The sequence below is a fragment of the Ammospiza caudacuta genome, chromosome 18 (assembly GCF_027887145.1).
Source record: "Ammospiza caudacuta isolate bAmmCau1 chromosome 18, bAmmCau1.pri, whole genome shotgun sequence".
NCBI lineage: Eukaryota > Metazoa > Chordata > Aves > Passeriformes > Passerellidae > Ammospiza > Ammospiza caudacuta.
In genome coordinates this window covers 11,684,364-11,922,907 of record NC_080610.1, presented here as the reverse complement: position 1 = coordinate 11,922,907, position 238,544 = coordinate 11,684,364, and the positions used below count along the sequence as shown (strand labels likewise).

The window sequence follows — 238,544 nt, the reverse complement described above, 5'->3', positions numbered from 1 at the left end:
GCTCATCTGCCTCCTCAGGACTCTTTCCAAGGAGTTGAGCCTGCTGAGGCTCGGGCTCGCCACCTTGCCATCCCCTGCATAGCCCTCCTGAATCAAGGGTAGCGTGTCCTCTGCCTCTTCCCATTCCTCCTCAGTTTCTGTTTCTGCCTCCTGGATGAGGCGCCGGTACTCGCTCTCCTCCAGCCTGTAGACCACCGGCCTCACCGTCCTGCCCGTGCCCACCCGCCTGGGCACCACCTCCAGCTCGTACACCTTTGGAGGGGCTTCTCCCTCCCGTCCTTTCCTGCACCCTTTGGACACGGGATGCTCTTCCAGGCACAGCTCCCCTGCCGGCCCCCACTGCCCTCTCTGCCCGCTGCTGCTCATCTCTGACCTCTTGGCAGGGCCTGCGGTGTCGCTGCGGAGGTCGGGGCGGTCCCCCCGCTCCCGGCTGTGTCCCAGGCCCTCCTGGCTGAGCTGCAGCAGTGGATAATCCTCACAGGTGCCTGCAGAGTCTCCCCGGGCAGCTGGGCAGTCTCTCCCCCTTGCCTTACTTGTGTCATCCCGTAAATATCCACGGTACTGCCAGGTGGAGGCTTCCATGGCCGGGAGATCTGTCACTGTAGTTCCTGGTTCCAAATGCTTTGGGACTGGCCAGCCAAGATTTTTCCCACCTTGGGTCTCGGCGGGATTTCAGCACCGCCTCCTCCTCGCTCTGCTCTGGGAAACGGCGGCACTTGGAAGCGTCGGAGCCTGGGTCATGTGAACCGGCGTTCCTTGGCCTCATGGCCAGCAGAGAGGAACATCCCATTGGCACGATGGAGCCCCTGCTCTGCCACTCCTGACACCACACCCAGCATGGCTGATGCCATGCTGGTCCCTACCCAAACACATCCCACCTGGATAATTGGAAAAATCCCCTCCAGCTGCTAATTTGCTGGTCCATGGCGCTTCACAGTCAGGACTTGCTTCCCATCTGCATCCTTCTCCAGGGATTCTCCTCTTTCCCCAACCTACTCCAGCAACAGCTCCCCACAGTCCTGTGCAGCAATCCCGGCTTGCCTCCAATTCTGCAGCTTCCAGAGGGATTTCCTGCCAGGCTGTCTGGGCAGAATCCCTCTGTCAGCTCCTTGTGGGCTCCAAAGAGAGAAGGGAACCCACATCCATTCCCCTGGCACTGCTCCCTCCTCCCTGCCCCACGCCCGTGGGACGCGGAGCAGCTCCCCCAGCGCTCCTTCCTTGGAAGCAGCACTCAGCCTTGGGCTGTGTCCCAGAGCTGGAGGCAGAGATGCTGCCTGCACAGAGCACAGAGGGCAGAGCCAGAGAGCTGGAATGGTCTGCGGGAATTCGTTATGGAAAAGGGAATTGCTGTGACAGAGACCGGCTGGCCGAGATAAACACGGGAGCCCCACAGCAGCCTGAGACACAACCTTCCCTGCAGAAACTCCAAAACAAAACTTATCAAAAATCCCTATTAATGCATTGGGCACTTCTCAAAATAACCCTCTGAGCAGAACGTTGCTCCCTTTGGACACCCCTCCGGATGGTGGTGGAGCCGGGGAGCTGGAGGGCTCTAATCCGTTTGTACACAGCTGGGATGCCTGGCATTGCAGTGAGCCGCAGCTCCCAGCCCAGCCGCTGCCCTGGGCTTTGCCTTTTATGGCTCCCCAAGCTGGGAAGCATCCCGGGGCAGGATGCAGGAAAACACCTAGATCATCCCAAAAGAGCTGCCTGCACAGGCACCTCATGGTGTTGGGGCTGAGTTACCCCAGTGTCACCTAAAGAGCTGGCAAACAGAGCCTGACCCCAGCCCAAAGGCATCCCCTGATATTCCATGAGGCTGGAAAATCCCACAGGGCTTTGTCCAGAGACCTCAAGTACCCAGCCAGCCTCTGAGCACCACAGACACACGGCAGCTGCGTGGGTGACACCAGGACCATGGTCATGATGCCACTGCCTCATCCTGTGTCCCATGCCAGGAGTGAATCCTGGCCACTGCCGAGGGGAAGGAGTGAGGGATGAGGGTTATCCCAGCCCTTATCAGCCTGGAGCCAGCCAGGCCCCTCGCTGGGACTGTTCTGTATCAGTGCACATCGCAGAGCTGCTCTGCACAGACAAAACCCCATTTGTTTCCACTGGAAGTCTTAAATCCCCACGGAGGCTGCCCAGAGCAAGCACAACCAGCTCCCAGCGGGATCAGGGCTGGTGGCCGGGCTCCTGCTGCTCCTGCCAACAGCAACAGGAGCACCTGGCAGCAGCAGCAGTCCTGACAGGTACAGAAATGCTGAGCAAGGCGTGCTGGCAGGTGCAGGAGTGAGGACATTCACAGCCAAGTCACCTCTCCCATGGGATGAACTCATTCACATTTGCACTATGACCCCATCAGTAATTCTGAGTGCTCCCCTCAAGCCCTCGTGACAAAACCAAATTCCTTCTATGTTTCTCACAAACCCTCACAATTTGGGGATATTGTGGTGATTTAGGCCTGTCCAGTGTGGGGACTGCAGAGCCCAGGGTTGGTGTGGAAGGGACACAACCGTGTCCTGGGACCTGCCCTGGGTGCTGTGTCCCATGTTCCAGGGAGCTGCTCAGAACTCTGACATGGCACCAACATGGTTCTGCTCTGAACCCTCTGCATAAAAGGAAATGGCAGCTGCTGCAGCATTGCTGCTGCCCTGTCCTTCAAACACAGGGAGGAAGAGACTTTTAGGGAATACACACCGAGGCGGGAGCAAACCTGACTGGCAGCACAGCTCGGCCTGTGCCCGCTGTAGGAACCGGCTCCTCTGGCCTTGGCAGCACCGACTCGCAGCTTCTGCTTAGAAAAATATTTACATTTCCACCTTTCCAGGGGCCAGAGCGGCTGTTCAGCCACAGCCCAGCAGGAACAGACACAGAGGCATCATCCTGGGGCTGCAGGCAGCTGGAGAGCCACTGCCAGAGAGCAGCTTCTCCTCTGCCAGTGTGGAAATGCAGCCACAGCCCCCAGAGTCCTTCCAGCAGTTTCTCTGTGTGCTGCAATCAGCCTCACCCTCCTGCTAAACCTCATTTTTTACTCTAAGCCACCGTTAGAGTACCTGCTCACCACCCCAACTCCACATGGAACTGGGAAATGTTGCCAGGGAACCATCCTCCCATCAGAGGGCCCTTGAGGAGAGCAGCTTTGGAGCACCTGCAGCTCCTCCATGGGGGAGAGACGAAGGGAACAGCTGGACCCTGCACCTTCCCACCAGCCCAGTTCCCAGCCAGGAGGGCACCCAGTGCCAGCTGCCCCTGCCCACAGCAGCTCCAGGCTCAGGCATCTCCTCTGGTCAGCGAGGCTATAAATAAACCCTCCCTGGTCGCTGGAGAGAATTTGTGTTGCTCCAGATGTTGCCTGGTTTTGCCATGGCAACATCACAACAGGATGTAACATTCAGCCGTGAGGAACCGCTCTGAAAAGAACCAATTTCCAATCCTAACAAGAACAAAACAACAGCCAGGGACTCACCGGCAGCCTGGGCATGCTCCAGCCATTCCACAGTCCCAGCTCGTGGTTCCCCATATCCAGCTCACACCCACCTCTGGAGCCAGGAATGGCTCTGAGGGGAGGCTCCATCTTCAGGAAGCTGAGCTGAGCAGGGAGTGATGCCTCTGTCAACCCAGCCAAGGGATGTGTGAGTTTGGGGGCAAACAGTGCCCCCAAAACGGTGCTGGCTGAGGGCCAGGCTGTGCTCCAGGACCTCAAACAACAGCAGGAAGCTGCTCTTCACCTGTCCAGGCTGTGCCAGAGCTGCTCCCACACTTGCAGATCCATCCCTCCCTGGGGATATCCTCAGGTGAAGGAGACCCAAATGCTCCAAACCCACCCCTGGCAGCCCTGGGCAGTGATTTCCCCAGCCAGGGAGCTGCTGTCCATGCCAGTCCCTGTGTGAGCTCCTGGGCTTGCACAGCTGGTATGTGGCTCTGCTGAGGAGAGCAGCACAGGCCTGTGGAATCCCACAGCCCACCTTGCTGTGCCAGCATCAAGGCCTCTCCCAGGTGGCATTTTCCAGGCTCAGCAAGGTGAAGGTGTCACTTTTCCACGTGCCACAGCTCCACTGCTGGCATCCTTTCTGGACCGTGAGAGGCTTTTCCTGAACCCAGGCTGAAGAAACCAGGTGAGAATGACTGATTTCCATCCTGCTCCTCTGGATCCAGCCTTCAGGAGCACCAGAAAACAGCCAGGACCCAAAAATGAGAGAAGCAGAGCCAGGATAGATGAGCAGTGATAACACAGGGCAGACATCTGAGATATATCCCATTCCCTCCTTTTCTTTCCTTTTCTTTCCCCCTCTTCACCGTCTGTTCCTTCCCCACCTCCAAACAAAGCTACAAAACTCATTTGTATTAGGAAAAAAAAAAAAAAGTTTATTTATTTTTCCTCAGAAGATGAACATAAAATATCCAGGACAATTTTTACAAACAAAAGTAAAAAAAAAAAAAAAGTGCATGATGCATCCCTCCCGCGGGCATACAGTACAAAAATCCTGCAGATTTCCATATAAAATTGGGATAAGAAATACCATGGAATAAAGGAACGTTGTTATGGAGTACAGCAATGCACAGAACAGCTAAACATCACTCACCCCCTCCTCAGGGACTGCCCGGGACTGTCCCCAGCGCTCGGTGACACGGCCGGGACAAACCCTGCACGGGAAGGGCTCCGGGAGATCCGGCACTGCTGCCACACGGAGCGACACCCCCAGGGCCGGGAATGAGGGACCGGTTTGTGCATTTCAGGATTTCTGGCAGGACGGGACGGGGTTTGGGTCTGCCGAGTAAAGCGTGGTCGGTGATGGATGTGTCCCTGCACACCCCGCCCGCGTTCCGGCAGCGATGCATAGATAAATGGGATAAATGGGATAAGAAATGGGGACACCGGGAGCAGCCGCTGGCACCGCGGCTGTCACGGAGCCCTTCGGTTCTGCCATGCCCAGAGCAGAGGGAAGCGGTAGCAGGTGAGCAGCGCGGAGCTCGGCGGGGACAGGAGGGCAGGACAGGAGGAGGGACGGCCTCACCGCCATCGGAAACACCAAAAGCACCAAAAACTCCCTAGAGAACAGCAAACAGCAGAGTCCAACAGCTCAGCAGATACACAGTGTTTGTAAACTATGAGTAAGGCACTCCATCGTAAGGACACGTACGACACGTGGGGAGGACAAGCACATCAACCTTGTCATGCAACAAACCCTACGGGACGGGGGAGTTTGGCTACAACCCCCTGGGAATGGCACCGCGGAGCTCCCGGAGCAGCTCCCACCGAGCCGTGTCCGCACCCCGGGCACGCAGGGAGGGAGCCCCGGGCCCGGAGCGAAGCCTGGGGCTGATCCAGCCAGGGCCAGGCGGGAGCAGCAGCGGGGGAAGGCGGAGGGTGCCGAGCTGAGCCCGGAACGCGGCGGGATGGACGCGGCAGAACCCGGCAGGCACTCGAGAAACAGGAAGGAAATCAGATGTTCGCTTCTATCGGTTCACGGAATTTCCCAAACTCATTTCAAAACCGTTCCCAGCACCTCTTCCCTCAGCCAGGCAGGGATGGGAAGGGTCGGCAGCACACACAGAACAATAACCTGTGGGCAGCCCTGGCGAGCCGAGGGTGACGGTGGAATTGTCCCGGGGAGGGGACACGGAGCTTCCCCAGGTGCTGCTCCGACCCTGCGGTACCCAACAGCCCCAGGCCTCCCGTTTGCCCCTTCCCAAATCTGAATCTGGGTGCACAGGAGGATAAAAATGATCCAAACACAGGGAATGGATCCGGCCCTGGCTTGTGGGGTTTCATCCTGCCCTGAGCACGACCCAGCGCTGCCTCAGCCCAGACAAGCAGAGGCTCCTCCAAAACTTCCCTCCCAGAGCAGCTTTTGCTCCACACCAGCACTCCCGGGTGGAGCAAGTGCAAATCAAATTCAGACTCTTTCAGGAGGGACAATTATTCACTGATTGCCTGTCCCTACAATCCTTCACACAAATGAAACATGCAGGATTTTATGCTTAAGGGGAAAAGGGGAACTCCAGGCATATAGGGCAGGAAAATGCACAGCTCCCTTCCTCAAGACACTGGATTTTCAATCAATACAGTTCAGGGCAGCTGCTGTAGCCTGGCTCTGCCCCACTTCAGAGGGGAGTTGCAAGAAAGCCTTTCCATGGAGATTTTAAAATGTGGGAATACTCCCACTCACAGCCAGGGTGAGCAAATCCACCTCTTTGATCCCCCAAATCTACTTCAAAACATGACCCAAAGGCACAAGGCCTCAGATGGGATCAGAGGTTTGGAGCACATCCCCTGCTCACTTTCCAGGATCTTCCCCCTGGACTCAGCAAAGGCTCACATAGAGCAGCTCTCAACCAGGCTGGTTGCCAAAACTATTCACAGAAAATGTGAATTCCCTTTGGAATCCAAGCAGCAGCCCTGGCAGGAGGGGGCAACACTGGACTGAGAGCACAGACAGCACAGGCTGCCCAGCCTTCCTCCAACACCCCTCTCTCAGAGCGTGTCCGTGTTTCTGTCCGACTGCTCCCCCAGCCCTGTGAGCTCTGGGACAGGCCCAGCCTGGCTGTGGCACCCAAACTCCTGATGCCACCACAAACAACACCCAGGACTCCTCCAGCAGCTCCCTGGGCGCAGGGACCATCCTACAAAACCAACAGCACAACCACAAAAGACACTCTGTCACCTACTGGGGTCCAGGAGAGCCACCCCTCCTCGGCCACCTCATGTCACCCACACCCAGTGACAGAGGGTCCCCAGAGCACCCACGACACCGACACAGCTTCACATCACGAGGGTCCACAGGCAACCACTGGCCAGGCTCTGTCAGCACTGGGACAACACCAACCACAACGACAGCAAAACACCCCAAGAACACAACACCTGTGACAGCAACAGCCAGGGTGACATCGGGTCCCCACGGACAGCTCAGCACTGTCACCTCCCAGCAAGGCCTGGGGAAGCCTCTGCGTCCACACTCCTCCAGGCCTTTACAGCTAAAGGAATTCCTTCAAACAACAGCAAGAATTCTGGGAAAAGCCTTTTGGATAAAAGCCCCAAACAATAAACCAGGACAAAAAGCCAGCAAGAACAGAGGTAGTGTGCGTGTCACCATTTTAAGGATTTTCCACAAGTGCCCTGTTTAAACAGAGCCTTGTGTTTGTTCTGTAAAAAGAAGTAATGAATAATTATTTTGAGTCTTTGAAACAGAATATTTCAGCATTTTAGATATAGATAGAGATACAAATATCTATCCATAACCACACACAAATCCACATTATTACACTTGGCAAACAGTACTAGGAAGAGTATCCTGCAGGACAACAGGCAAGTCACACACCAAGTCCTCCTCTAAGCCATGCAACACATTTTAATTCCCTTGTGCCCTTCATTGTGACCCATCGTCGTTCTTCCCTCCTCTCTCCGAGCACAAAGAGGGGACGAGGAGGTGGCACCAGATGAGCTGCTGCAAGTCAGATGATAAAACAGCACTGGTGTAATGAATAAATTCTGCAAACCCCCAAAATCCAGCCCCCCTCCCCCCCCAGCAAGGCATCAACTTTTGCCCATCCAAAGTGTGTTCTTCAAGTTCCCAGCCAGGGGCTTCAGCCCTGGTTTGGAGGCGCCGTCCGCGCCCCTCGCCGGGGGCTCACAGAGCACGGAGCACTCGCTGGACACGGCCTCCTTGGAGTCCGTGATGGTGGCCACGTCCACGTCGCTTGACAAGTCCTCGGAGGACAGGTTCAGACACCCCAGCTTGGCCAGGGAATTGGATCTTTTCAGGGGTGAGGACACGGTGAGGCCGGCCAGGCGCAGCCTGGTCTCGATCTCCTGCGTGCGTTGCTTCACCAGGCCGGGCTTGCCCCGCACGCTGTGGATGCTGTCGCTGCTGGAGCTGCGGGTCAGGTTGGAGCTGCGGGAGGAGGAGGGGGTGTAGCAGATGGTCTTCAGGAAGTCCTTGGTGAAGCTGCTCGTGTGCTCCAGGCGACACCCAGCTGGTGTGGAGGTTTTCTGAGAGATCCCCTCCAGGACACGCTTCACCCCCAGCTTCTCCACGTCGTTCTCGGCGTCTCCGGCCACGAGTTGGGCTGGGGCCAGGAGAGGCACAAGGCCAGGATGGGCCATCAAGTCCTCGCTTTCCTCCACGATGCTGGAGTCCACCCTGCCCAGGGGGCTGTCCCTGAGCAGCACTGAGGGGTCTGAGGGCAGGCTCCTGAGGCGCTCCAGCTCTTTGGTGTGCTTCCTGACCAACCCCGCTTTCTGCAGCTGGAGCAGCGACTCCTGGTGCTGCATCAAGTAACTGTTGGCGCTCGGCTTTTCCAAGTCTTTGCTGAACAACAGGTACTTCACGTCCTTGGTAGGTCTGGGGTCCTTTCTGGTCAGAGACTCTTCCCTCACCACCTCTGCGTGAAGGAGGCTCCTGTCACAGTGGGAGTTTCTCCTGGGCAGCAGAATTTTTTCGGGGGTTTTTGGCGCATCTTTCCCTCTCTCCAAAAGGCCGCAGTGCTGATCCGGTGCCCTGCACGTGCCAACCTCCACATCCCCAGCCCCTGGTGCCAGAGGGAGCGGAGCCTCGTTATGTTTAGTCCTGCCTGGCTCCTCGGGGGGTGCCCTGCTGGGCAGGTGCTCCATCAGGTGGGAGTGCAGGTGGGACAGCAAGGGGGGCTGGGTGCAGATGGTGCTGCTGCGCCGCGTGGCGCCGGCGCCGAGCCTCTCGCACTGCTCCCCAAAGGGGTCGGGGGCCAGTCCTGCTGAGGAGTACATGCAGTCAGTGCAGGACTGGTAGGAAGGCTTCACCTTGCTGAGGATCCCAAACACGGCATCGTGCTGCAGGAGAGAAAACAGGGACAGATCAACGAGCACGGAACAGACACCGGCACAGCCCACAAGGTGTGGGACAGCCAAAGAGATCTGGAACAAAGCCCATTTCCACCTCAGGCCCTGCAGCAGGAACTAAAGCCACGTGCTTTCCCAGCAGACAGTGTCTCCAAGGAATACCTACCGTGCCAAGCGAGGGTCATGCAAGCGAGCTGCCCACAGCACTTTACAGGGCACTCACTGGGCACTCTCTGGCATCTACATCCACAGCTCGGGCAAGCAAAGCCCTGGTGAGAAGCGCCTCGAAAGGGGAGAAGCTCATCATGGAATGAAAGGCTTTATCCAAGTCAAATGAAACTGGGCTATGAGGATGACAAGAGCAGTTTCACTTGCAGCAGAGTCAGCCATGCCAATCATCTCCATCTCACCTCCATACGCACCTCAAAATCCTCTGGGCAACTCCTTTTGCTGTTGTTGTTATTCAAGTTCTCCCTATTGAGCCTGCTCTCCTCCTTGTGCATGGACAAACGCCGCTTCCACTTCTCCATGGGGTTTTCCTCCCTGACACCATCCTCCCCTGGCTCCCCAAGGACCATCCTTCCCTTCCTGGGGCTGAAGTCCTGTTTCTTCTTTGCCTCTTTCTCACAGAAGCCGCCCAGCTCTGCCAGCGGCTCCGCTCTCTCCGGGGCCTTTTCCATCTCCAGCAGCCTCCCCTGGGAAGGTGCAGACGGGGGCTGTCCCACCAGGGCATCCCTCTCCAGCTGCTCCATGTGGAAGAAGCCCTCCCTGTCCCCGGGGATTTTGTTCTCCAGCAGCGTGTCCGAGAGGCGGCGGAAGCAGTACCCGAAGCCCTCGGAGCTGGCCCGGTTGTCCAGGTAGGCGGACTGGGAAGGCATGTCCAGGTCAGCCAGGCGGTTCTCCAGGTCGATGTCCAAGCTCTCCAGTAAGAAGTCTCCCGAGCCCGTGGTGCCATCGGTGTTCTGGGGCAGGTTGCTCTCTGCCTGCTGCTTCCACAGTTTATTGTGGCGCTGCTTGCTGGGGAGAGGACAAGGACACGAGTGACTGCCCTGCAGGGTGCCCAGTGCCAGGAGCTTTTTTCCATTCCACAGCCCAGACTTGAGATCCCACCTGCACAAACCACCTTCAGCATTAGGATATTTTCCTCCCCACCTGCCCATTCCAGAGCAGTTCCCTGAGTTCAGCTGGGGTGAGATCAGACTTTGGGAGACTCCTCAGGGCACAGAAGCCCTCACAGAGCACAACACCCCAAACTGACCGCTCTGCACGTCCCATGGCACAGCTCCTGCTGAACCAGGGGACAGAATTCTCTCCTCTGTCCTTAGAAGATAAATACTACAGCCCTTGCAGTGACAGAGCCCTGGGCTTGGCACACAATCACGAACACTTTGCCTCCAGAATGGCCCAAGCTCAGTTCTGCCTCATAAAACAAGAACAATGCTGTGCTGAGCAGCACTGACTGCTGAGAAACCCAAACGCGCTTCCCAAGCATGGAGAAACCCTCCCTGAATTACACCAGAGCAGCTCTCCCAGCTAATTCCTACGCAGGGAGCCTGGCACAGGGAAGATGTCACAGACATTTTTTCATAGAAATCCTTTCTTTAAGATTATCCCTTCTGAGAAGCTGAGACCCCAGAAGAAGAATGTAAACAATTGTTATCGGCTGCTGTGAAGTGTAGCAGGTTGCCCCTGTTATTGGCTCATGTTCCATGAGTACAATTAAGGGCCAATCACAGGGCAAGCTCTCTAGAACACAGTGACAGAGAACTCTCTTGTTTTTAGATTCTATTCTTAGCTTAGCAAGCCTCTGCAACTTCTCTCTTTATTCTTTTTAGTATAGTCATAATGTATTATATATCATATATCAATAAATCCAGCCTTCTGATCATGAACCAAGATTCTCGTCCATCTCTTTCACCCTGAAGACCCTCATCAAGTCGCTGTAATAGGAAGGTTTAAGAAAAGCACGATTGGCCCAGGGTCCCTTCAGGCCACATCCCTCACCCATCTGTGGGCATGACAGCAACAGAGCCCCACAGAGATCCAGCAATCCTTCGTGATGTTACCCACAACCAGCTCCGTTCCTTCCCCCTCACCCCAAGCCTTACCTGGCATCCAAAATGCCCTCGTACTCCAGCAGCTGCCGCATGAAGCCGGCGTTGGGCCGCGTGATGCTGCGCTTCTGCTTCACGTAGTTGTAGGCCTTCTCCAGGGACCAGCCAAACTCCTTCATGGCGTAGGCGATGACCGTGGAGGCAGAGCGGCTCACGCCCATCTTGCAGTGCACCAGGCACTTGGAGTGGTTCTTCCTGCAGCAGGACAAACAGGAGAATAAATCCCATGTCACCGGTTATGGATTTGTTGTGGATTCACCAGAAGAGGGACAGTGTCGTAGACATCTTTTATGGAAAATCTTTTCTTTGAGATTTTTCCTCTTAAGAAGCTGAGAGGCTTCAGGAAGAAAATGTAAACAATGGTTATCTGCTGTTGTGGAATGCAACAGGCAGATCTGTGATTAGCTCATGTTAGTTGTTTGTAATTAATGGTTAATCAGAGTCAGCTGGCTCACACTCTCTGTCCGAGACAGAAGCTTTTGTTATCATTTTTCCTTATTCTATTCTTAGCTAGCTTTCTGATGAAATATTTTCTTCTATCTTTTTAGTATAGTTTTAATGTAATATATCATAAAGTAATAAATCAAGCCTTCTGAAACATGGAGTCAGATCCTTGTCTCTTCCCTCAACCTGAGACCCCTGTGAACACGGTCACAGGACAGTGACCTGCCCACTCTGTGTCACAGCTCTGGAGGGGAGAACCCTTGGGATGATGAGGACCAGGAGAAAAACCCCTCTCCAGAACAGCTGGGAGGTAGAGACTGGCAGCCTCATTCATTTCAGAGACCACCACGAAGCCTCCTGCCTCCATCCAAGTCTTTGGATACTGGGATCACTGGGAAAAGGCTGAGTGTAGAGGTTCAACAGGGTTTGACAGGCTCTGTCTGCAGAGACAGCTGGGGCAGGTCCAACACAGACACAGCTGGAGCAGCTCCAGAACATCTCCAGAAGAGGAAACATCCTCATTTCCTTTCGGAAGCAAAACAAAGTAGTGACAAAAATGCTGGGCCAGGACAGGTTAATGCCAGTCCAGGAAGGGACAGGGCACGAGGGAGCTCCAGGAACTGGAATGATGATGCCAAGGGCCTGCAGTTCCTGTGGCTTTGTGAGGGTCCAGGATGAGACACAGAGAGCTGGGATGTGCCCTCCCCAGGGCCAGGTGTCCCAGCACTCACTTGGCCTTGTTGATGAAGTGATAAGCCTCGTTCCAGTGTGCCAGCAGGTCCGTGGTCTCCTCGTCGTACACGCGGATGTTGTGGTACGCGAACAGGCCTGGGAAGAAGTTGTCGATCTCGCGGGTGACGTTCAGGATGTAGTCAATGCTGTGGGACCAGGAGAGACACCCTGAGCTGCCATGGTCACCAAACAGGCCCTGAGGGACACTGTGAATCCATGCAATCCAACCCAACATGAGCTGTAAGGTTTTGCCTAAGCCCTAATTCTTAAATCCTGGCACACAGGGGCTGTTCTGCCACCTCTCACTGCCAGCACATCCCAAGTGTCCAAACACCTTGGGCACAGGAGGGAGAAATTTATTTTATCCCATTTATTGTCTCTGAGTGTGTGTAATCCAACCAGGAACTCCTTGCTGTGCCACACAGCACTGGAGATGCAAAAAGAAGTGAATCATCTGGGAACACAGCCCAGGAATCACCATCTCCAGCTGCAATCCCATCCCTTCCCCTTCTTTCTGACCAAAACCATGAGAGTCACATGGTATCTCTTGATTCCTGCCAAATATCACAGCAGGGATAACAATGTACCCGAGAACGAACGTCCAGATTGATTTATCACCTCCTATCACTGAGAAAAATAAGGACACAGGATATTTGTCTCAGAATTTGTCCAGCTTTGCCTTTGGACACTGCACATCCCAATGCAAGACACAATCATTAACACTCTGCTTGATTTCCTTGTCCCAAGATGTGCAGACATCTGCTCCCAAGGACTCCAAATGAAACACTTTCAGCTGTGCTGAAATTCTGAAGAATTTCAGTTCCTTACAGCAAGGCTGGTGCAGGCCTTGAGTGAGCAGCAAATATTTATGGGCAGAATTCTCCTGATCCAAAAAGCGTGGCAGGGAATGGAGCCAAGCAGCACCATGGGGATGGGAGAGACACCTGGAGCTGCCTGTCCAGGCAGGTGAGGAGGAGTTTGCTCATCCACAGGCAGCTGTGCAGAATTCCCACCTGGCACAGCACTGGGAGCACTGGGGGATGGAGATCCTGATGGACCTCAGCAATGACAAGTTTTGTAATTTTCACTCTCTGAGGTTGAAGAGATTTCTCCACACAGCTGCTGGTAGGAAGTTACCACATAGCTGAGGGGTAAAATCAACTCTAGAGCCTGCAAATGTCCTCTCCAGGGTCCTGGGAAATGGCAGGCACACAGTGGAGGGTTTGGAGTGGGAGGAGCAGTACTCACCCTGAGCCCTGCAGCTCCTCCAGGTTGGACGCGTTCCACTCAGAGCCCTGCAACAGCCACAAACTCACATTTCCAAGGGACCCCAAAACAGCCCCTTTCCCTCAGGTTCTGCAATCCCCCAGCCCCAGCCATCCTCCTGAGCTGACTGGAATGTTGGGAACAGCCTCTGAGACACGAATGGGGCATTGATGTCCTGTCCTGAGGGGCAGGGATCTGCTGAAGGAGGGACCAGGGCACAACTCACCACAGTTAGTTCTAGGCCAGGGTGAGACTGAGCTCATCCCAAATCCCTGCCCCTGCCCACTCTGCAGTTTTAAACACAGGGAGAAACAGTTCAGGGAAACAAAGTGAATACACCTGTGATCCCAGACATGCCACACATGAGAAGTCAGGAAAATCCTGAAACTCTAGGGTTAGTTACACCTTGGATTCTCCCTAGACCTTCACAAGAGGAAGCTTTAAACTTTTAAAAAGCAGATTTTGCCCTGAAACACGAGCAATTCCTCTGACTCAATCCAGAACAACAACAAAAAGACCCAATGGGCACAAAGTGCTCATCTCTGGGAAGTCTTTGTTCCAGAGGCAGAGCCTGGTTTTGCCTGGAGATCCATCTAGTGGCAAAGCACTGGACACAGCACAGCACAGCTCTCCTGCAGCTCCTGCCACTCACCAGGTACAAATGATCAAAAATCAGGGATGGTTTGTCCATCTGACCCAGGATCAGCAGCATTTCATTGTCTATAAATTCCTTGAATTCCTTCAAGTTGCAGTTCATGTGTTTCTCCAGCTCGTTTCGGATCTGCAGAGCAAACACAAAGGATGGCACTGGAATCTTGGTGTCCAACAGAAACATTTCTGGGCACTTCCCTGCAGAACACTCCTCACTTTTTCATTAAAAACAGCAACAGGGACTCAGCCTTCTGGAGACGGCATCTCTCCAATTATTCCAGAATGGTTTGTGTGGGAAGGGAGCTTAAAGCTCATCTCATTCCACACCTTCCACTATCCCAGGTTGCTCCAATGTGGCCTTGGACACTTCCAGGGACTCCAGCTTTTCTGGGAATTCCATCCCAGCCCCTCACCAGGAAGGATTCCTTCCCAATATTCCATCTATCCCTCCCCTCTGGCAATTTAAAACCACTGTCCCTTGCCCTGGCATCCTGGTGTCCTAAATCCCCAAACTAAGGAGCTGTAAATAAAGCTTCACATAACATCTGGGGGAAAAAAGTATTTTGGGGTACCTGCTCCTTAAAAATAGTAATTTGAGAGATAAAGAACAAGAGCTTGTCTGCAGAAGGAGTGAACACATCCACAGACAGACATGTTCTCAGCTTCCTCCTACCACTTGCATGTTAATAGCCTCCCTTAAAAACCAAAAACCACCCCAAAAAGAACCATTCCCACTCTGATCACGTCTGCACTGTGGGTGGATGGATTACACCAGCCTGGGGGATGGATCCAAACGAGCTCTAGCCTTGATTTGTGATTTTCCATCCATAAACTCACCAGCAAAATGCTGTCTACAAGGTCCTCTGACATTTGTCCAGGAAAAAAGAAAGGAAATAAAACCTTCAAATCTAATTTGAAAGTCACACAGCTGTTACTAAGGTCCTGACAGACACTTGTGATGCTGGGATTATCCTGATTTCTCAGGAGGGAGGTGCAGCCAAGCCAGAGCAGAGCCTTCATAGAACGGCTGAAATGCACACTCCAAAGCCAGGGACACTCAGGCATGTGGTGCCTGCTCACCACTCTCTAGAGAGGGAGTCTGGCAGGAAAGAACAAGAGTGAGAATTTTTGATATTTACCTCCTTGGAAGTGACATTTTCCAGGTCCTTGCTGGTCATGATGCTCCGGAGCTTGGCTTTGATGAGCCGCTCCGTTCGTTCCCTTTCCGTCGGCCTGGGGAGGAACAGGAGGAGGAGAGGATGAATCCAGGCTGGCAGCACTGCACAGTACTGAGGGGTGAGGGGAAAGGCTTGGCTTAAAGGGAATTTTTATGGGAATAATGACAAAAATTTAAAAAAAAAGCAGTTTGTTGGTGTTTATACACTATATCACAAGCTAAAGTTTACGGTCTGATTATTTCACACAAATTCTCTTTTGCAGCCCCAGAAAAGAACTAAGCCAGGAAGAACAGGGAGAAGGGAAGATTTCCTTCATGAGCCAAGCAAACTTTTCCAAACAAAATGCTGCACTGACTTGTCCACAAAGAGGGCAGGGGAGTCGGGGCGGGTGGACTCCAGGTCCTGCATGGCGTTCCACTCGTTGATGCAGCTCTGGTCCGAGCTGATGCAGCTCTCGTAGTAGGTGGCCCACACCAAGGCCACCCCCCCTGGGAAGTAGTTGTACCTCCTGGCAACCTCACAGGCTTTGTGGAGGATCTGTAAAGCAGACCTACAGGGTGGGAGAAGAGATTTGGGCAGCTGTGAGCAGACTAAGCAAGATCTGAGAGAGTTTCACAGAGGAAAAGTGGTTTTCAGTATTAGTTGTTGCAGTTTGCTCTTTGAAAGCAGGAAATTTATGGTGTCAGAGCTCAAAGAGGCACAAACTGCACCTTGGGGGCTTCTCACAGCAGGGCTGTGGCAGGGGCTGAAATCTTCTCCTAATTAATAGGGAAGAAGGAGGCACAAGTCGCTGTGGGATCTAATCACGAACCAACTTGTACAGCCAAAGGAAGATAAAGAACAGAGACAATTTTCCAGCCACCTCCAGCAAGGAGCCTGATGCATATTTACCAGCATTCCTGGCCCCTGACAGGCTCCAGGGACAAGGCCCAGATTGGGTAATTTGTTTTTGCAAATTCTAACATTACTTTTTCCTTCCTTCCCCCCTCAATTTTTCCTTTCTTTAAGGCTCTACTCCGAAGCTGTTGCACTGAACACATCAACCACATCCAGGGCTGGCAGCAGGAGGGGCCAAATTCAAAACTGACAGGAACAGGAGATTTGTTTGTTTTTGTACCAAACCATCCCCAGCACAACATCCTTCTCCACAGCTGGATCTCCTCCCTAGGAGATGCTGCAGGGACTGGGATCTCTCCAGGCTCCAAGGGGACAGAGCATTGCCCAGGCAGAGGGAGATGCAGTTCCAAGTGGAGCAGCCTCTTCAGGGAGGAATTTGCTGGCTCAGAGGTTTGGAATCTCTGCACAGGGGAGGGGTGGCAGGAGCTGGAAGGAGAATGGGCACCAGGAACCCCAGGAATGGGGCAGGACACAGGGAATGCCACAGGCTGGCAATGGGCCCTGAACCTCCTCTGTCAGCCAGTGAGAGAAACATGCAGAGAGGAAATTCTTGGAATTTGAGCTCATCCTTCATATTTATTCACCCCCCCTGCTGAAGGACACAGAGCTGCTCTGAACTGAGGCAGCAGATCCTGCTTTGGGATCAGGATTCTCACAGCCCCTCTGCTGACACAGGGAAGCAGATCTCTGCTGCAGCTCACTAAATACCCATTGTGGAGAAAGATAAAATGCAGCTGATTTTTTAAAATTTAATGACAGAAAGAAGAGTGTCTCCCTGATCCCAGCCCCTCACATACCACATGGCTTGCACTGACACAGGTTTGAAGATGTGCATCCTCCCTGCAGTGCTCACACTGAAGCCACTGATGGAGAGAGGGAAAATCAAGTTAAAACTGCTTTTCTCAGCACCCCAACCTGCTCTCTACAAACAGCCACTGCACTGGGGCACCCAAAGGCCAAAAGAATCAGGATGAGAATTTCTCTCACTGATTTTCCAACCTCCCAAGTATGAATGGCAAGAGGCTGCCAGGAATGGCAGCTCCAGTCCTCAGTGGGGTTTCAGAGCATTCCCTGGAACCACAGGAGCAGTGTGAGGGCAGCAAGACAAGAACTCACTGTCTGAATAAGAGGACTCTGCAGCCATGAATCCAAAATGGGCACTTCATTTGCAAGGTGATGGAGAATCTCTGCTAGAGCAGCCCCCAGGTAGGGAAGGACATTCACATTTATCCTTTCAATGTGGTTTCTTACCCATCCCCATCCAGATGGATTTTAGTATCACTCCACAGGCGAAGAACCATTCCTATAGTGCAGCTTTTACTGGAAGAGAGGTGGTGAGACAGGAAGTTAAATATAGGCCACAATGTGGTCATGCCAATAGCCTAAATTATTAATACTCTTTAATTTTTAAAATCCTCAAGCCTTGCTCTAGTAATCTCTTGTAATATTTCAGGCCATTAAATAAAACTGGAAGCTGAAGTCTGAAGGTCTGACAAGGTGATAACTTGTGGTGATTGCTCCATAGAATCACTGAACAGGTGGAACAGATGAAAATGGGTTTTAGGGGTTTATCTGACCCAAAAGAACACTTTCAGTTCAGACAAGCAATCTGGCAAGAAAACCCTGTTATAATGAAGGCCAGGAACTTCCAGCCATAAATAATTAAGCTACTGAGATATTCAAGTTTTAAAGGAAATTGGGATGCAGACAGCAACAGAAATCCATCCTTCCTCTTGCCTCACATCAATAATCACCAGGAGCCAATTAATGCAAGGTTGTTTCAGAGTGGAGGTGACATGGCAAACCTCCCCTGCTGTGGCACACCAAGGGAATGCCACATGGGAATTTCAGAGCAGCATCAAAGCCAATGACAATAATCTGACAAGGAAGGCACAGCTGGGTGCTTCCCTACAGATCCCTCTGCTGTGCAAAGCTTCCCTTTCCCCCCTTCCAGGGCAAACCACCACTGAGGTTTTCCAGAATGAAGCAAAACTCACAGAGGCTGCACCACAAGGACAGGGCAGCTTGTTAAATCCTGGGAGAGCACACACAGCAGCCTGGCAGCTCCAGCCTCTGCCTCCAGCTCTGCCAAACCAGCCCCTTCTCCCTGAGCCAAGAGCTTTTCTGCCTTGGTTTACTCACCAGAACTGGAATAATCTGAGAGAGGCTGCAATAACAAAATATTTCACTTGCTTTTCCAAATACTGTGTGCTCTTATCAGTCAGACAAAAGGAACAGCTCGTTGCTGACACAGTTGTTTGTTGCTTTTGGAGCCACTTCTAGAGTATTGTTTTTTGACGTTATTTGGCAACAAAGCTACTACAAAAGCAGCTCCATTGCATCATTCCATCAACACACTGGAGTCTGGGGGAGAGAATGAGTTCCAGTTTTGCAAATGTGTCTGCAAGAGCATTTTGCAGGGAGCAGGCAGCAAACTCCCACTGGTGAGGTGGATGCCACAGCCTTTGATTCCACAGAGGCTGAAAGAGACTCATCCCCTGTGGTGGTGTTTGCAGGGGTCTGAGGATGAGGGAAGAGATGAGGATCTGACTCCATGTTTCAGAAGGCTGATTTATTATTTTATGATATATATTATATTAAAATTATGCTAAAAGAACAGAATAAAGGATTTCATCAGAAGGCTGGCTAAGAATAGAACAGGAATGATAACAAAGGCTTGTGACTGACCAAGACAGTCCAGACAGCTGGGCTGTGATTGGCCATTAATTAGAAACAACCACATGAGACCAATCACAGATGCACCTGTTGCATTCTGTCACAGACATCTTTTGTGAAAAATCCTTTCTTTAGGATTTTTCCCCTTTCTGAGAAGCTGTGGCCTCAGCAACAAAATGTAAACAATGGTTATCTGCTGCTGTGGAATGCAACAGGTGGATCCGTGATTGGTCTTCTGTGGATGTTTGGATTTACTGACCACTCATGGCAGAGCTGTTCTTGCTTTCTGCCTGGACACAGAACTTTGTTATTGATTCCTTTTCTATTCTTAGTTAGCTAGCATTCTGCGAATGTCTGTCTCTATTCCTATTAGTATAGTTATAATGTAATATATAGCATAAAATAATAAATCAAGCCTTCTGAAACATGAGGTCAAGATTCTTGCCTCTCTCTTCACCCTGAAAGACCCTTGCAAGCCCAGTAACAGCATTCCACAGCAGCAGATAATAATTGTTTACAGTTTGTTCCTGAGGCCTCTCAGCTTCTCAGGAGAAAAAACCCTAAGGAAAGAATTTTTCATAAAATGTGTCTGTGACAATCCCTGTGTCCTTTCTCTTGCTGGAATCTGCAGCTGCAGGTAACCCAACTGCCTGGGGACAGTTTGGTGCTGCCAGAGAGCCCATCCTGCCTGGCTGCCAGCTCAGACCTACCTCTCCTTGCTGGAGAAGTCCACTCCCAGCAGGATGTTCTCCTCGGTGTCCTGCCGCCCGTTGCTGTACACCACCACCATGTAGCGCACGCGGTCGCTCCACACGCTCTCCAAGCGCACGGCCTGCAAAGCACCTCTGCCTCGTGAGTGCTGCCACTGCTGCACGAGCCTTTGGAAACTCTCACTACCCCCAAAAGCTTTGTTTAGTGCAGTATGGAAGATACAGCAAAGCTTGTTGCTGTTTTGGTGAGGGAAGATGAGCTGAGATTACAGGCTGGGGAAATGCTACAAAATGTAACCCAAGTTCTGAAGTTTCAAGCAGGAAGTGTAAAAACATTGATGGTGCACTGAACTGAAAACAGGCAGGCTTCTCCCACACCCAAACCTTCACTGAAACAGCTCAGTCCTGCAGGAGGCACAACTGGCATCAACTTCTCTGCAGAGAAGTGACTTTTACAGCAGATTTTTATCTGCAGATTTCTTCAAAAGACAGCCCAGCCCAGCTGATGCAATTTCAAGGCTGACTTAAAAGTGTCCAAGAGAACCAGCAAGGTCCTGTCTCTCCTCCTGCAGGATGGAAAATGAAATCCAACACAACAACCCATTTCAGGCAGAGCAGTTCCCTGACCCAGCTCGCACCTGGACACAAGGACCAGGACAAAAGGAGTGGTCAGGAAAGGTAGGGCTGGAAACCAGCACAGAGTTAAGGCAGCTCTGAAATCCAGGATTTGCCAATGCTTTTCCTGCTCCTCTACAGGTCTGTTGCAAACACTTCCAAGAGAAAAGAGAGCAGGAAAATGCAGCTGTCCTTACCAGTTTGATCCTGTCCTCGCAGCGCAGGAGGTTGATCATCACCTGCAGGTGCTGGGGCAAGTCACCTGCACAGAAAGCACAGCAATCATCACTGAGGGGCTCCTGCTGCACTAGGAGCAGAATCTTGACCTTTAAAGAAATTGGATTTTTTAAAGTAAAAAAATACTAATTAAGGAGGTCAATTAACTTTGCTGTCCCAGAGAGCACCAAGAGCAATGAGATTCCTGGATGGGCATTCCCTGGATGGGTGAGAACCAATCTTTGCAGTATTTGGAAGCCACCAAATCAATTGAAACCACTTGTGCCTGGCACAAGAGAGGATTCTCTTCCTGTCACAGCACCCTACAGAGGACAGAAAGATTTGGCCATGAGAACAGGTGAGGGAGAAGAGGAGGAAAAACTCTGATTAAAAAAACAGGAACAAAGGAGAAAAGAACAACTTTGAGCTGTGAATCACCCCCAGCATGGTGGGATCAGCCCCACCAGCCCTGCAGAGGGTGTGACTGAGCAGGAGTGACCTCCAGAGGGAAGGGCTGCAGCAATGGGCTGCTTTGGGTGATGGAGCCCTTCTGTCTCCAAGCTCTGCTCATGCACTGAGTCCCCTCAGCTCCAGTGCTGTGGGTACATTTCTGTTTGGGGAAAGCAGACGAAAGGAACAAGGAATCTACAGGAAAACAAACCAAGTTCCCATCTAATAACTCAGCAATGCACTCATAACTTTCCATGGGAGATAAAATTCCTTCCGTAGGCTGTTTGCTGGGTATGTGGAATTGCTGACAGTTAAAGAAACCCAAAGCCAAGCCTGGCACTCAAACACCCCCTTTGTGCTGGAGTGTTTGCTGAGCAGCACCACACAGAACCACACTGTGCCTTTCCCACAGGCTCCTGCTCTCAAAATGCCCCCAAATCCCAGCTCTTATTGCCCAGTACCCACCTATTCCCAAAGTGCCAAAGGCAGAGGGTGCAAACTCTGGGGAAGCAGAATCAACTTCCCTGGATGCCCTTATCTGCATCCAAATCTCTGTGCACACTCACCACACCACTCCCTGCCATTTCTTACCACCAGTTGGCAACTGGAAGGGACTGGGGGAAGCAGGACAGCCTGTTCTTAAACCACAATAAACTCCAACAGATTGCGGTGAGCTGACAGGAAAGGGGGGTTTCCTGAAACCAGGATATGAGGAGCAAACAAATGTCCATCTGTCCAGATAGCCAAATCCTGATCAAACATTCCTCACTCTGACCAGCACCATCCAAACAAAACCAGCAACAGGAAGTTCCAAAGTGAAAAGTCCCAAGTTTCAGATGACTGGAGGCTGGGAGAGCCCCTGGAGAAATGTCCAGGACATCCCCAAGTGCCCAAGGGGTGCTGAGCTCTGTGACTCAGCCCTGCCACAAGGCAAAGATTAACTCACTGCAGCACAAGTGACATTTCCTCCTCTGTGACTGGGGAAAACAGGGAGAGATATTCCACACAGCCCTTCTGGCTGCACAGGCTCCCCTGCCTAAAGAAAGCCATGCAAAATGCCATGATTTGCACAGAGTTTTTATTCCAGTCACAGTTCCAAAAGAATGATAAAAGTTTAAACCAAAATTCAATGATCCCAATAAAAAAAATCAGTAATTTGAAACCCTGGGTTTGTTCAGCAGCTTGTACAAGGCTCAGCAGGACAACCTGGGGTGTCACCCACCTGTCCCTGTGGATGAGAAGGAAAAAGGATCTCTAGAGGGGATGGAATCATTACCTGCATGTTTGTGGGGATGCTGGAGGCTTCTCTGGCCCTGGGAGCTGTTTCCTTGCTGTAAGAAAAGAGCTGCACCTTTCACCATGAAAAAGCTCTCGCTGAGGCTGGAAAATAAAAAACAAAAACCACACAGGAGTCAGCTGAAAGGAAAGAGCAGCAAAATGTGCATATCTGGGAAAGGAAGTGCTTTCCTCACTAAAATAGTAGGATTCTGCCACAGCCACTTGCACAGCATGACTCTGGGATTATTCATGGATTATTCATCTGTCATTTTCCAGCACTGGTTTGTTACTTGGCCCCTGCAGGAGATACTCGCCTGAGCTGTCATGGGCTGGAAATGACTTTATCACTTGATTCTACAATTCTGCAACTCAAAAGAAGCAAAGGGTTGGACTCTTTACAGGCTGAGACCTGCAATGGACTGGAGAGCAGGTTCTGAGCCCATCACTTCCTGCTGATTGCAGTTCTTGACATTTCTCTGGAATGCAAAAACAAGAACCTGCAACTGTGGAGGTTTAAAGGGGAAGGGAGGTGGAACCTGCACATCCCAAGGGAAAAGACACAGCTCTGGACCCTCAAGGGAAAACAGCCAGCACAGGGGCAGAGGTTTGGCTCTGCTGTGGCTGGATCAGCATCCTGGGACAGAGTCTGGGCAAACACAGTGACATTTCCAGAGGGAAATGACACCCAGGGCTGGAGCATAAAGGAGAGAAGGCAGAACAGCACCGGCACAGTCAGGTATCACATGAGAACCTCAGAAATCCTTCAGAAGCAGCTTTGGCCAGAAGCAGGGAAGTTGCATTTCCCACATGGCTGGAAACCCCTGTCTCCTGAGGCACCTTTCAGCTGCACAGGAATTGCCTGGGATGTGTTTGCTCTGCTCCCCAAACTGCACAAGAGCCATCTGTTGCTCCAAAGCCCAATTTTCCACCACCCCATGCTCACCATTAATCACTGTCTGCATCCACTAAACAGAAATATCCATTATGAGACTGGGCTACACAGGAGCTCCTTATGCTGCAGCAACTGATCCCACTGGAGTCACTGCTCCCAGCACTCATCTCCCACTGGAGCCACTGCTCCCAGCACTCATCTATTCCATATTTTACCCATGGTCTTTGCCTTGGGGCAGGAGTGAGTGGTAATGCTCCCAATGCTCTGTTCTATCTCAGCATTTTTGTGAGGACAGACATGAAATTCACATCATTTCAGATTTTCTAATCTCTTAAGAACACAGCCCAGATTCCCAGGAAAAGCTTCCTCCTGTTTCAACTGAATTTCAAGAATTCCCCAGAAAAATCTGGATCAGGTTTAAACTCGAGATTTCTCAAATTTTGAGTTCACTTTTTAAAAAGTGAACTAAAATTTTTGCCTGAACTTCAGGCTCCACAAGATCAACAAAACAGAGCAGGAGAAGCACACTCTCATCCCAACAACTCTCCACTTCCATTCCCCCAGGATTCCAGCACTCCCCCCTCACCTCACTGGCTGGGACTGAGCAGGATCCACGCTCAGCCTGGCTCGGGATAACGGCACCCACGGCTGCAAATGGGAACAAATGGGAATGTGGCTCCTTCCAGAGCCAGCCAGGAAGAGCCTTGCTTCCTTCTCACCCCAGACCTCACAGGAAAGCGTTAAAAAAGGCCAGAAGTGACACACAGCAGCGACCCCCACACAATGTATGGGATATTCAGCACTCACAAGAGGCAGGGAATGCTTAGATCATGCACCAGGAGATAATTCACAGCATTCCCACCCTGAGACTTTGGGGGAAATTTCCTTTTGGAAAGCAAAAAAATATCTTGAAATAGGGTATTTTACTCCAGTGTTTTACCCTAAAGGATCTTTGATCTCAAAGTACTGACTAGGATTTCTACAGCAGGAAAAACCTTGGAAAAAGCAGAGCTCCTTCCCAAAGTTATCAGGATCTGCTCTGATGATACATCTTGACAGATGTTCTCCTCTCCTGCAGTCAGGAAATCTGTGACAATAAAGCAGAATATTCCCAGTTGCAGGCAAAAGGGAAAGCTGTGCTGCTGGAGCAGTGAGTGGTCCAGGAAAATGACAACTCACAGAGCAAAATTTTTGTTCCCGTGTTTCCATGTGCGTGGAAATGACCCAGAAAGCAAAGCCAGGAGCCTGCTGAGAGCAAGGTTTGCATTCCCACTGAAATTCCCGTTCCTCCCTGCACAAACCCTCCCGTGCCCCCAGCACTGCCCATCTCCGCACCAGCTCCGGTTTCCATGTGCCCAGCACGGTGCCAGCCACACGGAACACACCCAAACGCCTCTCTGCTCACAGTTTACACCACATTGTAACAACAACGTTACCCGAGCCCAGCCCTTATCTCCGCTCTGGGAACTGCCTGCGCTCTGCCACTCCTCACAACTGCTGTGGGCACAGCTCAGTGAGAAACACAAGGCACAACTCCCTTTTAAACCCTGCAATCCCAGTAAACAACTAAAACTCCGAGCATTTAAAAAAAAAACAACTCCTAAAGAGCACCCAAATCCTGGCATTAAAGAACATCCCCTCGGCAGGGGTGACAGATGCCCCGAAGCACAACCCATACATACTAATTCGGGCTGGTTCTCTTTGCACGGCGGCAGCATCGTGGTGGCCCCAGCGTCAGGCAGAAGTCAGCAAAATCGAAGAGATTCATAACCAGCTGGAAAACTCACATCCTTTTGCTTCTAAACCCATAAAAAACCAGCAGAAGGCAAAGAAAAGGTCAGAGGAGCAGAGCAGCAGAGGAATCGCGGCTGCCGATGCTCCCCGGGAACTGGATGGCTTTTAGGGAACACTGTGTCTTCCACTGATATCCTGCCTTGAAAAAGCACTTGTCCCAACACATCCTGATGAAAGAGAGCCATTCAAGAGGGGAAACAACCAGCTGAGGCTCGGCTAATCGTTTCCCTCCTCCAGACTTGTTTGTTTGTTTGCTTCCCCCCTGGTGCTCCAGAGGCTCCTATCAGCACCCACACAGCCCCTGGCTGGAAGTCCATAATCCCTGCGAGGGACAGACTAGGGGAAAAGCATCCTATGGACTGTTCCTTTACAGTGAAAGCAATGCTTTAATACAGATACAGGAAATTTAAATGGTTCTTCCCTCAGTGCACAGCTCCCCCGTTGGATTTTCAGAGCCATTCCTGGACAAGGAGTCTCTCAGGTGCTCGGGGATGGGGAGCACTGAATTCCCTGAATATTTGTGCCTTACAAACCCCAGTTCTTTCTGCAGGCACACACCATAAGGCCACTCTGGTCCCACCAGCCCGAGCAGGGGATGAGGAGCTCTCTGTGCATTCCCAGTTTGACTGGCACACACCACAGAAACCACCCGATCCCTGCACGCCCTTCCAGGAATCCTGACCAAACTTCTCTACAAGGAGTCACTTCAGGCTCTCGAATAAACACAGAGCCCACTCACAGCCCCAGGACCCTGATGCTCCAGTACAGCTGCAGACCAGCTCTCCTCCCACTCCTTGACCTCAGCTCACCAAACACAGGAAATTATTACCCCAAAAGAGGGAAAAACCAACACTTCCAACACTTGGGAAATGCCAGGAGGAGGGTACAGACAGTGACACCCCCAGAGGCTGGCAAGGACAGGGTGCTCATGGCCACAGCCCGGCTCCAGAGGCTGTTGCTCCATCCCTTGGCTCCGTGCTGCTCAACTTGAAAAGGAAATATTTCTTCCCCTTTGGGAAAGCTCCAGAGGAGCGTGGCTGCAACACACATCAGCCCCATTTCGAGTGGCTGAGGAACACAATAGGCAGCGCCTCCTCGGCGGTACAAACTGCCACCCCCCGGGGCCAGGAATGCCACAAAGCAATCCCAGAAAAACACGGGATTTTGGGAAAAGAGACAGAGCTGCTCATGCTCCTGGGCAGCCAGATGCCAGTCCCACAACAGCTTTCCCCAGGCAGTTTGCTTTGCCATCGTGGCTCCAGCTGTGAGGTGTCCCAGGAGCAAGCCTCATGTGCCTGAGTTCCATGTTTTAATGGGGAATCTCACACAAAAAATAATCATCTTGCAGGACACAAGAAAACACTCTATTAACACATCTTTACAGAACTCATATCAAAATAAAGATCCACAGACAGAGTCAGAAAAGAGAAAACCACTTTTCCTGGCAAGCCTGAGATGAGTGAGCAGCCTCCTGCAACCAGGTCTGTGTTTAAGGAAGAAAAAAACCCCAAACCCCTACAAGAAAAGGAACATTCATTTCTCTCAAAATTGGTCATGATTTTACAAAGGCAAACACGGTAATGCCTCCCAGTTCTTTGGGTTTCATGGCATCTTCTACTCAAAACATTTCCAGACTGATAAGGTGAGGGAAAAACAGGACTTGTGAGCACCACAGAATGGAACACACTTCCCTTTCTACAGCTCTGTTGATAAGGAGGAAGAGAACTGATTTTTTCACCCTTTTTTCTTCCCTCTTTTGCTGCCTGGTCTGGAAAAAAGCTTGGCCACCTCAAGGCAACTGAGAAAGAACAAAAAGCAGCCCTGGAGAAGGGTGAGCCAGCCCTGCTGGATGCTCCCACAGCCCAGCCAGAGCTTCCTATTCCAGAGTGTGGATTTCAGGCAGGACGCTGCAGTGAGCAGAGGGGACTGGCATTGTCCCACAGCCACAACAGCAGCACAACCCAAGCTGGGAAGTGGCACATCAAAGAGAAAGGAGAGAAACAGGAAGAGTTGAGAGCAGCTGTGTGGCCCCTGCTCCCCAAAACAGCCGATGGTTAAAGCAGAGGCTCAGGGCTGATAGAGGCACATCTGATAACACTTCCTGACCACCACAGGGGCCTTTGGAAGGGGCCTGAGCAGCACAAAACAGCAGAGGGGAAAAAGGGACCTCAGAGCTGCTCATTCCCAGGGCACTGCACACCCCCAGGAACTCCAGCAGCAGCAGCAAGTCCCTTCTCCTGCTCTCAGTGAAGTGTGCACAAGTGGCCTTTGCTCCATGTCACACAGAGATTAAAGTGACAAACACTGGTGGGAATATCAGCACAGGCATCCCAGCTCAGCCCCACATGAAGCAGGGCTGCCACAGGAGCAGTGTGCTCCCCAGGAAAAGCCCAGTTCCAACACTGCAAAGATGGTTTAGAACAAAGACACCAAAGCGCTATTGCACACGTGTAGGATTTGGAAAATGCTGACACACTGACCTGTGGTCAGGACTGCAGGAGCCCAAAACAAGGGCTCCTGCAAGGGCTCTCTGGCAAGGTCAGAGATCTGCTCAGAACCACTTGGACTGAGGTGTTTTTACTACCAGAAATGCAAGGCAGGAAAGCTCTTTCCATACCCATGACTTCCACACCCAAAGTCATCACTCCCTGACCTCCTGAGTTGGAGACAAGTCACCCCCAGAAGAAAAGCAAAATGTGGGCTGCAGGTTCTCAAGGAGAACATCTCCCCTTCCTCAGACACAGCCAGGGCATCTTTGTGCCAGGAAGGGGGCAGGCAGAAGCTGCAGCTGGGGGTGTTGGTTGTAAAGCCTCCCTGCAGGAGCAAGCATCTCTCCCATCTATTGTGAAGGAAGTGAGATGTTGGGGAGACCAAAAAACTCACCAGGCTTTGCTGTTGTCAGCAGAGCAGGGAGCAAGGGCAGTGTGAGTGTGCATTGCTGGGCTCGGAGGCGTGGGGACCGTGGGCAGGAATGCTGACAGGGCTGCACACACTGCAGGCCATTCACACACAAACCCTCCTCTGGCACAAAGGGCAAAAAGACAAAAACGAAATCAATCATGAAGCCCACAAAAGCCAATTTCCCAAGAGAAACAGACTGCTGATGATGTCCCTGCAGCCACTCCTGGGATGCACTGGGATGGAGCAGCGATCAGCACAGATCCAGATCTGCACAGAGCAGAACCAGCTCAGCTCTGAGTGTCCCACCCTGGGGGCAGCCCCAGCATCCAGGCTGTGCCTGCAGAGAGCCCAGGAGGAGCTGGGATAAACCCTCCAAGAGAAAGGGCAGGAAGAGGGAAACAAACAAAGGAGCAGGATCATGGATCATTCCCCATTCCAGCAGGCTTGCGCAAAGTAAATTGACAGAACTGCTCCCAAAGAGCCAGGAATGAGAAAATTCTAGGAATCCCTAGGACTTGCATGGTGAAAAGCCAAATAAAATAAGAGATTGTTTCACAAGGAAAAAGAAATCCTTTCTGCTCATCCCATTAATGGCAGAGTTCAAAAAGGCACGAGGCTGATCCCAGCATCACCCAGCGACGCCACGGGCTTGGGACTCGCTCTGAATCCCAAGGAGCATTTCTGAGATTCCCACTGGAACACGATGGCACTTGGTGACAGTCACTGTCTCAGGAGGCCAGGCCAGATCCTCTCCAAAGTTCAGCCTGCACGAGCTGCTGGGAAAAGGAGTATTAACCCTACAGAGCTCCTCAGCACTGGTGTCCCCAGTGCATGCCCTGGGCTGTCCCCAGCCCGCTGTGCCAACCCAGTGCCACCCACCCTGCCGTGGGGGCTGGGCAGAGCTGCTCCACACAGCAGCTCACCCTCACCTGGAGTCATGGACTTGGAGAACAAGGCTTGGGAAAGCAGCAGCTGGCACAGGGGAATACACAGAGATCGGCATCAGCAACAACATGGATTTCCCTGATGGTCTATCCCCAAAACACTGGCTCCCTGTGTTTTCCTACAAGTCACTGTTCTGGGTGCTGCCACGTTCCTGCCAGTGCTGCTCCATGACCACAGGTAAGGGGGCAGCCAGGCCACAAGGCCTGGAGCTGTCCCAGAGCAGTGTCTGAGCTGAAGGAGAGGTGGGATGATGCCCACCATGGAGGGCACACCAGAGGCAGAGCTCTACCCACGCTCCTGGCAGGAGCTGATCCTGCTCCTGTCCTCCTCCCCAGCCGAGCTGTCAGCACATGGGCCCATCCTCCTGCATTCCTCCTGTCAGCCCATTGTTCTAATCCTTGGAACTATTTTATTAAGTCACCCCACTTCACCCACTCAGTGTCTCCCAGAGAAACAAGTGGAAACTCTCCAAGGGCACTCCTGGGAAAGAAAAGGCAGGTGAGGAACAGCTTGAAGGATTAAGGGAGCAGCTCCTGAGCAGTGTGAGTGAAGGTCAGCCAGGACACAGACAATGGCATCAGAAACATGGCTGGGAATCTTGGTGGCACAGCAACCCAAAAACCAGCTGAGCTGCCAGCTTGCAGAACGGCTCCAAAAAAGGCAGCAGAGACCAGGGAGTACTTGACACATTGGTAATGTGGAAAAAACAAAACAAAACAAATCCAGGCGGATCACGCGCGGCGAGAGCAGAGTGAGAGAAGTTCTGGCTCAGCCCTGAACTCGAGTGTTTGACTGGACTGCAGCCCCTGAGGGTACACAGCCAGCACTCCCAAAATCAGGAGAGTGCCAGGCAGGGGAAAAGCTCACTCACAATGGAAAAGTGGTGGTAAAAACCCCAGGACCATCCTTCTTTTCCCCATCCAATCCACATTTCCAGGCAGGATGGTGTTGCAGAGGGAAGCAGACAGCTGGAGGCCAGGATGTTTTGCAGGGCAGGGAGAAAGATGCCAAGCCATGGGCAGCAGTTTCCACTGGGATGCAAGTGTTGGACATGGTTGGATGTGACCATTTGGATGGCAGACAGAACAAACACAGAACCTGGCAGCTTTTTGGGAAATCTGAACGGGACGTTTTGTCCCATGCCCTGCATTTCTGGCTGACTTGGTCCCTGATATGAAGTTTCCTTCACCAGCAGTTCTTGCAGCAAGGAACTAAAATTTTCAGAGGGGGAAGACAAGCCCTGCAGAGGAGAGTCCTGATCCCAGATAAACCTAAACAACTGATGGGTGTGCAGTGCACCCTAATCTGTTTGAATCTGGGCTTATTTTTGTACAGTGGTAAAGTGATTCTGCATCAGGGATTAAATGCTGCAAAGGGATGTGTAAATGTTTGGGAAAAAAATCAGGAAATAATCTCAACACTCTTCATTAGAACTAAAACCAGGCCTGGGAAGGTGTTATGTCCTTTCCCCATTCCAAAAACATCTTAGGAGTATTTGCCAGGCAGAGCAGAGCTCTGATTTGTATGAGAAATGCCTGACTCACAGATCTTGGCAGACAATTTTCAAAGATTAAGATATTTAAAATCTAGAGGCATTTGAAACCAAAATATTGTTCTGACCCAGCTCTAACACCTAAATAAACAGTGACCACACTGGCCTTTTACAGGAACAAGTGCTCAGTGCACAGCCAGCACCTCTGATAATAGGGCCTCATGGTTTGGGTTCTGCCAAACTGCTGAGGTTTCATGGAAGAAAAAAAAAACCCAAAAAGATTTAGATACAATTCCAAAAGAGTCTGATCACCACATCTTCAAACTGGCAGCTCTCCGGCTGTTGCTCTACCTACATCCAAGTAAACTCCTCATATTGCTCAATTCCAAGTCAGCAACAGTTTCCTGGAAAGGCCAGATCTTAAATAAGTCTCAAATAAGTGAAGTTTCCCCGGCTCTGTGGCCTTTGAACATCCACACACAGCCCACCACAAAATGTGAAGGTCTAATTACACCTTCCCGAGCCTCCAGGGCCACACCTCCGGGCTGAGCGCTCCCGAGGGCCGGGGGCTGGGCCGGTGCCTCCCCATTGTACGGAGCACGCTAAGGCAGGATGCTGCCGCCGGCCAGGATGTGATTCAGCGTCCTGTTTTGAACACTTTATGAAGTCAGCAACTTCTGCCCCGAGATCTCCCACCAGCTCCCCGGGACACAATCAGTCTGCAGCCAGCAGGGCTTGTCAAGGCTGTAATGAGCTGCCGTCCCCGCAAATAAATCCTCAAGGCAGCTGCCCCCGTGCTCCCCCTGCCCTGAGCGCCTGCCCGGCACCGTGGACACGCCTGTGGGTACAAGGGTTCACTCAGTGCTGCTCCAGCAAAACACGCTCCTAAATCCCTAAAGAAATTAAGGATCAGGGTGCACTAAAAGATCATTCTGGTGCATTAAAAGATCATTTTGGTGCACTAAAATATAATAGACATTAAATGTAAATCAAATGTATAAAACATATAGGATGTAAGATACAATGGTGTCCTGTGGTGTGTGCCAGAGGGGTGATCATGGAATTATTTAAGTTGGAAAAGACTTCCAAGATCAAGTTCTGCTGTTCCTGCAGCTCTGCCAAGGCCACCACTAAACCATGGTCCCAAGTGCCATATCCATGCAGCTTTTCAATTCCTCCAGGGATGAGGAGTCCATCACTGCCCTGGGAACCCTGTTCCAATGCTTGACAACTCCTTCCATGAAGGAATTTTCCCTGATACCCAATCTAAACCTTCAGTTGCTCTGTTAAGAGTTTGTCTGCACCAATGACTCCTCCTGTTGATCACCGATCTGCAAATATACACAAGCCCTACCCTGAAAACCTCTACCTCCCACAGCTGCTCTTAAAATTTGGTTTAGATGAGCCAAACAAGAACAATTCTTTCCATAACCACCTTCAGGCTTGATCAGAGCCTGGAGATAACCAACTTCCAGGCCTTCTGCAGTGGTTCAACCTCTATCTCTGCAGAAGGTGCCTGAAAACACTCACCCGGCCCTGCATTCAGGCTGTGATTGAAAAGCCAATAATGGCAAAGATTACAGAATGACTGGCTAAACAAACCTATTTATATTTGTAATTAAAACCAGTGATTATCTTGCTGTGTTTGCCAACCACATCTGAGAATCAGCCAACACTCACAGAGCGATCTGGGTTGTACAACAACTCCTCTGCCTCGCTGTGACAGAGCCAGCACACGGCCAGGACTGAGAATCAACTGGGTCACAGCAAAAAGGAAAAACTGCACAGCAGGCAGCTGGGAAAGAGCTGGGCTCTGCTCTGCCTCCTCCTTGATAGCATCTCCTCAGGGTTTGCTCTGGAGAGCAGGATCTGGGGCTGAGATAAGGCCACAGGCACGAGGCTCGCACGGAACTCGATCTCAGAGAACTCAGGGCTGTGTTCAAGCCCAGGCTAACACATCCTGCCATGGGCTTGGCCCAGCCCTGACAGCAGTTTTACAAAGGTTTGGGTGAGCTGTGGGTGCACTGCACCAATAGGGGAAAAAAGGGACCAAGCCACAGCATCTCCCTGATGGTTCTCCAGGAGGGAAGGTTTGAGCAGACACTGATAACACAGCTCAGACGTGCAGCTCCTGGCTCCACTGAGCCCAACAGGGCTCTCAGATCTCTTATTTTTCCTTCTGCTCTCAGTCTTTACCCTCAGGGAGCAATACAAACTCCTGGCTGCCTGCTGGGAGCGGTGTGGATGTTACATTGCCAAAGGTTCCACAAAATTTTTGGTAACAGAGCTAAAAGCAGATTAATGCCTAAGAAAATGCAGATAGCAGCAATATCTTTGAAGCTAGAGCATGTCCCCTTGCTCTGTTCTGGGGTAGAAGCTGTTCCAGGGAGAAAGAAAAGCATTTTGGAATGACAGAAACCATAAGGAAGGATGACCAGGGAGCAGCAAGACATGGCTGGGTGCAACACCATGATACAGACCTGTTCCTCCAAGAAAACAATCAGATGGCTCAAGGAACCAGATCCAACTATGCAACCTCAAATGAAAATCCCAGAATGTTTTGGAATGAACAAAAATAATTGTTCAGCAGGCAGATGAATACATGATGTCGGAAATGTGTACTAGCACAGCCATCCTGCATTGATGAAACACAGCTTGAGCTGGCAGCACGCTGGGGATGTGTTTCCAACAATCCTTCCTTTCCCTTCACCCTTAGATCTCCAAAGTCTGCAGAGCCAGGGGCTGGACTGCTGACCCTCACGCTCAGGGCACGTGTGACAAAGCCCAGCTGTCACCAAGGCTAGACCAGGACTGAAGGAGGCACAAACACCAGCACAGCCCATCCTGCAGGGATTTTTCAGAGCACAATGAAGTTGAACAACTCTGCCACCCCCTGGGCACCGGGCAGAGTCTCAGCAGGTCGAAGCAGGGCAGGGAAGGGGACAGGATAAACCCACCAAACCAACAGGAGCTCCATTCATCATCTGAGTTATGTCTGCATATTTGCTGCAGCTCTTGGCAGTGTTTCCCCCTGAGGACAGGAGAGGCTGTGCATGAGAGCCATCTGATTCTCCAGCTCTGTCTGGCTATTTAATTACCAGATTCTTATCCTGACAATCGTATACGGAAGAGCAGCCCCAGGAGACTGAAGGACAGAGGAAGCTCATGGGATCTCAGTGTCCAACGTCAGAGCTGCAGCTTTTTTCAACAGCCAGGAGAAAAGCAGCAGCCTTTAAGCCTGCTCTAAGTGCATCCACACTCCTGGTGGCTCTGGTCAGGGGTGGATGACAGACAGACCCACGGTGTCTCACCAGGATTTGTTTGTACAGTGACAACATTTGAGGGAAGAGGATAAAGTTGTATTTTCTCTTTCAGCACAGAACTGTATATCCAAAGGAGGAGGCTGCCATCCTGCTTGGTTACATGTAACTGTTTAATACCACATGGGGAAAAGCACAAGAATTAAGGTTCTGTGGCTGTTCATGCTCCTGCTGGGCCTTGCATTGTACAAGGAGCAGAACAAGGAACCCTGAATTTTGATTTCATCAATACAAAATCCATTCCCCGGTTTACAGGTTAGAGGGGAAGAGCTGCCTGCCAGAGCCAGGCTTGGAGTGAGCCATCCACAGCCTTACTCAGAGCCCATTAGCCAGGGCCCTGGCACATGAGCTTGTGTCACCACTTTAGATCTGCACAATGTCAGCAAGAGGAGCCTCTCTCTTCTCTGGCAGGACAGCTCAGCCCTTTCTTACCCTCACATGAACACAGTGGCTCTGCACGACCCCAAGGAGGCAAATTCCTGGTAGATAACAGCCAGGAATGAGCAGAGTTCTCCTCTCCCCACCCTGGGAGCAGAGCCCCTTCCTGAGTGGAGCCCCAGCCTCAGGGAGCAGCAGCAGAGCCAGAGATGCTGTGATAACACCAAAGTGTTGTGGCCAGAGCTGACCAGGAATTTTGCAGGGTCTTCTCAGGAGGGGAAAAAAGGATCACAAACTCTTTTATTCTTTCATCTTGTTCAATGCTCATCTTAAAACTGATGAGGCAGAGAGCATCCCCAGGCTCAGCTCTCTGCAAAAACACCTGGAGGGGATCCTCTAGGCAAGGGGATCTCTGCAGAGTCAGGACTCAGATGCTGGGGAGACAATTAACAACAGTGCAAACTTAGAGCCCAAAAGTTCAGCTTACCTCACATTCAGTCTACGCTCTTCATCACTGCCAGCCTCTGCCTGAGGGGAGGAAAGGACACAAGAGTTACAGGTTGGTTATTTTAAATAAAATAAATAAAATCTCTGCACCAACAGGGCGTGAGGGGCTGTTTCCTGCAGGGTTTTTCCTCCTGGGGCCAGGGATAAATGACATGACACTCCCTAGTCCTGTATGGCACCAGCACCCGGCGCCGGGTGACAAAGGGGCTCAGGGGGATTTTCAGGCTATTAGGTTCTAATCCTGCAAGCTGGTCCTGGAGCAAGAGCGCTGTGCAGAGCGCCAGCCCCGACGTCACCGGCGCACACCTCGCTGCCACCGCACGCACACGTGAGGGCAGCAGCTGGCAGCCACAAATAACCAACATTGGGGTGTCCCAAGGACCAAGACACGGCCAAAAGTGCTCCCTGGGGCTGTCCCTGATGTGCAGCTCCAGGGAGCACAAAGCAGGACAAGGTTCCACCTCCACCTGTGCTGGCACACGTGTCCCCACGCTGGGACAATGCATGTCCTCTGCTGTCGCAGACATCTTTTATGAAAAATCTTTTCTTTAGGATTTTTCCTCCTGAGAAGCTGAGAGGCCTCAGGAACAAAATGTAAGCATTGATTATCTGCTCCTGTGGAATGCAACAAGTAGATCTTTGATTAGCTTATGTTAGTTGTTTCTAATTAATAGCTAATCACAGCTCAGCTGGCTCAGACAGAGAGCCCGAGCCACAAGCTTTTATTATCATTCTTTATTATTCTATTCTTAGCCAGCTTTCTGAGGAAATTTTTTGTTCTATTCTTTTAATATAGTTTTAATGTAATATATATCATAAAATAAAAAATCAAGCCTTCTGAAACACAGAGTCAAATCCTTGTTTCTTCCCTCAACCTTAGACCCCTGTGAATACTGTCACACTCTGCCTGCTGCCTTGCAAGGGAACACGCTGCTTTGGTGGCAGGAGTGGATCAAAATTGGCACTTCTGCACCAGGCACTTGGGGAAAGCCCCCCTTGAAGCAAATCTGGCTGCTCAGGTGACACTACACTTTTATTGAGTCTCCTCAAAAGAGAAGTGTGACCTCAGCCTGCTTCCAAACTCAAGCATTTTCACAGTCATGCTCTGCAGTCATTCCCTTCAAGTTCCCGAGTAGCTTTTAGACAAAATTCCTTATCAGAGAAAAGCAGAGTTGGGGTTAATTGCATCCAGAGCTGACAAAAAAAAGCAACCAAAACAACAGGCTCTGAGATAGTTCTGCTTTGGTTCTGTGCGAGTGCAGAGGAGAAAGGGCTGGGAGCATCCCCTGGAGAGCAGGGCTGTGCTGGGAGAAGATTTGGGCCCAAAAAGCAACGCAGGGACTTTACAAGAAATCCTTCACACTCACAACACACCTGATCCTGACAAAGCTGGGGGGACACAAGCCTTGCAGGAATCAGGCTCCATCAGTGCTGACTCTTGGGGAACATCTTGGTTGCTCAGAACCCACAAATAAAGGATTCAAATAAAGGTCCCTGGAAGAGTTACTTGTTTCCAGGTGGTTTTGTACAAGTTTTGCACCATTTCAAATGTTCAAGACTGGAGCTCTGGAGGGATGAGGGGACCTGGATGACTCCCCATCCCCTCAAGTCAGGATCTGGGAGGCTGCAGGGCACAGGAGCTGCTCTGCTGACAATCTGTGAGAACCAAGTAAAGCCAGGGGGGAAAAAGTCCTGCAAATGCAAGAGCAGAGGCCGGATATTGGAGCTGCGGCCACTGGAGGAGGGAGATGCACAAGGCTGTCCCGACTGACCCAGCAGAGGGTGAGGAGCATACCACGGCTATTTTTAGTCTGTTTACAGTGCAGAGCTGGGCTGCAGGCAGGGCCCCAGAGCACCCCAAGCCCCAGTGCCCCCACGGGCAGATCCCCCAGCCCTGGGAAGGTCTGGAGGTCTGGCAGGTTTGGGACCTTTGCAGGGTCACCCTCCTGTTTGTTTGGGGCCGTCACGTAGCAATGAAGGGGAGAAAAACTTTTTTTCCCTTTTTAAACAAACGTGACTGTGAGGATGATGACTCTGGGATGTCGTCAGCTGGGGCTCAGCAGCAGGGCTGGGCCTGGAGCTGCTGTGGGCTCCTCTCCTGCAGCAGCTGAGCTGTTCCCAAAGCTGACTTTCTCTGTATTTTCTACTAAAAACTGCAGGAAAACCAAAGTGAGGCAGCAGCAAGGCTGAGCCCTCCTGGCCTGTCCTGTGCTGCTCAGAGCACCCCTGGGAGCTGGCAGGGTTTGGGGGGCACCACACACTGTGGAGATGCTCTGGAGCTGCTGATCCACTATGGGCAGACCCTCCCTGGGGCCTGTGCTGAGTGTGGCCACTCTGGAGGAGCAGGGGAGTGCGAGGTGTGTGCAAGGGAGATGCACGAGCAGGGCAAGTTTGCACGTGTGTGTGAACCACTCTCACCTAAGAGTTTATGGCTCACTATGTCAAGGCAGCAGCATCCATTTTATAAATTCCTCTGGGCTCCTGAGTTAGGAGAGACCACAGTAGCACAGCCACAATTAGCAAGGATGTGTGGCCATCGTTTCCCATTAAAATATCTTCTACTAATTATTCAGCTAAAAGCCCAAATTTACCCTGACTTTCCTTGCAAGAAAGATCCTAAAAGAACACAACCAGGCTGGCAGTTTTTATGGGATTTTTCTTTAAATTAACTTTACAAAAAACAACATGCTGAACCTGGAAAAAGAATCTGGAAATCATAATTTTATTCCATGCCAGAAGAGCCCATTCTATCAGGACTCAGTGTCTTCCTTTGGGAGCCACCACAGCACAGCTGAGCTGTGAGTGCCCTGCCATGGACAACACCTGGTGGCAAATTTGGGGCAGCATTTTTAGGAGGAAAAAGGAGAATTGTATGGTCACCCCACAGAAAATTCAATCACTAGCAGCAGCTCTGCCACAAAGCAATGCCTAAGACAGATGTACATGGCAAGGCCTGCTTTGCCTCCTCTCCCAACTGCACCAGTTAAATCCAGTCTAATTCCACTGCCTGCTCTGGGGTTACAGCTCATTTTCATCTCTCTAGACTAGGTCTTGTTTAAGACTTTGTCTAAACCAGACCCCACAAAATTCCTTCTGAAAACTCCTTCAAAAAGTGCAGCTCACATCTCCAAGCTCCACAGTTGGCACAGCATGGCCCAAACTGGGTCCCTGCAGCCCCTGGGGCCAGGGAGAACCTGGGAGCTTTGTGGCTCCCCCCTCTGCTCCCCCCTCAGCCCAGCTAATCGGGGGAGTCACAGGGACCTGACAGGTGACAAATAGGATTGTTTACCTGGCAGGAGAGGGGACAGAGCGAAGCCAAGGGCAGTGAACATCAAAGGAAAGAAGCTTGGGGGGGAGAGGATGTGCAGAGAAACACCAGGCCTGTCCTTGAGGGTCACAAAGGAGATGGGTTAGGAGGGAAAAAGGTGAGAAGCAAGAGAAACTGGAGGTGCAGCTGTTTGGATGGCACGTGGGAGCTGTGTGGGGGGAAGCAGAAGGCCAAGGCTGGGCAGAGGCAGGAGAGGGCATTTCTGGGGCACAGGAGTGGAGGAGGTGTGCAGCAGAGCTGGGACACGCAGTGCCAGGCCAGCAGGACACGGATGGCACCATGGGGGAGGTGAAGTGGCGGGTGCAGGTCCTGGAGCAGCAGAGCTGGGGGAAGGAGAGGTGTGAGGTGTGGCACAGGTGTGGGGTGGAGCAGGATGGGAGCTGCTCCTGGAGAAATGGCAATGGTCACCTTGGGGAAGGGCTGGTGTGAATTTCCAGAGGGGCAGCAGATGTGGGGAAAGGTGGTGCCATGGACAGAGGGATAACACAGGGCAAAGCAGAGCATCCCTGGGGCAGGAGGTGCTGGCAGCTCTGGGATGCCAAGCAGGGACAAGCGCCAGCACAGCTGCTCCATGAAGACAGGCCCAGCACTCTGCCCAGAGATTTACCTGCCATGAGAGAGGTGAAGCAGGCTGCCCCAGGGTTTAGGGAGCTCAGGCTCCCTGCCAGCCGAGGGCTGGAATGGGGGACAGTTACAGGGGAATGGGGATGTGTGTGGGGGGATGGCAGGCCTGGCTCAGCCTGGCAGCATCAAAAGGCTGGGGCTGGGCAGCATCGGGGGCTATGAGAGGGGATGGGGTGAGGGCTGTGAGGGGCTGAGCTGGGCCGGGGACTGGTGGGGGTTGTGAGGGGAGGAAGGCTGGGGGGAAGGGGCTATGGGGGACCAGGGTTCTGTAGGGCTGGGAGCCATGAGGGACCAGCGCCTGTGAAGGGCCTGAAAGCAGGGGCTGGGGAGCCTGTGAGGGGCTGAGCCGGTGCCAGGGGAATGCGGGGGGTTGAAACAGGGGACAAGTGGCTGTGGAGGGCCAAGGGGCCGCGAGGGGGTGGAACCAGGGGCTGGAAGGGGAAAGCTGTGAAGGGCCAGAGCCGTGAGGCCGGAACCATGAGGGTGATGGAGCCAGAAGCTCTGGGTTATGAGATGCTGGGGGGGCTGCAGGGGCTCGGCCCCGAGCGGGGCCTCACCCCGCCCCTCCCCGCTCCCCATCCGCCGCCGCCGCTCCCGGGGCTCATCCTCCCGTTCCCTCCCCGTCCCTGCCCATGCCGTCCCCGCTCACCTCGCTCGTGCTGGCCGAGGAGGCGGCGCTGGGGGTCGGCGAGCGCTGCAGGGTGACCAGCGCCATGGCTGCAGCTGCGGGGCTGCGGCCGCCTCCCCCTCGCGCCGGGAAGGGGCGGGCCCGGGGCGGCGCCTGCGAGGGAAAGGGCGGGGGCTGGAATGGGAGGAGCTTCCCTCCATGGGCGTGGCTCATTTGCGGGGCTGGGCGGGGCTGGTTGTGGTGGGCGGGGCTTCCCGGCCCATCCCACCCCAAACCCCGCCCCCAATATCCCATTCCATGGCAGGGACACTTTCCACTATCCCAGGTTGCTCCAAACTCCATCTGACCTGACCTGGGACATTCCCAGGCAGCCACAGCTTCTCTAGGCAGCCTGAGCCAGGGCCTGCCCAGCCTCACAGGGAGGAGTTTCTTCCCAATATCCCATCTAACCCTGCCCTCTGGCAGTGGGAAGCTGTTCCTTCTTGTCCTGTCACTTCAGGCCCTTGTAAATAATCACTCTCCATTTTTCCATCTGGCTGCCTACAGGTACTGGAAGGCTACAATTAGGTCCCTTCAATGCCTTCTCTTTTCCAGGCTGAACAATCCTAATGCCCTCAGCCTCTCTTCCTACTCAAAAACTGAGCCAGAAGCACTCAATTTATCCAAATCCCACAGGAATTTTGTGTTCAAAAAGCAACTGGATGTGACATTAGTGCTGTGGTCTAGTTGACAAGATGGTGATCAGTCAAAGGTTGACCTCAGTCCTCTTGTCCAATCTAAGGGGTTCTGCAAATCCACATCCCGGGAAGTCACAGAATCACTGCTGCTGGAAAAGACCTCCAGGACCATGCCCATAAACACATCCCTGTGTCCTGGTGTTCCAGTGCTCACCATGGAGACAAGAGGCAGGGGTGGCACTTTGCCATGGATGGTGGTGACCCCATTTTCCATGGCTCTAGGGCCTCCTGCCAGTGGCATCACGTGGCAACTCCACCTCCCAGAGCGAGAGCAGACTTTGGTCCTGTTGCCCTGGACACTCAGACCTTGCCCTGCTGAGCTGCAACAACTCTGACTCTGAAGCCTCTGGACACGGCACTGACAGCTCCAGGGACCCCACACTCTGCAGGTAAACTGGTAGGAAATGTGCATTCCCATTATTTTTTGGCAGATTCTCCTCAGCTGGCGCTGCAGGGGCAGCTGGGGCGAGTCCCTGTCCCTGGTGGAGGAGGTGACCCTGGATCCTGAGGGTTATAAAACCATGGCAGATGGGAAGCAGCTCCCACTGTGCCATTCCAATGACTCATCCCTCCATCCTGGCAAATGTCACCCCCCCGTTGTCACAGCAGAGATGCTGGACTTCACCTTGGCCAAAAAAAAAAAACCCTGTAGGCTGGAATTTATTCCTGCTCCCAGAACCAGCCAAGGATCTGCACCCCCAGCTCTTCCCCAAACTGGTTTTTGTCCACTCCCTGCACAGGCGTGACCACAGGGCCTTTCCAAGGCAGGAAAGTGCTGTCAGGAGGGAACCAGAGGATGGAGAGGGGCTGCAGCTGTGTCCAGCTCTGGCCCCTCAGTTTGGGGAGGACATTGAGACTCTGGAGCACATCCAGAGGAGGCAACAGGGCTGGTGAGGGGCTGGGAACACAAACTCTGTGAGGAGCCCCTGAGGGAGCTGGGGGTGTTTAGCCTGGAGAAAAGGAGACTCAGGGGTGACCTTATCACTCTCTACAACTCTCTGAAAGGTTGTTTTAGTATGATGGGGTTGGGCTCTTTCTCCAGGAACTGACAGAACCACAGTCTCAAGCTGCATCAAGGGAAATACAGGTTGGATATCAGGAAAAAGTTTTTTCTGGAAAGCGTGATAAAGTTCTGGAATGGCTGCCTGGGGAGGTGGTGGAGTCACCATCCCTGGGTGTGTTTAACAGAGCCTGGATGTGGCACTGGGGGCCAGAGTTCAGCTGACGTGTTTGGGCTGGGTTGCACTCAATGATCTTGAAGGTCTCTTCCAACCCAGTGATTGTGTGATTGTGTGAATTCTGAGATTCTGTGATTCTGTGATTCTGGGATTCTCTGATTTGCAGCCAGAATTTACCCACAGCCACCCTCCCAGCTGTGCCTGGAAGGGTTTGGGGTGGTGGCACAGCCACCCTCCTGTGCAGCCCTGTGGGTGACAATGGCGTGAGGATCCAACCTTGCACCCATCACAGCTGACACTGCTCCCTGGGAAACAACTGCTGCTTCCCATCTTTTTCACCCGTGCCCACTCAGAGCAGGGTTGGGTCACTGGGAGTGGAGGCTTCACCGTGTCCCTTGGGAAATGGAGCTGTGGTGGGTGCTCCAGCATCTCCCTGGCTGCTCAGCCTGTGGCTGGTGGGACACACAGGAGGATCCCTGGGGCATCACACACCTGGAGCTCCTTGTGCCAGCAGTGCACCCACGCCAGCCACGCTGCAGCTTTTCTGCTGGCACATCCATGGGTGGAGACACTGTGAGGAACCACAATCTCCATCCATGATTCCCGGATCAGAGCTTGAGGAGGGCTGGGAGGCTTTACAAGAATGAACCACGAGGACCTCAGCCCTTCCCTGCTGCTCTGGCAGTGCAGCTGAGCTCCTGCAGGAGCTGATGTTCCCCCGTGGTGTCCCCAGCTTGTCCCGCAGCCCCAGCCGTGCCCTCGGAGCCGCGGCCATGCGTGTAGCCGTCATTGGGGCCGGGGTGATTGGGCTCTCCAGCGCCCTGTGCATCCAGGAGCAGTTCCAGAGCCTGCTGCCCTCCCTGCAGCTGGAGATCTACGCCGACCACTTCACCCCCCACACCACCAGCGACGGGGCAGCCGGGCTGTGGCAGCCCTATGTGAGCGACCGCGGCAACCTGCAGGAGACGTAAGGCAGCAGCAGGAGGATGAGGAGGATGAGGATGGTCCCTGTCCCTATCCCTGTGTGCCATGAGCTGCCCTGGCACAGCTCCATGGGGCTGGCAGAGCCACCACTGTCCCATTCTCACCCCAGGCTCTGGAATAAAGAGACGTTCGATCACCTCCTCGGGCAGCTGCACTCCCCAGCAGCCAAGGAAATGGGACTTTTCCTCATTTCTGGCTACAACCTGTTCAGGGAGCCACCGCCGGTAAGGAAGGAGCAGGTCACAGCCTGGGCTGGGGAGGGTTCCAGGGGCTGTGCTTCTTCCAGCCAGCCCTTCCCAATATTTCCAAATTTGCCTTGGGACGTGGTGTTTTCTGTGCTCCTGAGGCAATATTGGTGTGAGGATCCAATGGGAGAGTGGGAGTGACAGAGCCTGTCCAGCTGTGCTTGCAGCTGCACATCCAGCTGTGTCCCTCTGGGATGGGCTGTGTCCCATGGCTCCTGTCCCACGGTGATCCCAGCTCATTAATGATCTCAGGACATTATTTCCCAGCTCATTAATGATCTCAGGACATTATTCTCGGCTCATTAATGATCTCAGCTCTTTCTCTTCAGGACCCATCCTGGAAGAACATTGTCCTGGGATTCAGGCACTTGACACCAAAAGAACTTGAACTCTTCCCTGGTTACAGGTATTTTTCAGTGTGGTTTTTGGAGACTCAGGTAGGACAGTCCTGGATACCTCCTGAATACAGCCCTGGCAGGATGAAGTGGGACAAGGAACTGCAGGTGTAGAAATGTCCTCACTTCTTTAAAAATGCTTCCCTTCAAATAAGTAAGCAACAGCTCAAATGGCCCAGCATAGAAACCATTCCAGCTCCTCTCTTACCTCAATGTCAAAATAGGAGAGGAAAACCAGAAGGTGTTTTATGCTGTAAAAAGGGAGGGAAAATCATGCACTCATGTGAGGAGGGTCCCAGGGGGATTTGGGGTCCCAGACCCACGGTGGCTGTCAGGAATGTTGGGGCAGGAGGCTCCTGCAGGTGCTCACAGCCTCCTCTCCTCCTCTTTCAGCCATGGCTGGTTCAACACGGCGCTGATGCTGGAGGGCAGGAGTTACCTGCCCTGGCTCACCAACAGGTCAGTGCAGCTGCTCCTGCTTCCTCTGGCTGCAGGTGTGGATTTTCATCCTGCACATCAGGATAGGGTGGGCAGAGATCCATCCCTGGGAAGAGGTTCTGGAATTCCTGTTCAATGCCCCAGTGGGGTAACACATTACCAGTGAGCCCAGGAGTGTAATCTTTGCATGACAAAAGTCAAAGTAATGGGATACTTGGAGCGGTATCCAAGTGCTTTTGGAAGAATTTGGGCTTTGATTTTATTCCTGTAATTTCTAATGCTGAGCAGGTGTCCTGGTATTGAACATTTCCTTTTAATTTGCCAGTAACAAATGAACTTTTGCTTCCCAGGCTGACGCAGAGGGGAGTGAAGTTTTTCCATAAGAAGGTTGAGTCTTTCCAGGAGGTGAGTGGGGATGTGGAGCCAGGGCAGAGGGCACAGCCCCATCCCAGAGGGGAGAAGCAGCATCCAGCAGGGGCTGCTCTGGGATATTCCTTGGCATGAGTGATGGGACAGAGAACAGCAGCAAGACTATGCCAAAATCCAGAAAATAAATTCTACCAGGAAAGATAAAAGGTTTTGGGTATTAAGGGATGGCTGACAGAGGATGGGGTAGAGCATTTATCCAGCATGGATTGGCAGCTTTCCCTGGAATGGCTTGGTGGCACACATGGGATGTCAGCAGGAGCTGGCTGGGGAAGAAGCTGTGCCCTGGATCTGCCCCTTATGCTTTATCCATTTCCTGACTGTTGGAAAGAGCACTTGGCTGGTTTGGAAGCAGGAATGTTGTGCCTCTGTGGAACATAATCCCTGTGTGCTGCTCCCTCTCTCCTCAGCTGTTCTCCCAGGGTGTGGATGTGGTGCTGAACTGCAGTGGGATGCGCTCAGGGGAGCTGCAGCCTGACCCAGAGCTGCAGCCTGGCCGGGGCCAGATCATCAGGGTGAGCTGGGGCAGGCCTGGGGCTCCCCAAAAACCCATCTGTACCACGAGGAGTGGCTGTGCCCTCTGGGGAGAACCACGGGCTTGTGGCTGGGTCCACACTGGGGTCAGGCCCTGATTCCCAGCAAACACTGCTCATGTGGAACCAACAGATCCCATTCCTGGTCCAGCCCTGGGAATGTCCATAGGGTGAGGGCTGGGAGAGGTCAGAGGCATAATAATAAAAAGACAAAATCTTTGGGGGAAGGTGGTGATTATTTGGAGAAACACAGGTGAGTAAAAGCTCCTCCCTGCCTGCACTCCGGTTTTCCCATCTTCCCAGGGAAGCCAGCACAGGGAACACTGAGCTAAGGGAGGGTCCCATATCTGGATCCTCACATCCCTCCTGCTGTCCCCTGAGCCTGGCACCCATTCTGACTCTCTCTTTCATGTCCCAGGTGCTGGCCCCATGGGTGAAGCATTTCATCATCACTCACGACCTCAAATCCGGGATCTACAACTCGCCCTACGTCATCCCAGGGTAGGTGACCAGGGCTGGCTGGCACCAGTGACATCCCTCTGCCACTGTCCCCAAAGCCTGGGCTGGGACATGGCTCCTGCTGTGTCTGCCAGGCATGGCTTCATCCCTGGTGCTGTTCTTGCCGTGTGGGAGGAGAGCAGAAGGACGTGGGCAGCAAAGCGAGGGAGCTCCCAGTCAGCACAGAGAGCACCCAGCACCACGGTGCTCCCATGTCCTGTCCTTTTCCAAGGACCAAACCCCACCAAGGCAAACTCCACCCTGGGCAAGTTCCCAAACAGCCAAACACTGACAGTGGAGTGGATATTTTGGGGGAGAAGTTTTGTTTTCACGTCTGAATGCTGCATCTCTGGCACTTCCTATTGTCCTCACATTTCAGGCTCAGGCAGTAAGCCAGGATGCAAAGAGGAGCTTTGCAGGTTCACAGCCCCAATGCAGCACATTCTGAGTGATTCCTGATCACAGGCCCAGATGAATTCCTCTGCCTGTGCTTGTTTTAGCTGGAGCTGTCAGGGCTGATCCCAAAGGAAGAGCTGGATCCAGTTCTCATGTGAGGGCACCCCTTCCCTGCTGGACAGCTCAGCCCTGGAGGGTCCCTCCTTTTGCTTTTGTGCTTCCCAATGATCAAGCAAGGTTTTGGAAGGGTCCAGCCATAGAGACACCTCCAGGCCCCCTCAGCCTTAACCTGCCTCTTGTTCTGTTAATCCACAGGAGTTTGGGGCAGCAGCAGTACCAATCTCTGTGCTCCCCTCCAGAGCTATCCTGTTCCTCCCAGCTCTTCCTGAGCCAGGCAGGGGCAGACCTGTTTGATAAGGATGGAATTATCTGTCTGCTTTGCCCAGACAAAGAAGGGCTGACAGGATTGAATGAATGACTTGCTCACGAGCAGACCTGCAGGCTCCTCTCCCTGCCTGCTCCATGTGGGAGTTCCTCCCACAGGAATATTTTGCAGGCTCAGGGTGTAGCAGGATGCATCACCACACTCACACAGTGTCACTCCACGTGGTGGCCCCACAGGGGACAGCTGGGGACAAGCCACCACCCCTGTGTGTCTCCTTTGGCTCCTGGTGCAGGAGCGAGTTCACAGTCCTGGGAGGGGTTTACCAGCACGGAAACTGGAGTGAGGAGAACAGTGCCAAGGACCACAAATCCATCTGGGACAGCTGCTGCCAGCTGCTGCCAGCCCTCCAGGTGGGTGACCCAACTGCCAGCATGGGGCACAGGGAGCTGGGGAGGCTCAGGATGCCGGAATGAGTGCTGGGACAAAGTACAGGAGCTGTTTCCATGAGCCAGGATTTGTGTGTCTCCATCATCAGGGTTTGTGTGTGTCCATCATCAGGGTTTGTGTGTGTCCATCATCAGGGTTTGTGTGTGTCCATCATCAGGGTTTCTGTGTGTCCATCATCAGGGTTTGTGTGTGTCCATCATCAGGGTTTGTGTGTGTCCATCATCAGGGTTTCTGTGTGTCCATCATCAGGGTTTGTGTGTGTCCATCATCAGGGTTTCTGTGTGTCCATCATCAGGGTTTCTGTGTGTCCATCATCAGGGTTGCTGTGTGTCCATCATGGACACCTAGGGCTCTTCCACCTGGCTGAGGGACAGGCAGGGCTGGGGCTGGCACTGAGACAAGGTTTGTAGGGATAATAATTACTCATGTATAGAACCAGAGCTTTGGGAAGTTCCAGCCCATTGTCCCCACACCTTTAGAGAAGGGTTCTGTGGGGTGAGGCTGGGTCGTGTCCACTCCCAGTGCTGCTGTTATTCCCTGGATTAGCAGGAAAGGTGCTGTGGGGCTTTGGCACAGGGATTTGCCTCAGCTCCAGGCTGGCACTGCCATCCCAAACCGTTCTGCCTGGAGCTGCTGCAGGATGGGAAGTTCCTGTCCCTGCTCACCTCAGGGCTCAGCTGGTGCTGTGAGGTTTGGCTGGCGGGATTCCAAGAAATGCTGTGCAGTGCTGACGTGCTTTTGCTTCCAGAAGGCAAAGATCGTCGGGGAGTGGAGCGGGCTGAGACCAGCACGGCCCTCGGTGCGCCTGGAGAGGGAGAGCATCCGGCTGGGGAATCGCCAGGCAGAGGTACCCGCCCAGTGTAATTAATCACCGTGTTAATTGTGCCTGGGGCAGCGATAAACAAGCCCTGTTCCTGTGATCATCCCTCTCTCCATCTCCCCACCACAGCGAGGGAATCTTTGAGCCCAGGGATAAATGTCAGAGACACTCAAATGATTGATGTCCTGCCCCATCCCTGGAAGTGCTCAGGGATCTGTTGGAGCAAGCTGGGCTTGTAGGAGATGTCCCTGCCCACATCAGGGGATGGCACAAGAAGGGCTCTGAGATTCCCCAGCCCATGCTGGGATTCTGTGCTTCTCCCCCAGGTGATTCACAACTACGGGCACGGTGGCTTTGGGCTCACCATCCACTGGGGCTGTGCCATGGCAGCAGCTCGGCTCTTTGGGACCATCCTGCAGGAGAAGCAGCAGCTGGGCACCCCCCCAGGACCCCGTCTGTGAGCTCCTGCTCCCCTGGAATGTGTGACAAAAATGGCTTAGGAATCACAGCAGAAGGATGGGAACAGCACAGGGATTCACTTGGCTCTCAGCGTCTCATTTCCAGGTCGCTGCCATTTTCCAGATGTCTCCACTCCCTCCACACCCTGCCTGGAGGAAAGGCTTTCGAATATGGACTAATCACCCGTGGCAAAGTGCACTGAGGGCTGTCTGGGGTCAGGCTGGGTTCAGCTGAACACTGCACAGCCCTGCAGTTCATCTGCACCAGGGGACGGGATCTGAAACGGAGCTGGGGACACCTGAGGTCTCTGCTGGCTGCTCCAACACCCCAGGGTGTAATTAGATTTACAGGCTCCCCCTGAGGAGGCAAAAGCTCCTTAGTAGGAAGAAGCTCTGAGGCTCCCAGGGAAGGAGCAGCAGCTCTGGGAGCACGTGCCTGGCTCACTCCAGTTTCCCTCACATTCCTGCCAGGACAAAGCTCGGGCCACAGCACCTGCTTAGTGTAGCTGGCACCAGACAGCAGCACTTGCCTAAAATGGCCTTTCCAAACGATGTTTTAGCAACAAAAGCAACTTGTTCCAGCCCTGTGGGCTTGCCAGGCTCTATATATAGCAGAGAGCCTAAGAAAATAGCTCTTCTTGTCCCTAAAACTCCCACGGGCCCCTCAGCTTCCCATTTCTCCCAGCTTGGAGAGAGGGCCTGGCTTGGGGAAGGTTGTGCTCCTCAAAGGAGGAGCAGGACTTTTTTGGGGTGATCAGGGATGCTTTTGGGGACCAACACACTGTTCTGAACACACAGCCTGGCTGATCTTTCCCTTCCACGTGTCTTTCCTGCTTTACAAACCAATCCCAGCCAGGATGGGGAGGAAGCCTCAGATCCAAAGGCTGTGGTGAGCCCAGCACAGTGCCTGGCTCACTCTCCTGTGTGGATAAGCCAAGTGCTCCTTACTCATCCGTGGTGCAGCTCCTGCTGACTCTGTGTGCCAGGAATAGCTCAGCAGCGTGGGCACCTCCCTGCTGGGCTCAGCAGACACAGCTGGGCTGGGGAAATTGGGAGCCACTGTCCAAAGCATTCCCAGCTTCCCTGGAAATGCTGCAGTCACTGGGTAAAGTCAGGAAAACAAAGGCTGGAGGAAATTCCCTGCTGATTAATGCTGAACTCAAGGGTCTGTGATGCCACCTCAGGAAAAGCCATTCAGGGGAACTGGAGCCCTATATTTATTCCAAATATGAGACATTCAGGAGCTCATTCTCTGCTGTAAATCCAGCCCCACTTTGGTGATTTTGGGAAAATTCCACGGGACAAACAGGGGTGTAGGAAATCACTGTACACCTGACAAGAAGCAGCTGATTCTTTGATCTCAGAGCCTCCAGGAGCCCTGTGATCCCACGTGGCCTCTGGGCAAACAGGAGTGAGCTGATTTGTAATTACATTTGCAGGTTAACTCTGTTTGTTTTCTAAAGGCCTCAATTTAATCTGTGTGACCAATAAAGGGAATGTTCAAATCTCCTGTGCATGGTGGTTCATCCTCTCAGTGATGGCACAGGAAAGGCCTCAAATGCTGATTCCACAGAAATGTCCCAGGAGTTCATCATTCCATGTGTCCACACACCTTTTTCCTAAATATTTAATCCTGGAGGAGTAGGAGTCATCACTCCAGATTCCAAGCAGACCAGGAATCCTGGAATATCATCCTGTGAAGATCTCTGGTTGCTGACAGTGCCCAGGGCATTAAGAACTCACAGAACTCACAGAATTGTGGTTTTGGATGGGAAGGGACCTTGAAGATCATCCAGTCCAGGGCAGGGACACCTTCCACTGTCCCAGGTTTCTCCAAGCCCCCTCCAACCTGGCCTTGGACACTTCCAGGGATGGGGCAGCCACAGCAAATCCCTACTTTTTTCAGTTTTATCAATTTTAATCAGAGGGATTAAAATTCATTTTGAGGCCAGGGAAGGTCAGGGAATGGGGTCTGGACAATTCCTGCCTGTCCTCTGACACACACAAAGCACCACCTCTCATCTCCAGTGTCAGCACATTTTAGAAACTCCACAAGGACCTCCTGTGACCCAGAACAAAGCTGGAAGCACATCAAGTATCAGGGAAGTCAGCAAACAGCAGCTCTGGCATTTGGGAAACTCCTGCCAGAGCTCAAAGAGTGTTTGGACACCATTCCCAGGGATGCACAGGGTGGGATTGTTGAGGAGTTGAACTGGATGATCCCTGTGCTCCCTTCCAGCTCAGGACATTCCATAATCCTGAGGATGAGCTTTAGAAATGCCTGAGGATGCCAAAAAGTAACCAGAGATGAAAGAATATTCCACCAGCATTGCTTCAGCCACACAAACCCTTCCAGTTCCCAATTATTTCCATTCCCAGGAAGGAGGCTCTGCATCCCAGGCTGGGAGGAGGAAGATGGAAGCTCTGGGATGAAGGAAGATGGAAGCACTCTGGGATGAGGACACCCAGCATTACATGAGAAGGATTTGCAGCTCCTGAGTCATTTTGACTCATCCTTCAACCACCTCCTGCCTGTAAATTATTGGGCATCAAAATAAGAATATCATTGACAGGTTGGAGGAAAATAGGGTTGGGCACTTAATGATGGTTTAGAAAAATGATAGGGAAATGGAGGGTTTATACTGAAATGGAAATGAATAGAAGGAACCCTCCCTGCCCCTAAGTCCAGACACATGTGGAGCCACCTGATGCCAGCACACCCAGGGAAACTGAATTAAATATGAAAATCAATTAAAGATTTAAGAGAATTAAAAAAAAAATATGGAATCCCTGAATGGTTTGGGTGAGAAGGGATCTTGAAGCTCATCCAGTCCCACCCCTGCCATGGGCAGGGACAATTTCCACTAGGCCAGGTTGCTCCAAGCCCTGTCCAACCTTGCCTGGAACATTTCCAGGGATGCAGCATCCAGAATATTTTGCTGTAGTGAGGTTACTTACAATGGGAACAGGAATCCTGTGACTTTTCTTTACATCTAAGTACACAAAACAAACAGAAAATGAGTCAGACCTGCAGAGTGCTGAGCCCTGTAGCTCAAACCTCTGAACACCAACACAAAAAAACCCAAACCAAAGAAAACAAAGCTATGACCCCTCCTAAACATCCCCCAGAAGAGCCAAAAACTTATTTCCTGAAAAAACTATTTATTTGTTTAACATAAAATATCTAATGTGGACTTCAACTCTCCAATGCCATGTCAGGAACAGGAACCAGAGGAGTATTTTACAACAAGCTTGAGATACACCAAGTTTTTCAACATTAAAATGTAAATCCAGCTTAGAAACTGTACATTCAGCCATGGAAACATTCACTGCTCTTTCAGCAAGTATTTGGGAATAACAAATCATCCCATCCAAATACATTTGGGGAATTACATTCCCACACCAGCTTGGAAAAACCAAATCCCACAATTCTGTTTGAATTCCAAAGGATCTCATTTTCCTGTTTGAAACAAAGCAGTTGCAATAATTCCTTTACCAGTGAGAAATATCCAGTGTGGACAAGGATTCTTTGGAATATTTTGTACCTAAATGGTGCTGCCCTACTGATAAAATCTATAGTGGTGATTTAGAACTGGTGTGTGTCAACCCCAGTGTTCTCAGTGAACAAGCTAAAATGGCCTTCTCTTATTAATTATATGCAAATTCCTGCAAATCCTCAATTCCAGCTCTGTTTCTACAGTGCCCAATGGGCTCCTGCTGAATTCAGCCAGGTGGGATCAGCTGTGTTGGGCTCCTTTCATTCAGCTGATCCAAAGCCCAGGGATATCCACAGGAGATTTTCCCAGATTTCAGTGAGCTTTGGATCAAGCTTTAAGAAAATCAAAGATCCAGCAACACCAATCTTTTTAGGATAGGTATTTCTATCCTTAAATAGATTTTTTTTTTTAGTGCAGAATTCATAAAAAGTGAAGAGCAAAAATGCCTTCCATTTTTTGGTTAACACTGTAAATGTCACAGGTTAAAACTGATCTATTCAACAGCATGGAAAATGTTGCATTCCCTAGAAATCTTTACCTGGGAAGTGGCTTATCTGTAGGATCCAGGTGTGCATGAACAGAGAAACTTCACCTAAAACTCTCTAAAGGCAGTTGACTGCAATTCCTTAAAACTGCTGAATATTCACCTAAAAAAAATGGAGTGAGATGTGATCATTACCCCAGGAAAGAAGAATTTTAACTCAAGGCATTGATTAACAAACTAGGCCATGGCCTGCCCTGCACTTTGGATTCTCTGTCACCTCTACCCAGGCTCAGTTCCAGAGTTTTGGGATGCAAACACAGCTCATGGCAAGGCCCAGGAAGGAAGCGTGGAAACACCTGGGGGACTGGAATGGCCTTGAGGGCCTCCAGCAGCAGCAGGGTGAGGATGAGGATGGAATGGTCAGAGCTGTCACTGAGGGGTGATCCCAGCTCCAGCAGGTCCCAGCTCCAGCAGCTTTTCCAGCTCTCTGGCCACACATGTGGGGTAATATCTGATTAAACCCACCCAGGATCTGCTTCCTCACTGCTGTGTCCCATATCCACCACGTGAAAGCAGAGAGGTTCCCCATCCCTGGAAGTGCTCAAGGTCAGGCGTGGATGGGGATTGGAGCAACCTGGTCTAGTGGAAAGTGTCCCTGCCTGAAGGAGCTTTAAGGTGCCTCCCAACCCGAACCACTTTGGAATTCTGGTATTCCATGGAATAAATCTCTCGGGCTCTGCTCCAGGCTCACAGGGAGAAGGATCCAGCTCCAGCCTGGCAGAGGGAGGGGAACAGATGAGCTGTGCTTGGTGTCAGTGCCAGGAGAGCCCTGGCTGTTTACTGGGATCAGCTGGAGCTTGATTTTGGTGGAGTGTGAGGACACAGGGACAGGGGACACAAAGGGAACCAACCCAGCTGGAAGGGACAGAGGGTTCTGTGCCACCACCCACAGCTGAGCCCAGGGATCCCAGGGATCTCTTGGGAGCTGAATTCATTTTCATCTTGCTGGGAAAAGCCAAGTTTGCCTCTTTCCACCAACCATTCCTGGAATCCTTCACTGAGTCACCAATCTCCAGTGGGACTGGATGGACACTTGGTGCCTTGGCAAACTCTGCTCTCAGCAGAAATCCCTCCCTCACACAATTTCAACCTTTTTCATCAGTTTCCTGGCTTTCTTTAAAGATTTTTCCACTCGTGTTTTCCCCTCAGTCTCCAAACAAGCAGCCTGTCACGTGGTGGAGCATTGAGTGACCTCAGAGCTGTGCCCCACAGTGCTCACTTGTTCTGCCCCAAACATGGACTTGGAGATCTATTCCTGACCCCAGGAATGGCACCTGGTCCGAGGATACTTCAAATGTTCAAATGTACAAATGTGCTGCACATTTACCTGTGTTCAGGTGAGTCACTTGTCAGACAGACCACAAACCCCCACAGCTCCCACAGCCTCACCAAGTTCATCTCACCACATCTGGTTGTGTGTCCCAAGGTCTGGAATCCTGAACACCCACTGAGGCACATCTCAGATCTCTAAACATTCCCACAGACTCTGCCACCTGACCTGTGCCCAGGGACAGGTTTGTGACAAACCAGATGAGCCTGTCCTCACCTTGTCCTCACCTGAGCTCTGTTACATTCCCTGACAAGAGCAGGATCATCCCTTGAGGAGCCACACCTGCAGGAGGGATGCTCCTCATCCAAGGGCACTGCAGATGGGCTCTTCCCATGGTTTTGTTCATTTATTCCAGCTACATTCCTCTGTCACCAATGTACAATCAGCAGGAAAGGTCCTGCCCAGCTGCCAGGGAGTGGCTCCATCCCAACAGCAGCTGGGGCCACCCCACCATGGGGATGTGCCCAGGAAATGGAGCAGGGACACACCTGGATCCACACAGAGAATCCCAGAAGTGAGAACCTCCTCACTCCAAGCAGCAGAGAGAGCTCAAGGTCCCTGGCAATACCAGAGAAGTCCAATTCTGCTCCAAAACATGAGGATTTATGCATTGGACTCGATGAGCTTGGAGGTCTTTTCCAACCTCAATGACTCTGGTTTACATTTCTGCTACAAGGTCCCAGCTCTGCAGCAACACCACCCTCCCTGCTCCATACCCACCTGGGATGGCAGAAACAGTCAGGAATCAATTTCCAAGCAATCCACTCTCCAGAAACAAAACCCAACTGGAAAGCTTGGGTTGGTTTGACAGAATCACATTTTGGTGATGCTTTTGATGGCTAAAAGTGCAAGGCAGGCATTTAATCCATAGTGGTAGGGATGGAATCCACCCTGTGCCAGGCCAGGGCCACACTAAAGATGGACCTCTTGGTTTCAGGCATCAAGAGCTCAGTGTTTTAATGACAGCTTATGCTGGGCTGCAGTCACTCGGCATTTGCTTGGCACAGGACATTTTAAGCTGAAGAGCTGACCATGCAAGCACGACAGACTGAAGAGAAACCCTTCCTGCTAAACTTCCAAGGATATCTGGATCAAAGGCCTCTCCATCCAAAAAAGTTTTTATGAGTGTGAGCAAAGAGCAGCAGAAAACACAATTTGCTGAGGTTCAACCCCAAACTCCTGCAGTTTGACACGTGAGGATGGCAGTGATGGTGGTCAGCTTTCCATGCTTCAGGCTCGGAGGTTTTGTGAGACATCTTGCTCCTATCCTTCATTCTTCCAGCAGGTTTCCATGTCCCATCATTCCTGTGATTCCCCTGGGGAATGAGATCCTCTGCCCACCATCTCCTGGCCCCATTCCTTGTGGCTGGACTCCTGCAGGCCACGGCCCTTGGTCTCGATGGGCAGGAAGCAGGAGGCCAGGGCAGCCAGCAGGCAGCAGCCACTGTAAACCAGCAGGGTCAGATAGACTGAAGATTCCAACATCACCTGCAGGAGAAAGGCAGGGAATGCAAAACAGCACCTCAGCATGGTGGAGCAACAGAAGACACTGGTGGAACAACTGGAATTTTAATCGTCGTATTGGGAATCAAGTTTAATTTGAAGTTTCTGGAAAGGAGGGAGATTTTATAGATCGTGCCAGGAAAATGGACAGTGCTTTAAGCTCTGGGAGGGGAGGATTAGACTGGATTTTAGGAAGGAATTCTTCCCTGTGAGGGTGGGAGGTCCTGGCACAGGTTGTTCAGAGAAGCTGTAGCTGCTCCATCCCTGGAAATGTCCAAGGACAGAGCTTGGAGCAACCTGGGATAGTGGAAGGAAAGCAGGTTCTGCATCACCTTCATGGAATCATGGAATTGCAAAAGCTGGAAAAGACCTCCAGGATCATCAATCCAAGCTTCCTGTGTGTCCAGTCTCAGAGGAGAAGGGATTTACCTGTGCAATGAACGGGGTTATGAGGGCTCCCACTCTGGCCATTCCACTGCACGTTCCCAGGCCCAAAGCACGTGTGGCTGTGGGATAAACCTGTGGAAAAAAAAAATCATCTCATCAATCCCAGTGGGAAGTTTTTCTCCTTCCACTCCTAAATCAATGGGAATTTATAAATGGTGCCACAGCACATTCTGTCAGACAATGACAATGGGATCTACAGCTCCAGTCTGGGGTGAGGTCCATTGGGAACAGGTCATCAAAATGACTTTCCCACCCTGTTCTCACTCCACTTGAATATTCCCATCAACAACAACCCCCTTACCTCAGGAGTGTAAACATAGGCAGCCTGAAATCCTCCAGAAATAAAAGCTCTTGCAATGAAGAGCAGCACAGTAAGAACATTTCTGTGAGGAGAAAGAGGAGAGCAGAGTTTGGGTTTCACTTGGATTTCACTTTTACTTCCCTCCCAAACTCTGGTGAGATAACCCAACCCCAGCCTTAAATCCTCCTCCAGCTGAGCACAACCATCCCACAGCTTTTCAAACCAGCTCTCCCACCACAACCAAGAGAGAACATGAGGAAATCCTTCACTCCAGCTGTTTCCTGTGCTGGACTCACCTTCCAACACAGAGAAAGAGCAGGAGGCTGCAGAAGGAGAAGACAAGGAAGGACAGGGCCATGGTTTTCTTGCGGCCGATGCGGTCGATGATCCACAGGGTCACCAACACACCTGTGGGAAGAGACCAGGAGACCCTTGGGAATCAAGAAAAGAGGGCTTGCAGCAGATTTAACACAGCTTGGGTGGTTTAGATTGGAAATTTTGGCCTCTCTTTCCAAACCTCTGCTGGCCCCAGGCAGGGCTGTGGGATGGATTGCTGCTGGTGCCATGTGGAAACAGGAATTCTGTGTCCCAGCTGCTCCACAAATGCACAAATCCCCACTCCCATCCTGGGATTACTGATGGGAATGCCTAAAACACCTGCTCATGGCTCACTGGAAGAAAATAACTTCTGCTCAACTTCTGGCCATTGCTGCTTGCTGGTTTAAAGGCTCTTTAGAATCTGGGATTTTCTTTATGTTCTGTTATTTAGATGTTTCACCAAATTATTTCTCTCCTGCTTTTTGATAGGAAATAGATCAAGCTCAGTAAATCTCACTATTAGGTCTTCCCTCTCCTGCAATTTTCCCAGATCCTTTTGAAAGCTGATGCACAGCAGGAGTGGGGATTATTCCAGCACCAGTGCCACATCCAGAGGGACCCTGCCAATATTTCTCACTCCCACCTCAGTGTGTGTGAGGATCAAACCAGACCTTGCAGCCACAGCACCACTCCAAGCACCCACTCTTTTTTTCTGGGTATCCTTCCCAAAATTCCTGTTTGGCAGCACACTCCTCTTAGCAATGACTGTGCAGATTTCTCAGTCATACTTGCAAATTACATTCATTAAATGGCTTCTCCTTGAGCTTTTAGCCCTGAATGAGGATCCAGAGAGTGAAAACATCCTGATCCCTGTCTCTGGTGCTGTTTCAATCACATTAACACTGGGAGATCCCCTCCATCTGAAGGATCAATGGCTGTTTCACACTATTTTGCTTATCCTGTGCCAGACTGTGCATTGAAATTTGCTGGAATTGCCTGAAAATCCCAGGATCAGGACTGAGGCTGGATGCAGGGATTTAGAGAGCAAGTTCTCTATGGATTCACTGTACCCATCATCCTTTGAAAATACTTCTGGAAAGTCTCTTATGGATAGAAATTCCAGTGTTTCTGCCCCTTGGATTGAGGTTTTGCTCCTCCTGAAGTGTTGCTGGGTTGGAACACACAGAGGGGCCATTCCAGAGCAATGACTGATTTTTTTCTGGAGTGATCCCAGGACAGGGAGAATCCACAGCTACAGCAAGGAGCTCTGAGTGCTGTGGGAAGCATCAGGCCAGAAATCCCAGTCCCACTGCAGCTTCCAGAGCTCATTTCCACACCCTGAGCCATTCCCAGGAAAAACTGGAGCTTTCCATTGTCCTTACCAGGGAATTCTGACAGGGTTGTCCAGAGGAGGTCAGTGTAATCTTCCTCTGTCAGGTACTCACAGGTCAGGCTGCACTTGGCTTTCACTTCCTGCCTTCTGCTGGATACTGCAGGGAGAAAAGGACAAATATTCAATATATTTTAAGCAAACTCTTCCCTGTTTACCCTTCCTGCTGGGTCTCTCATTTTTACTGCTGAAATTTAGGAAGGGATGGGCTGGAAGGACTGGGATGGATTCACTGCACCCAGCATCCTTTGAAATACTCCTGGGAAGTTGTTTAGGGATAGAAATTCAAGTCATTCTGCCCCTTTGATTTAATTGTTATTCCTCTTCTGAATGCCTGAGATGGAATTCAGAGTCAGAGGGGCATTGAAGAGCAATGCTGGGTGATTTTGCCTGAAAACAGTGAACATTTATAATATTTTCTGTGACAGGTGAAAATTCCACCTCCTTATCAGCTGTACAGCCAGAATTATTTTCCAGCCCAGGGCTCAGGACAGAATTAACTCCAATAATTCAATTTCTGCCACCACAAATTGGGATCCCAACACTTCCTACACTCTGAGAATACTGAAAAACCCCATGTCCTTATAAAAACAAGGGTTTTTAAGGGCTACATCCTCCTCTGGGGAGGCAAACCTGAGTCAGAGCTCTCAGAGCTCATCATTGCTGCTCAACCCTGGAATCTGGGGCTGCTCCAACACTCCTCATCCACCTTTTATCATTTCCCAACTTCCAGGCAGTTTTCCCTAATTACAAATGTTCTGAATGCAATCATTTCTCCCCTGGGGAATCAAACTGTTCAAGCCTCTTCTTAACTCAAAGCACCTTCTTTTTCCCCCAAAAAAATTCTGCAACACAAAGGATGCTGATTTCCCACCATTATCTTTTTTCTCAGCAGGTTTTCCCATCTTGAGAACCCAGGAGCTCCACAGCAGCAGTTTCTTATTCTCAGAACTAATTAGACCTGTCAAATCTGCAAACTTCTATTTATTTAATCACTTTTTTTAAATCAAGAGGAACAGATAACAGGTCTGCCTTGAAGGTTGTCTTCCTGTTTGACATTTTGGGCTCAAAACCACTGCAGGACCTATCTGCACTGGGGAGATGAGGAAATATTTAAAATAAAATAAACTTAAAACTCAGCCATGTTCATTTTCCAAACCACCAGCAGAAGGTGATCTAATCAAAGATATTCCAGCAGTTTTAACAGGACATATTTAAAAAGAAAAGATGGAGTAATACTCACTGCTGCAAACATCTCCTGCTTGGAAGAGCTCTGTAGTTAATAAAACTAACCCATAATATGAAAATGCATTGGAAAACCTGCAAGGAAGCAAATGAGAGAGGAAGGTTCAGCTGGTCCAACTTAAAAGAAACACCACCAATCAAAAGTTCTACCTCAAAGCTATTTCAGCCTTCAGAAAATTAAAGGACAATTTGATTTGGAATGCTTGGATGGTTGAATAAATTACAAATCAATACAGGTGGGGTTTTTTGTTTATTTGGTATTTTTATAAGGAGGAAGTTGCTGTATTGAGTAAAATCCCTTCAGTAAAACCAATTTAGAGCTGTGCTGGCACTGAACCTTCAGGTTTTCTCTTACCAAATAAACCAGAGCAACAACGTGGTCCAGCGGAAATGGGGAGTGAAAAGATCCCTCATTTTGCCTCTGTCCTCCTGTTGGGAACAAGCAGAAGTTGGGTGATGAGGGACAGCTGAAGTGCCAAACTTCATCTTGTTTCATGCATTCAGATCCAGGAATTCTGACCTGAGCTCTTCAAGAACCTCAAGGTTTGGTTTTCTTTAATAACAGGGAGGTTAAATCACATTAATGCCCATTTTAAAGCTGCTTTTCACTCCCAAATGAGAAATTAACTCTTCCTCAGTAGAAAAGAGGAAGATGATTAAACCTCTTTTGTTTCTGCCTATTTGAGACATTAAAATTGACAACACATTGATGATTTGCTCACAAACCCCCTCAGTTTCACTGTTCTGTACATACCTGCCTGGACACCACCAGTTTTCCCAAGGGCATTGGAGCTCCATTTTCTGTGGCAATCCTCTTCAAGGTGGCCAGAGCCTTCTCCTGGTTCCCAGATAAAACATCATACCTGGCACTTTCTGGCAGCCACTAAGGGAGCAGAGCAGGTCACACACACAGGAGGGTGTCACAAGCAGCAATAAATAAATCTGGGATTTTCCTTGGGGGAATCTCAGTGATTCCAGCAGATTCCCACATAACAAAGGATTACACAACTAAGCTGGAAGAATTCCAAGGAAGAATTCTCTCATCAGGCTTTAAAAACTGCAATCCCCCACTTTTCCCATCACTCAGAACCCTTTCCCTTCCATTCCTTTGGGTTTATCCCTGAGAGCTGTTGGGAATTTTTGCAGGTTTTTTACATTATCCCTTCTGTGCAGGAATGGCAAAGAATCCAGAGCAGATAACAAGATGCTCCTGGCATTCAAAAATTTATGGAATTTTGGAATAAAATGGAATAAAATTTATGGGTTTAGGCTCCTTTTAATTTAGAACAAGCCTGTGATCACTTGGATAACTGCAGGTATTCCTAAAACACTAAGGAATAAAAAAGGCTGCTAAACCACCTGACAAGGACATTTCTCTATGAGGAGACTGAGTGATTGGCAAAGATATCACCTAATAAATAATAAAATATATCACTGAAGCTCAGGTTTAGCTTATTTTAGAATCTGGCCTGCACTCTGCAGATTCTATCCCTGATTTGAGAGGATTCTTAAGTGGGAATTGATTCTAGAAGTGACAAAATCTAAAGAGGGTTTAGGGAAATAGCAACAGCTTTTGATAAAATGTTAGAGCAAAGTAATTAAACTGGAGAGGATTCCAGGTCTGATTTCACCAAATTCCAGCCCTGCAGGAATTACAGTCACATCAACACAACTCCCCCTGGAATGTTTTTCCCAGCACCCTGTTGAAACTGCATTTTTTGACCATTATTTCAGTTATTTCACATAATACACCACCAGAGAGCTCAAAACTGCCCTGATTCCCTTCAGCTGGGTCACAGAATGGGGTGGAGGGATGGGAATTGCAGGAATTCACATGAATTCATGAGGAATACCTACAAAACACAGGCCAGCAAAGAGCAGGAGTGGGAGGGCAGAGAGGATGAGGAGCCAGCGCCAGCCGAGCGTGGGCATCACCACCACTGCCAGGAGCACTTCAAACACTGTCCCAAGGGCCCAGAACACCTGCAGAGGGAAAAACAAGAGAAAAAATGAGGAATGGAATGCTCCCAAGGCCTCTTCTTTGGAACATTCCAGGCTGTGCTCACCAGGGATGGCTGGAGAGAGAAACTCCAGGGGTGCAAATTCTGCCTTAAAATATTCCAAGGGCAAAATTCTGCCCTGAGTGACTTTGATAGGTTTGGGTGAAGATGCGGAGCTGAATTTAGCACTGAATTTGTGGAGCTGTCAGCTCTCCAAATCCATCACTGAGATGGATTTCACCACAGAATCATGGACACCCAATGCCCATCTTGTGCTCACTCTGCAGCACTGGGTGCAAAATAATTTGGAAAAAAGAAAATTCAACAGCAAGAGTGGAGTGTGACAGGAAAAGTTTCTGCTGCTTTTGGAGTTGGGCTGGTTCCAGAGCTCAGGAGCTCCACCAAGATGGACAGGCCAGGCCTGGCTGAAGCTCTGAGGGCATTGCCAGGCAGGAGGATGGAAGGGATGTGACCACCAGAGGATTTGTCCCCTGAGGATCTGAATGCACCCACTCACCTCTATTAATAAAATGCATTTTGCTCTGGCTTTCATTGGAAGGAACTCAGCATATAAAGTTACCCTAAAAAGAGAGAACAGGGAGGAAAATGTCAGCACAGAGAGGGAAATGCCACAGGTTCAAACATCCCTTTTGCCTTTTAATAAAGCTGCCAGACTCAGAGCAGCAACTCAAAGCTCTCCCTGTCCCCAGAGCCAGCCAGGCTGTGACACTGGGTCACACCCCATTTCCACCCCAGAATAAACCTTTCAACACTGCAAGAGAGGACACAGTTTGCTCTTTTTGTGTGGTTTTGTGACCCCCATGGTCAGTTAAATGCAGATCTTGATGCCCATGTTTTCATAGCCCATTGGAAATACTATTTTATCCGGAATTTTCAGTGTGGACCATCAGGATTCAACACAAACTCCTGCTGGATAAAGAATTTCTTCAGGGCTTTACAACTGGCTCAGAGAATTCCCATCCATCTCCTGTGCCAGGGTTCAATTCTCCAAGAGGGGAATTATTTCATGTCACTGATATAAAATAATTTGCATTCTTTTATTGTGGCATTCAAAGAGCAGCCACTGAGGCTTTGTTTCATGCCTGTGCCAAGGAGTGATGGCAAAGCTTCTCCAGGAGAAATTCCTGAGGAGGAATTCCAGTCCAGGCTCTGCCATCTCTTTCAAACTGGGAAGGTTTGGCTTTGCTCTGTTTGCATTCCACTGACTCAGTCTGTTCCTGCTTCCTTTGAGGTTTGGGACAAAATTCCTACAAACTTAAAGAGTGGATTGATCTCTGAGGAGCTGCCCAGTTTGTGGAAAGCAGAAGTTTCACACAATATTTCATTCAAGCAGAGATTCACAGAACTCAAATCACATCTTAAAGTGCAGCTCAGGCCCCTCTGCAGTGCAGAGAAAACAGGAGCTGGTGAATGACCCCAGCAAAAGAAGGACATGGAATTGTTGGAGGCAGTCCAGAGGAGGAAATGACTCTCACTCCATGGAGATCCAGGTAAAAATCACACCAAAATCCCTCCAAAATCACACAGCTTAAGGAATTAGAAAGGAACTACTTTTCCTGCCTCATCCATGTTTACTCCTCTGTCAAATAAACCCTTTTATACTCAGAACAGGAAACAGACTCAGGGAGGATGGGATCCACCTGGAGATCTGCAACTGCCTCTGGATTTTCTCTCATGAAGCCACAGAACCTCAGTGAGCCCAGTCCAGTCCCAGGCCCTGGCTGGGCTGCACCTGCAGCTCTGGGTTTTTATCTGGGAGTAGGAATCTGTGAGCCATCAATGCAAGCCAGGCTCTCCTGCTCCAAAACAGCACCTCCAGAAGGCAAAAAAAAAAAAAAAAAATCAATTCTTGGTAAGGATAAAAGTCTACAGAGAGAGAAGAGAGAATGGCTGAACCCTTCTCTTTACATTTATAATTAAAAGCCTTGAGCAGGGTTATTTATTGCAGGTGGAAAATTTATGGATCCCTCTCTTCAGTGAAAGGAAGCACACAAGATAAGAGAAACATCCTGGCACTTTCCTTTCCTTCTGAGCCATCTCTAGTGCTCAGGTCTGGGCTGTGTGGGTTTGAAATTCCAGCTCAGGGTGAGATGGGGAATTCAGGCTCTGACTGAGTAATAATCTGGGGTTTTACAATCAGAATCAGGGCTCAGCTCTGCCTCTAAATCCTCCTGTTCAAGACATGACCTGCCCTGCAACAAGACCAAGACTTGGGGTGGCTGAACAGAAACAAAACTTCAGTCCTACAGGAGAATCTCATAAGGAAGAAAGAGAAATGAGGGAGTTTGGAGTTGTGAGTATTTACTTACGACTGAGGCACTCCTCCAATGCCAAAGCCCACCAGGCCCCTCAGCACCAGGATCCAGCTGTAAATGGGAGCAAATCCACTGAGGATCCCATAGTAGAGAGTCCACAGCACGCTGATCTTCAGGCCCTGTGTTCAGCAAGAGTTAAAAATCACAAATTAAAGTGTAAAACACAAATTAAAGTGTAAAACAAATTAAAGTGTAAAACAGAGCTTCAGATGCCTTCTGTTTCATAGGGGCTCAGTTCTGGATGTGCTTAGTGCTGCTTTGTGGACATTTGGGATTGTGGAATCCTGGAATGGTTTGGGATTGGAAGGGGCCTTAAAGCTCATCCCATTCCAGGTGTAGGAACACCTTCCACTATCCCAGGGTGCTCCAACCTGGCCTCAAACACTTCCAGGGAGCCACAGCTTCTCTGGGCCAACTGCACTGAAATGTCCATGCTGCAGAAATATTGGAATAGATCCCAGCAGGAGCTGCAGACTTACTGTTTTCCTCCCATACTGGTCTGAAATGTTTCCCCAGAGGGTGGAGCTGGACATCATTCCCACAAACACCACCTGTGGAACAGCAGGGAAAAAAAAAAAAATCTTTCCCTTAACAAGGGAAAATTCCAGTGTGACAAACACAGAACACAAATTTCCAGTGAAACCAGAACATTTCAGCCCAAAACAGAGTGAGATGTGCAGGAGGTCAGAGAATGGGTTGGGTGGGAAAGGACCTTAAAGATCATCCAGTTCTCTCTGGGTTGGAGCAGGGAAGCAACAAGGTCCCTCCTCAAGTCAGCTTTGCATTAAAAAATCCATCAGTGACAACCCAGACAATCCCAGTCTGGCCTGGACTGGGAACACTGGTATTGTCCCATTGTGAGTCCAGCCCTGGAAGACACAGAGATCTCCAGTTCCAGGGAAAATAATCCTGAATAAATGCTCAGGAGCTGTTGGTTGAGATCTACCACCATCCTCAGCAGCTCCCAGGTTTGAATGGAGATAAAATTACACCTTAAAAGTTTACAAAAGTCTGAAGTGTGAAAGAAAATACCCAGAGGAGACACTCGTGTGCTGCACTCAGGGATGGGACATTCATGGGGTCCAAGGACACCATTTCTATCTGCTGAGCATTTGAAGGATTTTACACAATCAAACAAAGGGCATTAAAAACTAAAGGAAAAAGAAATTCAGGGAATAAAGTGCCTGCATTCAGCAGTGGCCTGTGCTCAGAGAAGGGTTCCCAAATTTGTTTTCTTATCCCTAAAGGCACTGCAGGATTCCAACATCACAGCACCATCCTTGGAGGTGGTGTTATAAGATCTCTGCTTCCAAAGATCACTGGATAATCCCAGAATTATTTAGGCTGGAAAAGATTTCTGATATAATTGAGTCCAACCACAAAAAAATCAACTGTTTGTTCTCTCTCAGGGCTCTCAGCATGTCAGAGAGCTTAGATGTGGGGAGAGAGAAAGATTTGCAAGCAAGATACTCAAAATTTACCAATTTTTAAAAAACTAATCAAATGGTTTGAATTTTAGGATAAATCTGAGTGAATCTTTAAAAAAACTCCTATAAATCTTTTTTTAAAAACCTCCTATAAACTTCCAAGCTGAAGGCAACCTGCAAAGGCCACGAGGAGATTTAATTTTGGGGGATACAAAGCAAAATGTCTGGATAACAATGATGGCAAAAGCTCAGGGAAGACAGGAGCTGTCAGGTATTTTTCCTACCGAGGTGAGCAATGCAACCTGCCAGCTGGGTAAGCGCCACTCACAGTGCAGCTGAGGAGCAAGGATACTTAAAATCATCATTTCCATGGCATCTGCCATCTGCAGGGGGAAGAGAAAGCAAAAATCAACAAGTGCCTGCAAGTCAGGATTTAGGAGTCAATATTAGGCCTTGGTGACATTTCCGTGATGTTCCCACCTTGTGGTTGAAGAAAATGTTGAATATTTAATATTTAAACTCATTTCTGATTGTCAGCACTTTTAGTAACTCTGGCAGAGAGGATTTAAAGAGCTGAATGCAAAGGTTTTGAGGAGGTTTGGCTGGTCAGTGACATAGTTCAGTCACTTCCATAGTGGAAATTCCAGATTTCAGCTTCTTCCCACATGGATTCAGTCAGGAGTGTTTAATATCTTGTGATTATTCCCTTAAACACTCCTGGATTTGCATTGATCACCCTGAAACCAAATTCCACAGCTTGTCTAGGACCTAACCATGGCAGATTCCAGCTTTTTACATGGATAAAAGCCAGTAAATACAGCTCCGGGTATTAGGATCCTGAAATGCACCACAGGAGGTGGAACAGAGCTTCAGAAACAGCAGAAAAATGCAAACCAAGACTTTTTTATTGTTGATATCAAAGTTAAAAGTGGAAGTGCTGGGTTGCTGCTCCTCTGAAACTGAGATTACAGCAATCCTGACTGATACAGACAACTGAGGTGGCAGCTGATGGGAGGAATGTGGCAAAATCACTGCAGGAGCAGCCTGGAATCTCTTTCATTTGAAACCAACTTGAAGTGAAGAATTTAAATAATTCTCCAAACCCTGATTTCTAAGAACTTCAGAGACAAATCCATCATTGCCCCTCACAACAAGGCTGAGTGCTGCTGTTGGTTTAGAATTCCCAGTGAAATTCTTGCTTTATTGTAAATTTATTTGAAAATTATTTGAAATCCCTGAGGTTCTCTAAGTGATGATCATGAATTGATCCTGATCCCATTTACTTGCCCATGCCAATCCAGTAATGACAGAGAGCTTCCACTGGAACTTCCCAAATCCAATGGCTTCCACTGCATCCTCCACCATGAAAGTATCTGCAAAGAAAACAATTCCAGTGGATTCCTTCCTGAAAAAGGCCAGCCCTTGAGAGAGAATTTTCTGGTTTAATTACTAATTAATTGGGCTAATCTGCTGAGATCTCAAATCTATAACAGAGCTACTTAGTTGTAATTATACAATTCCTTCTCAGGAAAATCTCTGTGGCCAAAATAATTGGGATTATTCCTAGAATATTTTAATCACATGGAGGTAAATCAGTGTGGCTCCCACAAATCTAGCCCATGTTCAGCCTCTTCCTCCTGCAGCCACTGAAATGGAGTTTTCTGTAGAGAGAAACTGCTCTGCCCCATTCCACAGCACTGCTGGAAGCTGGAGGGAGTATTTCAGTGCAACTTCTTATTATTTAAATCAAGAATTTCTCCAAAACACACAAATCTTAAACCCTGTTCAAAAATGCTGCTGGTTGTTTCCCATGACATCTTTAGTTTGTTCCAGCTGAAGGTGCTCAAAGATGTCTCAAATTTGAATTGTCACAAATTCCTTTGCTCAAATGCAAAATGAAATGACCAAGACAAGCACATTTTGATATTTGAGTTGTTTAAATCAATTGAAGTCTCACAGTTCTAACATTTGTATCAGCTTGGAAAGGACATTCCTCAGGAGAAGCTTTGGCTGGGAGACCCCCACAACAACACAAACCAGGAGGAAACCAAACAAAATCCAAGGGATAAAGCACAAAAACAAGATTAACACCAAATTTTCACAATGAGCCAAGACAAACTCAAATTTCTCCTCTCTCCTAAAGCAGTGAGAGAGGAGAAATTTCTCCTCTCTCCTTCCAGGCAGGAAGAGAAGCTGAGATGGACATTCCTGATGTCCTCCAGGAAAAGAGGAGCCAGGAACTCTGCAGATTCATCTCAGCCTTGAAGGAGAGCCAGGTGTGAGCAGCTCCAGAGGGAGCTCAGAATTCCAATTCCAGTGTGGCAGCTGCATCCACAACTCCTGACAGGAGCATCCAGCACTGGGGACACAAAAAGGAGCACAGAGAGCTCCCCACAGGGAATGGGCTGATCAAACCACCATTTTCAGCTCTAACACAATTTCCTTGAGTTATTATTCATATCTGAGCACCCTTAACTTCTCCAAACCTCCTGCACCCAGCCTGGCTGGGATGAAGAGACCCCACAAGGTTCTCCTTGCAGGAAAATGAGCCCTGCTTACCATGGGTGGGGCTGACAAATTCCAAACCTTCTGTACCCAACCTGATTGAGATGAAGAGATCCCACAAAGTTCTCCTTGCAGGAAAATGAGCCCTGCTCACCATGGATGGGATTGGAAAATTCCAAACCTCCTGCACCCAGCCTGACTGGGATGAAGAGATCCCACAGGGCTTTCCCTGCAGGAAAATGAGCTCTGCTCACCATCAATGGGGTTGGCAAATTCCAAACCTCCTGCACCCAGCCTGATTGGGATGAACAGATCCTACAAGGCTCTCCCTGCAGGAAAATGAGCCCTGCTCACCGTGGATGGGGTTGGAAAATTCCAAACCTTCTGTACCCAACCTGACTGGGATGAACAGATCCCACAAGGTTTTTCCTGCTGGAAAACGAGCCCTGCTCACCGTGGGTGGGGTTGGGAAATTCAAAATCCCCTGTACCCAACCTGATTGAAATAAATAGATCCCACAAGGCTCTCCCTGCAGGAAAACGAGCCCTGCTCACCATGGATGGGGTTGGCAAATTCCAAACCTTCTGTACCCAACCTGACTGAGATGAAGAGATCCCTCAAGGCTCTCCCAGCAGGAAAGCTAGCCTTGCTCACCATGGATGGGGTTGGAAAATTCCAAACCTTCTGTACCCAGCCTGGCTGGGATGAACAGATCCCACAAAGTTCTCCTTGCAGGAAAACGAGCTCTGCTCACCATCCATGGGGCTGGAAAATTCCAAACCTCCTGCACCCAGCCTGACTGGGATGAAGAGATCCCACAAGGTTTTTCCCAGCAGGAAAATGAGCTCTGCTCACCATCCATGGGGTTGGAAAATTCCAAACCTTCTGTACCCAACGTGACTGGGATGAACAGATCCCTCAAGGCTCTCCTAGCAGGAAAACGAGCCCTGCTCATAATGGGTGGGGTTGGCAAATTCCAAACTCCTTGCACCCAATTTGACTGACATGAAGAGATCCCTCAAGGCTCTCCCAGCAGGAAAACTAGCCCTGCTCACCATGGATGGGGTTGGAAAATTCCAAACCTCCTGTACCCAGCCTGACTGGGATGAACAGATCCTACAAAGCTCTCCCTGCAGGAAAACAAGCCCTGCTCACCATGGATTGGGTTGGAAAATTCCAAACCTCCTGCACCCAGCCTGATTGAAACAAAGAGATCCCTCAAGGCTCTCCCAGCAGGAAAACGAGCCCTGCTCACCATCCGTGGGGTTGGGAAATTCCAAACCTCCTGCACCCAGCCTGATTGAAATAAAGAGATCCCTCAAGGCTCTCCCAGCAGGAAAACGAGCCCTGCTCACCATCCGTGGGGTTGGCGAATTCCTTGGGCACCGCAGCTCCATCCTCCAGCTCCACGGGCTCCAGCTCCGTCCTCACCCCCTCGATCTGCACCTCGTGCTCTCCCGAAATTCCATCCTCCTCCGACCTCGAGCTCTCCCCCGTGCGGCGGAACTTCACCACCCTGGAAGCACAAAAAAGCGGGATGGATCCTTCCAGGAGGATTGAAACCCCTTTTCCATCAAGGTTTCTCCTCATTCCCTGTCTCCACTCCCCACTGGGATTTAGGTTTGGGTCTGGTTTGAGGTGTCCTACCCTGGGATGGGTACAGAGGTTGTTACTGTGCTATCCACAAAGTTATAAAACCACAGAGGTCATAAAAATATGATGGAATGATGCATATTTAATGAGATCCATGTTTGGTGGGCCTGGGTTTAATTGGAATTAAGCATTGCTGTGTCATTGAACTGGATTTAATTGGAATTAAGCATTGCTGTGTCATTGAATTTCAGGGGTTTTCAGGCAGGAAGAGCCCAAATTCCATTTCCTGAGTTGTTTTTGTGATTAAAAACTCCAGAAATGCACCAGAATTTGAAATAGTATTTAGTGAAATACAATTGAGCTGAATGGACGGGGGTTTTTTCCAGCAGGATGATGATTCTGTGACTCTGCTTTCATCTTAAACAGAATTATTTAATATCATGTCATTAAGGAAATATCTGTATTTTGAGACCAGAATTTGCTAAATTGACACAGCTTTGATGTTTTGGTCAGAGGGATTTACTCCCTTCCCACAGAGAAAGTTCTTTTCCCATTTATGAAGTTTTCTGTGGCCAAAGATTTGGGAACAGATCCTCAAAGTTCCTTCACTTTATCCAACACAACAGAACTTTCTTCCTTTGGAAAGTGAAAATCCCTTGGATTAAAGTGAAATAGTTTTGGAAATAAGTTTAATTATCCCAGAATCACAGGGAGGGACCTTAAAGATCATCCCTGCTTTGGAGGTGATGGATCCTACAAAATCTGAAATCACAAATCCAGATTTCCACATTCCTCAGCACAGAAATAAAAATACAGGTGCATAATTTAGGGATATACAAAACAAACTGATACAAACAAAGGAAAAAATTCCACAGAGATAATTTCTGTTCCATATTTGCCAAATTTTTGACATCTGGGACATCTCAGGGAGCTGCTGCATTTATTTGCAAAATCTCACAGCATCAAAACAGCTGCACTGGAAGGTACTTTGGGATGTATCCCCAGGTTTTGGGCTTAAAAATAAAAAAAAAAAAAAAGCTTGATAAAATAATAACCTCTGATAAAATAACCTCAGATTCTTTTCCCCGACAAGCTGAATCCTAAGCAAGGGCTGGAAAAGAGCTGGAGCTCCTGTCCAAGTTAGCAGGAATGTTTTGGGACAGGGTGCTCTGTCATTGACACGAACTCATGAATATTTAACAGCAACTTGAAACGTTCCTTCCCTGCCTGGCAGAGCCCATGATTTATAAATAGGAAATATGTTGCAAAACACCTGAGAACGGAGCATTTGGAAAAAGCAGGTTGGTTTGAAAGGAAGGAATTGAGGGGGAAGGAAGGAATTCCAGGGGTTAAAGGCACCAAAGATGTTATCAGGTTTGGGGTTGGGTTTTTGCCTTTTTTTTTTTTTTTTAATTTTTTTTTTTTTTTGCACAGATCCAGCAACCACATCCCCCAAAAAATCAGCATTTTCCTTGTGCAGCTTTCCAGAAATGCCAATCCCAAGGGAGATTTTGGGGTCCCCCCCACCCCATCTTGACAGAGCAGGTTCTGCTCTGCAATTCCTCCCTGGCGAGGAGGAGGAGGATGGCGAGGAAGCACAACGTTATTTACATCCAAACCCCGCTGCAAAGAGGCGATCCCGACGTTTCCTTTCCTAAAATCCTCACGATTTTACCCCAACCCTTGGTGATGCAAAAATCCCCACGATTTTACCCCAACCCTTGGTGATGCAAAAATCCCCACGATTTTATCCCGTGCCATTTTTTTTTTTTTTTTTGATGGTGGTAAAAGCCACGCCGAGAAAAAAAAAAAAAAACCAAAAAAACAAAAAACCAAAAAAAAAACAAAAAAAAAAAAAAAAAGAGAGAAAATCAAGCGAGACGAGTGAATTTATGTAACAAACAGCTCCTGCATCCCTCGGGATGCTCCACCCGGCGGGAAAATGGCCCTGCCCGCCGTGCTGTGAGCGGCTCCCCGGTGGCACCGGCCGCTCCCCGGCGGGATCCCCGCGGCCGGAGGGGCCGGAGCTACTCACGGTACCGGAGCTACTCACGGCAGCTGCTTCAGCTGGAACAAATCCTCCTCCATGGCCGGGCGGCGGCTGCGCTCATCGCTCCCGCATGGCGGGCTCGGGCTGCGGGATGGAGCGCCGGGAAGGGCTGGAGAGGCTGCAAGGGCTGGACAGCTCCGCAGGCACCGCCGCGCCCGGGCTCGGCTTAGCTGGGCTCAGCCTGGCACGGCACGGCTCGGTTTGGCACGGCTCAGCTCAGCTCGGCATGGTTTGGCACGGCTCCGCTCGGCGTGGCTCAGCTCGGTTTAACTCAGCTCAGTTTGGCTCGGTTTAGCTCAGCGTGGATCGGTTTAGCTCAGCTCGGATCGGTTCCCGCCCTGGCCATGGCTGGGCCTGGCTCAGCTCAGCTCAGCTCAGCTCAGCTCAGCGGGGTTTGGCTCAGCTCAGCTCAGCTCAGCACAGCTCGGCTCGCAGCGTTTGCCGGAGCTCGGTTTGGCTCAGCCCGGCTCAGCCGCGGTTTCCCCATGGCCCCAGCGGGGCTGGACCGGGTAAAGCCCCGAGCCCGGGCGCTGCCGCGGGCCGTGTCCCCGGGGTCACATCCAGCGACACCGGGAATCCCCGGGCGGCGCTGCCAGGGCTGCACAACCTTTCCGGGAGGGTTTGCCCTCAGTATCCCAACCAGAGCGCCGCGGGACTGCGGTGTTGTCCCGCTGCTCTCCCGGGACACCCCGTGAGGGCCGGGCAGCGTGGGGATTCAGCTGGTCACACCGGGACCGGCCTGAGCCGCACAGGCTGCCCGCCACAGCCGCTGTCACACCGCGAACAGGCCCGTTTCCCCCGCTCCGGGCCGCCCACAGCGCTCCGGGCCCGCCCCCGGTGCCGCCCCCGGTACCGCCCGCCGCCATGGCCGGTCCCCGCCATCACCGGCCCCCCCGCACCACTTCCGGCACCGCCGCCCGGCCGGTCCGCTAGCCGCTGCCGTCCCCCCGGCTCCGCCCGGCCGCGCGCCCGCGTTCCGGCGCGGCCATGCTGGCGGAGGGGCCGGTGCGGCGGCTGCTGCGGGCGGGGGAGGGGGCCAGGTCCGAGGGGAGGGGGCGGCTGCACCCGAAGCGCGTCGGGACGGAGCGGGAAGGGGCTCGGAATGAGCCGGGAGGGGGCCGGGTCCTAGGGGAGGGCGGGCGGGGGGACCTCGGCTTGATCGCGGCGAACCTCGGCCGAGCGCCTCCTTTCTTCCCTCACCTCCTTCATTTCCCTTTCCCCCTTCATTTCTCCCTTTCCCTTTCCTCCTTCCCTTCTCCCCTTCCCTTTCCCTGCTCCATTTCCCCTTTCCCATATCCGCATTCTCTTTGCGCTCCGGTTACCGGGGCAGGCCCGGCGGGGCTGAGGGCTCTCGGGGTTCCCGCAGCTCCTGACCTTATTCCCGCATCCCCTGACCCTATTCCCGTTTTTCCCGTATCCCCTGCCCCTATTCCCGTTTTTCCCGTATCCCCTGCCCCTATTCCCGTTTTTCCCGCAGCCCCTGACCCTATTCCCGTTTTTCCCGAGGCAGGCACCGAGCCATGCGGAGCTGGGGGGTGCTCGGGGGCGCGGCGGCGGCGCTGGCGGCCGGGATTTATGTGCTGTGGGGCCCCATCAGCGGCAGGAAACGGCGGCGGAGAGGTACCGGGGGGGCTGCCGGTACCGGTACCGGGGGGGCTGCGGGTACCGGTACCGGGGGAACTGGGGGTAACCGGTACCGGGGGAACTGGGGGTAACCGGTACCGGGGGAACTGGGGGTACCGGTACCGGGGGGGCTGCGGGTACCGGTACCGGGGGAACTGGGGGTACCGGTACCGGGAACCGCCCCGGCACGGGATTGATCCCGTTTTTCCCGCTGGCTGGGTGGGATTTTAGGAAGGAATTCAGAATGCGGAATAACTGCTTTGTTAAACGAAATTCTATTACACTAACTAATTAATTATATATTAATTAATATGTTATTGTTATTATTAATTTTCTATATTATATAAATATATTATATAATAATTTAATGTATTAATTATACTAATAAATATTACCACCATATATTAACTATATATACACACCATATATTCATTATATATACATTATATTAATTATACACATATTACACATATACACCATATTAATTATATATAAACATTATATATATTAATTATATTAATATATAATACTACCATATATTACTTAATATATAATACCACCATATATTAGTTATACACATATTACACATATACACTATATTGTACACATATACACCATATATTTATGATACATATTATAATATATATTAATTATATATTAATTAATATATAATACCACCATATATTATTATATAGACTCCATATTAATTATACACATATTACACATATTACACATATACACCATATTAGTTATGTATACACATTTTATATATTAATTATATTAATATATAATACCACCATATAATAATTATATATACACCATATTAATTCTACACATATTACACATACACACCGTATTAATTATATGTACACATTTTATATATTAATTATATTAATATATAATACCATCATATATTAATTGTATATGCACCATATTAATTATACACATACTGCACATATACACCATATTAATTATATGTACACATTTTATATATTAATTATATTAATATATAATACCATCATATATTAATTGTATATGCACCATATTAATTATACACATACTACACATAAACACAATATTAATTATATATACACCGTATATGAATTATATTATATATATATTAACGATATATTAATTAATATATAATACCACCATATATTCGTTATGTAGACACCATATATTAATTATATATATATATAATATTAATTATATATATTGATTAATATATAATACCACCATATATTCGTTATGTAGACACCATATATTAATTATAGATATATATAATATTAATTATATATGTATTGATTAATATATAATGCCACCATATATTAGTTATGTAGACACCATATATTAATTATAGATATATATATAATATTAATTATATATGTATTGATTAATATATAATGCCACCATATATTAGTTATGTAGACACCATATATTAATTATATATACATCATATTAATTATATATATATTGATTAATATATAATGCCACCATATATTAGTTATGTAGACACCATATATTAATTATATATATAATATTAATTATATATATATTGATTAATATATAATGCTGCCATATATTAGGTATGTAGACACCATATATTAATTATATATACATCATATTAATTATATACATATTACACATATACAGCATATTATACACATATACACCATATTAATTATATATACACCATATTAATTATATGGATACTGGAAAAAATTGTGAAATTTTGGAAAGATGATAAAAAACGAACTGAAACACCACAAATTGAAAACAGAACTAACAGAAATCCATTTTTTCTGTAATTACACAGCATTCCTACTGAAGACCAGGATGTTTGCCCTTGGATTTCGTGGTGGAAACTCTTGCAATTCTCTTTGCAGGGCTTGTGCCAGGCCTGCTGAACCTGGGCAACACGTGTTTCATGAATTCCCTGCTGCAGGGCCTGTCCTCCTGCCCCTCGTTCATCAGGTGGCTGGAGGAGTTCACAGCCCAGTACAGGACGGAGCAGGAGCAGCCCCAGGAGCAGCCCCAGCACCTCTCAGTGACTCTGCTGCAGCTCCTCAGAGGTACTGGGACGTTTCCTCTTGTGGCATGCCAAGGGTTAAATGTTTAAGGAGAATATTTGTCGTTTTTAGGCTCTTTTCCCAAAGAAAGAAGCTCGTGGGGTTTGTATTCCCTGCTTTATTTCCCTCTCTAATTTTCAGATTAATTGAAATGCCTTGGGCAAAGCTCAGCCACCTTTCACAGAAGGGTTGAATTCCATGGAGTTCAAGGAATTTAGAATTCTGTTAAAAATTATTAGCAAATAATTTAAGCTTTTTTGTTTTCCCCGAGCTTACTATTTTTCCAGAAACCTGGGACTATTCAACCATACTTTGTAAGGTTTTGGATATTAAAAATTAAAATAAAATATTATTCTAAAAATAAAACATAAAATATTATTATAAAAGATAAAACATAAAATATTATATAAATATGAAATATTATTATAAAAATAATATACTTTTATATAACTTCATATTAGAAATAAATTCTATAAATAGATGAATTAGTAAAATAAATAAACAAGTTATATAAGTAAATTTATATGTATTAATTATATATATAATTATTATTTATATTAATACCTGTTGATATAATAGGTATTATATAACATACAAAATATTATTATAAAATATAAACTATAAAATATTAAATATTAGTTATCATAAAAGAAATAATATAATTCTATATAACAAATTTATGTAATAAATTATAGAAATAAATTGATAAACTTATAAATTATATTATAAATTTGTAAATTTAGAATATAATTTCAAATAGATATAATTTATATATAATATATATAAATATATATTTAATTATAAATTTAAAATATAAATTTATATTATATACATAAATTCATATAATAGTATTATATAACATACAAAATATTATTATAAAATATACAATATTATGTAAGTATAATTTTGTCTTATAAAATAGATAATATTATTTTATATAATAAATTTATATAATGAACAAATTATATTAATGAATAGATAAATAAACTAATAAACAACTGTATAAATAAATTTATGTAATACATATTATGTAAAATACAAAATATTATTATAAAATATTTAAGATTTTAAGCTCAAGGTGATTAATTTTTGGTCTAAATTAATCTCTGAAACTCTCAAGAGACCCCCTGGCTTCCCTCACATAAAGGAAATTTCTGCCTTGGGATGTTCCTGTGGAAGTGGTGTGAGGCTGGTGGTGCTCTAACCCCATAAAACACTGATTTTTCCCATTTTTGGCTCCTCCTGACACTCCTGCCTTCCCCTCCCCAGCTCTGTCGTGCCAGGAGGTGCCAGAGGACGACGTCCTGGATGCCAGCTGCCTGCTGGAGGTGCTCAGGATGAACAGGTGGCAGATCTCCTCCTTTGAGGAGCAGGTGAGTGCAGCAGGAAAACCCTCAGGGCTGGAGTGACAGACCTGGATCCTGCTCCAAAAACTGATGGGAAACTTCACAGCTTGGAAATGGGGCTTTCAGTGGGCTGGGAATTCCTCAGGGAATTCCAAACCTTGTCATTACCTGATCTCCTCCTTTGAGGAGCAGGTGAGTGCAGCAAGCTGGGAAACCCTCAGGGCTGGAGTGACAGACCTGGATCCTGCTCCAAAAACTGATGGGAAACATCCCCAGCTTGGGAATGGGGCTTTCAGTGGGCTGGGATATTCCAAACCTTGTCATTACCTGATCTCCTCCTTTGAGGAGCAGGTGAGTGCAGCAAGCTGGGAAACCCCAGGGCTGGAGTGTCAGACCTGGATCCTGCTCCAAAAACTGATGGGAAACTTCACAGCTTGGAAATGGGGCTCTCAGTGGGCTGGGATATTCCAAACCTTGTCATTACCTGATCTCCTCCTTTGAGGAGCAGGAGAGTGCAGCAAGCTGGGAAACCCCAGGGCTGGAGTGACAGAGCTGGATCCTGCTCCAAAAACTGATGGGAAACTTCACAGCTTGGGAATGGGGCTTTCAGTGGGCTGGGAATTCCTCAGGGAATTCCAAACCTTGTCCTTACCAGATCTCCTCCTTTGAGGAGCAGGTGAGTGCAGCAGGAAAACCCTCAGGGCTGGAGTGACAGAGCTGGATCCTGCTCCAAAAACTGATGGGAAACTTCACAGCTTGGAAATGGGGCTCTCAGTGGGCTGGGAATTCCTCAGGGAATTCCAAACCTTGTCCTTACCAACAGGACCAGGAATATTAAAGCACAGCAGATCCCTGATTCCCCTCTGGATAATGGATCTCTTCTCATCTTTTCAGTAATCCTAATTATTTGCAATTTTTGTCAGTATTGCCAATGTACTCCATCAATCAACTCCATTCCTAAAATATGTTACTGATTTCCAAGGATATTTCCCTCAAAATCCAGGAAAACAGGGATTTGGAAATTTATTTGGGGGTATTTTTTACTCTCAAGTGTCTTCATTTTTTGTGAGTTTATATGGCCCAGAATGTCTTGAGTACCTTGTGCTGTTAGGAAGCTTTTGGGCACAACAAAATAGATTCAATATAAACACAAATATAACAACAGCAACAACCATAATAATAATAGTAGTAGTAGTAGTCGGGTTAATAGGTAATAGTGATATATAATAGTAATTGTATATAATAACATATATAATTATAATATATAATAATGATTATATGCATTAGATATAATTACAATATATTATAATAATGTATACAATATATCTATATAAAAGTTATATATTATAGTAATTATATATAATAGCAATATATAATTTTATAAAGTATAATATATATTAAATATATATAATTGAATAAACATATTCAATATATTTATTTAGAAACTATTTTTCTTTATTATTTATATTTAGTATGTACTTACATATTTTATATATATAATATTATATGTTAAGATCTAGAGTATATATTTTAGATGTACTTAACTATAACTATAAATATAAACATAAACACAAATATAAATATACCTGTAAATGTAAATATAAATAAAATATTAAATTATACACATAAAATTTGTAAGTATAAATATAGGCATAAATATAGCTATAAATTAAAAACAAATATAAAAATAAATCCAGTCTCTGCGCTGTAATTTTTCCTGAATTTCCTGTGGAATTCCAGCCCTCCTGGGGTGTTTTTTGATGTCTTTTTTCCCTGACTGCATTTCCAGGATGCCCACGAGCTGTTCCATGTCCTGACCTCTTCCCTGGAGGACGAGCGGGATCGTCAGCCCCGTGTGACCCATCTGTTTGATGTGCATTCTCTGGAGGTGATCCCCCTTATTTCCTCTGCAGAAACTCCTGTCATCTGCCCAGATTCCCAAGTAGAAAATGTATATTTAGGATATTTTGATTCTCTTCCCAAAGCTGTTCTTTAATCATTTGATAAGGACTCATCAATAAGTCAAATTTAAAGAATTCTCAGGTTTTCCGAAGAAAATATCTCTGAATTTTCAGTGTTCTTGCTTTCCTGAGGGTTTTGCATCCCTAAATCCATGGGATGTAGGGATTTAAGTCCCTCCAAGCAGTTACTCTGATCTTTATTTCCCACCTGAAAAAGGGTTGAAAAGTGCAAAAAGGGCATTTCTGGAAGAGTTTTGTGGAGGTAAAATTGATCTTACCCACCAGCTTGCTGATAAGCTTGATGCAGATGGAAAATATCTGGTTTTGCCTAAAATATAGACCAAAAAAAGACAAAATCTCCCATTTTCATTTTCTGAGGCAGAGAGTTCTGCAGATTAATGATTCCTTTTATGAGCAATTGTCAATTATAAATTTGTTTTGTTCCAGGTGTTTTTTGTTCTTACAAATATAAAGAGCCGCAATTTTTCTAATGGCAGAAAAGACAATTAGGGATGAATTAGGAGCACATTTAATACTTCATGTATTAAATATCTGAATCTTTTCAATATTGCTGAGGTAGGGTTAATGAAATGTTTTTATCTCCCTCTGTAGCAGCCAGAAATAATCCAAAAGCAAATAAGCTGCAGAACAAGAGGTAGGATTTTATCCCTTCTGGATATTCTGAATATTCATAGGGTAGTTTTGTTTATTAAAGGGATAATATTAATTGATCTTTGTGCTGAACTGAAATAGAAATCAAAAATATAAATAAACCTCAATTAATTATTAATCACTGAGACAAAAGTGTGCTGTGGAGGCATTAATTTTGTAACTGAAGGGCAAAAGTGTGGGATTGGAATGATGGAAGTGGATGAATGGAAAATCCAAGGACAATTTTTGTGTTGCAGGATGTCTTCCCCCTGTGTCCAACCACTGGAAATCCCAGCACCCTTTCCATGGAAGGCTGACCAGCAACATGGTCTGCAAACACTGTGAGCACCAGGTGTGGAAATAGATAATATTTTATATTATTATTGTTAATATCTGTGTTGTGTGAGGAGGGATTTCCAGCACTCAGAATTCTTCCTGGAACCATCATCCCTTGGTGATGAACAAAGATTTATCCCTAAATTGATTAAAAAAAAATCCATGTGATGCACCTTGTGGGGCTAACAGCTGCCTCATCAAACAGAATAATTGTTGTTTTATTCTGTTAATGAATTAACAATTAATTAATAATTTTAATTGAAAATCCACTCAGCTGGGTGAGTTTAGGACTTGCTGTTCATTCAGCACATTTTGCAAAGTCCAGTTATCCCAAATAAGGAGATGCAGACAACCTGAACAATGGAAAAAATCCAGAAAATAAACCTCATTTACAGCCCAAACCAAGAAAACATTTGCATTTTATTTCCCAAAACCTTGCAAACAAATTGGAATGGGGAGGAGGAAGAGGCTGAGCGGAACACTGCTGATATTCCCTGGGGAACTGAGGGGTTTGGATCCTGTTCCACCAGGGAATTATGGACAGCGCAGGGCACAGGCTCACCTTGGGAGAGCTGGGTTGGAATTTTTGGGGATGATGCCTTGAAGGCTACTTAGAACAGAGGCTACACATTGTTAAAGAATAAAGTAAATATTTATTAAAAAGGCCTTCACAGGATACACCTTGGGCAGGGCTACACCCAAGATGGTCACGAATTTTCACACTTTTTTATAAGTTAAAGTCCATTTCCATATTGGGGTTAATTGTCCAATTACCACTTCAGGTTATGAAGTCTCATCCTCTCAGTTTGCTCTCCTCAATTTACACTTTTTGGACTTTTTGGGCCTTTTTGTTGTTTACACTTTTTAGAAGCTGTAATAGTATCCTTGGTTCTGGGGCTGGAGAATTGTTGTGTCTGACTGAACTGTGAGGAGAACTTGCTAACACTTTCTATGAATTTCAGAGTTAGATCCTAATGCAGTGCAGAATGTGAAAAACATGAAAGCTAAAACTGAAAGCATCACTGACATAAATGCTGGCTCTGGAATGTTCTCTTGCAGAGCCCTGTGAGGTTTGACACCTTTGACAGCCTCTCCCTGAGCATTCCAGCAGCTGTGTGGGTACGTATCCCCCTGCTCCTGATCCTCCCTGCCCTTCCCAGCCCTTCCTCAGGTGCAGAAAACACTCAGAGCTCCTTCAGGACTTGATTTTCCTGCTGTGTTTCAACCCTGTGCTGCTGCAGGACCTTCTCCCTAACTGCTGTAAGAGGTTCTGATGAGCCCAACAAGCAGAACTTGGTGATGCCAGCAGAGCTTTCTGTTTCTCCTGGTGGAGGATTTGGTCCTTTCCACAAATTCCACAAAATTTTGGTCTTTTCCACAAATTCCACAAATTTGAAGAGCCCAGATCATATCCCAAGGGCTGGCAAGGTGGCAGTTCACACCTTACCCCATCCAGGCTTTACCAGGGGGTGAATTCAACTGGAAAATTTTTCCATTTCTTTCTGGCTCTGAAAAACTTCACAATGACAAAACATTGTGGATTTTTAGGGCATCATCTGCAGGATATTTTTGGACTGTAAGAGTTTGTTGCTTCATGTCTGGTAGGGATTTCTTTCCACAGCTCATGGAAATTGTGATTGCTGTTTGCAGAATGCCCTCCTGGACAGCCAGGATTGAAATCTGGACACATCTTCTGCTCTTTGTGTTTTGTTTTATCCAGTCCTTGGCAGGGCAGGATATGAGGAAGGGCAGCAAGGAGGCCTAAATCCCACTAAAAGCTGTATTTCTGCTATGGAGAGGGCCAGAGAGCATGAAGTGACCCCTGAAGTGCTGGAATGAGAGATAAATAGGAACAGGACAGAAATCTGTCCTGTTTAAAAATCCCACTGAAAGGCTCACACAGGGAATCACTGCTGCTGTTACCAAAAAGCTGCAAACTTTTCCATGTTTAATCCAGGCTAAAGGAGAATCCCCACAGTTCCATGATCACCCAAAACCATTTACTCAGTTCTTTCATGAAATAAATCTGCAGTTCTGTAGTTTTTTAATGGAAAAAATTATTAAAAATGCTTTCCCAAAATCCAGTGGAATGCACCCTAAAATTCTTGCAAATAATTCCGGTTTTTCTTGGCCCTCAGGGTCGTCCCATGACACTGGACCATTGCCTCCATCACTTCATCTCCTCAGAGTCTGTCAAGGATGTTGTGTGTGACAACTGCACCAAAGTAGGTCCCTTTGATTCCTGTCACTTTAACTCCTGTCACCTGCCTGCTCAGTTTTGAACCTGCTGACACAATCCTGGTTTCACTTTCCACCTCCTTTTTCTTCAGGACTTGGGGAAAACCTCTGGGATTTCAGATATTTAACAAGGAGTTCTTACCTCATGAAGTATTTGAGGCTTTACTTGCTACTGCTGTTACAAAAATCTACAAATATTTTATTCTGTAGTTGCCAGGTGTCACCAGGGATAATTTTTTGCTCTGGTATTAAAAATCAATTCTGTTTAAAAATGAACAAAAGAGGCAAATGAGTGCAGTTCTGAATGGAGTTCTCTAAATTCTCATTTCTGCTTGATTTTGGTTTAGAATTTTAATCCTTTAAGAATTCTGAAGAGCATTCCTAGGTGTGATTAATGCACTGAGCATAAACCAGACAATAAATTGCTCCTGTCTGCAGGTGCCTTCATTTTTTTCCCCTTTTCATTCCAGATCCAGGCACAAGGAATTCTGAATGGACAGAGCATAGAAAACCAGAGAACAACATTTGTTAAGCAATTAAAGTTAGGAAAGGTGAGGCAAAAAAAATCTCCTCCAAATCCCCTCAATCCTTTCACAGTAACTTCTCCCTTGGAGCTGGTTGTGTCCATTTCTTGCTGCTAGACCACAAATGTTTTATTTTTCAAAGTAAACTCACCTGGCAAATATCTGTGGGCATTGAGGCCTCAACTCAGCAAAACATCAAACATTAAACACTTACAGGATGTGAATATTATTTAGAAAAACACTTAAATGTGAATTTGGCTCAGTGTCATGTCTTAGATTTTACATTAATTTTACATTTGCTCTTCAGTGAGCAAATTGATTTATATTTACAGGATTTGTAGCATCTTTAGCAATTCCTCATTTGAGAGAAATTAAAATATTCTTAGTACAGCTGGTGAGTAAACATCAGGTGTGATTTCTAAGAAAAAACTTTTTTTTTTTTGCTCTGTAATCCTGTCATGCAGAGACCAGCAGTGGTGTGTAATTAGGAGCCTCAGGTGCCAATAGTAATAATAATAATATAATAATAATAATGATGATGATGATGTTGTACTTCTTGCTACAGCAATTATTTTTAATTTCAGCTCTTTGTAACACTTAATGTTTTTTGTTTTCCCCTGTGCAAAACCATTAATTTTTGGGGATTAGGAGAGATCAGGAATCTCACAAGAATTATTGTCACATTTTAAGGACACTGTTGCCACTGAGTTTACACAGAGATAAGGGAAATGCATTTCCTTATTCCCTGGGCTTACCAGCTGTTTCTTTCCATGAAAAATGTGGATTTTCCTTTGCTGAAGCTGCCCCAGTGTTTGTGCATCCACCTGCAAAGGCTGAGCTGGTCAAACCAAGGCACTCCCCTGAAGAGACACGAACACGTCCAGTTCAACGAGTTCCTGGTCATGGACATCTACAAATATCGAGTTCCTGGTCCCAAATCCTGCCAGGAGCAGCTCAGCCAGAAAAACCCTGAGGAGACAACCCCTGGAATAAGGGATGGGAGAGCAGGGAAACCTTCAGGTACCATTTTTTTGCCCATAAAATGGTTCAGCTCTTTCTGCATGTCAGGGATCTCTGCAGGATCAAGCCATGTTTAGCATCTTGATGTGGGGCTCTGCAAAGAGGACAGAAATCCCTTTGCCTTTCCTAAATTTACAGTTCAGTTTGGAAAATTTCATTTTATCCTACTAAATATATATATATTTTAAAAAAATATATATCCAAAGGAGTGTTGAACTTGGGATGTCCCAGGGTTTTTCTTGTTAGAGATCTCTTCCAAGGCTTCAGGACAAGTGAGAGGGAATGGTGGATTCTTCAAAAATAGTTGGAAAATCCAGCTGTAGGAGGTGTGTTCTTAGACAGCTCAATATTCCTTTAGTTGGGATTTTGGACACATGGCAATTTCCATATTTGTCATGTAAAATGAATTTGAATAAAATATCCATTGCCTTTGGATATAAAAATCAATGAAATACCTACATATCCTGTGTTGAGGAGCAGGGATTCTGTTCTTAGCAACAGCATTCAAATTAAATCCCTAAATTTCTCCTTCCTCTGGCAGATGCAGAACAACCAGCTGGTACCAAACCTCTCTTCATGAATGGTGCCTCCTCTTCCTCCTCCTCCTCCTCTCCCTCATTTTTAATGTCCCCAGGAAGTTTCCCACTTGCTGCATTCCCTGAGTGCAGGTAAGTTAGAGATTTGTACCCTCTCTCTTCATTTCTTTCCTTCAAATTGTCTCCCTTTCTTCTGTCCTTGTCCTGAGGCTGATAATCCTTTTCCATAGAATTCCAGAATGGGTTAGGTAGGTAGGGAATTTAGGGACCATCCAGGTGCAGGCCCCTTCCCATGGGCAGGGACACCTTCCACTATCCCAGGTCACTCCAAACCCTGTCCAGCCTGTCCTTGAGTACTTCCAGGGATGGAGCAGCAGGAAAAAGCAGTTTAGATGACAAAATGATTTGGGTTGGAAGGGAACTTTGAGATCATCCCATCCCACCACTTACCATGGGCAAGGACACCTTCCACTGTCCCAGGTCACTCCAAACCCCGTCCAGCCTGTCCTTGAGTACTTCCAGGGATGGAGCAGCAGGTTTGAATCCCATAATCCCAGAATGGTTTGGGTTGAAAGGAGACATGGAGATGCCATGGGCAGGGACACTTTTCACTATCCCAGGTTGCTCCAAACCCCATCCAACCTGGCCTTGGACACTTAATGCCACTATAGAGCGTGACATGGTGCAAAACACCAAGACTCCATCAGAAAGGTGCATAAGAGAGATTTATCATAGCAACATTTTGCCTTTATAGTTTTTCACGATATTTACATTTATTTAACAGACACATTCACTGCCCATTGGTCATAAGAAAGAAACAAATTCTCAATAGGTGACCAAGGAGCCACATGATTCATAATAACAAAGGCTTGTGTCTTGGATAGAGTCTGAGCCAGCTGACTGTGATTGGCTATTATTTAGAAGCAACTCCATGAGACCAATCACAGATCTACTTGTTGCATTCCACAGCAGCAGATAACCATTGTTTGCATTTTGTTCTTGAGGCCTCTCAGCTTCTCAGGAGGAAAAATCCTAAAAAAAAGATTTTTCATAGAAGATGTCTGTGACAATACAGGGCTTTCCTTACTTCAAGAAGCCTTTGCTGGCTCACAATAAAAGCACAAAATGCCTTTCCTACCCACTTCCAGGGATGGAGCAGCAGGAAAAAGCAGTTTAGATCACAAAATTATTTGGGTTGGAAGGGAACTTGGAGATCATCGCATCCCACCACTTGCCATGGGCAAAGACACCTTCCACTAGAGCAGGAACAGAGCAGCCACATAGGGAGCCACCCCCTTGCTCAGGCAGGAATTGTGGCTGCTCTGGTGTTTGTGTGTGTGTGGCCAGGCTGACCCGTGTCCCCGCAGGGCCCCGCTGTACCTGTACCGCCTGATGGCCGTGGTGGTTCACCACGGGGACATGCACTCGGGACACTTCGTCACCTTCCGGCGCGCGCCGGGCGCCCGCGGCAGCCAGTGGCTCTGGATCTCGGACGAGTCGGTGCGCAGGGCCAGCCTGCACGAGGTGCTGGCAGCCAGCGCCTACCTGCTGTTCTACGAGCGCGTGCACGGCCGGGGCCAGCCCCAGAGCCCGGCCCAGAGCTGAGACAGCGCTGCTGGGACAGTCCCAGCCCTCGGGATGGTCACAGCCCTCGGGGTCATCCCAGCCCTTGGTGTCATCCCAGCCCTCGGGGTCATCCCAGCCCTCGGGATCATCCCAGCCCTTGGGGTCACCCTAACCTTTGGGATGGTCACAGCCCTCGGGGTCATCCCAGCCCTTGGTGTCATCCCAGCCCTTGGTGTCATCCCAGCCCTTGGGGTCATCCCAGCCCTCGGGATCATCCCAGCCCTTGGGGTCATCCCCGCCCTTGGGATGGCCACACCCCTTGGGGTCATCCCAGCCCTTGGCGTCATCTCCAAGGGTGATCGTGGAGAGGGATTGGGACCCTCCTGGGATGGTCACGGCCCTCGGGGTCATCCCAGCCCTCGAGACTGTCCCAGCCCCTGGGACGGTCCCAGCCCTCAGGATCGCTCCAGTCCTCAGGACCATCCCAGCCCTTGGGACTGTCCCAGGCCCTGGCATGGCCCTTGGGTTCATCCCAGCCCCTGGGATGTTCACGGCCCTTGGGGTCATCCCAGCCCTCAGGACCATCCCAGCCTTTGGGATTATCCTAGCCCCTGGGATGGTCCCAGTCCTTGGGGTCATCCCAGCCCTCTGAACCATCCCAGCCTTTGGGACCATCCCAGTCCTTGGGATTATCCAAGCCCCTGGGATGGCCCCAGCTCCTGGGATGGTTCCAGCCCCTGGGATGGTTCCAGCCCCTGGGATGCTCCAAGCCCTGGAATGGCCCCAGCTCCTGGGACAGTCTCAGCCCCTGGAATGGTCCAAGCCCTTGGATGGAGCCTCTCCATTATGCAAACCTCTCCCTGTCCAGGCTCCCTTCCCGGTGGGAGCAGCTGGGAGTTGTGGTTTGTACCCAGGTCCTGCTGTTCCAGCACTGTGCAGCCCCAGGTGTGTTTGAGAAGTGTTTTCTGCCTGTCCCAAGGCTCTGGTCCGTGTCCTGACACTGCACTTTTCCCAGGGAGATGCTTCATCCCATCCCACACATTTCACTTCCCAAGGGAGAGCCCTGCAAAGAGTTGATGTCAAGCTGCTGTTGAGGAGCCCCTGCCCATCCCAATCCCTCTCCACGATGCACCAGCCCCTCCAGGTTCCCTTCCCTGTGGCAATGGCTGGGAATTGTGTTCTGTACCAAAATTCCCAGAGCTGTTCCAGCCCCAAGTGTTGAGCAGCCCTTGTCTGTCAGGCAGGGATTTTATCCCCAGGCTCTATTCCCAGTGGGGAGCCCTGGGAGGGGGTGATGGGAAGCTGCTGCTGGCAGTGATTTAAGACACAAAAGTGCCTTGAGCTTCCCTGAGCAGCTGCATTGCCACTGGCCCTGCCCTCTGCATGCCCACTGTGTCCTGGGAATGCCTCACACCCATGGGATGAACCCATGGAATCCCATTCCTCCTGACCCATCAAGTCAAGGCATCTCCACAAACTGTCCCCCATCCAAAAGATTTCCCTGGTCACACAATTTTCCTCCCACTTTACTTCTTTATATTATAAATTCCTTCTCTTGATTTAAATTGCTTTATCCAGGAGATAATTTTGTATCTATTAAGAGCTGAAACCTTAATTTATTGCTCCATACCTTTGGAATCTAGCTGGAATCAGCACATGGAAGTGTTTGCTAGTGCTCAGTGTTGTCATTTCCTTCAGCACTGTTGAATCCAGTTGTTTTGTAGCATCAACTACAACTTTTAATGCTGTGATTTCCAAGCTGCTGTAACTGTTCTAGACTTGCCCTTCCCATTTTATTGCTGGAATTTGCTATTCCCAGCACTGGGATCCATGCTCCTGGCTTGCAGCCCCTGGCCTTGTTAAATGAAATATAAACAACAGGGCCAGGACTGGTGGGCACTTACTGGTCTCATGAAGAAATCTGGGAATCCTGCATCAGCTCCAGGCTGCCCTGTAAATAGAAATAAGGGGAATTCTGCTGCTCTGGATTGTTTGATGTGCAAAAAAACAATTTAAAAAAATCCCAAAGCACAGAGGGAAAAGCAGCAAAAGTCCTCCTTTAAAAACCTGCTTTTAAATAACCAGGAATAAAATATGTAGGTTGTTTTTAGCTCTTTTCTGTCCTTGTAAGCTTGGAGGAGAAAAATGCCTCATTAGACAAGCTTTTTTTTTTCAGTGTGAAGTTTTCAAATAACAACTGTCTTAAATAGTTTTTTTAGGGCAACTTTGTACCTCATGAATTCACAGTGCTGCCCAAAGCTCGGGGGTGTTCCCACTTCCTCAGGAGAGGCTCCAAACCATCCAAAGCAGGAGTGGTAAAATAGGTGGATATGCAAAATTATTTACATAACTCATCATTCCAGAGTCTGGAGCACAATTCCTGGCCCAGGTAAATGCTCATAGTACATAAATATTGATAAATCCACTGCTGGACTGGGATCTGGTTCCTGGCTGTGCTGCACGAGCAGTAGCTTGGTTTTAACCTGCTTTAATTTACAAAAAACCAAGAAAACAAACAAAAAGGATGCAAAATGCCAAAAATTTGCTCTGGCCAATGAAGGAAGAGAGCTGACAGAGCTGGAGAAGGAGCCAGCCCTCCCTACTGGGAGCCATCGAAAACCATCACCCCTACATCTCCCTGCAGCAGATCTGCCCCTGCAGCCCAGAACTGAAACCATTTCCAGTGCCAGCAGTGGCAGTCCTGCATTCTCCAGGCTCAATGCTCTGCTTGGGGGGTTCTTCCTGAATTTGGGGGGGGGGGTTTCTTGGATTTGGGGGTTCAGCTGAGCAGCCCCTTGGTTGTGCTGGAGGAGGGGCAGAGGACACGCACACTATGGACTGAAACCTGAAATCTGGCAGCTGGGACCAGCAGGTTTTCTTTGCCAAGAGCTGTTTCCCTGGGCTGTGGATTGACTCTGGATCTCCCTCAAGGGCTGTCAAGGGGAGGACTGAGCCTTTTTTTTGGCTTTGCTTGGTGGGGAGGAGTAAATGAGCTTGGCTTAACTCTCAGATGAGGAAGGGAGCAAAGCCCAGCACCTCAGTCCTGGCCCTGAGCTGTGCCAGATCCTGACAGCCCCCTGTGAGCTGGGGAGTCTGTGCAGGGCTTTGGGAGCTCATCCTCCCCTCTGGAGGTCACTGGGATCTGTTTTCCAGCCAGCCACACCTGTGGAGATCACTGGAATTTGTGCAGGTGTTTGGGAACCAGCCCTCCCCTTTGCAGGGCTCTGTGTTTGCAGCCCAGCCTCCCCTTTGGAGATCACTGGGATGTCTTTCCAGAGGTCACAGAATTCTGTGTTTTCCAGCCAAACCTCCCCTCTGGGAGGGCTCTGTGCAGCCACAAGGCTCAAACTCTGGTACTCGTCCCTCCCAAGCTGCCATGGTGGAGAAGATGTTAATGAATTGTAAAGAATTAAGAGCTCCAAGATGACATTTCTGTGTTTGGATTATTCTTGTCTTTATTTTGTGTGTTAATTTAAAAATGTCTGTTCCAGTCCAAGCACTGCACTGCTGTTTGAAGTTGCTTTTTTTCCACTTCAGGGTATTTTTGTAACTGTACAGTAGCAATAAAAGAACAAACTTGGTAGAAAAATCAAGTGTGGGAATGTCTTGAAACAAACACCAAGCTGGGAGCCAAAGGGGGGGTTGAAACAACACTTGACAAGCCCTGGATAAGAAAGATTTCCAAGCTCCACAAAGCATCTCAAGAGTGGCAGAGGGTGGGAAGTACCAGGCCTTAATTCCACAGGAATAATGGATCCAGCACTGAAGGCCAGAGCCCAGCACTAATTCCAGAAGCTGGAGCCAGGTTACACAGGACTTGGTTCCCATTCTCAGCCAGAAGTTTCCATTCCTTGATGGTTCAAGATCTCATGGGGATGGGACAGAATTCCCTCATTTCCAGCAGGATTCCCTGTGGGTGTGGGAGGTGGTGGCTTTCAGGCAGTCAGGAGGGGATCCCTAGGGATAATTATTTAGGAAAATAAACTCTAAAATTTATATAGGAATTTATTTAGGAAAATAAACTCTCACTTTCCACTGGAAAGTGACAACCTTCCAGTGGAAATGGGACAACCCATTTCTTCCCCACAAGGGCAGTTTTTACTGCCTGGTTTTTGTACAAAATACCTGAGGGAGGAAAAATCTTGTGCTTCTCCTGCAAGAGCATCCTTCCTCAGGAGCAGAGGAATTCAAGCAGATCCAGCTACACCCTGTCCTCACAGCTCAGAACTCTCCTTCTCATGTCAGGCTCATTTTGCTTTATTTTAATTTAAAAAACCCCAAGCAAACCAGAGCTCATTGACAGAAAGTGCCACCAGTAGAATATCAGCTTTACACAATCTCAGCTTGTGGCTCACAGTGTTTACAAACTGCTCCTACAAAATCCTCCAGGCCATGGAGCATTTTCATCTTCTTGGAACAGTGCTTAGCTAAAGATCAGCTGAGAACAAACTTCTCCCTGAGCAAAACAAGGGGAACAATCAGCAAAAACAGGGATCAGCAGGACCAGAGCAACATTTCCCAGAGTAAAAAACTCGGCCATTGAGATCATGGTCACAGGCTTCAGCAGCAAAATTATTAAATTTTGTCCATTAGGTGATGGACCAGGAGGTGAATCCAGAATTCACCTGCTGGAATAGATGAATCCACAGTTCCAGCAGGAACTAAAACCTCACTTTTCAGAGCTATGGAGCATTTTCATCTTGGAACACTGCTTAGCTAAAGATCAGCTGAGAACAAACTTCTCCCCAAGCAAAACAAGGGGAACAATCAGCAAAACCAGGGATCAGCAGGACCAGAGCAACATTCCCAGAAGCAACCTTGCCGTTGAGATTGGTGGTCACAGGCTTCAGCAGCAAATTTTGTCCATTAGGTGATGGACCAGGAGGTGAATCCAGAATTCACCTGCTGGAACAGATGACTCCACAACTCCAGCAGGAACTGAAACTTCAGAGCAGGCGCATCCCCAGTTCCAGCAGGAACTAAATTCACTTTCCAGAGCCCAAAGGCCCCCGTGGCTGAACGTTTCCCCTCTGGGACGCGGGCAGGACGTTCCTGAAGGTGAGGTTGACCCGGGGGGCCAGCACCCTCCTGCGTGGGGGCAGGCTGTGGTACCAGTGCACGTTGGTGGGGTGTTTCATGAGGAGCAGGCTGCCGTGGGCCAGCTGCAGGCAGATCCTCCCCGGGCCCGCAGCTCCTCCCCGGCCTCGGCCCCGGCGCCGGAACACGAAATCCCGGCAGGCTCCGAAGGACACCGAGGCGATGGGGCTGAGGGGAACCAGCTCCTTCTCGTCGTCACGGTGCTCCCCGATGTGGTCCAGGCCGTCTTTGTACCTGGGAATTAACTCTGGGCTTGGCATTAGTTTAATTTTAATCATTAAATTAATTATTATTAACCTAATAATTAATATTAAATAAATATTTACTTATAATTAATGTAATATGTACTAATTTTGTGTTTCATTTTATATGAATATGTGTATATTTCATAATTCTATATTTGTATACTTTATAAAATATTTAGACATATCTTATTAAAATATAATTTTATATTATAAATATATCAAACAAATAAATAAAATTAATATATTATATTTGTTATATTAATATATAATAAATATATTTATAAATATATTAACGTCGTATTTAATTTTACACTTAATTATCTATAGTTGTTCTTAATATATTAATATTTTATAAATTTATAGTTATATATTTATATTTATATATTTAATATATTTTTATATTATCAATATACAAGTTTTATGTTATATTTAATTTTACACTTAACTATTTAATTTACTTTTAATACATTTATAATTTATATTTATATATTTATATATTATATGTACTATAACTATAATATTAATTTTACATTTTATATTTAATTTTACATTCAATTATATTTAATATAAATGTATATTATCTATAAATCAATTTAATATATAATTAAATTAAGTACATTAAAATTAATAATTTCATTAATAATTATAAAATTATTAATTGATTTAATAATAATTAATTTATAGTGCTGCATTCTAAACTTTTTGTTTATATTTCTAACTACTTCTATATATTTATGTATAGCTATATATTAATTTTACATTTTATATTTAATTTCATACTTAATTTTATTAAATATAAATATATATTGTATATAACTCCACTAATATATTTTTAAATTAATTACATTAATAATTTAATACTTTCATTAATAATTATAAAATCATTAATTGACTTAATAATAATTAAGTTATAGTGCTGCATTCTAAACTTTTTGTTTATCTTTCTAACTACTTTTATATATTTATGTATTTTACCTATTTATTAATTTTACATTTTATATTTCATTTTATACTTAATTATATTAAATATAAATATACATTATATATAAATCAATTCAATAATATAAATATATGTTATATATAAATCAATTCAATAATATAAATATGTTATATATAAATCAATTCAATAATATATAACTATATTAATTAAATAATTTAATAATGTCATTAATAATAATCAAATTATTAAATTAATTAATTAATAATTAATTAATTTAATAATAATTTATAGTGCTGCATTCTAAACTTGTTCATTTTTCTAATTACTTTTATATTTTCTGTATTTTAAACTCTAAAATTCTCAACTTTCTTTTCCTTAGTTTAAACTTAGTTTTACTTAGTTTCATTAGTGTCTCTGCTTTAAACCACAAATCCACATTTTTGCCTCTACTACTTAAGTTTGGAAGCCTTTCCAAAGGTCTTAACTCCTGTGTTTGATCCTAAGCTTTATCTTACAGGCCTAAAGCCCTGAGAGTCGCCTGCATTTCAGATTCCAACATAAAAATTTGGCTGTTATTTTGTTATATTTGAAGAAAAGGCTACTGGGAAGGGGCTGTACCTGTTGATGAGGACGAAGTTGAAGGCGTGTCCCGTCTCTGAGGTGACGCGCTCCCGGATCCGGGTCAGCACCGGGATCCAGGGCTTGGGGTGGAACGTGACCCCTGAGTAAGTGTAGGACAGGCCAGGGTCTCCATAGGTCACCTTCTTCCTGGGAATCTTGTGCCACGTGCCAAACACCTGCAGCTTTGTCATCTCATCTGGGGAAGGATCAAACCTGGGTTTGTGCTGTGTCTGCACACTCCAGTATCCTCCTGGATCTGCAGCTCCTGGGAATCTCTGCACACTTCAATATTCTCCTGGATCTGCAGCTCCTGGGAATCTCTGCACACTCCAATATTCTCCTGGATCTGCAATCTCTGCACACTCCAATATTCTCCTGGATCTGCAGCTCCAGGGAATCTCTGCACACTCCAATATCCTCCTGGATCTGCAGCTCCTGGGAATCTCTGCACACTCCAATATTCTCCTGGATCTGCAGCTCCAGGGAATCTCTGCATACTCCAATATTCTCCTGGATCTGCAGCTCCGGGGAATCTCTGCACACTCCAATATTCTCCTGGATCTGCAGCTCCTGGGAATCTCTGCACACTCCAATATTCTCCTGGATCTGCAGCTCCTGGGAATCTCTGCACACTCCAGTATTCTCCTGGATCTGCAGCTCTTGGGAATCTCTGCACACTCCAATATTCTCCTGGATCTGCAGCTCCTGGGAATCTCCAAACAGGAGTGAGGAGGCTCATGACAACCCAAAAGCTGTCACCTCTGCTCCCAGGGTTTGTGTCCCAGCAAAGTTGGATTCTGTCTGTCCTCCCACATCACATCCCTCACACACTGCACCTCCAACAAATTCCAGCCACCACTCCAGGACTATCCCTTAACAAACACTTCCAGCTCAGCAAAATCAACCCTGCAGGATCAGATCTGTGTCCCTTGGCTTCTCAGGGCCAACGCCGGGTGGCTGCAGGAACCTCCCAGTGCCCACCAGCTGTGCCCAGCCCTGGGAACTGCCCTGGGACCCACCTGGGTGGGCTGGGCAGGGAAATGCTTCACTGGGAAGGGGGATATGGAGGGGAATACAGGTGGACACAGAAAGGTTGAGGGTGGAAGGGACCAGGGGGGTCATCCAGGCCACACTCCTGCCCAAGCAGGGTCTCCAGGAGCCCTCTCCAGGCCCTTCGGGAGGCCTCCCTGGACAGCCCGTGCTGCAGCACGCTCACAGGGCAGGAATGTACCTTCGAAATACTCGACCTCCTTCTCCAGCTCCTGGAAGATCTCGTCCGCCTCGGCCTTGCCGAAGAGGATGCGGTAATCACAGCTGAGCCCCTCGGCGCGGATCTCCCGCGGCGGCGGCCGCTCCGGGCCAGGCTCCTCCAGCCGCGGCCTCTTCCCGCCGCTGCCGCCGCCATCCCCCGCCGGCCCGCGGGGCAGTTTGACCACGAACGCGTCCATGGCCGGACCCGGGACCGGGAGCGATGCCCGGGAGGGAAGGAACGGGAGCCGCGATCCCGCGGGAAACGGGAGCACGTGAGGCCCCGCCCCCTCTCCAGTTGGCCACGCCCCCAGCGCACGCGCGCGGTTTTGGCGCCAAATCCGAGTCCCGCCCCCCCGCTCGTTCCGCGCCGCTGCCGCCCCTCACTGAGCCCCGGCCGCCCTCGCTCGCTGCCTGCCCCGCTCCGCCGCAGCCATGATCGGGCAGAGGACGCTGCACTCCTTCTTCAGCCCCGCGCCGGCCAAGAAGCGCGGGCGGTCCCCGGAGCCGGACGGCGATTCTGAGGTAGCGGTCGGGGGGCTGAGGGGGCCCGCGGCTCTCGGGGAGGGGAGAGCGGAGGGAGGAGAGGGCTCTGGTGGCGGCGTGTCCGTGCCTGGCTCTGTGTGGCTCTGAGGGAGCCTGGGGGCACTGCCGGCCTTTTCTGAGGGGAATTGGGGGGGGGGGCCACAATTTCCAAACTGCCGCGCCGCTCCACGCGTGGCTGAGCTGCCAATCAAGCGGCCATGCTCCGCTGCCGCCCAATGGGCGCTGAGTCCCTCCGTGACGCCACAGTTACTAGGTGAAAACCTCCCCTCCAGCCGCGGCGAGCCAATGGGGGCGCGTTTTGTGTTGTGCCGCGCAACCGCCGAGTGTGGCGGGGCTGCCCCTTGGGCGGGGCGTGTCCCGCAATGGCCGCGCGTTCTGCAGCCGTGGCCGGTGCCGCCGTGGCCGGTGCAGCCGTGGCCGCGCGTTCTGCAGCCGTGGCCGGTGCAGCCGTGGCCGCGCCGCTCTCCCGCCTCGGGCCGCTCCTCCGCCCCAGGCTGCACTCCCGCCTCAGGCTGTCCCCGCTGCCCTCCCGCACCCTCCGCAGCTCCCCTCCTGCCCGCTGCTTCCAGGTGAGCGCCGCCAAGAAGGCGAAGGAATCCGGCGGTAACGCGAGCCCGGCGCTGAGCGCGGAGCAGCAGGAGCGCATCCGCAGGAACAAGGAGGCGGCGCGGCAGCTGCTGGCGGAGCGGAACGTGCCCCCGGGCTTCGGCGACAGCTGGCGGCGGCAGCTGGCCGGGGAGTTCTCCAAGCCCTACTTCGTGGAGGTGAGCGGCATTCCCCGATCCCCCCGCACCGCCCCGAGCGGCCGCTGAGCCCCGCTGAGCCCCCGCTGTCCCCGCAGCTGATGGCGTTCGTGGCCGAGGAGAGGAAGCGCTACACGGTGTATCCGCCCCCCGAGCAGGTCTTCACCTGGACGCAGATGTGCGACATCTGGGATGTGAGTAGAGCCGCGGTGTGGGGCTCTCTGAGCTGATCAGGGCAGTTTAAAACCCTGCAGGTGCGGGGTGGGTGCACAGACTCGTTCCTTTAGTGTTTTGTCATTTAAACTTGGATCCCATGGGGTGTGGGTGCTGTTGTTTGGTTCACCTAACTCATAAATCCAGCCTTCCCTTTCATGTCTGATAACAAACCGTGATTTTATTGTTTTATTACCCTCACAAGCCACTGAACTTCCTCTGGGCCTTTTGATCTTTTTTCTGGTTTTAACAGCTTAACCTAGCTCATAGTTTTTTGATCTCGTACATCTCTTGTTCTTAAGGACCATTAAGAAAATAAGACAACACAAGGTAATGTTATTTCCAATAAAAGCTGTCAAAAATACCACAAGTGTGGCATGCAGCTGAAATGGGATGAAACTTACTTGGAAATGAACAAGGTGATTTTTTGTGGCTGTGAAAATGTTGGTCTTCTGCTCTCAAATTATATTAGTTATAGTCTTTATTTTGGCAGCTAAGCCGTAGGGATGTTAATCCCTAGTGTTAGGTGAGCTCTGTGCTCTTTAGCAATGAGATATCTGGGATTTAACTTCAGTTTCTTGGAGGGATTAGTTTGTGGCACCTCTTTATCTCTACTTGAAGATAAAGCTCATTTATAAACTTGTTTTCCCTCACTCTCTAGGAATAATACTGATTGAAATTCAATGCTAACCAAGGTCTGCTTTCAGGTAAAGGTTGTTATTTTGGGACAAGATCCATACCATGGACCCAAGCAAGCTCATGGGCTCTGCTTCAGTGTCCAGAAACCTGTTCCACCTCCCCCCAGGTACGAAAATGTACAAAATCCCTTTTGTTATTTAATTATTTGCAGTTCTGTGGTGCTCAGGGCTGGCAAAAATTGATGTGAAGCGGTTTGCAATTACTTATATTTGTGTTGTGCATTACCTGGAAGGATAATTCTGTGTAGTTTTGGTGATATTCTGGATGTAAATTTCCATTTTCAGTCTCATTAAAGGTTCCAGGCAGACACACAGAGTCCCTGCTGCCCTGCCTCTGCAAATGGCTTTATTATCTTAAATAATAAGTTTAAAATCAATGCTTTTCTTGCCTGATTAGAGGAATAACTGGTGCTGCTTCTCCTTGTTGTATTAACAATCTTTTGCTGGTTTGGTTTGCAGCTTGGAGAATATTTACAAGGAGCTGTCTGAGGACATTGAGGGCTTCACCCACCCTGGCCATGGGGACCTGACGGGCTGGGCCAAGCAAGGTGAGCTCAGGGACCCTCAGTGATGTGCGCCCTGTGGAGCAGGAAAAAATCCTATCTAAACACCAGCCCTGTGGTTGGAAATAATCCACCTGTAGGAGAGAAAATCGCTTCTTAAAATGAAAATTTGCTTCAGCGGAAAAAAAGAAATTTGCATCTCAGAATGCTTTGTGTTGGAAAGGAGCTTAAATCTTATCCAAGGGGATACCTTCCAGTATCCCAGGCTGCTCAGAGCTCCATCCAGCCCGGCCTTGGGCAGTGCAGGGATGGATTAACCCTTGTTTGACCCTCTGGGTGTGCTCTGTTTGCCAGGGGTGCTGCTGCTGAACGCGGTGCTGACGGTTCGGGCTCACCAGGCCACGTCCCACAAGGAGAGGGGCTGGGAGCAGTTCACGGATGCTGTGGTGTCCTGGCTCAACAAGAACCTGCACGGGCTCGTCTTCATGCTCTGGGGAGCCTATGCCCAGAGGAAAGGCAGCTCCATCGACAGGGTGGGTACGCCTCCTGCTCCTCAGCCCTTCCCTCTCCTCCCCACTCGGTTTGCTGGACACTAGAGGGCACTTCCCTTACAGAATTGGGAATTTTCCCTGCCTGAGCTCTGTCAGATCGAGCTCTGCTTCTGCTCCAGCTTAACCTTTGCCAGAATTGAGCAAGAAGATTGGAGCAAGTGTAACTCCTGTCGTCCCACAAGGACAGAGCTGTTTTGTCCTAGCTTGAGGGGTCATGAATCAATATGAAATCTGCTGGTGGCTTGACAGCAATTGGGAAATGCCAGGGCATTTATGGCTTTGCTTAGTGGGACAGAAGTCTTGGTGCTTGTGGCTGGTTCTCTTTGGGTCTCAGGGTGGTGCAGGAGGGGGTGTAAGGGGAGATCACAGCTGCCCTGGAGCAGGAATGGGGGTAAATCACACCTGCCCTGGAGCAGGAAAAGGAGGAATGGGGGTAAATCACCTGCCCTGGAGCAGGAGCAGCCCAAACCCTGCAAATCTAACAAGTGTTTTCCTCTGCTGTCCCCAGAAGCGTCACCACGTCCTGCAGACCGTTCATCCCTCACCCCTCTCTGTCAACAGAGGGTTCTTTGGCTGCCGGCACTTCTCCAAGACCAATGAATTCCTCAGGAAATCTGGGAAGAAGCCCATTGACTGGAAAGCACTCTGAGCTGGGGCTGGGCCTTGGGAGCAGCCCCTGGGCCATTTCTGAAAAACTCCTCTTCAGGTGTTGATCAATTTCCAAACTTTCAGAGATGGTGTTGATCAATTTCCAAACTTTCAGATTGTATTTTTGTTTTTAATGTTTATTTTCTGAGAGTGTGTGGGAGTGTTTGATGGACAGCTCTGCTGCTGGAACAGATCTTGGCCTGGTTTGAAGCAAAAAAAGATCCCAAACACCAGAGTTGTGTATTAATTTGTGGTCTTTGTGGTAATGAGAATTATTTTCAGACTCTGGTGAAGGGATGTCAGTTCTTACTGAGCTGCTCAGCTTTTGTGCATGCTCTGCTTCCTCCATCCCACAAAAATCCAGATTGCCTATTTAGGTGGAATGGAGCTGTGTCCATGGGAGGAAAAGGCTTTTGGTTTTAGCTTTTTGCTACAGATTTATTACACAAACGGCTTCTCAAGGCTGTAAAGAAAATACAGGGTCAGGAGTGTTGCTTGCTGTGTCCATGATCTCAAGATTTTGGGATAAATCCTCCCTTCAGCCACAGGGAGGCTGTGACCAAGACCCTTGGAAATGCTTTTGAATTTTTTGTTGGCATTTAGACAGGAAAATCCAAAGGTTTTAGTTTCTTCCTGGGTGGAATCACCTGGGTGACAGGTGAGCTGTGCTGACCAAGGACCTGGGGGTATTTGCTGATGGCAGCAGCAAAGGTTTGTTCATTGACATCTCCCAGTTCAGGGACTGATAGCTGCAAATTACTTCAGATCTTTTTAAGGTCTTAAAAGAGGGAACTTTGTGGTTTGCCACCTTGGGAGCAAATTAAAGTTTCCATCTACTGTTGGCAATAACTGTCAGGATTTCCAGGAGGGAGAGGTGTTGACTTCATACTCCTGGGTTTCCAGCCCATCTTTGACTTTGTAATTCCTTTAATGGAAATAAAGAGCTTTTATTTTTTTTTTTTGGAAATCACACCAGTTTTTATAGAATATCCTTGTAACCCTTCCTCTGGTGTTCTCTCTGAGCTAACACTATCACCAGTGAATTGACACTGTCTGTGGCCTTGCTGTATATGTTGTTTGCTTGGGTTTTTTTTTTTTCCGAGTGTGTTTTTTTAAATAAAAATTACTTTGTTTACATGATCTTGCATTGGTATTTTAACTCGGGGAGGGTGGAATGGGGAGTCCCTGTTCCCCCCAGGGAACCAAACCCATGAGCGTGTCCTTGTCCTCATCCCCGTGACCAGGCACAGGGCCAGGGCACCTTTGTCCCCCAAGGATCGGGTGTCCCCCTCCCTCCCTCCACCCTCATCTCCAGCAGAACTTTTCCAGACACGTTAGCAGCGAAATATTTCTGCTTGACGTGACCGTCACGTGCGAGACCAAGCTGGAACAGCCGGGCAGGGAGGGGGGCCTGTGCTTCCCTTGGGGCGGCCCTGGCACCGCGTGGGCTCCGGCCCGGGGACAGCGGGGAGGGACAGATGGACACACGGACCGACCGCTGACACTGCAGTGACCCGGGAGCCCGGCAGGGAGGGGGCTCGGGGCTGGTAGCCATGGTGAGGGGGCTCGGGCTGAGGGGAGGGCTCGGAGCTGAGGGGAGCTTGGGGGGGCTGAGGGAAGGTGAGGGGCTGAGGGGAAAGTGAGGCGCTTTTCCCTCACCCCCATGCCCACTCTGACGGGGATAATCCACCGCACTCACCGCGCTTCGGGGGTCCCGTTCAACGCCCCCCCGTGTGAGGAACCGCCATCCTGAGGGTGCTGTGAGGGCCGGCCGGGCCAGGCCGTGTCACCCCCCCGGCTCCTCACGGGGCTCCGCTCCGGCTGAGGGCGGCCGGCACCGGGCGCTGCGGGACGGGGCCGTGGTTTCAGCGGCACAGCCGTGACCGCCGTGCTCCGTGTCCCCCAGGGCCGGTGAATGCTGCCGGCTGCGCTGCTCCTGCTCGCTCTGCTGCTGCTCCTTTGGGCCAAAATGTCCAGCTCTCGGTGCGAGCAGGAGAAGGAGCCGGAGGAGAGCCCCGCAGCCAGGCAGAGCCCCCCGGTCCAGCAGAGCCCCCCGGGCCGGCAGAGCCCCCCGGGCCGGCAGCCGCCGCCGCGGGCCGGGCGGGCGGGCTCGGAGCAGGAGCAGCTCGCCGTGTACAACCCCGCGGCGCTGCGCCGCCCGGCCCTCGCCAAGTTCGTGCTGGGCTCCTTCGACGACAACTCCTCCGATGATGAGCCGATGGCCACGGCCTTCAGGGTGGGCCGGCGGCGCAGCAGCCTGGCCGGGGTGGCCGGTACCGTCCCCGAGCCAACCACCGTGAGCGACATTCTGGAGCCCAGCGCCGGCATCAGGTACGGATGGCAACCCCCGATGGCCGGAGCGTGGTCGGATAAGGATGTCCCAGTTAGGGAGGGTGGGTGTTTGTGGTGGGTACATTGCTGTTGATAAATAAAATTGGGGTGCACATGTGCAGGTGCTCCTCAGAACCACAAGGTGATGCCCCCAAATCCTGCTCCCTTTGAGGGAAGAGAGCCAGTGAGTGTCCTTGGCTGTGTGACAGCAGTGCCACCGGCAAGAAGCAGGGCAGGGGGTGCCCTCCAAAATCTCTAGTTTGGATGTGGGGCAGCTCACTGGGAAGCTCCCATGGGAGCACAGCTGATAATCCAGAAGAAACAACTTGGAAGCCAAATGCTGCTGCCTGCCTCCTCCAGCTGCTCTGCTGTGGCTAAAAATAACAAACCTTTAGCTGCAGGGACATGTTGTGACACTCGGCAGCCCGACGGTGGCTCTTGCCACGCAGGGTTTGAGGTGGTGCTGCCAGCAGTATCCGTGCTATTCTTCCATCCTTCCACAAATAAAGAATTTCCTGAGTCACATTGTAGATATGGTTGGTGACCTTTGCAGGACAGGCTCTGCAGGGGGTTTGGGGCTGGGGGGAGGGCTCACTGGAGTGGCTCTGGGCTCTCTGGGGTGGCCCTGGGCTCAGTGACAGCCACCACATCCCACCACAGGCCCAGCATGTCAGGGCTGAGCCTGACGAAGAGGACCCGCAGGAAGATGGACCTGCAGCGGGATTTTTCCGTTGCCTCCCCAGCCGAGTTCGTCACCCGCTTTGGGGGCAACCGTGTTATCGAGAAGGTCTGTCCCCACACATCCCTGCGTGTGCATGGCTAGGGGGTCACTGCTTTTCACAGGGACATCTTTGAGCACTGCCCAAATCTCCTGTATTTGCCAGCCTTGGAGCAATGGCAGCTCCTGATTGACACACTCCCCCTGCTTTGCTCCACACTTACCCCTTGCCCCTGCACTGCTGTCACAGACATATTTTATGAAAAATCCTTTTGTTAGGATCTTTTCTCCTGAGAAGCTGAGAAGCTTCAGCTTCTCCATGTTTTGCTGCTTTGGAATGTGATTTGGAGAATTGTTTATTTTACCCAGCTTGTGAAATTGTTTTTACTTGATGACCAATGACTGCCACCTGTGTCGAGGCTGTGAGCAGTCACAAGATTTTATTATCATTCTTTTCTATTCCTTTTAAGCATTCTGATGAAATCCTTTCTTCTATTCTTTACTATAGTTTTAATATATCATTTTCTTTTGATATAATATATATCATAAAATAATAAATCAGCTTTCTGAAACACGGAGTCAAGATTCTCATCTCTTCCCATGTTGGGGATGCCCGCAATTCCTACATTTGGTGACCACAAGTGAGGAAAAGTTACCACATTTGGTGACCTGGAGTGAGGAGCATTACCACACAATGCCATCCCTGGGGGTAGCAAGGCCAGGGCTCACCCTGCCACCCCCTGTCCCTGTGTCCCCAGGTCCTCATTGCCAACAATGGCATCGCTGCTGTGAAGTGCATGCGCTCCATCCGCCGCTGGGCCTACGAGATGTTCCGCAACGAGCGCGCCATTCGCTTCGTGGTCATGGTCACCCCCGAGGACCTCAAGGCTAACGCAGGTAATTCCTGAAAATATCCCCAGAAAGGAGGTTCCCTACCTGTGTCTGAGCCAGGGCAGCCCTTTCCTGCCTGGCACGTGAGGGTTCTGCACAGCCTGGAGTCACACAGTTTACTCCTGCGCAGCCAAATCCAGGAGTAAATTTTTCCCTGCTCCAGCCTCCCTGGGATGGAGGGTTTGGGAGGGAGATCTGGCTCAGGGATCTGGTTCAGGGATCTGGTTCAGGGATCTGGCTCGGGGATCTGGTTCAGGGATCTGGCTCTCACCACCACTTCCCGTGCTCTCTTGCAGAGTACATCAAGATGGCTGATCACTATGTGCCAGTCCCTGGAGGGACAAACAACAACAACTACGCCAACGTGGAGCTGATTGTGGACATTTCCAAACGGATCCCAGTCCAGGTAACGAGCATTTGTGTGGCTCCCGCCTCCTTGCAAGGCGGGTGATGTCCCTGTGTGCTGAGGAGCTGGGCACAGTGGGAGGTGCCACCCACTGCTGCTTCTCCTTGTGCCAGGCGGTGTGGGCTGGCTGGGGACACGCCTCAGAGAACCACAAGCTGCCAGAGCTGCTGCAGAAAAACGGGATAGCTTTCCTAGGTAAGGTCTCACTGCTTTTCCGTGCTGGGAGTTGGGCTGGTGTGTGCACTCACAGTCGCTGCCAGGGACACTGCACTGGGAGGGCCCCTTTGGTGCCTCTGGCATGCCCAACTCATGGAGTGGCCGTCTTCAGGCTGGTTTCCTGGGGCAGGAATCCTGCTGTTTTCTGGGTTTTCCCTGTAATGTTCAGGCTGATGCAGTGTTCACAGAGGAACATTGGGTGGGAGCAGACCTGGTGGGATTCCTAGTCCTGAGCTGGGCAGTGGGTTTGGGGAGGTTCCTTTCCTGCATCCCCAGTACTTGCAGAAGGCTTGTTGGGCCAACTCAGTGATGTGGGGATGGGCTGGTGGATTGAGCACCCCCTCAGCCCTTCTCTCCCTCTCCAAAGGTCCCCCCAGTGATGCCATGTGGGCGCTGGGGGACAAAGTTGCCTCCACCATCGTGGCTCAGACCCTGGAGATCCCCACACTGCCGTGGAGTGGGAGTGGTGAGTGCCTCCTCACAGCCCCCACACACTCCCTGGGATTTTGGAGTGCATGGAAACAGGAGAAATGATGGAACCCTCGGCTCCCTGGGCACACCCAGCATGCCACCCCATCTGTGCCACCCTGGTGGTGACCACAGCCCTGGCCATATCTGCAGGTCTGGTGGCTCAGTGGTCCGAGGAGGACCAGAATCAGCAGCAGACCATCAGCATCCCCCTGGAGACGTACGCACAGGGCTGCGTGAAGGACGTGGAGGAAGGCCTGGAGGTAAAGCTGAGCCTGTAGGCAACTGCTTATCTCTTGCCCACCATGATTCCTCCTCAGAGCCTGCCTGCCTTGGCTCTTCTGGCCTCCCAGCACACACCACAGTGACACAAGGCTGTGCCAGCAGCAGTTTGTCCCACTGAATGAATGTCACTTGGGATAACCCTGCTCAGGGATGCCTGGAATTGTGTGGGCTGTCGGGGTGATGCGCTGGGGTCCAAAACACTACAGTTACCCCATCCCTGACCCTCTCAGGTGGCCACGAGGATCGGCTACCCCCTGATGATCAAGGCAGCAGAAGGCGGCGGGGGCAAAGGCATCCGGAAAGTGGAGGCAGCAGAGGAATTCAGTGCCAGTTTCCGGCAGGTGAGAGGTGCCTGGAACCCCCATCCCTGTTCCTGTCCCATCCTGGCAGGGTCCTGCTCACACCCGGGGCACCTCCCACTTCCTGCCGCACCTCTGCCTCCATCCTGGGATGAATTTTGGGCGGTGATGCCAGAGCAGGACCCTCCCTCCGGCCGCAGGTGCAGGCGGAGGCGCCCGGATCCCCCATTTTCCTGATGCAGCTGGCGCAGCACGCTCGGCACCTGGAGGTGCAGGTCCTGGCAGATGAGTACGGCAACGCCATCTCCCTCTTCAGCCGGGACTGCTCCATCCAGCGCCGCCACCAGAAGATCATTGAGGAGGCACCCGCCACCATCGCTGCCCCCGCTGTCACCGAGATGATGGAGAAGGTGGGTGGCCTGATCTAAGGGCAGCTTGAGGGCTGGGTTTCCCAGTTTTAATGGGAAACTGGGCTGGGTTTATTGGGGTTTTAAGGAAGGAAGAGATCCTGAGCTGAGCAGGACTCCCTGCCCAGGTTGGTCGGGCACAGGAGCAGCCTCCCCACGGAAGTGATCACAGCCCTAAGTGTGCCAGAGTCCAAGGAGCGTTTGGACTTCCAGGCACACGGTTTTGGGGATGTCCTCTGCACAAGCAGGAGCTGGATGCCGATCCTGCGGGTCCCTTCCCAGGCAGGATTCCATGACCCAGGGGTTTCCCTCTCCCGCAGTGCGCTGTCCGCCTGGCGCAGATGGTTGGGTACGTCAGTGCGGGCACCGTGGAGTATCTGTACGGGGAGGACGGGAGCTTCCACTTCCTGGAGCTGAACCCCCGGCTGCAGGTGGAGCACCCGTGCACGGAGATGGTGGCGGACGTGAACCTCCCGGCTGCCCAGCTGCAGGTAGCTGCACACAGGGCTCACTCCAGGGGTGTTGGAGGAGGCAGTTTGGGTGTTTAGGGAGGAACACTGGGCTGGAGCCTGGCAGAGGGAAGCTGCCCCATATCCCAGCACGGAGGGTGCAGGTGAAAGAGGTGTGGCAGCTTTCCTTCTACTCTGGCTTCCCATTGGGAACTCTCCATTCGTATTCTGTCGGTGTCTCCCTGGCAGCTCAGGCCTTTGTCTCTCTGCAGATTGCAATGGGCATCCCCTTGCACAGGATAAAAGACATCCGGGTGCTGTATGGGGAGGGCCCCTGGGGGGACACCCCCATCTCCTTCCACAGCCCCTCCAACCCCCCCGTGCCCAGGGGCCACGTCATTGCTGCCCGGATCACCAGCGAGAACCCCGAGGAGGTGAGCTGGGGTTGGGTTGAGACAAAGGGACTCTGCCCCCCGTGGGGTTGAACTGGGCATGGTCCTCCCCAGCCCGACAGTGTTCATGGGATTGGTGCAATCCATGGGGGTTCCCCTTCCCTGGCTTGCTGCAGGATTCTCAATCCTGGTTCCTCCATCTCTGCTCTGTTTTGGCTCAGGGTTTCAAGCCCAGCTCGGGGACGGTGCAGGAGCTGAACTTCCGCAGCAGCAAGAACGTCTGGGGGTACTTCAGCGTGGCAGCAGCCGGGGGGCTGCACGAGTTTGCTGATTCCCAGTTTGGACACTGCTTCTCATGGGGAGAGAACCGGGAGGAGGCCACCTCGTGAGTGTGGCAGGATGAGTTGGAGGGCGTGTGGCCTTGGGAGGAACTGTGAGCTGGGAAAAGTGGTTTTTATCTGACAGGACCAGAACGGTGCTGCTGTGCTAAGCACCTGGCTTAGCCAGAATGTTTTGGACTGTGGTGGTCCTACAGCCCCAATTCATCCACCTGTTTCTCAAGGGCATGTTGAAGTCATCTGCTGAGCATTGCTTAGTGCCCATGAGCAGCAGTGTCCATCAGGAACTGAGCAGCAGTTTCATGGACAAGCTGATGGGGCTTGGAGTAACTTGATCTAGTGTCCCTGTCCATGGCAGGAGGTGGAACAAGAGAATTTTTAAGGTTGCTTCCAACCCAAACCATGCAGTGATTATAAAGGTGCTGGGGGCTCAGGAGCTCATCACCTCAGGAGCTCATCACCCTAGGCCCTGAAGCTCCCCAGTTCCCTCTGCTGGGAGCCAACTGCCACCTTCTCAATCATTAATGAAGGACTTTTCTCCCTGAAAGGAACATGGTGGTGGCCCTGAAGGAGCTGTCTATCCGTGGGGATTTCCGCACCACAGTGGAGTACCTGATCAAGCTGCTGGAGACAGAGAGCTTCCAGAGCAATGAGATCCACACGGGCTGGCTGGACCACCTGATTGCTGAGAAAGTGCAGGTGGGGGTGATGCCCTGGTGTCACCACTCCCCTCCCTTGGGGTAAAACCCAAACCCTGTTGTTTTTGCCCCCACAGGCAGAGAAGCCAGACACGATGCTGGGGGTTGTCTGTGGTGCCCTGAATGTGGCAGATGCTGCTTTCAGAGCATGCATGAGTGACTTCCTGCACACCCTGGAGAGGTGCGGAGTGGGGGCTGCACAGGGCGGGGGGCTCAGTCATGTGGAATCATCTGATTCCACCAGATCAGGTTGCTCCAAGCCCCATCCAACCTTGCCTTGAGGAATTCCAGGATTGGGGCAGTCACAATGGAGACCTAAGTGTTGTTCTGGGGCATCTTTCTTCCAGTTTTGCTTTACAAGTTCAGTGACAGTAGTGCTGTGACAGGCAGGGACAGGAGTATCTGGATCCTCAGTTATCAGTTTGGACAGTAGGAAAGGCTTCCCCTGGCTGGGAAAACAGTTTTCAAGGGGAAGTGGCTTGGCTCTGCAGTTTGCTTTTGTTGTTGAATATCAAGGTTATTCCTCCAGCCTTGGAGGACTCCCAGGGCTCTCCCATGTGCCTTATCTGAGTGTTTTCCCAGTGCCTGGCCTCCCTCCAGACCTGGCTGTGCATGGTGCTCGTGTGGGTCACTTAAAGCTGATGCTTGTCCCCTCTGGTCACCACTGTGCCCTCCCACCGGGACTGGGAGCACTGCTGACATGCCACAGGCTTGGAGAGGCTGGCAATGCCCTGGGGCCTGATCCCTCCATTGTTTTTCAGGGGCCAGGTGCTGCCAGCAGCCTCTCTGCTGAACATTGTCGATGTGGAGCTCCTCTATGAGGGTGTGAAGTACATTCTGCAGGTGAGAACAGGGTTGTGCTCCCCCCAGATCAGCCACAGTGCTTCTCAAGGGGTCAGGGACATGCTCCTGTCCCAGGGGAGAAAACTGAAATAAATACAGAGCTGTCCTTTAAAAATGGGCAACATAAAAATGAGCTTAATAACCTCATAACCTTAATAACCTCATTTTAACCTGACAAACATTTTCATACACCCCGTTGCCCTGAGTTATTAAGGGACTTCATTTTCTTGCTTTTAAACCAAATTAGTTGGACTTCATGCAAAACTCCTTACTCACGATGAAAGTGGCAAGCGAGCCATGTGCTGCATGAGCTCTGGGCTGTGTGTTAAACCAGTTCTGGGCTGTGAGTTGAGTTAAACCAGTTCTGGGTTGTGAGTTAAACCAGCTCTGGGCAGAGTTGACCAGCTCCTGGGTGCAGCCTGAGGTTGTGCCTCCTGCCTTGCCAGCACAGCCCTATCCCATGGGAGCAGCCCATGGGGAGGTGCCCCCTCAGCCCCTAGCCTTGCTGTCCAGTGTGTTTTGGGGTTGCACTGATGGTGTCCCCTGCCTGCAGGTGGCCCGCCAGTCACTGACCACCTACGTGGTCATCATGAACCGCACGCACATCGAGATCGACGTGCACCGCCTCAACGACGGGGGGCTGCTGCTCTCCTACGACGGCTGCAGCTACACCACCTACATGAAAGAGGAGATTGACAGGTACCCCCTGCCAGGGCTACCATCCCCCCTCCCCGATGGCCACCAGCTGGCTGGTGACACCTTTCCCTGTCCCTTAGGTACCGGATCACCATCGGCAACAAAACGTGCACCTTCGAGAAGGAGAAGGACCCGACGGTGCTGCGCTCACCGTGCGCGGGGAAGCTGCTGCAGTACATGGTGGAGGACGGTGGCCACGTGGACGAGGGGAAGGTTTATGCAGAGATCGAGGTGAGCTTTGCAGAAGAGCTGGAGGAGCAGAATTTTTGGTGCTGCTGGCTCAGTGACCGTGTCTCTTCCTTCCCAGGTGATGAAGATCATCATGACGCTGACGGTGGAGGAGGCGGGGAAGCTGAACTACGTCAAGCGGCCGGGAACGCTGCTGGAGGCTGGCTGTATCATTGCCCGCCTCCAGCTCGATGATCCCTCCAAAGTGAAGCCTGTGAGTCTCATAGGGGCTGCCATCCCCTCCTGCCAGCTCCCAGTTGGCATCCTGGGAATGCTCCCTAGGGGGCAAAATGGAGGAGCTGCTCTAGTGGGGCGTCACAGTGAAGGTCATGCCATGTCCTTGGGCTGTCTTTGGGTTCAAGTCCTGCTCCACTCTGCTTCCTTGATGTGCAGGAGCTCACATGCACTAAAAAGTGCATTTATAGCACTAAAATCTCCAGTTTTTCCATGTTATTTTCATCATGAGACACTGGCAGATCCATTATGCTTAATGTCAGGTGCTTCCTCATACCTGACCCAAAGCATGGGTTGTGCTGGGTTTCTGGGGCAGCTGCAGCTCTCAGGAGCTCTGTTTCTGACAACAACAACAGTTCAGCCCACCTCCCTCTGCCCTCTCCAGGCAAATCCATTCACAGGGGGACTCCCAGCCCAGCAGACCCTCCCCATCACTGGTGAGAAGCAGCACCAGGTTCTGCGCAACGTTCTGGACAACCTGACCAACGTCATGAATGGCTACTGCCTGCCCGAGCCCTACTTCAAGACCAAGGTGGGTGCCAGGCACCATGGGTTCCACCCAGTTGCCACGAGGGCAGGTCCAGCAGCACCATCTTCTGCTCCTGCAGGTGAAGGAGTGGGTGGCACAGCTGATGAAGACCCTGCGGGACCCTGCCCTGCCCCTGCTGGAGCTGCAGGAGATCATGACGAGCATTTCAGGACGGATCCCGCTGGCTGTGGAGAAATCCATCCGGAAGGTGATGGCGCAGTATGCCAGCAACATCACCTCTGTGCTCTGCCGCTTCCCCAGCCAGCAGGTGAGTGCCAAAGGGGGCTCACATCCTCTGCACTGGAGCCAGCTGGGAGCTCCTGCCTCAATTTGTGCTGCCAAGATTTTATAACAAATGAAATGAGTGAGGGAAGTATGTGGAGGTTTATATTTTGTATGTGTGTTTGGTTTTGTATGTGTATTTGCTTCTGTGTGTGCCTTTCTTTTTTATATTAATTTGTCATTTTGCATTTTTCACTTTGGGGAAAAAAAGTCAAGGGAAAGGCTCTAGGTGGAGTAAGCAAAGGGGGAGATGGCAGCCTCGTGCCCCTGAGCCACCCTGGACCCTGTCCCCTCTCCCCACAGATCGCCAACGTGCTGGACACCCATGCAGCCACGCTGCAGAGGAAGGCTGAGCGGGAGGTCTTCTTCATGAACACCCAGAGCCTGGTGCAGCTGGTGCAGAGGTGAGCCCCGTGCTGTCTGTCACCCCCATGTCCCCCCACAGCCACCTCCTCACAGCATGATGGGCTCTTTGCTCCCCAGGTATCGCAGTGGCATCCGGGGCTACATGAAGGCAGTGGTGTTGGACCTGCTCAGGCGCTACCTGCAAGTGGAGACACAGTTCCAGCATGGTGAGGGCTTGGGGCTCTCTGAGGGAGCTGCAGGGCTCTCTGGAGGAGCTGCAGGGCTCACCAGACCCTGCCCCACAGCTCACTACGATAAGTGTGTCATCAGCCTGCGGGAGCAATGCAAACCCAACATGACCCCCGTGGTGGAGAGCATCTTCTCCCATGCCCAGGTGGCCAAGAAGAACCAGCTGGTGATCATGTTAATTGTGAGTACAGCCTGTGCCTGCGACTCCAGGAGCAAAGGCTGGTGGCAGGGAAGAGTCAAGGCAGCTCTGCATTGTTTGAAGTGTCCATTTGTGCCTCGTTATCGGTTTATTTTAATTATCTTCCCTCTGTGGTGTTTTGTGACTATGCTTGGGTCAAAGAGAGCCCATTTTAGTCCCTTGGGTCTTGTCCCCTTTGGCTGCATGGGGCTGGGATGCAGGACGAAGCCATCCCACAAAGTGAGGAGCCTGAGCTGAGCCATGGTGGTTGTGACCTTGCAGGACCAGCTGTGTGGCCGTGACCCCACGCTGACAGATGAGCTGACAACCATCCTCCATGAGCTGACGCAGCTCAGCAAGACCGAGCACTCCAAAGTGGCACTGAGAGCCCGGCAGGTCAGCCAGCACCATGCAGTGCCACCCCATTCCTGTCCCCATCCCTGTCCCTTGTGCTCCCAGCTCCTCTCTCCCCTGGCAGGTGCTCATTGCCTCTCACATGCCCTCCTACGAGCTGCGGCACAACCAGGTTGAGTCCATCTTCATCTCTGCTATCGACATGTACGGACATGAGTACTGCCCTGAGAACCTGAAGGTTGGGAATTATGTGTTTTTCCAGAGGGAATTTGGGTGACTTCAGGGAAGGGGTCTGGCTGCAAGTGGTTTAGTCTTAAAAACAACTAAAAATCATTCAAAACCTTGCTGTAGTGCCTGTGTGGAGCAGAGGAGGGGGTGCACCCCAGTCCCTATGCATTGCTCCATGTTCCATTTGGGAGGGAACAGATGTGTGGATCCATGTCTGACTCTTCCAGTTTCCCCATGGTGGGCTGGGTATTCCATGGCACCCTGGTGACCAGTCCTGCACCTAAATGGAGCAAGGAAGTCTCACTTCATCCTTGCCCTAAATTTTCCTTTCTTCCCGCAGAAACTGATCCTGTCAGAAACCTCCATCTTTGATGTGCTCCCCGTGTTCTTCTACCACACCAACAGGGTGGTGCGCATGGCAGCGCTGGAGGTGAGGCCTGGGGGGCACAGAGTGGGGCCTGAGGGTGGCATGGGGGGCCCAGGGGTGGCAGGGGCAAGGTGGTACCTCCTGTATCCCCTCACAGGTGTACGTGCGGCGGGGGTACATCGCCTACGAGCTGCACAGCCTGCAGCACCAGCAGCTCTCTGATGGCACCTGCCTCGTGGAGTTCCAGTTCATGCTGCCCTGCTCCCACCCCAATAGGTACAGGGGTCCCTGCCACACACCTGTCCTGCTCCCCTGGACACAAAGCCTTTCACAAAGCTCTGTATCATCCCCTCTGTGCAAAGTCGTGCTGCCACCACACTGTCCCATTGCCAATGGAGCAGGATGAGCGCTCTCCAGGTCAAGGTCTCCTATGGGAGCTGTGTGGTCCCACATGGTGCCTTCCCCAGAGCTGACACTTGCTCCCCATGACAGGATATCCATCCCTGTCAGCATCACCAACCCTGACCTGGCCCGGCACAGCACTGAGCTCTTCATGGACAGTGGTTTCTGCCCCGGGAGCCAGAGGATGGGAGTCATGGTGGCCTTCCGCAGATTCGAGGACTTCAAAAGGTGGGGATGCAGGGACACACCTGGCCAGTGTTTGTGCATTTTGGGTCATTGGAGAGCAAACTGGGGTGGAAGAGCCACAGCTGGGGGCAGCTGGGTGGTGTTAGAGGCAGCTCCAGTTCCCAGTGTAGCTGCAGACTGGGTATTCTCAGTACAACATTTACCTTGTGGGGACATGAGGAACGTGGGGAAAGCTTACATGGCACAGCTTACATTTGAACATTAATGCAGCAGAGCCCAGAGCTGCATTTCTTAAGCTGTGGGTTTGCTGTGGGATGGTGGGGCCATTGTGCTGGTACCTATGTCCCTGTCACACTGTCACAGTGGGTTCCTGGCGCTGTTCCTTCAGGCAGGAGGTGGGCACAACATGCTGGCTTGTGACCCCACCTCTGCTGTTTGGGCAGGAACTTTGATGAAGTGATCTGGTGCTTCTCCAACTCGTCGGACAGTGGGCTCCTCAGTGATGCACAGGCCACCACCTATGATGAGGAGGACACCAAGGTGGGCATGAAGCTGCTGCTGGTGTCCCCAGGTGGTGCTAGGACAGCACTGATGCTGCTGGCCAGGGTTGACTGTAGGGTTTTGTTGCCAGAACATCCATGAGGAGCCAATCCACATCCTCAACATCGCGCTCTGCTCAGCTGACCACGCAGAAGATGAGAAGCTGGTGCCCATCTTCAGAGCCTTTGCCCAGTCCAAGGTTTGTTGCTGGGGCTGGACCCTCTTTTTGTAAACTCTGCAAGCCAGAACACTGTACCCAAGGACACTGCCTCCTCTCCATGCAGTGCAAAATGCTGCAGTTTAGGTTTTGTTTGCTCCCTTGGTGGATATGTTTAAGCTCTCTTAACTGGCGGCATTTTCTGTTTCTGTGTAGAAAAAGATCCTCGTTGAACATGGTCTCCGGAGAATCACGTTCCTCATTGCCCAGCAGGTGAGTGCAGCTCAGATTCTGACATCTATAAATACCTTACAGACACAGCACTGAGTGATGGATGGACCCACTGTGCTTCAGGAGCTGGGAATTAATTAATGAGCAATTCAATGAGTGATTCATCTCCTGTATAATCCTTTATCCTGCTCATGTTTCCAGTAACGTGGTTCCTGCAGAGCCACTCCATAGCTTTAAGGTGCCTTTAGAAGCCATCACAGAGTAGAAGCCCAGAGTGGTTTGGGTGAGAAGGGACCTTAGAGTTCATCCTGTTCCGCTCCCTGCTATGAGGTGGAACTCTCCACTGTCCCAGGTTTCTCCAAGCCCTCTCCAACCTGGCCTGGGACACTTCCAGGGATGAGGCAGCCACAGCTTCTTTGGGCAGCCTGTGCCAAGGGCTCACCTCCTTCACAGGGAACAATTCCTTCCTAAAATCTAATCTAATCAATCCCTCCCTGCCCTTTTCCCTTTGGGGGAGAACAAAGCCTGCAAAGTTTTTTTTAAATGGAGAATCAATCAATGGAGAATCAACAATCCTCTGTGGGCCAGGCCTATTCACATTGCCTTCTCTCTCCCTTTTGCTGCAGAGAGAATTCCCAAAGTTCTTCACCTTCAGAGCCAGGGACGAGGTAAGATCCCGTGGGAGTGGTGCCGGCGCGGCTCCAGCACGGCCCTGGCTCACGGCTGTGCCCGGCAGTTCGCAGAGGATCGGATCTACCGGCACCTGGAGCCGGCGCTCGCCTTCCAGCTGGAGCTGAGCCGCATGCGCAACTTCGACCTGACGGCCATCCCCTGTGCCAACCACAAGATGCACCTGTACCTGGGGGCTGCCAAGGTTCAGGCGGGCACCGAGGCCACCGACTACCGCTTCTTCATCCGCGCCATCGTGCGCCACTCCGACCTCATCACCAAGGCAGGGTGGCACCCTGGGGCACAGTGAGGGTGCAGGGTTGGCCTGGCCCCTGCTGAGCCACCTGCTCCATCACAGGAGGCTTCCTTCGAGTACCTGCAGAACGAGGGCGAGCGGCTGCTCCTGGAGGCCATGGATGAGCTGGAGGTGGCTTTCAACAACACCATCGTGCGCACTGACTGCAACCACATCTTCCTCAACTTTGTGCCCACCGTCATCATGGACCCGTCCAAGGTGTGTTTCTTGGGGGTCCTGCTTCCTCTGTCCTGGAAAAGTTTCTCTGTCGTGCCCTGTGCACAGATGGGCAGCCAGCCCCCACCATCTTTCCCTGTCCCCAGTGGAGAGGGTGGATATCAGCACCAGGCCCATGGAGAGACAGAAGGGACTCACCCAAAGCAAATCCGAAATGGCTGTTTGGGGTGGACATGCAACAGGGCTGCTCCAGCCGTGGCATTGTGTGCTCAGTGCTGTCCCTGAGGTCACCAACCCCCACTTTGTGCCATCCCCTGAGCAGATCGAGGAGTCGGTGCGCTCCATGGTGATGCGCTACGGCAGCCGCCTCTGGAAGCTGCGTGTGCTGCAGGCTGAGGTGAAGATCAACATCCGCCTGACGCCCACTGCCACCGCCATCCCCATCCGCCTCTTCCTCACAAACGAGTCCGGATATTACCTGGACATCAGCCTCTACAAGGAAGTGAGGGACCCTGGCACTGGCAGTGTGAGTAACCCAGTAGTGACTGCAGGAACACAACCATGGCTGCCTGAGTGCTGCCAGCTCCAGCAGAGCTTTAGGGGGGCTTCTGCAAAACTCCTCGTGAACGTGCAGTGCTGATCTGCCCAGAGACCCCAAACTTCTAACAGTATTCCCACAGCTGGGTTGGTTTCATCCATCTGTCTGCATCCAATTGGGGTGGTGCTTTATTCAAAATGTGCTGAGCTTTATCCATTTAGGTTCCTTAGGTTGATGCTGGTGTGGGGCTGGGCAGTTTTGAGTGCTGGAGGTGATGGTCAGTGTTGGAGTGTCACTAGTACTGGCAGCACATCAGTGTGACAGTCCCCTTAATAGTGAAAAAATGAGTGGAAAATCACCTTGACCAAGCAGGGCTCAGCAGTGCTCCAGAAAAAGTCACCATGACATCCAGGGAAGGCAACCAATGCTCTGCTTTTCTCTCCAGATCATGTTCCAGTCGTATGGGGACAAGCAGGGGCCGCAGCATGGGATGCTCATCAACACCCCCTATGTCACCAAGGACCTGCTTCAGGCCAAGCGCTTCCAGGCACAGTCCTTGGGCACCACCTATGTGTATGACTTCCCAGAGATGATCAGGCAGGTGAGTCTGGCTGAGCAGAAAGAGGCTCCAAATTACTGCTCTTTATCCCCAAATATTCCCACCTGAGGAAAAGGTCCCTCTCCTCAGGCTGTCAAATGAGAAAACAAAAAGAGCCCAAGCTCCAACATTTTTGGTTATATGAAACATTTCTAAACCAATTCCTAGCTCTTGGAATTCCTGAAACTAGATGGTCTTTAAGTTCTCTTCCAAGCTAAACCATTCCAAGCAACATGCTGTGTCTCCACAGGCTCTCTTCAAGCTGTGGGGCTCCTCGGACCTGTATCCCAAGGACATCATGACCTACACTGAGCTGGTCCTGGACTCTCAGGGGCACCTCGTGCAGATGAACAGGGTCCCTGGAGGGAACGAGGTAGCAGGGAATTGTTTGGAATTGGGCAGAGGAAGCAGGTGGGAATGGCTGGTGGCTTAATCTGGCTGTGTTTAAAGCTTGGGAGATGCTCCTCAACCATTTTGTCTGATGGTTAATGCCACCTGCAGCTCAGCCCCTGTGTCTCTTGGACGTGGCACTTAGTGCTCTCGTCTAGTTGACAAAGTGGTGATCAGTCAAGCATTGGACTCAGTGATCTTGGAGGTCTTTTCGAGCCTGGTTAATTCTGTGATTCTGTAAATGACTCTAACTCTCTGGAGATTCTTCTGTGTAACCTTGTGCCGTTTCGAGGCAGGTGGGGATGGTTGCTTTCAAAATGAAGCTGAAGACCCCTGAGTACCCCAAAGGCCGGGACATTGTGCTCATCTGCAATGACATCACACACAAGATTGGCTCCTTTGGGCCTGAGGAGGACCTGGTGTTCCTGAGGGCATCAGAGCTGGCACGGGCTGAGGGCATCCCCCGCATCTACATTGCCGCCAACAGCGGCGCCCGCATCGGCTTTGCTGAGGAGATTAAACACATGTTCCAGGTGGCCTGGGTGGACCCAGCTGAGCCCTTCAAGGTGTGTGGGCACCTCCCCTCCTGCAGCACAGGAAACAGCAGAGGGTCCAGCTGGGGAAGGGATGAGCAGAGTTAAAGTGGGATGTCAGGTTGTGGGATTAGAGCAGGAGTGAGACCACACCTGCACCCAGCACCATGGGGATGGTTCCTTTGGCTTCTCCCACGTGGTGGAGGTGAAGGTGCCAGTGCTGGCATGGCTGCTCTGTTCAGCTCTGGTCCCTGAGCTGCTGCACAGCATGGTTTGGGATAGGTTTGGGAAAGGACCATGTGCCATGTGAGCATGTGTGTGGGGGGCTCCATAAGCTATCCTTCTCCTCTTTCCTTGCAGGGGTTCAGGTACCTGTACCTGACTCCCCAGGACTACACAAGGATCAGCGCCATGAACTCGGTGCGCTGTGAGCATGTGGAGGAAGGTGGAGAGTCCAGGTGAGTCCCATATCCCATGAGACACACAGAGCCACTGAAGCTCTGCCCTAACCCCACCAAGATGCATCTTCCACCTCAGCATCCTGCCAGGCACATCATGCAGGTGAGTGCTTCCCAGACCACAGCTCCACTTTCTCTGCAGGTATGTCCTGCTGGACATCATTGGGAAGGACAATGGATTTGGGGTGGAAAACCTGAGAGCAGCTGGTACCATAGCTGGGGAGTCCTCCCGTGCCTATGACGAAATAGTGACCATCAGCATGGTACAGTGGGGCTCTTCCCCTCTCTGCTCCTCCCCTCTCTCCTGCTGGCTCTTAAAGTCACCATAGGAGGGGTGACAGGATGCAACAAGCCCTTCACAGCATCCTTCTCCAGGTGTGTGCTGCAGCCCCAGTGACCCCAGGTGTCCCTTTATGTATGCCCAGGTGACTTGTCGTGCCATCGGCATCGGTGCCTACCTGGTGAGGCTGGGCCAGCGTGTCATCCAGGTGGAGAACTCCCACATCATCCTCACAGGTGTCACAGCTCTCAACAAGGTACCAAGCTCTGGCTGCATATCCTCCATGGCGCTGTCCTTCTCACCACTCCCTGTGTGGGCTCCTTCCCTGTCCCATGGAACATCAGCCTGGATAGAGGTGGAGATTCTGCCTCAGCCTAGAGGGAATTTGCCTGTGCAGAGGTTTGGGCTGACAAACAGAGCAAGGGAGCAGCTCCTGTGTCAGCAGAGCCCCATGTGTTTCCCTAGGTGCTGGGACGGGAGGTTTACACATCCAACAACCAGCTGGGAGGAGTGCAGATCATGCATAACAATGGTGTTTCTCATGTCACTGTCCCAGATGACTTTGAGGGGGTCTACACCATCCTGCAGTGGCTCTCATACATACCCAAGGTAGGAGGGTGCTGCAGGGGGGAAGGAGGGGGATGTCACCCATACCTGGCTGGTGACCTGCCCTCGGGGTCTCCCTTACAGGATAACCAGAGCCCAGTGCCTGTCACTGCCATAATTGACCCTGTTGAAAGAGAAATTGGTTTTGTCCCTTCCAAAGTCCCCTATGACCCCAGGTGGATGCTGGCAGGGAGACCCCATCCAAGTAAGTGAGAACAACCCAAGGCCTGTGCAGCACTGCTCCCAAATGCATCCTGTAGGTGCAGAAGATGCTCTTGGCTGTGGGTTGGTGTTCAGGAACCTTTCAGTGCTTGCCCTTGCACCACTCCATGTTTTCCTGTGCTCTGCAGCTCTCAAAGGGACCTGGCAGAGCGGCTTCTTCGACCAGGGCAGCTTCATGGAGATCATGAAGCCGTGGGCTCAGACCGTGGTGGTTGGCAGAGCAAGGTACTGCCAGGAGCAGGGGATGGAGCTGGGATCCTGCATGTGTGGCCCCTCACCTTCAATCCCTGTCTGTGGCACTGCTTTTGGGATGGTGGAGAGGGACCAGCTCTCTGGTGGGGCTGGGGTGGAGGGGAACAGGCCTTGCTGAGCCCACCCTGCCCTGCCACAGGCTGGGAGGTCTCCCTGTGGGTGTCATCGCTGTTGAGACCCGCACCGTGGAGGTGACAATACCTGCTGACCCTGCCAACCTGGACTCAGAGGCAAAGGTGAGTGGGGTACAGCTGGGGCCAGGTGGCATCTGAGAGGAATTGGGGGGAAGGGAGGAGTAATAGCTCAGCATGATCCTTGGGCATAATTTTCCTTAATTCAGGTGAAATCAAGGGTGCTGGGGCAGTTTGTTTTCTTGAAGCTGTTTCATGCAGCGTGCCAGGAAGAACTGGCACAGTCTCAGCTGCTCACTGTCTTTTCCAGATAATCCAGCAGGCTGGACAGGTGTGGTTCCCAGACTCTGCTTTTAAAACAGCCCAGGCCATTCGGGACTTTAACCGGGAGCACCTCCCGCTGATGATCTTTGCCAACTGGAGAGGCTTCTCCAGCGGCATGAAAGGTACCTGTGCTTGGGATGCCCCCATTCCCATGGTGTGTGACAAAACTCTGTCACCCCTTCCACCCCACAGGGTCCTGAGATGGCCCAGCCTACCAGGGTATGCAGCACTCTGGGATGTGGGGTTGGGTTGGGCTGAGGAGGTCAGAAGTCCCAGGGGTTGGTGGCTTCCTGCTGGCTGGTTTTGCAGGCTGCTTTGTCTGTCCAATAGACAAGGTGGCTTTGGGCAGCTGGGAGCAGGCTGGGACAGTGGCATTTGGGACACCCAGCCCCTGAGTCCCTTTGTGTTTCAGACATGTACGACCAGATGCTGAAGTTTGGTGCCTTCATTGTGGACAGCCTGCGGGACTTCAGGCAGCCAGTGCTGGTGTACATCCCCCCTCACGCCGAGCTGCGCGGCGGCTCCTGGGTGGTCATCGACTCCACCATCAACCCCCTGCACGTGGAGCTCTACGCTGACAAGGAGAGCAGGTCAGCAGCCTGAACACCTGTGTGGGTCATCCAAAATACCTGTGTGCATAATTTTGTCCTAGGATTTATTCTCCCATGCACACCAGTCCTTGTTTTACCAAACTTCCCTTCCAGGGGAGGCATTTTGGAGCCTGGAGGAACAGTGGAGATCAAGTTCAGAAAGAAGGATCTAGTGAAGACCATGAGAAGGATTGATACAGTTTATGCCAAGCTTGTTGAACAGATGGGTAAGGAAAGGGAGTTTTGGGTTGTGGACACTGGTGGTGGTAAGCCAAACATGAGGCTCAAGCACTTTGGTGGCAACCACCAGTGTTCTGGGAAAACTCTTTTTGTCTTTTCTGTTGGTGGAGCTGAGAGGATGTGGTGGTACTTTAGAACACCTGTTATCTCCTGGGGGCTCCATCAATGGGTTAAATGGGGCTGGGGTCTTCTCCCATGCTTTGGGATGAAGGATGGCCATGGCCACGTTGAATCGATTCCTGATGCATCAGGAGCTCCTTGCCCCCACGTCCCTCCAGCCTGCCACAGCATGGTCCCACAAAGTCCTTGCAAATGCCATCTCCCCTCTCATGTAGCAGGCACTGAGTGTGGTGTGACTTCTTTGTGGCTTGTATGACTTTGGTGTCAGTGTGCCAAGGAAAGAGCCATGGCACTGGGCACGGTGGCTGATGTGGCAGCATAGAGGCGACGCCCTGGTGGCATCACCGGGGGGCTGCTCAGCCCGCTGTGTCCCGCAGGCTCCCCCGAGCTGTCGGAGGCGCAGCGCAAGCAGCTGGAGCAGCAGCTGAAGGCGCGGGAGGAGCTGCTGCTGCCCGTGTACCACCAGGTGGCCGTGCGCTTCGCAGACCTGCACGACACCCCGGGCCGCATGCAGGAGAAAGGGGTCATCACGGTGAGCCGGGCACCGGGGAGGGGCTCCGAGGTGACAGGCAAAGGTGGGGGGAAAATCCCTCCCCTGTGACATCCCTGCCCTCCATCCCGCCGGAGCCGGGAGCCAGCAGCCGCCGGCAAACCCGGGCTGTGCTCCGATTTCCCCAGGACATCCTGGAGTGGAAGAGCGCCCGCTCCTTCCTCTACTGGCGGCTGCGGCGGCTGCTGCTGGAGGAGATGGTGAAGGGGGAGGTGCTGAAGGCCAACAGCGAGCTCACCCACATCCACATCCAGTCCATGCTGCGGCGCTGGTTCATGGAGACCGAAGGAGCTGAGAAGGTACCCCCCAGCCCCGGCTTCCTGAGGCACCTCCAGCCAGGGCATCCCGAGGGATCTCAGCTTGCTCTGCCACCATTCAGAAGTGTCAGTAGTGTTTCAGAGTGTGATGGGAATGTGTGAGCATGGGCAGTGAAGCAGCCCTGGGCTGGGGCTGGCTCTTCAAATCAGGTGACTCCAGTTGGGTGCTGGTGCTCAGTGATGGCAAATTAGTCCACAAATAAACATTTTTTACTTCCCAGAGCAAAAATGGGGTTTTTAGCATTTGGGCTGTTCTCAAATGACACTCAGGTTGCTGTGCCTTCCTCAGGAAGCAGGACATGCAAAGGAACCATGTTTTACCTCTTTGCTTTTTAAGTGGTTTGCAAATAGGTGCAGATCAGGGAAGAAAAATCCCCTGGCCTGGATTTGAGGCTCCAGGAGGAAGGGAGGGCTCAGGCTGTGCAGGCAGCAGGACCCCCTGCCCACAGTGCTGCTTTCTCCAGGGCTACCTCTGGGACAACAACCAGGTGGTGGTGGAGTGGCTGGAGAAGCACATGCAGGAGGAGGATGGCACCCAGTCAGCCATCAGGCAGAACATCAAGTACCTGAAGCGGGATTACATCCTCAAGCACATCCGGAGGTGAGTGCTGTGGGATCTGGGATGAGAAGGGGTCCCTGGGATGGGAACAGCAGGTGGTGGAGACCAGACAGTTCTCACTTTGGCCTCTCTCTGCCCTGTGCCTTGCAGCTTGCTCCAGGCCAACCCTGAGCTGACCATGGACTGCATCGTGCAGATGGCTCAGCACATCACCGGCCCACAGAAGGCCCAGGTCGCCCATCTCCTGTCCAGGGTGGACACTGATGATCCCTCCTGATCTGGACAATCACCACAGGGTAGGAGAAGCACCAGGACACAGCCAGACCTCACTTGCCCACCTGGCTCCTCAGCCCTTGAACTGAAGCCTTGGACTCTTGTTTATGTGCCTAAATAAAGGACACCAGTGCTTTTAAGTATTTTAAGCCATGGAGATGGTCTTGCCATCCATGCAGTCCTCTCTGACACTGGGGGTGCTGCCAGAAGATGAACTTGTCCTGAGCCAAGCCTGGAATCTGGACCTGGTGCAGAACTTGGTTTTAAAAAGAATCCAAAATATTTTCCTGTTTTAGTTGCCAGCCCTTGGTCTTTCAAACAAGCACCAGGTCAGACACGTCTCATGAGACTGGACAGAGCTGGAGGCACAGACCCCTAGCCAGAGCCGGTGTCCAGCTGGCTGGGTTCAAGCTGACCAGGCACCAAGACCAGGAAATGAGAAGCAGCCTCCAAGTGATGCTTTATAAACTGTGAGGAGCAATTTCTGTCATCCTTCCCCTCACTGGGGAGCAAAGAGAAAATGTGGCCATGAGTAGCTGATGGTCCAGGAAAGACCTCAGTGAGCTAATCTGGGAGCTGCTCCCTTGGGAATGTCCAAGGGTCCATCAGGCTTTGGCTGACCTGGCTGTGCCTCTCGTGTCCTTTCTGGCTCCTGCAGAGCATGGAGAGGAGGGAGGATGGCTCCAGTGTCCTGGTTCCTCCTTGGAAGCAGCAGAGCCAGGGGGAGCTGTCACCTGCTGGGACCTGTACCCTGCTGCTCAGGTAGCCTTTGATCACCTTGGTTATGGAGGGGAAATTTGAGGTTTTCCAGTGCCTCTGGCTGTGTCATTTCCCCAGCACAGATTTGCCTTGGGCTCAAAAGGAGGAGGGTCAGGAAGGTGGGACACCTGGCTCAAGTGCAGTGCTGGTATTGCCCTGGGCAAGGTGTTGGACACCTCCTGGGATCCCACAAAGTCTGTAGGAGGTCTCCTGTCCTGGGGTGGGGATGGGAAGGGTCTTGTGGGTCGCTTCCTGGCTGGAAGGTGTCACTGCTGACAGGCAATAAAGTGAGCTCAGCTTCCAGAGAACTCCCTGACCTCTGTGTCTTCTGTCATTGTCCTGAGCAGGGCCTGGTGTCTCTGGCACTGGGCAGCCCCTTCTCTGTGGCACAGGACCTGTTTGGGGTGGGACAGCTCTGAGCATCCCTCCTGCCAGCCCCTGTCCCCACTACAGAGCTTTTCCAGGCATTTCAGAGGGTTTCAGGAACAGGGTGACACCGCAGGGGAAGAACTCTGAGAGTAAATACCTGTAAACTCTTAGAGTAAATACCTGTAAACTCTTACTCTCCTGGAGGATTTGAGCCAAGGATCCACCTTCAATTTGGCCGTAGGGTCTGTAAAGGGAAAAAAGCTTGGGAAACCCAACATAACACCAGAGCAGGCACCACACAGCACATCCAGAATGCCCCAGGCATAGTGCTAAGAAATGTTTATTAAAAAAAGCAAAGACATTGTAGGTGACACCAGTCACAGCAAAGGATCATTCATCACATTTGTCCTTGGACAATAAATTATCATGTGGAGCATCATGGTGCCCTTTGGAAGAGGTTGCCATGGAGGGATGCACTGGGAGGATACAGGCACAGATATTTCCAAGCCCCCTGATCTTCATATTTTTCAAGCAAGAAAGTGCCCTGTGGGGCCACTCCAGCATCCTGCATCCTCCAGCTTTAATCCATGGATGGGTGTGGGAGAGAAAAGTCTGGGAGCACCTGGGTACGGCACCGGGAAATTCTCTGAATGCACAGGAACAGACAAAACCCAAGGTATAAATGTCACTTTTTGCTCACAGAGGTATAAGTAGACTAAATGCTAAATTCCAACATATTTCAGATGTTTCATCACATTATTTTCAATGCATGTTAACAAGTACAAAGCAGGGTTTGAAATTCTTTTTTAAAAGCTACATTAGAATCAGGGGTTTTAGTTAATTAGCAAAGACTATTATGAAAGGTACAGTGACAATATTTGGTCTCTGAATTTTTTAAAAAGCATGAATTTCACAGTATCAAAAGTGCTTATTAAAGAAGTGTAGTGTAAAAACTGATAGGATGGTTGTGGTTCTGATGATGAATAATTTAGTGGCTGTAAGAAAGGTTACTGCAGCATTATACAAATTGAACAGTGCTCAGTTCACATAATTTCTTTTCATAACAATAAATATAAATAAATTTACAAATAGTAATACTGCCTAGCACAAGAATAGACAGAAGCACAATACACAAGACTATAAATCTATTTTTTAAAAAATCCTAAAAATCTGCATAATTCCTAAAATCCTCTAGCCAATGATCAGTTTAATAGTTCAGTAGTACCACTTCCTTCAGGGGTGAGGACTTTTACAAATCTAGATATAACAGTGATCTGCTAGGGAGGTGAGTTTTCCTTTTTTAGTGGTTTTGCTCCTTTTTTCCTACCTCCTAACAATAAATTAACAACAGTTACATCAGAAAAGTGTTAGTGGTGCAAACATCTCCAGGAACTGGGGGAGGTCTTTGTCCAATTTGGCAAATTAAGAAAAAATGACACACCAGGGGTACAATCAACTAACTTGGGGCTGGCCAGCCCCTTGGCTTGTGGTGGCTTCTGTGACAGTGGTGACACAGCAGCTCCACCTCGGTGTGTAATAAATTTAATTCCCTTAACCTGGTGATTTTTAGCTCGGTTACATTCCAGTGAAAGTTCCTGCTGCCTTCCAGGTCCTTCTGGAGAGCTCCCCAGTCCCACAACACAAGTGTCCATGCCCTTGCCATGGGGGAAAGTGGTTTCACAAGTCCCAGCTTGATTTATTTTGGCCTCACGCGCTGTGGAAGCAGCCAACACATCCCAAAGCAGGACGAAGCCCTTGGAGCTTCCCGGTCGGATTTTAACCACGGGGAAGAACCGTCCCTCGGGATCTGCGGAACGGTGCCAAGCTCAGAGCAGAGGGATGGGTTTGTTGCCTTGGGGGTTCACGTACTGAGCAGCTGCCACATTGTCCAGGGTGGTGTAGGTGGTGTAAAGGCCAGTGACCTGCAGGTCGGAGAAGGAGCGGTCGCTGCCGCTGGACGCGGGCGTGAGGCCGGGCGTGCCCAGCTCGCAGTCGGAGAGATGCAGGGGGGAGTTGCTGAAGGCACCCAGGGTGTCCAGGCTGAAGCTGTCGTCCTTCATCTCCTCCCAAATGTTCCCTGGAAAAGATGGAATCCTGCTCACAGCAGCACATGCCCAGTTCCACGGGGCTGGGACTAAAGGGCTTCATTTGATGCTCGAGCGTGGGACTGCGGTGGTGCAAGGGGCAGCAAGTCTGATCCACAAAATCCTGCAATTCCAGACCTTTCTGGGCAGCAGGAAAATCCCCCAAGTCCTGTGGTTCCAGACCTTTCTCCAGCAAGTGTCTGATTCCCCAAATCCTGTGATTCCTGACCTTTCTGGGCAGCAAGTCTGATCCCCCAAATCCTGTGATTCCCTGTTATTCCAGACCTTTCTGGGCAGCAAGTCTGATCCCCCAAATCCTGTGATTCCAGACCTTTCTGGGCAGCAGGTCTGATCCCCCAAATCCTGTGATTCCAGACCTTTCTCCAGCAAGTGTCTGATTCCCCAAATCCTGTGATTCCAGACCTTTCTGGGCAGCAAGTCTGATCCACCTGTGATTCCAGATTTTCTGTGTCTGATCCCCCCCAATTCCTGGGATTCCATGTCTTGCTGGGCAGCAAGCGTGTCTATCTCCCAAATCCTCTGCTTCCAGATCTTTCCACACAGCATCTCTCTACCTGTGCTCTACCCAGGACCATGTCAGGCATTGCCACAAATTAGAGAAGTTCTACTTGCACAGAAGGAGAACCCCAAAGCATGTGGTGTCCCACATTCACCTGGCTGGACACCCCTGCTTCCCCCACTGGGGCCAGGAAGGTGTCCCAGCTTTCCCACCTGGCACAGGGACAAAAATCCACTGAGGGAAGTCACCCTGAAGATGCCACCACCCAACCCCATCCCAGAACATCCCCCTGAGGATCCTGACTGTTTATTCAGCATGAACACACCCACAAACCCCAGCTGTGCCCTCCCAGTGCCTTGCCCCGTACCTTGCAGCGCGAAATCCATGATGCTGGGATCCAGAGCGTCCACCTCCGTGCTCATGTCCACCGCCACGTTGGGGAAGTCCGGGGCGCGTCCCATGGGGTGGTGGGGCAGGGGGCTGTGGCTTATGTCAGGCAGGGTGTGCAGAGGAGGGGTTTGTGCAGGTGCTGGCGAGTTGGGGGCGAGGCGAGCCTGGGTCTGGAGCTGGTGGTGCAGCGGCAGGGGCTGCAGGGACAGCGTCATGATGGGCTGGGGCTGGAGCTGGGACACCGAGATGCAGCCCAGGGGGGGCCCCTCGGGCTCTGCCTGCTTGCTGGGCCGCCTGCAGCTCTCGGGTCTGTCGGTGATCAGCTTGTCCAGCTCCTCTGCCCGTTCCAGGGAGGAAAAGAGATGCTTTAACACGTTTGTTCAAGGGGGTGCTGCCCAAAGAACAACTGCGTCTGTGGCGTGAACTGATTGTCACAGTGTGAGACCCAGCACAGGCTGTGACTGTGCAGGGAGCAAGAAATGACATCTAATTCCTTCCCCAAATCCGTGGTTATCCCTGACTGAGCCAAAGGAATGATCATGCAACTGCAGAGCAGCCCAGGCACCCCTGGTGGCAGCTCACCCCCAGCTGTAGAGCTCTGTGGTCAGAGAAACACTCAGAATTCTGCTTATCCATAAGTACGAAAAAATTCTGCTTGTCTCCCAAATAACTGCAAAAAACGCCTGACTGTCGCAGTGGCCCTTTTGCTTTTAAACAATAACATGTCATTTATCACTGACTGCACGTTACTGATTTTGTAGAAAAAAAAATTCCAGTTGATTTTGTCAATTCCGAGCTCCTGAAAGCTTCTAAAATGTGTTTCTTTATAAATAAGAAATGTTATAAATAAGGGAGGGAATTATACATAAATAAGCTATAAATAATAAATATATTATAGAGAATATTCTATATAATAGATATAGATATAGATATATAGATATAGACATATAATATAATGTAATATTTTTATATATAAATAAATAGATAGATTTAATATTAGATATATATCTATTTAGATCTCTATATATTAGATAATATAGATAATAGATAATAGATATAACTACATAATATTTATATGCTGTAGTTAATATAGTATAAATAATATTAAATTCTATTTTATAAATAAGAAAATGTCTTAAGAAAGGGAGATTTTTGCAGAAGAACAGGCAAGAAATGGCATTAAAATGCTTCTCTATGAAAAGTGCATTAAATATGGCTGGATATTAAAATATTCCCCCAAACTAGCCCCAGAGGCAGAGGAGCCGTGCAGGGAATGCCGTGGATGAGCAGGATGGGGAATGTGGGCCCTACCTGGGTTAGCCATGCTCCTGTGAATAGCAGCCAAATCCTTCCTCTTCCACTTCTGCATCTCCTCCTCCATCTTGTCGATCTTGGCGGGGTTGAGGGCCCACAGGCAGCCCTTGCGGGACGTCCCGCTCAGTTTGTTCTCCACCTTCTCAAAGCACTTGTTCAGGGACAGGTTGTGGCGCACGGAATTCTTCCACCCATCAGGGGCAGTCTGCGAGGGCAGGAAGGGGTTAATGGGAGCAGCCATGATATTTCCTGAAAAATCCCTTGGCCAGGGTTTTTTCTCCTGAGAAGCCTCAGAAAAGAGATGTAAACAATAATTATCTGATCACTTCTCCCTGTGTTTTGCTGCTCTGGAATGTGGCAGGTGCACCTTTGATTGGTTCCATGTGAGTTGTTTTTACTGAATGACCAATCCCAGGCCAATCCCAGCTGTGTCGTACTCTCTGGTCAGTCATGGGTTTTTATTGCCATTCTTGTCTTCTCATGTATCCTTTCTCTTTCTTTAGGATAGTTTTAGTATATCATTAGTTATGATATATAGTATGATATATGATATGATATGATATGATATGATATGATATGATATAATATAATATAATATAATATAATATAATATAATATAATATAATATAATATAATATAATGTAATGTAATAGAAGGTATAGTATGATATAGTATGATATGATATAATAGTATATTATACTATACTATACTATAAACAGAATAATATGATTAATACAATATAATTAATATACTATAATATTACTATACTATAAATAATATAATATACTATTACAATATATTATATTATATTATATTATATTATATTATATTATATTATATTATATTATATTATATATAGTATATACTTATACTATAAGTAATATAATATAATATAATATAATATAATATAATATAATATCAGCCTTCTGAGAACTTGGAGTCAAATTCTCATCTCTCACATCGTCCTGGGGACCCAACAACACCACACCACGGGGAAAAGGGGGCAGGGATGTGGCATTTCTGAGCTGGGGAAGGCCCAGGTACCTTGAAGTAGGGGAAGTGCTCCTTCATGAAGCTGTAGATCTCGCTCACGGGCAGGCTCCCAGTCTTGCTGTTCTTCAGTGCCATGGCAATCAAACAGCTGTGGGCAGGAAACCCAGGAATGGCTTGGAATCATGGAATAGCTTGGGTGGGAAGGGACCTTAAAGCTCATCTAGTTCCACCCCCTGCCACCACCTTCCACTAGCCCAGGTTGCTCCAAGTCATGTCCAGCCTGGCCTTGGGCACTTCCACAGCTTCGCTGGGCAGCCAGTGCTGGGGCCTCACCATCCTCACAGGGAGGAATTCCTTCCCAATATCCCATCTAACCCTGCCTCTGGCAGTGGGAGCTCACTCCTCCTGTCCTGTCACTCCACACCTTCTTGTGGTCTGGCACCCTTGGACCCACCTCTTCAGACACAGACAGCTGGGATCCTGGGATGCCTGCTCCCAAGGGCTCAGAAGTCACAGAATCACAGCATGAGCTGATTTAGAAGGGACCCACGAAGATCACTGAGTCCGGCTCCTGGCCCATCCCCAAGAGTCACACCACATTCCCAAAAGGATTGTCCAAACCCTTCTGCTTGGGCTCTGCCAGGCCTGGTGCTGTGGCCACTTCCCCGTGATCCTCAGGTTTTACTCCTCTGTGCTGTTACTCTCTCACTGCTCTCCAGGAATAACTTTCCTTGTTCACTCCTGCCACCCCTCAGAGGCAGCTCCCACACAACTCCTGCATGGATGGGGGGATTTTTGTTCCCTCCCAAAGGACCCTGACACCCCTGCAGTGTCACAGGCACCCCAGGACAGGCACTGTGCCTCCTGCTCCCCACTCACCTGTAGGAGTAGATGGGCTTGGGATAATGCTTTGGGTGCAGCTCCTGGGCAGAGTGGGGAGCCAGGCGTGGCTGGGAATAGTGTGGCTGTGTCCCATAGGATGTGTTGTAGATTGTTGCTGGGTTACACTGCGTGCACAGGGAAAAGAAGGGAAGTGACAGATGCAAAATGTCCACTGGGGTGTGTGGGTTTAGGGATATTTTGTTTTTCTTTTAAAAGATATCTAGATTTGATCTTGGCAGGTACTTCCAAGACAGACAACAAGCACATACCAGTACCTGCTGGGGGTTCTGGGCCAGGGCAAACACCTGCTGGGGGTGAGGAGGAGGAGGATGAGGAGGATGAGGAGGATGAGGAGGGAAGAGCTGTTGCTGTGTTTGCAAACCAGGGGACAGCTGCCCACCCACGGCGTAGGGGCTCATCTGCCAAGAAAAACACAACAGTCAAGGAATGACCACCACCTTATCCCAGGAGCTGGGGCAATAAAGACCCACCAAGGCCTGCTCTTACATTGGCTCCATGTGTGGAAATGGAGTTGAGGCCCAGGATTCCCTGGGGGAGGCTGGCCTGGACGTGGATCATCACTCCGGGCGTCGAGTGCATCGCGCTCCCCACGGCACCTGGCACGGAGAGAGGGACGCAAGGGATGCTCCCATGGAAGCACAGCTCAGGGAAGGAAGGGGGTTAATGGATGCAGCTGAGCACAGGGAAGCTCTGGAGTGGAGAATCCAACCTCCCTGGCTTTTCACAGCCTGCCCAGATGACATCAGCTGCTCCCAAAACTCGTTAGGCAGGGAATGAGAGGCGGCAGCTGTTTAACAGCCCACGGTGGTGACACAGACACTGTGTCTTACAAAAGAGAAACAACACGCTCAGCATCAGCTGGATTTGTGCTCTCAGGCAGGCAGGGTGTCACTCTGAGCTCTGTGATGTGTGTTTACCTAAAGGATGTTCACAAGGGAAAGAAAAGAGTTCAGCCAACACACGCTGCAAGGCTGCAAGAAGCAAAGAGGTGTGAGGTAAATGAGGTGCCCTTTGCTTTATCAGTGTTGAAACAAAGCAAAAAGATTAATTATCTCATTTCAGAGGTGTTGAAAACCTCTGAAAGCCAGGACTTAAAATACCTCAGCCCAACAGGGCACCAGCACCTGCACTGGGCAGAAATTCCCATAGGATCTGAGTGTTGCCAGTGCTGGAGCTCTCTGCCTCTTGGAATGGGGGGAAAGGCACCAGCAGAGCCCTCAAGAGAAGCCAACAGGCTCCAGGTCTTTGGACAGGAAGCAAAATGTGAAAGGATGGGAAAAGGGAGCCTGAGGGGGAGTGTCAGGGGCAGGCTGTGCTGTTTAAGGAGCATTTATTCCCATTTCCCATTTCCCATTTTCCACCCCACAGTACCTGTCTGCTGGAGCATGGCACTCTGGGCCCCCAGGCTGAAATCCATTCTCCCACTGGCCATCTGCTGGAGCCGAGGCACATCCACGGATGTCAGCCAGGACAGGGACTGCAAATCCCCCGGGAGCTCATCCTCACTCAGCTGGGAAGGGTCTGAGGCCAGGAGCCTGCAAAGCAGCAGGGGAGGTTAACGGGGAGCAGGAATTGCTGCATTGGCCCTGGAAAGAGATGGATGGGTGCCAAAGCTCCTGCAGGTCAGGGGGAAGAAACACCAGGCTGGAATTCTGTATCCAAATCCAGATGTGCCCCGTGGCTTCACAGCTGGCTTCTGACACCCTTCACCTGGTGTTGTGTTCCTTTGTCTAGTCTGGAACATTTTGGTTGAGAAAACCTCCTGTGGAACATTTGTAGGGGAAGCAGGCCCAGAAACCCAGCAGAGAAACTGCCTGGAAACAAACCCAAACTGATTCCTGATTTTCACATCTGTCAGAAATTTGCACTTGTTTGGCTTTGATGGGAGAGAAACCAGGACTTATAAGCTGGTCATTCTGTATTAACCCTGCAATTCAGAGCCTTGGAAGGAGCTCTGTGCCCAGCTCCTGGGGAATACATGTGCTAATGCTGGAACACCTGGAAAAACTTCTCCCAGCCCCTGGATCCTGTCAGCTGTGACAGATCAGCATCTGCATAAAAAGAACTCCACAGACTGCTGATAGCTTCCATTCAGATACATGAAGTTATTGATACTTAAAAAACCAATTTTTAGGCAGTTTTTGACAGAGTAAAGGAGCAGAATGAAAGGTTTGAGACTGGAGGCACCATATCTGCCAGGCACCAGCAACAACAGCAGGCACAGCTGTGACAGGCTGCTTTTGGTTTAAAGCTCTGCTTTTGACACCTTTTACATGCTCCAGATCACCTGTTTTGCTTTGCTTATGATAGAGCATGTGGTACAAAATGAGAATATTGGAATATATTTACAGTACTCAAAAATTCCTGTGTGGTCCAAACTCCCTGCTAAAGTCAATAAAAGAACTCTTGCAAATGAAAGGCTAAGTTAATTAATGTGGAAGAGTATTACAGGAGTCACTGGTACCTTGAGGAGTAAAGCAGTAATTAGGACATGTCAGGGAGTTGTCACTGACACCAAGGGTAAACCTAAAGGGATTCAGATCCAGGAAAACATCTTTATCTCTCAGAAGAACACAATTTAGTTGGATGCAGCTGATTTTGCTTTCAAACCCTTTTGCTTTCAAAAGCTCTCAGAGATGTGTTAAAGTGGTGTCTGCTGCTGATGCGTGTTTGCTGCCAAGTGATGCTGCAGGAAACTTAAATAAATCTGATCTCTCGCTGAAGCATCTTTTATGCTTTACACGACTCTAAATCAGCTTAAAAGAGCAAGGCACAACTTCAGTGCCTGCCTGCCCTGGAGCTCTCAGCTCCTCTATTCAGGAATTCCAGAAACACCTATAAAGGCTCCCTGAACCACTGTCGGGGAGAAAAACTAAAAAAAAAAATTTTTGTTTGCAAAAAGATTTTGTATAGGAGAAAAGGGGGGGTGGGGGGGGAAATCAACACGGGACCAAGAGCCAAAGAATAAAAAAACCCTCTTCAAATCTCCCTCTCAGCCTACCCCGCGTTCTCTCTCCTACTGTAGTTATAGGGCAATAATTAGCATTGCCATGGTTACGCCGTTATTTGGCCAGGCTTGGGGACTTCCATCCATTAAAAAAAAAAAAAAAAAAAAAACAACCCAACAAAAAAAAACCAAAAAAAAAAAAAAAAAAAACCAAAACAAAAAAAAAAAAAAAAAAAGAAAAGCAAACCCCATCATCAGGTGACGGCTCTCCCGGCTCGGAGATTGGCTGGATTGGAAGAAAACAGGGGCATGAAATGATTTGAAAACCGGGCAGGCTCGGGGGTCGCTCGCAACAGTTGGTTGGGAGCAGGGGGAGCCGCGGGCCCTTTGTGCGCCCAACGCCCGCCGCCCCTGGCACGTGTCCCCTTTGTCTTTGGGGACCCCGCTTAATTGTGCCACCCCCCGCACCCGCTCCCTCTTTACAAGCCTCCCATTAATCTGCCCCGAGTGACAGGCGACACACAACACACGTCCCCTCGCCATCTGGCACCCCGCGCCCCGCCGGCACGAACGGGGTCAGCGCTCCGCATCGTGGAAACGCAGAATCGCCGAATTCTGCGCCATCGGCCCTTCCCCCGGGCAGGATCAGCGCTCCCGGGCCGCGTTCCCGGCCGTTCTGCCGCCCAGCCCTCGCCCGGGATGCTCCCAGCCCCGGGAAGGTGGGACAGCGTGTCCCGCTCAGCATGCGCGCCAGGGACACGGAGAGGGGCGAGGAAAGGCTCTGGTAGAGGATGGGAAATTGTTGTTAGTGCATGAGGCTCTGTTTTAAATGGATATGAAGGTGTAATGGTATTTAGTAACTAGAGAAGTGTGCAAAATGGCTCTTTGTCCAAGTCAATGGTCTTCCCTTCCCTTCCCTTCCCTTCCCTTCCCTTCCCTTCCCTTCCCTTCCCTTCCCTTCCCTTCCCTTCCCTTCCCTTCCCTTCCCTTCCCTTCCCTTCCCTTCCCTTCCCTTCCCTTCCCTTCCCTTCCCTTCCCTTCCCTTCCCTTCCCTTCTTTGAGTTTACAGTAATTCTTTTAAAACCACCTCAGCCTGTTCACTACGCTTTTTTAAAAAAATAGATTTGCTACTTATCAGATTAACATCCTGTTAAAAATGAAGGAAAAAGCAAATTCAATCAGAATTACACCCCTGCCCATGACAGAGGGTTGAAACAAGATATTTAAGGTCCCTTCCAACCCAAATCGGTCTGGATTCTGTGATTCCATTATTTGATAATTCTGCGATTTCATGATTTGATAGTTCTATGATTCCACGGTTTCAAGTTTAAGGATTATTCTTCAGGCTGCCTTCAAAACCAATGTTGATATCTCTCATGTCTTAAAGAAGGTGAAATTTTAAAGAATTCCCATTGCTGCCTGGCTGAGGAGCTTTAAAATCTGGGAATATTCTGTAGCATAAACCCAGCACATCTCCCAGGCCACAGGCTCAATTTCTTCCAGTGAAGAAATTCTAATTTAACTGCAAAAAAAAGAGAGAGAGCCAAGCACAGGAATAACCAACACTGTCATCTCCTGGGCTTCAGTCTTCCTGACCTCAAAATTGCCAGCTACAGATCCATAAATTGGAATACCAGGTGGGATTGGATTCAGTTCCCCACCACAACCTTGCTCATCTCACTTTGGAGGATAAATTCCAGGAGTCAGAGCTCCTGCCTTTGGCTGGGTGTTCACAGCCCCTGGCACAATGGGGCACTGTGGTAAAAGCAGCCTTTCAGTGCATGTAAATGAGATAAATAGTGATAGGCTGTAATTAATGCACTGCTGAGCCTCCCCTGCTCATTCCCAGGGCTCCTGGAACAGAACCCCAGCAAGGGGAGGCTGCAGCCCCACCAGAGGTGCTGCAAACATGATGTTGTTTTTTCCGAGTGTGGTGAAATGATGCAAATCCACTTTTACCCCTCTGCAGTAAAATATCCCATGCTTCTGTTTGTCTCCTGCAAGGATGAGAATCCAGAGGGTGCTGAGGGTTTACAGCCCAGTTCTCCTGTGTATCCCAGGATGCTGATCCTGGGAAAAGTGCCTGGAAAACTGGGTGTGATACAGAAATGCTCCTTGACACTGTTAGTCTTTACAATCTGCTCTGGAGTTATCTGCCCAAAATATTTATTCCCATCAGGAACACCTTGGAATGAGACCCCTTTCCAGATCTGATCCTGGCAAAGTTCACCAGAGCCTGCCAGCAGCACAAAATCCTCACTCACAGCTACCTAAAGGTTATTTTTACCTTTTTCCCCTCACCACCAAGGGCATCCTGCTGGCACAAGGTGGAATTGGGGTCATTCCTGGCCTGGCCTTGCAGGAGTTTAACACCAGAGCTGGATCTGAGCCTGTGCTCACCAGTGGGGCTTTGCCACCTTCCCTCAGGCTGAGCTCGAGGTGGTTCCTCCCCTTGGGAACCTCTGCCAGGGGAATTATCCATGAATTATCCACCTCCACATTGCCTAGGATGGTGAATTCATGGCTGCAGACTGTAAGGATCATCTCAAGAACTCATCACCTCCACCTGAAACAGAGCCAGGACAAAAGCCCACAGCTGCATTTGGGATATTCCAGGGTTTTAAGTCGCACTCAGTGGACAGGGCTATTTCCCATTTTAAGCACTGAGTTTTTATCCCAGGCTTAGGTGACACAACTGCTCAACAGGCAGGAGCAATTGGGTGATGAGTTCTTAATTAACTGTTTGCAATGGTTTCTCCAGTTAGAGACAACTGGACAGGAAGAGCCCAAAGCAAACCTCTTCTAGAAGTGGTGTTTTCCTTTGTCTGGGGTTACACAAAATCCTCAGGGCAAGCACAGGGAGTTCTTATGTGCAAGACAAGGAGAAGGTTTGTATTGTGACTCTCCATCTGTGTCCATGGTGAGAAGTGTCCTCTGTTTTACTGAGGGACTCAACTTCCCCATCTCCTTCAGCTCCTCATTCCCTTTAAGTCCTTCCTCTTCATTTTCCTGCCTCCCAGGTGCTTTTCCTCCCGCTATTTTCTGGTTTCCACACTCACAACCCCTTCCAACTTGTTTCTGCCCCAGCCCCTCTCTGCTTTACCAGCAGCTCCCAGAGTTTTTGGTCTGTGATTTCTCCCTGAAGGCACAACACACACATCCAGTCCCACACCATCATCCCACCCCTCTCTCTGGCTTCAAGATTTCTGGGTTATTTCTGGTCTTGCTGGAAATCAGGACAGAAATTAAGTTTCAAGAGGGTCCCTCCTTATCTATAACTCAAGAAACATAGTGTTATCAGAACAAAAACTAGTGAGGAAAAATTAAATATCATCATTAACCCGGTAGGTGGTGATGGTCCCCTTTCCTCGCACCATGCTGGACTCTGAAAATCTCCTGCAAAGGTACTTGGCACTAAGAACAAGCTACAGCTGCACTCCTGGAGCCTTTTATCCATCCTAGCTCCCCATTTCACAGCCCTCATTACACCAGTTTGCTGTGGGATCAGTGGAAAATGAATTACAGTGAAATGTGTAATGCTTAAACACAAGAAGAAACAAGAGGTGATGGCAGCACTGCACCCCCAGCCACTCATTCCCTGCTCTGCCCTAACCATCCCTAGGCTGGGATTTGCCAAATACAGCTGGGATCTGACTCTGGAACCTGTTTGGTAAAAAAATCCCAAACCAAACAACTCAAAAATCAGCCCTTTGACCGAAGTCAGAACAAGCAAAACGTGCTGAAGCACCAGGCACCACAGGAATGCTTTATACTAAAATCAGGACCATGGTCAGACTGGGGAGCTGCTTTTTCCTAGGGAATTGCTGTTCATTAGCCCTGGAGCCTTGTTTGGGTGTCAGAGCAGTGTGGAGGGGATGGATATCAGCTCTCCAACCTGTCCCTGGGCAGGGCTCTCAGAACCCCTCAGTCTCTGGGCCTGCAGCAGCTCCTCTTCCTGCACATGAGCCTCTGGGATCCCTCAGGAATGCTGGAAAAATCCCAAATCCCTTTCTCTATCCATGTTTTGGCCTTTCTGAGGTAAGGGATGAGCCCTTTCTGCTCTCACAGGACCCCGAGGTGCTGCCCCAAACCAGCCCCGGGAGAAGCAAAAGGCCACAAATTTTATTCCTCCAGATCAGCACATTTCAGGAGTGCTGAGGAAACAGTTGTGCTAATCCACTTAAATCAATCCAGTTTGACTGATTCCTTGGAGGTTTCTCACTAATTTTTTTTTTTTTTTTTTTTTTTTTTTTTTTTTTTTGGGGAAAAGAATGAAGCCACTCCCGTGCTGGAATTCCTGGGGCACTGCGAGTCATTATCTCAGTGCCTGTCACAGGAATGTCACAGGAATGGACACTGGCATTTTCTCCAGGAACAATTAGGGTGTTGTTAGTGATGCATTTGTAACCTTTTTGTGTGCACACTCCCATCCATCCATCCATCCATCCATCCATCCATCCATCCATCCATCCCAGGGGACAGAGGTGTCACTTGCTCTCCAGAAACCCCAGACATGAGAGGACAACAAATGTGCTCAAATTAGAGATTTGTCATCTTTTTCCACACTGAAATGCTGTCACATCTGGAATTTATGGAGTACAGCAGTTCTGTGCATCTTAATCTGATTTTACACTATACTGTGGAAACATAAAGTAATTAAGGAAAAAATTGATCAGACTAATGAGCTAATGAATATAGACAATTCTTTAAGAATCAAAGAGATAATTAAAATGGGGTAAAGGACAATAAAATCTACCAATATACTGAATTATTAATGATTAACACCTTTTCATCAAAAATGTAAAGCTTAATTCCCATTTAACATATAGAAAATGCATTGCAAGGCCTTCCAAACTCTCCACAAGGCTTCTGTCAACTGGAAATACATAATAAAACAAAAAAATAGAAATGTGGTCCTTACACCAAATATTGTTGAATCAGATCTTAAAATCAAAATGACAGATTTCATATTTCAATTCAAAATATTGCTTGAAGGCTGAAGCACCCAGGAGCTGAAGAACCTGGATTATCAGGAATCAGACCATAAATTCCATGGGAAAAGCCTGGAGCTGGCTCCTATAATTTGTACAGGTCTGTGCTGGAGCTTCCACTAGCCACCACTGTATAGAAAACTTGTGGTCTGCCTTTGCTGTGATTTAAAATCAAAATACTGGCACTAAAGCATGTTAATTATTAATGATGATTAACAAGGATGAAGTACTAAGGATTAAAAAATCTCGGTGTGTTGCAACTCTCTATTTTCATTCCCTTAAATGCAATATGGAATTATTAGAAATATTTATCAGCCCTACAAGGGTAAATATATTGAATATGGTGCTATTTTCTGTAGGAAACTGAGAGAGGCAGCTGCTAAAATAAATAATTACTTTGCATTGCAGCCAGGCAGTGACAGCACCATAAAAGCAGGCAGTGGAGGAGATCTGATGGCCCTTAATCATCCCTGTGCTGTTTGATATCCAAGAGCTGCACTGCTGGGAGGGACGTTTGCCTAAAATCATTTTACTGGGGTGCAGAAAGTCCTGCGGCCAAAACTTCATCACCACCCCGAGCCACAGCAAATTCACTGCAGAGGCTTTGGAGCTGCGCAATTCAAAGATCTGCTAAAATCAGATTTTTGCCACATTCCTTTTACCCAAAAAAAAAAAAAAAAAAAAAAAAAAAAAAAAAAAATTAAAATAATTATAAAATCCCAAGTTTTCCAGCTGTAAGTACAATCTGCCTGCAGACTGATGGGTGTCTGGGGGTTTGATCCCCTCCCTCGCCAGCGGAGCCGGGGCTCCTCCAGGTCCAACTGTCCCATTGAAAGACTCCAAATGAGACAGAAGAGTATTCTCAGCACAGCCCCAGCCTCCCACTCGCTAATTGGAGGCCATTCCCCATTTTGTGGAGCCTTGATGCTCCCCCATGGAGAACTCAGGACTGTGGGTTCCAGTCTTGGACTGTGGTGACAGCAGGAGAGTAAACAGAGCTGATAGAATTTGACAGGTCTATTCTTTTCTTAAAATCATTCAGTCTAAAAGATTTTCTTTTACATAATCCAAAGTGTTTTCTCATGAAGTAGGACAAATACTGCTCTGCATTTATGGTGCAGTTCAGATTTTATGCATTTTTATCAGAATTTGCCGCTATTAAACGAGGTCAAATAATTTGTTTTAAAGCCGTGGTAAAAAAAAAAAAAAAATCACAAGTGGGTGAAAAACTTTAGAGAACTGAGCACAGTTTCACAGAGGACTCAAAGCTGGTTTTCAAAAGGAGAAAATAAGAAAGTTATGATTTTTTTACTGAAATAAGATAAATCCTATCTTTCTCCCCCCAAAAATAATTTTTTTCCCTGCAGCTCTGAGTTAAAGAACAGTTCTCTCCCTAAAAAAGGGGCTTTGTTAAGGTGGTGAATTCTGCAGGGCACTGAAGACCCAGCCTTAAATCCACGTCCCCAGAAGTCCCTCTCACCCACACCCTTCCTTAAATCCCCAATAATTTCTTCACCAATATTTACGCAGCCAAGAAAAATGCCCCGAGCAAACAGTGCCTGGGCACAGAGCAAAGGCAGAGGCACAAACCTTTTCCCCAGAGGCTGCAGGGACTAAAACAAATCCCTCGCTGAGCTGCAAGAGCCTGAGCTGCAGCCTTTGCATTTTGAATAGAGAGAGGCCAGGAGAAGAATACCTGCAGCAGCCCCAGGAAAGGGTGAAACCCCTCAGGCTGGGAGGAAGGATTCTCTCAATGCTCATTTTATGTATTAAAACAAAAAAATTAATTTTCTTCTGGTTTGCTTTTCTGTTTTGTCGTGAGAAGTGGAACGTGTTGTGTGTGTTCTGTATTTGTTGGAGCTCTGCATCATGTGACAAAATGTAACCTAACATAACCCAGGGCTCTGTAACTCATGCAGAACCCTCCTGCAACCTCCAACAATGCTTTGAAATGATAAATGGAAGCACGGCGGTGCAGGTAAATTAAATTATGAAAGGCTCTTTGGCAGAGCCAGGTTTGTTCCCACCCATATTAAAAGCCCTTTGACAGGTTGTCAGTGCTTTGGAGGGCTGCACAAGTGCTTGTTTTAATTAAAAAAACTCCTCCAGTGTCTCTTGCTCAGTCTCTCCATGACTGCTCCGCAACAATGCAAAAAGTGATCTGCAAGGGAACTTTTAAATTATTATATTTTAACGAGAATCTCCTTCTGTGGCAGCGCTCACACAGGACAGAGAATTTACAGAGAGGTCAGCCCAAGGTTTTGGAGGTGTGTTTATCAAATATAGGTTAGTATCAAAATCAGAGAATCACAGAATGATTATGGATGTAAAAGACCTGCAATATTACCAAGTCCAGCCTTCATCCAAATGTGAATACTTTAAACAGGAATGTTTCTGAATAAGGAATGCATTGTAACTGCTCATCAGCCTTACAAATCTTATTTAGAGTGGAGAAATAACTCAGATAGCTTTAAAAAAAATAAAGAAGAAGAAGAAAAGTGGATTTCTACATACTAAAAGGATTTTTTAGGGAGCAAGGAGGAGGCAGCAGGAGTTGCCAGTGCAGTACACGTTTTTGAGACGGAGCAAACCTCACCTGTACTCCTGCGAGGGGTGGTGGTTTTGCCCTGAATTCCTAATGATTCCTGACATTATGGACGGGATATCGCTCTCTATCATCTCCTGGGGAAGCAGCAGAAGGCAGCGGTCAGCAGCAGTAGCTATCCAGCACTTCAGCAGCGGCGGGAGCCCCCGAGCCCGCCCGAGCCCCGGCACCGGGCACGGCACCGGCACCGGCACGGCCAGGTGCGCTGCTGGCACCGGGAACGGCAGGAAAACATCCCGGGGATGATCCCAGCCCAGAGAGGGACCCCTGAGGGAGGGACAGCTGCCCACGGGGTGAGGGGACCGGGAGCACCGAGCCAGCCGGGAGCGCTCCCGCTCTTATCCCGCAATCAGCAGCCGTCGCATTTTGGGTGGAAAAGCTGCGGGAGCTGCGGCGGCCCGAGCGCGGGGATGAGGGGAGACCCCAGTCCTGGACTCCCAGTCATGCAAGGGGAGCCCGGGGGGATCCCAGCACCGCTGCCCCACGGATGGAGGGAGCCTGGTGCTTCCAGCCCCGCGGATAGAAGGGGAATCCCAAATCCGGGAGAATCCCCAAACCGCTGCCCCAGGGATGGAGGGAGCCGGGGAAAACCCCAGACCGGCAACCTCGGGAGGGGTCAGCGGGAGACGAGGGATGGACGAGCCCGGGGGTCCCCAGGATGGAGTGAGCCCCGGCATTCCAACCGCGCTGCCCCGGGCATGGATGGATGCAGGGACCTCGGGGGTCCCCATCCCCGCTGTCCCTACATGGAGGGAGCCCGGGGGTCCCCATCCCCGCTGCCCTGGGCATGGATGGATGCAGGGACCCCGGGGGTCCCCATCCCCGCTGTCCTTGCATGGAGGGAACCCGGGGCTCCCCATCTCTGCTGTCCCTGCATGGATGGATACAGGGAACCCGGGGCTCCCCATCCCCGCTGCCCCGGCATGGAGGGAGCCCCCGGCTCCCCATCCCCGATCTCCCAGCCCTCACCCGGTGCTGCCCCGCTCCGTGCACCAACCTGTCGGGCGGGGCCCCGGGGCCGCCCGGAGCTCGGCGGGCGCTCGGTGCGCGGGGCCGGCGGCGGGGCCGCGCTCCGGCCCCGGTTTAAATTTCCCTCTCCGGAGCTGTCCAGCCCCGAGCATGCGCGGCCCGGGCCGGGGTCAGCGGCGGGGCAGGGCCGGGCAGAGCCGCCCCCGCCCCCGGTGCCCCCGCCCCGCCGCACCGGGCGGCGCGTCCCAGCGGAGAGCGGCGAATGGGAAAAGGGGGAAAAGCCCGGATTGACCCAACTTTGTGCAACTTTCCGCAGGGAGGAGGGGGAGGGATCCGCCCGCTCAAACGGGCACCGGCGGGAGGAGAGCGGAGCGGGGCGGGGGGAGTCGGTGCTCAACGCACGGTGCCCGGTACCGGTGCTCAGTGCACGATGCTCGGCGGATGCTCGGTACCCGGTGCTCGGTGCCCCGCTCGTTGCTGCGGGAAGCGGAGCGGAGGCAGCGGCCGGAACCGCCTGTCCCGCCTGTCCCCGGTTGTCCCCGGTACCGGGATGGCCGCGGGAGCGGGAACGGAGCCGGGACGGCCCCGGGCGGGCAGCGCTCGGCCTGAGTCTCAGCACTGCGGGAGGTGAGGGATGAGGATGGCAGGGATGAGGATAGAAAAGATGAGGATGGGAAGGATGAGGATGGGAAGGATGAGGATGGGAGGATGCTGAGGCCCTGGCACAGGATGCTCAGAGAAGCTGTGGCTGCCCCTGGATCCCTGGAAATGTCCAAGGCCAGGCTGGACAGGGTTGGGAGCAATCTGTAAAGAGAGTAAGTAATTCTGAGCATTGTAATTCTGCCTCCTCTTTCAGCAGAGGTTTTTAAGCGTGGTTTAGCCATCAGAGAGTTAAGTCTGATGATAATGGCATGAATTTGGGACAGTGTTACTTCCAAGGACCACAAAATCATGGATCAAACATCTGAGCCAAGGTCAAATCCCACACCAGCACAGATCCAGCCCCAGGAAATATTGGCTTGGACTGTCCAGGTCTTTTCTTGAGACCAGATTTTATTTCCTATAAACCCATCATCAAAACAGGGACCAACCTTCTCTGTCAGGAAAAAGTTTGAAGTCTGTGATGATACTGGGACCCTTGCACAGCAAAGCTGAAATGTGGAAATACTCCCAATATCCTTGCACAAGGAAAACCCACAAGATCCATGATAAATGTATTTCCTTGTGCTTGCCACTTTACCACAGAGTATGGAGGGGGTGAAATGTGAATACAGATCTTTTTTATTCTGCTCTTAATGAGAATCTGTTCACTTTGATGAGCATCAAATCTCTCTCTGTTAATTGCTGTCAATAGAAGGGGAGGTTAATCAATACCTCTATGAAATCAATGCCTTTATCAGGCAGTTCTGGAGAGCTGAAATAAGAGAAGTCACAGTACTGGCAGAGCCTCAGGCATGGAGTTTGCACAGTTGCAAGGGTTCCCTTAATTACAGGCTGCATTAATTAACGTTGGGCTGCAATTTATTAAAAGTTCATCTCAGATCTTTCCATCCTTACCTGGTAACTCAAAAAACACTTTAAAGAATGGGTTTTTATGGCTGAATATTTGCAGGAGGGGTGAGGATAAAACACAAGGTTCCCTCCAGGTCTCCTTGGAGCCTGTTCAAGACCTTGTGCTGAGCTTTCCCCCTGGCTGCTTTCCTGCAGGAACACATTCCATGCCCGAGCTGGTTTCCCCCATCTCAGGTGGTTTGCACACCTTGGAAGGGCAGGTGAGGATCAAGGGGTGGCTCCTGCCCCGTTTGCTCACCTGCCACGGGCAGGGATCAAGGGCTTAGCTGTCCAAAACCTGCAGCAGCAAGTTCCAACAAGGAAAATTCCAGTAGATTGGTGCAAGGAGCTTTTTCACAATGGGGGAAGTCCAACACTGCAGTGGGCACTGGGAGGTTTTGGATGGGACAAAACTCTGAGGAGTTCGGGGAGGCACAAAAAGGTTTTGGGTTGGGAGGGACCTTAAAAACTCAGCTTGTTTCAGTCCCTTCCACAGCCCAGGAAGCTGCAGCTGTTCCATGTTCCATCTGGATTTGCAGAACTGCAGGCTGATTGTTGGACTTTTAAAAAAATGGGGTTTTCCCTTTGTTTTGTTTTTTTTTTTTTCTCACCAGTTCCTGCCAGGCTGGAGAAGTGATGCTGTCCATGGGAATGCCATGGAAAGGAATATTGTGTTGCATTTTCTCCTGGTATCCAGCAGCTCTGTTTCTTTCTGTGATTTAAAATGCAAGAACATGAGATAAGGACAATTCCTGATTGTATTTGTATTTATCCTTATCTCAGTTAAGGAATGGCTCAAATTCACCTGGCACAACTGAAGTTATTTTTACTGTGAATATTAGCAGAGAAATGTGCATTAGGTTTTTCTATTGATCCAATTTCTGTCTGATTTATTTGGTGGCATGAAAAATCACATATAGCCTTTAAATTAACATTATTCAGCAATTAACTTCTTCCTTTATTTGCACTAATAACTTTGTAGTAAACAAACAGTGCAATGCAACAACAGAAGTAAAATAGGGATTTGTTTTTCAAAGGCATTCACTTTCTCTTGTATGAATTTCTCCTGAAATATCTTTAATTTCTACAGATTTTCTTTTAAACTGTAGGAATTTCTTTTGGATGACAAACTGAATTCATTTTGCTACCAGCTGAGGTCATCATAAAACAAGTTTGGTTTGTTTTCCACACTCTCCACTGCTTTAGGAGAAAAATAGGAGGAAAAAAAAAAAGCAAGAGAGAGCTGAGAAACCTTCAAAAGCAGAGATTGATGAGAACTCTGTGAAGATTTTGGTGACCTCTGCATCACGCTGGAAAATCAAAATATTTCCCCCACCTCAGGCAGTTTGGACTGGGACCTGTGGTTTTTGTGGTGAACCCAGAATGGCTGAAAAGCAGCTTCATGTTTATTCATTGTTGTTGTTTTTTGTGAGAGGACATTGGGGTGTCCCAACCCTGGATCTTCCTGCTCCTCACTTGGCTTTTTTTTTTCTGATTGTGGTTTTCATCTCTCTCTTCCAGATGCGGGGGAAATACTGATGTGAATTCAGCTCTGAAAGCATTTTGTGCTTCTTAGACAGTAATACTTGCACACTTCAAGCCAGCTTTGTTTTATGGGAAAGGTTGGATTTTTGAGCTTGTCCTTTATTTTTACCAAATTTAATTTATCCCTACAGAAGTGAAATATTCTATTCACATTTTAAACTGCAGCTGTTCGCTTTGATGAGCATCAAATCTCCCTCTGTTAATTGCTGTCAATAGAAGTGGAGATCAATCAATACTTCTATGAATCAATGCCTTTATCAGGCACTTCTGGAGAACTGAAATAAGATTCAGATCTTATATATTCAGATCTTATATTCAGATAAGGCTCAGATTCTCAGCCCCTGTTGGAGATGGGAATTTGGTCACACTTCATCCCCTTTCCAGTGCCCGGCTTTGGGGTTCCATCCTCACCCCCAAAAATCAAAAGCAGCTCTTCCCATTCCCCACAGGCTCTTTTCCCAGGATTTGTGCATTCATATGGGAACAAAAATGTGCAAATGGATTCAGCCCAAGCCACTGGAAACAGGAAAACCCCACAAGCTCCCTCCTTTTATCCCCCTGCGAAAGCACCGACCGTTTGTTTTATTTCGGGATACTGTATCCTAACAAATTATCCTTAAAAATCATTTGGTGTGAAATTGCAGATTAATCCCGCCGGGCTGGGGGTTTGGCCCTGGCCTGGCCACTTGGGAGCACACAGATGGTGCCTGGGCGTGTGACAAAAGGCCCCGTCCCTGATGAGATGCGGGGATGTAACGGACAGAAAGCTTTTCCTCGTGGCCAAGGTGAGGAAATCTCCGGAGGTGCTGGAGCCTGACTCCTGCTGGGAGAGCTGTCCTGGAAAATCTGCCCTGGAAAAGTTCTCCCAAACGAAGGGGAACCTGCTCTGACTCCCTTTAAAAGCTCAAACCCCATTTTTACTTCCTAATGCTGTTTCTTCTTTTCTTATTCCTTTTTTTTTTTTTCCTTGTTTTGTTGCATCTTTAGGTTGCAAACACCAACAAATGGGGATTCCTTTCAGAGTCTGGCAGCTTCTTGTTCCCCAAAATTAATTCTGTCTATCCCACAGGGAAAATGCTGTGAAGTGCTGGAAGCCTGGCCTGGAAGAAATTAATCTTTATCCTTGTGAAATGGCATTTGCTTCCCTGCACAGCCCTGAAATTCCAACTGCCAGCTGAACTGCTGCCTGATTTTAATGTAAAATTGTTCTTATTTAGGAACAGAATCCATCGTGCTGCCTGCTCCTGGTGGGGATTCAGGTGTGTGAGTGCAATTCCCCATCCCTGGAAGTGCCCCAGGCCAGGCTGGATGGGGCTCTGGGATAATGGAAAGTGTCCCTGCCCATGGCAGGAATGGAACAAGAGGAGATTTAAGTCTCTTCCACCCCAAACCTCTCTGGGATTCCATGATTTGCCTGGAAAAATGGACCCGTGGCTTCTAAATGCCCCTGCAACAGAAATCCTGCAGAGCCAGGATTGTTTGTGCTGGCAGAACCCCAAACCCAACCCACAAAGATACACAAAGCCTGACAATATATTTATTATTTAGCCAGTTAAACCTAAGCTTAGCACATTTTTTACATCTGTGAGTGCACTACAAGAATATTTTGCTCTGATTTATGTCCAGTCTGGGGCAAAATTGGTTTATAGGTGCTGTAATTGTGCAGTGGTTATTGTGTGCAATAATATGCAGCAATGAAATTAGAACAAATCTGTGTATTATGTCAGCATAGAATGAATACTTTTATTTTTCATTTAGGGAATGAAATAAATGCTTCTGAAATTATTTTTTTCCCCAAAAACAGAGGGCTATCAATATGCTGTTGGCTGATGGATGTAATTCCTAATTTAGTTTGTCATTGGAGGAGACAACTTCAGTCCCAGAGCACACAAAATTGTCACTTTTGATCTCTTTATTGCTCTTTTGTAGCCTGTGGTTTATTTACAGCTGAGGAACGGAGAATCCTGTGTAGGTCTCACCTATTCCTTCATCATAGTAATTAACTTTTCCTTAATTAATGTCCCTCATTGTTTCAGCAAATCCCCGTGGATTGTGTCATGCAGATAATGGCAATCAGGGTTTTCTCTGTCTCTGTGCTCACATGACGTTTTTTGTCTTAGTAGGTGAAAAGGAAAGAAGAAAAAAAGGAGATTTTGGAGCTCTTTGCTCCATCTTTGAGCAAATGCAAGCAATGAATGTTGAGTGAATACAGAAATAATTTGGGAAATTCATCCCTGAGGGCACAGTTCATGAAAACCCAGAGCTGGAGCCCAACTTTCAGAGAGCTCATTCTGCTTCCCAGCGAGGGAATTCCATTGGCACAGGGACAGGGATGGTCTGAGGATCCCACCCTGACCATGGTTAAATTGATATTTCTGACACAGAACCACAGAGATGACAGAGGATGCCAAAGTCTGGTTTGGGACTGGAAATGTTGCAGAGCTCAAAATTCCTGATGGCATCAGGACTGTCAGCCATGACTGGAGATGCTCAAGTAGAACATTCTTCAAGGTTTGTGGAGAAGTGTTAATAACAAACAAACAAACAGGGTTTTTTTCTTTGTTTTTATTTCTGCAATATTTTCAGTGTGTCACAGACACATTTTTATCTCAAATAAAAAATAATACTCAGAGGATGTCAGAGTAACATCCAAGTGTGTACAGCCCAAATTCAGCCCACATCCTTCCAGAAGGGACAGAAGGTTTGATTTCCATTTTCTTCCTGGTTTCTGTAAATATTTAGTGAATATTGGTTCTGCCCATGCATTATCCCTCAGAAAAGAGGGATATCATCCCTACTTGTGTTCCAGAGTGTTGGGTGTTTTCAGGGATTCCTGATTCTGAGGATTTGTGTAACTATTCCTGGAAGCATCCAGAGTGTTGGATGTTTTCAGGGATCCCAGTTTCTGAGGATTTGTGCAACTATTCCTGGGTGGAAGCACCCATCAGAATCCAGCAGTGACCATTCCTTTGGAGCCAGTGAGCAAAGAGAAGCCTGTGAGTATTTTCCTGAGGTTTTTTAAGAGTGAAAAAATTAAGATCCCTTCTCTTAATGAGGCCAGCACCAAATTAACATAGCCAAGAAATCCTCACCTCCATTTATGAGCAGCTTCTCCTGCTCCCTCAGCAGCTCTGCCCTGACCAGCCCCACGATTTAGGGAATATTGTTTCCTGCTTCCATGGCACACAAGTCTAATTAAACCATTTCTGCACCTTCCCTGGCCATAACTCTTCATTGCAGTAATTAGAAGACACCCCAGTACAGAACACACTGCTTCATCAGCTTTTAGGCTACGAGACTTAAAACTAACATTTTCAAAAGCATTTCATGGTTTGAAAGAATGGTCAATTAACCTTCAGTTTCCTGGGGGGAACCCTGCAAAGAACTGTCAACAGTTCAGTTTAGAGAGATTTGTCCAGTGACCTACGAGGCCACGAAGTTCACCAATGCATGGAACGGTGTCATCACGGATTTGTTCCCCGGGTTACTGTCACAAGAGAATAAACTGATTTTTCTGCTACAGTAACGAGTGACCAAGGGGCTACTGAATGATCTTGGTGCTTCCCTGGGCTCCTGGGCAAAACCAGGGCCCTCTCAGCAGGAAAAACCCCCTGGTATCCTCGGGATGAATGGTGTGTCTCTTTCCCTTCCTCCCCATAAGGTTGTTTTTTAATCAGAGGAGCCCCGGGGGTGGGGATTCCTTGGCTGCCCGCTGGGTTTCTTTGTATTTGGAATTCCCTGCAAGATAAACGTCTGATTATTGTGGTGGTGACAGTCTTCAGATTTAAGCGATGGCAACATCTCAGCCTGTATAGCAAATTAAGGGGTTTCTGTGGAGCAGTGGGATGCACCTGCTGGAGGAACCTTCTGAGCCTTCTGGAGAGGTCTCACCATGAAGTTGATTTTGTTGTGAGTCTGCTCCTGGCCATTGAAGGTAAAACAATCTCTGGCTTCATGAGGGAGGCAGAATCAGCCGTAAATAAAATTCTCTTCCATGTAAGATTTGATATGTGGAAATTAGAATCTTTGGCTTTGCTCTTACTTCAGTAAAAACAGTAAAAACACTTTATTTGCTCTGTAAACACAGGGGTTTACTACCATTTCAGAAGCTGCATGGAAAAATTGATTTTATTTTCTTCTACTCATCATCAAAAGGTTTTCCCTGGCCAACCTTACAAACCCCTACATTAAATCTGATTTTCCTGGCTTTTCTCCTTTGACCGTGACACACAAGGTCAGAGTCTAGAACTGTCTCTAGCACAGTTTAAAACATTTCAGTTGATTTTAAGTAGTGCTCCCAGCTTAAGATTTTAAGATATGAAGTAATCAGGAGGGTTTTCTTAAGGACACACGTCCTTGTACTTAGAGAATCCCAGAATGGTTTGGGTTGGAAGGGACCTTAAATCTCCTCCAGTTCCACTCCTGCCATGGGCAGGGACATCTTCTGCTGTCCTAGTTTGCTCCAAGCTTCATCCAACCTGGCCTTGGACACTTCCAGGGGCTGGGCCTTGTACTCACACACCTGAATTCCCACCAGGAGCTGAGCCCTGAATCCCAGGAGCAGTTTTTGTGTTGAGCTCAAATATCAGAATCCTCCAAATCCCGAGTGCTGGACGACAGGAGCTAGATATCCTTCAGAGCAAACTGAGGCATCTCTGTAGGGATTTTTAAAACTAGATCACACCTAAGGGTGGTGATTGAAGCTGACTCCCTGTTTTTCTGAGTTTTGCACAGCTGCAGAGCGGTGGCTCAGGCTGCCAAGCTTTTCCTGCCGGTGGTGATTCCCATGTGGGCAGCTCAGGAAGGTTTTCCCCCAGACCTGGGGTGAGGGTCTGTCAGGGCCTTAAAACCCTGCAGGAAGGGAATAACATTGATCCTGTGTATTGCCAGTGACCCTTTGCTGCATTTCAGCAGTGACACAAGTGCAGAGAAGGATTTGTTCATTGATCATTCTGTGTCCCCTCCTGAGGTTCTTGGTGAGCGAGTAGTGAAGGACCAGAAGAAACAACAAGTCTAATTACAAATTTGCCCATTTTTTTCCAGAACAGCTGGGGAGAAGCTCAGTCCCTGAGCTGTTCTTTCCCTCCTCAGAAGCCCCCAGAGCAGAGATTTAAATTCAAAGCATGACTTTGCAGCAGGCTGGGCTGCACGAGGGGGAGGGGGAGCGGGGATGAGGAGCCGCGGGCACGGTGCACGGAGAGAGAGATATCATTACATTAAAAAAGTGTCTTCCCACACAAACAAAAGGAGAGGCTGGCTGGGAGCATCAGGATTATCCAACACGAGCCCCAGAGGCACTGCAGGGACGAGGACAAGGACAGGGTTCTGTCCCTGCAGTGCCTGCAGTGTGGACGCTCACGGAATGGCCCACACGGGCCCCGGCCTTGTGGCTCCCTCCCCACTCAGGATCAATTACTCATCCAAAATGACAGCCACTGTCTGGTGACCAAGGGTTGTCACCCATTTGAGCTTCCTCAAGGGTGAGTGGTTTCGCTTCTGAGCTGCTCTGACTGCTCTGCTGCGATTTTGGAAGGAGAAGTTGGCAAATTTTTCCGGTTTTTGTTGCCCGAAGCAATCAATTCATCACACAGAAGGCTGTGAGAAATGGATTTGTAGGGAGTTTTTAGGGTTTTCTATCAAACCCTAAAATGGGTTTGTAGAGAGTTTTTAGGGGTTCCTATCAAACCCTAAAATGGAATTGTAGAGAGTTTTTTAGGGTTTTCTGTCAAACCCTAAAATGGAATTGTAGAGAGTTTTTTAGGGTTTTCTATCAAACCTAAAATGGATTTGTAGAGAGTTTTTTAGGGTTTTCTATCAAACCCTAAAAACTCTACAAATCCACTTCCCACAGAACACCTTGCTTGGTTTCTCATTACATTCTTCAACACCTTGGTTTCTTTCTACATCCAAATCATCATTGCTGATGGTTGTTTTTTATAAGATAAAAGCTCGGTGGTTTTGCTACAGTTTTTTGCCTTGGGATATGAAGTTGGGCCCTTCTTTTTCGAGTTCCCCTTCAGCCCTGCCAAACAGCTTTAACCTTTATTTCTCCTATATTTGGTTTCAGAATGGGCACTTTAATGCTCAGATGAATTTCGATATATGGGGATATAACAGGAAAAACAACAACAACAAAAAAGAATCTGTTGGGGTTATTCATGTGCTTTTGGATTTGATTTACTTCCTACTTCCTTATTTAATAACCAGGTTCCTTAAGACTCCTTAAGCTTGACTGACCTGTGTTTTGTTGGCAGGTCTATTCCACTGACCCCTGCCAAGACCCCTGCCCCAGTTCGTCTATCAGACAAAAATGAATCTATTCCAGGAACTATCACTTCCCATTACCTCTAATTAAGCCTGACAGTTGGAGACAGGCCTCATTATTTTTAATTGGGCCCTATAGTTCTAGAGTTAAATTAAACACAATTTAATGCAGATAGCTCATCTGCATGGCTATGACAGAGTCAAATTGTATTTTAAGTTTCACGGAACGACAGGGTTTGTTTGCAGGCTTTGCTTTTTGCAGAGTGTTGCTGCTTTGAGCTCTGTGTTGTGTAAAACCTGCCTGGGGTGTGAGGACACTCCTGTTAATTAGAACCTGACCTGGCCCTGCACCTGTTGGACCTTTTCTCTAAACTTTTATACCAAAAATCCAAAGTGGGCCCAGGGTGGTGATGAAAATCTCTTTAATCGGCCCAGGCTGCCTGTGAGAGCTTCACATGGTTCAGGTAGTTTTAAACAGATTTGCAGGGGTGTCATGCAAACAGAGAAACTGCTGAAAGTTTTCCCCAAATTCCTGTGGGAAGTTTTTATTCAGAATTTAAAGGGAAGATTCCTCTCAATACCTCAACATGGGCATTTTTGCTGTTCAATTCACAGCTTTTTTTTCTGCCACAAAGCAACATTTTTATCACTATCATTTGGGGCTTTTCTGTGAAGACACCTCTGGATAAAGATGGAATTGAACCATCCTGTTGCTGTAAATATAATAAATGTTCATGTCTTGGATTTTCTTAGGGAAGGAACATTCCAGCCTGTGCTGAGGAAGGAGTTGTCTCACCCTTCTGGTGGTTTTCAGCCATAAAAATCACTTTGATAAATCATTCCCTGTACTCTTTCGTTGAGTCAGCTGCAAGACCAAGTCCTTTGTTATTGAAGCTTTAACTTTGCCAGAGTTCTCAAAGCAGTTAATCCCTCACAAAACTCTTTGCATTACTCATGGAACCAAGGCTTTGATTAAATACTGGATTTTCCTTTGCACAGGTGAGGTCAAACACTCGTTTCAAATGACATTTCCTTTGATATATTTATATTTTCTGTACTTTCCTCTTCAGCTTTGCTTGGAGGTCAAATAAACAAACTGCAGCACTTCTCCCATGAGAAGTAACACATCCAAAATGTCTTGAGGAATCCAAGACAAGGATCCTACAGTTTGGAACAGTGGGATCTTTACTTTTAGGAGTTTGGGCAGTTTGCATTAGTAATTATATATTGTGTTAATTAACTGACACTTAATTATGGAAATCTCTGACATCAGGCCTGGAGGCTGGGATTGTCCTGGAGAAAATGAGCAAGGATTACTCAATATTTGTCCAGTCCTTGCTCCTTCCCAATGCTCTCCTTGGTGTCAGCCACCCTTCCCAGCCCAAATTCAGTCCTGTCTCAATTCTCCTGCTGCCTCTGCCACCTTTTCTGGATCAGGGAATTCCTGCAGCCTGGAGAAGCTCCTGGATGAGCCCTTTGCTGCCTGTCCATGCTGGACCTCCAGCTTTCCTCCTGGCATTGCTTTTGCTGCACACAGAGGCTGTCACTTCTGCTGGGAGAGCAAAAACAGCTCCAAAAATACCTCCAAAAATAGCACCAAAACTGCTTTTATTTTCAGCCCAACCACTCACCTGAGAGTTGATGTGATGGCACCTCTGGGGATGATTTTCCATTCCCACAGCCAGCTTGGAAATGCTCTTCCAGACACACAGCACCAACTGCATGAACTTCCCAGCTTTTCCACTCATTGGGTGATTTTTTTTTTGCTTTATCCTGGCTAAGAATCCCCCTCCTTCCCTGGCCCTGCAGGAGGTCCCTGCTCTGACCCTAAAATCCCAGCAGATCCAAGGGCTCTGTCATGTGCTGTTGTCCTTTTGACTGAACTTGGAGAGAAAAGGCCTTTGTCCAGTGAGCAGCACAATCCCAAAAATACAGATTTAGTGACCTGTGTGAGGAGTGAGCCTGAAAGGGATTTATTGCAGCTTTCCACACCTCTGTGTATCAGTATTTGGGATTTATCACAGCTTTCCATGCCTCTGTGTATCAGTATTTATCACAGCTTTCCATGATCCCATGGGTCTAAATTTGGGATTTTTCTGCCTTTTGCACATCAGGATTTAGGCTTTGCTGGGAATATTCCCTGCAGCCACACCAGGGAGAGGAAGGATTGTCATCCTTTAATGGTCAGCCACGTTGTGGGTGTGGAGCTGAAATTTTGGGTGTTTTTGTGGGAAGGTTGTGGTGAGGGAGACTGGAGTGGTTTAGATGCTGGGTTTTATGCCTGTACTTGTTCTGTACAGCATTTTTTTGGGGAAATTCACACCAGAGATAAAGGGTTTCAGTGTCCCCCCTTCTGTTGCTGAGTTAACAAAAATATTACTCTCATATTTGCTGTAACAATTAATTTCTGTGAGTTGCAGCTACCCAGCCAGGGCACAGCATTGCTGGGTCCATGAAGTTTTCCTGTTAGGAAGAAACTTTAAATCCTCATCCTAAGAAATTCATCCCAATTTCAAGTGCAGAGAAGGATTTGTTCATTTGAAGAGAAGGTCACATTTTCCTGATTTTTTTTTTTTTTTTTTTTTTTGCCTTGTGAATATGAACTTTTAATGGGATAAATTAATGATTTTATGGACCTTGGTGCTACATGAAGCTCATGGATTATTCTGGCTGTGCTGGATTAATCCCAGAATCACTGAGGGTGGAAAAGACCTCCCAGACCATCCAGTCCAACCTGTGATTGTTCCCACCTTGTTTGGGCTTTAAATGCTAAGTAAAAATCTCAAATTCCAACATTAGAGTGACAGAATTTCCTCATGTGTGGCTGCTCTGTTCCAGAGGTGCAGCAGGGTCTTGGAGAGGCTCATTGAGAGCAGGTTGTGGTTTTCATGGTTTTTACCAGGATCAAATTATCTCCTCTTCCCTCAGTGCTGTTTTGGGGTGTTTTTTGGGGTTTTTGTTGTGTGTGCTTTGTTTTTGTTTCCTCTCAACCAGCTTGAGAAAGAATGTGGGTTAGAAACAAAAGATGTCGAGGATTTAATTTAGCCAGACAAGAAATACTCTTTTCAAATGTTAAAACAGGCTGAAAGAGAGGTCTGAGGGCTGCTTTGAAAGGACAGGACTTTGTTCCCAGTGCTGTTCCCAGCAGTGATGGGACAAACTCAGATCCTGAGCTGATGGATCTGCCTCCTGACACTCCTGGCCTGCTAACCTGCTTTATTCTTTAATTAATATATACATTTATATTATATAATATATAGAATATATTATAATTACCTGGAGAAGAGCTTAAAAAATAAAAACCAAAATATTTGGGAATTTTTACCAGCAGTAGAGGAGTACTATTTATTACTTGGGATGTTTTGAATTACTGAGATCAAGGGTGAATAATTGATAATCATTTTAACCCAAGCAAGAATTCCATTAAATATGAACAAGAGGAGGCTGGGCACGTGGTGAAGGATTTCTCTTTCCCTTTTGACTGCAACCAATCCCTTTGGATCTGGTCACTGAAGACACCTGGCAATGAAATGGGTGTGTGAAAGAGGAGGAAACCAGATATTATGTTACTTAAAAGTCATTCATCATGTCGCAGGAAGGCAGGAATCTGAACTCCCGCAATAAATAATCGCTGAGGGTGATCTCTGCACACAAAGGAGCCGGGACAGGGAGCCACTGCCCGCTGCTGAAATGTCCCTGTGCCAGCAGGGCAGGGGCTGGGGCTGTGCTGGAGGGAAGGGCAGGGAGAACAGGACACAGGGAAATGATTTCCTGGGAGCCATCCCATGAGCCGTCCATAGGAATGAGCAGGTTGTGGTTTTCATGGATTTTACCAGGATCAAATGATCTCCTGTTCCCTCTGTGCTGTTTTGGGGTGCTGGTTTTTTTGGGATTTTTTTTTTTTGTCTGCTTTGTTTTTGTTTCCTCTCAACCAGCTGGAGAAAGAAGGTGGGTTAGAAATAAAATATTTTGCTGGAGGAAAGCAGGATTCTGAGTTGCAAGGAGTATTTGAAGACTCCATGTGTCCATCACAACACCATGGCTCCAGCTACAAAGTTGTCATTTGGCATTTGCCAGCAGAGAACAACATTTATGTCTATTTTAATTCCTTTTAGTTTGGTTTTTCTGTGCTTTCTTCACGGAAAGGGTGGTCAGGGACTGGGAGGTTTGGAGTGCCCATCCCGGGAGGTGTCCAAGGGATGACTGGATGTGGCACCCAGTGCTCTGGGCTGGGGACAAGGTCAGGATCAGCTTGGACTCAGTCCTGGATGTCTTTCCCAACCCAAATGATTCTGCAATTCCCTGAGTAATCCCCTTTCCATTGATGGCATGGAAAGATCTCTTTGGGATTTTATTTTAGCTGGTGGCAACTTCCAGTTGTAATTTGTGAGAAATAATGTGTGGGAGAGAGCAGAGCTGTTCTGGTGGACAGGGTGACGCCTTCTTGGCATGTCCAACAGTCCAGGTGGACAAGGGATGCCCATGGCACATCCAACAGTCCAGGCCAGCTCACTGAAAAGATCCTCCTTGTCCCTGTGACCAGACAGGGACTTTGGGATTTTCTGCCAGCAAAAGAAGGGATTGGGAGGGATAAATTGGACCTGCCTGGAGAGTCTGAATGGCCACGAGCACCCTTTGTTTTCCATTTCTTGTAACTCTCAGTGACACCCTCAGCTCTGCTCCAGCACATCCCTAAATGAATTAATGGGTTTTCCTCAGTGTTTCTGCCCCAAAGTCAATAACACATTTATATGCTTTCCACCACCTCATATTATATTCATTTCTCTATTTTCCTCTCCCTTTTCCTGGAAGGTGCCCAGGATCTAAACTTGAGTGGCTTGGCAGTGTTAACATGCATTTCCCTGTTCATCCCTGGGATTTTTACCCTAAAGCTTTGGTGCTGCTCAGTCCTGTAAGTGCTCCCTGCCCTCTGCTCCGAGTTCAAACACCCACAGCAATGTGTCCCCATGCTTCAGAGGAATGAATGGGATAAATCCTGAACGAATTTAATGAATATTTCCCCTGTAGAAGCAGCTGTAGGAATGGCTCAGAGCTCGGGGTGTAGTTTTTCAGCAGCTGATGCTGAGTGAGGCTGGCAAGGTGCAGGAGGAGCAGCCTCTCCCCAGATCTGGTTACAGCACGTCAGGACCCCGGCGAGGAAAAAAGCAGAATTCAATATCTGCATGTGAGAGTGGGGGCCCTCATCCTCCACAAGAGTTTTATTCCAATTCCTTCAGGGTCATCTCTACCCACCCTGGGCCCTGTCCCAGTGAGGTGGGGAGATCCCAAAGGCTGCAGCAATGCAGGGAAGCTGCTAAAATTGCCTCTGTGAGTTGGAATCGCATGAAAGATTCATGTGGAGTCTTAGCACCTGCTCCTCCTTTGTGGGATATCTGCACTGTTAATTTTTAAGCATGTCTTAGCCTGGGGAAGGGAGATCCTATAACCAAGGGAATATACATTATTAACCTTAAAGCTCCCAGCTCCAGGCAGCTCCTGCAGTGGGTTCTGAGGGAGCAGCTGAGCACCCACCACCTGCAACGTGGTGCCATCAAACTGGGATGGCTCCATCTCAACCCACCCAAAGGATGCCCTCCCTAATTTGGGCAGTTTGTAATTAACACAGAACGCTCACCCTGACTCCTCAAGGATCCTCAAGTGCAACCTAATCTGGAGGAAGATACAGTTTCTAGTTCTTATCTTGGAAAAGTGGCCACTAAGTGGATGCAAGTGCCATAGGTCCAAGTCCCTGGTCCCAGTAAATTATTAAAGGTGCTCAATTGGGGTGAGGACGTCGTCCCTGCCCAGCTGTCCAGAGTTCTGAGGGACCTTACCCAGGTTCAAAGCCCCTGGTGAATGGTTTCCCTGGAATAATTGGTAACAGCAGCCAGGATGGACGCCCAGGTAACTCAAATTATCATGGCTCTAGGGGGAGATGCATTAACAGAGAGATTTATTCCATGGGGTATGTCCTGCAGGGGGTTGGGACTGGAAGGTTTTTAAGGTCTATTTCCAAACCAATCACTCTGGGATTTTAAGATTTCAATTATCTGTATTACTGTGTATTTGAGTGGGGCATTTCTATAGATAAAATGATGGGGTAATGATCTGAAAATTGTCTTTTTATAAAGCACACAACTGATGTAATTCAGACACAAATATCAGGACTTTTTTCCCAAACTTCCTGGTGCAGAAATATATTTGGGTTTATCCTGGACAATGTGGGGTAAGAGTGACTTTTCTCCTTGATTCCTGTGTGGTCCTAAATGCTCCCTTTCCTTCTCTGCTGGCTAATGGCATTTTTGGACTTCAGCACAGAAATATCTTGGAAGTTGGGACTGGGATGACATCTCACTTGCATGGTAATGAAGTCTTGACAGAGGAGATGACAGATGGAACTCCAGGATCAATCCAGCTACTTTTTTATTTTTTCCAAGAAGATGCTGAAATGGGAAGGTTTATAACAAATTATAATTAAGGTGCAGGTTTCTTGGTTTCTGCTGATGAGTTTCTCTCATCATAGAATTTAGGGAAACTTTCAGGGAAAATTCTGCAGTACTGCACCACTAACATGGGTGCAGGCTGATTTCTTAAACAGTCCAGTTAAATTTTCCTAAATGCTCCCAAGGTTCTGGAGCTGGGCTCCTTGGACAGAGGTCACAGTTTTGGTGTGGTGCTCTGCAATCTGCATCAAATCCCACCACAAAACCTGGGCACGGCTTTTGCAGGACAAACATCCAGGTAACCTTGACATTCTCTGTCCAGAGCTGCCTCCTGAAGAACTGGATGGGGCTGAAATTCCTGTGGTCTCCTTGGCAAACATTCCACCTGCTGCAAATAACCTGGTTAATCCTTGGTTTATTTATTGAGCATTGGTGTGGTGAGACCTGCTCAGAGGCAAGAGGCTCCCTGGGCATCTCCTGTTCCCGTGGAAAACTGGTGGGACACAGAGCCCAGGCTCAGCCCAGGAAGGTCAGTCCTGCAGCAGCTCTGGGAGCTCCAAATGTGCTGGAAAAGCTTCCCAGGGAGCTGCTCCCTGGGCTGGAAAGAGGCAGGAGGAGGGGAGGCCCTGCAGCTGGGGGGGCTGGAGGCAAGGAAGGAAGGAAGGAGTGACTCTGAGGCACGGGCAGAGGAGCTGCAGCCAAGGTGCTCAGCTGGGAGCAGAGCAGGAGCCAGGCTCCTCAGGGCAGATGGATGCAGAGGCCAAGGAGAAGGAAGGAAATTATTCCCAGGGAGAAGGTGGCAGAGGCAGAGCGTGACAGGCTGAGGCAGAGAGAGAGAGAAATACAGTGACCGAAGGCAAGGGAGGATTTAATTTTTAATCAGCCACAATGAATTCCTGCCACATCTGAAGTCTGGTGAGAACACGGAGTGAGAGGTGGGTTTGCTTTGGTGAGTCCCAGCAGAGAGGGAGGCAAAGGGGTCTCTCAGGGGGCTGAGGTCCTGAGGGCTGAGCTGGGGGTGTCTGGCTGTGGGACAATCCTGGGAGATCCCTGGAGTTTTCCTTGTTGCAGCATGGATGGGATATTTACTCTGCACGTTGTGCTGCAGGGTAAATTTACTGTGGATTACTGCTGGATTTTTATTCTGCATGGTCTGGCTGAGTCAGGGGTGGTGGATCCCCCTGCTCAATGACCCAAAATTCAGCAGCAGGAAGGTCCATCCATTGGGGTAAGGACTTTGACACTGAGGCTTGGAGCTGATAGAGGAGCAAGGGAATTTCTTTTCACTCATGGTTGCAGGAGGCTCAAGAATAATTCCTTCTCAGGAAGGCTTGGTTTGGAGGGGTCTTTTCCCCTGTCAGATGGGAATCCCTGTCTGGATATTTACTGTATTAATGACACGAGGCAGAATTCCAGCAAACAGGATGAGCACATTCATTACTGGGATAATTTGGGATAATTACTGGGATAATTGTTCTGCTGCAGAGCTGGGACATGGGCAGAGCACTGGCTGAAGGATCTGCCTTCTCCTTTCTCTTCCCTGCTTTTCTCCTACATCTTCTCTTTGCTCCTCATCCAGCAGCAGGGAAATTCTCAACCTGACTGCCAGGATAATTTCCACACACTGTAAATAGTCCTCAGTGAGGAATTCTTCCAGGGAAGTTTCATCCCTTTCCTCCAAAGAGCTCCTGTGTTATTTTTAATAGATAAAACATTTCCATCTAAATCACTGCAGTTATTTCTACTTCCTCAAATAACATTTAGCTGTAAGTATAAAAAAATAATAAATAATTCATAAAGAGTTATGAGACTCTTTAAAAGAAACTTGTTAATTTTAGGTACATTTAAATTTCAAGATGAGGAATAGCAACACTTTCTGATTCAAACATGCACCTAAATCCAATAAAATGTGGCTATTCTGACCCATTTACAGGTTTTCCCTGTTTCAGAGGATTACCTTTCCCTCTGTCAGCCATCCAGAAGCCATTTGGGAATCAGCTGAGTCCCCTGTGCCTCCACCTGCTCTGCCCTGCCCTCCACCCCACATGGAATTAATAATTTTGTGATTCAGAAAACCTGGGGGGGATTAATTTTTCCTCTTTCCTTCTTGGCTTGCCTTAAGCTGCCTTTTTGTAGCACTGTGGAAAAGTGGGGTAAGTTCAGAACTCTTCCTTAGGTTTTATGGGAATTTCTGGGTAATGGCAAACTGGGACCTGACTGGGAGCAGTGGTTGTTGTCCTTCTCCAAGGAACAGAAGGAGAAGGAGTTTGGGGGTATTTTGGAGAGAATGACAATGTCTCTGTGCCTGACTCCTGGATTCCAAATCTTGTACCAAAGTGCTTTGTGTGCCAAGGGTCCACAGAAAGGCAGATGAAGGTGTTTTCTGGAGGAGGTTTATGTTCTTTATTCCCATCGTGACTGCATCTCCAGGCTCAGCTGAAATCCTGCCCTGCCAGTCAATCCTCAGCCTGGCCATGAGCCCTTCCAGCCTCTCTGCTGCCCCTCCAGCTCCTCCCACCCAAAACTGCAGCCCTGGCACTGCTGTCCCCTCAACCCTGACAGAGCAGAGCCACAGCAAGGCCTGTCCTAAATCACAGAGGGCTTTGGGTGACCTTGGCTGCAGTTCCTCAATCAGACCTTGTGTTGCAGCCTCTGCAAGTCTCTGGTGTGTAGATATTATGGAAGCAGCCCCTGACTTTTGGGAGGCTCTTATGGAGTGATAAAAACTGGATTTTGCTGTGGGAAATGGACTTGTAGTCTTGGTTTGGGCTGGGATTTGTTGTCCCAGGTGTCATTTGTCTCATCTGCTCTCAGTTCTGATGCTGGCTCACACAGGGAGCTCCTTTCTGCTGCCTGGTGCCCAAAGGGTTTGGCCTTTGGGGGGTGTTGGAACACTCCTATGGGAGATTGGATCCCAATCCCTGCTTTATCAGTGGCTTTCTTCCTGTGGCCATAAATGTGATTTTGGGGCCATTTTCCTCTGTTTCTCTATTCTGGCTTGTAAACACCCTGGAAGTGTGTTCAGCTTGGAATACATGAATTTACTGTGGTTAAACACTCCTCTTCCTGTACCTTAGGGACTGTCATGACCATCCTTCTTTTTCCTAGAAATTTAATCAATCTGCCTTGCTGTATTCCCAGGATTTTTAACTCTGAGTTTTAGTTTTTCAGCTGGAATTCCTGTGCTCTGTCAGCTGGGGAATGCTCTGGAGCATAAAGGGGTTAGCTATGGAGTTTATCAATATTGATGTTTTCTAATAAATCACCTGTTCTGCAATTAATAAGGATTCAGGGTGCTTTTAGGAGCTGTCTCTGGTCAGTAAATCCAAGCATGAAGAAAACTCTGAAATTCAGATCTAAAAGCCAACAACTGAGGGAATGAGCACCACACTGTTTGTGCTCTGGCCTGACAGAATTTGGGCTGCATTTTACCTGGTTTTTCCTAAATTTCCCAAGGGAGGTGGAATTGCTGCTGCTTTCCTCTCTCATCCAGCATGTCTGGGATGCAGGGAGTTTTGGGCAGCATCTCTGTGCGTGTGAAACAAGCTGAGACAGCAAAAGAGCCCTTCCTATGAGTGAAAAACCCTCTAAAGAAATGTTTTATGCTCTAAGTCAGGTGCCTGAACGCTTGGCTGCCTGCTGTAACCTGGCAGCATGGATCCAAACTGGGAATTCTGAAGCATTTGCCTAACCTGGGCCGGGCTTGCTGGCACCCACCCAAACTCCGAGCTGCTGGCATGAACCTGACAGGCCATTGTTTTATTGAAGCTGACGTGCTGAATGGGGCTCTTTTTTTGCTGATATTCTTTACCTGTCTCGTTGTGTTAAAGTGGGGAGTGCCGGGGGCAGGTGGGCCCGGGCCTAGGCCCCGCTCGCAGGCCTCGGAGCGCCCGGCACGGCCGACGGGGACTCCGTGGCACAAGAAAGAGTTGCTAAGAACAAATCTCTATTGTTCCCCGTCATCTTTAAATGAGTGTCAAAGTAGGCAGGGGGGCTTTGACCGTTAACCGCACAATTTAGCCGGCCCCTTGTGTCCGGCAGCCCCCTCCGCCTTGGAGCTCCTGGGATGAGAAAAGGCGGCCTCAGCCCCTTCTAAATGGGCCAACTCTTCTCCTTTGTGTGCAGACTGCCCAGTGTGAAATCCGCAGTGACGTTAAATGTTTTCTAATGAATAATTACTGAAAGGAAATGGAGGAATATATGTGTCATGGATTGTAGCGCGTTAAAATGTTTTCTTTTGGGCACAAAAATGTTGTCCTTCAGCAGCGCCGCGATTGTTTCAGGGAGCCTTTTGTGGGGGTTTGGATTCTCAATGGATTATCTGTGAGCGCTCGCTTTTCCAATAGGAATCAAAAGGGTCCTTTGGCAAACTAATGTTTTTCAAAATGGCAGCCATGAAGCCCATTTAGTATTTAAAGTTTGGGGTTTAAAGAAATGTTTGAACTCAGGAGATTTTCTCACTTTTTTTCTTTCTTTTGATTTATGAAAGTGAAGTGGTTCACCTCGACCTCTCCTCTATTGAGAAAGACAGACAGTCACCCTTTAACAAGTCTATAGCAGACCATGCCCTGGAGACAGACAAGAGGCCTTAAGAACTCTTGGCGTTTCCCTGGGCTGTTGATTAACCTTAAAACCCTCTTATTCTGTATTCTTTTGAAAAGAAATTAGGTTACAATGTGTAAATTTTTCCACAGTATAATTGTATTTATGAATTCTCCTGCCTAGAGGAGCGTGTACAGTAGTGCCAGACAGTCCAAGTGCCTCCCTGCACACACAAAATATCCCTTTTCCATGGCTGCTGCATTCCCAAGCATGGTCCATGTCCAGCATTCCAGTTCTGTTAGAAATCTGAAAGAGGTTTCCAGAGATCTGTGAAAAGTCTCAGTGAAATATCTAAAAATCATCTTGTTTTGTTGGCTTTGCTGTGATGGGACGAGCGTAACTTGGTCCTGTGGTGGAATCTGCTCTGCTTTAATCCCTTTTTTATGGGCTTCTCATTTATCTGAAAACTAAGCCGAGCAGATGAATTCTCAGGAGCCACACCAAGGTTTCCTCAGGAGAGGGAAAATATTCCCATTACCCTGTGCTGGCTGTTCTTCCTGGGTGGGGACGTGTCACCCCAAGTCCTGCTGCCAAGATCTGACACTCTGAATTTCCTTTGGGGACAATTGGATGAGTCCTGACTGCTCCTGGAGCAGACACAGGGCATCCCTACAGAGTGCTGCAGTCCTGACCCCGAGGTCATGGCCGGAGGAAGATCCAGGATTGCCGGGACGTGGCCGTGCTCCCCTGCTGACCCTGCCAATGCCTCTGGCAGAACATCTTCCTTTTCCATTCTCCCTGGTCACGGCCCCTTGGGCCAATTCCTCCTGAGAGCCGAGGGTGGAGCAGAGCTGGGGGGTTCCTTGTTGTGATCCCTGCGGCCCAGGCCTCCTAATGAGCGAATTCCTGGAGCACACAGGGGAGCAGGGTGGGTCAGGGAGCTGCTGCCTCTCTCAGTAAAGGAATATTTCCAAAACAGAGCTCCCATGTTCCTGAGGGAATGTGTGTTAGCAGTGCTGCTCCCAGCTCAGCTGTGCTGGGCCAGCCTGACACTCTCTATTAGATCCTGTGTCCATTTTGAATCCTGTGTCCATTTTGAATCCTGTGTCCATTTTAGATCCTGTGTCCATTTTAAATCTTGTGTCCATTTTTAATCTCATGTCTATTTTTTATCTCATGTCTCTTTTGAACCAAATTACTCCAGGGATGTTCACTTGCTGCACTTTCCTGTGGCACCACTTTTATATGCTTTTATCTCAGAGCTGTAACTGCAGAGAAAAGGCAAAAATGAAAAGTTTGGTGTCACAGAAATTTCCAGGATGCTGGAGCTGTGTCAGTGGGGTTTGGGTTGGATATCAGGGAAAGGTTTTTCCCCCAGAGGGTGCTGGGCACTGACCAGGCTCCCCAAGGAACAGGCACAGCCCTGAGGGTGCCAGAGCTTCAGAATTTGGACACCACTCCCAGGGATGCACAGGGTGGGATTGCTGGGGTGTCTGTGCAGGGCCAGGAAGGAATAATGATCCCTGTGGTGCCTTCCAGCTCAGGATATTCCACGATTCTGTGGTGCCAGGTGGAGACAGAGCAGAACAAACAGCCCAAACTGGGCTTTAGGATTTCTGTGCCCAGCCTTAGATAAGGCTTGAAGGTGATGAGAAGGAGAAGTTCTGCAGAGATCAGAATAGAAATGTGCTCGGGGTGGGAAAAATTAACTTTCTGCTACCAAAACCTGTTTCTGATACCAAATCCTGATTCTGTTGGGAAACAGAGGGGTCTAAACAACCTGGCTAATAAACAGGTGCTTTTCCCACTTCTCTGTGAAAATGTGCCTTACTGAGCGTTTTTTCATTTTAAGTTTTGAAAGGTTTTGTTCATTCCCAGTAATTATTAGCTGAGGATAAGTCAGAAATGCCTTTGCCTGGCTCATGCTCTGAGGCATGAGGGAGGAGATCCAGTTCCTGAGTGCTGCTGTAAGACCAAGGTGTCTGTGGCACAGGAAGGGCTCTCCCATTTCTGAAGAACCTGATCCTGCAATGAGTCCCTTTAGGAGTTCCTCATCCAGCGAGGTGGGGCTTGGGTGGGAAACCCCTTAAATATAGAGCTCATAATTAATACAAGGATCATGTGGAGAATGGAGAGGCGCTGCTCATTTCCCAAATGGATGGGTTTTATCCTGTTGGAAATTGGGGAAATCTCTTTTATTTGACTGGTGGGCAGAGGCAGAAAGAGCTGGCACCAAGTTGGTGTCCAGCAGGAAAATAATTTTTGAGTGGAGAAAACTGCCTGTTTAATATGGAGAAAAAAAAAAAAAAAAAAGAAGGAAAATCCACGGAAACTCCGACTTAAACTGAGTTTTGCAGTGACCTCTAGTGGGAGCCGAGCCGGGAGCTGCGGGAAGGGGCTGAGCAGCGCTGGGATGCATTTTTTGCCCGGATTTGCCCAAATTTCCCATCGGGAAAGTCAGAACACATCGGTTCATCCCCGGAATCAGCCATGGGTGTTTTGGTGAGAGCAGAAGCTCCTGGAGGCGCTGCCGGCAGCTCCCGAGGCTGGGCGCTGACAGCTCTTGGATAATTCATTAAAGAGGGAGGATGGCGCATCCCGGAGCAAGGAGGGCAGAGAGCCCGACACACGATCCTGCGTGTCCGTGGGACTCCATTCCAGCCCCGGGAGCTCTGTGGAAGCAGCACGGGCTGGACAAGGAGGTGAGGGGAGGGTGCAGGTAAAGCAGGACTCAGGTGCGACATAAAAACCACCTCGGGGTTTGCAGGGTGGTGGAAGGGAAATACGGCAGTCCCGGGATGGTTTGGGGTGTGGAGGATCCATAAGGAGATTTTCTGCTGTTGGTGGACCCAGTAAAGCTGGGTTTGGACCTTTTGGAGCAGTCCCCTGCGTGGGTGGGAGCTATGAGGCTTTCAAAGGTCCATGGGGTGAGCTGGTGCCCACCTGAGGCTCTCACCTGCATGGTTTGGGCTTTTCCAGTGCTGCCAAAATAGCTGTGGCCTCATAAGTGATCCTCCTTCCCCCTGCACCCTCATATCTTCTGTTCTATGGCATTAAACCAAAGAAACATCAATAACAGCATCAATTGAAAAAATGAAGTTTTGATGCTCCGATGAAGATAAATAATAATTTTGCAAAGTTTCTGTTTTTAAAGTTTTCTTGACAGATCTTGCTTCAAAGTGGTGCAAACTTTGTCAAAGGAGCTGGCCTGTTCTGTCTGACTCTTTCTCAGGAATCTGTGCTGTGATCCCACAGAGCTCCTTGCAGTTTCCCTGTTGACAGACAAATCCCTGTGGGAAAAGCAAAACCCTTCATTGTAGTGAAGGAGAGGTTTTCTGATCAAGCTCGTGTCTTTGGGAGAGAAAGAAATCTCCTGGCTCCTGAGTGATGAGGGAAGGGAAATAATCCTTTAGAAGAGCAGTGTCTTGCTGGGCTCACGTGCACTGATGAGTCCTGGGGCATTTCTTATTCAGGGAAACACAAAAATTGGAGTGAACTTCCAGAAATGGCTGGGGACAGGGCACTAAAATGTGCTGGCATCATAAAATTATCAGCACCAGCAAAATACTGAGAAAATCTGGGCACAAAACATCCCAGAAAAAAGCTCAGGAGTTTTGTGTGATGGGGAGCAGTGTCATTTACTCATTAACATACACGTGAGAGAAGTGGGTTAAGGAAACCTGAGCAGGGCAGATCCTTTCCTGCTTCCCAGCTGGGAGAGAAAGGAAAAGTGCATTTTCCTGAGAGCTCTGTCAAAAGCAAAATAATAAAACTATTATTATTATTATTATTATTATTATTATTATTATTATTATTAGTTTTATTATTTATTTCTCTCTCCCCCTTCCATGTTCCTCCCTAAACTGCCTGTGGGGTCTCTCCAGGTGCTAGTTCAAGAAACAAAAATCATCCTTTGTTTTGTCTTCCAAACCAATGGAGCCTGAGCTAAGGACAGGCACAACAAATAGATGAGAGTGGTCACGTGCAGGGGACAGGGGAAAAAGGATATTAATATTAAAAGGAAAAAGTAGGGAACTTTCTGACAAGAAAGAAAAGTGATCACAATCAGGTCATGTCCTGGCTAAGGAAAAATGAGGAATTCCGTATCCTGGAGCTGGGGACAGTCAGCAAAGCAAAAAATGGCATTTGTTGTGTGTGAAGTGAGTGCAGGTCTGATTTATTCATTTTTTATTTAAATAACCTGCTTTCAGGGGATCTTTCTGGAGTGTTGTGTTCTTGCTGCTGAGAATAAATCTCAAAACTCAGCTCATTCAGAGACAAATGCAAAGAACAGGCTGGATTAAAATGAGAATTACCCTAAAATTCCTGTTTAGGAGCTGATTTTTCTGAGTTTGCCACAGTCATAAAGAATATTGTGTGGTTGTGTCCTTTGCTCTTCATTTTGTGCAAATCCACCGAGCCCCAATATCCACCAATGCCTGCAAGGCTCATCCCAAAATCCTCCCTCCAGAGTCAGGGTTTGCCAGAGCCCAGCAGGAACATTCAATTTGCTGCCTATTTCCACTTTGCAAAGCTTCTGCTTTGGAAAAAATCAAGTTTAAATTAAAAAATGGGGGGCAGAACCTGCACAAACAGAGCATCACCATCCTTTTAGTGCTTGGTGAAAACCTCACCCACAACCACAAGGTCCCCTTGAGCAGTGGAGCAGCAAAACGGGACAATGTCCCCAAGGGCAGGAGGAAGAACAGCAAAGGTGCTGGGCTGGTGAGCACAGCCTGGAGCTGCTCTGGCTGCTCTGCCACGTTCCTCCTTTAATTTTCCAAGCCTGGAACCCTCCAAGGGGAGCTCACTCCAAGGCAATTTCCTCCAAGGTAAGCTGCTCCAACTGTACTGAACTAATTTCTGTCCATTTATGCCTCAGGATGGGAATTTGTCTCTGAACTGGGTAATCCTGGTATGTGTAAAAACAAAAGGAAAGTCTGAAAACCCAACTTTAGCACAATATTACAATGATATGTGTGATGTAGGCATAATTTGTCATACCATAATTTGTCATACCATAATGTGTATGAAATATGTAGAAAAAAATGTGTTTTTTTATTTGCTAGCATGAAATTAGCAGCTTGGTTTAAGTAAATAAATAAATTAATTAAATAAAAAGCACAGTTTATTTTTATAGCCTGGAAATCAAGCTTGACCCTCAGCGAGAATTTCCCAGATAAATCAAATTTCTATCATAAAGCATCAGAAATGGAGGGTGCAGGAGGATTTGGTAGTGTCAGGGACAGCCTTTTTTGCACCTCTCAGCCTTTGGAGAAGGATGGGGGATGCTGGATTCAGGGTTTATCATCCCCAGGTCCCTCTCACTGCTGATTTTATCAGCAGTGGCCGTGCCTCTGGCTGGCGTGTGGGGACATCTGCTGCCAGCACTGAAAGCTGGCTTGGAGCTGCTGCTGGGAAGCGCTGGGAATCACATTCTTGAGCAGAATGCTGCTGTGGGATTCATCTTTTTTGCCTACAAGTCAAACCCCTCACAGCCTTTTCCAGGGAATCTCCATTTTCACGCCTAGATCTGTATAAAGGGAAAAAAACCTAAGGGTTTTTCTGGTGCCTTCCACTGTTTATTCCAACTTTATACCTGGAAAATTCTGTCTAGACTGAGTTATTGAGTGTTCAGATCCTGATTACGTGTCCAGGGATGGGTTTATCTCAGTTTTTATGGAAACTGGGATCTTCCTTCCTGCTCACAGCAGCGAGTCTGGACTGGGAAGAGCCTGGGTGGAATTGCCATCCTCGGACAAGCTGGAATAAGGATCTCTTGGAATTACCTGTGCAAGGCTGATTTTTGTCCCTGGGTAAGGGCCCTCTCTCCCCCTCCTGACCTTCATCTTTGTGTTGCAGAAGGAGGAGGTGGACGAGAACGGCGAGGAGATCATGGAGGGGGCTCTGATAGCCCGGGACAAGGTCGGGGTGCAGGATTTTGTCCTTCTGGATTCCCACACCAGCGAGGCTGCTTTCCTCAACAACCTTCGCAAGCGCTACCAGGAGAACCTCATCTATGTAAGTGCCCCTGAGGTGGCCTTGTGCCTGCTGAGATGTCCCTGAGGTGGCCATGTGGTGGCTGAAATGTCCCTGAGGTGGCTTTGTTGGTCAGGTCCAGGAGGAAGAGCTGAGTATCCTGTGTGTATCTCGCAAGGTGTTGGTAGTGCCCAGCAGAGTGATCACCTAGGAGTAATTTATCTATTTTAACTCATGAAAATAAATCTCAGCTTGCTCTGAGTTGCTTTGCAAAGCTTTAAAGGATGTGCAGTAAATAAGAACGGAATGGAAAAGGGAACACTGTGATTGAAGGAAGGCAGGACAAGGTTTGTCTGGGAAGGGCTGAGGATTTTGTGTTAACTTTAGTAGGAAAAGGGTCCTGGAAGCACCAAGGGATCCCAAATCCTTGCATTTGAATTGTCAGGCTCTGAGCTTGCTCTCATGGTTCAGCTTTACTCATAACCAAGGGGATTTTGGAAGAAGTTTGGGAAGAGTTCTGCTTGGTCGGTTTGGTTCTCCCATAACAAACTCTGTACCAGTTTTGACATTTATTTGTGGAAAATGTCCTCAGGTACTTGGCTCCTCCTCTGGGATTTTGGGATGGAGCAGATTTCCCTTGGCTCCTCCTTTGGGATTTGTGGTGGAGCAGGTGTCCCTTGGCTTCTCCTCTGGGATTTTGGGGTGGAGCAGGTGTCCCTTGGCTCTTCCTTTGGGATTTTGGGATGGAGCAAGTGTCCCTTGGCTCCTCCTTTAGGATTTTGGGGTGGAGCAGGTGTCCCTTGGCTTCTCTTTTGGGTTTTGTGGTGGAGCAGGTGTCCCTTGGCTCCTCCTTTGGGATTTTGGGGTGGAGCAGGTGTCCCACCGGGTTCTCTCTCCCTGCAGACCTACATTGGCTCTCTGCTCGTGTCTGTGAACCCCTACCAGGAGCTGGACCTTTACACAGTGTCTCAGATGCAGCTTTATCGGGGCGTGAACTTCTTTGAGCTGCCCCCACACCTGTGAGTGTTCCCCTGGCACCTCTGCGGGTGTTCCTGATTTGGGATTTCCCTGTACTGCTCTCCTGCCACCACGGGAGGTGTCCACAGTCTCTAGGCCTGGTTTTTACTGTCAGGCCTTGAGTCAGGCTCAGGTTTTGAGCTCAGCTTTCACATTGGTATCCCTGCCCAGAACGAGATGATCCCTACCATCCCTTCCAACCCATTTTGGGATTCCGTGACCCTGTCCAACACTAAACCAGGAGTAAAAACTCTTGGAAACTTTTGCTATTCCTCCTCCTGTGCCATTCCTAATGGATGTGTCCCCTCCTGTGCCTGTCCCAGCTATGCCATAGCTGACAACGCCTACAGGGTGATGTGCAATGAGTTCAACAACCACTTCATCCTCATCTCTGGGGAGAGTGGGGCTGGCAAGACAGAGGCATCCAAGAAGATCCTGCAGTACTATGCAGTCACCTGTCCCACCACGGAGCAGCTCCAGACTGTCCGGGACCGGCTGCTGCTCTCCAACCCCGTCCTCGAGGTGGGAAACCAAAGGAAAACCCAAAAATGCAGAGGGGTTGGAGTTGGTGGCATCACTGCATGAAGATTCCCTACAAATCTGCAGCTCTGAGCAAGAATTGCCAATATTGGCACACCTCTGAAAGAATATTTGGGATTTAGTATCATTTAATGTTCAAAAAATTTGAATTTGGAGGTTTGATTTGAGAATGGCTGGAAGAAATATAAGAAAATAGAACTGCACTGTGCAGCAGTTCCTTGGGGATAGATAAGAAAAATCAGTAATTGGTTTAGCTGAATTCCACTTTAAAGCTATGGAAATGCATTAGTTTGTGTTTTTTTAATCTCACTAAATTCAGTGGGACTTGGCTGAAGCAGCAAGTCTTGGTTACTCCCAGTGAGGTGAGGAGTGACTTTCCCTCTCTGCTTGCCCCCAGGCTTTTGGGAATGCAAAAACCCTGCGCAACGACAACTCCAGCAGGTTTGGGAAGTACATGGACATCCAGTTTGATTTTAAGGTGAGCACAAACTCAGTGGAGCATTGGGGAAAGGAGCTGTGTCTGAGAAACCTCCTGGATGCTGAGCAGGCAGCCCAGGATTTATTAATTCTTACCCTGCACATTTCTGACCCTGTTTTTGCAGGCCTTGCATTTTGCAGGTGAGGTCACTGGTTATCCATCCTGAAAACCTCCAGCATTGCTGGCAATCCTCCACGGAAAGCTGATAGAGAGTTTTAAAGCTCAGCTTACTTTTACAGGACAGCAAATCCTTGTACTGTTGCTGGACACTCTTAAACACAAGGTGGCAGATAAATGACAGAAGAATTTGGTTTTTCCTGACCTCGTTCCTCATTCCTGGGAGTAAAGAAACAGCAATCACAGGGATTATTGGTATTTTTGGTGTTGATCTGCCTGCTTTGCTGTGCCAGGGAGCTCCAGTGGGAGGGCACATCCTCAGCTACCTGATTGAGAAATCCAGAGTTGTCCACCAAAACCACGGAGAGAGGAATTTCCATATTTTCTACCAGCTGCTGGAAGGGGGAGACAAGGAACTGCTCGGCTGGCTGGGGCTGGAGCGTAACCCCCAGAAATACGCGTACCTCATCCAGGTCAGTGGGAGCTGCAGCTCATCAGGAGTTGTAAGGATGGAAAAAGCAGCTTGGGCAGAAGGTGTTCTTACCCTAAAAATATGGGGTGGCTGGAAGATCAAGCTCTGCACAGCCTCACCCAATTTATGGTGATGTTCTCTTTGATTTATTTGGGGTTTCCAGTATTAACTGAAAGATTTGCTCAAAGGAGCCATGCTCAGAATTAATAACAGTGAAAAAACTCACTGAGGGAACTGGCAATGAAAGCAGTGTGCCCAGAAGTATCTGTTTGCTGATAATAGAAGTTCTTTACCAATTAATTGTATTAATTAATCTTTTGCTGCCCAGGGTCGATGTGCCAAAGTGTTTTCTATCAATGACAAGAATGACTGGAAAATTGTCCGGAAAGCTTTTTCCATCATTGACTTCACTGAAAAAGATATGGAGGTACTGCTGGTGAAAAGGGGCTGAGCAAAGGGATTTCAGAGAGGAGGGCACTGCTCTTTTCCTGAAGTGATGGGAGCAGCTGTGGAGGGGGGTGAAAGGTGGAACAGGACAACTTTGGGTGGTCAGGACTGAAGGGGCTGACAAGAAACATGGAGACGGACTTTGGAAAAGGGCCTGGAGTGAGAGGACAAAGGGGAATGGCTTCCCACTGGCACACAGTAGGTTTGGATCGGATATTGGGAAGAAATTGGGTCCCTGGCACAGGTTGCCCAGAGAAGCTATGGCTGCCCCATCCCTGGAAGAGTCCAAGAATGGATGAGGCTTGGAGCAACCTGGGATAGTGGAAGGTGTCCCTGCCCTGGCAGGGGTGGAACTAAATGATCTTTAAGTTCCTTTCCGCTCCAAACCACTCTGGGATTCCGTGATTCAGTGGGATTGAGGGAGTGGGCGGTGAAGAGCATGATGCCAGGGGTGGTACTGGATCCTCTGGTTCACCTCGTTCAGCCTGGCCAAAATCCTGTTAATTAATGATAGGAAATATCAGCACCACCCCACAGGGCTGTGATAAACCATGTTCTAATGGAATATCTCCCATTATCAGCATCTCTTTGGAATCGTTGCCAGTGTCCTGCACCTTGGGAACATCCAGTTTGAGGAGGACAGCAATGGCCACGCCATCATCCGCGACGGCTCCCAGATCAAGTGGATTTCCAAGGTGCCTCTGCCCAGATGGGCCCAGAACTCCCAGTGCTGGGAGGAAAACCTGAACCTTGCTGGGATTTTCTTATTGGTACCAAATATTTATCCCCAAAAGCACAAGGATAACTCTAAAAACACCCAGCTTTTGTTGTAGAGCACCTTGAGTTTTCTCCCTGAAATTTCCTGATTTCCTGTGGCTCCAAGATGGGGGTGGCTGGGGAGGGGGTGAGGGTTGTGCCTCACAGTGCTGCTTATTTAATCAGGGACCTGTGGCTGTGCTCTGAGTGCAGATATTTCTCTCCCTGCAGCTGCTGGGTGCTCACCTGTCCATCCTGCAGGAAGCTCTCACAAACAGGAAGATCGAAGCCAGATCCGAGGAGGTACCAGGCAGTTCTGTGTGGTCCCAGATTAATATGGGAGACCCCCAGCTGGGGGGTGGGTGAGGAGCCATTTCTGAGTGTAAACCAGATCCCTCTGGCTGTCCCTCTTCTCCTCCACATCCCCTTCTTCCATCTTGAGATGTTAAACTAAAATATATTGGAGTTTTATTGCTGAACAAGGGAGGAGCTGTTAAAAAGCTGGAACAGGGACTTGTATTTGAGCCAAACAATTTCCCCTTGCCTAGTCCACAGTGCTTCCTGGGAAACTGGGCTGCACAGAGAAAAATACTGGTAAAAACCACACTTTTAACATTTAATATTTTTATTTAAATAGTATAGAAGTAAAATGAGGTCAGAATATTTTCCCGCTTCATCTAAATTAATACTCACCAAAATGTAGTGCCCCAAACCTGCTGGGATACACCAGACTGAAGGAACACTGGTGGAAAATAAAGCTGTAGGGAAAATCAGGGAATTCCAGAGTGGTTTGGGTTGGAAAGGACCTTAAATGGTTCCATTCTAACCCCCTGCAGGAATTGCTGCAGTCCAGGGTGGCTGTGCTGTGCTGTAGGACAATGTGGCTGCTTCTCCAAGCCACAGAGGTGACCTGGCTGTGCAGAGGTTTGCTCTGACCCCCGTGGTGTTGATCCTCTCTGGGATATCTTCATATTTCCAGGTGCTCAGCCCACTGAATGTGGACCTGGCATTCTACGCCCGGGACGCCGTAGCAAAAGCAATTTACGGAAGGACTTTCACATGGCTGGTCAACAAAATCAATGGCTCTCTTGCCAACAAGGTTGGTTTCTTGTCTGGGGTCCTGAATGCTCCTAAAATGCTGAGCAGTTTCTCCAGAGAGGCCCCACAACCCTCATCACCAAATATCTGGGATGTTGGATAATTGCTGCTGGGACATGTCCCAGCCCTGAGATGGAAAACCCTTTAAATACTCCCTGTTTAGAAGTTTTAGCAGTTCATTACCTGCCTTAAAGTGGCTTCTCCACTGAGATTTCTCTGAAAGTTTGAAGCTCAGGTGAGAGCAGCCACCTGCAGGGAAGGAGCAATGGCAGAGCACGGGTGTTTTTGGCAGGACTCCACTCAGAAAACAGTTATTGGCCTGCTGGATATTTATGGCTTTGAAGTGCTGGACACAAACAGGTAAGAGCTGGGATTTGTGGTGACATGGGGGTTCAGGACACTCCTGCATGGATTTTTGGCAGTGCCCTCAGCCCAGTACAGGGCACTAAAACCTGGGTGCAGGATTTGCTGGACCCCAGGAAAAGATTTGCCTTGGGCTGTGGTGCAACAGTGTGGGAGCAAGGGGTGGGTTTGTTTGTGTGGGAATGGGGGGTTTGGTCCGTGGAAAAATGGGGAATTTGGCCACTGTGGAAATGAGGGCTTGGTTTCTATATGGGAATGGGTGGTTTAGATCATGGAGGAAAAAGCAAAAATGCCCCTGGATCACATCAAACCTGCTGCTCATTTAACGTCCCTGAAGTTTTGAGCAGTTCTGCATTAATTACTGCAATGAGAAGCTGCAGCAGCTGCTGATTGAGATGACCCTGAAGGCAGAGCAGGAGGAATATGAACTGGAAGGCATTGAGGTAAATTATATTTCCCCCTCCCTTTTCCTTTTGAACTGCCATTGCACTGAGTGCTTTTGATCACCAGTGTGAAAGTCATCCTGCTTTTTTAGATTGTTATTGTTCCCATGGGAAGTGTAAGATTTACAGGGGTCTCTCTTTCTGCAGCCCTTTTGAAGTGCAATTTAGCCCAGATTTAATTGACATCATTTAAGGAAGAAGTAGGGCCTTCCCTAAAACTCAGATGCTCAGCAGTGACAATGTCCCAGGAGAATGAGGGATTCCAGCAGTGTAAAACATGGGAAGATGGAGAAGATTTATGTAGAGAACAAGAGGATGGTGTGGGCTGCTTCAAGCAGGAGAACTCTGGAGTGGGATCATGGATCACTGTGCTGTCCCCTTTTCTCTCAGTGGATCCTAATTCTCACCACTCATTTCAGTGGGATCTGAGGCTGTATCTTATTTAAGTACCAAAGAACTTTAAAAATTGCAAAGAAAAGGTCTTCATCTAAAACTGCTCTTCCTTTTTCCCTTTTCCAGTGGGAACCAATCCCATATTTTAACAACAAAATCATCTGTGACTTGGTTGAGCAGAAGCACAAAGGAATAATCTCCATCCTGGTAAGAAGAGAGGCCTGTGCCTTGCTCTAGTGGTTCTTAATCACATTTCCCCCTCTAATTATGGGATGGGTCTGTGTTATCCAGAACACAAACACAGATTTCTGTAACAAACACCCAGAGGATGAGGCAGAGGATCTGGTTTTGGGGGGAGTTAAAGGTGGGAGATGTTCTGCTTCCCCTGCAATGGAGCTTTGGGTTTGTGGGGCAAAGCTGTCCTAAATTTTGTTGAGGAGGGAATGTGAGCTCAGAGCAGCTCTGATCCAGTGCCTGCTGTTGCAGGATGAGGAGTGCTTACGGCCTGGGGAAGCGACTGATTTGAGCTTCTTGGAAAAGCTGGAAGAGAAAGTAGGAGACCATGCCCACTTCGTGACGTATGCATTTACCCTCTGTATCCTACCCCAGACCCTTCCCATCCCAAATCCGTGCCAGGGATGGGGAGGGAACAATCTCTGCCTTGTCCCAGAGGGAACCAAAGAGCCCATCCAGTGTCTGATTTTGGGAATCTCCACTGGTGGATCCAGGGTGCTGGGAGGTGTGAGCAGGGCTCTGTCTCTTCACTGCTCTGATGCTGAGCTTTGAGTCTGTCTTTCCACACCAAAATTAGGGGATCTTAACCCAGGATTTTAGCCCAGGAAGGTTAAATGGCTTTGGCCATAGATGGCTTTGGTCCCCAGGCACTCCAGGAAAAGCTGAAGTTGTTGTGACAAGGAGCCAAATGCCTGAGGCTGAGGGGGGATATGTAAATATTTACACCCATCTTGTTCTGTGTGAGCTTGGAGCATGAAGAGGAGAGAAAATTCTCGTGCTCCTCTCCCCCAGATGAGTGACATTTTGGTTCATACTCCATTTGGAGGGGTTTTGGATCCCGTTTTGGTGGCAGCTGAGCGCGTTGGCGCCGGGCTGTGCTGGCACTTCCCTGCAGGAGCTGCTTGAAGGGCTGTGACAAGTCATCAATTGAGAGACACAGTGCTGAGCTGTCACTGTTCCTGCAGCTCTGAACTCCGCCACAGCCAAGTGGAAAATTTGTAGCCAACTTCCCTGTCACCACAATGTGCCTTAATGCTGTTCTGCCTGATTAAAAGCTTTAAATAGAAGTGCTGGAGCTGCTTCCACGGGATCTGCTCTTGGAAGGAGCTTTGATACACGAACGTGCTGTTGTGACACTCAGCTCTGCTGTTTGTGACTGCTTACAAAGCTGAAAATTCAGCTGTGAAGTTGCTCTTTTTTTTCTTGTTTAGTTCTTTTTTTTCCCCTCAGGAATCCTTGCTTTCTGAAATATTACTGCTATTCTCGAATACTTGGATTTTTCCTTTGTATTTGGGTTCTTGCTCTAGGGCAAAAATGTCTGAAATCCTTTCCCCCCTGGATTTGCTTTGGGGTTGAGGAAGCTGGTGTTTTTTTCCCCCACATAAGCACTAAAAATGTATTTAAATGGATGTTATGGGAAGAAATAGAAATGTTTTTGGAATGGGTGATCACTGCCAAATGGCCATGAGTAGATCCCAGGTATCCTGAGGAGTTTATGGGAGCTGCCAGCAGGGAGGAGATGATGGTTTGCTCAAAGGTAACTGCACAGTCAGGCCCCACCAGTAGGATCAAACACCACATTTCCAGCTGTCCCCAAGCTGAGGGAATCTCTTTGCTGCTCTTTCTCCTGGTGTTCTCTTGGGTTTTCCCCCCGGCAGGCGCAAGCTGGCGGATCAGAAGACTCGGAAATCGATCGACTGGGTGGATTTCCGCCTCCTCCACTACGCTGGAGAGGTCACCTACTGTGCTGTGGGTGAGTGAAAGTGGCCAGGCTGGAGTTCCTGAGCTCTTAAAATGCTGTGGATGATGGTGACTTGATGGGCAGAGGAATTACAAAATCCCTGCCCTTGGCAGGCACTGACCTGCAAGTCTTAAATGTGGCTGCAGTGAGAATTTTGAGGATGTGAATGTTCCTGTTTTCTTTTTTTATTTTCTTTTAATTCAATTTTTTTTTTCAGGATTCCTGGAGAAGAATAATGATCTGCTGTACAGAAACCTGAAGGAGGTAAGCACAAAAGGAGATGCTGCTCTTTTACATCACCTGCTTGGTGCAGAAGATTTATTTATTCTTTGTAGCAAACAAAAACATCCTTTTCTCTTTAGCACTGATCTTTAGGTAACTGTGCATGTTCTCAGGAGGAGAAGAAGGGCTGCTCAATAGGACAACTTTTATCTCCTCCTGTTTTAGGTGCTGTGCAACTCTAAGAACAGCATCATCAGGGAGTGTTTCCTCCTGTCAGAGCTGGACAACAGGAGGAGACCAGAGACTGTGAGTTCTGTCTTTAGTCTTAATTCTGAATATCAACCCAGCTCCCCTTGGTTTCATCCCTGATCCCAAAAACTCCAGGCTGCCATCAGCTTTTGCTTCCAGGTTTGAGCTGGATGCAGGTAGTCCATTTCCCTTCCTGCAGGGAGGAGTTCCAGAGCTCAGGAAGTCCTTTTGATGCTGTCCTAGGTTGCAACCCAGTTCAAGAACAGCCTGACGAGTCTGATTGAGATCCTGATGTCCAAGGAGCCCTCGTACATCCGCTGCATCAAACCCAACGAGAACAAGGAGCCTGGTGAGGCTGGGCCTGGAGGCTCTGCTGAGTCCAAGGAGTGGGCAGAGAGATTTCTTTGGAGCAGGGTGCAGTGTGTGTATGTTGTGGAGATGTGTGGGAACCCAGGAAATTCCTCTGGCTGCCCTGGAGGGCTCGAGACCCTGTCAGGGGGCTCAGAGACCTTGGCACAGAGCCCACGACCCCTGTGCCTTTGATTTAGCCCTTGGGAAAAACAACTACCAACCTTTACATGGAGGATTACAAGCCACGACAGTTTAAGTAGAATGATAGTGAATTTATCATGGGGTGAAAAAGTAGATTTTCGGGTTTTTAGAATGGGAGTTCAGGACGAAAGATGGAGGGATCTGGGTGTGTCCAGCCTTTCTCATTCTTCTTCTTCTGGGCCTCCATCTTCTGCTGTGATGGTGGTATTTTTGGATTGGTTAAGAGTAGAAGCCCACTGTCTAACATAGGTGATAGGTATTGGAAAGTAAATATCATGATTAAACACCAGCTTAAACACTGTTTAAGCAGGCAGCTTGGGTAATTGGGGTAATTGGGGATTTGGTTCCTTCCTGATTTCCCCCAACACACGGGGATGTGGGTGAGCTTCCCCAGGCAGAACTGACCAGTGGAACTGTGCTCTTGCTGCAGGGAAGTTTGATGATTTCCTGATCCGACACCAGGTGAAGTACCTGGGGCTGATGGAGCACCTGCGGGTGAGGCGCGCCGGCTTCGCCTACCGCCGCAAGTACGAGCTCTTCCTGCAAAGGTGAGGGAGCTGCCTCCCCTCTGGCCCGCTAATCCTGCCCTCCTGAGGGCTGCAGAGCAAGCAAAACTCCTGTCCTAGTAGTGAGAGTTGTCAGCAGAACCCCTTCTGCTTCAAAAATACCCTTTGCCTGTTGTTATCTGCATTTTTTTATCTGCGTTGGCATCTCCTGCCTTGAGTGAAGCAGAGGGAATTTCAGAGGTAACTTCAGAAAGGATTTCTTCAAACTTCAGGTTGTTTGCATTGATGTCCTGCTGATGTTTCAGGTACAAAAGTCTCTGCCCAGCTACCTGGCCACACTGGCATGGGCCAGCAGCAGAGGGTGTGGAGAGACTCATCAAACACATTGGTTACAAGCCTGAGGAGTACAAATTAGGAAGGTAAGTTCCTTGTTCTGGCTGCTCAGTGTTTGCTGCCCTGGATCCTCTGTCCTGTCTGTGACAGGAGCAAGATGCACAAATTTCCTCATTATTTTTACCTGTTTCCATGGTAAAAATATTTTTTTTTAAAAATAAACCTGTTTCCATGGTTTACCTGTTTCCAACCTCATTTCTTCCATTTCTGTGTTAGGGCTCCAGCTTCTCCTGCTTCCCTGGACAGCCCAATGCAGCTCAGGCTTGGGTGGCATTACAGCTGTTTGGGGGTCTCTGAGCCTGCTCAGGAAGGATGGCTCACCATGGATAACCTGCTCCTGGTCTCTTTTTCAGAACCAAAATATTCATCCGTTTCCCAAAGACCCTGTTTGCCACAGAAGATGCCTTTGAGTACAGAAAGCACCTGCTGAGTAAGGTTCCAGTTCCCTTGGTCTGGGACCTTCCTGCCTCTGGCTTGGGTGGGACCTGGGATGGTGGAAGGTGTCCCAGCCCATGCCAGGGGGTGGAATGGGATGGGCTCCGAGGTCTCTCCCAACCCTGGTCTGCACAGCTCTCAGAATTCATGGAAAACTCAATAAAGTTGCTCCAGGCTGGGGGGAAATCTCTTGAATTGTGGATTTGTGCCTCCTTTGGAGCTCCTCAGTCGTATGAGTACCCCCCTGTCAATGCCCAGATGCACCAAGAGCCTTTCCCTTGGGGTTGGGGTCTCTTCTGTCTCATCCTGGGGGTTCCTTGAGAAGCAGAACTGAAGGGCATGGTGCCCTCTGTCCCCTGTGCCATGGAGGGCAGGAGCTCCTCACCTCCCTGGCCCTGCAGGTGCCACTGATGTCTCTGCTTTCTTTCCAGTTTCAAGGCTCCAGGCCAAATACAAAGGATTCCTTGGGAAAAGAGCCTACCAGAAGAAGAGGAAAGCAGGTACAGGCTCTGCCATGGGGGATTCTCTTAGGGCTGGGGGCTTTCCTCAGGGCCTGGAGCCCTGTGAGGTCCCGAATCCTCAGGGCTGTGGCAGCACTTGGGGTTGTTGGGGTCACAGGAGGTGGCAACTGCCCCCAGAGCATTCCCAGAGTTTTTTCCAGAGGTTCCTTGAGTTCTGTTTGGATCCTCACACCATGAGCTGCTCTTGGCTCAGCTGTGGGAGCAGCAGCAGCAGCTTCTGTCACACACTGGGGACATTCTGGGGTACCTGGGGGTTGATCCTCAGCTGCTGGGGTGAAAACCCCTCTTGTCACAGCAGGCTGATGTGAAGTTCAGGCTCAAAGCAGCTTTCTGGGCTGTGGGCAGGGACAGCAGGAGGCAGAGCAGGGACAAGGCCTGGCCTTGATGCTCAGCCCCACAGCACAGGTGGAACTTGATCCACCACGGAGAACAAAACATTCCAAACTTGCTGCTCCCATCAGCTGCTTTTAGAGCTGCAGAATAACCAGTTTTAGCTCCTGCTGGGTGAATGGCCAAAGCCCAGGAATGATTCCCTCTTGCAGCAATCAAGCTGGAGGCCTGCTGGAGAGGAGCCCTGGCACGGAGGGCAGCCAAGAAGAGGACGTGGGCAGTGCAGACCATCAGGAAGTAACTGTCCCAACCATATTGCCCAGCCACAGAACCCCACAATGGTTTGGGTTGGAAGGGACCTCAAAGCCCATCCAGTTCCCCCTCCTGCCTAGGGGACACCTCCCACTGTCCCACATTGCTCCAAGCCCTGTCCAACCTGGCCTGGGGCACTTCCAGGGATCCAGGGGCAGCCACAGCTTCTCTGGGCACCTGTGCCAGGGCCTCACCACCCTCACAAGGAAGGATTTCCTCATAATTTTTCTCATGCCCCTCCATTCTCTTCATCCTCCCTCTCCACTCCCCTAAACCCAGCTCCTGAGCTGATTCCTTCAGAACTCCACAGCGCTGTGGTTTGGCCAACAGAACTAAATATTGTTAATATTTAGAATATTCTAAAGCTTGAGATTTCCATGGCTGACCCTCAGTGTTAACACCAGTGATCCTTAGCCTGTCCCTCCCCTCATTTCCATGGATTTCTGGGGTATTTTCTGTAGGTTCATAAACGGCTTCATCAATCGGAAGAAGCCCCTCTGTGAAGAGAACAGGGACTTTGTGAGGCTTTCACAGTACCACTACCTGATGAAGCTCCGAGACCACCTCCCAAAAAATGTCTTGGACAAGAGCTGGCTCCGGCCTCCCTCCATCCTGGAAGAGGTGAGGGGTTCTGGAGGCTTTGGGAGAGGTGGAGGTGGCCCCTGTTTGGTGGCCATGTGTGTGCACATTCCAGGTGGGAGAAGATGATCTGCTGCTGGCTCATCCTCTGTCCAGAGCCTTTGGAAAACCCCAAGATCTGCTGTATTTGGGTGGGAATGGGTGGAATAGCACAGTGGTCTTTGCAAGAGAAATTATGAAGTTCCCTGCTGGTTTAAGCAATAAAAAGGGAAAATGCGCTGACAGAAGAGTGAACTCACAAGCTCTAATAAAGACAAAATTAATCCCATGGGGTTCTAGGCTTGTGGCACAGACAGAGCTGTTTGTACAACTGCTCTACTTTATTTTTTCCTGATTTTTTTTAATGCAGACATCTGAGATGCTCCAGAAACTCTGCGTGAGGAACCTGGTGAGGAAATACTGCCGAGGGCTCACTGCTGAGAGGAAAGTGCAGGTAACAACCCCAGGAATGAAAATGTGGCAGTTCAAACAGCTGTGACCCCCGAGGATCACCTGGGACACAGGCAGCACCTTCTGATCCTGCTGCTCCAATCAGTCCTTCAGGGATAAGAGCAAACTTCTCATCATAGGACAGCAAGCTCCTGGAGCCAGGTGTTCCTCATGATGGAGAGAGCAGAGAGGTGGAGATTAATTTATGGCATGAAATCTGCTCTCCATATAATTGGAAAAGATCCATAAATACCAAAAATCTGTAGGATTTTCCCAGAATAACCCAAAGCTGCCAGGAGAAAAGCATCACAATTCCAAGATTCCATGTGTGAGCAGCAGGATGCTGTGGAGTGGCAGCGTTTGCATTGTCCCTGCTGGTGTTCCCTGTGGTGGAATTCTGAGGGTCAAGGCTGTTCCTTCTCCCGCCAGCTGCAGCAGAAGGTGGTGACCAGCGCTGTTTTCAGTGGGAAGAAGGAGGGGTACCTGGAGAGCCTCAGCCAGCCCTTCCTGGAGACCCGCCTGAGTGAGTGCAGCAAACCCCTGCGGGCCTCAGCCACGTCCTCCTGGCTCTGTGAATTCCTGCCTGACCAAACAGACTCATTTTCCAAGAGAAATTCCCTCCTGGCAGAGGCAGCATCACCTGCCAGTGGAGTTCCTCCCTGTCACGTCCAGCGACATGGCACCACTGCTGGGTTGTTCTCAAACTGGGATCCATAAACCTGAGCAGAATTCCCTGGGCGCTGGGATGGATTCATCAGGGTCTGAACCAACAGCAGACCCAAAACCAGGCAGAAACTCCCAGTGTGAATTTACTTGTCAGGCAGGAAAAGCCACCAAAATGAGTCTGGGAGCAGCTGGAGGTGACCACCCTCAGTTTGGAAGGGAATATTCCAAGGGGGAAAAGCCAGTTGGGATGAGGACAGCTGAACCAGCTCTCTGGAGTGTGCTGGGAGGTGGGGTGTGTCTGTCTGGGGCTGTGGCTCTGGCACTCACACCCAGTTTCTCTTTCTGGTTTGCTCCTCAGAAGAGAGTGACCTAAACCCCAAAGTGCTGCAGCTCATTCGTGGGGAGAACATCAAGGTAAGGCAAGGTCAGAACTCTTGGAATTATATTCACTGGAATCCTGGAGCTGGTTGCTTAGCCAACTGATGAAGAGCAGCATTTCCTTGAAGAAATGCTCCATGAAGAGCTACCATTTCCTTGCTTTTAAATTTGAGACAGGTCTCAAAATAATTGAAATAATTGAAAACCTAATTAAGAGTTATTTAAGATTCATTTTAATGAAAGCTTAAAAAACATTCCTAGCCCTGTCCAGGAGCAGAGCTGGAGTGTCCCTGCACTTCCCATGGTTATGGCATATAGGGACCCCATCATTCCCAGGATTTTGCCTCCTGGATTTCCCAGTGTAGGGAATCCAGATCCCTGTGAGCTGAGACCTTGCTGACCTGCTCCTTGCTGAGCTGCTTCCAGCCAGGAGAATCCAAGCCCCTGGATCAGGAGCTTGCAGGGGTGGAGATGCTGATTCCAGCTCGTTGTTCTCAGTACGTGACGCCCGTGGTGAAATACGACAGGAACGGGTTCAAGGCGCGCGAGCGGCTCCTGGTGCTCACCCAGAGCTCGGCCTACGTGGTGGAGATGGCCAAGATCAAACAGAAAATCGAGTATTCCACCCTGAAAGGTACCTCTGGGAGTCACTGTCCAAGGCTGGGTGGAATTAGGAGAAACCTGGACTAATAGGACAGGTGGAATGGGATGATCCTAAATGTTCTTCCAGCCCAAATCATTCCGTGATGGTTCTGTGGGTTGTTGTGGGGATTGCGGTCCTGCCAGGCATCCTTTAGGAAGGATGGCATTCTGAATTTTTGTCTTGCAAAGATATTGGAATGATCTGTCCCTCTTTTCCTGGGGGTTGGACAAAGTTTTGAAGGATGATTTTATGAGTAAGAGTTCCTTGAAATGTTTAAACGCAGGAGGACATCACTTTCTGCTGACAGGGAGACAAAATAACCCAAACTTTTCCTACTCTGCTTGTGGCTATTTTTTAATCCTGGCACTGGTGGAACTACAGTTCAGGGGTAGAATGGATCCTTCCCCCTCTTCTGTTACCAAAATCCAAGGCACCAGGGAAAGGTTTGGGGCAAACAGCTCATGCAGGGGTTTAAATCACCACTGTTGGAATTGTGCTATGGACAATGGGTGACATAAAGGGACCTGCAGAAGATATTTTGAAAATTCTGATTAATTAATCAATCAAAGTAGGAGCTTTTTGTGTTTTGCTTTAAGAATGGGAATATTCACTCTTAAGGAAGGACAGAACCCTTCAGGAATGTGATTTCCCCTGTAACCACATGGGGCTGGAGTTATTTCTCCTGGGGGAAGGAGATGAGGGCGGTGTGGAGCTGGGTTTGGTGTTTCCCTCTAATTTTGGGCTTCTTTTGAAGGGATCTCCACCAGTAACCTGAGTGATGGGATCGTGGTCATTCATGTTCCTGAGGACAAGAAGGTAGGAAATGGGGATGGTGGTTCAAGTGAGGGGCTGATGCCTCCAATACCATCCTATAAACTCCTGGAATGACACAATTCCTGGTGTTTATTCAGTGTGTAATCAGCCAGGCCTTTACATCCTTGCTGTCTCAACATTAAAACTTTCACTTGGAATCCCAACCTGCCAGGGAGTGGTGGAGAATGAGAAGATCCCCCCCTGAGCCTCCTTTTCTCCAGGCTGAGCCCCCCCAGTTCCCTCAGCCCTTCCTGGTGTGGCTGATTCTCCATCCCCTTCTCTGGACACATTTCTGCCTTGTTTTAGACCAAAAAAATCCTAAATAATCCCTGGAGTGGGTGTTTGAATTGGTCACTTCTGCCTGGTAGTCATCCCAAAGGAGTTTCTCTGCACCATCAGGTGCTGGGGTGATGCCAGGTGACTTTATCCCTCTTTTTTTTGTTTCCAGGGAGATGTGATCCTGCAGTGTGAGCACATCTTTGAGACAGTGACCAAGCTCTGCATATTGGCCAACAAGCAAAGCGTGGTTAAAGTGGTGAAGGGAAGGTAAGGAGGGCAGGAAGGTGGGTGGGTAGCACTGGGCAGGTTCAATTTTATGGGAATAAAATATTTTTATTCAATTTTTAGGCCTGGACTAGGTCAAGACTGTTGAATCACCCCAGCAGACAGTGCCCAAAGCTGGGCAGGTCTGGGGCAGCAGCATCTCTGTTTTTGTGACTTTCAGAGGCACAGGGAGATGAAATGGGATGCACTGAGAGAAAATGTATTAAAAATCATTCCAATGAGTCCTTGTACCTTGCTAGGGATGCTGCTCTGCTCTGACAGCTGCCCATGCCCCACCTGCCTAAACCCAACCTATTTCTAGGTGATTTTATTTTAAACCCACTTTTTTTTTTTAGTTTTCTGATGTGACCTGGGCGTGAGGTCGTGGCTTTAGTGGTTCCACAGGGGATCCCATTAGCCTCAGGAAAGCCAGCTGGGAAGCTGTGGGTCACATCAGGACAAATCTTCCCTCTCCCACAAGGACAGAGGAGGCCCAAAATGTGATTCCTCCTCCCAGTGGCAGCCCCGAGCTCCTGGCAGGTGGATGCAGCCCATGTCTCCAGCCTCTCTGGGAATTGGAGCTGGCAGGTGAAACCTGCACTTCTGCTCCAGCTTTTCAGCCTGGCCTTTGCATTTCAGCTCTAATTAGATTTGGTGTGCTCAGTGCTTTCCTCCAGGTCAGATCTGCTTAGCTTCCAGTGCTTAATTGCACCAAGAACACTCAAAAGCCTGAGCTGGGCAGCCTTGTTCCATTCATCAACCCCTTGGGCTCGCTGGGATAATGCAATTGTTTAGGAAATTCACCTAAGCTGGAGGCTCTGATCTGCTCCTCTAACGAGATTTGCCCAGGGAACAGAAATAAAGGGGGTTTGGAGTAAAGCCTCTTGTGGGGAGAGCTCTCCAGGGGCTGTGGTGGTGTTCACAGGGGTCCCAGGATGAGGGAAGAGATGAGAATCTCGCCTCCATGTTTCAGAAGGCTGATTTATTATTTTATTATATATATTATATTAAAATGATATATTAAAACTATACTAAAAGAATAGAGAAAGGATTTCATCAGAAGGCTAGCAAAGCAATAGAAAAGGAATGGAATGATAATAAAATCTTATGACTGATCAGACCGTCTGAGACAGCTGGACTGTGATTGGCCATTAATTAAAAACAACCACATGAGACCAATCACACATTCACCTGTTGCATTTCACAGCAGCAGATAATTATTATTTACGTTTCGTTTCTGAGGCCTCTCAGGAGAAAAAAATCCTAAGGAAAGGATTTTTCATTAAATATGTTTGTGACAAGGGCCCTCCTGTGCTTCCAGCCTCCGGTTCCGCGTGGGCTCCGGCAAGGAGGGGACCATGGTGTTCACCGTGGGGCCAGAGCCTCAGGTCTTCAAGGACAAAACTGGACAGCTGACAGTGGTAAGGACTCAGCTGGGCTCAGGGAGGCACCTGGTGCTTCCTCCTTTGGATCTGCACCTGCAGAGAGCACAGCCCCTCCTTCCTGGGAGTGCAGGAGGGACTGAGACCCCTCCCAAAGCAGGAGGTGACCACCCCGTCAGTGTCACCTGCAGGAGGTGATCCAAGACGGGGCTGGGAGCTGCAGCTCCAGGGGTTGTGCAGGAATTGGCCCTGGGGAGGTGACCACCCCGTCAGTGTCACCTGCAGGAGGTGATCCATGACAGGGCTGGGAGCTGCAGCTCCAGGAATTGTGCAGGAATTGGCCCAGGGATGGGGGCAGCAAGGCTGGTTCCTGGTGTGGGCACTCAGAGAATTTAGTCTGACCCAAACTCAATGTGCACCAGCAAAATGAGACCTCATGGGGTGTTTTCAACCTCCCTCAACCAATTTATGCCTGAAATGGGTTGGGAGATGGAGGGAAGGCACTTCTTGTCACCCAAGCAGGTCCTCTGAGGAGCTGACAGCTCCAAGGGAGAATTCCAAGTGGAATTCTCCATCCTGCAGACAAAGGGAATTGCCTTTATGTACCACTGGGCAAATGGAAACTCCACCACCACCTCTCTTCCCAGGCACCTTGAGAATTCCTGATTTAATGGTTCCTTCCTCTTCTCCTCCCAGGTGTCAACCCCAAAAAGGTCTTGATGAGAACCAGTTCCTGTTCCCTTGGCTGGGGACAGAAAGGAGCCTGCAGGATGAGACCAGCCCTCACATCTCCCCTGGAATCTCTGATGCCACAGGGCTGCTATGATTTGAGAGTTTGTTTGCATCTTTTAGGCTCTTTTTTTTATAGCTTAAAACTATTCAAGTATAGATAAATAAAATCCCTGACGTTGCTGTAACGTTCCCAGCAGGAGACGCTCGTTACGTGGTCACAGGGACATTTATCCCCAAAGTTCCAAGGCAAAATTTCCATCTCTGAGAGGTCAGGAAGGATTAGGACAGAAGCCAAAAGGCTTTTCTAGCTGTGCTTTGACTCACTACTCAGGAGCACTGCAGGAAATGCAGAGCAGTATTAACCCAGGTCTAAAACCAACTTTTCCCAAGGCAGAGAGAATCCCAACAGCTGAGCCTCTCCCACAAGGAGGGCTGGGAGGTCAAACTGACATTAATGAGGATGGAGATCTGATATTTCATCCCAAAAATTCCTCCAGCCACACAGCCCATGAGGATATTGAGCCCCCAGCAAGTAATAAAGTGACACGCATGTAAATATGAAATATCTTCTAATTTATTGTGTTATATTAAAAAAAAAAAAAAAAACAAAAGTACATATTGCAAACATCAACCATACACTGAAATCCAGCTGAAGCTTGTTCTGTGCAGAAGTCTAGACAGGTGGGAATGATTGTACAGAACAGGAATTTGCTGTTGTCCATGAAACAATTCCATTTAGACGGAAAGGTTCTACCTATGCTTTGCTCTAGGGTAGGATGGGAGCTTGGAGCCTTGCCCAGGGGCTGCTCAGGGGATCCAAACCTGCCCTGGGGAAGTGCTACAGGGAGAGAGGTGGCAAGGGGACACCAGGGCTGGTCCCTGTCCCCTCCTTGTGCAGCCCCACCCATGACAGGAGCTGGGAGGGGACAAAATCCCTTCCCCAGGGGGACTTTGCTCAGCTGCCCTGGGCTGTGCTGGCACTGCTGGTGCTGGGGGATGGAAGCAGCCAGCTCTGCTCTCCCTGGCACTGGGAGGCAGGGAAGGATAATCTGAAGAGCTGCTCTTGTGCCCAGGACACCTGCCCTGAGCCCCAGGTGCACCTGAGAGCTCAGAGTAAAACCACTTAGAGTAACGAGGCTCAGGGCTGAGAGCATCTGTGCAAGGGCATGACCAGGGTGTGGCCAGAGCAAGGACAGGGACAGCAGGGAAAGGACAGGCCCCAGGACAGCACAGGACAGGCCCCAGGACAGCACAGCTTGGCTGCACCACTCCACACCCCGAGGGTGAGCTCAGGAGTGAGCTCAGACAGAGTCTGCCCACAAACGCAGCAACAAAATCGAAATGGAAACTTTAACTCTCCTGGAGTGACTTTGCTAAACCAACAGCTCTACAAAGCACTGTACAAAGATTAAAAACAGCCCTCCCCTGGTTTTTAAGAACTTAGTTTGCATATCCTGAAAGGGAAAAGCCTGAAGCCAGTTAAGGATCTATTTACAGAGAAGTTAATCACGTAGCTGTGACCTGTCAGGTGCTTGGTACTGGTGCCACTCCTGGGGCTGAGGCTGCTCTGCCCCACAGGACTGGATTTGGTCTGGGGTCTGCAGGTCAGCACAGCCAGGGATGAGTGGAGAGCAGCTCCCAGCTGGAGTGAGCAGGGTTTGCTGCAGGACTGGGGCTGTCCCTGGTCCCCTCTGTGGGACACAGCCTCCACCCCCAAGGGCTGCTGCAGATGCTGAGAAGCCCAGTGACAGCCCAGGAATCACCAGTAAGTGCCAAAGTACACAGTGCTGGAGAAACAGCAGCCCAGGACTTCCCTGCCTCACCCTCAGCTCATCCCAGCCCCGAGAGGAGAGGCACTGGCTCCTTCCCCCTCTGCACTGCTCCAGCCCTAGAGGGTGCTGCCAACAGGTTTAGGTACAACTCAAACTGGAAGCCCTGAGGTGTCAGGACAGAGCTGAAGCTGCTGAACCCCCAGGAGACTGTGGAGCTCTCAGTGAACAATCAGCAGCTGCAGGAGAAAGAGGAGAGGAGACAGGTATAACACCCCACCTGCCACAGCCAGCAGCTGCCTGCAATGTGGAGAAGTCTTTGGTTCCTAGAAAGATGGCCTCAGATTAAATTGGAAATCTTTGAGCTTTACTTGATGATCCAAAACTGTACAGCCACTTCCTGGTGTGTTTCAGCCTCTACCACCGAGCTCTGTGGAACAGAAGAACGTGGCTGGTGCTGCTGCAGCACCTTTGGTGTCACACTGTTCCCATGTCCTCAGCAGCCCTGAGCCAGGAGCACGGATCCTTGGAGCAGGAACACAGAGATGCTGCTGCTCCAGGAGTGTGGCTGTTAAAGCCAGTGCTAAATATTGCAGAGAAAGGGTCAAAAGAAACTCTAGCCCAGGGCAGAGTGCTCTGGTGTCACCCACGGGTGCTGCTGCAGTGCAAGTTTAACACTTCCTACCTCAGGTTTCTCTCCCTCCTAGGACTGGTGACCTGAACTGTCACAGCTGTGGCTCTGCTCAGCCCCATGGAATGACAGCCCACCTCCCACCACTGCTGTCACTTGACTCCACAACAGGCAACAGGAGACAAGGAGGTAGATAAAATATTCATTGAAAGAGAAAAGCACTCGTAGAAAACCACCAGTGCAGTGGCCTTCTCCATGCTCTGCCCTTCCACACACAGCTGCCATGGCTGGGAGGGTTTGGAACAGCCTCAGGGTAAAGTCAAACAGGGAATATCTGCCTCTGGGCCACTGCCTGCTTCTGTTCCCCTCACTCAGAGCAGGAAAATGCTCCTGGATCAGCTCCAGAAGGGAACCAGGGCTGATGCCCCCCACCAGCACCCCCAAAACAGGGGGGATTGAACCTGCTGTGACTCCTGGTACCTGGGAGCTGCTGGAAACCAACCCCCAGCTGAGATCCAGGCTCAGGCAGAAGCTCTAAGCACTGACCAGTACCAACACCACTCCTAGGGAAAGCAACCGTGGACAGTTTGCTCCTGATTCTCCTCCTTTGGGAGGAATTTTAACCTTGAACTGCAGGGATAAAACAGGGATGGGTGTCCCCAGCTCAGTGCTGCAGAAACTCCACTGAACCCTTGGAGGAGCAGATCCTGAGAGCTGTGGGGAACCTGAGGGAGCAGCCCCTGCTCTGAGGGATCCCTCTGCCCCCAGACTCCAGGAATCTCATCAGCCTGTGCCATTTGTTCTCTGGGGAGTCTCTGCAGCAGCCCTGGGTCCAGGTCCCTGCCTTTCCCCCAGCCCAGGAGGGTCAGGGAGTGCCTGGAGGGAAGGAGGGTGGCTGGCTGACCTTTTGTTTGTTGTTTTGCTTTTAAAGTGCAGGATCATTACCAAAAGTCACAGCAAGCCAGTCCTCCTCCTCTCCAGCACAAAACAGCAACGACAAGAGTGCTAAAAATTCTGGGCATTTCTCCAGCTGCTCAACAGGCCCTTCCAGGCTGCCCAGTAACCTCATGGATCCTCGCCCTACAACTACCGCATTTAAATACCCCAAATAACCTAGAGTTTGTTACAAATCCCAATTTACAGACTGTGCTGGACAGGAGTTGCACTGCCTGGTCCTGCTGCAGGGCAGCCCCTTCCCCAGAGCCGAGGGGGTCCCCGGGCTGGCTCACTGGTGCAGGTGGGCCCTGTCGTCGGGGCGCTTGATGTGGATCCTCCGCACGCGCTCGATGCGCTCCCGCTCCTCGTCCTCCTCCAGGTGGTGGGAGCGCCCTGCAGCCCCTCCCGTGGCCTCCAGGAGGGCATTGTCCGGCCCCCTCCCGTCCTGGGACTCGTACAGAAGAATGTTCAGGGTCTCCTCGTAAATTCTGGCTTCTGGGAACTCCACCTGGCAGGGAGGGAAGAGGAGGTCACTGACTGCAGGGGACAGGTTACCTCGGTGTGGGTTCCTGACACTCGGTGTTGCTGTTCCCTAACTGCACCCCAGAGACAGAAATCCTTTCAGGCACAATCCTTTCTATTCCATTTTTTGTTTCCAGCTTTTGAGTCCAACAACAAGTTGGGTTTTTACCAGAACCAGGCAGATCCCTCCTGGGAAAGGGAAGAATGCAGGGAAGGTGTGCAATTGATGGATCCCTCCTTACATGGGGGTGTAGAGCCAGGGAATGGTTTGGGTTGGGAGGGATCATTTAGTCCCATCCCTAGATCATCTACTTGCAACTCCCAAACCCAAATGTAGTTAAATGCACAGGTTTGTCTGAAGATAGAGCTGGACTGAACATTATGGATACCACAACTTATATGGATACCACATGTGTTAAGGAATACCATAGGGCTTATATGGAATATCCCAACTGCCCAGTGCAGGCAGCTCCTGCTGCACCCCCAGTATGAGCCCAGCTCCTAGCCCACTCTCAATGCACTGATTACCCTCCAGAGGTGCTGAGCAATGACAAAGTGCCAGCCTGTTCAGCTGTCACTGTCCCAGTTTCCTGTACCTTGGTCTGCTTCTTCTCAGTGGCATAGACAATGGAGGTGCAGCAGACCTCGGCGATCTTGCGGCCCTGCCCGTAGAAGGACCAGCAGCAGATCTCATCCCCAATGACATCCTTGATGAAGAGCACCCTCCCGTTGAACCTCAGGGACAGCTTGTCAAAGAGCTCAATGTTCTTCAGCATGTTGTCATCAGAGTTGCTGTGGGAATGAAGGCAGCAGCAGGAATTTACAGAGTGCGTGGAAAGAGTGGGAGCAGTGAGCACTGACAGCTCTGAGATCCCAGATTCCTGTGTCACAGAACCCCAGGATGGTTTGGGTTGGAGGGACCTTAAAGCCCATCCAGTGCCACCCTGTGACATGGACAGGGGCACCTTCCACTAGCCCAGGTTGCTCCAAGCCCCATCCAACCTGGCCTTGGACACTTCCAGGGACGGGGCAAAGCAAAGAAATTAATTCTTATTATTTCACTTCAAACCATTCCTGAGCTCAGCACCCTGGATGGGCACTGTTATGTCATGAAACTTATAAGGGAATAAGGGAAAGAGGACAAGGCCCCCAGTTTGATGATTTCACCACTCACTGAGCTCTCTGTGTTCAACTACCACACTGCCATCCATGGGAATGCAGACAGCACTTGGCCAGGAGCCTCTGCCAGCTGCACCTAAGGATTAGAGGAACTCCTCTGGCACAGGCTCAGCCCTCCATGGATGGCAGCAGACTCCCTTCTGACTCCAGTTGGAAAATAATTGGGGAAAAATGGAGTGCCTGCCAACACCAATCTGTCATTGGGTCTGGGGGAAGAAAAAGGAAACTTTTATAGTGGATTTTAGTCTATAAAAAACTTCCAATAATTCCAGCTGAAGTGACTTACCTGGTGTAGGAATATTTGTTGTTGCTTCTGTTATAGAGCAGCTTCACTGCTGGCTGTAAGAAACAAAGCACAGATGAGTTCCAGGGAGCACAGCCTGAGCTGGAACCTCAGCTCAGCCCAAGGCCCCACAGAGAAGCTGCAATAACAAATTCCCAGTGGGATTTCAGTGGTGTTACTGCTGTTGCTGCAAACCTGTGATGCACAGGTTGGCAATGGGATTGCGATCCCTCCTGATCCCTTCTGGGACTGGATCCTCATCCATTCTTATCTTCCCTCTGTCTCATCAGCACTCCCTGCTATGTGCAGGGACACTTTCCACTGTCCCAGGTTGCTCCAAGCCCTGTCCAGCCTGGCCTTGGACACTTCCAGGGATGGGGCAGCCACAGCTACTCTGGGCACCCTGAGCCAGGGCCTCCCCACCCTCACAGGGAAGAATTTTTTCCTGATATCCCATCTAACCCTGCACTCCTTCAGCTTAAAGGCATCACCCTTATCCTGTCACTCCATCCCTTGTCCAGCACTCCAGCTCTCTTGGAGCCCCTTCAGGCACTGGAAGGAGCTCTGAGGTCTCCCCAAAGGTTCTCCTCTCCAGCCTGGACACCCCCAGCTCGCTCCATGGCACATCCCAGTCTCTCTCACCTTGTTGGAGGTTGCAATCAGCTTCTGCTCCTCTTTGGAGGAGGTGATCACCGGGACCTTGCAGAAGGGCTCGTAGGTGTCCTTGTTCTGTGGGAGAAGGACCAAACAGCAGCTGAGTGACAGCAGCTCCCTGGCATAGCCACATTTCCTGGGAATGATCTCTGCTGAGGGGTCAGTGTCCAGTCTGTCTCTGTGGTGTCCCTGGGGAGCTGTGGCTGGCCAGGGACAGCTGAGGTGCCCATTCCTGTGCTCCATCACTGAATGTCCTGTGCCCAGTTAAACAGCAGGGTCTGGAATGGGGCTTCTCTCAGACAGGACATCAGTGACAGTGGCATCAAACCCAAGATGGGAACCTCAGAGCATAACAAAGAACACAACAGGACTCCAGCAGCTCTGGAAAGAAGCTGGTTCTCCTAGATGTGACCAGACTCCAGCAGAGGACAACACGAACAATTCCCATTTCCATCCCAGCCTCCAAAATCCCCAGATAAAGACCAGGAGAAAATCCTGCCCACCCCCAGGTGCCCCTGAGCCCCGTGCCCACCTGCAGGGCTGCCTGGCATTCATCCACCAGCCCCTGCACCAGGTAGTACTTGGCCTCAGCCAGCAGCTCCTCGATCTCGCGGCGGCTCTCCGGGAGCGGCACGGCCCCGTCCCGCAGGTAGTTCAGGATTGTCCCAAAGTGCTTCCCACAGCGGTCAATCAGGATCCAGCCTGGGGACACAGCAAGGCCACAGTGAGGACAAGCTGAGATCAATGTGGCAAAAGGCCTTGGCAGAGCAAACTGGTGAAGGACATGGTGGAACTGGGAGTGGGAGGATGGAATGGGGAATGTGAGCAGAGTGTGGCACAGCTGGAGCTTGGGATTGTGGTGGGAGGAGAATCATGGAATGGTTTGGGTTGGAAGGGAACTTAAAGCCCATCCAGTCCCTGGGAATATATTCATGTGTTCCTGCTGAGGAGTCTGTGAAGGGTGAGTAAAAATAACCCCTGACCCTGCCCTGACCAGAGAGAGGCACTGGGGGTGTTCAAGGCTGATGGAAATCACAGAATGGTCTGGGTGGGAAGAGACCTTAAATCCATGGGCAGGGACACCTTCCACCATCCCAGGCTGCTCCAAACCCCATCCAACCTGGCCTTGGGCACTTCCAGGGATGGGGCAGCCACAGCTTCTCTGGGCACCCTGTGCCAGGGTGCCACCACCCCTCACAGGGAAGAATTTCTCCTCAATATCCCATCTAAACCTGCCTCTGGCAGTGGGAAGCCATTCCCCCTTGGCTTGTCCCTCCATGCCCTTGCCCAAAGTCTCCTCCAGCTCTCCTGGAGCCCCTTTAGGCACTGCAAAGCACTCCAAGGTCTCCCTGGAGCCTTCTCTTCTCCAGAGAAGAAAAGAGCTACAACCAAAGCTGTGGGTGCAGCATCCACACTTCACCTCTCACTGCTGGGATCAGGCTGGACCCTGGAAAAGTCAGGCAGTACCAAGGCTGGAGTTTCCCTGGGTGAACAGATGGCCACTCTCACAGGCTGAGGCTCAGGAATGCAGTGAGGAAACGCTTGTGGGGAAGGAGTCATATTTTGGACAAATAAGGAAAGTAGGTTAAAGCAGCCCCTGTGTGCTCTGCATGAATGGAATTACGAGGAAAAGTCTGAACATTTGGTTCAGTCTGGAGAGGGAACACGGCCCTTTCTGAGGGAAAAGGAGACACTCTGCAGCAGCTCACTCCAGGCTTCCCAGCTCCCTCATTCCTGCTGAACACAGACAACACAAAGTGCTCCAAGTGTGATTTTACAGGCTGGAACAACAAACCAGAGAAAGAAATGATGGAAGAAAGGACTGATCCAGACTAATGGCTAATCCAACTAGAGCAGAAAAAAGCCCATTTGGCAGTGCAGAGTATGGAAAGCAAGAAATCCCATTTTAGTGGGAGATTTAGTGAAAGGTGTCTCTGCCCATGGCAGGGGTGGAACAAGGTGAGCTTTAAAGTCCTCTCCTACCCAAACCATTCTGGGATTCTGTGATAAAGAGGAAGCACAAGCCATGGTAATAAACCATTCCACAAATGCAGCTGCCTCCCAAGCTCACTGGAGCACACAGGAAGGTAAAGGGCAAGCTGAGAGCAGAATTATCATCCCCAAACTCCTCTATGATTCCTCATAGGCTGCAAAAATCTGCTGCAACTTCATGTTTACAGATGGTGAAACTGAAGCAGAGTTGCTCATTTTCATGTGGGGATGAGAAAACACTTCCAGTAGCATTGCAAAATCAGAGCTACCACTAGAAGAGCTTTAAAAACCCTTCTGCTTCCCCCAAGCAGCCCAAAGGAGATGAGTCACAGGGAAGTGACCCTGGTGCCACTCGGCCACAGCAGAGCCAACAAGTGGGCTGGAGTCTTTGGGAGTCATTTCTTAATTGCAGAGCTCCAAAAACATCCTGTGATCCATTTAGGAAGGGACACAGAATCCATGGGCTGTACGGAATCATGGAATGGTTTGGGATGGAAGAGAACTTAAAGTTTATCCAGTTCCAGCCCTGTACCATAGGCAGGGCCACCTTCCACTATCCCAGGCTGCTCCAAGCCCTGGCCTTGGACACTTCCAGGGATGAGGCAGCCCCAGCTTCTCTGGGAATTCCATGCCAGCCTCTCACCACCCTCACAGGGTGGATTTCTTCCCAATATCCCATCTATTCCTGCCCTCTGGCAATTTGAAGCCATCCCCACTTTTCCTGTCACTCCAGGCCCTGCAAATAGTCCTTTCCCTCATTTCTGCCAGCTCCTTCCCTTCTCCAGGCTGAACAATCCCAGCCTTTCCTCCCAGCAGAGCTGCTCCATCCCTCTGACCATGCTGGTGTCTCCTGTGGGCTCTCTCCAGCAGCTCCAGCTCCTCCCTGTGCTGGGCCAGCTCTGCAGGTGGGGTCTCAGAGCCCCCTCCCCTCACTGCCTTTGTCCATGGACACATCACACCCTTAGAAATCCATCTTTGTCTTACAGGAATCCTCAGGGACAGGATCCCAACACTGCAGCTAAAAGCAGATATTTTCCAAGCAAGCCCTGGCAGGTGAAACAGGAGCCTGACACTGGACACTGCCTGAGGCTCCACTCTCTTATCAGCAGCTGGACCAGGAACAGCTTCCCCATCAACAACAGCAGGGAGTCAGGGGAAAAAAGGAGAATTGGAAATAGGTGGATGCACCTGGAAAACTCACATCCTTCTCCCTGCTCATTACCATCCAAGGAAATGTTCCAAATGTGCTGATTTGCTACAGTTCATCAATAATTTCTAAGCTGAAAACAATCATCTGCCACCCAGAGGCAGAGAAGCCCAGCCTGTTCTCTCCAGCCTGAGGAGCAGCAGGTTGGAATTGTTCAGCTGGGATCTGAATCCCAGACACAGAGCAGGACCCAAATTCCAGACTGGTTAAACCCAACTCCTTCCAGTTGCTCCCCAAGCTTGGCTTCTTTCCCTAAGAAACATTTTATTTGGTGCCAGGTTTAGGGTGTGACCAATGAGGAGGATTTTGAAGAATTCCAGATAAAAAGTGTTTCCTTTAGCAGCCCCAGTGCTATTGTCCCAGTTTCCAGGCAAGGGGAGATAAAGCAAGAACTGCTGCAATGGGAGTGTCTGTGTTACAACACACAGGAAGTATCAAATTCCTCTTAAAACACAAACTGGTTCCATGGAACAATCCCACACACACACTGTGGGAGTCACAGCAAAACAAACTTGGGGTTTTACATCCCAAACTGGTATTTTAGTGGGAGAAACTGCAGTTATCCTCAGATTTGGGGTGCAAACAGCACTTGCAGAGCCTCTGAGCCCTGGGAATGGGATGTCCCAACCCTCCTGGGTTCATCTCCCAACCCCATTGGGATCAGGCCAGGGTGAGTTTCCAAAATGAATTTGGAATTTCCAATCCATTTGCAAGCACAGGAAGTCTGGAATTATCAAATTCAGCCCAGCAGCTTCAGGGAGGGACAGGAAGATCCAGCCCAAGTTTAGCAAAGGGAGAATGTTCACAACATTTCCAGTGCTCCAGTGTTCCCAGTCAAGGTGTTCATTCACATTTGACAGATTTTTTCCCAAACTGGACCCAGTGTTGATTCCCACTTGAGTTTTTTCCCAAATTTGACACACAGACTGACTTTATCAATGCAACCTCCATGGTTTGTGTCCAGGATAAGCATCCCAGAGACCCTTTGATCCAAATCACAGAATCCACATTCTTGCTTTATCCTGGCCTGGGATTACACCTGGAACAACACAGCTTTGTTTTCCCCAGCTTAAATATAAAGACTTTTGGCTAAACCAGGAATATTCAGCTAATCAGGCTCTATTTTTACATTTTTTCCCTTCAAATCCACTTTATTTTATCTCAGGAAAGCTTACCATAAACCTCCAAACAGATTGTTTTAAAGCACTCAAAACTCAGTCCATCTTGTACTGTATTTTCTCTATTTTCAGCAAATTCAAACAAAATTTTCTAATAATAATTAACTAATCCCAAGGGAGGTGTTTGAAGCTCCAGGATCAGCTTTGCAGAGGCTGCAGTTAAAGACAAAGGTTCTTAAATATTGTTATGGGTAAAATAACAGAGTGAAAATAAAGCTGAGCTTCCAATTAAAGTCTGACACACCCACAACGTGGGAATGTGGAGATAAAATTTCAAATTTTCTGAAAATCCTGCAACTGGTTCTGTTTTAGGGAAATCAGCTGTCAAGTCCCACAAGAAAATTCTTTCATTTTTAAAAATCAGCTTTTAACTCATTTATACCTATGTTCAGAGCTTGTTTTATATTTTATTTATAAACAAGGAGACAAGAAGAGGGAATGGCATCCTGAGCTTCCAAGAGGACACACAAATCCCAACTCAAAGATTCCTAATCACCATCCCCACCTTTTTCCATGGGTTTCAGAGCTTTAGTGTCAGTGTTCTGAAAGGAAAAGATGCTCCAGGTGTCACCTGGGCCTGACAGGACCTTTGGCACTTCTTAGTGTCCTTCTGCTGTTCAGGAAACCACTCAGGTCATCCTTGTCTCTCGTTCCACATTTTTCCCAGCTGTATAATCATGGAATCATGGAACAACAGCATGGGTTGGGCTGGGAGATTGAAGATTATTTAGGCCTTGAAGATTATTTAGTCCTTGAAGATTATTTAGTTCACTCCTTGCCATGGGCAGGGACACCTCCCACTGTCTCAGGCTGCTCCAAGCCCTGTCCAGCTTGGCCTGGGACATTTCCAGAGATCCAGGGGCAGCCACAGCTGCTTTGGGCACCCTCCAGGGCCTCCCCACCCTCACAGGGAAAGATTTCATCCCAAAATCTAATCCAAATCTATTCTCTTGTCCTGCCACTCCAGAGCAGGACAAGAGAATAGGTTTGGATTAGATATTGGGATGAAATCTTTAAATATTATATAAATATCTTATAAATACATAAATATATTATTATATAAATATCTTATAAATATTCTCTCTGTGGTTCTTGTGGCTCCTTCAAGCACTGGAAGGCCACAATTAGGTCACCTCAAACCTGCCTTTTGTCCAGGCTGAACAATCCCAACCCTCCCTTGCAGGAGAGATCCTCCATCCTTCCAACCCTACAAATAGAAGTTCCTGTGACTTTCCCTGCCCAGGAAAGACATGGAGAGCACCAGGAACATCCTAATCCTCACTTCACCCTACCAACAGAAGTTCCTCTGACCTTCCCACAACCCCTGTGACTTTCCCTGCCCAGAAGGGACGTGGAGGACACCAAGAACACCCCAGTCCTTACCTTCACCCTACAAACAGATGTTCCTCTGACCTTCCCACAACCCCTGTGACTTTCCCAGCCCAGAAAGGACGTGGGAGAGCACCAGGAACACCCCAATCCTCACCTTCACTGTCCGTGAGCACCTCCATGCGCCCGCTGAACATGGCCTTGAGCATGGTGTCCTGCTTGGTCAGGGTCTGCATGGTGGTGTAGTACAGGGCTCCCCCCACGTTCAGCTTCACGTACTTGGAGCTGGGGCTGCTCCCCTTGAAGGACGTCGTGCGCGTCGTGGCCGCCGGCACTGCTGAGCTCACCACGCTCTCTCCCGACATCTCTTCCTGCAAGGAACGCGGTCACCAGCTCGAGAGTGCAATTCCCAGCTCAAGAGTGCAATTCCCAGCTCAAGAGAGCAGTTCCCAGCTCAAGAGTGCAATTCCCAGCTCAAGGGAGCAGTTCCCAGCTCAAGGGAGCAATTCCCAGCTCAAGAGTGCAATTCCCAGCTCAAGAGTGCAATTCCCAGCTCAAGGGAGCAATTCCCAGCTCAAGGGAGCAATTCCCAGCTCAAGGGAGCAATTCCCAGCTCAAGGAAGGACTTTCCAGTTCAAGGAACGACCTCCCAACTCAAGGAAGGACTTCTCAGCTCAAGGAAGGGAGTCCCACTTTAAAAGTGCAATTTCCAGCTCAAGGGAGCACTTCCCAGCTCAAGGAAGGACTCTCCAGGTCAAGCAAGGACTTCCTAGCTCAAGGGAGCAACTCCCAGCTGAAAGGAGCAGTTGCCAACTGAAGGAAAGCACAAGGAAGGACTTCCCAGCTCAAAGGAAGGAGGTCCCACTTCAAGAGTGCAATTTCCAGTTCAAGGAAAGACTTCCCAGCTCAAGGAAAGACTTCCAAGCTCAAGAGTGCAATTTCCAGCTCAAGGGAGCAGCTCCCAGCTCAAGGAAAGACTTTCCAGTTCAGGGAAGGACTCCCCAGCTCAAGGAAAGAGTTCCCAGCTCAAGGAAGGACTTTTCAGTTCAAGGAAGGAATTCCCAGCTCAAGAAAGGAGGTCCCACTTCAAGAGTGCAATTTCCAGTTCAAGGAAGGGCTTCCCAGCTCAAGGGAGCAGCTCCCAGCTCAAGGAACGACTTTCCAGTTCAAGGAAAGACTTCCAAGCTCAAGAGTGCAATTTTCAGCTCAAGGGAGCAGTTCCCAGTTCCCAGTTCAAAGGAGCAGTTCCCAGCTCAAGGAAGGACTTCCCAGCTCAAGAGTGCAATTTCCAGCTCAAGGAAGCAGCTCCCAGCCCAAAGGAGCAGCTCCCAGTTCAAAGGAGCAGTTCCCAGCTCAAGGAAGGACCTCCCAGCTCAAAGGAACAATCCCCACCCTGGCAGGGTGACACCCCCGTTCCCACCGGGTGTTTCACACCTCGGCTCCTCCCCTGGCTCTCCCCGTGAAGTTCTCAAGTGTTTTAAATATTTCTGGAGCTGAAGGACACTCGTGGGCACAGCCCCCGTTTTTTTCCCGGGGAAAAGCCCTGGGAATGCTGAGCTGGGTTTGGCACTGCAAAGCCAATGCTTTCCCACAACAACTGCTTTCATTTCTTACACAACTCCACGGCTTAAAGCTCTTACAATAATCTGGGATGGAATTGGGCAATTCCCAACATACACGAGTGGAACAGATGATTCCTGCGAGTCCCAATGCAGAAATCAACAGATTCCCCAGTGCTAAAATCCAGAATATCCACAGGTTTTCAAGGCTTTTTGCCTCGGAGCAAACAGGGAGAGCACACAGGAGCTTTTCCTGCTCTTCCCTGCCCTCCCAGCCTGCTCAGAGCACCAAAATGCAGCCGGACAGAGCTGGATTCCTGTCACCTCCCTGTCACCGAGGTCACACTGGCACCGGAGGCTCAGCGCCACAAATGCCCCCAGAGCCGATAAATCCTTAATCACTTGGAGCCTCCTTCCCTCAGGATGGGACAGGGTGGGATAATTAACCCCTTCCACCCCTGCTCCTGCAGCTCCCACAGCTCCGGGATGAGCCGAGCCGAAGGATTTTTGTTTTACCACCATGAAACTCCCAAAGGAGCCGGAGAGGGAGCAGGAGGGGCGGGGATGGCCTGGAGGTGATCCCATCATCTCCGGGATGCACCGGCAGCAGCCTCAGCTCCCTCCGGTACCGGAACAGCCCAGGAATGGGCTCGGGGTTCCAGAGGGGATCGATCCCACCATTGAGAGACCCCAAATCGCAGCCCTGCCGTCCCCAAACCACGCAAACCGGACCGTGACCGTGGGTCAGACTCCCTCCGGACCCCTCTCTCCAGCCTCGGGGCTGCCGCTCAACACCCGCACCGCTCTGTGGGGCCGGACCCCCAAATCCTCATCAGGACCCCCGAATCCTCATCCCGACCCCCAAATCCTCATCCCGACCCCCCAAATCCTCATCGGGACCCCCGAATCCTCATCCCGACCCCCCAAATCCTCATCCCGACCCCTCCCCAGGGCAGCGGCCCCCGCACGCACCCCCGGCCAGGACCGCTACCCGCAACCCCCGGCCCCTCCGCCTCTCTGAGCCCCCTCCCATGGCCCAAACCACCCTGAGCCCCCCGACCCTGAGCCCCTTAACCCTCCATGAGAGCCGGAGCCCCCTCAGCTCCCCCTGTCCCGCCGAGGCCCGGAGCCCCTCACTCCCCATTACCCCGTCCCCCAACAGCCTCTCAGCCCTTCAGCCCCTCCTCCCCCGCGAGGCCCGGAGCCCATCCCGGCCCTGCGGGCGCGTCCCCCGGGCCCCGCGCCGCCCTTTCCCCCTCACCATGAACGGACCGAGCCCCTCGGACCGAGCGAGCGGGAGCGCCGGGCGGGGGAACTTCCGCCCCTCGCTTCGCTTCCGGCGCCGCCCGGGTGCGCCCCCAAACCCGTCCGATGGCCCCCCAGGCCGCTGCCGCGCTGCGCTGCCGCCTCGTGGGCTTGGCCCGGTTCGGTTTGCCCCGGCTCGGTTCGACCTTCCCGGTATCACCGGCACGCAGAGCCGGCTGTTCTCCCTGCGCCGAGCCGGTGAGCGGGCCGGCGGAACGGCAGCGGCGGGGCGGGTTGGCGGCCGGACGGGGAGCGCGGACACGGGGGCGAGGAGGGGGCTGCGGCCGCGGCCTGGGCGGTGGAACCGGGACGGACCGGGGGGTTCCGGGGCCGCTCGGCCCGGCCCGCCCGGCCCGGTGTCCGCCGGGACGAGGGTGAGCGCCTGGGGGCTGCGGGGAGGCCGCCGGAGCGGCGGGGCCCGGCGGGGCGAGCCTGGGCCCGGGGAGGCTGCGGTGCGAACGGGGGATGCGGGAGGGATGCGGGCGCTGCCACAGGGGCTGAGGGGGCTCTGGGGCTGCGCCGTGGGCGAGTCCCGGGAGCTGCAGCCCAGCTCGGGGGCTGGGGGTGGCTCTACTCGGGGGTGGCACCTGCTCCGGTCCCCGGCGGCCCGGGTGGCTTTGTCCTTCCGTGCTGTCACACACGGAGTAATCTGTCTCCCACAGCTGCCTGTGCTGGTGACCGCCGCCGAGGCGCGGTGCTGCTCCTCCTCCCACTTACCGTTTTCCTTGCGGGTGCAGAGAGGGGTAAATCGGGTCCAAAGGACTCGGGAGTGCGGAGGGAAAGTCCAAATCCCCCAAATCAGCCGCAGGGAATGTGCTTGTCCATGCAGGAGCTGCCCGAAGCCTGGATGGGGATCATGTGCGTGTGTAAATGAGCCTCACACGCTTCCCTTGAAGAAGTGACCCCTCAGGTGAGCTCTTTGTCACTGTTTATTAAGCTCTGGTTGGCCCTGGGTGTTTTATCTGGTGAGTGGCAATAAGTCAGTGTCCCTTGTGCCCTTTGCCTCCTGTCCCTGGCCGGGGAGTTGTTCTTATCTGTTACCAAGGAAAGAACAGAGGCTGGAGAGGGGAGGTGGAGCACAGTGTCAAAACCACTGCTTTGTTTATTTTTCCACTTAAAACCTCCCAGCCTGCAGCAGGCTGTGGGCTGTGCTGGAAGGATTCCCTGCCAGTGTTTTTGTGTCCCTGCTGCAGCCCCGTGACAATCACTGGGGTGTTTTTTCATCCCACTTTTCCCTCTGCTGTCGGATTCTCCCCTCCCCTGCAGGGAGCTGAGAATTACCTTTCTCTGAGTGTTTTTTCCCCACGCTGCTGTGTTTTCCCAGGTGTTTGCTGTGAGGATCTTTGCTCCCTTTGCCATGTTCAGTGCCAGCCAGTCCTCCAGGGCGCAGTTCCTGGACAAGGCGCGGCAGGCGCGCGAGGAGCGGCGGGAGCTCAAGGAGAGGGAGAGAGCAGCAGTGCAGCTCCAGGCCCTGGTCAGGAGGTTCCTGTGTCGCTGCCACCTGCAGAGGGACATCAGGTGTGTGGCATTTGTGCAGTGGTTTGGCTTGGACGGGTCCTTAAAGCTCATCTCATTCCAAACCCCTCGCTGCTTTTCACTAGCCCAGGTTGCTTCAGCCTGGCCTTGGATATTTCCAGGGGTCAGGCAGCTTCTTCCTCCCTCACAGGGAAGGATTTCTTCCCAATATCCCATCTAACGCTGTGCTGCTTTAATTTGAGTCCATTCCCCTCTTTGCTGTCATTCCAGACCTTTGTGAAAAGTCTTTCTCCATCTTCCTCATGAGCCCCTTCTTTGCTCTGTGATTGCTTTTTTTAACTCCTCGTTTTTCCCTCTTTGCTAGGAGAGAGGTGGATGATTTCTTTGGGACAAATGAATGTGGCTCAAGTAAAAGAAGTGCCCTGTCTGTGTTCAGGATTGCCAGGAAGCTGCTGTTTGTGTTCAATGCCAAGGAGGACAAGGAGGTGAGGACACTGCCCTGACATCCTGCCATGCTTTTGGGGACAGGTTAAATATGTTAAATTCCTTACCCAGTGATCTTGGGGGTTCTTGCACTATATTTTGCCTTCAACAATGTTCTCTCTGACTCCTGGCCCTTCCTGAGGGATTAAAACAGGAGAAGCCTTGAATTTTTCATCAGTGGTTCTGAATTTGGGACATCCTTTAATGGATGTTTTTCCTGGTGACTGTGCCAGCTGCAGGAGCTGTGCCTGGGGATTTTGGCACACCCCAGGTACATTGGGACAGCTCCCAGAGATCTGTGCTGGCACAGGGAAAGCTGTTTGTCCCCCAGCAGCTTTTCTCACCATGCCCAGAACTTGTGGGTTCAGAGTGAAGCCCTGAAATGATGATCATAGGAGGCTGTGAGGGCTGACTGGAAGAAAACCAGCTGGAAAATGGAAAGCTGTGTTCCAATGGCAGCAGCAGTGAGGGATTTTTTTTAATCTCTATCCCATGGAAATCTGTGCTCAAATGCACAGTTTTCTGTAGGTACAGCACCCAAAAAATGCCCCAAAAAAAGGAGCAGCAGTGTGATGTGTGTGCTCCCAGGGAAGGGGCCATCAGAATTCCTGTAGGGAATGTGCTGGGAACATTTGCTGATTTGAGACAGAGAGATCTTCCTCCCTCTGCTGAGCTGTTCTTGTGCTTTTTAACCCTTCCTGTAGTTAGAACTAATCCCACCTTTGGATTTTCCAGAGGTTTGAAAAGCTGTGCCGTTGTATCCTGACCAGCATGGATGTGGAGAACGAGCCCAAGGTCAGCAGGGGGTTTGGTTTGGAGTGGAGAGGGCTTGGTGGTTGTTTTCAGCTCTCTCTGTGGGGATTTATTTTGCTAATGTATAATTTTAAGCTTTCAGAAGCCCTTGAGCACTGTGGAGATTCCACAGGGAAAGTCTGGACAAGTCCTTCAGTATTCCTGGGATATTTTTATTCTGTGCAGCCACGGGAGTTGAAGGACACTTGGTTTCTGGGGTGGGTGATGTGGGAATTTGGGCAGAGGAGCATCTTGGTCCCACTGCTGGGTTCAGTCCCCAAACTCTGCCCAGCAGCAGCACAAACCCTGATCCCTCTGTGCATCCCCCCTTGCTCAGGTGTGGTACGTGTCACTGGCACTCTCCAAGGACCTCACACTCCTCTGGATCAAGCAGATCAAAGACATCCTGTGGTTTTGCTGTGAATTCCTCAAGCAGCTCAAGGTGAGGATTATTCTTGTGTTTTCTCTGCCTGCATTTGGCACAAGGCTCAGTGGATTTGTTAACTCTGCTGTTTGTTATCCCAGCCTGACATCCTGCAGGACTCCAGGCTGGTGAACTTGCACCTCACAATGCTGGTCACCTTCACAGACACTTCTACCTGGAAAATCCTCCGGGGAAAAGGTTGGTGCATCCAAATCTTTAAGATTTGGGACTTGGTGTTAAAATCTGCTGAATGCCCTGGCACAAGTTCCAGAGAAGCTGTGGCTGCTCCATCCCTGGGAATGTCCAAAGCCAGGTTGGAGAGGATTTGGAGCAACTTGGGATAGTGGGAGGTGTCCCTGCCCTTGGCAGAGGCTTGGTATGGGATGATCCTTAACATTCCTTCCAGCCCAAACTGTTCTGGGATCCTGTTTCTGCAGAAAAGCACCAGTTACCACAAAGATTCATTGGTTACCACAAACATTCATTCTGCTCTTGTGGTTGCCCAAAACAAGGATTCCCTTGGGATTAATCTGGTTCCCCTTGGGATTAGGCTGTTTCCCTTAGGACACCAACAGTTGTTACAGCATTTTATAATATGCCAAAAACCTCCACACAAGAAGTGTTCAGAGGATAAGGGAATGTGCTCTTAGCTCTGGGGTTTTGTGGGAAACAGGTGTAGAAAAGGCAGACAGGTAGTGGGAGGAAATGAGACTCAGTACAGTGTGCAATGCTGCCAGAATGATGAGTTTGTGTAGAAGGACAAGGAGTTGGTGCCAGGAGAGCTTGGGCAGTGACAAACCTTCCTGTGGGAGTGACATCAGTGCTTTAACCCAAAGGTGAGACCCTGAGACCTGCCATGAACCACATCTGTGCCAACATCATGGGCCACCTGAACCAGAAGGGCTTCTACTCCGTGCTGCAGGTCAGTCTGAGCTGCCACAGCCCCAGCTCCACCCAAACCAGCCCCAGCCCTGCCTGTGCCCCTCTCCTGAGGAGCTCTTTGGGTCTGTGCTGGCGTCTCAGGGATGAGCTGCTGGTGATCTGTACATGATTGTATTTTTCTCAAGCAAAGCAAAAATCTCTCAAGTTTCTCAAGTAAAACAGAGTGTCCCCACCTGAGAGAAAATCCACCCTTCCCCTTCTGTCCCTGCTGCTGAACCTAAATCCTGCTCAATCACCTCATCATGAATAGGACAAGGACAAGTCCTACATAATTTTGCCAAACTTTGCAGCTGGCACATTGCATTGGTTGGGTTTGTTTGCTGCTCTGCTGGGAAAAGGAACGGATGTAATGAATCTTTTAAATAAGAATTACATTACCAAACTCTGAGCCTTGCCTGTTAATTTTTAAAGCCTGTGAGCACAGGTTCTAGGGAAATAAGTCCTGCAGAGTGTCTGATTTCATTGCATTATCTCTCTTCTGCCATTATTAACCTGAAGCCCTTCTAATTCTGCCAAACAACTTGTAAGAACTGGATTTTAGACTGCTCTGATGTTCTTTTTCTCTGCATTAAATAAACTTAATGTCTTTCAGGACTAATAATATTTTTTTTTTCTGAGTACTACAGGGTTTTTATACTTTGATATATTTTTTCCATTCCAGATTTTGCTAACTAATGGCTTGGCAAGATCCAGACCTTCCCTGTCCAAAGGTTCCTTAACTGCCATTTTCTCCCTCGCCTTGCGGTGAGTCAGCTGGGGCTGCTGGGGGGATTTGCAGCCAAAATTGTCTTTTTTTAGTGTTTTTTTTTTTTAAAGACTTCTCATTCTATCAGTGGTTTTGTGCCATTGAGAATATCACCCTGAGGAAAGAAGTTGTTTTAGGCAAATGGCTCACTTTGCTGTCACCCTTGTTCAGATTAGGGTGGTTTTAAGTCAGGAATTATTGTGAGCCTAAACTTGAGGGTGCAGTTCAGTTCAGGGTGAGCTTGCTCTGGGAACAGAGGTGTGAGTGAATTATCTTTTGATCTTTTCCCTGGGATGCTTCAGAGCCAGGTTGAAAAGGGCTTGGAGCTGCCTGGGATAGTGGAAGGTGTCCCTGCACGTGGCAGGGGTGTGGGATGGGCTGAGCTTTAAGTTCCTTTCCAGCCCAATCCATTCCCTGTGTCTGTGGTTCTTGCTGAGGGAATTCCCAGTTCTGGATGGCTCAGTTGGAGGCTGTGTTGCTTTCCCAGGTTGGGTTGAGCTCTGAAGTGTTTCTCTCTCTCTCTGTAGCCCTGTGGTTGCTGCACAGTTCTCAGACAATCTGCTGAGGTCCTTCCTGATCCATGTCATGTCTGTGCCTGCTATAATGACTCACCTTGCTACTCTCACCCCTGAGGTAAGTGGGTGATCTCAGAGGACTGATTATCACACCAGGCCACTTGTTATTCCATTTTACCAGCTCTTGGAACAGAGCTTTGCCATTTCTCTTTGCCAGAAATAGGAAAGCCTTACAAATACTCTGCATTTCTAATGGAGAAGTTATTAACACCAGTGGGATGATGGGCTGAACTGCCCTAAAATACCTAAATAAATAAATAATAAAGGCATATATGACCCACAGCTTGAATTTATCATGTCCTTGCTGTTCCTTTTCCATAACCACAGAGAGAGCCAAAGCCAAAATCACCCTTTTGGGTGGCTGAGGCTCTGTGGGGGTGACAAGTGTGCTGCCCACTAATCCAATTCAATCTGCTTGGTGCATGTTTTGTGCCAAATGGGCAAATGCTGTGTTCTTGCAGAGAACCAATGATCTTGCAGAACATTGCAAAGGTCTGGCTCCATCTCCATCATGACCTGTTCACCTGCCAGGGGTTTTATTTCCCAGCCCAACTCCGTGTCAAACACTCTATGGAGCAGAGTGTTTGACACTAAAGCAGCCTCAACTTGCTGCTTTATTTGTGAAGAGAAGCCAGTGCCAAGTGCTGCTGGCAGGTCAGGAAAGGGGCTGTGCTGCTGCCCAGCCTCAGTGGCCCCTCCATGCTGTGTTGCAGCGCCTGGCAGTGATGGAATCCCACGATCTCTTCCGCAAGTTCATCCTGTTCCTGAGCCGGGAGTCGCAGTGCCGGGACGTGTGCGTGTGCCTGGAGGGCAGTCACACCCTCTGCTTGCTGGGTGAGCACCTCCACCTCTTCTGCTGGGTTTGAAGAAGAGTTTTGATTCAGATCTTCTCTTTTCATGAGGCAAAGCTGCCTCCAACTCAGAATTTTGGACTGTTATTTTGGTAATTCGCTCTAAATAACAACTGAGGTGTGTTTTGGGATGTTACAGATGAGGTTTAAGACCTTTGCAAAGGGAAGAAGGGATTTGCTCTTGTATTCATGTCATGCATCATCTCTGCCAACTTTTCACTTGGACTCTGAGCAAGTCTTGGAGTGTGGCAGACTTGGATCTCCCTCCCCTAAATGTTGTTACATATTTAAATTCACATTTCTGCAAAAGTAACAAGATTACAGGTTGGGACTCTGAGATAGCCGTGGGTTGTAGCTTCTAGTAGTTTGTAGAAGGTGTTGGTGGGAAGGTGGCCAAAGGGACATGTCACATCAAGGGTTGATGTGTGCTGGAAATGGCTTCCTGCAGGGTGACCTCTGAGATCACTGCTGACACAAATCCTCTCCTGGGACTGGGAGAGGATTCACTTCACCTGCAACCCCTGTCCCACAGCATCTGTTCCTCCTTAAGCCTTGCTGTGCTGGTCCTTCCTCCAGGCAATCTGGTGTTCCTGGGCTCCCTGAATGACCAGGTGCTGGAGGAGGAGACAGCTCATTTTGTGGGGGTGCTCATCCAGATGCTCTCCTACTGCCAGAAGTACGTGTCCCAGAAGAAATCCAACCTCACCCACTGGCACCCTGTGCTGGGCTGGTTCTCACAGACTGTGGATTATGGGTGAGTAGGAAGGACCTCACTGAGAAAGGTGATGAAGCCTCTCCTTTTATTTTTAATTTTTTTTTATATATTGCAAAGTGTTGTATGTTTTGAGATGAACAATGAGAATAATTTCTCAGCCATTTCAGGTTCTAGCTGCACAATAAACTGCAGCATTCCTGCACAGACTATTCCGTGGGTGGGTGCATATTCCAGCTGGGATTATGAGCTAAATGGATCAGTATCACTGCCTGGTTTTATTCCAAGCTGCTTTCTGAGCTGTCCCCCTGCTCTGTCTTCCAGGCTGAACGAGTCCATGCCCCTGCTGACCAAGCAGCTGCAGCACCTCTGGGGGGTCCACATGATCCGGATCCTCTTCAGTGATGTGCTCAGCAAGAAACTGCTGGAAAATCAGGAGATAGCTCAGCTGCCAGCACAGCCAATCTCCCCTCAGAACAGCCTTCCTATGAAAAGTCAGTTCTGGAGGGTTTTGGGGTTTTTGTCTCTTTGTGTGTGTTTACATGGATCTCTCTCCCAAACTCGCAAGGCTTTGACTTTTCCACTTATGCCAAAAGCTTTGAATAATTACTTGCAGCAGCTGCTGCTGCTTAGGTGGAGATGTGATGCCTCCTATTTGTAATTCCTCCTTGGAATGCTTCTGTGACCTAGGGCAAGTCTCTTTCTTTAGGGCTAGAAAAATATTTGCTTATTTTAACAGTTTCTTTTCAAAACGCTGAAGTGCTTTTGGCAAAACTTAAAACTTCCAAGGGAAGATGAGGGCTCAGCTTCCCATGTGGAAAGCAAGGTGAAGCTGGTTCTGCACCTGTGAGGTGTGGTGGTCCTGCAGAAAAGGATTTGGGATAATATAACTGTAAATCTGATATTTTCTAGCTGTTGCTCGTAACACAGGGTCCTGTGGTCATTATTTGCTGAGGTCAGGACTGGGATCATGAATGGTTTGGGTTGGAAGGGCACTTACAGCTCATTCTTTTCTCCTTGTCCTGTAGAGTATGTATAGAACTGTGGAATGGTGTGAATTAGATAGGATTTGGGGCCATGGGCAGGGACACCTTCCCCTGTCTCCAAGCCCCATCCAACCTGGCTTTGGACACTTCAGGGATCCAGGAGCAGCCACAGTTTCTTTGACCACCCTGTGCCTGGGCTTCCCCACCCTCACAGGGAAGAATTCCTTCCCAAAATCCCATCTAACCCTGCCTTCTGGCATTCCCCCTGTGTTTCTGCCCCCAGACCTGTTCAAGAGAGCTTTCCAGAAGTCGGCCTCAGTCCGGAACATCCTGAAGCCGGTGGGAGGGAAGCGCGTGGATTCTGCCGAGGTGCAGAAGGTTTGCAGCATCTGTGTCCTGTACCAAACCACCCTGACCACCCTCACCCAGATCCGCCTGCAGATCCTCACAGGTCAGGCCACCTCCCTGCTGCTCAAATCCTTTTTTTTTTTTCCTTATTTATGTTGATTTGTTGGGAGTTTTATCACTGCCAACAGGTTATTGACTGGGTGGGGAAGGCTTGTTCCATCCTGAATCATCCGTGGGATCAATAACATTCAGCACCACTTGATCAAGCACAAACTCTCAAGAATACAAATTAAAGCAAGTTTTCCTCTCATGAAACCTTGCTTACTCCCTCTCAATCTTCAGCCTGAGTCAGGGTTTTTGGGGAGCCTGGCAATATTAATCTTTCTGTGGTGGGAAATGAATGCTTTCACACATCTTGAGAACAAATTGTCTGTCTTGGGAAGGGGTGGAGGAGGAGAGCACTGTTTTGGTCTGGTGGGTAGTGCAGGGAGTGAGTCCAGAGCTTTGGGTGCTTTGTGGAGACCATGGGTGCAGCCCTGTTGTGTTCTCATCCCTAAGATGGATGTGGGATCACAGGAATTCATTATTTTCTAAAACTGCAAAAGAATTAGAGAGAAAAGGTTCGAGATGTGCAGGCAGAGCCTTACTAAAGGCTTGGGGGTTTTTTGTGCTTTCCTGCTGATTGTCCCTGTCCTGTTAATGCAGACAAGCCTGGGAGCCAAATGGGATGCTCATGTTCCTCTTTGCTTTGCAAAAGGCTTTTTCAGCTTCAAGCTTCACCTCTCTGAGCTTTCACAAGCAGCAGAATGAGCTTTACTGGCTGCACTTTATATTTTCCTAGGTCTCACTTACCTGGATGATCTGCTGCCCAAATTGTGGGCTTTCATCTGTGAGCTGGGACCACAGGGAGGGCTAAAACTCTTTTTGGAGTGTTTGAACAACGACACAGAGGAATCCAAGAGGCTGCTGGCCATGTTGATGCTCTTCTGTGACTGCTCCCGTCACCTCATCACGTAGGTAGCTCATGGATGGGTGTCCCTGGATTTGTGACATGGAGCCGTTGTGTTCCTTCAGGTTCAAGAGAAACATTTAAGGTTTTTTCATGAAAATAAGTAGGCAGGGTAAAGCAGCAAGCTTTTGGGATTGATTCCTGAAAAATAAAAGGCTTCAAAAGGACTTTTTTCCCTCAGCCATGTGCTGCTTGCGGCTGGTGACAAAACTGGGCAGGAGGGGGAAAAGAAACAACACAAAAGATGGGAAAGGAGGAAAATTGCCCTTGCTGGTCACTAGAGACAATTCTCTCCTCTTGAATGAGGCAAAAATTTTCTTGGGAATGGAAAAGGTCTTTTTAAGCGTGAAACACTGACTTTGCTTGTATCTCAGCCTCTCATACCATCTTCTGTTAGGATCTGCTATCAGTCAAAATCCATAAATAAGGTTTGGTTGTTTATGACTTTGGATCCTCATGGGTGTCAGTTGTCATAGAAATAAGAGCTGCTGCTAAAGGATAATGTGCCTTTATGAAAATTTCAACAGGGAATTAAATTTACACTTGTGCATTTGCATTTGTTTGCTCTGACAGGATTCTGGATGACATCGAGGTCTACGAAGAGCAGATTTCATTCAAACTGGAAGAGCTGGTGACCATCTCCTCTTTCCTGAATTCCTTTGTGTTTAAGATGATCTGGGATGGAATTGTAGGTGAGTGCTTTTAGTAGGTTGAGTTGATGTTACTCTTAGAACCACAAATGGCATTAATTTTAGAATTTGAAGCTTCTGCTAATTATTCCTTGGCACAAAAAGCACTTCAATGTGGGAATATGTCCCAGTCTTTTGATGTCCAGATGCCACAATCATGCTTTGTGCCAAATCTAGAGCACTTCCCTATTTCCAGTAAGGATTTCTGTAACAGACATGATGGGCATGTTGGTTTTTGGCAGAGATGAGGTTTAGCAATGCTGAGCTGTGTGTTGGACAAGAGCAGGGCAGTGCTGTGACCAGGCAGAGCAGCTTGCTTGGGTCTCCGTAGAATCTGCTGTGAACCTCTCTGCTGGTATAATTTGGGTAGAGCTCAGTTCTCTGGTAATTAGCTGAGATAGTCCAGCTCTGATGTGAAATGAGATGGCTTTGATTAGCTCTGTTTAAAGAATAGACCATCTCTCTTCCCAGAGGTACAACATCCTTCCCTCCAGAGGCCGTGTGGGCCAGGAAAACACCCCAGTGCTGTTTCTGTGGGGAGGATAATCAAGGTGTGGCTCCTGCTGCTGCCAGGGGTGCCTGGACTTTGCTGCCTTGTTCCTTTTGTGCAGAGAATGCCCGAGGAGAGACCCTGGAGCTGTTCCATTCTGTGCATGGCTGGCTCATGGTGCTGTACGAGCGGGATTGTCGCCGGCGCTTCGCTTCCGAGGATCACTGGCTGCGCAAGTGAGTGGCTCAGAGCAGGGATCCTGGGCAGCTCCAGGCTTGTCCCACTGCCCCACATCCTCTGGAGAGCCTGATTTGGGGTTCCTTATTGACATTCTGCCTGTGGGATCGAGGTGGAACTGCTGCCTGTGTTTGCAGTTAAGGACGCCCCTCGTGTTGTGCTTTTCTCTGTGGTGGGAGGTTTAGGTGGTGCTTTGAAAACTGACTCAGCACCCAAGAGCTTGGGTGTCCCTGGACCCTTTCACCTTCTTAATGTGTACACTGAGCACTGCAGTCATCTTTGGAATCACTGCCTGTTCCCTCTCTCCCACACCTGGGATCTCTGAATATCTGCCTTTCTTTGTCAAGGGACCTCAAACCCAGCGTGCTCTTCCAGGAGCTGGACAAGGACAAGAAACGAGCCCAGCTGCTCCTGCAGTACATCCCACATGTCATTCCCCACAAGAACGTGAGTGGGATGGGGGCAGAGGGTGGAGGCTGGGAATCAATAGCCTGTGTGGCCATTGGGGTGGGAGGGACATGTGTCTGGAGCATTTTGTGACATGGAGCTTTTTTTGAAATGCCAGCTGAATAAAAATCTTCTCCTTCATCCTCACCTTCCGTAACAGATTTCCTCTAAATATCTTGATTTCTGTCACTGAGAGAGAACTGATCTGTGTCCTCACCCCTTCCTAGTGCATTTCCTTCAAATGCATGAATCTGTGTTGAGACAGAGCTGATCTGTGTGTGCAGCTGCATGCAGTGAGTGGGTGACAGTGGCACCACTGGGAACAGCTGGGATCAGGACACCCAGCAGCAATTCTGTGTGTCAGGAGCTCCCAAATCCCTACTGCCCTGCAGCATGAGGCTCCCCATGGATTGTTCATTTGTTTTCTTTTTGCAGAGGGTGCTGCTCTTCCGGAACATGGTGACCAAGGAGAAGGAGAAGCTGGGGCTGGTGGAGACGAGCTCGGCGTCCCCTCACGTCACCCACATCACCATCCGCCGCTCCCGCATGCTCGAGGTGAGGGGTGTGAGCCAGCCCACAGGGCCTGGCCTGACAAAAACAGGGCAGGGAGGTGTGATTTTACCTTCTCTGTGGCTGCTGAGGGTCCCACTCCCAGAACTGACATCCCAGGAGAATGCTGGATTCTTGTTCAGCTCAGGCTGCTGCAAACCTGGAATTTTGACTTGGAAAATGCTGAGTTTTTGAGCTCAAGACGCATGACAAATACAGATTTCTTTGGTGGGCCTGTGTGCTGTCCCTGCTGCATCTCTGGGTGAGTGTTTCATGTGGATTGTCCTCTGGATTTTCTGCTCTGTGTAGGATGGGTATGAACAGCTCCGGCAGCTTTCCCAGAACGCCATGAAAGGAGTGATCAGGGTGAAGTTTGTCAATGACCTGGGGGTTGATGAGGCTGGTATTGATCAAGATGGAGTCTTCAAAGAGTTCCTGGAAGAGATCATTAAAAAGGTGTTTGACCCTGCACTGAACCTGTTCAAGGTAGGACACAGGTGCCACCTGAGGTGACCTGGTGCAGGCAAAGCCATTCTGCCTCACTGGGCTCTTATCTCTTATCTCTTTGTGCAGACCACCAGTGGTGATGAGAGGCTGTATCCATCCCCAACATCCTACATCCATGAGAACTACCTGCAGCTTTTTGAGTTTGTGGGGAAGATGCTTGGGAAGGCTGTGTATGAGGTGAGCCAGGAGCGCCAGGTTGGGGTCTTGTCAGTGATGGTGCCTTTGAGGGCACCTGTCCTGCTTAGGGAGGTTTTATTGAAGAGTGGAGTTTGGAAAAATGGCTTGAATAAAGATCCTCTTAGTGGGACAGACTGGAATTTCTTTAGGCATATATTAAAAATAATTTTGGAGGTAAAACATGGGTCATGCATGATTGTTCCTCATGGTGCTGGGATACCAGCCTGATTTTTTTGGTGTTCCACCTTACAAACATCCATTTGTGGATACCTCAAAGGGAAGTGAGGCAAAAAGGAGAATGAAATAACAGAATGACTCTGATAGAATGATTTGGGTTGAAAGGGAACTTTCTACTCTAATCCTTGCCATGGGCAGGGACACCTTCCACTATCCCAGGTTGCTCCAAGCTCTGTCCAGCCTGGCCTTGGACACTTCCCAGGGATCCAGGGGCAGCCACAGCTTCTCTGAGCACCCTGAGCCAGGGCCTCACTTCCCTCACAGGGAAGGATTCTTCCATGTATCTCACTAAATTTCCCCTGTTTCACTTCAAACCATGGAATGCAGTTCTTTTAAAGAGCACATGGAGTTCCCCAAGTGCCTTTTTGCACCTGCCTTACTAATTAATGGATTTTAAGAGGATGTGGGGTTTGTAGCTGATTTTGGTGCCTTGCAAAGTGCTCTTTGCACTTGTTCCACACCACAAGATCTGCCTTGCAGGTAACTAAAGCTGCCACAACCACAAGTGTGTGGCAGGACCTTACCTGTGCATTCTTCTTTTCCACAGGGAATAGTTGTGGATGTGCCATTTGCTTCCTTCTTTTTGAGTCAGCTCCTTGGGCACCACCACAGTGTCTTCTACAGCTCCGTGGATGAACTGCCCTCCTTGGACTCAGAGTTCTATAAAAATCTCACCTCAATTAAGGTTGGAGCAAGAATTTTCCTGTCATTCACCTCCCTTTTTGCTGCTTGTTGTTAAAACCTGGGAGTGGTGGTTCTGCTGCTGAACCCTGACATTTTTCCCTTTTTTTTTCCTTCTCCAGCGTTATGATGGTGATATCAGTGACCTGGGCTTAACACTGTCCTATGATGAAGATGTGATGGGTCAGGTAGGTTTTTATTCAGTGATTTTTTGGACCTTACCTCTGTTTTGTCCTCTCAGCTTCTCTGAACTCAGCCATGGAATTCAGTATTTACCTGTGGGCAGAAAAGAGCTTTTCCACAAGAAGAGGTTCCCCTCTGACCCTTAATTTTTCTGCTTCCAGGGTTGAAAAGTGTTTAATGCTTCCCCTGCATAACTGGTGTTCCCTTCTTAAAAGAAGAGCTTGTGAATAGGGATAAATTCCTTTTTTTCCCCATCTATCAGGGGAAACTCCCAAGTGTGTCAGGAGGTCTCTTGGCCTAGAGAATGAAAAGCTGTTTGGCAAATCCCTTAGGAAGATTTGGAGGTACTTGGTTGCACTAGAGCCCTGTGAAGTTGTGTGTGCAGAGCTGGAAAATCTGGAGAGAGATAAAATAAAAATGCTTTTTGTGCTGCAAATTCCATGGGGAGCCATGGAGGACACCTGCTGCTGCCTCAGGATTGCTGAGGTTTCAGCTTGGAGGGTTCTTCCATGTGAAAAATGAAGGTAGGAGCAGGATGTGGAGCCCAGCAATGAGATACTGCGGGCTGGGGTCAAAAATAATCCCGGTTATTATAAAATATATAACATGTATAAAATATATTTAAAATATATAAAAATATTATATATATATATATATAAAATATATGTGAAATATATAATATATCTAATATATATCTAATATTTATAAAATATATATATATAAATATATATATATAAAATATATATAAAATATATCAAATAGCTGTTTCCCCAGTGCTTTGGTGGTGCTGAAGGAGCCAGGTGGGGTCACCCTGACTGGACTCTGTGTCCCTGCAGCCACAGCCATGTCACAGCTGAGCTCATTCCCTGGGCTGGCTTCAGTCTGACCTTGGAATTCACCTGGAGCTGAGGCCTCTGTAAAGTGGGAATGAGGAGTGGGGACTCTGCAGGCAGCACCTGGAGGGTCCTGCCCTGAGCTGGAGGAGATCAGCAGGCACTGGGAGATCCCTCCTGGCTCTGCCTTCCTGCCTGCAGTGCAGAGAGCATGCATGAGACCTGTGGCTCAGCCAGCTTTGGGCTGTGCTGCTGTCAGGCTGAGCTCTCTGAGCTTGCTCAGCCTCTGGATTCTGGGATTGTGACAGTCCCCCAGGGCTCCTGGAATTGATTTGTGTGTGGTTCAGCAGTGATGGATCAGGCTGCAGAGGAGGCTTCCTTGGAGAAGGGCTGGCTGCACTGGTGGGAGAGCTGCAGTTCCTACTGTTCAATTACTCTGTTAATAGTTAAGTGAAACTTGGTTCAAGGCAGAAGCAGGATTATTACTTAAATTTTAAATCCTGCTGTTTTATTGTAAAAATAAATGTTTTATGGGGAGGTAACGGCTTAGCATGGCATTTCCTTCCATTGTGGTTCCAGGCAATAATTAGCAATCCAATCATTTCTTCCCTCAGCTGGTTTGCCATGAACTTGTTCCTGGAGGGAAGACCATTCCTGTTACCAATGAAAATAAGTAAGTACAGCAATTAGATTTTTAAGGTCACCACTGCACAATACTTTATTCTGGTTCCTTGGGCTTGCATCTGGAATGAATTGAGATAGATTGGAGTAGAAGGAGCACATAAATATCTTAATAGAATTTGCTGGTTACAGTTCATCGGCAGAAATTGTATTAAATTTGATTTGCAAAATAAAAATTGACAATTTACTTCTTGAAACAGCACTTCTGAGGTCAAAGGCACCCAGTCAGGGAGATTTTGCAGAATTTAATGATGGTGATGGATACAGACAGATGGATTCAAAGCAATTCAGGCACACAGTCGTGAACACAGAGGGCACAGATGCTCAAAGACACCTTGGAGCAGACAGATCTCCTCAGAATGATAACATGTGGCAGTTGTATAAAGCACCGTGTTCCGAGCAGACAGTGCTGAATTCAAATGTACTCGACAGTCGTTCTTTAGAGCCAGGAAATCAGAGGAGACACCGAGCCCCGGGGCTGTTTTCACAGATAACTGGCTTTTAGATCGTTATCAGAAATGTCAACTCCGGAGCCTGAAAACCAACCCCACCTTTTTGTTCCTTTTTTTTTTCTTTCCCTATCCCCTTCAGTGCTCATAAAAGCAGAATGAAATATCTATTAAGCAAATGTGTGTTTGAACTGGTGATCTGGGGGTTGTTATCTTTTCACTGACAAATGGAAGCTGGATCCCACCTGGATCTGTGCTTTGCAGTCTGATGTTTCCAGGCTTTTCTCTTCTCCAGCTCCGGCCAGGGAGTTTGCATTTGAAAGGATTTTCCTCTGGCTTGTCACAAGTCAGCTCAGGGGAAAAAAAGTTGAAAGTCCTGGATGCTGCTCTAGTAATTTATAGCAGAAATTTGAAGCTTTTGCACCCAAAATTGTGAGTTGGGAGGGAAAAGAAGTGTTGGGAATGGCAGCAATCTGGAAACAGCTCTGCCTGGGGATGCTGGGGTGACCTTGCCAAAAACCCAGGCAGTGCAGTTGAGGTGGGGTCTGTTTGGGAGCTGCAGAAGAAGAATCAGCAAGTTCAGGTGTTTTGCCTGGAGGTGAGAAGAGCAAGAGCCTCTCTCTAACAAAAAGTTCACCTTTCCCACATGCTGCAGGAAGGTTGGAATCTGCTGCATGGTTTTGCTGTGGTGTTTCTCCAGCCATGGGGCAGCAGAGCCCAGTGAGCTGTTGGTCAGACCTAGAGGAGAGCTGAGCTGTTAAAAGGACTTGGAGCTGTGTCCAGCCAAGGTTGATCAAGGAGTTATTAAAGCCAATTAGTCCTTGAGCTGGGCAGGAGCTCTGAGAAATGAGCAGAGTCCCAGAGAAGGGGATAGAGGCAGAAAAACATCTTCATCTGCTGAAATAACAAGCAGGGCCTGGAGGGAGAAGTACAACCCTGTCCAGGCTGTCCCAGTCCTTTTGGGGCTGGAGAAGCACCTCAGGGTCAGTTCAGTGCTGGGTGTCCCTGTCACCTCCATGTCCTCTGTGACACCTGCCTGTCCCACAGAGTGAAAAAGGCCAATCACTTGTTTTTTAAAATTTTAAAAGTCTAATGATAATAAAATGGTTATAAAAATAGCTATATAATTAGAGTAATAATTGTTTGGACAATTTGGATTAGGACAATATGAGATAATGAAAACAAAGAGTTATGGATGCCCAGGTACCTTTTTCTGGGTAAAATAAGCCTGAAAAAGGACCCACATTAACAGAGGATTAACCCTTAAAAGCAACAGCCTGTTGCATATTCATACATCTCATACATGATGCATAAATTCCATTCAAACACAGGATTCTGTCTGGTCAGTGTCAGCTTCTTCCTCTGAATCCTAACAGCATCTTTATGGCTGAGCAAGGTGGGAAGAAGTTCATTTCTTGTGATAATGGAGCAATAAATTCTCTTTCTCTGAAAGATTTGGGTGTCCTGTGGCTGCTATCTCACTGTGACTCCTCTCTTTAAAAAAAGTATCTTACATAGCACAGTTTCTATTTTAACATTTTGTTACAACCTAAAACTATATTTAAAACTATAATTACAACACTACTAAAAAAAATTTATGCAGCATAACTTTCTAACATAACATATATAATATTCATTTTAACATTTGCAAAAAGCCAGTCATAAAACACTCATTTTTCACAGCCAGGATCAGCTACATCAGTTACCCAGGATCTGGGTGGCTCATTTCTGGATCCAGATCAAGAGCCAGACCTCTGCTGTCATGGACAGCTTCAGGGCCATCATCAAACCCGAGTGGATCCTCATATTCTCCAAAACCAATAATAAAATTTGCATTTTTCACACCCAGGATCAGCTACATCCACCTGATGGCTCATTTCCGGATGCACACCCAGATCAAGAGCCAGACCTCTGCCCTCATTGGTGGCTTCAGGGCCATCATCAAGCCCGAGTGGATCCGCATGTTCTCTGCGCCCGAGCTGCAGCGCCTCATCTCCGGGGACAACGCCGAGATCGATCTCGAGGACCTGAAGTAAGTGACAGCTGGGGCTGCTGGGCACCCCTCATCTGGCCTGGAAGCTGAGCTTTTCCTTTGCAGAGCTCCTGGGAGGTGGAAGGACACCAACTTTACCATAACTTCTGCTGCTTCTACTTGGAACAGAAGGAGCAGGCAGGAGCAGCTTTGGAATGTGTTCCTTAAAGCTAATTTGGGATGGGTCCTTTCTTCCATTGGTTCATGGGAGCAGAATTCCCGTCTGCTTTTCCCTTTCCTCTGATCAAGTGCCCAGGAAGTGCTGGAGGCTCAGTATCAGCAGTGAACCCTGACCCATGGCAGGTGTTGGAGCAACCTGGAATTATGGGGTGCAACAAGATGAGCTTTAAGGTCCCTTCCAAACCACCCCACCCTTCCAGCACTTGTGCCCCTCCTGCTGCAGTGGCAGGCCTGTCAGAGCCTTTCCCTCCCCAGGAAACACACAGTGTACTACGGGGGCTTCCATGGCAGTCACCGTGTCATCATCTGGCTCTGGGACATCCTGGCCAACGACTTCAGCCCTGAGGAGAGAGCCATGTTCCTCAAGGTGAGTGAGGAGCCATGCCTGCCCAGCTGGGACCTGGGGTGGTGGGGCCAGGGTTGTTCTCCAGTTAGCTGGGTGCTCTCTGAAGGGGCACCAGAATTCCTGACACCTGGAAGTCCCCAGCAGAGCTCTGTGGATGCTGTGGTGTCACCATGAGTGTCCCTGCAGAGGTGGCCCTCCCCAAAGGCTGTCAGACACACACACTGGGGCGTGCTCAGTGCCAGTCCCAGCAGTGCTGGGACTGTGTCACTGTGTGGCTTTTGTGTTCCCATCATCACCATGTGGCACTTTGCAGTTTGTCACCAGCTGCTCCAGACCTCCACTTCTGGGCTTTGCCTACCTCAAGCCTCCTTTCTCCATCCGCTGTGTGGAAGTGTCTGATGACCAGGTAGGCATCCTGCTCTCAAGGCTTGGGAATTCCTTGCCCAGCTTCCTCCCCTCCATCTGACCTGGAAACCCTTAACGTGGGAAGATGAGGTGTTAGGATTAGATACCAGGGAGAAATTATTCCCTGTGTGGCTGGTGAGGCTCTGGCAAGGATGCTCAGAGGAGCTGTGGCTGCCCCATCCCTGAAGGGGTCCCAAGCAAGGCTGGATGGGACTTGGAGCAACCTGGGATAGTGGAAGGTGTCCCTGCCCATGGCAAGGGGATGAGTTTTAAGGTCCCTTCCAACCCAAACTGTTCTGGGATTCTGAGAACAGCCCTTACCCCAATAGGATGCTCATGGCTGCCCACACACAGAGCAGCTCCAGACTCTTCCTGCCTGGATTCCCTGGGTTCCTCCAGGGCTGTGTTTGGGATCTCTGTGTCCCACCTGTGTCCCTGCACACCATGCCCATGTCAGCCATTGAGTTACCAGCAAAGCTCCTTGGAGAGGGGTGGAAAACTGAGCTTTGGGCTTTGACTCTCCCTATTCCCAGTGCCAGATTTTGTGCTGGCACCTCTGCCCCGTGCCAGGAGCCCAGAGAGGGAGGTGACAGCTGTGTGCCCTTGCAGGACACGGGGGACACCCTGGGCAGCGTTTTGCGCGGCTTCTTCACCATCCGCAAGAAGGAGCCGGGCGGGCGCCTCCCCACCTCCTCCACGTGCTTCAACCTCCTCAAGCTCCCCAACTACAGCAAGAAGAGCATCCTGAGGGAGAAGCTGCGCTACGCCATCAGCATGAACACCGGCTTCGAGCTGTCCTAGGCACGGCCTGGGCTCGGGATGGGGCTTGGAGCTGCTGCAGGAAGGGGGAGCCCTTCCCACACGGAGCCCGGAGCAGCTCGGCGGGAGCTGGCTGCTCGCTGGAGGCCTGGAGAGGCGCTGGAGGCTCACAGGGATCCAGGGAAGAGCTGCTGGGCTCAGGGCTGGTTTTTCTTAGGCACGGCTCCAGGCTGGAGGAGGGGATGGGCCTGACTTTAAGCCCTTCACTTGACACCCACGGAAATCGTCCTTAAAAGCAAACCCCGGGGGGAGCATGGAAGGAACGCTCCAAGTGCCACCCAGATCAGTGACAGTGACACCCCCAGCAGGCTGGGCATGGGAGTGCTGCTTTTTCCTTCCCCAGGAGCTGAGCTGGGCTGGCTGGAAGTGAGTCTGGGAAGCTGCACAAAGGCAGAGGGATGGCAGAGCTCATGAGGAGATGGCAGCGTTGAAAGTGCCTGGATGGGCACTGCTCTCTCAGGACAGAGGGATTTCAGGTGTCCCAGCCCCTGCAGGGTCTTAGGTGTGTCTTGGAGAAGGAATGACAGGGAAGCAGCAGCTTCAGCAGGAGCAGATGGACCCTGTGGCTCTCAGGAAGGCTTTGGAATGCTGGAGGTTAAGGGCTGGAGCAGCAGGAGTGGGCTCAGCCAGCTGTGCCTCTGCCAGGCTCCTGCCAGACCCAGCCTTGGGACAGGAAGAGTCATGTCTCAATTTCTCAGGAGCAGGAAAGGTTTCATTTTCCTTGGTTTCCAGAGGACAGGAGCTGGCACACACTCTGGCTCCCCAGCACAGGTGGGGCAGGTTCCTCTCTGGAACCAGGGGAATGTGTCAAATCCTCTGGAAACCTCCCCTGGCAGAATCCCTCTGAGATGGAAGTTTCCCTTTGCTTGCAGGCTCTTTCTTAGAGAGTTGTTTGGACCCAGGGCAGGCTCTCTGTGTGATGGCCACATTTTCTTTGTTGCCAAACTCTTTATTTCGGTCGCTTTGTCTCTTTCTGGCCTTATTTCTGTCAGTTGGTGTTTGCCTGGAGCAGGCAGCTTTTGCAGGGGGTGACTTGGGAAGGTGTGGATCCTTCCTGCAATTTCTGAGACACTCAAAGTGTCTCTGCAGCTTCCCATCTTTGGTCCCTTGAGTCCTGCCCTGGCCCAGGCTGGAGAGAGGAGGGACTGGGCTGCTCCTGGGCTGTCCTGGCCCTGCTATGATTCTGGTACAGAGCAGAGCCATGGCATTGCCCTTTTGGGGACAGGTTTAAAAGGCAGTCACCTCCTCCCCTTCACCTCAAAGCTCCTGCACAGGCTGCTGGCTTCTGCCCAGGGTTTTCTCTCCCTCCTTCCCTCCCTGTGGCACTGGGGATCCTCATTCCCCTCCCTGGCCATATCCCACCTCTCCTGCTGCCCTGCCTGGTCTATCCAACAGGATTCCTGTGCCTAGGTGAGCTCAGCAGAGCACAGATCTCCACACCCTGGGCTCTGGAAGATCCCCTTAACTACAATATTTCACAAGATTTCTTTCCAAGGGGTTGGGAAACCCTCGGCACCGGGCAGCGAGATGGCCTTGGCTTCATCCTCCTCCTGTCGTGCTTCAGATGGATTTCAGAGAATAACCCTTTTTTTAGAGCCAATGCCTGGAAATGCATCTGGAAAGCAATGTCAGGATCCTTCTTCTCTGTCAAATCAGTGAGATTAAACAGGAGTGATGGGAAGTGTTGGTGCAGACAGGAATGTCTGCATCCAGAGGGTTCAGGACACTGGGCTGTGAGTCACAGAAATTAAAGATGATAGTAAATTTCTTTTTTTTTTTTATACATAGAACATTTTGGCATTAACCAGTTGGTGACTGTGTAGTTGGGAGGTTTAGGCACTGCCTTGGACCTCTCAGAGTTTAAATATCACCCCAAAATCTCCTTTTTCCTTCTAGGAAGTGCAGTGTGTCTGACTAGAGCACAATGAGTATTCAGTGAAATGAACTGTTGAACACTGAGATCAAATCCTTGCTCCCCTTTTCCCTTTGTTCCTCAGGAGTACAATTCCTAGAAAAAAAAATAATCTTACTGCAGACTTAGCTTGTTCCCTCCAAACCTGGAGATGTTGCACTACAGACACTGCTCCTGTGCTGGAGCTGGTGTGGAAAATGTGAGAAATGTCTGGGGAATTCCCAGTGCAGGATGCAGGCAAGGATTGCTGTGGAGGGGCTGATTCCTGTGTCCCAGGGAGGCTGTGTCAGTCCCTGCCTGCTCTGTGGATCCTGCCCACGGATGGTTTTGCCACAGGAGATTCCCAAGAATCTTTTCTATCCAAGAGTTGCTGTTGTGGAGATCTTGGTTCCATCCCTGTGTGTCTGAGCTGCAGAGAAAATAAAGCTGGGATGAGTTCAGGTGGTTGGATGTCTCCTGGTCCTTTCCTAGGGCAGGGAATGTGCTGGTGGGATACTCCTGGCAGAGCAGGGCATTGGGGCCCTGGCACCTCTCAGAGGCACCTGCCTTTATTGCAAGGGTGAGGAGAAAGGTGCCCAGAGAAGCTGTGACTGCCTCTGGATCCGTGGAAGTGTCCAAGGCCAGGCTGGACAGAGCTTGGAGCAACCTGGGATCCCAGTGCAGGAGTGGGGGAGCCCCAAGGAGCAGCCACTGGAGCTGACATGGGCTTTGATATTAATAACAATATCATAATATTGTTTCTGCCTGAGTCTCATGCTGGAAGCTCTTTGGAGGAGTGAGAGCTGTGCCTGCTGCTCCAGCTCCCTCTGACTTTGGCTTTGGAGCCCTTCAGTGCCCCTCCATCCCTGCCTGGAGCCCTCCTGCCCCCCTGGCCATTCCCAGCCCTCCCTGGCTCTGACGGGAGCGGGAGCATGGTGGGAGTGAGGGAGAGGCTCCCAGTCAGTGTGCAAGTGCCATTGTTTTGACACAGAGGCATCTGGCACTGTCAGGAACAGCAAAAAGCAAGCCCAGAGCAGCTGCTGCCAAGGCAGAGCTGGCAGCAGCCAGGCCTGCACAGCCCCAGCTTCCCTGGCATCGGCCGGGACCTGGGCACGTATCGCTCGGGGCCACCGAGGGGAGATGGGGCTGTGGCCATCCCATAAAACTGGGAACTGTGGGGTGAGGAGCTGGGAGGGATCCCTGGAGGATGAGAGGGGTCCCTGGAGGATGGGAGGGGTCCCTGGAGAATGGGAGGGATCCCTGGAGGATGAGAGAGATCCCTGGAGCCTGGTGCTCGCTCAGTGCTAGCACAGAGCAGAGCTGGGTGTCCCAGCCTGCTGCAGGCACGGGGTGTTCAGGAGCAAACAGCAGCTCCTGCTGCCCCTCTCCTGCTCCTACAGGCTGTCCCCATCCCCTGGCTCACACCCAGGCTGGTGTTCCCTCTGTGTGATCCCTCTGTTCTGCACCTGTGCCCCATGCTGGATTCCAGGTTAGGATGGAGAGGAAGCTGTGCTGTGCTCTGGTCTCCACATCCCTGATGTCTCTGCAGCTCATTTTTGTGTTTGTTCCCATTTGCCAAGAGGTGCAGCAGCTCCTGCAGCAGGTGCTGGGCTGGTCACACCACATGGCACTTGGCACTGTCACCACCTGGGGAAGTGGCACTGAACTGGTGCTCACAAGCTGCTTTTGTGGCTGTTTCTGAGGTCTTTAATCCTGACCCCTCTCCAGTTTCTCTGGGGTGGTTTGAGCCCTCCCTGTGTTGCTCTGCCCCTCTGTGCCTGCCCTGCCAAGGCAGGGATGGGGCACTGGGGTGAAGTGGGCACTGGGGTGGGCACTTTGTGCCAGGCTGCAGCACAGGGGGAGCTGAGGGTCCCAGACACCCCTTCCTCCACAGACAATCTCAATTGCTCCTGTCAGGCACAGAGCTGATGGTTCCTGCCCTGGGCTGCTCCAGGGAGGGATTTTCCTTGCCCATTTCCAGGCTAAAAGGGGATTTCAGGAGCTTGTGGGCCCACAGGACTTGCCCTGTGGTTCTCTCTGCTCCTGCAGCTCCAGTGGAGCTGTTGGCTCCCCACTTCCAGGGCTGTGCACCCCAAAACTCACCAGGCTGGGGCTCCAGCACACCCTGACAAGGTGGGAGCTCTCATCTCTCTCCTCTCTTGTGAGCCCTGGCCCAGGAAATGCTGCCTTGTGTAAATTTCCATCTGACTTGGCACAATGGATGTTTGTGGCGTTGCTGGCGGAGCAGCAGCCGTTGTGCTGCTCCCACATCGTGGTGGTAATCGAGGTGCTTGAGTTATAGCCCAACTTATTCCATTTTACAGCTCCTGCAGCGCTAACAGATGTACGGGCGTCTGATCCAATCATGCAGCAAGAGATTTTGGGGCCAGTTCTTCTCGTTTTGACAGTGTGGAAGCTGGGAGCAGCCATACATTTTACAAACAAGAATAAACGACCCTTAGCAACATATGGCTGTGCTGGCAGCTCCAGAGCAGTCCCAGATCAGGCACCCTGCGAGGTAGGAATGTTGCTGGGCGCTGGAGCTGGGCAGCCTGGACAAAGCATCTGCCTTCCCCCGTGATATTAATGAGGTGCAGGCACTGGAATCCCTATGCTGTATGGCTGGGAGGGCTGGGAAGAGACAAAGAGCTTGGAAAAACAACTGCCAGCCCAGAGCTAGGGAGGTTTATTTGGATTTAGAGGCTGGGTTTTGTTTTGGTCACTCTGCTGCTGCTGCCTGGCTGACCTTGTGGGGTCGGGAGCAGGGGCAGCTCAGCTGCTCTGTGCCTCTGCTCCAGCCTGGTGAGGAGGGTGCACCTGAGGGATCACAGAATTCCAGGATCATCCAGGTTGGAAAAGCCCTCCAAGATCATTAAGCCCAAGCTTGTCACCAGCCCAGAGCACTGAGTGCCACGTCCAGGAATTCCTTGGACTCCAAACCTCCCTGGACAGCCCCTTCCAGTCCCTGAGCACCCTTTCCATGAGGAAATTCCTCCTGCTGTCCAACCCGACCCTCCCCTGGCACAGTTTGATGCAGTTTCCTCTCTCCTGTCCCTGTTCCCTGGGAGCAGAGCCTGACATCCCCAGGCTGTCCCCTCCTGTCAGGAGCTGTGCAGAGCCACAAGGTCCCACCTGAGCCACCTCCAGCTCAAAAGCCCGTGGCTGTCCTGTTACCTTGGGGACAACTCTCAGGGCAGAATGTCCCATCCTTGTCTCCACTCCCTCCTAAAGCCAAACCCTGCTTAGTAACACACTAAGGGTCACCCCAGCAGCTCCCTCTGCCTCAGCCCTCCAGAAACAACTGCTGTGGGTGGAGAGGGAGGGGGCAGCTGGGAGCACCCCAGTAAATTTAATCTCTCCATCATTTTAAGTGTAGCAGCTTGATTTATTTCTCCTTGCAATCCAAACAATGCCAGCTTTGGTCCCAAAACAGTAGTGAGATTTCTTCCCCCCAGCTGGAAAAAAAGGAAATACTATAAATCCCTCCCCAAGCTGATTTATGGAGCATTCATGAAGAATTTATATTGCAAAGGATTTTATTAAATTAAACTTGAAAAGCCTCTTGATTCCTGAGGTTCAGTCCCAGAGCCAGAGCTCTCGTAAAACTGGCAGGAGCAGGCAGAGGGAATGGCTGAGGTGACACTGCAGCTGATGGGACCATCCAAATCCAGAGCATTTGTCACTGGGATGTGTTCCAGGCTGAGGCTTGGAAAATTACTCCATGAGAAATGGGCATTAACAAGAGCTATGAAATATCTGCCTCAAACCCAGGTGAGTGATCTGTTAGTGCTGGGCACTCCTCACTCATTCCTGGGCATTCCTCACTGCCCAGAAAGGGACACAGAGCCAGAGATTCCTTGGAGAACAAGTTTAAGGTTGCTTCTACTCAAATAATTGAATGGGAAAAGGGGCAGGATGGATTTAAAAGCTGCCCCACTAAAAGCAGGACAAGCCCTGGATGGGCATCACCACCTTGCAGCCCACAGCATTCCCAGGGGGGAAAATGACACCAGCAGGGTTCACATGGGTTCCTCCCAGTTGTATTTCCAAGCTGGAAGCAGCTTGGACGTGAGTGCAAAGCTGGAATTGTGTGATGTGGCTGTGAGCTCTCTCCAGCCTGCTCTGCCGAGGGTTCCATGGACAAACATTCCAGGGGCCCTTGGGGTGCTGCTCCTCACCCCAACCCCCTTTTCCTGCACCCTCAATGCTCCCAAACCCTGGGCTCTGCTCCCCCAGCTGTTCCTGCAGCTGGACCCACCATTCCAAGGGACAGCTCCCCATGGAGACACCCCCAGCACACAGACCCTGGGATTTGGCCTTTCCTGCTTCACCCCCTCCATGCTGTTCCTGGCAGAGGATGCCCTGGATTGAGAATTCCTCACATGCACAACAAGAGGCAGCAAAGCCAAGGAATTCTTGGTGCATTCCTGTAAATCTGTGCAGCTCAGCTCCAGCCAGAGCTGATGGATTGGAAGGGACTTGGAGCAGCAAAGCTCACAGGGCTCGCTGTTAAAACGTGACAGTTTGTGGCCCTTTGGTACAAGGAAATTCACATTTATTATTTCAGAGCTGTGGACACAATTCCCAAAGGCCTCCAGCTGCTGCTCCATACGAGCACTGTGACTTCAGAGGAGGAGCTGATTGTTTTCCTGATTGTTTTCCTGATTGTTTTCCTTTCATCATCCCTCAGAGTCCTGCCAGAGCCTTCCCACAGCACCTGCTGCTGCCCAGGGAAATGAAGGCATCTCCAAAATGTTATGGAATTCTCCTGCCTCTACTCCCAGCTGGGAGAAGCAGTGGCTCCAGAGCCATCCCCACATGGGATGTATGGGCCAGGCCCAGGGAACAGGACAGGTGTGTTTGGGTCCCTTCCAACTCAGGATATTCTGTGATTCTCTTCCTCTCAGGATTTATCAACAAGGTCCTGGTTATTTCACATGGAAATCCTCGGCAGCTCCCATTTCCAGTCCAGGCTTGTCCTCTCTCCCTTCCTTGATGGACAAAAGCAGTCAGCTGGATTTAGTTTTCCATGATCAAGGACAGAACATTCCAGCTCCCAGCTAGGGCTCAGGTTTTATGTAGATTTTCTCTTCCTTCCCTTCCTTCATTGCAGCATAACGTGCCAGGACAAAGAGATAATCACTGAGCCTGGAAAACGGGAAAAGCAGGAAAATCAGTGATCTTATTCCAGAAGAGAAGCTTGTTGAGAAGCAAAACCCCCCAGTTTTATTCCCAGAACTAAGGGAATGCTTCAGTAGGACAGGGGAATGGTTTGGGGTTTTATTTTTTTTACCTGTTTAAATACTTGGCCACGTTTGGATCTGCTTCCCCTGCTTGCACTAAAGGGACCACACTGGAAAAAGCAAAGGGAAATGCTGGTGTTTGATTTTCCACCTCTGAGTGCACAAAAACTGGAGCCCCTTCCCAACCCAAATGTCCCCATGGAGTCCCCACTTTGACTCCTGCAGAAGTGGGGGATCTTTGCTTCCCAGGGGGATCTGGGAGGGGTGAATGATGCCAGAAATGTTTGTGTTTGTCCTGGAAGCCCCCTGCTCTGCTCCTCCCATCCATGGGAATCACTGAACCGAGACTATTTACAAGGGCCTGGAGTGACAGGACACAGGGAATGACTTCCCCACTGCCAGAGGGCAGGGTTAGATGGGATACTGGGAAAAAATTCTTCCCTGTGAGAGTGGTGAGGCCCTGGCACAGGGTGCCCAGAAAAGCTCTGGCTGCCCCATCCCTGGAAGCATCCAAGGTCAGGTTGGATGTGGCTGCAGAATCCCAAAACATTTAGGTTGGGGAAGGAAGAACAGAGCCTGACTTTGTGCCTCCTGCACTCCTGGAATTGGGCTAAGCTTGGCTGGAGCCCCAAGCCCAGCCCTGGTTTGCTGTCACTGGGGTGTCCCCGTGCCCATTTCCTCAGGGTGACCCCAGCACAGCACTCACCACCTCTCAGCCCTGCGGCACACGGCTCGGGACAAGTGGAGAGCAGCACTGCTCCTGCCTCCAGACTGGAACAGCAAGGAAACACCACTGAGGGTCTGCCCCAGCAGGGACAGCCCCCTGCCCTCCCACCCACATGGAACTGAGCCTGTGCCACGCCAGGGCTGGGACAGCAGGGTGGGCAGATGTAACTCCCAGCTCCTTGGCTCTGCTTTTCCCTTGCTGTTTGCCCATGGGAATAGCAGCCTCCCAGGCTGTCCTCCCATGGTAAGCAGTGCAGCAGGGCTACCCCACGGAAATGAGGGGCACAGGCAGCACCTACAGGCAGGATGAAGGCTCTGAGGGGAGGCAGCTGCTCTGAGTAGCTGTCAATCCACTGCTCCAGCTCCAGGATGGGCTTCTCGCTGAATGATGTTCGTTCTACAGAGGGGAGAGAAGAACTGGCTGGAAAAAAGTGATTCAGACAACAAGCTGAGCTCTCATTTTGCTATCTTGGATCAGCAAGCTCTAAGAAACCAAACACTCAGCATCCCAGCTCTCACACCACCCCAGGAAAGGCAGGACTTACTGCGGTGAGCCTCCCTGGCTGAGGAGAGTGGCGTGGCAATGTTGGAGCCCACATCCTGCAGCATGCACTGCACCTGGACAGAAACCACAACTGCTGTCACTGCCAGCCATGGCTTTTTGCATTCCAGTGCTCAGCAGAGCTGATCAGCCAAACTCACAGGCTGCCCAGGCAGGACCTGGGTCACTGCTGTGCCCTTGTGGTTGTTTGTGTCCCAGTTTCAAACCTGGAGCTCTGTTGCAACAAAACTCATGTTCGTATGTGGATCTGACTTAGAATAAACCTAGAGATGAATCTGTCTGCCCATAACTAATAATTTCATCTACCAACTTCCTTCTTGGTTAAAGAAATTTGCCTCTTAGAGAGCAATCAAGGAAGTCTTAAAGATTTAGATATTGAAATATTAAATGTATTTAATTCCTGTGTGTCAGTGGGAGCACTGTGGCTAAAATTAAGAAGTCCATGTTTTAATAGCACTGGAATGAAGATTATCATTAATACTCACCTTATGAAGTTGATCAACAAACGTGTGACCCTTTTCACTGCTAAACTCACCGGCCAGCCTTGGGTAGAGAGAAAAAAACAAAACAGAATTAGTTGGGAATAAAGAAATCATAACAAACATACTTTTCTATATGATTTGGATACTCCCAGCCGGTGCTTACCCTATGGCCGAGCTCAGCTCATCCGTGGCTCCGAGGGCCTCAAAGATCCGGTCGCCCTTGGGCCGCCGCTCCCCGGTGAAGGTGCTGGAGAATCCTTTGGGAAGGGCGGGAGGCGCTCAGGGCCTGCCTGGGGAGCTCTGCCCGCGGCCCCCGGCGCCCCGGGCTCTACCTGAGTCTCCCGTCCTCGTGTAGATCCTCGGGGCCCGCTCGGCAGCGGCGCGCTCGGGGCTGTGGAGGCACAAACCGTGAGGGGACACCGTGAGGGGGGCATACACCGTGAGAGACTCAACGACACCGTGAGGGACGGAACGACACCGTGAGGGGGTCCCGGCCCTCCCACGCTCACCTGCCCGCCCCGCTCCGCCACCGCCGCCCCGCCATCCCCGGCAGGCCCCGTCCCGCCGCCACCGCCGCTCGCCGCCACATCCCTGCCGGCCGCCGTCCCCGCCGCCGTCCCGCCCTCAGCCCACGCTGTCACCCCAGCGCCGCGCCACCCCGCAATGCCCCCTTCCCATTGGCCGTCCGCAAAGTCCCGCCCTCGCACGACGCTCGGCTATTGGCTGAGCGCAGGGAGGCGGGGCAGGGCGCGGCCCCGATTGGTGTGTGGGGCTGTCAGTCGGCACCGGCCGTGCGGCGATGTGGACGCGGGAGCTGGCGGTGTCGGCGCCGGGCAAGGTGATCCTGCACGGGGAGCACGCCGTGGTGCTGGGCAAGGTGAGGGCACGGCGGGGAAACCAGGGCTGCCCGGCTCGGTAACCGGGGCTTCCCGGCTCGGTAACCGGGGCTGCCCGGCCCCGCTGACCCCCGCTCTCCGCCCGCAGGTGGCCCTGGCCGTGGCGCTGGACCTGCGCACGTTTCTCCGCCTGCGGCCCGGCGCTCAGGGCCGGCTGAGCGTCTCCTTGCCCGGCGTCGGCGTCCGGAGGAGCTGGGACACCCCCGACCTCCGGGCCCTGCGGGAGCGGATCGCAGGCAAGGGCCGGGGAAAGGAAGGAGGAGCTGCCTCGGGGCATTGAGGGGCTCTCGGTGCCGTTCGGTGCCTGTCACACCCCGGTGACCGTGCTGGGACCCCTCCATGGGGTGGCATTGCCGAACCCCCGTGGGGTGACTCTGCAGGGACCCCCGTGGGGTTATTTGTCCTCCCTGCAGTGTTTTGGGGTCTCGCTCTGTCTGACCCCGCTCACTGACGTGTTCCTGCCCCTCTCAGTTATTTACATTCCCCTTGTGGCCCCGCTGATGCTCAGGTGTCCGTTGTGGCCCTGTCCCCTCCTGGTTTGGGTTCCAGGGACTTGTTCTGGTGCTGTTGTGGCTCCAGCCAGCCTGGGTCTGTTTTCCTGCCCGTCTGTCCCACACCAGCCCTCACAGTAAATTTCTGCAGCACCTTGCACTGGCTGGAGCCCCAGGATATCCCACTTCCAAAATCCACGTCCTTTAATGAAGAGTTTGTGACTTGCCGTGTTTTCCATAGTGGTTATGGCTGGATGCAGTGGCAGGTGTAGGCAGGGAGACATTTGGAAATATGGAGTATGGAAACCCTGGGATTTCAGAGTGCCTGGTGGAGGTTTTGCTTTTATTTTATGGAAGATCCTCAGGTAGAACCTGAAATTGGCCCCAGCTGTTTCTGCTTGCTGTAACAGAAGGTTTTGTTATAAATACTGCTCTCAGTGTAACAATTCCCTGGTTTTTAAGTGTTTAAACTCTCCCCTGCTTGCTTCCATAGCTGATGGTGATGAGTCCAAATCTCCCAGTGTGGAACAGCTGGATGCACTGAGGGAGTTTGCTGGAATTGCTGCTGGGGCCTCAGCTCCAGACAGTCTTGCCACTCTTGCCTTCCTGTATATGTGCCTGGCTATTTCTGCTAAGTATGGGTAAGGCTCTGCTCCTGCCCCAAACTTTTGGTGCTGGGTGGGTGCTTCAGGCAGGTGAGCTGGGAGTCTCTGCTCTCACTTAGTTCTGAGGGCTGAAAGCAGAGCAGTTCATGCCACAGTCACAACACACACACCCCTCCCCACGGCAGGCAGCTCCTGTCATCCTGGCTTAGGCTGGCAAAACAGAAATAAACTGTGAATTTATTGTCTGAACTAAGTCTGATCTCTTTATGGGCTGAATCTGCCTAAAACTGAAAATGTGGGGCTGTTCCAGTTCCCAGCCTTGCCCAGCACCATCAGTGATCTCTGTGTGACTGGATGGGTGCTCAGGGCAGTGCCAGAAACCAAAGCAGAGCCCAACTTCCATCTTCTCATCCAAGGATAAAGAGCTGGGATGTGCAGCTGGGTTGTGGTTTCCCTGCAGTCTCAGGGTGGCACTGGGACTGTCAACAGCCCTGGAAAGCTCTTGGGCTTTATTTTGGGGTCTATAACACAACCCAGGTGTGTTCAGTGGAGCAAATGGACGTGGATATATCCATGTTCCATCTTCTCCACCAACCTCTTGCCCCAGTGGGATGTGGCTGTGCAATTACAGATTTGGGATATTTACATTTTATTCAGAAATATATTTACAACGACCTCTGAAGGGGCTCTTTATGCTGCTGCTCAGGTATTTAGTTACCAACAGCCCCCTTCTAGCAGCCTGACAAGCTGTGCCAATCATGGGTCCAGCTCAGGAGGGCTTTATTCCATCACAACGTGCTTGCCCAGGCTGCTCCATTCAGGAGTGATCCCTCCTGCAGCCCCAGTGTGTCAGATGCATGTGCTGATTTGCCAATTCTCACCCACCTTTCCCTGTGATCAGTCCTAACTGGCTTCTTTGCCTTTTTGATGTTGTCTGGGGGTGGAACTCGGGGTGCTGGTGCCAGTCCCTGTGTGTGGGAGTGGAATTCAGGGTGCTGGTGCCAGTTCCTGTGCCAGTGCCTGCGTGTGTGTCTGTTTCCCAGGGATGTTCCCAGCGTGGATATCGTGGTGTGCTCGGAGCTGCCCACGGGAGCAGGGCTGGGATCCAGTGCTGCCTATGCTGTGTGCCTGGCTGCAGCCCTGCTCGTGCTGTGTGGAGCCATCTCCTGCCCACTGCAGGAGGGAGAATCCACAGCCAGGTAAGGAATTCCAGCCTGGCATGCACAGCTCTGTGCCCCACCTTCCCTTTTGCCTGCATGAGTTCTGGCACTGCCACCTCTGCTGGTCTGTCTTGGCTGTCACCACAAGTGACACCCTGAGCCCGTCTCCTGTCCATACCCAGTATTCCCAGCCCTAACTCTTTACCTCAGCCCTGTCCCAGACTTTGTAAAACTCCCCCTATTTCCCTTGTTTAGGGTCAGAAAAACATACCTAAAAAGGGGGAAAAAAGCCTTATTTTTTCAATCAAATAAAACACACTGAAATTTTTCATCCTCAGTTTCCTCTGGCTCTGAGCACCTTCCAGGTTTTGCTTTGAGTCCTCGAGGATCCTTTCTGGGTTTCTTTTGCATTTCCCATGGATTTTTTTTCTGCATGTGCTACATTTCCTCCTCATCTCCTGCCTGTCTTTCCCTCTTATCAGTGCCTGATGAAAGAGAGTTTCTTTCCTGCTGCCCTTGGAGCTCCCCTTTGGAAGCCTGGAGTGCTGTGCCCCTGTGAGAGGGAGCTCTGTTTGAAGCTGTTCAAAATCAAAGCTGGAGGGGCAGAACCTCTGTTGTGTGGGGCTGAGAGTGAGACAGCAAGGAGGGTGGTTCTGTGTTCTGACCCAGAAACAGGTTCTTGTTGGGAGCACTTGAGCAAATCTCCCAAATTTGGGAAATAAAAAGGCAGCTCCAAGTGTTACAGCAAAGATATCTTCATTCCCTGCTCACCCTCCGTGGCTTCAGCATGGATCCAGCATAATTCCTGCCTTCCAGCTGCTGTGCAGAGAGCTGGGGGTGTCAGACTTCAGAGGGCTTTTGCTTCCCATGGCAAGAAAAGAACAGCAGGATAGAAAGGCTCCTGTGTCGGGAGGAATTGCAGCCTCTCAAAGAGGATTAGGAACAAGTGGTTTACTCCTGTTCCTGAGGCTGCTGCTGGGAGCTGTTTGCTGAGTGCTCCCAGATTAAATCCTGGCAGGTGGAATGCAAGGTGTGTGGACATGGATAAGGACATTCAGCCAAGGCCCAGGGAAGCAGGAGTGAAGGGGAACAGTTTCTGGATAGCAGGTGGCTCTTGGAATTTCTGCCTTGCCTTGTAAGACACTGTGAGGCTTTCTCAAAATCTGGATTTATGCCTCTGCCCCAGCATGGAATACCTGTTGAATGGACTTGTGGTGTGCAGGGAGGGTCAGAGGTGTGGTTTTGTGCTCAGACTGAGAGCAGGATTAGATGGGATACTGGGAATTCCTCCCTGTGAGGATGGTGAGGCCCTGGCACAGGCTGTCCACAAAAGCTGTGGCTGCTCCATCCCTGGAAGTGTCCAAGGCCAGGTTGGATGGGGCTTGGAGCAGCCTGAGACAGTGAAAGGTGTCCCTGCCCAACCAGGGCCTCACCACCCTCGCAGGGAAGAATTTTTTCCTGGTATCCAATCTAAACCCATCAATCTCTGTCACCTTAAAGCCATTCCCCCTTGTCCTGTCATTCCAGGTCCTTGTGCATAGTCTCTGTCCATCTTTCTTGTAGCCCTTCAGGCACTGGAATGAGGTGTCCCCAAAGCTTCTCCTCTCCTGAACAATCCCAGCTCCCTCAGCCTTTCCAGTGTGTGTGCTAACACTCCCTGTCTGGTGAGGTGGGGATGAGTCTGGACTTGAATTCCAGACTGAATTCCAGACTAAATCTGATCTACACCAGGCCAAAGCTGGGATCTTCCCTCTGAACCTGATCCCTCCCTCTCCACTGGTTTGGAGTGGTTTGGTTGGAGTTATTTCCTTGCCTTCCAGGTGGACAGAAGAAGAGCTGACCCTGATTAACAGCTGGGCCTTCCGAGGGGAGCAGGTGATCCACGGCAATCCATCGGGTGTGGACAATGCTGTTGGCACCTGGGGTAGGTGTTTTTGCTGCTTCTCAGGCAGAAACTCCCAAATTCAGCTCCCTGCTCAGGCCTGAGCACAGGGAATCCTTCCCCTGTCTCAGTCTGCCCCATCTGTGAGCTGGGCCTGGAGCCAGCTGGAATGTTGGGAATGGGCTGCAGGAACACCAGAGCTCTGTCCCCCCCAGGCAGGTGCCACAGGGCAGAGACCTTGCTGCAAATAACTGATATTGAAACATTCTGCAGTGAACAAAGAAACCTAATCCTGTCCCAGGGATAATGCAGGGGAAAATGCAGTTGGACAGCTGTCATTTAGTTTCAATTAGCAGAGACTTCCCAGTGTTTTGAAAGTGTCCTTGGAGACTGTTAATAATCTTTCTAATGAGACCTAATCACAGTGGCTCTGTGAGGGTAGGAGCCAAGTGAGACATTCCTTCTGGACAATGAAATTCCTTGCTGCAGGATGGCTGCTGACACCAGTGCACACCACTTCACTCCATGGAATCCCATGTGCTTGGCTCTGCTGGATTCTGTTTTCTCAGCAAAGGCTTCATGCTGGCCAAACTCTTTGCCTTTTCAAAAATTATTTGGTGTGATCCTGGAGGAGAGGAGAGCAAAGGGAAAGGCCTTGGGTTGAGCATGTCCAGCCAGACCCTCTCATTAAGGCAGCAGGGTGAGGCAGGGCCGTGCTGCTGGAGAACATGGTTCATTTAGCTGGTGTTTCTTGCAATTACTGTCACAGGCTCTGGGTGAGGTTCTGAAGATGAAAAACCTTCTGTGTTATCTCTCAGCTCGCTCTCTGCTGAGACAATAACATGTATTTTACTTTAGGTGGAGCCCTGAGATACCAAGCAGGAAAAATCACACCGTTAAAGAGGTAATATTGGAGTTTAAAAATAACCCTCACACACGGTGGGTGGAACGTGTCAGAGAGGCTCTGGGTGGGTGTTGGAGGGTATGAGGATGATGGGAGATGGCTGGAGTGTGGGAAGGGCTCTGCAGCCCCATTTTGGGTGTGGGCAGCCTCAGTTGTTGGGGTGGATGGGGACAGTAAAACGTTTGGTCATTATCTGACATTAGATGAACACAGCACAAAGGATCAATATTAATTTCATGGCATTATGGGCAGCAGGAATGGATCTGCTCCTGGCAGCAAATGACATTTGTGGGGAGGGGGAACTTTGTGCTTACCTGGTGGTGGGAAAAGCCACTGGCAGAGAGAAATCTGGGTCCTGAGTGTTCCCTCTGCCTCCTGCCAGAGAAGTATAATCTGACTCCATTAAAATCTTCCACAGTGCATGAAATTGCTCTATTAGCAGTTAATGGCCACTGCTGGCTACTCTTGTAGAGAGTATTTCAAAGGAGAAAATTTGCTTGAAAAACATGGATTTTAGTAAATACATTACAGTCCTATTTATAGCTCTAGTACAGTTGTTCCTTGTATCCAGGAGGAACAAGCCTGAGTCCAGCCAGCACTGCAACACCTGCTGAAGTTTTATAAAATGAATGGGACTCCTGATCTTGGGTTCCTGCTCAAAGAGGCCTTTTGAGGCAGAATAAGCTGTAGCCTTGGGGAGTGTGAAGGAAAGAGGCCGGGAGATGTTCCCTGCCCATGGCAGGGGGTTGGAATGAGATGAACTTTAAGGTCCTTTCCAGTCCAAAGCACTCTGGGATTCTCTGTCTCCTGTTGCTTCCAGGGTACCCACACTGAGGATCTTGCTGACCAACACCAAAGTCCCTCGGAGCACCAAGGTCCTGGTGGCTGGTGTAAAGGAGAAGATCCTGAAGGTGCAGGTGGTTGTGGGATGGAGATGTGGGGGATAACCTTTGGGAGATAACCCTGGACTGCAGGTACCACAGGATCTTCTGGGACATCTCTCCTGTAGCCACTGTATTCCTATCACCCAGCTGCTTGGGAATGGGGTTTCAGCTCATCTCCTCCCTTCCTCCAGTTTAACAGGAGTTAAAACCACCAATTTGCAACCATGAAAAGAGCAGTTCCTTCCTCTGGCCTGTTTCCTTCTCTTCCTCCCTTTTCTGCAGCCAGGAGCAGGTTACCATCACCCTGCTCTGGGAATGAGTGAGGAATTGCCCAGCTCAAGGAGACTGGGACCAGTTTCCTCCCAGTGGTTTTGGAAGAGCAGTAAGCAGGCACCTGACATCCCTCCTTCCCCCTTTCCAGTTCCCTGCCATAATGAACCCAGTGCTGGACTCCATCGATGCCATTTCTCAGGAGTGCCAAAGTGTTCTGGAAGCCATGCCTGCAAATCCATCAGCAGAGCATTACCCTGTGCTGGAGGTAAGGGGCTTGCTTGCCAGTATTTTTAGCCCCTGTTACTGTTGAACATCAAAATGTCATTTAAAGAACATTAGATCTGAAAAAAAAAAAGTGATAGCAGGAAATGTTCAGTTCTAAGTGAAACCATGGTCTGGGTGTGCTGCTTTTAATGCCCTTCCTGGAGCCAGCAGACAGAAGCTGCTGCTGGTGCCTCTTCCCAGCTGTGTGCAGGGCTGGGGCTCTGGGGACCTGTGGCTCTGGAGGGTTTGTTTCTCTTACAGAGTGCCACAGCTCTGGCAGTCACTGCCTGTGAATCAACAGCTCTGTCACTGCCAGGGCTGGGCTGAGCAGAGCCCAGAGCCACTGGTTGGTGATGGACTGACTGGTTCCCAGCCAGCTCCCGGTGCTGCAGGCTCATCCTGGCTCCAGAGAGCCACAGACAGAGCTGTGCCCAGAGCTGACCTGACATTGATGCACGAGGTGCACACAAAGATCTGTTTGTCTTGGCTTTGCTCAAAGAGCAGAGGCTGGGGAGGGGGAGGAACAGGATTCCGAGTGGAAGAAGTGCTGAGAGTGCTGTAATGCTGCTCCACAGCCCCTGGGGGAGGGATGTGTGTCTGTGTCCCAGCTGAGGCAAACCTGGCCTGGCCCTGGGAGTCAGCCTGGACACTCAGGAACCATTTGGTACCAGTCCTTGTTGGCATCTGGATGCTTCCCCTTGGCTCTCAAGAGGATCTCTGCTTGTCCTTGCTCATGCTCTGGGTTGTTCCCATGGCAGAGTCCTGCTCCCTTGGCACCAGGGTGGGATTCTGGCCCCCTCGCGGTGAGCTGAGCTGCCATCAGCTGAGGGAGGTCTGTTCACAGCACAGCTTCACACAACTCAATTCCACATCCTCAGGCTGTCAGAAGTGTCAGGGGACAGGGAAGAGAGGGGATAATTTGAGTTGTGCTTTGAGCTCCTCACATGGAAAATGCCAGAGCATCCTTGTGTCCCACACCCGGGCAGCAGCACTGCGGTGAGCAGGTTCCTGTCTTGAATCTTGTTGTTTTGTCTTGTGCTTGAAGAGCCCAGAGAGGCCCAGCTGATGAGATGCAGCACACAGATATATAAATACATCTTTTGGGCTGTTTCTGAGATGTGCAGCTCTGGCCAGAACCATGGAACTAGTCTAGTGTGTCATAAGCTGTCATCGGATTCCTGGCAGATTTTGGATCAGGAGATGACAGGTGTCTTGGATCATCACAGCCACTGCTGTGCCCTCACTCAGGCATATAAAGAGGCCTCTGGATGGATGTGTGTCCTGCCCAGCCTGGAGTGGGTGGTGGCTGAGCTCTGCCTGCCACCCACTCCTTGCTCTTCCCAAACACAGGGCAGAAATGCTCTCTCTGGAGGTGGGAGAGGGATTCTTTCTGCAGTGTCCCCTCCTGTGCGAGGTTGGCAGGATTCCTGGGTGGAGCTGAGGGAGGGGGATGTGGCTGACACCTGCCCTGTGCTCCCTGTGCACAGAGCCCTCCTGGCTCTCCGGGAGCTGCAGGCAGGGAACAGCTCAGTGCTGCTTGCTGGGGGAGGGCTGGGAGGGCCCTGTGGTGCTCAGGGAGCTCCTGTCTGCTTCTGGCCCTGCTCCAGACTTGCTTCAATCACAGACCAAGCCCTTCCCTCTGGTCCTGAATTCCTCACCTGTCCTGCTGGGAGGGGAGAAGCTGTAACTTCCATTTCTGTGTGGTGCTGTCCATTCCTTGTGCTGTTTGGACCTTGCTGCTGGGGCAGCTTTCTCCAGGAGTAGCTGCTCTGGCTGGCTGGGAAGCGTGGCAGGGATGCTCCCACAGCTCTGCCAGGAGGGTGGGCTCTCTCAGTGCTGCTCCCTGAGGGAAGGACCCTCTCGACCCCACTTGAGCTGGGTGCCAGATTCCCAGCGTGGTGCTGCTCCTTGGCTCCCTGCCTGTGAGGAGGCAGAAGTGCAGCACAGAGCAAACAAAGGAATGTCCCTCTGTGTCACCTCTCCAGCCACGCCTCAGCCGTGTCAGAAGTCCCTGGATTTGGCTTTGCTGGATGGATTGCAGGGCAGGGCAGGGTGACAGCCAGGAATGAGAGCTGCTGGCTCAGTGCCCTTCCCACGGCCAGTGAGGGGCCTTGCACAGCCTCCTGCCCAGCACTCAGTGACAGGCCAGAGGAGAGGCAGTCAGGGGGCATTGGAGAGCTCTGGAAAAAATTCCTGCTGGCAGCTTGCAGTGATCAGGATTTTCCTGGAATGTGCAGGTCACTGTGCAAGTTGTGATGGGGGACAGGGACACAGCTCAGAGATCAGACTCTGCCCTGACCTTTCTCCTTGGTCCTGGTGGCCAAATTTCTGCATAAATGAGGTGGTTGTGAAGGGGTGGCTGGGAAGGCAGGGCTGCCTCTGCTCTAAAGTGTCTCTATGTGTGCTCATCTCCTCTCTTTTTGTTGCTTTCAGGAATTCTTTGACATAAACCAACACCACTTAAATGTGCTCGGCGTGGGCCACCCCTCCCTGGACAGGCTGTGCCAGGTGACAGCATCCCACGGCCTGCACAGCAAACTGACAGGGGCTGGTGGGGGTGGCTGTGGCATCACCCTGCTGCCACCAGGTCAGTACAGCCCCTTGGGCATCTTCCTCTTCCTCACAGCTCGGGGTGGGGGGCAGGTCTGGGAGCAGAGGAATCACTGCCAGCCCTGCTCTGGCTCTGGAGGAATGGGTGGGGTGTGTCCCAGCACTGCCTGGCACTGTGGCTTGCAGTGTGTGATTCAGAGTGTTCATTTATGTGTGTCAGCCCCCGAGGGCACTGGCCCTGTGCCAGGGGCTGTGTTTGGAGGAGCCATGGCCCTTTCCCTCTCCCTGCAGTGGCCGAGCTGACTCGCTGGCTGCTCTTGCCTTGCTCTTGGCAGACACCTCCCCTCTGGCCGTGGAAGCAGCCAAGGAAGACTTGTGTGCCTGTGGATTTGAATGCTGGGAGACCAAGATTGGGGCCCCTGGGGTGAGCCTGCACTCCTGCTCCTCCCTGAGTGCCCAAGTGCTGCACGCGCTCGCCCAGAGCTGAGCTGCTGCCCTGGCAGCCCTGAGCTCCTGGCACCACCTCCTTGGAGCTCTGTGTGCCCACATGCCTGGAAACTTCTTTCCCCTCTCCTGTGTGGCTGAGGGCCTCCAGATGTGGGTATGGAGCCAGTTTGGGGCCTGGTGTCACTGGGATTTGGGGCTGCAATGGAGACCTGGGAGCTCCCACCCAGCGGTGTTTGACCAAGGCTGTCAAAAATCCCGGTTTGAATTTCCTTCCTCAACTGCTGTGCTGATCCCAAGGGGCAGGAGGAGAGGGGCTTGGCTGGATTCCAGGGTGGATAATGACACTTTGCTGCTTCAGATGTATGTGGTGTCTCTCCCCTCAACCCTGCTGTCCTGTGGGAGCTGGCAAGGTGGATGTGCATGGTGCTTTGACGTTTTTGGGTGAAGAGCATCTTTGGCAGCTCAGGGCTTGATGCCCAGGTCTCTGTTTCTTCTGGACTACATTCCCAGTGAAGAGGAAACCTTTAATACAGCTCTTCCCTGCTATTAAGTGTTGGATAATTAAAATGCAAGATAAAGCACAATTCTACTGAAATTACTGATTTCCACTCTTTTCCATAATCTCTGCCTGGGCTGATAAGCAGAGTCCTGTAGTCAGGCTCTGGTTTTTATTCACATGTGCAAGGTCTGGCTCAAACAGCACCTGCAAGGAGGGCAGCTCCAGGCCAAGGGCAGGCTTAAAATTCCTCCTTGTAAAAGCTGTTCTCTCACACTTCACTCTTGAACCAGCATGCCCCTGACCCTGCCTGGTGTTGGGTTTACTTTGGTGTAATTAAGTAGGGGAAAGAAACCCAAACCACGTCCTCAAAAGCTCACCATAAGTTGCAGTTGACAAACTCTAAAACCTAAATGCATTTAGACTTATTACACAAATGTAAATGCATTTTTAACTCCTGAAATTTTAATGAGCTGTGCCGCAGAATGAAGGGGAAGTGGCTGAGGCCAGAATCTCTGGGAGTTGTGAGCTGACTCTGAGGGACTGTGGTCTCTGCTGTACCTGCCAAGAGGGTTTTATCATCACTCTGTTTGTCTAGGGTGGGTTTTTTAAGTGGGTTTTTAAGTGTAGCTGTGTTCAAGAATCACTTCACTCAAAGCTGAGTAATGAATTGGCAGAGGTGGGGAATTTGCCTTCCCCTTCCAGCCCAGGGATAAAAAAAAATCAAGTGTGAGAAGCTGAGATGTTCTAGCTCTAAACCCCTAGCATCATGGTGACCAGCTTTAGTTCCCTGATCCCATGTAAAACTGTCTCTGGTTTTAATAAATCCATGAATTTTTTTATGTGCAAAGTGTTCTTTGATAATTATGCTGGATACAAAAGGAAAAAAGCACCTTACACTGCTTCAGGAAAGCAGGTCTCAGATGCTGCCTTTCTACATGTCTAATTACAATTCCAATTTGCATCTGAGAGCTGCTTTACACTAATCACAAGTCAGAAAGGCTGATAAATAATTTACCATTTTCTAATACAGTGTAATCAATGTGAGGATCTGGGAGCGTGTTGACTTTAACCACTTACATGTGTCAACTTTGTGATGTTGGCACAAAGAGATGCCAGATCCAGCACGGGGAACTTCCCTTCAAAGCAGCATGTCTGGGGCTTGTTGGCTCTGAGGGCTGGGGACCAGAACTGAGGGGAAATTCACAGAATCCCAGGATCATTCAGTTTGGGAAAGCTTTCCAAGTCCAACCTGTGTTTGATCCACACTTTCCCACCCAGCCCAGAGCACTGAGTGTCACATCCAGGTGTTCCTTGGATGCCTCCAGGGATGGTGACTCCAAACCTCCCCAAAAGGGACCTCCCTTTCCATGAGGAAACTCCTCCTGATGTCCAACCTGAGTGCTCATCCCGCTCTGCTCTGTGGCAGAGTGGAAGTGGTGACATTCCGGGGCAGGGAGGGTGGTGGCAGTGTCGTGGCAGGAGGGTGACCCATACAGGGGTCTGTGGGAAGGCTCCAGGGTGACACAGGCACTGCTGGGATCTGCCTTCCCTTTGCCACAGGGACCAGATCTGCCGAAGTCAGCAGCTGGAGCCAGTCCCAGTCTGGAGTGAGCACAGATTTCACATCCATCTGTGAGCACGGGATGCCCATTCCGTCCTTTCCAAACTCCTCCTTCACCAGCTCCATCAAACGCTCTGCAGGCACACTGCTACACCCAGAGGGACAACCCAAGGGGTGGCTGGGATGTTCCTGACCCCACATTCCACACAGGATGTGTGCACTCAGAGTTCCAACCTCGTGCTGCAGCTCCTGAGCCCTGGGACACACAAAACCACCCCTGCCCCTCCTCACCCAGGGCAGGAGCAGCTGCTGCCATGGGACTGGTGCCCCATGGGGACACAGAGAGGGGCAGAAGGAGGCACAGCTCTGTCTCTTGGAGGCACAGCCCTGTCTCGTGTGTTTTGCTGCTTTGGAAGCAGAACTGAAGCCTGTGGAGCGTGTTCTCCCCACGGATCAGCCCCTCCTCGCAGGCACCCCGCGGGACGGATGTGCAGCAGGGCAGCGATTGCTGCTGAAGGATTAGCCTGGTAATTTGGCTAATTTTTCTTGAGCTTCATTTTTCACATTACGAGCTCTGCAGCAAGACTAACGAGCCTGGCTTTGCCTCTAATAGCCAGCACAGGGACGGGGAGGGGAGGCTGTGCTCCAGCCTAAAGGAGGGATTGAGGACTTGCAGAGGTGAGAGCTGGGGGTCACCGGTGTTCGGTGACAACAAAAACGAAAACACTTTGAATAAAAATACCTTTTTAAATCGTCCTTGTCCTTCATAGCCAGTGCCTGGGGCAGCATCGCTGCCGGGGTGTCTCGCCCTATCCCTGGGGAATGTCCTGGTGCCCCGAGGGGCTCCTGTTACCCCCTGAGCCGGACCCCGCTCCCCGCCCGGCCCTGGCAGGCACAGATGGTATTATTGTTTGTTTGCACTCGGTGTCAGCAGTGCCTTCTTTCTGCTCCGCTGAGTAGATGCTGAGGAGGCAGTGACATTATTGGAGATCACGGAGAGAGCAGGAACAGGGTCAGGGAGAGAGAGAGGAAATGTCAGCGCGCACTCAGGCGGGGCTGGGGGCTGCTCACACCCCCGGGGCTCCCGCTGCTCCAGGGGTCCCTCCTGGCGACAGGAGGTGGCACTGGGACCCCCTGCATGTCCTCAGACACACTTGGAGGGTTTGGGAGGTCCCCCGGGGCAGGTAGGGACCCCCCCCAGAGCCATTTTAAGGGCGATTTATGCATCTGACACCTCCCTTGTCCCCTCTGCTTCCCATCTCAGAGATTTTGGAGCTCCCCCATTCCCAGAGCTCGTGGGGAGCCCGTCCCCCCTGTTCCCCCCCATCCCTCTCCCCTCCCAGCACGCTGAAGGTTTTGAAAGTTAAGTATTACCGTCTGCTTTGTTGTTGCCTAACTACGACAGACAAATTGAGAACTAGTTGTCAAAATGTCAGTGCACAACAAATCAACATTCAAAATGAGTCTCAGCGCTATGTGGTGTATAATTAAAAAAAAATCCTTTTTAGAAATTTCAGCAAGCGTTGGCTCTGCTTTATATTTGTCTGTGTGATTAATAAAGGCAGCTAATTTTCAGACTTTAAAAACAGCTAGAAAATAGCTCCTAATTACATATTAGGTTCCAAGCGGCCCCCGCTGAGCGAGGCTGGTATTGGTGGGCCAGAGAATTTGGCACGGGCTTAATTACATTCTGAGCATCATCTAATTTTAGTTAAATGTAATGTAATCAGCAGCAGATGTCTGAAATAAAATATGAATTATGAATATGATGAAATTTCATTCTTGAATAAAAAAGTAATTTGCTATTTAGTTCATTAAAGTCGCAGAGGTTTATTAGGGAGCAGGTACACGGTGTGGCTGGCTTCTATTAAAATTATATTTCAGAGGGAGAAGGAAATTGCATTAAAGGTGCTAAAATATTCTGCCAGGATGCTGTGCCGGGTGGGAATGAACGTTTACAAAAATAATGGAGCCCTGGGCCGGTGCCAGCCCCGGCTCCGGAGCTTCCGTTTACGCGAGGTGACGTCCCACGTCCTGGGGGGACCCAGGATGGGCTCTGTGCCCCCTCTGGGTGGCCAGCCGGGCTCTCCTTGATGGTGGGCTCTGTTATTTCACACAATCCCAGCGTCATTCAGCTTGGGAAAGATTTCCAAGAGCATCAAGTCCAAGCTGTGCCCGATCCCCACTTTGTCACCAGCCCGGAGCACTGAGTGTCACATCCAGGCCTTCTTTGGACACTTCCCCAGGGATGGGGACTCCAAACCTCCCTGGGCAGCCCCTGCTAAGGCCTGACCACCTTTTCCATGAGGAAATTCCTCCTGGTGTCCTCCTGACCCTCCCCTGGCACAGCTTGAGGCTATGGGGACAAGGCATCCTGGAACACACTGAGCTGGGATCCGTGTGCCTGGGAAATGAGGCCTTAATTCTCCCTTCAGCTCCTGGACTGTGGTGGATCCTCCTGGGACACCATCTCCTGGACATTCTCCCTGCAACATCCTCTGCAGTTTCAGCTCTGAAGTCGAAATTGCTTTTCTCTATCCCTCAGTGGCCCGGGCTGACAGATAAGCATCTCCAGGCGAGGGGGAAGCACGGCGTGTTCATTATTTCCTTCTATTACAGATCCTGTCATTTTAATCCCTCCTGGATGCTGGTCACCAGCTTTGAGCCCTGCCCATTTCCAGGGTGCTCTCCAAGAAAACCCCGTGGCCGATTCATCCTGCATGGCAGGAAATCCCAGGGCACATCCAGGCAGCTCCAGTGATGCTCTGGCACAGTCCCGGTGCTGGTGCCGTGGCACAGCCAGGCTGCTGCTCACCAGCGTGGGTTCACCGTCCTCCCTCTTCTATTCATCAAGGGCATGACAGCTAAAATTCATTTGAAGATGAAGAAAGTGCCGGCTAATCCTTTCTGGGAGACAGTGATAGACTGGCGGCTCGGGAAGAATTGCACAGCAGTAATGAAATTAGGCTAAAACTGCTGGCGGATAGCAGATAATTGCCCTTGTCTGTCACGAGGAATAACATCTCCCAAATCCAACACAATGATTGTTAAAGTTGCAGGAATTTATTTTATTTATTTTATGGGCTCGGGATTGGCTTTCTGAAGGTCTTT

At 49.9% G+C, this 238,544-nt stretch overlaps 13 protein-coding genes across 20 annotated transcripts; 7 read left to right on the top strand and 6 right to left on the bottom strand.

The window, feature by feature from the left end:
* Window positions 1-7,537: 7,537 nt before the first annotated feature.
* Window positions 7,538-38,978, bottom strand: SSH1 (slingshot protein phosphatase 1). The gene is made up of 15 exons (XM_058816798.1): window positions 38,876-38,978; window positions 34,255-34,295; window positions 22,044-22,147; window positions 20,299-20,363; window positions 19,487-19,608; window positions 17,352-17,420; window positions 16,898-16,963; window positions 15,559-15,753; window positions 15,165-15,258; window positions 14,027-14,155; window positions 13,357-13,403; window positions 12,108-12,254; window positions 10,927-11,127; window positions 9,241-9,835; window positions 7,538-8,809 (listed from the first exon to the last, which is right to left on the bottom strand). Exons 1-15 carry the CDS (start codon window positions 38,939-38,941, stop codon window positions 7,538-7,540), a joined length of 3,213 nt encoding a protein of 1,070 aa, XP_058672781.1. The 5' UTR covers window positions 38,942-38,978.
* Window positions 38,979-39,909: 931 nt separating this feature from the next.
* DAO (D-amino acid oxidase) lies at window positions 39,910-48,281 on the top strand. Its single transcript, XM_058816795.1, has 11 exons — window positions 39,910-39,980; window positions 41,503-41,736; window positions 41,863-41,977; window positions 42,328-42,404; window positions 42,787-42,852; window positions 43,182-43,236; window positions 43,668-43,772; window positions 44,209-44,291; window positions 45,362-45,479; window positions 46,265-46,363; window positions 46,663-48,281. Exons 2-11 carry the CDS (start codon window positions 41,543-41,545, stop codon window positions 46,795-46,797), a joined length of 1,047 nt encoding a protein of 348 aa, XP_058672778.1. The 5' UTR covers window positions 39,910-39,980; window positions 41,503-41,542; the 3' UTR covers window positions 46,798-48,281.
* A 1,694-nt stretch (window positions 48,282-49,975) lies between these two features.
* Window positions 49,976-69,991, bottom strand: SVOP (SV2 related protein). Of its 3 annotated transcripts, none has more exons than XR_009275460.1 (16): window positions 66,993-68,012; window positions 64,420-64,505; window positions 63,417-63,515; window positions 62,185-62,256; window positions 61,700-61,824; window positions 59,887-59,950; window positions 59,227-59,352; window positions 58,124-58,252; window positions 57,725-57,798; window positions 57,368-57,444; window positions 56,117-56,224; window positions 54,713-54,824; window positions 54,417-54,498; window positions 54,098-54,187; window positions 52,886-53,653; window positions 49,976-50,938 (listed from the first exon to the last, which is right to left on the bottom strand). XR_009275460.1 is itself a non-coding variant. In XM_058816562.1 (16 exons), exons 1-16 carry the CDS (start codon window positions 69,316-69,318, stop codon window positions 53,465-53,467), a joined length of 1,629 nt encoding a protein of 542 aa, XP_058672545.1. In that variant the 5' UTR covers window positions 69,319-69,991; the 3' UTR covers window positions 49,976-53,464. The 3 variants fall into 3 exon arrangements, 2 of the variants coding, with proteins under 2 accessions (XP_058672545.1, XP_058672544.1); XM_058816562.1 differs by adding an exon at window positions 69,284-69,991 and having other exon boundaries at window positions 49,976-53,653; window positions 66,993-67,153; XM_058816561.1 differs by having other exon boundaries at window positions 49,976-53,653.
* Window positions 69,992-70,765: 774 nt separating this feature from the next.
* On the top strand, window positions 70,766-88,071 carry USP30 (ubiquitin specific peptidase 30). 3 transcript variants are annotated; one of them, XM_058816566.1, is made up of 12 exons: window positions 70,766-70,900; window positions 72,790-72,975; window positions 74,242-74,345; window positions 76,108-76,206; window positions 76,892-76,934; window positions 77,188-77,282; window positions 78,326-78,385; window positions 79,405-79,491; window positions 79,975-80,055; window positions 80,829-81,048; window positions 81,590-81,716; window positions 88,021-88,071. In XM_058816566.1, the coding sequence occupies exons 1-12, from the start codon at window positions 70,801-70,803 to the stop codon at window positions 88,022-88,024; spliced, it is 1,206 nt and encodes a 401-aa protein (XP_058672549.1). In that variant the 5' UTR covers window positions 70,766-70,800; the 3' UTR covers window positions 88,025-88,071. The 3 variants fall into 3 exon arrangements, with proteins under 3 accessions (XP_058672549.1, XP_058672548.1, XP_058672546.1); XM_058816565.1 differs by lacking the exon at window positions 88,021-88,071 and adding an exon at window positions 85,361-85,866; XM_058816563.1 differs by lacking the exon at window positions 88,021-88,071 and adding an exon at window positions 82,952-85,866.
* On the bottom strand, window positions 86,611-91,501 carry ALKBH2 (alkB homolog 2, alpha-ketoglutarate dependent dioxygenase). The gene is made up of 4 exons (XM_058816567.1): window positions 91,285-91,501; window positions 90,051-90,249; window positions 88,150-88,481; window positions 86,611-87,832 (listed from the first exon to the last, which is right to left on the bottom strand). The coding sequence occupies exons 1-4, from the start codon at window positions 91,499-91,501 to the stop codon at window positions 87,726-87,728; spliced, it is 855 nt and encodes a 284-aa protein (XP_058672550.1). The 3' UTR covers window positions 86,611-87,725.
* A 235-nt stretch (window positions 91,502-91,736) lies between these two features.
* Window positions 91,737-96,295, top strand: UNG (uracil DNA glycosylase). The gene is made up of 7 exons (XM_058816849.1): window positions 91,737-91,826; window positions 92,417-92,611; window positions 92,689-92,784; window positions 93,511-93,608; window positions 93,961-94,049; window positions 94,359-94,537; window positions 95,064-96,295. The coding sequence occupies exons 1-7, from the start codon at window positions 91,737-91,739 to the stop codon at window positions 95,202-95,204; spliced, it is 888 nt and encodes a 295-aa protein (XP_058672832.1). The 3' UTR covers window positions 95,205-96,295.
* A 334-nt stretch (window positions 96,296-96,629) lies between these two features.
* ACACB (acetyl-CoA carboxylase beta) lies at window positions 96,630-118,270 on the top strand. The gene is made up of 53 exons (XM_058816774.1): window positions 96,630-96,759; window positions 97,110-97,534; window positions 98,195-98,321; window positions 99,011-99,149; window positions 99,440-99,549; window positions 99,663-99,744; window positions 100,133-100,231; window positions 100,387-100,496; window positions 100,749-100,859; window positions 101,018-101,227; window positions 101,545-101,715; window positions 101,946-102,107; window positions 102,287-102,450; window positions 102,952-103,102; window positions 103,179-103,282; window positions 103,863-103,944; window positions 104,498-104,643; window positions 104,721-104,871; window positions 104,948-105,082; window positions 105,488-105,634; window positions 105,711-105,899; window positions 106,217-106,317; window positions 106,397-106,485; window positions 106,564-106,688; window positions 106,968-107,081; window positions 107,164-107,277; window positions 107,608-107,697; window positions 107,792-107,910; window positions 108,127-108,264; window positions 108,666-108,762; window positions 108,854-108,961; window positions 109,136-109,192; window positions 109,777-109,818; window positions 109,887-110,102; window positions 110,178-110,333; window positions 110,614-110,817; window positions 111,275-111,430; window positions 111,678-111,800; window positions 112,114-112,383; window positions 112,711-112,808; window positions 112,951-113,071; window positions 113,234-113,344; window positions 113,554-113,697; window positions 113,779-113,899; window positions 114,045-114,141; window positions 114,308-114,404; window positions 114,610-114,745; window positions 115,036-115,213; window positions 115,328-115,440; window positions 115,951-116,105; window positions 116,252-116,422; window positions 116,905-117,041; window positions 117,150-118,270. The coding sequence occupies exons 2-53, from the start codon at window positions 97,119-97,121 to the stop codon at window positions 117,274-117,276; spliced, it is 7,131 nt and encodes a 2,376-aa protein (XP_058672757.1). The 5' UTR covers window positions 96,630-96,759; window positions 97,110-97,118; the 3' UTR covers window positions 117,277-118,270.
* A 1,956-nt stretch (window positions 118,271-120,226) lies between these two features.
* Window positions 120,227-135,221, bottom strand: FOXN4 (forkhead box N4). The gene is made up of 9 exons (XM_058816895.1): window positions 135,139-135,221; window positions 125,976-126,139; window positions 125,091-125,200; window positions 124,859-125,002; window positions 124,581-124,708; window positions 123,753-123,849; window positions 122,706-122,913; window positions 121,372-121,731; window positions 120,227-120,477 (listed from the first exon to the last, which is right to left on the bottom strand). Exons 1-9 carry the CDS (start codon window positions 135,219-135,221, stop codon window positions 120,227-120,229), a joined length of 1,545 nt encoding a protein of 514 aa, XP_058672878.1.
* An 849-nt stretch (window positions 135,222-136,070) lies between these two features.
* On the top strand, window positions 136,071-180,776 carry MYO1H (myosin IH). The gene is given in 37 exon segments (XM_058816493.1): window positions 136,071-136,285; window positions 136,433-136,743; window positions 137,824-137,888; window positions 161,043-161,140; window positions 161,142-161,163; window positions 161,165-161,293; window positions 162,324-162,482; window positions 163,344-163,459; window positions 163,781-163,979; window positions 164,395-164,475; window positions 164,886-165,065; window positions 165,393-165,491; window positions 166,093-166,206; window positions 166,499-166,570; window positions 167,247-167,366; window positions 167,658-167,725; window positions 168,066-168,171; window positions 168,691-168,771; window positions 169,051-169,142; window positions 170,457-170,551; window positions 170,757-170,803; window positions 170,987-171,067; window positions 171,254-171,359; window positions 171,993-172,110; window positions 172,374-172,487; window positions 172,815-172,891; window positions 173,328-173,396; window positions 173,960-174,044; window positions 174,521-174,680; window positions 175,048-175,131; window positions 175,557-175,650; window positions 176,152-176,207; window positions 176,670-176,805; window positions 177,569-177,630; window positions 178,076-178,173; window positions 179,492-179,591; window positions 180,249-180,776. Coding segments are annotated over 37 exon segments (3,933 nt in total). The 3' UTR covers window positions 180,273-180,776.
* Window positions 180,777-180,870: 94 nt separating this feature from the next.
* KCTD10 (potassium channel tetramerization domain containing 10) lies at window positions 180,871-195,783 on the bottom strand. 2 transcript variants are annotated; one of them, XM_058816415.1, is made up of 7 exons: window positions 195,546-195,783; window positions 192,122-192,335; window positions 186,791-186,960; window positions 186,247-186,333; window positions 185,608-185,660; window positions 184,739-184,934; window positions 180,871-184,128 (listed from the first exon to the last, which is right to left on the bottom strand). In XM_058816415.1, the coding sequence occupies exons 2-7, from the start codon at window positions 192,327-192,329 to the stop codon at window positions 183,910-183,912; spliced, it is 933 nt and encodes a 310-aa protein (XP_058672398.1). In that variant the 5' UTR covers window positions 192,330-192,335; window positions 195,546-195,783; the 3' UTR covers window positions 180,871-183,909. The 2 variants fall into 2 exon arrangements, with proteins under 2 accessions (XP_058672398.1, XP_058672397.1); XM_058816414.1 differs by lacking the exon at window positions 195,546-195,783 and adding an exon at window positions 194,785-194,835.
* UBE3B (ubiquitin protein ligase E3B) lies at window positions 194,900-216,450 on the top strand. The gene is made up of 28 exons (XM_058816413.1): window positions 194,900-195,026; window positions 195,658-195,738; window positions 196,153-196,346; window positions 196,669-196,789; window positions 197,523-197,582; window positions 197,917-198,021; window positions 198,105-198,201; window positions 198,840-198,925; window positions 199,607-199,689; window positions 200,218-200,323; window positions 200,979-201,099; window positions 201,693-201,870; window positions 202,153-202,322; window positions 203,098-203,265; window positions 204,004-204,175; window positions 204,745-204,863; window positions 205,472-205,586; window positions 205,935-206,034; window positions 206,470-206,589; window positions 206,893-207,069; window positions 207,157-207,267; window positions 208,052-208,189; window positions 208,308-208,373; window positions 209,816-209,874; window positions 212,181-212,363; window positions 212,799-212,910; window positions 213,203-213,295; window positions 213,904-216,450. Exons 3-28 carry the CDS (start codon window positions 196,186-196,188, stop codon window positions 214,093-214,095), a joined length of 3,213 nt encoding a protein of 1,070 aa, XP_058672396.1. The 5' UTR covers window positions 194,900-195,026; window positions 195,658-195,738; window positions 196,153-196,185; the 3' UTR covers window positions 214,096-216,450.
* Window positions 216,451-220,671: 4,221 nt separating this feature from the next.
* On the bottom strand, window positions 220,672-223,561 carry MMAB (metabolism of cobalamin associated B). The gene is made up of 9 exons (XM_058816871.1): window positions 223,527-223,561; window positions 223,350-223,408; window positions 223,181-223,274; window positions 223,021-223,078; window positions 222,519-222,591; window positions 222,273-222,370; window positions 221,954-222,018; window positions 221,298-221,357; window positions 220,672-221,152 (listed from the first exon to the last, which is right to left on the bottom strand). The coding sequence occupies exons 1-9, from the start codon at window positions 223,559-223,561 to the stop codon at window positions 221,065-221,067; spliced, it is 630 nt and encodes a 209-aa protein (XP_058672854.1). The 3' UTR covers window positions 220,672-221,064.
* A 247-nt stretch (window positions 223,562-223,808) lies between these two features.
* Window positions 223,809-234,802, top strand: MVK (mevalonate kinase). 3 transcript variants are annotated; one of them, XM_058816690.1, is made up of 10 exons: window positions 223,811-223,894; window positions 224,002-224,149; window positions 224,898-225,045; window positions 226,053-226,208; window positions 227,990-228,093; window positions 228,910-228,955; window positions 229,776-229,866; window positions 230,261-230,377; window positions 232,810-232,963; window positions 233,262-234,802. In XM_058816690.1, exons 1-10 carry the CDS (start codon window positions 223,817-223,819, stop codon window positions 233,411-233,413), a joined length of 1,194 nt encoding a protein of 397 aa, XP_058672673.1. In that variant the 5' UTR covers window positions 223,811-223,816; the 3' UTR covers window positions 233,414-234,802. The 3 variants fall into 3 exon arrangements, with proteins under 3 accessions (XP_058672675.1, XP_058672673.1, XP_058672674.1); XM_058816691.1 differs by having other exon boundaries at window positions 233,218-234,802; XM_058816692.1 differs by lacking the exon at window positions 224,002-224,149 and having other exon boundaries at window positions 223,809-223,894.
* Window positions 234,803-238,544: the final 3,742 nt, after the last annotated feature.

Coding starts and splice junctions, on each gene's coding strand:
- SSH1 (XM_058816798.1), bottom strand. CDS start 38,941: ATGGCGCTGGTCACCCTGCAGCGCTCGCCGACCCCCAGCGCCGCCTCC. Junction 12,255..13,356: donor GAGGAGCTGCAGGGCTCAGG/GTGAGTACTGCT, acceptor CTGGTCCCACAG/CATTGACTACATCCTGAACG. Junction 8,810..9,240: donor GTTGCCCAGAGGATTTTGAG/GTGCGTATGGAG, acceptor TCTCTCCTGCAG/CACGATGCCGTGTTTGGGAT.
- DAO (XM_058816795.1), top strand. CDS start 41,543: ATGCGTGTAGCCGTCATTGGGGCCGGGGTGATTGGGCTCTCCAGCGCC. Junction 41,978..42,327: donor TGTTCAGGGAGCCACCGCCG/GTAAGGAAGGAG, acceptor CTTTCTCTTCAG/GACCCATCCTGGAAGAACAT. Junction 44,292..45,361: donor TCGCCCTACGTCATCCCAGG/GTAGGTGACCAG, acceptor CTCCTGGTGCAG/GAGCGAGTTCACAGTCCTGG.
- SVOP (XM_058816561.1), bottom strand. CDS start 67,227: ATGAGGAGAAACCTTGATGGAAAAGGGGTTTCAATCCTCCTGGAAGGA. Junction 62,257..63,416: donor AGGTTGCATTGCTCACCTCG/GTAGGAAAAATA, acceptor GCTGTTCCACAG/GTGGTGTTTGTGGGAATGAT. Junction 59,353..59,886: donor AATGCATTTTATTAATAGAG/GTGAGTGGGTGC, acceptor TTCCCTCTGCAG/GTGTTCTGGGCCCTTGGGAC.
- USP30 (XM_058816563.1), top strand. CDS start 70,801: ATGCGGAGCTGGGGGGTGCTCGGGGGCGCGGCGGCGGCGCTGGCGGCC. Junction 70,901..72,789: donor CAGGAAACGGCGGCGGAGAG/GTACCGGGGGGG, acceptor TTCTCTTTGCAG/GGCTTGTGCCAGGCCTGCTG. Junction 74,346..76,107: donor TCTCCTCCTTTGAGGAGCAG/GTGAGTGCAGCA, acceptor CTGCATTTCCAG/GATGCCCACGAGCTGTTCCA.
- ALKBH2 (XM_058816567.1), bottom strand. CDS start 91,501: ATGGACGCGTTCGTGGTCAAACTGCCCCGCGGGCCGGCGGGGGATGGC. Junction 90,250..91,284: donor GGAGGTCGAGTATTTCGAAG/GTACATTCCTGC, acceptor ATCCTTCCCCAG/ATGAGATGACAAAGCTGCAG. Junction 88,482..90,050: donor AACTTCGTCCTCATCAACAG/GTACAGCCCCTT, acceptor GTTAATTCCCAG/GTACAAAGACGGCCTGGACC.
- UNG (XM_058816849.1), top strand. CDS start 91,737: ATGATCGGGCAGAGGACGCTGCACTCCTTCTTCAGCCCCGCGCCGGCC. Junction 93,609..93,960: donor CCTGTTCCACCTCCCCCCAG/GTACGAAAATGT, acceptor TTTGGTTTGCAG/CTTGGAGAATATTTACAAGG. Junction 94,050..94,358: donor GACGGGCTGGGCCAAGCAAG/GTGAGCTCAGGG, acceptor TCTGTTTGCCAG/GGGTGCTGCTGCTGAACGCG.
- ACACB (XM_058816774.1), top strand. CDS start 97,119: ATGCTGCCGGCTGCGCTGCTCCTGCTCGCTCTGCTGCTGCTCCTTTGG. Junction 112,809..112,950: donor GAGGAAGGTGGAGAGTCCAG/GTGAGTCCCATA, acceptor CTTTCTCTGCAG/GTATGTCCTGCTGGACATCA. Junction 115,214..115,327: donor TACGCTGACAAGGAGAGCAG/GTCAGCAGCCTG, acceptor CTTCCCTTCCAG/GGGAGGCATTTTGGAGCCTG.
- FOXN4 (XM_058816895.1), bottom strand. CDS start 135,221: ATGATAGAGAGCGATATCCCGTCCATAATGTCAGGAATCATTAGGAAT. Junction 124,709..124,858: donor TGGCCCAGAACCCCCAGCAG/GTACTGGTATGT, acceptor CTGTGCACGCAG/TGTAACCCAGCAACAATCTA. Junction 121,732..122,705: donor CAGGAGCATGGCTAACCCAG/GTAGGGCCCACA, acceptor TGGAACGGGCAG/AGGAGCTGGACAAGCTGATC.
- KCTD10 (XM_058816414.1), bottom strand. Junction 185,661..186,246: donor TGATTGCAACCTCCAACAAG/GTGAGAGAGACT, acceptor TGTTTCTTACAG/CCAGCAGTGAAGCTGCTCTA. Junction 184,129..184,738: donor CTGAGAAGAAGCAGACCAAG/GTACAGGAAACT, acceptor CCTCCCTGCCAG/GTGGAGTTCCCAGAAGCCAG.
- UBE3B (XM_058816413.1), top strand. CDS start 196,186: ATGTTCAGTGCCAGCCAGTCCTCCAGGGCGCAGTTCCTGGACAAGGCG. Junction 207,268..208,051: donor TTGGGAAGGCTGTGTATGAG/GTGAGCCAGGAG, acceptor TCTTTTCCACAG/GGAATAGTTGTGGATGTGCC. Junction 212,911..213,202: donor AGAGAGCCATGTTCCTCAAG/GTGAGTGAGGAG, acceptor GGCACTTTGCAG/TTTGTCACCAGCTGCTCCAG.
- MMAB (XM_058816871.1), bottom strand. CDS start 223,561: ATGGCGGGGCGGCGGTGGCGGAGCGGGGCGGGCAG. Junction 223,079..223,180: donor GAGCTGAGCTCGGCCATAGG/GTAAGCACCGGC, acceptor TCTCTACCCAAG/GCTGGCCGGTGAGTTTAGCA. Junction 222,019..222,272: donor TCAGAGCCTTCATCCTGCCT/GTAGGTGCTGCC, acceptor TTGCTGTTCCAG/TCTGGAGGCAGGAGCAGTGC.
- MVK (XM_058816690.1), top strand. CDS start 223,817: ATGTGGACGCGGGAGCTGGCGGTGTCGGCGCCGGGCAAGGTGATCCTG. Junction 225,046..226,052: donor GCTATTTCTGCTAAGTATGG/GTAAGGCTCTGC, acceptor TCTGTTTCCCAG/GGATGTTCCCAGCGTGGATA. Junction 228,094..228,909: donor CAATGCTGTTGGCACCTGGG/GTAGGTGTTTTT, acceptor ATTTTACTTTAG/GTGGAGCCCTGAGATACCAA.